The sequence below is a fragment of the Eleginops maclovinus genome, chromosome 4 (assembly GCF_036324505.1).
Source record: "Eleginops maclovinus isolate JMC-PN-2008 ecotype Puerto Natales chromosome 4, JC_Emac_rtc_rv5, whole genome shotgun sequence".
Taxonomy (NCBI): Eukaryota; Metazoa; Chordata; class Actinopteri; order Perciformes; family Eleginopidae; genus Eleginops; species Eleginops maclovinus.
The window spans coordinates 10,936,725-11,195,275 of record NC_086352.1 but is presented as its reverse complement, the minus strand read 5'-3'; the positions used below and the strand labels follow the sequence as shown (position 1 = coordinate 11,195,275).

The window sequence follows — 258,551 nt, the reverse complement described above, 5'->3', positions numbered from 1 at the left end:
CACTTAACTCCAATGGAGTGTGCTTTCGAAACTGGCTTAACAACAGCATGACCAAACAATTACTCTGCTTTCAAAAAAATCTTATTCACCACTGGTTAGAATGAGTAAAATAAATACCTTGGTGTGTGCCTCCATCTAGTGGTCATACAATGCCAAAGGGTTGTTTTTCTGTCTGCTGTTTCACTTTTAGTTACAGTAAATTTGGCAGACTCCAGTGTTACACAACCCAGACAGACTGAAGACAGATTTATCCTTTCCTGAACCACACGTTGTGTTGGCAAGATGTTAATGTCTCCTGTTATTTGTGGGAAACAGGACTTCAAATAAGAGATATTCTGTACAACCAATACTAACATCTAACCATTTAAGGGAATACTGCTGAATGCACTATGTTCACTGTTCTCTAAGGCAGGAACATACTCATAAATCAAGCCAATTAAATAAGAAACCAAAGCGCAGTTGTGAAAACAGGTTTGGCACGACAGACTAAACTATGATAGGCTGATTAATAAGGTGTCTGCCATCCTGGCCCTGATACTGGATGTTAGTCTTCTGCTTCTGTCCTACAGCTCACTTTAATTTGTCTGCACATTACTGTGGCCTATAATATTTTCCTGGGATGTCCACATTGCAGAGCCTGGCATTGATGTAAGTAGGTCATGAGCATACTGTAGTGTACATGCTACCACTGTTGGTCCTGTAAAGACACCAAGTGGAGAGCTTCATGTGACAGACTGGGAGAAAAAGCAGTGGTAATATTAATGAATATATAAAAATATCTTTGATTGCCGATTCGACTACCTATATATTTTGATTCTTAGATCATTACAAAACCGACACATTTTTGGCTAGGTTTACATTTTCTGATTTATCGGATCATTGAGTGTTTCTCCACCAACCAGATCTGATCACAGGTAATAGTGAAGCACCTATTTGATATAAATTAGCATGTAAATCACACAATTTTGATAATGCAGTATTACTAGCAGGTAAATAATAAGTCGATTATTACATCGAACAAAACATTTATCTATTGATTGGATATTTATATGCAGGGAAGGTCCAACCGGTTTCAAGGGCCTGGGAATAATTATATTTTAAATCCAAAACAGCAATTATTCAGCTCGTCTGTGAAAACTAAGACACTTTTTGCAATGTTTTTTAAGACAATGACTGAAGGCAGACTATATCCATATAAAATTACACTGAGGAAGAGCTAGTAATAGTTTATTTAGTGATGATCATGGCATTTTATATTTAAATTGCATCTCAATGTGATTGCGCCTGTGCTTCTATGCGGTTCTCTTTTAATGCCATTAATCTGCAGATGCAAATGAGCCTCTCTGGCTAAATCTAGCACATTAAAATGATGGACTGAAGTGCTCATGTTAATTGATGTGCATTGTCCCTTCTTAAATACATAATTCAAAAGTTCCCAACAGCATTGCATGTCATGTAAATATATAACACCAACTATGAGAATACAAGAAAGCATGAACTAAAAAGATACATTTTATTTGAAACCTGCAGGGGACATGTTTTTACAAAAATACACAAATGTTACGTAGGTGCTTTGTGTCAAGAATTGTTGTTCTTTCGCCTGCTGCTTACACCACTGATGCTCCTCTGCATGCAGCACCAACGTGGGACAACCGTTAAATTGCTCAGATATAATATCACCAAGTAAAGATAACAAATCCAACAAGCAATGTAATTTGCGATAGGGAAGAATGTAGGATCCTAGATTCTTGAGGCTAGATAGAAATTACAGAACCATTCTCATAAATATCAGGAAGAATGCTCAACATGGGATGTTATTGAAGCACTGAATTGAATTAGTCTCCAAATTCTCTTCATTCTTTACTTGGACTTGGCTTCGGTTTCTTCTTTCCCTCCTCCACCCGCCTTTTTCTGTTTCTGTTGCATTATCTCAGCATCCCTTGGGGAGAGAGGGACATTTAAAAAAAAAGAGAAATGTTATAAGGCAAACTCAATGGTAACACACACACACACACACATACACAAGTACACCTAGCTATTGGTTATCTGGCATGGATTATACAGCAAAAATGAAAAGGCCTTGCTTTCTTTAATTAAAAAAATGCTGTACTGTTATGTTTTGCAGTACTGGATCTATGTTACCTAATGGGAATGTTTAAAGAAATTGAATTATCTGACAAAAAAATACATAACTGCTTGATCAGTGAAATAGTCAACACAATTCAAGTCATGATCAAACACATTTTGCTTGTGATGCTGCACAAATCTATATCTTGTGCTTGTGTTCATCCCATTTTCTTTCTCAGACCTCTGCTTACCTCAGCTTCCGGGCAGCTGCAGACAGCCCATCATCGCCCTTCTTCCCTTTTTCGGGATTTTTTTTTGCATTCTTTGCACGTGCAAGCTCACGTTGGTTACCTCCTGCATGTCATGCAAAAGAAAGAAAAACAGTTGAATACAAAAATAGGCCCTTTGATGAGCAACACATCAGGTCACACCTTTATTACTCTATAACCCCAAAAATTACAACTTAAAAAGCACTGGTGTAAAGGAAGTACACTTACTCAAGTAGAATGTTTAGCTACTAGTACTTGAGTATTCTAATGTTGTGCTACTTTTTACTTCTACCCCAGTACAATTCGGGGATAAATATTGTACTTTCACTCCACTAAATTTAGTCTATACCTTTAGTTACTTTATAGATTTGGATGAATGATATGAAATATTTAATCAACACTTTAAAAAAGCCTTTAGTTACACCTGGAGTAAATCCAAAAACAACCCTGCAGTACACAAAGCAATGCCAACACTTACTAGTACTTTGAGTAACATTTGCAATGCAGGACTTTTACTTGTAACAAAGTTTGTGTTATTTCTACTTTTACTTAAGTACTAGATACAAGTACTTCTTCCACCTCTGTGAAAAATGCTTTCTCTAAGCGTCTACACTAGACCGTCCGTTCACAGAAAATGGTGCAAAACGTGTGCTGCCGACGTGGCAAGGAGGCGCTCTGGAGCAGCTTTAGAACAACAGAGGACATCGTATCACGTGTCCAATCAGTTATTTAAAGATGGTAACTAAAGGCAAAGACATGTTAAAAAGACACTTAAAATGGTAAACTTGTCTCCTACAAGCTGCGATAATAGACAACTATGAGTGTTATGTTTCTGCTGTGGTTGCAGGCCGAGGCTCCGACTAACACAAGAGCCTGACAATAAACGACCTATCGATGTTGACAAATGCAAAACGCACACAATTTAACAGTTGCTTGACGAACAGCTGAGTGACACACATCATAAACCAGTGTTCTCAATTAAACCATACAACAGTCAGCCCATACGTGAATAACAACCCATACTGGCGTGAATTCCGAGAATAAACTTTACGTCCAGCACATACACGGAGCCCAGGCCGACTGCGGCGATGGCTAAAGAGCGGAAAAGAAAACAACAGCAACAGACTACATTCATCCCAGTTACGTGCACGAATGCCTTACAGTACGAATATATTTCAATACCCACTGGTCATTTTGTAGTCCCCGCTTCTGTCGCCCAAAATCCAAGTTGTTCTGCTCAGCCAAAGGGCCGTTGAATCTTTTCTTGTCGCTCCAGCCGCTGTTTCTGCTTTCGTTGCGCCTCCGAGGCTGCCACGTTCTCGCGAGATTTCCGTGCGAGAACTAGAACATTCCGTTTCTCTCACAGACTGCACTGCGCACGCGCTAATAATTCATAGCTGCAGCACAGTATCAAAGTGTAAGTTAGGTATTTGAAGCCTTTACTCAGAGGTAGTAGAAGTGCTCAGACCTTGTAGTTAAGTAAAAGTACAAGTGCCAGAGACTAGGAATACTCTGTTACAAGTAAAAGTTCTGCATGGCAAATGTTACTCAAGTAAAAGGACAAAAGTATTGGCTTCTAAATATACAGTGCAGAATAATGCAATACGTTTGTGATTATTATTATCATGCATAATGTGTTATCACAGCTAGCAAAGGTGGAGTTTTACATTTCTTTGTGGTGTTACTAAAGTCTTATTTAAGTGTTGATTATATGTCTCATCATTAATACAAATCTGCAAAGTAAGGTACTAAATTAATTATTGGAGTAAAAGTACATAATTTAACTTTGAATTGTAGTGGGGTACAAGTACAAAGCAGCAAAAAATAAATAAAAGTACCTTAAAATTGTACTTAAGTACGATACTTGAGTAAATGTACTCAGTTACTTTCCACCACTGCCTTTTGTACTAAACGTATAAGTAAGAGCAGGAATTTGACATTAGTTGTACTATCTTTCAAATGGAAAGGCATGCATTTAAAATTCATTAATTTAAGTAGGCCTTTCCTAATATTTTCACAAGGGGTTTTAATTAACCATTATGTGAGAAGTATTGCCTGGGCCCCAAAAACGGGCCTAATTATCTTTTTCTCTGATTGTCAGATCTATCTATCCATCTAAATTATTGTGGTCTCTACTAATTTGACCTCAAAATAAATTACAAAAGGCCCTCAAGGAAAAAAATGTGCAACTCCTCTGTAGGCATATACTACCTACTTCCTTATAGTGTAGTTACTTCTACTTCAGAGAAAATATTGTATTCAACCAACTACTACATTAACCTGATGCCTTTCACTGGTGAAGTTGCAGATTCAGATTCTATTCACAAAATAGAAAAAAGGTGGAATGGTGGTGGTAGTTAGACGGCATGTGTTGTAACTTGGCTAATGAGGTGCTGAACGATTATTATTTAAATGTTTTACCCAAATAGATATTTTGAAACAATACATTTCACAAATGTTCAAACTAGAGCCTAGTTTTTCAGACTGTAGTATGCAATGTCAAGAATTAACTTTTAAGCTCAGCTAATTTCTGGACAAAAGTAGGCTACTCATCATTGGTTTGGAATCATGAAGTGACTGCTGTCATATGTACAGTGTTCAAGTTTTCTTTCTTTGTTTGCTGTAATATTAATGGAAGTGTAGTATGATTTCAGCAATCACACAGAGAAGGATTGTCAAAATGTGTTATAGACCTGTACAGTCTGAGGCTTTGATTGAAGGACATGAAGCCTGGTATTGTTGGACTTGAAAGGAGGGACTTCTCTTCTCTTCTTCCGTCTTTCTGGATCAATGCCAGTATGGAAACACATAGAGAGATGCACAGGGCACACCAAGTCCTCTTTGTGCAGAGTCGCTCAGTGTAAAAATGTACTTAAGATTATTTTTCGTTCGATTTGTTGCAAACTTTGTTCCTTTGATGTCTATGGTTGTTTCTTCTGTAACTGACATAGGCTTCAATAGGCAATGTTTGACTATATTAAGCTCAGTTCAAACAATGAGATTTCCACAGCTATCACTTACTAAAAGCTTACTGTAAATGATCCAGCAGGTGGCAGACTCAGCTAGGATTTGGAAATAAAAGCACTCAGTCTACTCATTAGATTACCATTCTTGAAACAGAGGCTACTAATCATTTCAAAGTATATTTGACAATTAGATTAGACTAAAGGTTACAGCCCACAGTTTTTTATTAAATTACACTAAACTTGCACTCGATTGTATCACTGTAAAACACAAATTGCTTGGAGTCATTAATTGAACATAATAATGTTGTATAACAGTCTGATCCTATTCCATAACAAGATTCCTCTGATAGTGTTGAATTATTGCCTAGCACTGGGTTGAAGTGCAAAATGGAATTTTCCTAATTGTTTAATTTAAGAAACCACATACTGTTTTCCTTGCAGTTTTGGTTGGGTGATTTTATGAGCTGTCTGGCAATAAAATAGATGCTTGAGTCATGTCTGCTCAAAACTAAACTCCTACCCAGACACTGAAACTTTAAATACCGAAGAAGGCCATCCATGCACATCATGACACAACGGTATACTCTGTGTTTTCTAAAACACATTGTATACGAACAATCTATTTATTACTTCTTCTGTGTTTTTTAAGTTCTTTATTTATGTTCCTGACTTAGCCTGTATCTTTATTACCTCTTCATAATGTTTTTGTATGCACCAAACATCAAAGGCAGAGTCAGTGAAAACCTCCACGCCAATGAATGTTATTCTGATTTCTATTCCTCTGAAGACAACTTAGCTGAACATGCATAGTGCCACAGATGAACAACTGCATCAGGAGTGTCTTCCAAGTGTACTCATCAATTTAAACGTATGGATACATCTCATTCTGTGCAGCCATAAAATGTATTTACATGCAAAGATATCTTTCAAAAGAATCAACCACATTTTTTTGAATAATTGGATACATGACTTCATTGTTGTCGATATCATAATAACTATCCTATTCACATTGCATCTGAAAAATGCATTTAAAGATGTAAACATTTTGGTAGAAATGAGCTGAAGGAGGAATAGGAAGACAGGGCCTGGTTTCTTTTGGAAAGATGAATACTGTATTTTTAGGACATAATTACTGTTTGAATACAATAAGCCATCAAACTACAGCTGTGATTGTCTTGCCAGCTGTCTATTTAGGTGAAGAGTAAGGTCTTCTTTGAATTTAATTATGTGCTGTTAGTTTGTCCTGGTCTGCAGCCTTCAGGATTTTATTTCTTGATGGATGGTTGGCCAAACACAGACTACAGGATAACTGAGAGCCCTTTTACATTACTGAGGTCAAGCATAATGAGCAATCAATTTGAAATGTCCTTTTGTTTGTGGTCACAAATCACTGTCAGGAATACACTAAACACATTACTAGTGAAGAAAAACGTTTTTTTTTTGTGTTGATTTATGGGTTTTTATATATATTTTTGCGCACATTTGACCTGACAAAAAGCGTGAACCTCAGACTGCTGTAGTAAGTTAGGAATGTATTGCATTCTCGAGTCCACAGGGTATTTGTATGTGTTTATTTCACAAGGACATACGTAGTAGGCATCATCATGTTCCCTGAATTAAGGACCAAACCCAATCAACACTCAAAGCTATGTATGGGCTGTTCTAAAGGGCAATTAAAAACAGCATATTGTGTAATTTAATTGGAGCAATTATTATATCTTTAACTCTTAAGCAATGCTAGCATGTCTGTGACGCTACACAAAGCTCAATACTAAACGTGTGGCTAAAAGCACTATGATTTTAGAATATTAACAAGAGTAGAACAACTCTATTTATCTGTCTTACAAAAGCATAATATAATCACAGACATCTGTAGCATAATCCCTTTGTGTTTGCTCTGACTTATACCATTTCATATGGTTTGTTTGACCCCATATCTCCAGGTAGTATGCATCTCTTTCTGTGTTTATACAGGGATGTTATTGACATCTTAATTTTCATTCCCTCATAAGCTCTGGTCCTGATTTCCTCTAATTGGTTGCACATGAAGTTATATAATCCTCCAGCTGATTTAAAATGTCTCCAGAAAGGAAATATGTCGTTTGGTATCCCGGTACATCCATCACGAATGGACCCATGAAGATTGCGTTATTTTGAGCCCTCCCAAAGTGAGCAGTTGTAAACACAATAAGGAACACCACAGTAAATCGAGTGGATTCAGAGCGATGGCTTTTTCATGCCACTTGCGTGCTGGAGCATGGAGAATTTAACAGGGTGTAGAACAGCGTGTCGAACACTGTGGTCAGTTTATTGGGCTGCTGGCGACACATGGGACAGCCCAGGATGTCTGCCTTCGACTTGTTTTCCCCACAGCTGCTTTCAGTGACAGCATCCTGCTTAAAGCAAACTATGTTTGTCTCCCAGTGTAATTATCACCACCTGGTAATTTTGACAATGTTGACTGCTTCTGCTTCTACGAAGCCTCTGAATGTTAATGCTGCCCTTGTGTGACTACTGCTGCTGCAGCTGCGCCTCAGTTGCCAGTCATGTCTGCAATTTGCAATTTAATCAAATCGAGATGATGGGGAGAAAACACTTTTTCCATTAAATTCAAACTAAATTAGCAGTAGGAGTCCAGACAGGCTTTCAGTTTTGGCCTACCTGTTTCACTATTAAGTAAGGATGTTAGGGATAATATAAAAGTATCAGAATATGACATTTGCTTTTTTTAGGGGTTATTGTGTTTGGACTGCCTCTTTATTCACTCCCACAAAACAAATGATTCATGGAGGATGATGTGACGAAAGGACAACCACGATTCATTTCTCCTCCAACATTTCATCTCACCATCTTCATGCATTGGCGACAGAGTTTGGAGAGATCGTTGCTAACGCTGATTATGAAGTGGTGGAGGCTCTGATGTGTGGCAGCATAAACTTATGTGACAAGCTGGACGTATGGTGCATTCCTCTCTGTCTCATTTCACCGCTGTCATCCATCACGCTGCCAGAGTCCTGCCTGCTGTCATGAATGATTGATGGGACTTGCTGATCCCGTCTTCTGCATCGCCTTAATGCCCCTCGTGTCCTGATTGTTGAAGCTAATTTTGACATGTGCCTGTAAAATCATTATGTTGTCCATGCTGTGTTGCAAACTACTGTACATGTAGTATTTTTCTTCTCAGAAAACCTCCATTTTCTCACTGGAACTGAAATGTACCTCTTTAAATGTTTGAAATGAAGCGACTGCATTTTCTAACCAAGCTAATGTGTTACTATCAGCCAATGAGTAGTTGTTGAGATATTTCAGTCTTGACCAAATTGGTGGACTGACCGACAAATGTTACTCTTCAGAAACACACAAACACACACACACACACACACACACACACACACACACACACACACACACACACACACACACACACACACACACACACACACACACACACACACACACACACACACACACACACACACACACACAGTTTTAAATTGTCTGCTTTTAGCTGGGAGTAATAGTCTCAACTTTCCAACCACAAAAAGAGGCGTTAGTTCTTGGTTGTTGCTGTAAATCTATCAATTAAATACAACTGTAAAAAAGGCTGTGTGATGCTATACCAAATATTTATCCAGTTTGCTTTGCAGAGTTGAACATCAACAATAAACACATTACTGTAGAGCTGCCCAATGTAGGGCCTACAGCCAAAGTTTTCCCAACCCAAATTTCAAATCACTCAACAAGATGTTTTTTTTAAAAAAATGTACACGTAAAAAATACAACTTATATCAATCACTATTTCATTTTTCAGAGGTGAAACTGCTCTTTAAATGGTAAAATATTTAATAATATATAATTCTTAATCTGTGCATGGTGGGTGGAGTCAGAACAGCACAAGTGGAATAAAAAATTGGATGCATAGGACTGTTATATTGCAAGCTTCCTCTCCCTCAGTTATCAATTTGTAGATATGCACATATGTGATCTAACGACAGGATGAATAAATAACATACAACATATTATGAATTCAACTAAATAGATTTTCAAACACAGTGTTTCTTGAGTGAGGCTATTCTGTTCCGCTGTCATTGGTCTTATGCTCTATATTATGCAATGCAGTGCTTCATTTCACCTGCTCTTTGTCGTCCTCCGCTGAACATAACGCCTTCAACAATACAAACATGGTTTAAATGGTGAGGGGGACCTTAAAGTGGGTTAACGTGTCACATTGTTAGGGGAAATGGGGCATGTTTCCCTGTTTTTCGGCTTCTTTAGGGAAATCCTTGACAAAATAAAGATATAGGCTGGTGGAGAAAGGGCATATCTTAAAGGGAGTTATTGATTACATAGGAGAATTTGTACAGCCTTTATCTTACTTAAGTTTCATCATTTGATCTTTTTAGGCTTTTAGACAACAAAAGACACAGTTCTTTCATTTTCTATCTCTTTAATACATAACTGGAACATCACCGTTTGAACAATAAACGGTGTGTCAGAAACACAAACGCGTTTTTGAGTCCACAAGCCCGTAGCACTGATTAAAAAGGGAGGTGGAGGAAGGAAGTTTTGCTATTTTGAGGCGATGTAGCCAGACAAAATGACCTTCTCCTAATCTTCTTTATTATTTTCACTTCCTCTCTCGCATCATTCAGAGCCCATTTCAATAGAGCAATTGTTTCACCTTTTATCTGACTTAAAAAAGGCTTTGCCTGAACGAAGCTAGTATCAAAAGCCATTTGGGAACAAAAGAAGATACGTCAGCGTCAAGGTAATTTCTCCTGGAGTGCAGATGTTGCACTGGTTGACCCTGTGCCACGGAAACACTAACTACAAGCCAGCAGGCGTGAAGATCAGGTTGGGTTGAATTTCACTGACTGGACTATGGATGTTACCCACTAAAAGCACAGTGAAAGTTCAGTCGGGTGCACGAGAACAAAGGAAATATGTGATGTGAGGCTCAGCTAAAAGCAAAAAAGTCGCACACACGAATTGAGTCAGCTCAATGATGCAGAATGAACACAACGATCATCAATATTTTAGATGAAGATCCAGAGGATTTTATGCATACCTTAACCTTTTGTCAGTGCTGTCACAAACACAATGCCTATGATAAGATCTGTGTCTCCAAGTGAATATTGTTAGATTAGCAGGAAAAGACTAACAATTTCACTATGTTCTGCTGATTTACAAATGTCCTTAAGAAGACGTCAGATTTTTACACAGCTGCGTTGCAGTGTGCATCTAAACGTTTCAATACAGCTTAACTGAATGTTCTTTCATATGGCGCGGAACAATAACTTTCATCCAAGGGGAAAATGATGACTTTATTTTGTTAAATTTACCCCACTCTATCTTCCTCTGCATTTGTATCCTTATTTAACTCACTTGTAAACTGCCTTTTTACCGCATGAAACGAAGGAATGTGATGAATCAAGTGTAAAAGCAACAGGCTGTTGTTAGAAAAGGTCCTTGACATTGCATCCTTGATTCTGAAGAACATTTAAAGCATGTTTACTAAAAAAGAACAAAGCTTTCAGACGAATACTGAATGATGTTTTATGGATTTTCATTGCGAGCGTGGTCAAAATGGGCTTACGCCAAGACCAGTCTCATTACGATAATGAAATGAAATCATGACATTGTCCAGATGATGTGTATTCGAATGGTTGCCAAGGTAACAGCTAATGCATGATGTCCAGAATATAGGGAAGAGTTGATAACAGTGGCTGGTGTGCTGGATCAAACCAAGTGTATCTGACAAGGTTGCTCAGTCAAATGGATTTGTGCAAATGGGATAATTGCATCAGGTCGCAAATGTAGAGACACACAAAAATCCTCAACTGTCAAGAAACGGTTAAAGATCGATGTTATTACTGACATTTTTGTGTCTTTTGTCATCTCTGTCTCTTCGCCCTCCTGCTGTGCATGAGCTCACCACTTCTGCTGGCTGACTCATCCTGGTTGTTTCCAGAGGATCTGAATGACGTCCCCTCCACTCACTTTGCATGTAAAGTACAGAGAGAGACTCCATCCCTGTGAAATCTAAAGGATGAGCATTGACGTCTCACTCAAAACACTCTGTATGTATGAGACGCTATACTGATTCATCTGAGCTCATCAGTGCGTCAAAGTGCAGACATGTCTCCTGGAGATCATTCATACTGTTGTTCTACTATTAGACATGATAAATGACATTTAAATGGGTAAAGAATAAAAACGAGAGCTTAAAAAATAAAGGCACATGTTATTTGCACCAGGGTGTCCATAGCTAACAATGGTATTTGCACCCGGGTGTCCAACAGTGTTATTTGCACCAGGGTGTCCATAGCTAACAATGGTATTTGCACCCGGGTGTCCAACAGTGTTATTTGCACCAGGGTGTCCATAGCTAACAATGGTATTTGCACCCGGGTGTCCAACAGTGTTATTTGCACCCAGGCTACAAATTAGATACTGATACTGTATCATTATTAAAGATGTTTTGCGCCTCTGGATCGTGGTGAATCCCCCTTTTGAGCTTTGGTCATGACACGGCAGCTATTAGGCTATTTAGGCCTACACCCACCCCAAAACAATCGTACATGCCGTAAAGCGACAAGCCTAAGCGCCAAAGTCATGACCAAAGCTCAAAATGCAGATTCAAAACAGTCCAAATGTGCAAAACATTATCAGTATCTAATGTGTAGCCCAGGTGTAAACAGCATTTTTAGCTACGGACAACCGGGTGCAAATAGTATCGTTGACTATTTACGCCCTCTGTTTTTTTACCTCGTTTTGTGCAACAAAAAGTACCTGTTCAGCGGTCCATGTCTACTGTATCCCTACTGCCAGCCTTTATGTGCGCACTCTAAAACATTTAAAGGCCACTTCTCACCTTCCAGCACATTATTCCCCCAAATCCCACTTCCATCTCCATACAGACACCAAATGCAGTGACAGGAACCTGATTCCCATATAGCATTGCTTCCACACATCTTTTCAATGTGAAGTAACAGAAATTGGCAGACGACTTAATGATTGTGGTATTATTCTTGTCTTTGAAGGTAGAGTCAACAATTCCAGAGAAAGGTATTTAAAATCAACACCCCAAACTATTTCAACCATCTTGTCAGAGCTTATTCAGAAATGTTGTTCCAGATTTGACTTGCTGTTACTTGTTATTCTTTGTGTATATTCGTAGCTTTTATTTTGTAAATTGTGTAATTTATAGTTTTATGTTTTAATATTTATATTCATATTTGTATGCATTATTCTTGAGTGATATTAAGCTATCTTTGGCTCTTTACTTGCAGTAACAAATGCACCTTTCATCTCCGTGTTACATATGAAGGTATGCTGATTCTGAATAGTGTTTTCTTACTAAGTCCAAGACACTATGTTTCTGCCCCATTTACAAAGCCAGGGCTGTGTATAAATACCGTACCTATTTTAACACATGCACACACACACACACACACACACACACACACACACACACACACACACACACACTAGAGACACATAGTGGACTCATAGGAGATTTTTGCTGACTTGCTGAAAAAGTGTATTGCATAAGAGTTGACGACTCTTTAAACATTGGATATTAGGGGAAACTTGTTGAATGTCGCACCCCTCTTTCTTGACCCCATTTCTACACTGTGCTCTATAGAATAAAGGTAACAATTCAAAAGGAAATCCAACATTTAAATATATTCTGTTAAAGTCGCTTTTTATTTTAATCTCAAGCCTATCTTCTCTATTTCTAAAGAAAAATCTGAGTAATGTAAAGTAAATCATTCAGATTTTGAGATTGAAATGTTATACTGTTTCTCTTTACAAGAAAATAATATAAATATAAATGTTCTTCTTGAGTTTGCCAGTGTTCCCCAAAGAGCAAGACTAAAAGTAGTATCCCATATGTGGGAGTCTCCTCCATGGCAACTCGCCTGAACCAGTCCTCAATTAGCCGAGTGGCAGGACTCAAGGGAACCCTTACCCATCTAGAGAGGGGGCTCCTGAGACTGGAGCCGAGGGAAGTGAGTTCATCAGACTGGTTATGTGCAGTAAAGCCCATTACTGTCGGTCCGACAAAGTAACATATATCCACAGGGCCTTTTCCCTGGGAGAGCGCAGGGAGACAAATATTATGAAGGGCGGAATTAGATGTACTTTGCTCCTTTAATCTTGCTCCATGCTCCCAGGGCTCTTCAGCTTTATAGGTGAGTGTTATCTCGATAATGATGACTGCTAAACACAGTCTGTGATGTGGGGGAGTTATGTAATTTAAGGACATTTTAACCATCATTATTCATACCCAATTGAAATTCTAAAAGATATTAAAATGACACAAGGTATATTTAATTGAACTATAATTATTCAATTAAAAGCGTCTTTGAGTACTGTAAAAAGCGCTATATAAATGTGATTTATTATTATTATTATTATTAAAATGCGAACACAAAAATAATCACCTATAAGTCAACATAGTAAACTCAAAACGATAATTTAATGCTTTTGTTTAATATTCACTCTTCTTTTAGCTTTGATTTGGATCTCAATGCTCTCTTTTGTTTACCAGCTAATTGGTTATTTGTTAACCCTGTTGTTTGATGTGATTCAGTTTTAACGCTTTTTCACTGAAAACCAAAAACTGGAAACACTGGTAATGAGAATGAACCAAAACAGTAAAGATCCAGGACATAAAATCAGAAACAATGAGCCGAAAGACAATAAACTGTCTGCAGAGCTGAGAGAAACTGCAGCTCATACTATGTGGGTATGTCACTACAAACAACTACTTTTAATGGCACTTTTGAATAGGTTTTAACATATAAATATTGATCATTTCAGCTTAAATGTTGCGTTCTTTACACAAGCACTTGACTGGCCACCCTCAAAGTCTTGTGCCAAAGTGCTTTATGTTTCAATATTCTTACCTTCAAGGAATATACAGTTTTATTTCAGTGATTGATGAAGTTCATTTATTTCTTACAGTAACCTGTCTTCATTTCAGCTTAATTGTTGCCAATATGAAATAGTCAATCAGATGAAAAACACATTGATCTTAACGGCTCATTTATGTCCAAACATGACTGGAAGAAGAGGACCAACTCACATTTAGTCATTATGAAGATGTGTGCATGAAGTCCTTTTTGGTACATTGGTTAGTTCATAAGAAGCACTTTCACATGACTTGTTTTAAACTTTGATAGAGAAGCAATGGTAATATTCAACAATTGTTTGAAATATGAGGCTGAAATATCCCTTTCTTCCCCTGACTTGTTCTGTCTTTGAACATTCTTCACTTTCCCTCTCTCTCCGTCCTTTATGGAAATGTTGTGCAGCTGTGGCAATACGAAGACACCTGCCCTGAATAAGATGACGTCTGTGGCCTGAGTGAGTCATCGAGACCCTAAAGAGCTGCGGGGAAACTCAAGTGAGCCGAACGACTGTGAATGTCTCCCCCCACCCATGTAGGTCGGGATGAAGATGCTCCAATCATCCGGCTGCTGAAGAACATTCAAAGAATAAGTAGTAATAAACTCTGAGATAAGACACTGAGCAACTCTTTTTTGTGTTTCTGGTCCTTTGACTTTCAAGTGTGATTACCTGGTGGTAATACAAAATACAGCTCTTGACAAGCAACGACTTTAATCAAGCTTCAAAGGGAACGTGTATCATGTGGCTGACACACACACTCACACAGACGCACGCACACACACAAACAAAAAGCACACATGATTTGTGTTAACTTTTTTTGTTCCTTAAAAGACAGAAAATTGTGAGTCAGCCAAGGCTTTGCTCAGAAGTTTTGCATTTAGACAACATGCTGACACGCCAAAGCAAGACGAGGAAAATGTAAAACATAAGCTTCACAACGTGTTGGCATTCCCATTAAAAAAACGTCCTAGCATGGTAACGTTAGCATTTAGCTGCTGTTTAGGAACCAGATTAGCTTAAATGTAAAGGAAAAGTGTGTACATATATACAACGAATATGAGTCTGGTAATTATGTTGCTTTTAATGTTCATACACAGAAGTAGATATGAGGCTAAAAACAGGGACAGCAGACTGTACAAAGGTTAATAAACATGGCTACAGATACCGACTCCTTTCTTGCATGACCATTTACAGATATAAATATATGTAAAAAGTATCAATAAAAATATAAAACAAGAACAGGATTTTAAAGATCGGGACAATGGTAAAACGGTGTAGTGTACAAAGGGCGCATGGATAAATATGAAATGATTTATGTTACCTGTTGCTTTATATACATGAGGCAGGAGGTCACAATGCAAACAGATGCTCAAATTTAAATTGATAGAAGTCACGTGTTCAGGTAGAATATGTTAGAGCCAAGAAAGACGATAAAATCCTTTAAATGATATTGCAGACGCATTTTAAATTCACAGCCTGGATGCCATTTGGATTTTAAAGGCATTAGATTCATATTCATCAGACTGTAAAAGTCTGGTCACTACATTTATTTCCCCGCTCTGTCAAAACATGGTTTCAAAGACACAGCCTCGTCCTGGTCCCTTGATATAATTGCTTCAGTAGTCTGGTGTCTGACTTTTATTGGATCGCTCTGTCACTGTGCCTCTGTTGTTATGGGAAATTGTCTCCTGCTCACAATTACCCAATCCTGTTCCAGTGGTAGGCGCCATTTATTGTTGTCTATTGTGTGTGGTGGCAGAGAGCTGCTTATGCCAGAGCAGACTGATATTGTAATCAGAAATTGTCCAATTATGCCAATTATGTTGTAAAGAAACACACATCAACAGTCCCGCCACTTCTGAGATTTCGCTGTTGGCAAAGTGTGGTTTGCTGGAGCATTTGCACCAAACAGTCTGAAGACGGGGAAGCGTGAAACAACAGAGGATACGGATGGTTGGAGCTTGTGCATCATGACATCTTTTTCATGACCATTGTTGAAACCCAAACAATTAATAACATCTTGATGCCAACAACTCTCTGAATACTTAAAAGTGTTTACGACGTGGATGCATAAAAGCTCTTTGAGGATGTTTTCCAACACAGCGCAGCTTTTGTTTGACTGCTGCCTCTTTTCATGCTTGGAATGATCAGTCACACCTGTACAGTCACAGTAAAAGTGGTGGCTGTAAAGACCCTATGATCTCCTGTGAAAACACCAAACACCTGGGTCTGCTTAGCAACGAGTGCATACATGCATGTGTGAGGGTTGGCACAGACACAGAGGATCACACACACACACACACACACACACACACACACACACACACACACACACACACACACACACACACACACACACACACACACACACACACACACACACACACACACACACACACACACATACACTCACACAGGGAATGGAAAGCTGGATCCAAAGTCTGATTGTGTTTCTTTGTGGGAGAGTTTGTGCCCACCTTCACTTTGAAGACAGTAAAAACAAATGTGAAAATCTCAGATGTGTTCTTAATCCACAGACTTTGCTGAGTAAACCTGAAGCCTTTGTCCTTGGACCCAAGTTGAAGAAAACATGATATGAATTGTGTTATGCTTAGCAGAGCAAAAGATAAGCTCTCATCACATTCCTTAAAGGAGAGGTTTGACAGTGCCTGGGGTTAGATGGGAGCATATTGAAACCACTGGAAATAAGACTGCACTGAAGTTAGCTTTAGTTTGGATACTTGATGTAAAATAACTCTGGATCCCATAGTTTTTATGTCATTTAAACCAATGCCTCCAAATCAATTCAGATTTGTATATCTACAGTTGTTTAAAATGCCATCAGTTTTTTGTCAAAACTGAATTGTTTTTTGCTTGTTTTATTTTTTATTGGCTTCCATATCATATGAGTTACGGAATCATTGCATAATTATATTCCTATAATGGACAAGTTGGACACACCTCAATTTTTTTTAGGATTTCATTGTTTTTTCATTTAATAGGAATATTCTTGTGAAAATTCAGGAGTTTCTTTGTCTAGTTCTTATCAATAGCTTCATTTCATGTGACCCAAGCACTCTGAATCAATGCGGCATTGTTTTACTATACTTGGCAAGAAGGAAAAACCTCTTTCTTCAGGATTTTGTTGCTTTTTAAATATCAGCATTTCCGTGGTTGAAATGTTTCTTTAGTTTTCAATAGATTCCATTTCTTATGACCCAGTAACTCCACATAGTTGCATGGACTTCTTTGCAATAGCTTCCAAAAGAGGTGTTATACATATTTCTTGTGGACGTGGAGAGCTCTTGGGCTGGTCTATGCCAACATGCCTTGCAAGTAACACACAGCTCTGAAATTCCTCCACCTGTGAAGCACAGATGCACTGAGTCTGGCTTTATGCAATTATAAGATTCCTCACTTATTTTTGCTCTCAAACTTCATAAACAAGTTCTACAATTTTGCATCCAGCACAGTGAATAGTCACCTTCTCAGTAAAATATATTCTTTTAAATGTTGATTTATTGATTTCTATACTTATTTGGAAGCCACATTTGCTGTTTTTGTTTTTTGAAATCTAATCTTGTGACTCCTTAAACACGAGCAGCTCCTTTAAGATATGATATGGAAAATACACCAAGACGTAATGATGACACTGATAAACCATGTACTAAGTGGTAAAGTAAAGCCGATCAGCCTTTACAGTATTTAGTAAAAGGATTATGGTCAAACAAAACTCATCATATCATTTCAATATCAAATGCTGCTGATAAATGGAAATATTAGAAGAGAGAGAGTTTCTATTTGGTTAATAATTGAATTAGTTTCTTAGTAAATTGCAATTAGTATTAGTATTATTAATAAACCATGAGCCATTGGACAATATCGTTTTTTTTAAATAATGTGAAGTGTTGAACATGTATTGTTAATCTACATTGTAATGCACATGTGTTCCAAAAACTGGAAGCAGGCCTAAATAACAGAACTAAATGTCAATGCAGTGAAAGCACAAGCTTCATCTATTCTTTAGTCCTCTTTATAACATGTAACATTTCAGTCTGTGTCTCAGTGCATTAGTGCGCCGATCTGCGGATCAGGGGGGCACGGGTTCAATCCCCGCTGCAGTCAGCATGTCGTTCAATCAAAAGACACTTCATTCCAAAATTGCTCCTTTGGGGATTGTCAACAGTATTGAGTTTATGTAAGTCGCTTTGGATGTAATGTAATGTCATGTTAAATAAAATGTGCCAAATGTGTTGTACACAAATGGTTGTGTCATGTCTCTAAGAACATTTGATAACATGTGGGCTCGTGCTGTAGTCAGATATATAAGTTAGGTGGTAGAGTGAGCCACCATGACACATTGAACTGTCATATTGAAGTATGATACATTTATTATTCTGAAATCATCATCCTTTGCAAACATGACATTTGCTGCTGGAAACTTCAATTAAGTGATGTTTATTGCAGCTCAGTCTCTTGTTGTATTACAGTGCATTTTTTTTTCCCAACTAGGTAGAACAAGCTAAAGTCATCAGTGTCTAAACGTCAGCCTTATAACAGAACCTATTACTACCTCTGTACATCAGCTTTTATGAGCTCATAAAATAAATGAATACTTTTTAGATTATCTGTGAATGCTGAAGTCAGTAAACATTCTAAAGAAGCAGCTGCTAGAAAAGGAAATCTTAATATTTTGCCTGTGAGAGTTTGACACCAGGCAAAGTGTTAGTCTCAAACAAAAGGCGTTAGTGTGTCTAACCCGATACCTCTCTCAAATTCATAAGCACTTTCTCGCTCTGCCGGATACACCATCGCTGCCAGCTGAAATAACAATGCTCTGAGCTTCAGCCTTTGAGTCATTTGTTCCATCTTTGTGAACATTTAACTGGGTTTTCACAGCTCAATGTGCAGTGATGCGTACTGCGTGCGTAGAAAAGGTTACTCCATCTCAATGACACATGAACGGAAGAACCAAGTTGATATGGAAGAATTTAAACTTGGAATATGTGAAGTTTTTTAATTACTACATTTTTCTGACATGCATTTGGTGAACTTTAGGAAACAAACAGGGAACTGCGCTGGTTTTCCAAATAAAAGTCTGTTTACAATAAGCACTACTTGTGAATGTATGGAACAAATTGAATAATGCCTTTTGTAGCACAAAGTGTTTTAAATTGCCTCAAGCAATGTCACTTCACTCAATGTACATTGGTCCTGAAGACTTTGTTAGAAAGCAAAAGTTAGAACATTTAAAATCTGTGGGTGTGAAAAACTTACAAGTCCTGTGTTGCCCATATCCATTCAGGGATACATCCTTAAGGCTACTTTAGGCGCCACTAGCATAAGATACCCAAATAAATAGCCAAGCTGTCTGAGTTTGCGTTACAAAATGGGATATGTGGGAGTCGGATTTTAGCAAAGAAGAAAAGTGTATGAAAAGAAATGACAACATGTCTGGTTCTACTGCATTGAGTTTGACCTTTTCCTTTTAAATGATTCATTATGTGTCTGAAAATGTTGAAGAATAACAACGCTAAAAATGGAGTAGTCAACTAGTTCTCTGGTAATTGATGTGATGGTAGTATCAAAAAGACACAGACAGCGTATGTGAACAAACGGCAACACACCCTGATAACAGCCCTCTCCACATCTGACCCTGGCCCAATTTCTGTATTTATACCACACATTCTCGTGTTTCCATTCACTTACATAGCCTAAAGTGGACAAAATGGGCTTTCCTCCTTCCTCCACTCACAACAGAGCCATATGTAGACCTATATGGGCTTATTATGTTTCATAGACCATTATGTTTTCCTCATGACGCTGTGATGTAACTTGTGTATTTCAACCTGGTGATATGAACCCATTATAGCCTTTTAAACACATGTTTCCTTGCACTGAAGAAGGTGAGCATTAGGGACAATTAGCACAATGTGAACAGGCTGCCTCTTTCCAGTTGCAGGTGTCCTGGGAGTCACTGACCTCAGGTGTGAAACGTCAATCCCAGGGGATCGGTGTGCATTAGCGCTTTCCCATGCAGCAGATGGCAAGCCACAGACAATGAGTGGAGAAGACAGACGAGCCAGGTAAAGAAGAGGGAGGGGTTGCCAAAGGTTAATCTTGCACTGCTTGGGGGGGATGGAGTGCCGCACAATACACTACCACAGCATGCAGTCACTTCTAACGCTGATTTTTTTATATTTATTGGTTGTTAAAATGACATGGTGGTCAGAAGATACATAGGTTGTTTTTTTAATTAAATCTCAGATTCATAGAAAGGCATAACATGTAGATTCAGCACCAGTGACCTCCAGTAACCCATACTTTCATTCAAGGACTAGCTTAGTAATTTACCTAAATAGGCTTACAAGTCGGAGTCATCTGCTTTGCTAACCTCCATTACACTTGTGTGCTTTCTCACAGTTATGCAAACACTTAAGTTGCTTAGAATTGCCGTCATTCAGCTTGGTCATGTTTGCTGAGACACAAACATTTGGCAAGTGGATTTTATTAACAGATAACAGCTCTCCTGTGGAGGAACAAGAAGATTGAAAGCTTGACAGACTGTCAAAAACGACGATAACTAAGCCCATTAACTCATCAAGATAAGCATCTTTAGCGTCCTAGATCGTATTCTTTTAGCTCCTCGCGTACTTCACCAGACAGTTAGGAATTTGATAAACTAAGAGCAATAGATAGTTGAACAGTTGAACAGGTATATTTAAATATGAACATTATCTACATGTGATTTAATGATCGAGTTTTGAACATAGCTGCCTAATAACAGATTCAGTATTTGTTTCTATTCATTGCTTTTCACCTATAAATGTCTTGTGAAACACGGATGCTTGGACATTTACCATCAATAGTTTGTACAAGCACATGTTGGCAAGAAATGAAGTATTGAAAGTAAAAGTGCATGAACTTTGACCTTTAACATAGTGATTGCTTTTGTATCTCAGTAAGACTTCTAACCCCATTAATACTGGCTTTTAATAGTGTCTTTCCTTACGCTGCAAGTCAGCCTTTTATGAGGTTTATAGGCAGGGTGGCCTATGGCCGCCAATGCCCTTTCATGAGTGACTGACGCACAATGTTGTAAAGCACTGCCTGAGAGCTCAAAATGATAAACTGGACACTCTTAACAAGAAGCTTCCCAGACATCCAATAAGAGTTTGCTGACATCTGTCTTTCCTATTTAGAGAAAAAAGGTTGCCAAATACAAGCTCACAATTTTACTATTCATATTTTTTAGTTTGGTCATATGGCATCACAACTTTCATTTGTTTTGAGTCCTGTCTGTAGTGTCTGGAAATAAGTTAAATGATATTACGACGATAACTTTCATATGGGCTAGATTCCTGGGTACAGCATAAACAGTTAGCTACTGTTGCTAGCATTAACATATTAAAGACATTCACATATTGTGGATCCACAGTGAATGAAAAACATTTTTTAAAGGTTAGCCCGTTAAACTGTCCAACCTGCGTTTTTATCATTTGATTTTTAACTTGTGTTAAAGATCATCCCATAGTGCTGCTGGAAAGTAACATTTAGACTGAGAGTCTTACCTTTGTTAGGATTTGAATTAGATAACATAGAAACAGGTCATATTTTAAAGCTAGCAAAGCAAAATTAGCCTCATTTTGTTTCCTTAATAAATCCTAATCCAATCGTTTGTTGGCATGTCATTAAACAAACGGGCTGGTATATTTATAACAGCTATAAACTCCTATTTATTAAGAAATGTTGATCGGCTTGTTACGTCTTTCCTGACTTAGAAAATCAGAGCCTGCACAATGTGGTGACATCTTTTTCCTGTACATCATAATCAGATTATTGCATTTTTTTTTGGTTTTGCACAAACAGATTGGAATAAATGGCAGGCCTCTGTTAAAATGTGAGAAAAAAAGACCTTGCTATTTAGCAGCTAAATCCTCCACTACATACTCTATAAACATGACATGAGGTGTACTCACTTACTAGAAAAAGTCTGTTTTGTTGGCAGGATGTAGGACTGCAGATTCGTAATTGTGTCATATCAACTAAGCTCATGTGGTTAGTGTAGATGATCTTCTTAACCCTCTTTGGGAGCCGGCAGGTTAAACCAACTTGTGTTTTAGCATACAGCTCCTCCAAGTCATTTCTAAGTTCAGGCTTATAATGCATTTGTGAAGAGGGCTTATGTTCACTATCAATTATCTGTGTCTTCAGGTGATGGGCAGGTAGTGTACAGATGGTTTTTTGTGCTTCTTCATTCAAGAGCTTCCTGCTGTGCCCATTGCTCCTAACACTGGGATCGCTTGTATAGAGACTTTCAATTTCAAAGTGCATATGTTTGATAATAAAAGCTGATACTAATTCTCCATTTAAATGTTCATGAGATCTGTCAGACAAAAATAGTGCAGCTTATAAAGGCAAATAGTTTAATACTATCCAATAATCCTACAGATGATTTATCCTATAAAGAAAGAATCAGAATCAAAACTGATTTCATGCAAGTAGGTTACACGAAGAATTTGCTTTGGTGTAAATGGTGAAGTACAAACATACATACACAGAAAAAAGAATACGGTTTTTTTTTAAAGAAAATTAGTATTACTATAAAAGCTATTTAAAAAATGTATCATAAAAAATAAAAGTTAAGAGAATAATCACATTAAAAAAATATGTAAGAAACTGAGAACAGTAAAATAAAATGACAAATACTTTATTGAAAGTGGAGAGCTGTGCAGATCTAAAAAGAGGCAGAGAGTGTCGAGCAGAAATGTGCAACATGTTCAAAGAGATGTGCAGCATTTACAAGAACAAGATCATGTTATAACTCTTCTTCGTTAAGGTCAGAATGCATTTCCTAGATGAGGTTTTTGTACGAGTAGTAATACATCTCATGTAGAAATACAGATTCTCTGCTGAGCTCACCGTGGCCCCGCCCCCAGCGTGACGTCCAGGGAGAGTTGAGCCGAGAGGAAAGCAGCTTTAATTGCAAAGAGAAAAGCCAGCGATGGCTTCGCTCAGGCAGGACCACCACTACGGGCTCTCCTGTGGAAAAAATAACAAAAACAGCCCAAACAGGACGCTTTACCATGTCAAGCTCACGGACACGGCTCTCAGGGCGCTGGAGGCTTACCAAAACCTCAAGGTACCTTTTCATTGTGTTTGTGTTTGTATGTGTGGAGATGAGTTCACTCTGGATAAAGTTGTCGCCTCAGTTTTGTTGCCTTTAGAATGTGTTCACTGGCGCATTTTGTTAAATTAGTTTGACATTTTTTTAAACAACATATTTTTATTTTTTTAAATGAGGCAAATGAGTCACTCGAAGTAGTTTACCTCTGAATTAATTGGCTACATCGGTGAGTAACGTTGTCGGGAAAGAAGAGCCCGTCAGCTGTTTGCTGGGAAGCCTTCCTGTGCTTCAAAGTAAAGCCTGCAGTCTGCCAACTTATCTTATTGACAAGTAGCTGATGCTAGGCTCATAATTAGCTCCAGTGGAGACCGTTAACAGCTCATAGATTGTGTAACTTTAACTTTTTACGTAAACAAATAACAGCATCATTGTGATTACTGAGCTATATGTGCATCAATATATGCAATAACCCACACTACACTGTATATAGCACCATATTTATATTTATTTTTTGTAAAGGTGCACAGCGTCTCTGTGCACCTTACCGTACCCCCCCACCCTTTTTGCACTAATTGTTGTATGTCTTATATTATTATATTGTATGTGCATGTTTACACTGCAAAAATAGTTGCTTTTAATCTCATTGTACATGTGTATAGTGACAATAAAAGGCATTCAATTCAATCTATGTCCCTATAAATGCTTCTGTCTTCTCTCACAACAGGAATCTTTACCAAGTGAACCATCCGTTTGCTTCAAAGGAAACCAAGGGGTAAGTTTGTGACTTTAAAAAAAAAAAGTTGAGCTCATTGTGCAATGTGCACACTATGTTTGATGTTGTAAAATCCAATCTAGCAATAAAGCACATGTAGATAAAGTTGCATTTTATTGCAAGTGTTATTCATCTGCAAACACAAAGGCTTGGTTGTTCAATCATGGTTTTCTTAAGAAGGCAACATATCACTGTGACATTAAATTTCAAATCATTTCTTATGACAGGGCCGTACAATTTAACACAGTTCTATTTCAGAGCCTGAAACTGTGAGTTTATAGCAGCTTCTAATTATAAACTCTTGTAGCTTGTTGGGCTCTTGACTGTGCAATGTAGTAAATCTTATTTTTAAACAAGAAAGCATGCCTCATAATTCCTAAAAATTCTACTAACTCAAAGAAGCTTTGTTCAGCAAAGAGTGCTGTTGACTCACACGTCCCACCATACTTCTGCAGTGGGAGCTTAAAGCTGCTCGTCTCCAGCAGATAGGAGGCATACAGGTTACTGGGTCAGCCTGCTGACTGTGGAGAGGCTTTGTTAGGTCAGTGAGCGTCGCTGGGAAAATGATGGGAGGGAGAAGTGTGCACACACTGAGAGAGTCTAAGCTCTGCTCTGCAGTCAGTAGTGAAGTTTATCATAAGACCATGACAGATTTTAGCTTTATGTACCTTTTTTCTCCTTTTGTAAGATACACTTTTATACTTTCTGTGCTTAGTGTGTATTCTCTGTAAGTTACGGTTGACACTCATAAATCACTTCTGCCCTTGAAATGAAATCATAATCTACAGTGTTGCCTGAACTGGGTGTTTTGACTATAGTCAGAAGCAGCTGTGTCCTTGGGGAATACTTGACTCTTTCAGTCAATTTTAATTGCATGGGCTACTTGAGAACAGTTGCAACCCCCTTCCTGTCATGCAACTGAAAGCTGGTGAGCTTTACAAAGCAGTTGTGTTTTTAACAGAATGCATTAAACCTGTAAGTGAAGATAATAGGTGAAGTGTGTGTTTCTGCTAAGTCTAAATAAAAGTTGGGTCTTGAACAGGGTGTAACCTAACCTTATTTTGTATTGATTCTCAAAAACACCATTACTAATTAATAGCTTACCTGCAAATACTCAGATTGCACAAAAAGTATTGCTATGATATTGGATGTTACAGAGACTGTGACAAAGGCAAATACAGATCACATTGTTCAGAATGCACTCGGATCATATGCATATGGTAGTGGGTTTGAATAAAATATATATATGCAATGTATAGCCTTGCTTAAAGTATCGAAATATATCAGGATATATTGAATAGTCATCATAATCTGATATTGCCTGATTCTATTAAATATACAACCCTAATTCCTCTCTTGAGGGTCACTTACGACAGTATTTTTTTACTTCCTGTCCTCATAACTGTTATTTTATGATGGGAGGTGCTTTCTCTAAACTGGCTCCTGCACAAACTGTCACGACTGTCTGCCTGAGAAGCAGTGCTCGACTCCAGGTCAAGTGTTGGAGGTCGGAGGTCAGATGGTCAGCTGCTGCTTTGTTTATCTGGATCTGTAGATCCAAAGTGCAAAGGCACGAAGCCTAGACAGGAATATGTGTTGCATTTAAATTAGACGAAAAACTGCAAATCTAATCCACAGCTTCACAGCTCACACACTAAGCTGTGGGACGGAGTTTGCGCTGAGTCGTAGTGAACCATAAAACTTTATGAGCTTTGAGAGTTTATTCAGGCCCATTTAATCAGGGAACCTAGTGTACCTGTAAAAGAAAGTGACTTTAAATAGACATGCGTCAATAAAGTCTACTTAAGATTGGCAAGAGTGAAATGCCACCTGGATTGGATAATAGATTGGACATTTAACAGATTACATTGTATGGTGGTTTTCTTTATAACAAGAATGCAGTCTTTTGAGATCAAACGTAGTACATTACTGTGTAAATCTTGAAAAAGCTGTCTCGCTCAGAAGTGAAAGAATAGAGTCTGGTTTCAAACCAAACACTTATCATGAAGGAATAAACAGAAGGCACAATATTGCTATTTTGTTGTTTTATTTTAGTTATCCTTAATTTACACAGGGGACTTTTTTTATTCATGAATACCATGTTACAAAGCTCTCTGTTTTTTTTAAAAATAATGTCCTTTTTCCTTGACAAAATTTGAGTTGTGTTGATTTTACAATATTTTTAAGCACACGCATTATGAAAGTAGGTTATAGCGTCATTTTAAGAATAGGTTGATGATTATCGGGATAATATTGTGAAAAAATATCTTTCATATCTTAGCCAATTCGCACCCCTGCTGTCATCCTAATGGCTGAGGGATTGCAGAGATTTTCACACTGCTCCCGGTATGTATCACTGAGAGCTGAAGTTATTAGCTAAATGAAGGTTTAGAGGTAATTACAGGAGCCATGATGCGCCTGATTACAGCGTGAGGCATCATGACTTCAGTTTGCATTAGCTTTCCCTGTCTGCCTGACTCAGACACTCATGAATGTGTTTTTTGTATGCCTGTAGTACTGCAGTAATAGCTGTGGAGACAACATGAACTTTCTGCCCCGCTAATTTTCCTGTCCCATTCTCAGGCTGGAGTCCCATTTTTCTCTGTGTGTGTAATGCAAGGGGAACAGCAAACCTTAGATGCAGAGTGGTGTGTGTGACTGATCCACTGCACACTGTACATATATGCATGCATTTAAATGTGTTTAATGCATTTTTTGCCACCATATGGGTGTGGCTGGTTGTTTTTGTGTGTGTGTGTTTATGCTGTGCCCTGTGTGGCCTAAAGGCATGAATTATTCATGTCCCACCCACCTCCCTTTTTCCTGTCCTGCCCCCTCTACCCATTGTGTCTTTAGCCTGACTGGACCAGGGTTGATCCCTTGAGGACCTTGTGTGTGTGTGTGTGCCTGTGTGTGTGTGCCTGTGTGTATGGAAGAGAGAGAGCATTTCTGGCACTATCTTTTCTATGAGTATCTGTGTATTTGAGTGTAGGTTTTTCTGTCTGTGTTTACGTTGCCTTTTGCTGAGATCCCCAGAGTCCCCCTGTGATTGTGTGTTGTCTCCATTGATTTAAATAACAAAGAGCAGGGGAATGCAGGCTGTGTGTTGTCACCCTCTTTGGATCACCCATATTGAATCGAGTACAGTCAGCCCAGATGTGTTATGGCCTGCCCTCAGGGTTTGTTTGTGCCCAACATGATAGAAACTTCCCTGCTGTGGAACTAATGGAGTGGAGACTATAACAGAGAGCAGGGCATGTTTTCCAGCATAAACATTTAGTCATCTTTACCATGAAATCTAGACTTTAATCTATTAGTTTGAACTTTTCAGACATGGGAAACACTAATGTTACGACTCGTAGAAGCTGAATAATCAAAGATGTAGGTATAGAAACTCACAGACTATAATATAAAGCTCTGTAAAGTACTAGATACTCATAATGTATTTCTGTAGTCTCTTCAGTGTTCTGTTGTATTTGTTTCTTGTTAAAAATGTGTGTTGTTTTCTCCCAGATCCTGTTAGGCAGTGTTGGCCCACAGAAAGGAGAATTGTTGAGGGATTAGGATGTTTTAAACACTGCTGGTTAAAGCTAGCTACTTCCAGAAGAATATAAATCTTTTGCACCGGTCAGATTACGTATTTATTTAGCAAACATGTGTGATAGTCGAAGACAAGCGGCCCTCTGAGATCCAGCAGCAGCTCTAGAAAAATGTGCGCTCTGTCCGATTAAGCAGCCCGGAGATATAGAGCACATCTTGGCTAGAGCCCTGTATAATTCCCTCATGTGAAAGTCTACACCGTGAGCTAACGTGGCATAAAAGGGCACTTGTCCCCCCCTATCACACGTATGTCTTGGTATGGCCCTGCATGTGTGAAAACATAGCTGTATATAGAGGAACCCACCTAGCTGGGGAGGAGGGGCTTTCGTCAAACACGGTGACCCACAATTTGTTGAAGCTGACAGTTTGGCCCTGAGGCACCTGCCAGAGACGTATCGTTCCTGGCATTGGAGGGGGAAACCTCAGGGGGATGCTTATGGCACAGCACCCTTTCTATCTTCCCTCCTCCTCCTCCTCCCAAATACTGGAGCATGCAGCTCTGGCAGCAGCTCTGTCCTTTTTTTGAAAAGCTGTAAATGAAAAGCAATGGAAGGCGATTACAGGCTGGGGCTTGATTACATGCACTGTCTCTCACTAAAGGCAGCCGCATTAATCACGCAGTGCCAGCATGCGGAGCTCAGTTAAAGAGGAGACACTGCGAGGCTCCGAGCACTGACTGCGGGATCATAAATACATGTGTAAAATCTCTAGTTTCTCTCTTTGTATGTCCTTCCCCTGCTCCGCTGCCCTCCCTTGTTTCTCCGCTGGTTCTGGAGACACAGACACACATTGTGTTTTGTATGGCTGTCCTCCATTGTGGAGGGGGCTCTTCTTAAATGGCATGTGTCAACTTGTGGCCCTGGGAACGATTCGTCTCTTTTGTTTGTGATGAGATGATGAGAAGTAGTGTTTAGTGCAGATGAGGGTGGTGGCTGGCTGGCTGGCTGGCTGGCTGGCTGGCTGGCTGGCTGGCTGGCTGGCTGGCTGGCTGGCTGGCTGAGCGTGTGTGTGTCTTTGTGTGTCTTAAAGCCAGTGGTGGAGATGTTTGGCTGCTGGCTAGACTTTGGCCCTTTTCCCTCCTCAGCCTTCTGAGTGGCAGTAATACTGATTACACCCTGGTGAGAAGAGCCGGAGCTGAGCCTCTCTTTCCTCACGCTGGATTAACACACACACACACACACACACACACACACACACACACACACACACACACACACACACACACACACACACACACACACACACACACACACACACACACACACACACACACACACACACACACACACACACACACACACACGCGCATCAGAATGATTTGCCTCCTGCTGATAACAGATAGCGGCGGTGGCGACAGGTTTCACTCCCTCCTGCACCTCCTCCCTCCCCTCCTATCAACCAGAAAGGGGAAGCAGTGCCATGGTATCCCACTCCGGAGCCGAGGAGGCCAGAACAAAAGCCGGCCTGTTTTCAGAAGGCCATTACTCAGACTGCAGAGGATGTGGAAACAATAGGCTGAATGAGATCTACACCCAGACCCCACATTCAACCAAAAGGGAGCAGGAAACATAAGCCCTGTGCACCGACAGCAGTCTCTCACTGTTTTTGTTCATTCGACTTTATAGTTTGATAAAGCCAGGAAAATTAGCCTTTCCCGTCCTGCGTCTCCAACACGTGGAGACATTTATGACAGTCGGGAGAACGAACTGAGGCTCATTACGATACTGTCGCCGCTCATTCTGACAGTCATTACTTTTACTATGTCAAGACTTAAGCTGCAGATTTATTTCTCAGAAATGACACTGGGGTTTTCTGTGTTACTTGGCAAGTATTTGTCAGAAGGAAATTTTGAATCTAATGCAGGCCAATGGAGAAGTCTTGTGAATAAAGTCCGTAGAAGGTCATAGGGGTTCACAACAGGCCATTAAAAAGAGAGAAAGAGAAACAACTCGCCTAAATATGAGGATTTATAATTATAATTTCTCTCAGGATTATTGTACAGACTTACTGTTGACTTCCCTGCCTTCACTTAGTGTGTTAATATCAGACTTATAATTAGATTTGAACCTTATTAAGGCAGTACTGTGGTAATTGCATCTGTAATGTAAACAGATTAAGCAGGTTCTTCCAAATTGAATCAACCATTACCCAGTTTACAATTAACCAATTAAGTGAGTTTTTCTAATGATTGTGGCTTGCTGAGGCTGCGCTCTTGAGAGTTCAGAGTGGGGCACAAAATGATAAAGTAACTTGATCAACAACAAATACTAACTGAACTGTTCCTGTAGGTTACCCTACAGTCTTCATAAAGGGTGAACTGGGGGTATTGGGGAAGTCACACCTATATGTCATCCCTTCAGTACCTTATTTGTATCTTACCCTGTTTTTTGGAACTCCACAGATACACTCTTACATGCTAGCATGCAGTTGCATAATTCAATGTAAACACACAATGACAAATATCAACGTATTTGTATGAAATCTGTTTTAATAGCAAGAGCCTAACCAGGGACAGGGGATGCAAATTAGCTTCGGCTAGAAACTTGTATGCATGACATCTGTTTTGTATTTCATATGAAACAATGTTTTACGCGTTTGTCCCTGATCAATAAACGTCTAAATAAATACATTTCAGGTTTATGCACCTAGGAGCCAACCAGAACGTCATGTACTGTATAACCTTAAACTGCTGCTGCTGCTACTTTCTCTTACGTAAGCTATAGGGGTGAAAAGTTTAAATGTCTTGATCCTTTTTTCCAACATGACTAATATAGACAGATGTTGACCGTAAATGTTGCAGGCCTGAGGTAATGAATGTGCGCTGATTCATGCGTGTGTGAAATTGGGGCAGCGTCTCATTCAGTTTAGTCAATATGAGGAGAGATACGAGAGATAAGTTTAGAAAGTGACATTCAACTGAAGCCTGCACAAGGAAATTGAAGCCGATTTTTCAAAGAAGTATGATTTTGTCTGGTTTTTACTTGCCTCTTGTTACTGAGGATCGTGAACACACATCCGCTTTACCTTTTAAAGGCTGATTAAGTGTCTGAACAGGAGTGTGTTTGATTGATTGACGTCCCAATCCTGTAAGCTTGGTCAAATGTGACTGTAAGGTAGGTTATTGGATAAGACTAGCTTTTCTGCTGGTGAATTTGTGAAATTAGTCGGCATCAGGGGTCATAGTTTGACACTCGCTTCTCTTTGTTCACCTTTTGGTCTCTCGGGGTCACTGAGCATTACTGGGGTCACAGGTCACTCCCAAGTGTAGTGTAATGTCTATTTTAAATTTCTTATCAGGGACTGTTGCTAGTAAATTTATTTTACACTTTGTATTCCTGTTTCTCACAGAATTTGTTTGGTTTATTCAAGAATCACAAAGATCAGAAGCAACCCACGAGTTCTCTGAATATTATACTTGAAAGGAAGACGATAAATATTTCATTATTCATGGTCAGTTGAATTCTTTTAAGTGCCAAGTCCTTTGTAAAGAGCGCCTCTCTGTGTTTGAATTGCCATGTGTGTGCCTCTCCAGAGAATGCACCAGACTTCAGTGCGGGCCAAACGCGCATGGGAATGAGCGAGCTTGTTGTAATATGCTCGGCTCGGGGGGGGGTGGTCTTCAAGTCTGCCCACGGAGGTCATTCGAGTTGAGCATCCAGCAAGGGATAAATGGCAGCCAGAGCTCCTGGGTGTGATGCATGACTGCGCATTTGTAACAGCTGGAATCGTGTGATGGTGCATGGCACAATCAAGTGAACAGAAGAACATGAAGAATGCAAAACATCTCAGATCAAACATATTTAAAAGATCTACTTCTCACCACAGCACATAAACGTATAAACATATGCTTGTGAAATAAAAACAATGTTGAGTTCTTGCATTTTATAGATTGGATCCCATACTGCGTTCCTGTGAAATGGTGCATGTCCTTATTACTCAGCCAAACTGTCGCAACACCTCCCTGGGTGTAAAAGTTGGATTTGACTGGAAGTAGAAACCGAGCAGCAGCAGCGGTCCTTCTATCTGGGCTGTTTCAAGCAACCCTCATGAGCGGCAAGGTGAACCTTTTATTTAATTTGTACGTTCCTGATGCCTCAACCAAATGGAAACTGACCTTAGCCATGACCCTGTGTCCCCTTTAATGTTCTTGGGTCATAGATGTGAGAGCAATAAGATAGTTATGTCAATTTGACCGTTTTTTAAATTTATTTTGTTGATCAAAAGATTAAAACCTAGGAAAACGTGATTTCAAATGACTTAAGAATGAGTGGCAGTTTAGCATTTTTCTTTATGAATGAATGAAAACATGCATACTTTTGGTTGGCCTATTTATGATGTTTTGCAAGGACGGGAGCTTGAGTTCTGTTTTGATTTATTTTCTTCCCCCGCGTTTGATCACCCAGTTCGGCACACAGCCCTGCTCCCCGGGCGAAGCACACAGTTTTGCCCGACACATGTTGCCAAAGCATTTTTGAAACAGCAGCTGCCGTAACGCTGCTTCTCATTGTGATCTCGGCCTCAGGCTGTACCTGGGAAAATGCTAGCATGCTTGCAATGATAATGATGACCTGTTGATGTTTATCAGTGTAATATATTCCCTGTCAGAGCTTGTTAGCATAATAACATTGTGGTGATAATGCTCTGTAGGTTTGTCAGTAAGAGCAACTTTTAAGAATTATTAGTTATGAATGTGGTTCAGGCAAATCAATTATTTATTTAAAGAATCATTTAAGCATTATCTCAGTTTCAACAGAATCTAACTTTTGGTTTATAACCGCTGCCTGCCAGCTGTTTCTCTGTTTTCACAACTCATTCACAGTTTCACAATCAGAGGAGGAAGATACTTAAAACCGGTTTTAGGTGTGAAATGGACATTACACTGTGACATTTGTATATATATCGGCCATCTTTATTTGTATCCCCACATCAGTTGTTGGGATAAAAAGGATTTAAGTGTATTACTATAGCTCTGGCTAAGTGGTCAATAAATACTTTTTATAATCATGTGAAATGTTAACAAAACTGTCTCATGGTGAGAAGAAATGATCCCTCTGGTGAGTTTTACAATGTTTTTTCACTTTTGTCTCTTACAAACAAGTGATCCAGTCTTACTACAGGCTTTAGTCGTGTATCATTGAACGTATAGGCAGGCAAACATGGGATAATCCCTAAATAGACTCATTGAAACATGAGTATTGTCAAACATGCTACAAACAAGCTGGTTTGAATCTCCCAGTGCTAACAGAGCTCAGCCGTTAGTATGAATTCCTGTGATGAGAGCCTGCTTGTGTAGACATGTGCAGCGGGCTGATAAGAGAATACAGCAAATGTGTGAGTGTGTGTGTGTGTGTGTGTGCGTGTGTGCTGCTTTGTTGCCCAAAACACATCTAATGTGACTTTTTTAAAGATGGCACAGAAGCTAAGGGCCATTCTGTTTAATTTAAATAATCGTTATTTACAAATGTAATAGTTCAGATTTAGTTCAGAAGCTTATAAAAAGTGTTCTTCTCCCAATGCTGTGTTCAGAGCGTTTTACATTTTTGAAGGAGAAATGGTTTATTACAATACATTTATTGGGATGAATTCCACGGTGTGAAGTTTAATATTATATTAGATACAGCTTATGTGGATGATTACTGTGCACATATGCATACATACGGCCAATTTTGTGGTCATTATAGTTTTGTGTTTCTCACTTTTGCCAACTTTTATTCAAATGCTTTTCGAAAAATGATCAGTTTTTCATGTTAGGGTTGCAACCAATGATTGCTTAATGGATTGATCGGTTTATCTTTTGGTATATAAAGTGTCTAAATATTATTTGAGATTATTTTAGAGTCGATTTATTGCTCATCTAATCAATCGACGACTAATCATCGTGGCACTACTCATCATGAGTAATATGAGTCATTGTTATTACTTCATTGGAACACATGATGGTTGTTTTTGTTCAGGGTGGGTCTTTGTACCAGGACACTGAAGCACTACAGGTAATGTAGAGTATAAGCCGTGATGGGAATCTAGCAAAAGAAGTTGGTACACACATAAAATGCAACACCAGCATCACTAAAACCTATTTGCATTTTAAGCAGTGCATGTGTTAATTGAAGAAACTTGTATTTGTCAGTGACAGATTGGAAAAACACGCATTTTAGGCAACGTTGAGCGAACAATTGCAGCATTTTAGACCAATTTTGTTTCATTTAAACTTCATTGTTCTAAAAAAAACAAACATGCGATTTTTATTTGTATTTATTAATGATGCAAATCCCAAAAATTCAGTGTTGCACACAAACACCCAGGTGGGCATAGTTGGCATCATATGGGAGCAGAGGGACACAGGAAACAGGAGAAAGTGGAGGAAATCCCCTGTGATAATTTAACACTTAAAGCTGCTTCCCTGACCCCCAAAAAAGATGGCACAGCTGCCTGCAGCATGAAGAATGGGATTGCTGAGAGACTGCTGACTTCACCTCCACATTCAGTTGGCATTGAGTTGTGATGACAGTGTGGATCATCTCTGCACGGGGACGTTTCACTTTGAGATTTAACTTACTCTATGTACTTTAGTTCCTGACCAGCTAGAGTAAGTTCTTCATAATAAAACTAGTGTAGAGAATCCGTGGAATATTGCTTCAAAGTTCCCATGAAGCTAAATGAAATCCCAGGGAATGAGTGAAGTTTTTCAGAATTCAGACGTACAATTACATCTTTTTTCAGTGGTCAAATCAGTGCAGATTTCTTTTCTTATCCTTATTTTTCCCGATCTGTTATTATATGTCTCTGTCTGTGTTCGTGTGTGTGTTCTGCTGTGCATTTGGCTGCCCTGGAGGTTGCAGCCTTGGCTCTGCTGCGCTCCACTGAGTCTGCCATGGACGCCTCAGTGAAGCGGACTCTTAAAAACACTGTTTACCCAAGGAGATTTATTTAAAGTTACAGAGCGGCACAAAGTCTGTGCGTATCTGTGTGTACTGTGTGTTACTCATGGCATTTACACATGCAAGTATGCTTCAGATACGATAAAAACAAGATGTGCAAGTGTTGGATTGCCTATAGTGTAACCTAAAGGCATATATGATATTTAATTTAATGGGACTATTTCTGCACAGTTCATCCTTTGTAAACCAAGTGTGTTTTAGTAAAAGTGCTGTGCTACGTGTTCAGTAGTTCTCATTATCTCCAAAGTTTTCCCCAATGACGAAGACAAGCTCATGTGTGCACGTTTCTTATTGCACTCTTGACTCACATGTGTGTCATCTGGATTCAATACGCTCCCAAAACTCTGAGGAGCATTTAGCGGACAGTACTCGTCTTTAAGCGTGGTTTGTTTTTTGAAATGACATAAGGTTTAAATTCCTCAACTCAACTGTCTAGATGTTCATACATTTTTTCTGTGGGTATTCAGATATGTCAGTTGAAGGATAATAATGTTTTTGGTGAACCTCTGACCTTTCTTCTTGTTTTACCATCAGACCAAAAATTTCCACTCAGGAAATCCCTTAATCTGAGTCAGATTGCCATAAAATTTACGGAGCACATCCATCCTCCCCAGAGGATGAATCCTTCCTTCTTGTGCCATCATCAGGCCAAAATATAAGATTGACAACACAAGATAAATGAATTTGGGTTATTACCTTTGTTCTTCCTCCCAAGAGGATAGTTACTTTTGACCATATCTTTTTTTTTTTACAACCAATGTTGATATGGCTTTAGAAAGGATCTGTCGAACTTTCTTTTTTTATTTCAGTATCCTGTTTGTTGCATTCAGCCTGTTGTAGATACTTGCAGTGTCATTTTTAGGGTAAACTATTTATTTTAAGGGCGTTTTTAAATACGTCTTCCAGAATCTGGTGTTTGCAGTAGGTTGTTAAGTTGCGAAAATAAAACATTATTGATTTATGTTGATTGTAACCATGTGTTTTTGGCGACATTGCATTTGGCAGTACAGTTTGCCTCAGAAATTCTGCTTTTCTCGACAATAAATAGAAATATTGAAAGCTAACATTTAAGGAAGCACAAACTCAAGAGTTCCTAGGGAAACACTGTCAAGTTAGAATAACTGTGATATGAACGTATCCTTCTGCTAGTCATGGAAACATATACAGATACCAGCTTTTTAAAACAGGAATTGCTGGTGTATGAGTGGTTTGTTTTTCTTTGTTGTGTGTATCTGCCTTTTTATTGATTTCCCTGTATGTGCTTACTGTTTGCTGTTTTATTTCCCCATAGTACATCAAGATCCCAGCTCCCACTTCAGAGTCACCTTCTGCTCTTCGCGTGTTCTCCTTCTACTTATCCAGCGACAGCAAGGACCAACCTCAAGCCAGCTTCGACTGCATCCACCAATATGTTACGAGGTATGGAGTTCAAGTGCAAATGTATTCCTATTTCATTTATTTCTTCTGAAAATGTCACCATAAACTTACATTTTTTCCCCCCGTTTCGATTTTTCCCCCACATAAGCAAAGCAGAATACTGGCTAACAGTAAATTAATTGGAGATTATTTAGTTAAGGTTCCAGATCTGTGTTGTTTGTTATATCTGATCTGAACTGTGACCGTAGACGATACCTTTCTGTCTGCTTCATAATCTGTCAGTCTTTCAGCTCTGTGTGTGCCCGCGTCTCTGCGGATATCGTGAGAGACTGTCTGCTGTACACAGGATGGGGCAATTGTAATTTCCTGTATATTTCTGGGCTGACCCTCTCATTACTGAGACCTGTGATGCCTTGTTTATGGAGTGGATATGCTGGGAAACCAAGGGCTAACTGTGGTCTGAACTCCAAACTCGTTCTGGCTCCAGTCAGCTGCTGGAGCCAAGACAAACAGCGTAACAGCGTGAGGGCAGGATCCTGCTCTTACTGCCCTCACATGTGTTTTGATATTCAGCAGAGAAACTGGAGAAATGATCAGAAGTCTCTCAAATAATTGGGTTGAGAAAATGAAAATGGGGGGAAAAAAAGCTTTCGAATATGAAGTTAATCCTTGATTTATTTACAGCATTAATGCAACCCAGGTTCATGTATTATTTTTTTTACTTTTGTCTAAGTGTACTGGCAGTATTCAAGCTAATCCTGGAGCCGTTCCGCAGCCTCTATCCTGCTTTGAACCAGAATATCTGGCTCTCTCACATGTAGCACACTGCAGAGCTATATCTAGCATGTGACATAACATACAGTAACCATAGCCCTGTCTTAGCCACCCTATACCACAAAGCCACTTTATTGTGCAAGGCGTCCTTGTTGGTATGCTGCTTTAAGATAGAGGCCTATGTTTTTACCGTGCTTACGGTACAGCCAGCAGAAAAGCCCTGCGGTTCAATGGCTCCGTGTTTTTGTTTTGCAGTGACGGCCGAGAGCATCTTGAAGGTCAAGGCATCATCCAGGACAAGATCACAGTGTGCGCCACGGACGACTCCTACCAGATGACCCGTGAGAGGATGTCTCAGGTGGAGAAGGACAGCTGGAGCCGCACCGCCATCGAGATCAAACCCGGAGCCACACATCCAAGTAAGAATAGACCAGAGGTCACTGTGGAGCATAAACAGAGGATCAGAGGATGACACATCTGCAGAGCTTCATTTGGAAAAGGCTATACAGCTTTCATCTCGGAAAGGGATCCAGCAAATTCTAGTGGAACCAGTGATGGCATATAAAAACATAAATAGAAATATAACGACACCAATAAAAGTAATAGGAGTAATGGCCTCACATGAGAAAAACATTGCTGTACTCACTGCTTTAAACCAGATATATTCCTATTTTGATGTGTAATGAAATCAGACATGCAGGCTACGTTTTAGGTTACAGAAATTAGACTAAAAGCATAGTCTTGACTTTTATATTTTATATTTTTAACCACTTCTCCACTTTTGGTTGTCAGTTTGTTGTTGAAATTAAAAAGCTTGGTCACATGCTTTTGAAGCATTTCCCCTCTATTACAGTTCAGTTGTAAAAACAAAATAATGCCAACTGCTAACCAACAACAAGAAACCACAACTTTTGGTCAAACTGCTGCAGCTCTGAGAACCTGCCAACATCACACTGCTTTTCAACTAGCAGTGACTCCCAGGACTGGGATTTTGTGCTAGCTTACTTTGAGCTATTACAGCTGCTAAGTAAAGGTCAGAAGAAAAAAACCAACCACAATTTCATCTTTTGTGTCTGCCACTTGGGATTTTGTCTAATAAACAAACTATCAAAACATATACAGATCCTGTACTTCAGGGTAGCTCTCTTAATTCCTTCTTATGTTGGACTGAGGTTGACTTAACGAGGCTAGCTGGTTAGCATGCGTATTACAGTAGCTCTGTAACATGATACATAAATGTCTTTGACAGAATTTCAAATTCTGTTACTAATGTTTGATAAGGCCATTATTGTATACATTGCACCTTTGGTACCATTTAGTCTTTACTCTTACGTCTGGCTTTCAAAGGATTGTTGGCCGAATAAAACAACCAAAAGGTTTTGGGTCCGAGTCAGCAGCATCTGTCTTTAACCATCACTTCAGAAGTAGATGGCCAATACAAAGATTCAACGCCAGGTTCTTCCAGTTTAAACGGTCGGAACATGTCGTTCTTTGGAAGAGGTGATTGGGTTGATTCTCAAAGTTGGCTTACAAAGTTGAAATATTACTTCTGTAACTAGCTTATTTCCCTAAAAAACAACACAGTGGTGCCAAAAGCTTGAAATGTTAAATCGCTATTGGCAAACGTAGCCCAAGGTTATATAATAATTAAAAAAAAAAGTTATCTAGAAACTAAAAATAACTAATTCACAGGTGACACATTCCTGACACATATTTTATGCAGCGTTCAACAGAGTTAATTTGTGTTTGTGGCTTTTATTGGACCTTAATCATATATATCTTACACAATATTAATATGAGAAAGACTTAAACTGGCAAGCCACTTTATTTTCTCTTTTCTCTTTGCTCTCTTCTTCAACATTTACAGTTCTTATGCAATATTGCTTCTTGGCATGATTCTGACCCCCTTGTGTCAGTGCTGGCTGGGAAGTGGGGATTTGGGATGGTTAGGACCCAGTTTAGACTGTGAGGATTGTGTAACATCAAATCTTAAGAGGAGGATGACTTGGCAACATATATGCCCATAGGGAAACATGGAAGTAATGCACTCTAAATCTCCTTTCAGCCTCAGGCGGAGCTCAAGAGTGCACATTATCAGGCATGCCAAAATTTATAGAGCTCTACACTCCATACCACCCACTCTATAATTATTACACACTTCTATGTATTTCTATCAAGATTAATGGCTGGTAGTAGAGTAATGATCATGCATAGATTTATAATCACATGGCAGGACATCATTTTGTGGTTGAAGGGAAAGCCTTCTTTTCCTGTACCTCTGCCCCATTCTGACCTTCAAAGCGCAGATTAACCTGTAATGGGATTAGCACAGAGAGATAGCTTTCACTGCCGTCTGTCTGCAGCAGAGATGTAAGCAATGATCAATGGGGTGCTTACAACTGGAGACAGATAGTTGCAGGCCAACATGCACATGTGAGCTAGAGATAAAGGTTAGAAGACAATATTTTAATGAATGTTAGCCCATTAGTCAGCTCAGCCTAGAGACTATGCACACACATTGAGCTGGTGTAAGATAGGGGTTCCTCTTCGTATTCGATTAGTAGACTTGGTTGGGTCTTAGTCGTCTATGATTTATTCAGCCGAGGTTGGCTATTCTCAAATGGAGGAACACAATGTCTAAATGTTTGCATGATTCTTTGTGGAGATTAAATCATCTGTGCTTTTAATCAAGAAAATGACTCCTAGTGTAGAGTACAGTCCTAGTTTACGCTGTGGTGAGAGTCTTTTAAATGTGGGTGCCTTTTTGAACTCGCTATGTTTCATGTCAGCTTTTGTTTGATCTACTACATTGGTTACATGTGAAAGGCTTTATTGTTTGAAGATTAAGATCCTTTTGTAAGTTTTCCTTTCTCTCGGCTTACAAATCATTTTCAATGAGAATTAGTTTAGGTCTCCCTAAATGTTTGAAAATTCATAGGATTACATTTCTTTTGACTGAAATTGCAAACAATTGTTTTGGGTGTAAAATGCATAGCAACACAGTGTAGAGTTTGTGAGACGAATACAACTTCAGAAATACACTGTATAACTGAGTATCTCTCATCCCTAAGTCATGTTCTCTCTCTGTCTGCTTTTTGTGTGTTCAGGTAAATGCGTCAAGTTCCAGAAGCGGCCTCAGTCTGCATCAGACAGCAGCTTCTTGAAGCACTCCACCAACACCCGGAGGAACAGCGGAACGGCCACGCCTACCCAGAAGCCTTTGAGGGAGCGCATCATCCACCTCCTGGCTCTGAAACCTTACAGAAAACCCGAGCTGCTGCTGTGGCTGGAGAGGGAAAGAGCCGACCCCAAGGATAAGGCCGAGCTGGGTGCCATATTGGAGGAGGTAAACAGAAATAAAGTGTGTGTGTTTGTGTATGCATCGATGCAGACAGACTGTGTCTACATATACATGTATAAACACTTACATGCATGCATAATTGGTTTGCACACAGTGGTTCATACACATCTCCAAAACATTGTGGACACTCTTGGCTTGTGTTTGCTGCCAAGCACATTGAACCTATATATTTGCACACTGACTATGTGAATGATGTATATAAACCCTACAGTATTGCAGACAACTATATGTTGATATGCTGATTTAGAAGTGTATGCAACCCAAGAACATAACAATTAAGATGTTTTTTTCCAGTTAGCAAACATATAATCTATACTGAAAAACCCAGATGTGCTTTAATTGAACGTTTGATCTAATTTAGAAACGTTTACCTTATGTGACTTTCCTGTATACATTTTTGAGTAATTCCTAAATGATGTTTGTGTGTTTGTGCTGCCAGCACTTGTGTGTGTGTTTGTGTGTGCATTTCTGTGTATTTACTGCCCTTGCGCTTGTTGAGGTTTGTGCATGCATGTGGTTTTTATGTGCGTGGATGTGTGTAATTAGGTCGGTGCTGTAATTGTCTCTGCTGAGATGGTGTTTGCAGAGGGGCGGGCCGCTCTGTCAGGAGGCCCCAGAAAGATAGATGTCCTCTGAGAAAGTCAGTCTGAGGAGATTAGAGGGGAGGTTAAAGCCTGAGACTCTCAGTTGGGAGCAGAATCTCATATAAAGAGTTTCTGCTTTTCAGGAATGTGGATGTGCCCCTTTCAGCCGATCCTGGACAGGAGTTGCCATGTTGCTATATCTAACAAAGAAATATGATTGTGTAGGTTTTTAAAAAAGACATTACTATGTGTTCTACAGTTGATTTTGTCCTGATGAAACAAGTCTTCTTTAAAAAGATGTATCTTTGTAGGGTTTGGATAAATTAATGTGCTATTGTCCTAAGAGTTGGAAGAAACGTTTGTGCAAATTAAGCTTGGTTATTTCATCTTAATTGGATGAATGGTTTGATACCATTTTGGACATTTCCTTTTAAAATCTATACTGGCTGTCGCACACTTGGACATTAATGATATATCAGTGATTTTAATGTATGTGTATCACCCCGTTTTTGATGTTTTAATAGATCTTAGATCACTTTTCATAGAGTTCAGTACATTATAGCTGGAGTGCAAATCTTTTGTCTCCCCCCTCTGGCAGTGACAGTAATAACTATATGAGAGAGACCATATCAACTGAGCAGCAGCTATCTCAAGATACAGCAGATATTTTCATATGGATATTTAAATGGTTTTAAAAGTAAGAGAGTGCTTCTGGAGGAGGGGGTGATGCATACATGCTCGAGCTGGGGAAATTAGCGACACTACAGCTCCAGGTCTGCAAAATACAGAGAGCTCCTCTGGCAGCCACTGGCTTAATCAGTATTGTGTGAACCTGGCAAGGTCTTGAACAATAATCAAACACCTCACACTCCAGCTTTAATTCACATTACCTAAGATAACAGGTTTGAAATATATTGAGAAATGCTATAATAGTATTTTAAAGAAGTATCATGGGGTATATTGTATTTTCAGGTGGCCAGAGTGAATCCCAAGGACAGCAGCTACCTGCTGAGGGATGACTTCCACAAACATGTGCAGAGGGACTGGCCCGGATACAGCGAGGAGGAGAGGCAGCTGATCAGCAGGCTGCTGGCCAGGTGGGTCAGAGACACAAGCTGAACCAAACGGACATTGCATTGCTGATACTATCAACCAATTATTAAATAGACCTCACATTGCAGAGTCTATTTCTATGTCATTTGGGGATACATACAAGTGGCTTTCACAGTATGTTAAGGGGGTTACTATATCTGTCAACAAAATATTAATTGGAAATACAAACCTTCTTCCTGTCAGCTGTAGGCAGGCAGTGGCACCACTTGTTATCTGTCATCTTTTCCTGTCTCCACTTTTCTCACTCTCGCACATTTCTATAAGAGTGCTAATTAATAATCACACACCAAACTTTAACTTTCACGCTGAACTTTTGAGGTCCTCCTATCAATCCGCCTGACTTTGCAGTTTTTCCAGTTTGAGTGAAACTTCTTTAATGCCACATTGCTAATGGTGTTCTTTCTTTCTGTCTTACAGGAAGCTGCAGCCGCACATCAGCCATCCATTGAGGAATCTTCCAGCAAATGTGTCAAAGACCTCCGAGGATACGACGCTACATCACAGCCAAGCCAAAAATCCTGCAGTGGTAAATGGCCAAATTGTATTTTATTTAACTTTAAACATGTTTGAAAGTCACTGATCTGCTTTTTAACATGGTGCTTATTTATCATCCTTGTGTGAAATAAGTTTTAAATGTATATGTCAATTATTATATATTCATTAATTGGATTTTGATAGTCGGTTAAAGTAAATGTCTTGAACAATATTTAGTTTGTTGTTGCTCATGAGTGGAAAAGCTTTGCTACAGGTTATTTCTGTGGTTTTGTTAGGAAATATTAAGGTTGATTTCTCTCTTTCTCCAGAAACGTCTCGTGCCTTCTGACTCACTGGAAAGGCTCGCTGTTAAGAAACAACGACTGGTGGACCAGAGGTTGCAACAGCAGCCCACAGTAAACGGACTCCTAAACAACAAAGGACACGTCATTTCAGCTCCTACCCTCAACCCCAGTTTCCACACAAAGACTGAGTTTCAACGGACAACTAACCAAACTGGTAACCAAAATGGCTTACCAGGAGGCCCCAGTGGCTTTCCTCTAATGCACAAACTGTCTAACACCTCTGACACACCGGTCTCAGAGAGCAGGGAGCAGGAACCCAAAATAAGTAGCGAGCAGCCACCACCGGGCAACTCAGACTGTGCTCACCAGCAGCCCGCCAACAGCCAGCACAAGAAGAAGAAATCTAAAAAGCACAAAGACAAGGAGCGGGAGAGGTTAAAAGAAAGCAAGGGCAGCAAATGGTTCGAGACGAGTCCTGATCTCAAGCAGAACCCGGACAAGCTTGACAGTAAGGCCAGACTTTCTTTGACTGATATTTCTCTCATATGATTTGAACACATCCTGAGACAACACATGGTTTTAATACTTTGTGATACTCTTCCTTCTGATTTAAATTCCATTATGCGGTCGGAACACTAAAAAGTTGGGAGATGTCACCAAAATGCTTCCCAGCCTTTTTGAATAATACATCCATTATATGGCAGTAGAGCTATACAGCAGACCCTACACACACCTTTATGCTTTCTGTCCCAGCCCAAGCTGAACTGTAATTTTGGACCCAAGACTGATTAAAAACCTGCATTTCCAATGAAAAATACATTGTTAATGTAATTTAAATAATATATTATTAACATTTATTACAAGTCAACTAAAGTATTTTGATTGTTGAAATACACCTTTTTGACAGGAGCTACAAATTGTGCTTTCTCGTACCAAATGGTCAGAACAGCCCAATAGCTCACAGACTATAAGGCCTGCATTGAATTTAATAAAACAAACAAATCACAAATCAGATCTGATTCAAGCCTGACTATTTGGAGATATTCAAGTCTGACCGGCTTGATTCTGGCAGGTTTGATCAGGCCCAGATTAATTCTCAAGAAGATGGTGACTTCACCTCATAAACACTGTAGCACTGTTTTTCCTCTTCTATGTTATATCAGGTTAACCACAGAGGCTTTGAGCTGATGACCAGTGGTGATTGTTCCTGAGGTCCACTCAGCGACCGTTTGTCTGACAGCACTCTGGTGCATTTATACAGAATTATCTCAAAAGCATGACTGTGTTTGCTCTGCTAAGCTCGTTCTCTTGAGTCCTCAGTGTGCGGCTGATTGACTCAACAACAGCCCGAGCTGCGCTCTGCGTCTCTAAGCTGATATGTCTCCTGACACCCACAAGTTCTTAGCTGCTCGGCACACATACATGCATACACACACACACACACACACACACACACACACACACACACACACACACACACACACACACACACACACGCACACACGCACACATGCACACAGAGACACTCTCATGCTGTGTCTTGCAAAACAAAAACACATTGCCTAACATTCAGCCAAAGACAAAGTGTCATGTAATGGATGCCTGTATTGACTCATCTGAAGCTCATTTATTTTCATTATCCTCTGCTTTTATTCCAGATCCTGACATCACAAATGCTGTGGCCTCTGAGGAGAAACCAGATTACGTGCTGTGAGTGTAAACATCTTTTAATAATTGTGCAGCATAGTTTTATTTTTAACACATTTGAGACACGCTGGCTGTTACGATATCTGTTAAAAACAAACATTGGGTGTGAACGTCCATCCTATCTTTAACAGCATACTTGCTATTTTTTCTCTATCCCAAGAGGAATTATTTACAGCTCACATGTTACACAAGATATTATCCAGACTTTGTTTGTTTGTTGTGAATGTATTGGTCTTGTTGTCATATATAGCTGAAACTTTCAACAAAGACTTGTCTCAATGGTGATGAATGGAAAGGTACACCTGTATTGTTATCATTATCAGTATCTCAATGCTGCCACCTTGTGTCAAAAAGATGTACTACACCAACATACGTTTTAAGCTCTGACAAATGTATAAATCCAATTGTTCGCGTTTCTTCTTGCAGCACATACGGTCCCATAATGAGTTTGGAGCAGCGTGAGCAGTGCCAGGAGGATTTCTGTGCAGAGTATGATGAATACAAAGACCTACACTCGCGGATCGCCACCATTACTCACATGTTCGTTCAGTTAGAATCCAAGATCAAAAGCTTGCCCCCTGGCACACGGGAATATAAGGTACATAACCAGATACACGTTACATGCAAACAAATATACTTTTATGCATTTGAATAATATTAATCTATGTAATGATGTTGTGCTTTGTATATGTTAGATAATGGAAGACCAAATACTAGAAAAGTACAACAAGTATCGAAAGGTGAGTTAAACATTGAAGTGGTTTAAGCTTTGCAGTTGGATTTGTTCTAAATGTCCTGCTCTTAGCAAACTGTTTATTTTTCGGAGAATAAGCGAATATCTATTTGTGAAAATCTTTCTTTTTTTTAATAACACTTTCCTGTCTCTCCGTAGAAGTTCCCAGGCTACCGGGAAGAGAAGAAACGCTGCGAGTATCTCCATGAGAAATTGTCCTACATCAAACAGCTCATCGCAGACTATGATGTCTCTCAGGCTTCTTCATAGCGTTGGAGCTCCCTTTTATCATTTATTTTCTATGTGGAACTCTGTGCTTTGCATAAAAAACATAGGTTTAAAAAAAAAAAAGCATTTCTACCCAAAAGTTTTACTAAAGATTTCGGATGAAACTGCATCGTCGGCATCCACGGCCTCTGCTGGGATCAAGGACCATGCTGTGAGCAACGGAGATATAAATCAATAGCAGTTTTCTCTTTGATTTTAAAGTCTACTTTTTTTCTGCTAGTGACATCGCTTAAAAGATAAAAGTTCAATGTAGAGTCAAAACGTCTGTTAAAGCAGCCGTGCACATCAAATTGCCATGACAGACAACTTCCCTGTTTTTGCCCACATTGTTAAAAACCAGTGTCAGTGTAAACCATCCCGATGGAATTATTTAAAAGGTAGCAATTATGAGTTTAACTTATTCACTTTGTTTTTGGACATAGTCTAAGTCTGCTCCAGGCAGATTTCCCTTTTGCTTTTTTATGAACTTAAATGTCAATACAGTTTAATTTTTCAATGCTATATCAAAGTTGCCTCAACACGATTGAAGTGGCCTTGTGCAAAATAACTGATGTTTGAACTTTGAAGTCATTTTATCTCGGCCTTCATATCTGATTATGTAAATGGTGGAGATCAACTCGTTCCCTGTGCAGAATCCCTTCAAGTTTCAGGCAATTACCTTGAAGCAAGACTATTTTAAAGCCATGCTGCATTACCATCAAGTTATTCAAAGTTGATTTGAAAAAAATTAAAAATGTTAAAAGGATATCTGACAGGAAACAACTGAAGAAATCCTTTTTATCAACCCTTTTTATCAATTGCTGTATTAAATTGAAGATATTTTTTAAAATAAGGCCAGTTTGTAGCTCATAACTTTCCACCTGAAGGAATCTGCTTAGATTGCTTTATGACAACTTCTTAATATACCTGCTAAAAGTTTGATTCCATTGAGCAAAAAAACTGGAAAATATTGAAATGGTTTGAAATGTTAAGACTGAGGTACATGCTGTCTCCCAAATGCACTTGTTTAAAGTATTTATTCACCACATCCGTTTATTTTGAGTCACTAGTAAAGGGACCAACATGCTTGACTTTGATGGTTGTTGCAATAATTTGGTGAGGAAGGAAGATTATTTCCCCCAAATGCAATACTGACATTGTTAATCCTGGACAAGGTCTAGTTTAAAGTATTCTGTAAAGAAGAGTCATGACATGTTTATTTTTTCTTCCTTCTTCTAACTACTGATGTGTTTATTTCAAGCCACCTTCCTCCGTTCTGTGTTGTCGTCTAGTCAGCTTGAAGCGTTAGGTCTTGCTACATAAAAATGTGTTTCTCAATCCAAGCAGCTGGGAAAGCTTGTGAGCTGTTTAAAAGTTAACCTAACGTAATCATTTGTGTCTCCGGTAATTCAGATGACAAAAGAATAAGGGGTGTTAAGTGTTTCAAATGCAGTTTAAATGAAAAAAAAAAATCAGTTTTGAGGAGGTGAGTGTTTAAAGTCAACTCAACTTACTCGACTTTGATGGCGAATTGAACAGTATAGCTTTGGGTTATTTCATCATATTGACCCACGGACAAATACATTGAACATACATTTTGAAATAATACAAACAAATACAACATAAACCTTTCAAAAGATTTCATTACCAGCATATTTAAAAGATACTGAGCTGGGAAACGTAGAAACACTCGCAGCCATGTTGGTTAAAAAGAAAACAAAGTATATAGTTGCTACATAATAACCAGCTATGGTACTATTTTAAACATCTAAACGGGGTTTCTAACCTTTTTAAATTCCACTTTAGTGCCCATCTGACTGTTTCTTGCATTAAACCAAATTTTCAGTTGAATTGTGATTGTTCCTTGTGGTTCCAGCTTTTTATTGAATGTTATCGCAATGACGTAGAAGCCTTAAGATTACACTTTTCTAGGACAAAATCTGCAAACTGCCAATATCAGCAAGGAGTCATCACACACACACACACACACACACGTTTTTCTGCCTTGTATTACTTTGAGCTGTTACATTTTAACCTGTCTTTCACTGTTCAAATCAAAGTGTCTTTCTCCCCATTTTTGAATATAACATTCCGCAGGAAATCTTTGTTTATGTAACTTCCGGATTTTGATTGGCTATGATGGCATAGCGTTCACATCAGTTGCATTTTTTATCTTTAAGGTACGCTGTTTTTCCTAATCATCAGATATGTTGGTCAGGTATTTATCATTAGGAATTCCACTTTGGTTTTTACACTCTTACACTTTGATATCTCTAAGCACATGGATCTGTTTGATTTGACTGACTGTCAACAGAGATTTCAAGCACAAAAGAAATCCATTGTAAAAATAACAGCCCTCAATCAATTCTAGGTAATGGTTGGTCATTATAAGAAGGTTACAGGGGGTGCAAGGTATAATTGTGTTGTTTGGTTGATCAGAGACCATGATTATCTGTGGGATATTGAATATAATGGAGATGATAATTATCAGCGGGTTATTGATGGAAAAAATCACTCTTTTTGGAAACTGAACATTTCCTCTAAAATCACTGATGGATTTAATTGAGCTGTTGAAGTCTTAAACACAAGCTGCAACAAACAAGTTCATACGGTGGAGAGGAGAGTATGCACTATGAACTGCAATTTACAAATGTACACTTTCTATTTTTCTGTTGTGCAATGTTCAAAAGAATAAAAACATCAAAGAGATGTTATTGTTTCCTGAGTCCCAGTCTCCTTCAACAATGAAACATACATTATAGACATAAAACAAGACAAATGGTGTAAAAAGAAACTGAAATTACACAAAATAGTGCAAAAAAAATGTGCAAGTGACCAGTGTGCAAGTACTAATAATATAGATGTATGGCACAGGCTCAGAGTCGGCGCCAGAGCAGATCTACTGGAGGGGCATTGGGTCATTGGCGGGGGGGGGGGGGGGGGGGGGGGGGGGGTGGCTTTTGTGACATTAAAAACTCTTTAGCAACTTCGAACTCAGCGTCAATTATAGTCGATTGGGACAGATCGAGAATATGCTTCACAGCTGGTAGGAGGGGCATCAATGACCGCTAGGGGGGGCACGGCCCTCGAATGCCCCCCCTTAGCGCCGGCACTGCATAGGCTTATCCTATGTATAAAACGCCATTAAGTTACAACATAAACAAAAACACACACAAATACAAACCCCAAAGGCTGTTTGGAGGGCCGAGACTATACAAAACAACAGTTTATGCAATTCCTCACTATAGAAGATTGAATTTGAAGGGATGTAAGATGAGGCGACACACCTTCAAATTGTGTGTAGGCTGTACCTATTGCTATTGAAAGACGATTCCTAAGCAGCTGCTGTTTGACAGATATTGGAATGCAATTCATCCGTAACAGCTTCCTAACCGACGCAAATAAAACGATATCTGACACAATGAACACTGTGCCACCATATGGCACTGCTTTTCAAGTAGGGTAATTTAAGGTAATCTTTTGAAGACATGGCAACAGTTGTCATGACAACAGTGATACGCTTAACCTCCACGGTCTCTGGTGTGACAAATTAAGGTAAACCCGCAGATTTAGCAGCATGTGACACGAAAGGACATTTCGAGGATATATATCCATATGTTTATCTTTATATTTTAACTCACAGTTGAGCTATGCAAAGAGCTACGTTATGTGTGTAGTGGCTATAGCTTTATAGGATTAGCTTTACCTTCGGTGAACTGTTGTTAGCTGTAGTTTGGCTAACAGGCTAACATGCCTGCTTCTGAACTGTAGGCCCAAACCATAGACTGTATATATTGTCTATATATACAGTCTATGGCCCAAACAGTTAAGGTAACGTTTTTCATTGTAATGCACAGTATGTACCGGTAGTCTCTTATTTTTCACTTGGTTTTGTCCTATGTTTAACACGGTTGGGAAGTTTATGAGAGAGTTGTAAGCAGTGATGTTAAGTGACTGAGTACATTTACTCAAGCACTGTACCAAAGTACAATTTGAGGTACTAACTTTACTTTGTACTGGGCCCACGCAGAGGGAGAAAGAAATAACTCCTTTCAGTTGCACAAATATTTTCTGCATGTTTTTTTATCTTCTATTATTTCTTAAACTACTTCCTTTAAGTAATTTGTGTATTTGTGTGTACTTTAACTACATTTGAATGCTTGTCTTTTACCTCTGAGTATTTCAACACTGTATTATTCCTGCTTAAAAGTACAAGTTCTGAGTACTTCTTCCACCACTGATATTTACAATGGTTGTAACTTGAAGTTGATAAGTTTAGAAAAAAACGATTTTTTTATTTAACATTAACATTTTCTGATCATAGGATGTCCACGTCAACCAGGAAACGCACCCCAGACTCAAACATGAAAGCAGCTTGCAGCACAGAAAACTCCATGAAGAAAACGCCTACATTGGAAATGCAACGTGCAACACAGGTATAGAAGGGAGATCAACAGTTATTGGATTATTATTGAGAAATTATTCTTGTCACATGATTGAGAAACCATCTGGCACAACTATTTCTAAACTCTGTTATTTTGACCCTTAGTCGAATGACAAATATTTACAAAGGGCTCTACAGGCGCGTTAAGACCTTTTTTTTATTCTAAAATGCTTTTACTAAACAAAACAGAAACCACTGACTCATAAACCTCATGTGATTGTGAGGATGTGATAAGGTCCTCTTTATTTTCACCTGTTTCTGTGATCAGTGTTGTTCATTTGCTATATAATATGTATTTATTGAATCATGTAAACCATTTTATTTTTCCTTTTTATACCTCTGTTCTATCATAATTGTCTTTTCCATGTGCTTTGCTTTATCCCATCTCTTCGGTTAGCTCAGAGTGGTGCCGTTGTAATGTTCACACTACCTGTCCTTAAATCCAATGAACAGACCTTAAGAAATAGGTTATTGAATTTTTTAAAAGGAATGACTTTTTCTCTGTTGTGACTTATCTGTCAGCTTCCAGAAAGCACCTTCTGCCTGGCATGCTCTGAGGATGGCAGGTTCCTCAGCCTGGGTCACTCCCGGGGTTTCTCTGTGTGGTGTGCATCTTCTCTGCTCTGCACTGCAGAGTGGCTGCAGGATGGGATAGAAATGACTTCTATTCAAATCACAAGAATGACTGAGACAGCTTATCTGCTCGGCACAGTTGACAATATGGGTGGGTATAGTGCCTCTCTCGTCCCTCTCCTGCATTAAACATGTATAGATAGTCTGATATTGACGGATTGACATTTATTTGTACACTGGAAATGCTTTGCATGATCCTTAAGTCACAAATGATTACTGAAAGGCCCTGAGACACATGGAAAAGAACGGTTACAACTAGTGTTGAAAATGTTTGTCCTACTGAAATAACTTCCTTCCATCTTTCTCTGCAGGTGTTGCCAGAGTCTTTGCATATCACTGTGAAAGCATTCACCTCCTCAGTGTTATCAACAGCATGGTACGTATTGTCTGTCAATTCTTCAGAGACTTTGACTGTCCTCCACACACTGTTGAGTAAGTCAAACTGTTTTTGGTTTGTGTGTGTTTATTTATAGGATATACTTCATTGTATGTACTTACGTGAGTAATTTTTTTTTTAAATAATGAATTCCTTTCAATATCAGGAAAATATCAACAAAAGGAGCATTTGCTTGACATTTGTACTGTCTGAAGGGGGAGATTATGGAGTGGCGTCAATCAGCTGTAAGCACACACTTTCTGTATAGCTCATTTATTGAATTAATGATTTTAATTAAAGGCTGCTCTTTCAAGTATTTATTGCTTGATTTTCATTTCTCTATAAGGTAACAGTGACGTTTGGCTCGAGGTCTATCACTTCCCCTCAGAGGCTTGGCTCAAAGAGTTAGAGATGGAACGATCATCACAAAACCAGGTATTGTACTGAAACCTGATTGTTGGATTTTACATGGTTGCGTATTAGGCAATACAAGGATAGGCAAGTTTATTTATATAGTACTTTTCAACACCAGGCGAGTGCTTTACAAAAATAAAAGAGCATAAGGCATCATTGAATCTAACACAAGTTTGTATTTTTTAAGTATGTTTGTTCAGTCAGTAGTTTTAAAATGTACAGAAAGAAAACGGGCTGCAGTTGAGACTTAAAAATAACAACATGCTAGAATATGTGCACAGATAATGGCATAAAGAACAGAAAAGTACTTTGACTCAATGCTTTCTAAACACAGTGCTACCCTTGGAGCGTGTTGCACTGCAGAGTGGTTGCCGTTTTCTTCTTCTTTTCTGTGGACATAATAATACATAACAATACATGTTCCTGTGTTCTCTGTTATTGCCAACATAGCTGGGAAGGATTTTCCCACAGGGATTTCTAGTTTTAATGAGAATTTACGCCGGTTTATCTGGTGTCAGATACTCCTATGCCTTTGAGTTTCAAGTTCAGAGGACATTTCAAGCAGTTGGAATGTTATTTTAATCCTCAGGACCCAGGCTCATCTGCAGATGTGGACGAGAAATGGTCTCCACTTGCTGCGGTAATTAAAATCCAGCCACCCAAGACTCCAGCAGGTATAATTGCATCTAGAGCAACCATCTATTGCAGTAGTTTGATGGTGGTAGATGCAGAGGCCTGTGTATATCTTTCTCTCTTTTTAAATTGTGAAAAAAGTGAAAGTTATTAGATTTCTTTGCTTACAAGCACAGACTGTAGGTGACACATTGAAGTAAAATAATAAGCATGAACATAAATTAAAGATAAAAGTCAATATCCCAGCTGTATTTCAGGGACAGAATTGGATGGTCCACTCGAGCTGTTGCAGAAGAACGACTTTTTCACACATTGTCTGGCTCTGGAAAAAGACACGGGCAGCAGTCGTCAAAGGGATGAAAAGCCTTTTGATACAGAAGCAAGAAAAAGAAATGAAAGCCCAAGGTTCGATAAGGTTTTCACAATTACGACCAGCAAGTCACAGCTAAGAAACATGATAGCTCTGTTTTAGATTTGCTCGCATGGTCTTTGATGGAAGTCCTTTCAAAGACCATTAATGTAAAACCCTAAATGTAAAAGCAGACACTTCTTTCTCTTAATCTACATGAAATCCTTTTTCAGGCGTTGCACCCAGCACTTTCTTCTGCCTTGTGTTCAGTTTCCTGGTGACGGTCATGCAAAGGATCAGCCCGGTGTGTAATGGATGTGGGAGCCTCCACTATTCAAAGCCTTTTCCACTAAAAAAACATTTGACAATTGCAGTTGCTACCTAATAAATCCCTGTTGATTTATCCCTCATATTCATTCAATCAAGGCCTTATCATATCTGCAGTGGCAGGCCATGCTTCTATTTGCGTCATCTTTAATCTCTGACCTTTTCTCAGCAGCATTGCCTGTTGCTGTCTGTGTGTGGTGGAGTGGCAGCCATAATCTTTTTCATTATTTGCTACAAAAGTCACCAAAGAACAAACCAGGTAGGATATTTATCTGCTGGGTGCTCACATTGTTAACACATGTAGTGTGTTGTTACTAGGCATAGATTTGACCTTTCTCTTTTTGCAGCAGATGTGGAACCCATGCCAGATGTGTTGTGGCCGAATGCAAAGGAGATCCTCTGCTCTGCTGTTAGTAGATGCACCCGTTTCATTGCTCTTGGGCTCGACGATGCGTTGGTGTGTGTGTGGGACAGGCTGTCTGGTGAGCAAACATCATGGAGTAGTATTCCAAAAATATGATCCTATCCAAGCCAAGTGTCTTTCAACTAGAGCAATTCAGTTTATTTGGTTTCTCCTTAATGGAATTGTCATATAAAAAACATCAATCTACCTTAACATGATTCAGTGTGTCCTATCAAGCTCTTAGTGTCGGTTATTTGAGTTATTTTAGGATTTCCCCAGAAGAAACTTCACTGAAAAGCATCAATGAGGCAGAATCATAACACAACCTTTTGCCTCCAACGTTCGTAAAAAAGCTATGGCTGGTTTGATTCTGATTTCTTCTTTTTTTTTCTCAGGTTCTCCTTTGTCTGTCGTCCCAGTGTCAGCAACAGACAGTGCTTTCTTCAGGATGCAGTTTGTGGATTTGGGTCCTGAGTCTGCTGATGATTCCCAAGCGGCTGCAACAGTCTGTCTTTTAGTGTTGTGTAAAAGTGGAACGATTCATTCAGTCACCACAGGACGAGGGGCTCAATCCTGCACAGCGCAGCTCAATGAGAGGTTACCTACTGTACATATTTCCAAATTAATGTATTTATTTTTCCTGTCAAATGAAATGCAATCAAACAATAATGTCCTCTATCTCTGCAGGCCAAAAGACAGCGGAGACATCCCGACTGTCATTGCATCAGTGCCGTTCCTGCAGAGTTTGGTAGAAACAAGTTGTTGATAAAAAGTGTAAAGCTCATAATGCAAAGGGAATGATTTAACCTCTATAACTATATTTGATGTTCTCTGGATCCTGCTGTCTTGTTTTTCTTGCTTCGACCAGACACTTGTGATGCAAAGAAATGGAAAAATGTCCCTCAAAGATGTCCCCAACAAAACCACAGTGTGCTTCTTGAATCCTCCCAAAGCTTGTCAGGTTTCCACTCCCTGCAGTCCTGTTTATGCTCTGAACAATAAACAGCAGACCCTGATCATACAAGGTAAACCCACAGCCAAATGTTTATTTATGTTTGCTTTGGACCAGAACAGGAGAAAAGAAGTCTTCCTGTATTAATCCCCAGAGGGAAATACATTTCATTGTTTTTGTTGTTATTTTACGTTATTCACTGAGAAAGAAAATACACACATCGACAAACAGGGTTTGAGAGGACATATTGTTAGGTCTGCTAAGAGTCCAACATCTGTATTTTGTCCAATTAGGACCTTTACAGACTGAGCTACTGTCCCAAATGAAATCTGAACTGCTGTCATTTAAGGCTTTCATGTCTCACACAGGCGAGCAGGACTCCAGCTGCAGCGGAGGGAGACAGAGCCAGCTGTTCGTCTTCCGTTTTGGAGAGTCTGACATCATCAAGCAGTATATAATTTCACATCCAGACTCTCAAAGACAACAAAACACACTGAGAGGTGTCACACTAGAGGAAGCCTGCAATATCTACCTCCAGCAAAGGTTGCTTGCTTTTTGTTTATAATAATCAGGATATGTTGAGTCCGATTGTTTTTGATAATATATTCCCACACAGTATGACTAAATCCAATCCAAACAACAAGGCACAAACTATCCATAGTTGAATGTCAAAGTAGTTTCTAATCATGTACTCCCTGTGTTTTCATGTGAAGAGCACTGTCTGTGGATGAAAGGAACAACGCGATAACACACTCATGGAAGCAGCTGCAGGACTCTGCACTGCTGGACCAACAGAGACAGAGCAGAGCTGCAGCCAGCTGAGGGACAGCATCTTGTTTTGCTCTGAGGTACTATTGTATTTCTGCATGTTCATTTTATGCCATTTAAGATGTGCACCCTGCATATAAGACTCTTAATTACTGGTCCAAATGTGACCATACAGTACCAACATAACCTTATCTCCAGGTTTTAAGCAAGAACCATCAAACATATTTGAGACACTGATCCTGAATCAGCTTAACTACAAAAAGGACTTTTTAATTTTTTATATGTTGTATAAGTTGTTATACGCAGTGCTGGAAGGCCTTCTCTGATATTTTATGTAAAAGGATGAGTGTATTTGGACTGATTATGACTCCTTTGGGGTCCTTGAATGTCTCATATGTCAAGTTTTATTTAATGACAGGACACACAAAAAATAAAACAGGGTGCAAGAAGTATTTAAGTACATTTGGAGTTGTAAAGTCTGTCCTATAACAGTATGTGAAAATATGTTTGGGCTTAAGAAGCAAAAAGGAGCTAAATATTGCCTATTTGTATTGAGTACCATAGCGGAACAGCAAATTGGAAGGCAATATGTGAGAGGGACTCACACTGTTGAATTATTCATGATTTTCTCTCTTTATTAGCTCGGAATGGCAGCAGATTTGAATTCTTGAGCTTCAATGTGCAGGTGGTGTTCATTTGACAGAGATTTCTTGGATGACATCTCTCCTTCCGTTTGCATGGAAACACCTATCTCCATTGTTGTACTGCATCTTCAGCATATCAGATGGGACTGTATGAAAATGAACTGCTACGGAAAACCGATTTGAATATGTGCTCAAAAGCCTCATTATAAATGAAATAAAGAAATTACTGAGGGTGACGGCAAAGGGCCCAAATATCATTGATAGCGCAGGTGATCTATTTAAGATATCCAAATTTAGACAGTCAAACAGTGCAGCCTATAATTAAGCTCACAAAATAGAAACCTATCTCTCATTGTTGTTATTTTGCTGTTGGTTTTGTGCTTTTTAGTCATTTGCTTGAGGCATTGTGCTTTATCAGCATTTGTTGTCACCCCCAGCTCCAAAGCCCCTTTGTTTGCCCTTGCCTGGAAATGTCCAGTTATCTGCAGCGATGGCCTTTTTAGGCATTTTTTCTCATTAGTGCAAAAGTAAAACAATAACAGAGAATCCCTTATCAGAAAATGGTCTGCCTCTGAAGCGAAATGTCAAACTGTTGAACTTATTTTGTTTCATAAAGATTATTACATGTTGAAACAATAGTTGATAAAGCCAGATGTGTAGTTGCAAATAGAAAATGTTTTCCCTAAGGTTATGTTTTAAATAAGGATTATTTTTCTTATCCTGGAGGCAAACAATGTTTATGTATACATGGCGTTATTTGGTGCACTCGATTTCACGTTCAGGTAGAGTAAATGCATGCAGGAATTCATTCAGTGAAGGTTAATAAAAGAAGAATGATGCAGGCATCAATTGAAACAATGCAAGTTTTCTTAGTACTGTTTAATATGATATGGGCTTAGCAGAAATTCACCTAGAAAATCTTCCAAATAAATTACAGCCCAGATTAAAAAACAGTTTCTCATAATTTATTTCATAAAACATGAAAAATAAAGCAATTTTCCACTTTTTCAGAGTTCATTTATGAGTGTATATTATATGTTCCTTAATAAATAGTAATTCAATATTTATTTTGAGTACACTATCATGAACCTATGATATGCAAATCTGTCACTGCACCAGAAGCTTCTTTTGGAAAATGCTTTTGTTTTCCAAAGATCACAGAGAGGAAGATTATTTGTTAACTCTTCCAATATCAATTTGTCACACTCAAAGGGTATAAATGGCCTTTCCATTTGGACGCTATGACTCAGGAAGTGTCTGAAGAACAGATCTGCTCAGAAATGGCCTGGCATTGCCGTGCGACAGGGATTTGCGTGCTTACAATTTAATTTGATTTGTTTATCTCTCCCCACACAGCTTGTTTCCATTTACCCTCTGAAAAATGCTTTCGACAGCAACAGATTCACACACTTCAAACCTTAGTGAATACATTTAATTCAAAAATACCCACAAGTTAAATCGTACAGAGCAATAAACATTCCTTCTAACAGAAGTGTGTGATGTCAGTCTGGTGTGATTGTATTAAGCTGATCTTCAAGAAAACCAAACTACCGCGCTCTCCAACCAATCCAAAGTTATGAACTTTGCACAGAAGCATGTGAAGTAAACCAAAATGGCACATACTATTCAAGAAATACAGGACCCCACATATCAGACGGTCAAACACAAAATAAATTGAAATAAATAAAACTATTGTAAAAATAGTCAGGGAGCCTCATACAGTGCATTCCCCTATGATGCTCTCGGGGCTGGACTGTTTTGGATCTCGCTCCGTGTCATTGTCTGGAGTTAGAAGGCTGATGGTTATTTCTGCTTTAGTGTCGTCGTCACCGCACAGCATGATCCTCTCCTGGCTCACTGGGCTCCCGTCTCTCTTCAGCGGCAGAGAGTTGGCGGCACAGGTGAAAGACAGGACTGTGAGGTTCTCCTGGTTGGACGCTGTGTTGGCTTTGCAGTAAAACCTCCGGAGCCCCTTTCGGAAGTGAATGGTGAACAGGCCGTAGATGAGAGGATCCAGGCAGGCGTTGAAGAGCCCGAAGATGAACAGGATGTGCGTCAGGGAGCGGGAGACCTTCCCCTCCAGGTCATTGGGGAAGAACCAGTACCACAGGCCCAGCAGGTAGTATGGAGTCCAGCAGATAATGAAAGACGAGACGATCACTATACTCAACTTTAGAGTCCTCATCCGCGCTCTGGGGATGTTATTCTTTGAACACCGCAAGTGCACTTCATTGGAGGGAACTGAGGGAAGAACACAAGAACATTATTTCAAATTAGTCACTCAGCAGCAAAGTGAGAGAGACTGGCTTTAAGCGCATGGAACATTTTTGGATGGACGATTGACTATAAAATATAATTATTTTCAAATACACGTGGCTTGCTTTTTTTTTGAGTCATTAAGAAAGGCTGTCTATATAAAGAGGATTAAAGGAGAGGACACGCAGGTTAATTTAACACAATCTGTAATACCGGTAATGAATTTCATTTTCATAATAAAAGGACAAAGTTCATTTAAAAGAAAAAAGTTTGGGAAAGAAAAAAAGAGACAAACTCAACTAAAATGTTCAAACTTTTACAAAGTCCAATGGAGCCAGAGAATGTGGTATTTATAGATAGATTTATATAAATCGATATTTATAATTTGAACACTACAATGTAATGATTACCTTCAGAACTCATAGAGGTATAAGTAAGGTTTATTTTCACAACAGGTTTAAGATTTTCACTTCAAGTTCTCCATAACTGCCCTAATGTGATCATTTCCAATAAGAGCACACCAAGGTAACTTCATCAAGGATGGAACCAAATGGGTGAGAATAAACAGGATTAGTTCAGCCTGATATCATCCTGTTAGTCTGGATTAGTTAAGATACATTTGAAGGACAGATAAGAGATTATTGATTTTTTCAAAGTTACTGACATCAACACTATGGATGTGATTCCAGTCATACCCACTCAGGCTCTACAGGGTTGAAGAGCAAAGAGCAATACACCACCAACAACCCAGCTTCTCTCAATGCCCTTTTACTAAAAGGATCAGACAAACTGCAGCAGCAGTTATGTTTTTAAAAGAAGAAGAACAGAAGTGAACAGATCCACAGAGCCTCTGTTTGACCTCACCATTGTCCCTTTTCAGTCGTTTGGAGATCTCGCAGAAGATCCTGGTGTAGCACGTGATCATGATGACAAGAGGCAGCAGGAACAGGCAGGAGAAAGTGAACATGTTGTAGGCCGTTTCATGCCAGTGAGTGCTGAAACTACCACGTGTGGTGCACTGAGTGAAGACCTCTGGGTGGATGATGGTCACGTTATGAAAAAGAAACATCTGAGCAGGGAAAGGAACAACAATTAGAAAGGTGTGGAGGTAACATCCATGGCTACTGCAAAAGATCCAGAAATAACTTTCCATAAAGGCTGTCTCAGGACAAGACATGCATCAAGATGTGTAGGAAACACATGTTCCTACTATAGTGCTGTTTACACATGCAGATAGTTATTGATTTGAGTAAGATATTTGTTTTTGAGGATCATTTAGGATTGCTCAGGTTTTTTTACTGGCTTTACTTTTACCTCAAAGGGAATAAACTGCTGGCCATGCTTCTTGTCTTGATAGAAAAATTGACCAAAATCCGATTAGATAACAAGTGATAAAAGCATGCTATATCAGCCATTGGTTACAATAAGTGTTATTGGGACGAAATGGTTGTACGATTTGGTCTCTTTGTGAGACTTGAATATTAATCAGATCAATAACATACAGATGGGCACTTATGGTCACAGGACACATATTCATTTCCTGAACACGACCCTTCGCATTTCTTTGTGCAAATAAAAAGATCCTTAAATATGTTTTACACCTTTCGCCTGCACATCCTCCCACATGGCATTCCATATTGACAAAAGAAAGCAGTATCTGGACCAGCAGAAGACAATTTCAAACACAAATTGAGGTTTGCACTCTGCAGCTCCATTCATTACAGGTCATTTGCACAACTGAAGAAGAGAGTAAGCTGAATATCCTCTTGTGCTTTTAAATAAATTGCCCTTAAGGCAGCTACAGTGTGCAGATCTGTATTAATGATTTTCATTTTAACTAAACAAAACGTGTTGGCGAGGAACTCTTCTTGCTAATTGGCTTCTTTTCCGTCTGGGTTTTTGAATTGTAAATCACTGGACTGCATTGTTTTGGTGCTCCACCCGCTGCCATCTTGAAATCTACTACAGATATTTTAACAAGTTGTCTACGTTGATAGTTATAACTTTGTTGAAGGTGCTTCGGAGGGAGGCATGAAAAGACTATTTCTTAGTGATTGCTATCTTTGCTTTCTTGGCTCCAAAATGGTATAGAAAGCTCCCTGCGGATAACAGGACTGCTCAAAGTCTACACATCTTCCTCCGCAGACAGAAAACCCACCTGTTCCTCCTGCACCTTGGCCATTAAACATAAAGAAGACAAACTAAATGTAGCACTCAAAAGGTTTGCTAATTTGAAGCTAACTTCATGGTTTATTGCACTCATTGCTCTGGATAAGAGCCCCTGCTAAATGAAAGGTGAAAATGTCATGTTATCCACCAGTTTTTAGAGACTTTTAAAGCTAGTGCTGCTAGCTATTTTAATTGGGAAGGAGTTTTATTGGATGTTTTGGTTGAATCTTTTAAAATCTATCTTACTTAGGCTGGCTTCTCCAGTGTTTTCTACCCACGCTTTAATGAGAACATGTTTACAGCCTCTTTAATGAACCAGTGCAGACCCCCGACCTCAGCTGGCCTTACCTGAGGGACAGACAGCATGACACTCATGCCCCACGCCACCATCAGCATGACTCTGTTCCTCTTCCCGGCTTTACTGATAGCCAGAGGGTTTAGGATGGCTGACTGCCTATCCAGACTGATCACCACGGTGACAAAGGCGCAGGAGTACATTGCCTGCAGCTTAAGAAACATCAGCAGCCTGCAGGCAAAGTCTCCAGCCAGCCACTGGACTGTGATGTTCCACACAGCGTCCACGGGCATCACGATGAAGGTCACCAGCAGATCAGCCACTGTCAAATTGATTATCAGCACCCTGACGTGGGATTTGCGCTTCCCGTCGCTGTGCACTGCCCACAGCAAGGCCAGGTTGCAAAAGGCAGATATTCCGCAGAGAATGCAGGTGATGACCACTCTGACTTTAGCTGCTGTTGTGAAGGTGGGCAGCTGCAAAGCATCGTCCCCCGCTGTCCAGTTAGAAGAGGGCAAGGAGCCATTGCAGCTAGAGTTCAGTTGGCTGTCTGTTGTCAGATGAAACATGGTCGATGAAGAGTCACACAGGGTGGCATTCATTTTCTGAGGTCAACAGAGGAATCCACATTCTGCTCATCAACCATGAAGATCGGTGCTGGTAAGGAGAGTGAAGCAAAAAAAAGGAGGCAAACAACAAAATGGGTGAGTCACGGGCCATGAAGTTGGCGAAGGTTATCCAAAGAAATCTGTGCTGCAAAAGAAAGACACAAATTCAATGAATGAAAAATAAATCAAGAGGAAGTAATATGCAGATATGGAAGTATCTGTTTGCCACATTGCAAATGAGTGAAGTAGAAAAGGCAAAGGTCATAAACTGTGAGGAGGATGTCGATGATGAATACACTCCATTTAGCCAACTCCTTGACTTCCTGGTGCATATTATCGTGCTAATAGGCAAATACAATTTAAAAAATGGCTTGTGCTTTTCTAAATAACTGAGTAATCATAACAGCATAGGAACAGAGAAGACACACTTCTGATAAACACTTATGTCAATATAATACATTGAGTTACAATCTGCTCAGAAATGTTATATTTATAGTTATAAGCACTCCTAAATATTAGGAATGCTTTATAACAACAATTAAAACACATTTTGATAATGATTTAAAGTATAATTCCCATAGTTGTTCCCAATTACAATCTATTTATAATGCAATGAGATCATAAATCACAGTATGGTTATTGGTGAGTTTTAAGTAAAGTGGAACTCATTTAAAATATGTTGTGTTGCGTATATTTAAAGCTTGATGTTTAAACTTGAGCTAAAACATCCAATTATCAAAACCTTTAAGTGCTGATAGCTATAATCATAATCAACCTATACTCATACACAGCTATAATAAGGGTTACAATGTATTATAAACACAGCATAGAAAGCCAAAACGTTTTTTCTGGGTTGAATAATGAATTCAATAAAGATTATTATATTAAAACTAAAATATTAATTTTGCCAACAAGTTTAGAAAAGCTATAGGGAGAGTGGGGTAAGTAGTGCCAATTTTTTACTTAAAGTGCCTTTAAAGCAAGGGGATTACAGTAATGCCTCCAACTAAAATATGTACATATAGTTTAGGATGTTGTGCATCCCTGGGAACAATCACTTCAGATCTTAAATAAACTGTTTGAGAAATATAGCTTTAGAAAAAAAAGTGGTTTTGTGGCACAACCTGCCCCCGGTGCGGGGTAAGTTGTGCCATTAGAGAAAATTCACTGGGGTAAATTGTGCCATTGATAATTGAAGTAAAACAGATCATTTTAATCTCACAAACAATAATGCTATATAAAAGCAAGACAAATTCAATACAACATTATTTATTTAATGTGTATTTAAAGTTTTAACAACATCAAAGGCCACTTCTATAACAAGGCCTATGAACACCTAACATCCTACTTGTCCAATGCTGCAGGGAAATATGAACTTCTGTTCCCTTCTGGCTGTACCACCAAGTTTTGTGGTGTGGCCAATTTGCTTAAACAAGGCCTAGCGCCACATGAACACATACTCAGAACAAAATTAAAATTCCAAAATGAGCACCTAGTCCTCTGCAAATCATCTGCATCTGAATCTCTTCACAGATTCGGCCTACTACTGAACATCCCACTTGTCAATGCTGCAGGGGAATGTGAACTTATACTCCCTTCTGGCTGTCCCACCAAGTTTTTGTGGTGTGGGTAGTTTCTTGAGCACATCACCTCTAGGGATGACTCCTTCATCATTCTCTCTAAATGTGAAGATGGGCTTTCCATCAACAGACCTCTTACAACTTTGCTTCAGAAACTTTGCACTGATCTCGTCACCTTCAACATTCTCCACCAATCCAACATAGTTATAGGATTTGGATTTTTTTACCTGCAAACTTCACAATGACAAAGTCACCAGCAGATAGATCCTTGTCCATCATCATCATCACTCTGGACATCTGAACTCTCATAATGAGTGGCATCGCTAAGTGGAATCGGAAAGTCACTCTCTTCTGAGCTACTGGAGAGCACTTCCTTTTTGGGCTTGGTTGGTTTTGACCCTTTCAGAGCCCCCTTCTTATTTCCACTCCTTTTCTTCTTTTCAGCCCGTTCCTTTTCTCTGCTGTGTGTCTTCTCCAGGCCATCTTCTGCTTCATCATTGGTGGTGGAGCTTTCTTCTGAGCTACTGTACACAGCCGTTTTCTTCTTGGTTTTGGTTTGATTTGCAGCTTTCAGAGCCCTTTTCTTCTCTCTTTCATTCTTTTTCTTTTCCTGTTCAGCCTTTTTATCTTCTTTTCCTTTGTGAGCCTTCTCCAACTCCATCTTCTCAGGTGTGTCGGTCACGATTCTTGTTTTCACTTTCTTTCTTACAATTCTGTTCTTTCTTTCTGTGGCTTTTGGCAAGGGAAGAATGACTTCTGGAGACACATAACCCAAGTGAGCAGAAGAACCAGATTCGTCACTTGATAAGTGCTCAGGATTTGTCAGAGCAGCATGCCAAATGGTAGCGTGCTTTAAAGGCGTTGAACCAATCAGGTCCTAGAAAAGGTTCAAAGTTTATCAGCACATTGCAGTTTACATTCAGATAAGTTATCCGCTCCAAATAACTATCCAATAGCCTATACTTGATCTAACCTGCTTTTTCGTCTCTGGTCCAGCTGGCAGGCATGCCAATGCTATTTCTTTGTGCGAACTCAAAAGCCAGTTCACGGCATTTCATGACACCTATGCCATGAAACATTGCTGCTAGTGTCTTAATATGGTCAGCCAGCTCTTTCTCCATGTTCTCATTGAAGACTCGTTTGGCGACTGCTGTTCTTTCATAGCCTGGCTTTGTTACTTCTCCTATTTTTTTCTTATCCATATATCTTTTTATTGTCATCCTGCAGATCTTCATCTCCTTTCCAGCCTGACGTATGGTCTTCCCCTGTTACACCTCTTTCACTGCTCTTTCCAACTCAAGAGGAGTTGAAATCCTGTCTGTCTTCTGTTTGTATTTGCGTGGCATGATGGATTTTGGTCTAAAATTAAGAATGCCACATAGTTTTAGTGATCAAATGTAAGAATACAATGTACAATAACAATAAAATACAATAAAGTAATATATAGTAAATATGCCACAAATGTGCCACTGGCACAACTTAACCCAGGCCCTTTGGCACAAATTACCCCAAGCCCACCATTTTTGAAAAAATGCATCCCCCAGCTGTTTTGAGCTAGCATCATGCTAACTGTATAGACTCATGGTGTAGCTTACTAAAGCACTAAAACATGTGTGAACTGTTTTCAAAGTTGTCTAAAATTGTTCAAACACAGCAATCAAAAAACCTTGATCATAGAAATTTTACTTTGGAGGGCAAAAAATTGTTTTTTGAACTTAAATGTGCTTACCTCTCAAGCCATGTGTCTCCCTTCTTTGCAGGATGATTGAAATGGATGCCTCTTCAAAAATATGTGGTCACATGAGCAACTTCTTCTATGGTTTTCTAGATAACAGGGGTGGCACTACTTGCCCCTTGGCACAAATTACCCCACTCTCCCCTAACCACAGTGGGCCAGAAATCTTGGTTTTCTGAGCCCAAACTAGATGTTGTTTAACTGCAGCACGAAAATATTATGTGTTTGTGATTTTAAATGCAAATGAGAATCAGTCCACTGTGTCTTGTTTGGTGTCACGGTGCATTGCTTGGCAGCCTCCGTGTCATCAGTTGTTATGACGGTGCCAACACCTGTACAGCCAAACCACCGACGTGCTGTGAATACTGAAACCACACCATGGACCAGTGGATGGCAGGTGTTTCGAAGAAAACCCTTTTGAAGACTGTTAATTAATAAGAAACAACACAGCATCAAGACGTGTGATGTCAGGTTTTGATTGTTAACAGCTACGTCTCACGACTCACGTGTTTACTATTTGCTCCTGATGTGAAATTCCTTAAAAGATGATCTGAAATCATTTACAAAGAATGGCATGATGGATGACACATTGTGTATGTATTGCCCATATACGAATGCTACATCTGATAAGCAAAGCACGGGTCATTTAGCCTAAGCCCAATTACGCACGCGGAGACGCACTTATCACTCATCTATCCTCTCTCTCTTTCTATGTCCCTCCCTCTCTCCCCCTTTCTCTCTTTAAACCCTCTCTTCTAAGTTCGAATGAAAGATAAGCAAACATTTATACTTTGTCCAACATTCACTGTTTATAATCAATCCCAAATTATTATTTAAATAGGATAAATGTACTCAGATGGTAAGCATAATGTGTATAACTTCTGACAGACGGAACCTAACATGAATTATCAAAGCCACATAAAAATGAATATCCATAAATGATGCTTAAATGGCATTTTTGTGGATGTATGATTCCAATCACATGGAAGAGTTACAGACAGCTGTCAATTCACGAAATATGTTGTGTTTGCAAAAAAAAACTTAACAAATATCAATTAAGGTCTAAGGCGGTTGCGCATTTCAAAGGCATATTATTATTCCCATCTGTGACACTGAATGCACGTGTAGCCCAAGACCAAACATTACAACTGCAACATCATCTGAATATCATCATGCGAAAAAACAAACTTACGTTCATCTGCAGCAGAGAGAAATCTGTGAGCACATCTTGGACCCCAGCTATTGAAATCTCCCAGCAGGAACCGAAGCCTCTTCGGTTTTGGTGCCCGTTTTTTTAGGCTGCTGCTGTAAGTTTTGCGAGGCACCGGGTCCACCGACATCTGCTACAGCTGTCCAGCTCCTCTGCTGTCCAGCTCCTCTGCTCTCCGTGCGTTCGGTCCGGTGCGCATTTCCAGCTGCTCTACCTTTATCCACAGCGCATACCAATCAGAGCCGTGCTACACAAACCGCGGGGTGGGGTTCTGACCTCAGCTGCATACATTGAAATAATTCTTAGAAAATATAAGAAATAGGCACTGTGATTGATGATCGTTACGACTGAAAAAAACAAACAAAAAAAAAGAAAGATCACGTTTTTTAAATAAATGCCAGAAAGACGTAAGTCATAAAAAATGGTGGAAAAATATCAATCACAAAATCCCAATTTAAAATGTGCATGTTGTGTGAAATTCTCAAGGACAGCCACACATTACATAAGACATGATTCATGGGATAGGACCCAGGCTTCCTCTGCTGCGTGAACGTTAATAATTTCTTTGACCATGAGAAACATGTCTGCAAACACAATAAGCCTCAAGTCTGCAGAATCTGGAGATTATAGAGAATATGGCACCCTTTTATGTCACAAAAGTCACATAGGAGCCGGGGATTAGTGCAGTACTTAGAACCTGCCAAGTTGGTCATGAGGAAAGCAAGGTGCAAAACTTTTGACATGTTTGTCCTCATTAGGGGTTCAAGCTTCTCGTTTGAAGGCAGGACTCTGAATGTATTTTCTGGAATAGTTTTCATTTTTGGAAATAAGCTAAGCTCTGCTTCCCTTTATTGTTTTATAATAAAGAGTATGAGTTTATAAAATAAGCGTCAGAACCTTCTTAGGGGAATTTAGACATTGTGATAGCATTTGCAATTATATCTAATGATGTTCTTGTCATCAACATAAATGTTTGAATTCCTGAAGGTCTCTAATTTCCTCATGGAGACATAAAGTGCGTATAGTGTATTCTTAACGAAGCAATGTCAATCATTTTGTTGTAGTGGACCAAAAAAAAGATGTTTAGTGACTTGTTTTAAGACTCAACTCTTTACCCCCATAACATATTTCAAAGATTCTGCCGTAGACACATTAAACAACAGTTTAAGCTTTACAGTTTGCAATTATCAATGGACATTTATAGGATACATTCATTTGACCTAATTACAAATACTTGACCTTCTATCCTATTCAATTAGGGAGATTGTTATCAATTACCTTATTCGTAAGAAATCCATCCTAAAGTCTGATCCCCTCAATGGTGATTCTTTGCAGAGTCAGTATTGGGCAGACATGAAGGCTAATGGACTAATTCACAGCTATAGATCACTTTTTAGAGTTTATATTCATAGTGGTAAACATTTGAAGAAGTTGGGAACTTAAAGCGCAAAACATATCTGACGTTTTCCCAGATATTAAATGTATTTCAGGTGAGGTCAGGTTACTTTATACAACAACAAACTCCAGGCTCTAAACTAAAACCAATAGAATAAGTATGAATAAATAGAACATTGCTCTAGTATCTGTGCAACATTGCTGTGACTTGTTCATATGAGTGATGGCTGCTGGAACAAAGCTGTTTTATCCCGATTTGCTCTACACCTTGGGATTTAAAACCTCCGTCCCAAAGACAAAAATGTCCTGTCAAAGACGTCAGAGCTCATCCATGCACTCTGCAGCACCTTTACGCTCAATGACAATACAATATAATCTCATCAAAGAATTCGACTCTGCTCCAGCGGAAATGTCTGACTAAAAGTTGAACCCAGGACAAGGAAAGAAAGGAAGAGACGGAGATTAATTAAAGCAAGTCCTCCAACTTCTGACAGCATTTTCTTCCTCCCCTCCTTTCCAGTTTATAACTGTAGAAACACAAAAGAGAAAGAGTGAAGCCCACAATCAGGCCATAACTACACAATTAAAGATCCATTATTGTGCTTAAATTATTCTCTATTCTCTATACGCAAGTGGGCAGTGAAGGCCCTACAAGAGTGACAAATTAGCTGTCTTTTGTGCCGTGTGATGGTTTGATCACTTTTGTAAAATTAATATTGTAAGGGTGATTTTTTTCTCCTTACAAGTGTATGTTAAGTTGATTGATTGCACATGTAGAATCTCTTTGCACACAACAGCATGACTGTTTTTGATCTAAATGCCCTCAAAAATCTCTACTTAAAAAAAAGGATCTACATGTAGGATCATTGTTTTGCATTTGAACAAATGATATAGTTACAGAGCAAAGGAAAGAAAGAAAAATAGGATAAGATAATAATTCACTAAACACAAGAGAAAGTAGAGGAAATAACTGTGTGACAGATGACTGAAAACTCCAATTCTGGAAATAAATAATATTAATACAACAAGCAGCCAGCATAGACTTCAAGTGTGTGTGTGTGTGTGTGTGTGTGTGTGTGTGTGTGTGTGTGTGTGTGTGTGTGTGTGTGTGTGTGTGTGTGTGTGTGTGTGTGTGTGTGTGTGTTGACAGTAGAAAGGAAGATAGTTTGTGATCAGATTTGTGTTTCTCTCCAGAATCACATTTACTTCCACCAAAGGTGTGCATGAACACACGTACACACACACACACACACACACACACACACACACACACACACACACACACACACACACACACACACACACACACACACACACACACACACACACCCACACTGAACAGAACTCTTAGTATGCTACATTATTAGTGTCTTCTAATAGTATCAGTATAATAGGCAATAGGATTTTATCTGGATGAGTAATTTGTTATTTTCCCTGAGGCCTCGTTTATGCACATGATGTTTGCATTCACACAGCACATGCCTCTTATTTTTTATAATTCAGTGCACATGAAGCCGACAATCAGATCATCCTTATTCGTTTTAAAGTGCCTAATTAGAGCAATGATATAATATTCTACTTGTAATCAGTGACATGGGACACAGACGGACCCTCCCCGATCTCATTGTGTTAAGAATCACATTTTCTTTAAGCAAACAAATGATAGCGACGTTATCGCTGCTTGATAACCTGCAAAAGTGATTCAAATAGTAATTTCATGTGCTGTTGTAGGGACTTCAATGAAGTAGATTAGGAACAAAACATATACCTTTATGCATTCCTACTCTATTTATAATCTCATTTATCACTATGTACACTATGATTATGCTTTTAGCTCAGTTCTGTCACGTTTTCTCTGCCTGGTGGTTTTCCCCTGGATTTAAAGGTTGTGGGTGAAAATGCCATCATGAGTTACTTACATTGAATGTTTTCCCTGGTTGTCAGCTAGGTCCTAACATTTTTTATCCTTGAAATGAAAATGTTGGAAGTTCAAAAACGTAGAAAATATTCTTTCAATAATTAACAGTCTTGCTAATTCAGTACAAAATATGGTAAAGCTACAAACATATACTCGTGTGGACAAGTTTACTTCTTAAAGAGGCGCTTTTTGGGGTTTTCCCGTTCCCGCAGTGTGTTATATAGGTAGTTGTGCATGAAAATGTTCTGCAAAGGTAAAAATCCTTCCAGAGGAGTTTCTCCCCCTGCCTGAAATGCCTCGATTGGCCTGCTTGGCTTTCTTCCGTAACAAAATGACATCATGTAACACTCGCGCTTCTATTTGATAGGACTCCAACACATTGTACATGATGGGCTGAGGGGCGGGACAACTCTAAATGGTGGATCAATCAAAACACAACTGGCCAGCTAACCAATCAGAGCAGACTGGGCTGTGGTTTCAGACAGAGGGTGAAAAGAGGTGCTGCAGCACAGGCAGTATGAGAAAAAAAAATAGCTTTTTCAACATTAAAGCATGTAAACATGTCGCCGTAGAAGCATAGAATGCCAATATGAACCTGAAAATGAGCATCTTTAAGGATGAAGAGTTGTGATGTGAGTCCTTGTTGGCTAAATGAATTGATAGTCTTATACATTTTTATCTTTTTTTGTTTATATTTCACAATATTCCCTTTCAAATCCAATCATCTTTCTAAACCCTTAACTTTACTTATGAAATGTGCGATACAATATTGACTTTTTTCTGAATATAGAGGCAATAAACCCTGAATTGGCATAATACCTGCGGGAGGGAAATATGGAATCTGTCTAGAGATGTAAGTTGAAACGAAGCTCTCAACATAATTCAATCAATCTGATGGAAAGGGACAGCAGTTTGATTCTAAGCGTACTGTGCCCTTAGATTGATAGGACGAAAAAAAATATGCATAGGACAAATTTAGAGATGCAAAGAAAACACCATTCAAGAAACACTGACATTTCCTCAAGCATAAGGAATTGGTATCAGTGTATTCCCCTTCATGATGTCCTTGTGTGCATCATGCATGATTTGTTTTGATTGACTGAGATGGATTCATTTGCCTGATTTAAAATGAAAAAAAGACAGTTGTGTGGAGGTGAACTCACAGCCAGGGAAGGAAGGGAACATGCTGACCCAAAACAGGTTATTTGTCACACTAATCTCCCGGCTTTATTACATTTCCTTGAGGGGAAGCCGCGTAACACAATACAACTCAAAACACTCAATTCATACTCATTTGTGTTTTATAAGAGCCATTTAATTATTTATCAAGTAAAGTGAGATGGAAGAAAGGCAGATATGCATTCAATGATGTGATGTTGAATGGTCAATCTTGTGTGTGTTACTCTTGTACTTTTTTTCCCTATGGTTATGTTAACACCACTGTATTACGTTATATTTCCAAAAAAACTGTCCAACCACAATTTTGTACACACAGCGTTTTGACCCTGTTTTTTTATGACGCTTTTCCTGTCCAGCCAATCTCATTCGTTGTGACTTCCTTGCCACTTCTTTTTATAGCTATTGAACGCTTCAGAGGAGCAGCTTGTGCTCATATGTCATTATCCAGAAATAACTTAATTCACCATTTCATTCTATCGTGATGAGAGGCACAGTTATACTTGTTTTGGTATTAAGGAAATGTTACATTTTCAGTTTATGTGTGACTCAAGATGGCCACATCTTCCAACCAGGACACATAATAATAATAATAATAATAATAATAATAATAATAATAATAATAATAATAATAATAATAATAATAATAATAATAATAATAATAATAATAATAATAATAAAACATTTGAATCATTAAGCACATTTTCAGGTGCTCAAATAAATAAATAAAAGGATAACAAGTTGAATTAAATAGTTGGTTTTTTTTTGGTCATTTATCATGTCTATGTGTCTGCTGTGGCAGTTCAGCCTAAAGTGGAAACAGCTCTCAGCCTCAAGAGATGTTAGATTTTTAGATCTAACATCTCCCAACCAGGGGCAGTTAAACCCCAGGGGGAGAAGCAGAAGTTATTTGAATAAAACTAGAAATTAATATTTGATTAAAACTATTATCACTACTACTTCAGATTTGAGTAGGTCTAGGAGTGGAAGCAGGTTGCTGGAAGGTAATGATTTAAAGAGCTATGAGTGCTTACAGTCCAAATGATAAGATAAAAGTAATGGATCAATATTTTCAGTAAAAAGGACAGTAAGACTTAACAAACCATGTATCCAAAAGTCATGGATAAGCAGTTGAAACATTCACCTCCATAGCAAATAGAAGCAGAAAATCCACCTAAATAAAAAGTAGCATGAAAATGTAAAGTACTCATTCTTCCGAACTCCTATACCAGAGAAGAAAAGAAAATTATGTTATTGCTTTTGATCATTTTTAATAATGACAGTAGCCTGTGACTTTTACCAAGGGATCAATACAGCATATTTATACGTATTATAATACACAATGCAATATTTGTTGAGTATATACTGTATTATACATCTGAATCTTCAAAGAGTGTTAAGTTATAACATAAAATGTAATGTAAATGTATTATTAAAAAGTACCAGGAAATGGTACAAGTACCTCAAAATTGTCATAATTACAGTGTGAAAAAATAGATTTTCTTATACATTATGAATAATGTTATGGATTTGTAAAATTAATTGTTTGTTCACCTGACATACTGTAATGGATTAACAAACCCAAAGCAGGCTCCTCAAGTATTTTGAATCATGAATCATCGTCACTGAACAAACATTTGGAGAGCTTCAACAGAAATACAGAATGTCCTCATCAAGAATGAAAGAATGATTGTATGCACTTTGCAATATACGGTATACATTTATGTAAACGTGGATGGACAAAGAGCCCCCCCTACATAGCATGGAACAGTTTGATTGGACTAATTTCCCAATCAGTGAATGACAGCTTTAAGTGCAGTGTAACTCCCTGCTGCGCACAGTCAGCCCTGTTACTTCAACCACCTCCATTCAATCTGCATTCATTTGGTGATATTTTGTATGTATAATTTATTGTGGCTGTGATCAATCAAGTTTACATACAGTATACTTGCAAGGAGAGGAATTCAACCTTACAATATTATATTTAAGATAGTGTTACACACTGTGTCCTGGATGAGGATGCATGTTTTCAGATTCCTTTACTTTTGGTTGGTTTAGCAATCTATAAAATAGAAACTGCTGTTGGGCAAGTGAGCCCCATCATTTGTAAAACACAGATTTGTATATAAATAGACTTCTTTGCAAATAGACAACATGAAATGCATGGTTAATTTAGATCTGACTTTTCCTATAAAAGATTCCAGCAAAATATCTATTCCTAAATAAAAGATAATGTTGTTGTGACTGCTTAAATCTGAAGTATGCTATACTTAAAATGCATTGAAAGCAACATGTCCGTCATTTAAAGTTGCAGTTACAATGCCGTTAGTGTGCCTTGACAGCTTTAAAGACGCCAGATTTCAAAAAGGCGGTGGGACATGTGGTTCAAGGTCACATGAGGCGAGGCAGCTGCTGTGTTCATCTCAACTCTTTTGCGGCCAAGCTTCAGGGATGAGCCAGGAAACATATGGCTACTCTGAGCTTCTATGCCATGCAGTGACAGTTGTGAAAATCAGATTATTCCATTGCAGATGACATATTGTTCTTTAAAAATATAGATGCGAAGATATGGGAGAATTAGAAAAAGGATAATCTTATATGTTTAAGAGGAAATGTAAATATAGGAAATCTACATTGAATACATTTAATATATATCCTGAGCTAAATGATCTCCTCTAACATAATCTTTTAGCTCTGACTAATAATTCAATTATTGAGCTCATTGTCCATCTGTGTTGGAAAACTGTTAGTGTTTCAGCTTTTTTGTGAAACTGACATCAGGTTCAGCATCTGATTACACCTCGGATGAGCGCGCAAGGATGTCTATTAGCTAATTGAGGCTAAGGAGTACACTGGATGCCAAAAGGATCACCGTTAAAAGGATGACCTTGCCTTCATTCTCGGTCACATCAAACTGAATGGGTGACTTGCATGCATCATGCATTAGTAAGGGCTGAGCGGAGATAACAGGACAAAGGGCAGAATAGTATTCAGTTAGAGATCATAAGCTGTGACAACACTGCAGGAAGTATGGCATAAGTGATTCATATAACAACATTCACACTCCTTGCAGACACAAATAGAAATGGCTCACAATTCTTAGGGAACATTCTTCTGGAAAATGATTTGTATACTAGAGAAATAATGTCAGCAAGTGAACACCCACATTGGAAACAAAATATTAGTCAGCCCATGCACTTTCTTTAATTGATTATGGGTTTGTGGAACGACTTTGAAGTTCCTTTACTCTATGGTTTTTTTTTTTTTAGCACAAGTCACTTTTAGTTGGTAGCAAACCTAAAAATGTATGCCATTACTATGTATAGATAGCATACCATTTAGGGCAAAGAGCATCAGTGGTATAAAGCCACTACTAAAGTACAACATTACTCACGAATGAATGATCATGTCATTGTTAAATAACAGTCAATTTAACAATATATTCAAGTTTAACGACGCTAAATGCAGTGAGCATCTCGGACTGCTGTTTTATGTCGTGCAGTCCTTTCTTTTGTCTTCCCAGGATCTGGTGTCTATCAATAACCCGGGGAAATGGAATGAATACAATCTAGCTTTATGGCTGCATTATAAAACATGCTGCGATAACTTACTTCATAATGACCATGTTTGTGATGTGCACACATACCCTGTGGTCAGGCTCTACATTTCACCACAGGTCACCTTTGATTAAGATCAAGTCAAGGGTGACCTGTGGTGAGCTGTAGAGTCTGACCACTGGGGATTATTCCTTACATTATTTCTGTATTCAATGTTTAATGTTTTTTATCCTGCAACTGGATGATTAACTGCTTTCCGTATAAGCTATGTTTTCTGCCCTCCAGCTTATACTAATTTTGTTTGTTTTTTCATATTCATAATTTGTCTGTATTAATATAGTAGAATAAAACATTTCAGAATCATTATTATGTGTAATTTACTGAAGATGTTTGTCTTCTTTCTTTTTTAATTGATAGGCCATGGCTAATGGTTTATGCTTTAATGTACTGTTATCTTAACCGTAGGTTTATACAATCACTTTTTATGTCTCATGGACAATAAATTCAATATTCTCTGAATTGTAGTGGAGTAATGTGACAAGTCAGTTGTACACAAGTTACCTACAGTAGGCTACAGTAGGCTAGTAATTATATAGTGACGGTCCACGACTGCCAACATAAAGCTGTTAAAATGTTCACAACATTATCAGACGTAAAAATGCTAAATAAATACATGTAGGTCAAAAGGTAGCTTGTGCATTTTACTCCAAGTGTAATTACAGTCGTATTTAAGTGTTGATTATATAACTCCAAATCTGCGAAGTAACCGACGGTATTTAGAGGAGTAAAAGTACATTATTTACCCCTGAATTGTAGTAGAGAAGTACAAAGTAGCAGAACATTGAAATACTCAAGCATACTGTAAGTCCCTCACATATAATGTACTTAATTATTGACACCGCTGACCCTAAAAGAAAAACATGTCACTGCTCAATCCGTAGGCCTATGTTTACTCACTTTCAGTACAATCTCCTGATACTTGACACGTTTTATAATGAATGCAGGTATTATATTTTAAATGCTATATTTCATTACGACGCTGTGAGGTGAAACAGAAACCAGTGGGTCGGCGTGTCACCCTGTATCTATGGTCATGTGTCACAAGACAATTCAGGAAGTGCCTGGCAGACAAAGCTTAACAAAACGCAATGAAGATACGAGTAATTTAGCGGATAAAAAACAGTGTCAGTGCCGAATAGAAGACAATTAATGTGGATGTTACCGGAACCCGTAACTAAACGAATGTTACCAACATGGAAAGAGCTGTCAAAATCGTCCTTTTCTCAGTCATCTTCTTGGCATCGCAGGTAAAGTGAGTGGATTTTAATAAAAGGACAGAAACAGCGCTTAAGCTAACTAACTGACAGGCCTGATAGCAGGACTAATCACCGAAAAACACCAAAGCAGGGACTTTTAAAAACATGTTTAATGTTAAATTGTATTGTCAATACGTAGTCAATACATTTTATTACCATGTTACCGTGATGTCCGGGGGAACAAAAGGGGAAACTGACTGCTTTCGACGAGCTAGCGTTAGCTCAGTTAGCCTCAGCTAGTGTAGTCCAAGCTAGAACACCATAACAGTTTTTGAGCTGCACTAATGTAACATGTTGACTGTTAAAATATTATGTAGCTAATTAAAACATAACTGAGGGCTTTGCGGAGGGTCTTTAAAAGACACTGTCAGGTCACAAACAAGGCTATTTAATTAAGGAATGATAGATAGATATATAGTTTATTTATCCCAAGTTGGGAAGTTGTTTTGTCACAGCAGCGTGTTTTGACAGTTGCTGTGCAAGAATTCTTAATAATATAACCATTCACAGTAGATTAGACATATATTCAGACGAGTATTGAATACACACTATAACATATACAAAATACATTTGAATATTCTTTAATTTACCAATTGAATAAAGGGACAACAAACACATTACATTAAACAATTGTGCTCAGTAGCTTTTAATTCAGTAAAATATATCCTGTGAGGTAGTGCTACAATTGGTATATGTGCAAATTGTTCATGATTATAGAAAGGGAGAAACTAAACAAACTATGAAGCAGTGAGTTGTTGTTTAGAGTTATTTCATTTTTCAGGAATGGGGATATGTTCATTGATCCCTCAGACATTTGATGATCACAGTTAGGCTATAGTTACAGTTTTTGTTCTGTGTGCTTGTGTCAATGCTTTTATAATAACTCTGTTTACCATTTGGAATAGAGGTAGGTAGGCAGGTAGGTAGTATATTTATGTCATTAAGGAAGAACAACAACAACCCAGTAGTTGCAAACAAAGCTAAGACACTCATAATTTCCAAATAAACAAAGCTATGTGTTAACACTTCATTCACTATATACTTTATACCATGTCATTTAAGAGGTACATTTTTCATATCTTCCAAGCATTAAGGACAGAAAAGCTGCTGCTTAAACTTCTCTTTCCGCACATGGGAGTGTTTGTACCTACAAGAAGCTTGTAAAGTGCTGCAAGATTGGATGATCCGGGTCATGCATGATTGTGAATGCTTTATGGATTAGGGTTGAGGTAACACAGTCAGTTAGGTTAGGGGTAGGAATACCAATGAGCTGGTGGCTAAATTAAGGATCTTTTAGTGTGTTCGTATTGATGAACAAAGCCTATATAGAAAAACACAATCAAAACTATTACAGAGAAAAAGAGAAAGTTAGAAATAAAGGTGACTGAGTTTACCGAAGTGTCTGTTACTACATGTATGTTATCTTATGATTTGTTTCAATTTTTATTCCTGGGATTGCTTTTCAATTCAAAACAATTCCTGATTCCAAAATTGATCCCTAATTTCCGGATCTACACCAAAACCACTGTGCACTCGACGTTGTGGCAAATTATTGCATGAAAACAGAAGCTATAATTTATTAATGGATTATTTAGCTGGGTTTTAATCTGGACCAGTGCCCTTAATATGAGAAATATATATTCATGAAACATTATCACACTGTGCAGCCTTGAGAAATAACAAGTGAGCAATTCAACCAACAGAATATTGTTGGCTGGGTTTGTTTTAAGAGATTTTCTTTTTACATTTGACTTAGCAATATGACGTTTCTTGCCCAACAGATAAACTGCCAAGAGGCCATCTTGCACATTTCAGATGGGAATACAGAGAAAGATTACTGCATTGTCCACAATCACTCCTGGACGCCCCTGTCACAAACCCTGGATGCTGCTGTAAGTTTACAAAAATGTTATATTTAACATTTTAACCTTAAAGGAAATAACTGTATTGTCTTTACAGTAACATACATAATTGCATGGATTTCCCAAAGTTAAAATGGGACATTTTCCCAATTGTAAATCACTTTTTGTCTTCACTTGCCAGTTGCTGTATCCACTGGTGAATTTAACCTCCACCCTACTGTGTAACACCTCTGGGGTCAATCCAGATTTGGTAAATGGCAAAGCAGTGGTGGTCATGAGGGGAGACTGTGTCTTCAGCCAGAAAGCTCTGGTTGCTCAGAGCCTCAACGTCACAGCTTTACTCATTGCCAGCAACAAACCATTGGTAGGTCAATAAGAGATACACCAGTCTGTATTTATTTTTTTGTCCATATGTGATTAAAATATTAATGTAACATGTAAGATGTATGCGGAACTGATACTCAAAAAGAAGGAAATGATACACCAATGGAATGAATGTGGGGATTTCCATCTTAACTGAAGAAAAAGCCCTCAGCTCATTCAGAGATACAGAGGTGTGCATGCTACAGGGGCCCAGGCATGTGACAATGTTTACCTTTGAGGTGTCAAGTGAGAATTTTCTAACATTTAAAACACATATGATCTATGTTCCCGGTCCTCATGTATGGCTGCAAGAAACAGTTATTTTAAAATGTATTATCTGCAGACTTTTTTATAGCTTAATGTTTGGTCTAAACAATTATGTCCTTCCTATTTATTTTTTTAAAACCCAAGGAGATGTATCTGAGTCTTGGGTTGTCAGTCCAAAACCTAAATATATGTATTTAAAATATATAAAGCAGAGAAAAGAAAAGGAAAACAGCATATTGCCATTTTTGCATCAAAATGTAGATTGCAGCTCTATCATCACAATTGATCTACTGTCAGCTATTACATTCATGTAGACAACACAATGGCAGCCAAAGGCAGAATAAGAAATTCTACCAAGTGCCTTTATTTTGTTAATGGTAATATTTCTCCCTCTACAGATCACTCCATCAGCCAATGACTCTCAGTATGCAAAGGTCCATATTCCTCTGGCTCTCATGAGGTACAGGGACTTCCTCGAAGCACAGCAGGTGAGAAAGCCTTTATTTTCCGCTGCCATTGAATCTGGTCTTGTTACCACTTCTTTTATAAAGGGGTGAGTTGATAAAGAAGGTCGAATTGGATGCAAAGTTTCCCTTTTAAACGTTTAATCTTTGATTTGGTGTTTTTCAGGTGTTTGGTGATGGGATGCAGGCGAAGCTTTATGCTCCTCCTTACTCAAAGATCGATGCAAGCATTGCGGTCATGCTACTCATTGCCATCTTCACGATCACCTTGGGTGGATACTGGAGTGGGACATGTGAGAGGTGAGACAGATACAGAGCAGTATCTGAAAATGTTTTATTAAATCAAAGTAGAACACGTTTTGGAGGATAAATAGTTGCTACATTGTGACTATGTGGTGTTATTCGACTGCTCTTAGGCCAAACAGCTCACACAAATCTATTTTATTCAACTCAATTATGTAAATTTACAGTGCCAATTAAGGATTATTAAGAAATGGGGTGTGGATGTCAGTATAATCAGTAGTGTCGATGTACATGAGTGATGGATGTGTGAGTGTATGGTGTTGTAAGGTGCAAAACAAGGCATAAGAATACACTTACAGCAGTATATTAAACCACCTGTAGCAGGAAAGGAAAGAGAGCTGCAGAGAAAGCAGACAAATCACTTCAAACGCAGTGAGATGCAGCAGGGGTCCATAAATGCTTCCCTAAAGTAAAGCTATTATATCTGATGGCTGACTCTTGTATGTTCGACCCCCTGTGTATTTTTAAGCACATTTTTTTTTTCCTGTTTGTGGCAGAGACCGATTGAACGGTGTGTCAGGGGGAGGGGGAGAGAGCAAAGCAGACAGCGGAGAGCTTTTTCTCTACTCTCCTCTCAAAGTGGTCTTCTTTGTTGCCTTGATGTGTGGGATGCTGGTGCTCATGTACTTCTTCTACAGTGTGCTGGGTGAGTGGTAGCGGGGGAAAGAACATATTTTTTGTGCTCTGAGGGAGTTATAATATCTGGAGTCTAAGTGATGTGAACTGTGTTTCTTTTTCCCCAGTTTATGTCATCATCGTCATTTTCTGCCTGGCGTCTGCCTCTGCACTCTTCAGCTGTTTCGATGCAGTGTTGGATTTAATTGGTTGTCCCACTGGGAGGTATGATCGTCACTCTTTAAAATGTACAGGCAGAAAAAAAGCAAAAACAACAAGATGATTGGCAGAGATGTGGAAGACATTTTGGCGACTGTGTTTGTGTGTGTGTGTGTGTGTGTGTGTGTGTGTGTGTGTGTGTGTGTGTGTGTGTGTGTGTGTGTGTGTGTGTGTGTGTGTGTGTGTGTGTGTGTGTGTGTGTGTGTGTGTGTGTGTGTGTGTGTGTGTGTGTGTGTGTGTGTGTGTGTGTGTGTGTGTGTGTGTGTGTGTGTGTGTGTGTGTGTGTGTGTGTGTGTGTGTGTGTTTTAACTTGTCTCTGAAGCACAACATAACTGAGAGTAACACCTACTTCACTTCCTTATGAAATTCGGTCCCGCCCACCTTTGGGGGGAAAACATTTGCTTTCATTTGAATGGCAGTCAGTACAGATTCTGGATGGATTTTCTGGATCAAAAAATTCTGATAACCTCGCTTTTTTATATCTACAAGAAGCCCAATTATGATGGTCAGACAGGCAAACTATTAAAACATTTCAATGGAGATCTGCGTCGATTTATAGTTTAATTTAAATCAATAGGGAAATGATGTCCGGTCAGATTAGTATCAGGCAGCAGGCTAACACTGAAACTGTGATTTCTGAATTAGTTTCTTTTACTGTCTTTTTTTCTGTAGAGGAAGTAAAGAAACCGTATGTAATGATTTATTTGTTGTTTGAGGTGCAATATATGACTCGGCAGCTTTTAAGACCTGATGAAACTATTATTTTCCGCTTCATTCTGATGCGTTATTTCTTCCCTGAAAGTGGGCGGTACCGTAATTTCCCCAGGAAGTGACGGGAATGTTACTCTCATCTATTGCAGAGGAGCCTCACCTGCTGAAAGTCTGTTTATGGGAACTCTCTGTGTCTTTTTCTAGCTTCTCCATCCGAAATCACAACTTCTCAGTGAGGTCCATGATACTGGCTGCTGTGTGCATTAGCATCGCTGTGGTCTGGGGGGTGTACAGGAATGAGGACAGGTACTGTGACACAAAACATGCACCCATAAAAATGTTTCTGTCAGTTTCACCTTCACCGCAGCAGTTTGGGTGGTGAAGCAGGAAATGCTTGTTGATTTAAAATAGTCTGGTAAACTCCCCACAAGGTGTAACTTTACACTCGCTTTTAACATTGCATCAACCAAGTCAAGGTCATTTGTTAACGTCACTGTGGTATGAAGAACATTATTAATGGTAGCATGTTGACATGGAAAGCATCAAAATATGTTTTATTGTAAATCTTCATAAACATTTGAGGATACAGAGTAAATGTATGTTCTAAGAGACATGAATTATGACTTTAGTTTCTGTCATTCTTTTCAAAATGATACATTTATTGGCTTCAATGATAATAATGTCACTCTCACTGTTGAAGTGGTTCAATGTGGTCATTTAGTGGGGTAATTGCAGCTCATTATATTTGGAGGTGGGTCAGTGTTCCAAGAATAGCAGATAACATTTCCAGCCTAACATTTGTGTTACTTTTATGATCTTGTTCAGACAGCTTAGGCTGAGGGGTTTGAATGTGAAAGTCAACAGCAGAGAGGAAGCTTAAGTCTCTTATCCAACATTAGGCTGAAGATGTGTTTTGAATCATTGGCTTTTTTGGAGCAGAAATCTTTTTGGTATGTTACTTGATGCATTCCCTTTTTTGTGCTGTATCTTTAAAAATGCAAGGTCACAAAAGCTCAAACCCTTTCTGTCTCTTGGTAGATGGATCTGGATCTTGCAGGACCTCCTTGGCATTGCTTTCTGCCTCAACTTCATGAAGACCATTTCACTGTCCAACTTCAAGGTACCTCTCACCAGCCCCTGTCCTTTCATCATTTGATTTTATTCTAGGGCTCTTTTTTTTAAACCTATTGAGTACTCTTACTTCTGTGGAATCAGCTCCCCGAAGACTTAAGGACCTCTGCATCCCTCTGGGGTTTTAAGAAAAAGCCCGAAGACTCACCTGTTCCTCACCGCATTTCACTGACTGTCCTTTATTTTACATTTTAACCTTTTATGCTCTTAACGTTTGTTCGTTTATCGTTGTTTAAACTCATCTCCCTAGTTTGATTTCTTTAAATGAATTTTGTCCCTATAGAAATACAATTTATTACTATTATCTTACCCTCATTGTTGTGTTAATTAAACTAAATATTTGTGTTTATCATCCTCTGCAGTTAATATGTTTAAGATAATCTTCTCTTTGCATCAATATGACAGACTTCTGTAGATTTACCGTCACTTGCAATCCTAAACAAAACCAGTTTGACATCCTTTTGTTCAGAGTTTTATCAAGTCTGGATTAATCTGCATTTTGTTTCCCATCATGGCGCAGATCTGTGTGATTCTGCTGAGCCTCCTGCTTTTGTATGATGTCTTCTTCGTTTTCATCACTCCTTTCTTCACAAAGGTACGAGCGTCTTTTTGTTTGGTGTTTTCCCTCAGCCTACACAACAACTGCTACTGGTTTTCACGTTACATCTTAGCGTTGGCATCCGGTAAACATACTTCACTGATGCACAAATACACATTTTTATTGAAACGTTGATGCTTTGCAATCGGAATCGACTACATAAATAAAAATGGTTAGTATGATTGAATAGGAGATGTTTAAGCAGCTCTTGGGCCTCATTTATAAAACTAATCATGGCATTCATGTCAAAGGCTAGCAAACAAAACAGAAACATTGTGATTTATGTCACGACGTACAGCAATCATTTACATATGATGGCGCACCTTTGAAACCTTTATGTCGCCTATTAATATCCAATGAAACGCCCCTGACAGGTGTTTATTTATGCTTAATAGTAACACTAAATGAATGTGTGGCATCTCTTTCTATCAACAGAATGGAGTGAGCATCATGGTGCAGGTTGCTCTGGGCCCGGATGCTTCAGGAGAGAAGGTGAGCCTGTGCTTCGTTTCCTACCTCGAAGGAGAACTCCACCAAAGTGTCCCTTTTTTAGGCTGAAATGAATGCACAGCTGTTTTTGTGTTGTTGTAAATATCTAGAATCATGACAGAAATATATGAATGCATTAGAGCTGAGGAACATTACTGATGGTTTTTGAGTGCCTATAGCAAAGATAGTTTACTTTATTTGGCGACTGAAGACTAAAACGTTGTTCTGTTCATAAATGAGTACAGCACATTTGTTTTCAAGTTTATAGAGTGCATTAGTTTGAGTCCTGGACAGCAAGCTCAGGGCTACGTTTGGTGGAACTCCCCTTCCCTCTGTACTGCATTCCTACATCCTTGGTGCTTTGCTCTGCTTGTTGCTCGCCCTGAGAGCCCCACAGATAGACTGACTAACTGTGTGTTGGGGTTGGGTGGGCTCTGTCGTAGGCGCAAGGTAACATGGTGGAGGTCCCCGCTGAACCCCAGGCTCCCTCAGAGAAAGTAAGGCTTGGTTTGTTCACCACCCACTTCTTTTCTTAAAGCCACGACCTGAGGTGGGTGGGAAGGGATTGGGGATGTAGAAGTGTAGTATTAAATAGAATTTCAAATTAAGAATAAACATATATATTTAAGGATGTGCTAAAGCAATATGTGCACCGACAATATTTTGCACGCCCTAATCACAATCTTGCAATTAAAAACATTTGAAGAAATGAATAGGAATAATGAGATTTGATTGCCTTTTTTTGAACAACAAATAAGATCTCAGTTTGTTCATCAAGCATAATAACTTTCCAAGCAGCGGACAAGAAACCTCTTATAAAACCCTTTACTAAATGTTTTAATCATCTGATTTTATTAAAGTCTAAATAGTCCTGCTTCTGTGAAAGCAAACAAGTTGGTCAAGTGAGGTGTTAAAAAGTTAAATATGCATTTTCAGCATTTTAGCACATAACACTGCATTACATTTCCTCCCTTACTGCTGCCCACCCAGCCCTTATATGATTTGAATTATAAACAATCTTTGGCTATTACCAGCGTCCTTTTCAAAACAGGGTCAGATGACTCACATGAACGTCAGGTGGTGTGTGCTGATAAATCACTCGTATTCTCCACACTGCTCAAGCATAATCAGTTTATTAGCCGCTTTTTATATATATTTTAGTTGGCGCCTCCAGGGGGGTTCTAATTTGTTGTTGGTTAAAAGAAACGAGTCTTCATTTATATTCCATTTGGGAAAAACACTGATTTAGCATGAATCATTTAAGGGGTTTTCTCCAGTTAGAGGTACCAGGAGGTTTCAGTTCAAGGAGTTTTAAGCCATTGCTGGAAAACTGCAGCCATTTTTCTCCCAGGATTCCTCGTGCAAAAGAGATTATGATTGTGGATTCTAGGTTTCCTCTGGGAAATTCTTACTCCAGAAGTAAACATCTGTTTGCACAGAGCAAAATAGTTTTCAGTAGGGTATTTCTGTGAACCTTTTAGATAGTATGTTGTTGACTGACAGGAGACAATTCAAGCATTGTTAACTTACCTGAAATCTCTTGGTGTTTCATTATGTGAGCAGCACTATATTCCAAACATATTTAGTCAAATTGGGATAGCCCAGGTGTACCTGAGATGGCAAACGGATAGGATTTAGAAAATATTAAAGCAATATACTGTACTCCAAAATGTCAGCTTTGAGTTATATATGTAGAGGGAAGAAGTGGGTTGAGTCAGTAAAACACAATGCACCGCTCAGTGTATTTGCATGCATGCAACACAATAATTCTACGGTCACTTTTTGTCAATTTTAACATAAAAATGGTTTTCCCTTCTCAGCTGCCGGTGGTGATGCGCGTCCCACGGTTCTCAGCCTGGGCACAGAACCTGTGTGTGATGCAGTTCTCCATCCTGGGTTACGGAGACATCATTGTTCCAGGTCGGGTTAAAGTGTCATCATCAGTGTTTAAGGTGTACCTTATACAGCTGTGGCTAGTGGTTCAGGCTTAGAGAGAAATATAAAGCTTTATTTATTGAGTTGATCATATGTTCTTCATGATTGTGGAGTTATTATTATATTATATTAACACTTTTGGAAGTGGTGGATGCAAACAAAATAGTGTCTCATTGATACCTGTGTATATGTATTTATTCCATAAACACAAGATCCAAAGAGAGAGTCTGTCCAATAAAGGCAGTAATGCAAAGTTCTGTTTATATTTAGTTTGAAATATGAATATAGTGAGGAATTCTGGTTGAATGAAGTGTGCTTTTGAAGTGACTTCTATTTTAAAATGTCTTCTGTGTTGCTTTATTTTTGCTTTAAAGGTATCAATAGACCTGCTATCTCCAACAAACTGCAGCAGGGATTTTGTGCTAGGAAATAAAAATATAATGGCAAGAATTTTTTAGTGTGACGCATCACTCAACCTCTGCTTCCTGATTGGTCCAATAGGTCTCCTGGTGGCCTACTGCAGCAGATTTGATGTCTGGATCAACAGCAGCAGGAAGGTGTACTTCGTCAGCTGCTGCATCGGTACACTGCTCATCTATAATTCATGGGCTGCAACTTCAAAATCATTTAAATATGTACAAGTTGATTATGCATCTAATACATTAAATGCTGTTGGATTACAGCCCATAATACATGCAGGGTTTACAGTATTGCTGATAAAGTGAGCAGTATGTCACCATCAGACTATACTACCTATATCCATTTTAGCTGTACTGCTTTTTGTCGCTCCACTGCACACACTTTTCAACAGAACCTTTCATAACACTTGCTTTTTCATCTGTGTGGAAAGATTTATGGTATTATAAATGCGATCATCATCTTCTTAGTGTTTTCAATGCTTTTGCTCTATGAAATGCTGACATTTCTGACCACTAGGTATTTATTTCTCCCATTTTAAGCAGTTAATTCATACACTTTGCACTGGATTCAAAATCTGACATATGTGTGATTTTTGACTAGTGTTTTTGGCCTCTGCAAGGACTCTGCAAGTTTCCGGTTAACCTTTCCTTTCTTTGTCATCTGTTTCTGATTCTTGTAGCCTATCTGCTGGGAATGATCCTGACCTTTGCAGTGATGCTGCTGTCGGGGATGGGACAGCCCGCCTTACTCTACCTGGTGCCCTTCACCCTGATAACCTGCGCGGTGGTGGCTGCATGCCGGGGAGAGATGAGGCAGTTTTGGGCAGGAACCACCTATGAGGTGAGATCTCAAGGTGGCTCTTCACAGTTTTGGCACACGAGCGGAGCTTCGTGTTGGTACTTCCTGTGTTCAAACGGGTTTCACTGCATTTCTGAAGAACTTCCCTCAACGTTAAGTACACAGCAAGGCTGTTGCAAAGACTCTCCTACTGCTAGTCTCTAGGAGGATGTTATATATATTTGCTAATACTAACTCATGCACTATAGAGCTGAGCTGCACAACAAAATAAATAAAAGCATCTTACCTGTTCCCTAGCCCCGCCCGGAGAGTTTGCTGCTTCAGTTCTTAGCTGCCTTCCTGCAGGGCTGGTTTTTCTTGGTTTATTTTATATTGTATTGTTTTATAGAAAACAGTCAAATCCACCCTTACAATGCCAGTTACATAACCTGTGTTACTTCCAGTTAGCCAAGCAACTGTGTTGTCATGCAGGGTAAACTGAGAGGAGGCCAGTCTCACCAGACCAGCTGAGGCTTTGTAAAGGGAAAGTAAGAGCTGCATCAAGGGAAATGACTGCAGGCAGTTTTCCCTTTTACTTTCCTGCTTCATGTCCTGATGATGAAAATGATGTGAACTAAGTTTGAATCTTAGACGCTTTTTTTTTAATGAATGATCTACAGCCGAAAGAGAGATATCTTTAATGTTTAGAAAAAGTGGAATAGAATCTGCAGTTTCTAATGTGAAGTGTAATATTGATCACGAGGCTTTAGGATATGTATGACATCTATCAGCTCTCCGCAGCCCAAGGTCCTGAGTAACTACTTCAGTATCGCTCTGCTGTCACTGCACTTAATTCAGGCTTTAGAAATCGCTGTGAGTCAACCACTTGAAGTGTATTGACCGACCCTACTCTAGGATATTGTGACATTTAAAGTTTGGTATATAATTATTTCTTGGCTTATATGTGTAATTATATGTGTGTATGAAGTCGCATTTGCGATAGGGGCCCGTCGTAGGCTGCTACCAACAAGTCCAGTGAGTCACTTAGGAATCGATCCAGAATAACCTGCAGTGGCACTATGTGACATAATGTAGGCATTGTCCCTAAAAATACAGCAGAACATTCTATGTTCATGATGTTTTAAAAAATTGAAAAGAAAGAATGTATTATGCCGTGTCAAAAACTTATTTTCCACATAATAGCAGACTTAATTTTAAGGGAAAGTGTGCCACAATAAAGAGCAGAAAGCAGTTATAGTTTCTTTAAATAGACATAACACTCTTTTTGAGTCGACTTTAAACTGAATTGTTGTTCGATCATAGGCGTATTACAACAGCTAGGATGATGAATTCACCTCCCAATACATTCTACTCTATATAACTGTTGAGCTGATAAACCCTGGAGTCTTTAAGCTGTTTTATATTCATATATTTGACACCCTATCTTCCACAAATGTATGTTTCGCAAACCATACTTAACATTTTTGCCGTTCTGTCCTTGATTGAGCAGTTATTGCTTGTAAAATAACTTAGCGTGACTTGAAATGTCCCAGAAACAAAGGCTGTCTGGAAGTAAATACGCATAAATCCATTGACTCGCATCTTGTACCCTGAGGTCCTAAATTAAAAGACAAATCTGGGAGAAGGTTGCATGGATGTGTATGTTTGTGTTCAAATACATGTCCTTGTAAGTGGGAGGATGATGAATAAAGGAAAGAGATATATAATTGTGACGTGGCTTCATCTCCACCAGGTCTTGGACTCATCCAGGGAGCCTTTACTGCCAGGTGTGATTCTAACCGAGACCTTTCCCCTGCATCTCTCCTGCCTTTTATAGTTTTGCTTACTGCGGTTGCCTTATCTTTTCTTATCGGCTTCTTTTGGTCCTTTTTCTTTTGACATTTGAACCCCTGAATTCCAGGGTCAATGTACAACCAAACCAATGTTATATCTTTATTAAAACACAAAGAACAGTAGAGTGTTTTACAATTATTGACCACTAGGTGTCTGTAGTTGATTGAAAATATTCTGATATGTCTGAAGAACTTCTCATGGCCCTGGAATACCATTAAGCTTTTTTATTTCTGCAAAGTTGTTTTGCCTTTCTTTTTATAAATTCATGCATCTTTTCCACCTACCAGGAATTATTACTTGCACCACTCCATCATTCATGCAGCTACCAACATGCTCTGGTCACCCTCTGCATGTTGTCGAATGCATTTATTCAAATGTGTTATCTCTGCCATTTTTGAAAGTACCGCTCGCCTGCTGTTATTTGTGCAGTACGCTTTAACCTTTACAAAACCCTTTTGTGATCCAAAACATTGCATTGAAATGTATTCACATTTCCTTTTCTCTTTTCTTCAGAGGGAAGAACTGACTGCGGCATAGAAGGAGAAAGATGCTGATTTACAGTTTTGATGATGGACCCTACTGCTGAAGGCCATTTCTTTTTCTTCTTTTTTTACATTTTAATATTCAATTTGCAAAGCAGGGGAAACCCATGTAAACGGATTCTTTCAATATGGGTTCATTGGACTCCTTAGATTTGTTGTAACGCTAATAAATATTGTGTAGGCTTGTTTAGTGCCTGAAAGGTCTGTTAGGCTCACGTTCAGAAAACGTCTTCGACTTTGCCTTGGTGATGATTGAATAGAACAAAATGAGAATGCACTTTATAATATTCAGCTTGGAGGTTGGTTCATAAGGGGTAGGGTGGGTTTGAAATTACTTAGCTCCAATATGTGCTTTTTTGATAACTGTTTTGGGGTTCATGTGTAACCTGTTTGTATGATGTGATTTATTTCATTGCCTTATATTAAATGACCTTATATTTAATCTCCTTGTATGTGTATTTGATTACTCTTTTAAACTGTAATACAGATACTCCAAGAAAAAAGACCTTCCTGTAAATAAACCGCAAACAAACAGTGACCTACTGTTCTGTTGGGGAAGAAATGCAAATTTCCCCTCTGTGGGACGAAGAAAAGTAATCTGATTCTGAATTGAGAATCATTTTTTAATGGGGCTTTTATGTTTTGTGAGAACGCCAGGGGCAAAGAAAGTGCCAAACATTAATCAATAACCTCTTCAATTGAATTCTGCAATAAAGATGGGATAAGATAAGAATTGCTTTATTAATCCCAGACTGGGACATTTTTGTGATGACATGGTGGAAGGCATAAACCAGCTGATACTTTGCCAGCTGTGAACTCTAAATTAAGCATTTAAAGGATGTTTTATTTTTCAATCTTATGGCGTTTTTTATCAAAAGGCACACATGTTATAGCCTCAGTGCATCTTTGTTTTACTTAAGAATGATGAGAGAAAGACTAAAATTTAGGCTCAACACATCTTATTGTACAATAACAATAAAGTGAGCCACTTCCTATTAATGCACCCTCAGTGTGGCTTTATTAATGGTTCATAAATAATGTATTAATGCTTTATAGGGAAGCTAAAAGCCATTTATAACACTTTTTGTTAGCTAGGTTAAAGAGTATTGCTACTGTAGGTGCATGGTTGGTTTGAATCCAGATCAATAACTGTTCATGGAATTCTTATATCTAGTTTTTAGGTTGGATTTTTAATGTTGAACATGTGAGAAATAAAAATGCTGAGGAAAAACCACATGAAAAAAATGATACAGTCAGTAGTCATAAAAAAAGATCTTGGCTAGAGGAAATGGGAAATCACCCGTTTTCTTCATTATAAAATATTTATGCACTAAATGTGTGTGTGCCTCTTTGATATCCAACTTCAATATTTGTAAGCATTAGTATGCTTCTTTTGGTTTCTGAGACAGCAGCAATCTTTTTTCACTTTAGTCTTTTGTTTATAATAGTGTGAAAAGAAAATCTACCTATCACCAAAAGTGTTTTATATGTCAAACCTCCACCACAGAAAATACATCATCTCAGTTGTGGGAACAAACAGTGCGACAGGACGAGGGAGGTTAAAACAATGTATGTTTCTGCTGACTGGTTCTGCTTATTAGTACTTTTTTGAAGGACTCATTTGGATTTTATGTGTGGTGAGATAGCCAGGGGCCAGAAAGTGCCAAACATGAATCAATAACCTATTAAAATATATTCTGCAATAAAAATCGGTGACATTGTGAAGAGAATAAAACAGCTGGTACAATGCCCGCTCTGAAATGTAGATTAAACACTTACATTGTAATTTAGACCCTGGGGTAAGGGGCCTATAGAATAAAGTTGTCTTGTATTATTAAATGTAATTAGTAAAATCTCTATGTGATCCTCAGGAGCAGCACCATCCCTCATGGTTCACATATTGGGCTTTTATTTTTCAAATATATGACACATATGACATTTTTTAACAAAAAGTGTGCATGTTTTAGGCTTATTGCGGTTGTTTTTTAAAAGTTTTCAGTGCAGGATTTCCCATTTTGTAACTAAATAATGATGAACGAAAGACTGAAATTGAAAGCTCTACACATGTTATTTCCATGAAGTCCACAAATATCAATTGAAATCCAAGGATGGGTATCAAATGGGTAATAAAAAAACAACCTAGTAAAAGCAAGGAAAGAAACCCCCATATAATCTCAGTTGTGTGCACAAACAGTGAGACACGCTTACATAAATGCGTCAGGACGAGGGTACGTTAAAACAATGTGTGTTTCTGCTGACTGTTTGTGGTTATTAGGAACTAAAACAAAGCGCACATGTGGCCGCAGGCTCCTCCTCGGCCATGTGACAGAGTGCGGGCTGAGTCAGCCGGCTCGTCATGCAGCGTCAGTCTGGAGTCGCACAATTATGAAAAAGCAACCTTCCGCTGGAGCTGCAGCCGAAGCGGATCTCTCCAACGTCCACCGGGCTTTCCTTCCAAGGCTAACCGAGAGCACCGCCGATAGATGGATAAAAGCCACGACGCAGCTCTTCCTGAGTCTCAACGGTGAAGAGAATGGTATGTGATCCAGAGAAACAGACCGGGGTTTATAGTGTTGTCAAATTGGCGCTGAGAATCGTTGTGACTGATCGGGGGCTTTGAGTGGCAGGTCCCCCCCCATGCATGCTGCCTCCTGCCTGTCAGACACCCAGAAACACCCCGGTGGTATTTGTTGTGTTTGCCGACTGTCTCGGTGTACTACTGACACACCGTGACTCCCACGTAATGAGTGAAATGGACACGGTGACACACTGTCTAGCAGGAAACCCCAAAATCACACACGGGCGCAGCGTTAGCAGGCTAAATAGCTAGCTCGCTAAAAGCTAAATGCTATTAACCGAAGCTAACTAGCAGCGGGCCGATGTTAGCAGCGGTTTCTCTGCCAGTGGAAAGAGCTTCACACACACATGAGAGCCCTTGACAGAAGCTGGCACTAGTTTAAAGACCCGTTTTTACCAGCTGTCTCAGATGTCGGACAAGAAACGCTGTCATTGCCAGTAACAAGTCAATGCCACCTTGAATTGCTGCCAAGTAAACTGAATGCTTTTACTCAGTCAGTCAGCCAGCGCTGGGAAAAGTTAAGTGGTGTTGAAATAGTGCATTTATTATCTCAGACCTTTTGTTCGACCTCTGGACGCCCACTTGTGAATGTTTTCTTTGTGGTTCGTGACACGTTTTAGGCCTGTCTGCTGCAGACATTGCTCAATACTCATTACTGTTTGTTAGTTATAACTTTTCCTTTTTGGGACGAGCACAACCTCCCAAATGACTTCCTGTCTAGTCTTCCCTGGTCTCGAATACAGAGGGTGAATGGAAGAGGAGATGACATGTAGCTAAAGTAATTAATGGCCACACAGTGTTGTTATTACACACTGCAAGGGCTGGGTATCTTTGTCAATTTCAACTCTTATAATACACACTGTCTTGGATATTAACACGGAGATGGTAGATTATGTTAGAGGTGAGGGAGGATGATCAAAGGGAATTGCAGATAATGTTATTAAGGTATTTTGTAACTGTACACTTTCTTTCTCAATGGTGCAAACATCGTGCTATGATATCTATATGTCTTGCTCATTATTTCCTACATGGCCTTTATACACGGAGCTATTCAAATGAGAAATACCACAGCTGAAAGAGAGTGTCTCTGACAGTAGACACATTGTATCCGTATATCACCTTACTTAAATATAGATGTGAATATTGGCAATTAGGTTGGCATATTTATGCAGCTAGAACCAGTATTTATTAATATGGATCTAAAAGACTAGCAGCTGTACACATCTGTCATTCACTGAAATTAAACAGCCCGGTCCATTCAGCAGATGGTATCATTTTAAAAGTGTTATGGCCTGTAAGACGAGTAAAAAATCATTACTTATAACTTGATATGGTATGTATAAATTGACTTAAATCTATACTTTGGTTGCGAAGATGCCAGGGCACACGGTGCCTGTCTTTTGCCTCGGTGCATTATTTCCCACAGCGCTAGCCTGAGCCGGTCACATGCCCCAGCTTACAGGAAGGGCACTGCTCTGATCAGTCTTATAGTCTGATGGCAGTCTAATGAATTAATGCTGATGAGTCAGTTTTGTTTTTAGTTCATTAGAGCAGTCAGTGTGGTTGGATCTGTTTCACCAATTGAGAATGGAGCTCTCTTATTGCACAGTCACTTATGTAATAGTGGATGGTTGCACTGGTCATCAGCTCGGGCTTTAGCGGTCTTTGAGCTGGTGAAAGCGGCCTTGCATCACTTTGCTGTGTGTGTGTGTGTGTGTGTGTGTGTGTGTGTGTGTGTGTGTGTGTGTGTGTGTGTGTGTGTGTGTGTGTGTGTGTGTGTGTGTGTGTGTGTGTGTGTGTGTGTTTCGGCCTGCAGTGACTGTGGCATGCCTCTCTGAGCTTTGTTATCTCATGCTGTAATCCATGTGCAACACACACACACACACACACACACACACACACACACACAAGCCCATTTGAAGATGACTGATAACGTTTTTTTCCAGTGGCACTGCTGGACTGTGTTTTCCCCAAAAAGTCACAGTCTCAGTTTGTTGGTTTTGTGAATGAAGCGCTCCCCTGTAGATCTTATCCAGCTGATCTCCCCACACTGCTTCCCATCACTGTAGCTCCTGGTCAGACACACAGCTGTACTTTGTACTATCCAAAGAGCACTGGAGGGAATAACAATTTCCTATATCTTACATTTATCCTGTTGCATATATTGTATAATATGTGCAAAGAGAGTCTGTGTATTTTTATATTGCAGCTATTGATTCTTTTTATTGTCAAATAATCTTTGAATTCTTTTTTCTGGATTTATCAATTAGCTTGTTGATCTGTAAACCGTCGAACGGTGTTTTGAAAATTCCAAGATGATGTTCTTATTAGTTTTGTTTTTCTGAACTGAAAAATATTCAGCTTTTTAGTAAAAGTAAATAAACCAGATAAATATAACCTCTTAAAACACTGAAATCTGAGAATTATTACAGTTTACTTCCCCTTTAAAAATGACTCAAATTGATCATTAATTCTAATAGGTGATGACAAATAGACTTTTCTTTGCAGCTCCTGTTGTATAGTAATCCTTCCCTTTGTTATTTAAACATGGAGATTCAACAGCATACCTTGGCTCTGTCCCTGCTGCTATAGACTGCTTTTACCTGGGTTTTCATAGGCTCACATACAGTAACAATAAGCTGCAGATGTTGAGAAGAGTAGCCGTCACATGCCTCCCATTACTGGGTTATACAGCAGCTTGGAGGTAGGACTCGGGGTGGCATGCCAGCATGGTATCAGCTCGTGCTGTGTTGTCTTTCAGAGCTCTGCCCAGGGGGCACGAGTGTGAGAGCTGAGAGCCGTCACACTTTGGTCTCATGACTTTCCTGCTTTACTTCCTGGAATCTTATCTGGAGGTTATTATAATTAACTTTTCCCCCTCCATTTAACATTTATTAAAGGCCCATATCAACTCGAACTAAGATGTGGCAAGGATTGCAAATGAATATTGCCTGTCTATGCTAAAATGGCTCATGGTGTTATATTGTCTGCCCTTGTTCTAATTGTGAGCACACCTGAGATATCAACACACTTATATTTCTAGTAAATGATTTAATCCTTTTGATTACATTTATGATTGTCCTCACATTGTGTCCTTTAATGATTAGGCACATGCTCAAACATTTTGTCCTGAGCTCTCCTGACCTTTGTGTTTGAGTGACTAGTGTGCAAAAAAGGAGCACTCATTCATTGTTTTTGTGGCATGCATTTGTAGTACAGCGTTTTTCTTTTTACCATACAAACATGCAAAAATACTATTGAAACCACTTTAAAAGAATATGTATTATTTCCTGTGGGACGACTGCCATGTTTACTTGTGAATAGTCATTATTCAGAGACATGATAGACCTAAGGCGTGACTTCCAGTTGGTTTAGAAAAACTTGACCTGATACCTGTTCTGGCAGAAGACACATTTGACTTTGAGTTGGTCTCTAATGATCTGAAAGACTGATACCAGCACAAATGTAACCGGCACTAATGATCAATTATCTGCCAATAACTTTCCTGACTAATAGTACTCTCTTTAAAATAACAGAAAACAAGGTGACATCTTCTAATTACTTCTTTTGTTTAAACCAGCAGCCAGATATTCAATAAACTCTCATATGAGCCAAGAAGCCGGCAGATTTCCTTACTTAAATAAAACTGGAACCAGAAAAATTCTTCCCTTTTTTACATAAACAGTTAGTTAATGAAATCAGTTTATTATTAAAACTGTTGCGGATTGATTTTTCTTTTAATCAAAAAAACTGATTAATCTGCTAGTCTTTTCACCTCTAATTGATCAAATAGTGTGATGGCAGTGTGTGTGTTTCTAGATGTGTAGTACCTCTGTGTATGATACAACTGTGACTTAATGCGAAGAGAAACAGCGGGGAGGAATTAAGGTTATAGCATGAAAAAACTCATGACAGGAGCCTTAGCTCACTGTACCGTGGAGGTTGGCCTAGTTCTTTTTGTCCATGCCTTTAACCATAGACGTATAACAGTGGTTCAAATGTACATCTTGTCATACAAATCTATAATAATAATTAAATATGAATCAGACATGGGATGCAGTTCAAACATGCTGTATTTGTTTTGATCTGTGAACCCAAACCTTATTTTTATCTTCCATTATAAATAGTGGAAAGCTCCTTAAAGCCATTACATTTTGATACCAGTTTCTCAAAGTAAATTGGTGGAAGAAATCAAATTGCTTCTCGTTCTCTGAGAACCGCTGGCCTCTTTGGCTGCTGCTCACAGTGAAGTGCTGACCCCGTATCCTCCGGGTCTTTCTGACGGGTAATAGAATTACCAAGCCAGATGTTATCTCGCTCCATATTACGTCAGGCAGGGCCAGAGGAATGATGGGTCGACCAGCCAGCCTCGTTACATTGTTGGGAAAAACAAGAAGAAGAAGGAGGAGGAGGGGGAAGGGGGGGGGGGAGAGAAAACAGTTGTGTGTGTGTGTGTGTGTGTGTGTGTGTGTGTGTGTGTGTGTGTGTGTGATGACAGTACAAAGGAAGATAGGCGATTTGTGATCAGATTTGTGTTTCTCTCCAGAATCACATTTACTTCCACCAAAGGTGTGCATGCACACACACACACACACACACACACACACACACACACACACACACACACACACACACTGAACACAACTCTTAGCATCCTACATTATTGAACCCAAAGGTGTTGGGTTATATTTCCTACAGGAACGAAGTAATCATAAAACTTGGAGCCCGCAGAGGAAGAAGGAAGGGGTGTGTGTGTGTGTGTGTGTGTGTGTGTGTGTGTGTGTGTGTGTGTGTGTGTGTGTGTGTGTGTGTGTGTGTGTGTGTGTGTGTGTGTGTGTGTGTGTGTGTGTGTGTGTGTGTGTGTGTGTGTGTGTGTGTGTGTGTGTGTGTGTGTGTGTGTGTGTGTGTGTCACGGTTCACAAGTGTTGAAGTCTTTTGTTGCCTGACATTCTCAGGTACCATGGTTACAGGTTAGTGGGGCACTCTCTTGGGGGGGGGCACTGAGGGGTCAGGGTCTGACATTAACAAGGCACCACGTGATAATAACATTACAATATCATTATTATTATTATTATTATTGTATATATTATTGCATGAAGCTTTGTTCATATAAATCAAGCTGTGTTATAATAACACAGCTTATGCAATAAACCTGATCAAATAAATGTAAAAATGTCTGTTGTTGTTATTATTATTATTTTGTTCATTTCAATATATAATGTAATAATGTGATATGAAATGTATCATGATACATATAAGAACAGTATATTTGCACAGTTTTTCAAATCTTATCTAGGAAACTGTCAGACAAATAACCTGCCATAAGTATTTAATCTGAGTAATACCTTTTTGGTTTTTTGATGGAATTATAATTATGCTAAAATAATGTATCCTGGGCATAAACCTCTCATCTTACAGCTTTTACTAAGAATCTTTACTTTAATTCAACAAAACAAATACGCTTTGTTTTGGAACCATTGCCTTTCTTTCACACCTGCGCCAGGTGTTTGCAGACTGTTTTTTGTGTGCTTATTTAGGGATCATTATCAACCTTGTAGTTAGTTTTTTTTAAATAAGTGGTTATGAAAACACATGTTAATTAAAGGTTTGTTTTCCCTGTGGTTAAGTAAGGGTTAAGGGCAAGGTTCAGCTCAAACATAAATACTTATTGAACGAGATAATTCCCTCTGCCGAGATAATTATTCACACCTACAAAAACACAACACGTATCACACCTTCAGCCGGGTCACACAATGTAAACTTTTAGACATCCAAAGCATGTAATAATAACTTTATACTTTAGACTTCATATAAGTTCAGAAATGTTAAGCAACCTGTGACGACATTTGTGTTTGATGTAATCATTTCCCAAGTCATACATGTTGTCCAGCAGTGATGCCACTTCAGTGAGGAGAATCAAGTTTAATCTAGTAGAAAGGTTGCTTTGTGACCGTGTGGACACACCCAATGTAGACATTTTTCCATATTGGGGACTCTAAACCACTGCCTTAAGTAAACATGTGATCCTCATTTGGTTTGGTGTGGTGTTTAGTTTTAACTTATGGTGTGATGAGTAATGTGTATCAGAGCCACAATGGAAATAAGATCAGTCTTTACTGTGGTTTTATCAAAGCAAACTCCGCTTCTGAGAAGCCAATGAGAAGTGCAGGAAACGGCACTTCCTTGAATGGCCACAAATACGTAATCAATCAATGTACGTATTTCCCCCATGGCATCAGATCTGAATACATAAATGTAAATATATTTAACAATCCGGACACAAAAATCTATACATGTTCATTTAATTCCATAAGTCCTTTTTGGTTTTAACAGAACTACTTACCTGCACATTATTTTTTTAATAGAATTTTACTATCCTGTGTGAAATCGTACTGTCCTGTTGCTGCTTTAACTCCTGAATTTCCCCACGGTGATTAATAAAGGTACATCTTATCATCTTATCCTATGTAAGCAACATAATCATGGTGTGATTTAAAAACAAATATATATTATTTTTAAGAGGTCCTATGAAATGTGTTCGGTAAAAGTCTCTAGGATATGATTTGTAGGTCAGGAGTTTCCTGTAGCTCCACGATACATCTTTCAAAATGATAATGTAACACGTATTTAGCCTTTAACAAATATTGTGCTTCCTCAGTTTGAACATTGCTCTAGATTTCGATACAACTTCACTTGTTTAGCCCCTGGGTTAACATTGGTCTGCTAAGGGCCTTTAAAGCCTAAGTGTGGGCCTGTGTTGTTGGGAGTGGTTGTGTGTGAGCAGCATTAATCACAGTAGGTGGTGTGCCCTCACTAGACAACTAGGTGTATATCATTGAGGCCTCTGCCCATCCACTTATTCTCTCCCACACCCCCGCCCGCCTCGCCCCTTTCTCCCTAGTCTTAGTATAATATCTAGTTTGTCTCAGACACATTCATCTGTGCCCCCTGAGTGCCTTCTTACAGATTAACCGTGGATGGAGTTTGGAGGCTGCATCTCTCAATGATCGCTCAGCTTTTAACTCTGGCCGGAACTCTACGTTAACTTTTGAGACCCGTATGGAAATTTTCGGAGAGCGAGCGAAGTGAAGTGATTTGTTGCTGATGATCCAGTGCTCAGGAGCGGCTGTGGTGACTGTGGTTTGTCCAGGAGATGCATGAAGGAGCCTTGGCATGTTCCTTTACAAAGCCCTTAAACACAGAGATGAAGAGGAGGACTTCCAGGTACACGGAGTCGCTGGTCAAGCGTCGGGATGACCTGTTAGTTTAGATCTGTGTAACCGCGATTTGTTGTGTGTGGCTGAAGACTTCAGGAACTATAGATGGAACTTTTGACACCAGAGATAAGTGGCTTCAGGAAGTAATGCAATGATTGAAATTTAGCTACTTTTGTGGGGTGCCACTATTCCTTTATGCCACGTCATTTTCTGTCTATATTTACGATTACCTACGTGGACATGTTGACTTCTGAGGATCATTTCCCCAAGCAGAAAATGACCTACAGGTTCCTGCCTGGGTCGCAGCGTTTCCGTCCCCGCTGTTTGTAATACTATTGTTTCTCAGGAATAGTTGAACTGCTATGGTGTCAAGCAGGTGACGGTGTTTGCATGTTCCCCCTCTTTTGTGCTGGGGGGGGGGGGATTAATGGTGCTAATCGCTCTTGAGCTGCACTGGAGGGACAATAAGGCATGAGGCTTTTAATTGAAAATTCCTGAGACATAAATCCGTGTTTTCAAGGAATAGTCACACAGGATAGGTTTATTTTCTTGTGACCTTGGCAGGCACCTGAAGCTCTTATTATGTTAAGATTCTTATGTTTTAGATATCAACGTTTCTAATCCCTTTGATCTTAATTGACTAAATAAGGGTTTAAAAGCCCCACGTTCCATTATAGCAAATTGTCACACCACTTCACCCCCATGTTCTGACTGCTTGATTCCCTCGTTTCTGAGAAACTACATAGCCCATAATGTCAGCGCTGTTTGTAAAAGCACTCAATTGCTCCACTGATTGTTTTTAACCTCCACAGGGGACCATTTTCTTAGCAGCGGGAAATCTTGTAAGGCAAACAATAATCACGAATGAGGAGAATAAGCTGCTGTCTGTTGCTCACCACTGTTTCTCTTCTTTCCACAGTCCCAGAAACCCTGGATAGAAAGCACTTTCACCAGGCGGGAATGTGTGTACATACTTCCAGTGTCAAAGGACCCCCACAGGTATGTGCTCGGACCTACTGCTGTAGTGTGCGTGTGGTTATTGCCATGGAAACGGTGTAATTGTATGGTGTGTGTTCAAGTAGGCCCAAACCCTAAGCACCACTCTCCAGAGAGTAAATCAGTCTGTTTCCACATAATTTGAATCTTTATGTCTGTCCCTATTATTACAGTGTTTAGTGAGGGGGGGAAGACCAGATGAAGTGTGTGTATCATATCTTCTTAGGGGTGTATTTTTCATTTCGTTTTTCCATTCTGCTTTTAACAACTGTGTGTCCTTGTTGTCCTGATATGTTCCTCATTTAGATTTTTTGTAGGAAGCCTTTTGTAATAACAGGAAACACAGATGAAACGCAGTCTTTTTTATACTATGTGTGTTTCCATTTACACAATGCCTTCTTAAACTAAACTGAAAAGGATGTTTGGATTTAATCTCCAGTTGTTGTGTCCTTTTAAAATTTGAATCATAATTCATTTTAAACAGTAAAAGACATGTGAAGCAAGATTTTTTGCAGACCGGCTGGAATCTTACAAAGCAGTGTTAAAACTGTATAGAGAGCCTCCTATTGGCTCGGCATGCAGGGCACTCACCGGTATGTAATATGTGCACATGAGAGGCTCGCATGAAAAACCATTAAAGGTACAGCAGCCGGAATAAAAGTCAAGGAAGAAGAGACATTTTGTTTGTGTATTTACTGGTTAACGACCTCCTTCTTCTGTAAGCCATTTCTGTTTTCTGTTATCGTTTCTAGGATTTGCATTCCTTCCCTTTTTCCTGTCAACTCACAATCATACCTTCACCCGGTTGTTTTCTTTAACATCAATTATTTGCAACTCTATTTTCTCTGTTAACTACAGAACGTGCTGCTGCTCAAAGAATATTCGGAGGCGTTAGTGAACATATGTCCTTTTAACTTTGAGCCTGCTTATGATTGATCAAAGTGAGAGTCCACTTGGCAAAATGCTCTCTTGGTAAAAGGCCAGTTCACTGGGCTTCATGCCCAGCTAACGGATAACTTTCTGTAATGTCCTTAACTTTTTCTACCGGCAGCCATTCCTTCTCACTGGGAGAAATCAGACCTTTATAACTGTCTGTGTCTCTGCTAATGTACCCCACATTTCAGTTGTTTATGTGAATACATTTCTTTGGAAATTCCTTCTAGATGCCTTCCAGGATGCCAGATTTGCCAACAGCTAGTCCGGTAAGAGTTGTTTTGGCCTTTGTTTCCCTCACTCTTTGTTACTTGACATGATTAGCCTGAGAGGATAACAGTCAACCAGTTACCTTACAACAGAAAAGGCCTGCAGGGAAATTATTTCACAGTTCTAATTCCAGGAAACCAAAAACAATTGAGGCTTTGTGTGTCAGAAAACAAGCTCTCACCTAAAGTCACTAAAGGACGAGTGTAATAATAAAACATATTTGAGCCACATTGGAGTCCTTGAACGTTTGTCAGACTCTTTTCCTATATTTCAGGGTATTTGGATGTTTGGGATGGTAATTTTGAATCTCCCAAGTCTACATTCTTACATGTCACATCTGCAGTTTACATTACAGTGATAATGGGGAAAACTACATTTACCATTTAATATTGAATGATATAGGTATTACAGCATCGTTCAATTATATCTGAAATAACAAACAAACAAATAGGTAAATGTCTGATATTGATTTATTGATTTTAAATGTCATTTATCCACAATGTGTGATAAATAAAGAATAACATAAATGTGCTTTTGTAAATTAGTTTGATCTGCTGTTGATCCTGCAGTATTACTGCTACTATATATTTAATTATAAAAGTGTATCATTATATATCGATCTAAACGTTGTTTTTGTTCCCCCTGTAGATGCTGCTGTGGGCGGCTGGTGCGGCAGCATGTTGGCTTCACGGCCAGCTTGGCCACGAAGTACTCGGACGTGAAGTTGGGTGAGAACCCCAACCTCCCTGAGCTGGAGTGGACGGTGGAAAAACACACAGAGGCCAGCCCCACTGACGCCTATGGTGTCATCAACTTCCAGGGAGGGTCTCACTCATACAGAGCCAAGGTAAGAGGGGCAGTATTTTCTCTGCTGGGGGCCACAGTCAGGAAAAAGACAACATCTGTCAACATCTGTTTACAAAGATTAACACTTTTTAAATAGCACATGACAGCTTTTTAGTTAGACATTGTTGACAAACAAACTCAAAATAAAAGAATCAGGGGAAATATTATATCCCTTTAAGCCTCTCAGATGTGACGTTATGCTGCTATTTTCTACTGTGTGTGAACATGCTTCTCTTGTGTGTGTGCAGTATGTGCGTGTGTCCCACGACACGCGGCCGGAGAGCATCCTGCGGCTGATGCTGAAGGAGTGGCATATGGAGCTTCCTAAGATCCTCATCTCTGTCCATGGAGGAGTTCAGAACTTCGAGCTGCATCCACGCATCAAGCAGGTGGTGGGCAAGGGCCTCATCAAAGCTGCAGTCACCACCGGGGCCTGGATCCTCACCGGGGGGGTCAACACAGGTGGGTAGTAGGAGAGACATTATGTTATTTCCTATGGAAAATGTGGGGGTAAATGTTATAGGACGCAATGTGTGAGTGTTAAACTGCCTTCTGAGCGGATATATAATTTGGGTAACGAAAACCTACAAATAAATACGTTGGTCAAAGACTTTCTTTCAATAAGACACGATGCTAATGAGATGGCATCAATGTCGATTCAAAATGTTTGACACACACACACACACACACACACACACACACACACACACACACACACACACACACACACACACACACACACACACACACACACCCATTCTCTCTGTCCTGACGACTGTGCTTCAATAATGCATAAATGTGCATGTTGGGTCAGGTTTCGTCTGCAAATGATACACATTTTTGTCTAAAGATTAGCTAGACTTAACTGAAAATTGTATATATTGTATGTTATATGAATAGATAAGGCAGCTAAATCTCTTATCATCCCCTGGTCACACATTCCCTTAATGCACACTCACTCACTCACACTTACATTGTGCTCCAACCTGCACAAACACAGCATCGTGGTGTGTTGCGCTGATGAAGCAGAAGTTGTAATGCCGGGCTCCGAGCGTGTCATTTGGCTGTGTGTCGCGGCCGAGGTGTGTCTGCAGCCACAGCGCAGCGTTAAGATGCTGTGGTCTGATCATAGTGTTTAAATCATTACTCACACGACCAATTACCCACACCAGTGATTACCTCTAATGCCTCTGGCTCCCTGACCAGTTGGGATGGTCTCCAGCATCACAAATTACTGCTGAATCCATGAGATCCATCAGCTGAGGACTGTGGTTTCACACACAACCCCACGACTAATGTGCGTGTTGTGGACTTGCTCCATATGCGGCGTTTGGCCACAGAACAGGTTTCTTACATGCATGGTTAACGGCAATAACAATATCTATTGCACTTAATAATGCTCAAAGGTTCATGTCCAAATATTTCTGTTAAGAGGAATTTTAATTGTTAAAGGTTAGGAAGCAATACAAATGTTGATTTGATTGATGTTCCTTTCATAAAGGTGTGGCAAAGCATGTGGGAGACGCTCTCAAAGAACACTGTTCAAGATCATCAAAGAAAATTTGCACTATCGGGATTGCACCCTGGGGAGTCCTTGAGAACCGGAATGATCTCATTGGCCGAGACGTAAGATGCAACTCTCACAATCGTTTTTATTCTAGATCATCTCTAAAAATCTGGATAGTTTGACAGCAAGATGCCTGATAACCTTTTTTAAACATCTTTTCTTTTCCGAACTGCATGGATTTATTAAAAAGTAATATTTTTCCCCACTCTTTCATCCTTTCCCATTCCTGTCTTCTCATGTCCCCCCCTCCTGCAGATCATCGCTCCGTATCAGACGCTGCTGAACCCTCTCAGCAAACTAAACGTTCTCAACAATCTGCATTCCCATTTCCTCCTTGTGGATGATGGGACAGTGGGCAGGTACGGCGCTGAGGTCCAACTGCGGCGAGACCTGGAGAAACACATCAACCTCCAAAGAATACACGCCCGTGAGAAAAACATTTGATACAACAGTGTCCCTCGCTTTGGTTTTTGAGAATCTACAGATTATACTGGATCACTTTTCATCTGCAGAAGCAGTCTGGGGCTCTTCTGAGATAATTAAGTGACACTGTTTTTGTGTCTAGACAACCAAAAACAACGCCTTACTCATCTCCTCTGAGTCAAAATACCACACTGAGACAATTAAATGACAAAATCCATAGCGTCAGAGTTATTCATCACAAAGAATCAAATCCACACTGTGTTCAACGTTTGTCCCATTTTATTACAAAGTTAGTTTGTCTAAGTCTGTTGGAAACTAGGAAATAACAGCGTGGTTATCATCAGCTCAGCCTCTCTCGGTCACAGGGGTGGATCAGTATTATGCAATGGAAAAATGTACCACAGACTCAAACTTAAACCATGCTCATTGTCTTCCTTCTTGTAGGAATTGGTCAGGGGGTTCCTGTTGTGGCGCTGATCTTTGAGGGAGGTCCCAATGTGATCCTGACGGTGCTGGAGTACCTGCAGGAGAGCCCTCCTGTCCCAGTGGTGGTGTGTGAGGGGACCGGCCGTGCTGCTGATATTCTGGCCTACGTCCACAAGCAGACCGAGGAGGGAGGGTAGGACACACACACACACACACACACACACACACACACACACACACACACACACAGCCACACAGAGAACAGAGGTGGGCTGGGGAAAGAAAATGACAGCTGTGGTTGGCTTGATAAGGCAAGATTGTCAAAATACTGCCTTAGTCTTGATTTTGAAGTGTGATCGCACAAAGCTACAACATGGGAAGCCATTCAACTGACTTCGGATCGTTCATGATATTTATGTCGTAGCTTATTTTATTACTCAAACGCTTAACTCATTGATTGCTGTTCACTGTAGTTGGTCAGTCTTGAGGTGGCATTCACATGACATTTCCTAGAATGTTATTTAAGGTAAAACACAATTAGTTTATCTCCCCCATGTTTTGAATTTCTGAAGGATCATCCTAGGCCTATGCTACACCCTTCCACCCAGTTTCATGAACATTGGGGCAGTGTTTTTTCCGTAATCCTGCAACAAACCATTACCTCTATGCCAGAGGATAGTAAAGGACTGAATGAAGCAACACAATAAAGTGTGAGTACTCTACAGATAATTAAAGATAATGGAGGTTTCACATCTTTTACAAAGTATCTGCATTTGTGGTTAAAAACAGTGATTAAATGTCGGAGGGTTAGCCTGAGGAAACATGGCAGTGTGATGCTGTTAGTGATGAGTCATTCACTTTGCTGTACCTCCTTTATTTTGCAATTCCTTTGATGGCAGCGTCGATGGTGGCTCTGGTCTATTTCGGGGCCCAGAAGTATTTCTAGCATCACATCCGCAGCCCAGTCTGTTATAAGAGAGATAAAAATAGTCAATGCTTTCAGTCAATCAAATGCGCTCACAGTGCCGATTAATGTTATGAGCCAATCACATATGACCAAAATGTATGTCTTCAGAGTAACGTGTTAGATTTAGATTATTTGGGATACTAATGGACTGTTGTCTGACCTTCAGAATCTTAAATATCACTACCTGCTATTTTCAAACTAAAAGGTAAGGATTTTGCCCAGAGCAGCTACGATTTAAAGTTTATCAATTCCTTCTGAAGGTTAGTTAACAAGTAAAGAGGATGGTATATAAAATGCATGTAAGAAAGGTACAGAAAATAACTATTGTACGGCTACAGTATACCCATGTTTATTTATGCCTCTCTACAAAAGGAGTCTAGGTTCAGTCTATTACTCCTCTCTGGATCCTGTAATTGGAAACCTTCTTGCTCTCTACAGATCAAAGCACTCTTTGCCCGGATCAAACCTATATTTGAAGTGTTTTACAGCCGTGTGGTTTTGAGCATTGTGACCATAACCACGTTTCTCTGTAAACCTTCTGCAGACGTCTTCCTGATGGTGTGGAGACTGACATCATCGCCACCATCAAGAAAACTTTCAACTTCAGCCAAAGCGATGCCATCCATCTGTTTCAGACTCTGATGGAGTGCATGAAGAGCAAAGAATTGGTACACTCAAGTATTTTTTAATCACTTTTACACACTTATTATTCATGTTAGGTTTGTATTAATTGCCATTTCCATAAAGGGCAGAAGAAAAGAGAAGTCATTTGATAGAATTCCTAAAAACCAAACACTAAATCTGCTGGGATGCTCCCATTGTTAGTTTTTATAAACTCCTGAAACATCTGGATAAACTCTGTGGGAACGTGTTGATAACCGCTATCTTGTTTCTTCCAAAACAGATCACTGTGTTTCACATCAGCTCTGAGGATCACCAGGACATCGACGTAGCCATTCTGAGGGCTTTACTCCAAGGTTAGTAGAGGGCTTCTCTCCGGACCTTACTTCCCCCTCACTCCTTTAATAAAGGAATATCAAGTGGAGTCTATTCATCTGAGGCTGTTGGCACTGAGCTAAAGATGTCAGGACTCAGTCCTGTTTTCATTCTGATATGGATATGCTTTGAGAACAGCATCCCTGAGGAGGTTCTGAGGAGATCATGTTGTCCACATTCACAGCGCCTCCTTATTTCAACACTGAGCTGCAGGTCTTATTCCTCTTGTTCTTCGAACTCTGTCCACCTTGTGTTGTCTTCCCGGCAGCTGTACAACTTTTGTCCTGGTTTGACTGTTTATAAAATAGTTAGTATTATAACCCAAATCTTGGTCATTTACGCTAATTTGAATCCAATTCATCACATTCATTTATGTATTGTCAGAAAAACGAATTTACATACGTTTACAGTGAAAACCTTTTTTTTATTTAGACCATGTTTAAGGTCAAAGGAACAGAATTTGATGGATTATCACAGACAGTCATATGTCAAGTCTTTAGTCAGGTTTTTGTTTTGAATATATAAAACACATCGTTCATTGAAAGTCGTGATCATGACTTTGTGTGTTTTTTTGTGGCAATAAGACAAAAGATTTTCTGACAAAAAAACATGTAGGAATGGGTCAAAGTTGACCTGAGAGCAACAGGAAGGTTAAGAGAAAGAGGAAATGTATATTTGACTGAGTAATTATTCATTCTTTCAGGATGCTATAGAGGATCTTTAAGTAGAAAAATACTCCCCTAAAGATTGTTTTTCTCCTGACTAGCTGTTAACTCAGTGTTCTCCTTTTCTAGTATGGAACAAATTGTCCACCCGAGAGAGGTGTTTTGAACTCAATGTATATGGGCGCAGCAAATCTGATCATTCAAGATATATTTTAGACAAAAGCGAGGAATGTGTGAGTGACAGCAGCTGATGGATAGGAGAAACTGGTTCAGAAAGACAAACAGTGTCTGGCTGAAAATGCTCACTCCGGGTAAATATTTGTCTTCCTTAGGCGCAGTCCTCTTGGTGAAACAGTAACTCATCCTCAAAAGGTCCGTGGAGTACAAAAGCTCTCGGGCGTCTTAAAGAATATAGAGTGCTGCTTAAAGATCTCTTCCGCTGTGATTCAATTCATTTAGCGGGCTGTGTGTTAAACAGGAAGTTCGCAGAAGTCACTGGAAAACATAAGTCATTGCTGTTGTTAAAAGACGCATACATGGTATTTTTCACGGTAGACAAACTCCCTTTTACATCTGGTCGATTTAAATTGAATTAAGTAATTTTAGTCCAACAGTTTCCTGTCGATATTTTTCTGTCAAACCCATAAAATCAATTCTTTGTACAGTGAATATGCTCCTATAATTCAGACGGCTTGAGGACAATAGAGCAGATCAGTGTGTGAGAGAGACTGATCAGGGATTTACTGTGTGGTCCGTTCAGCTGCGTTGCTGTATGAGTGTGTAATTGAGTGTATTACTGCCCTGGCCCTGCTCTCCTAACCCCTCTAATCCTGCTAGCGAGCTACAGAAATACAGTTGTTAATGCAGCTTTATCTACCTGGGAATCAATGTGTTTTCAAACCTTTCTGAACCTGTGTATTTCAGGCACAAATGCGTCTGCCTTCGATCAGCTGGTCCTGACTCTGGCCTGGGACCGGGTTGACATTGCCAAGAATCATGTGTTTGTGTACGGACAGCAGCTCCTGGTACGTTTTGTTAATCTATGTGGGCCACAACTTTCATGAATGTTTGCTTAGCTCGGCATTAGCTCCAAACATTTGGACTCGCCCAAAACGACCCCAGAGTCTCTGCTGAACCACAATCTGCAGCCCGAGGACCCGGGGGAGTGGACCTCGGCGCGCTGCCATGATCTGCTTGTTCTGACTGAAACATGAACCCTCTTACAGTTGTCTTCATTAGCTGCCCTCACTGCCTTTGTTTGTTTTGAAACTTGCGGGGAATCCTAGCTTGTGCCCCGAATGAGAGGATAGAGTATATTTATTTAAGTGTCTTGTGTGTTTTTGCTGTAATGTGGACATATTTTTGGACTTCTCCCCTCCATCGTGTTTGTTTTATAAATAATCATTAGGTATTTAAATGTATTATTATGTTTGCGTGTTTATAGGTGAGCTCTCTGGAGCAAGCAATGCTGGATGCCCTCGTGATGGACAGGGTGGATTTTGTGAAGTTGCTCATAGAAAACGGCGTCAGCATGCACCGCTTCCTGACAATCAGCCGGCTGGAGGAGCTCTACAACACGGTAAATTAACAAACACACGCACCAGCAACTGAATAACAAAGATGGGCACTATTTTCTATCTATGTTATTTCAGTTTTGTAAAGCTTTTTGTATCTTTTTCTACAGAAACAACCTCCCAACAACCCAACTCTCCTCCACCTGGTCAGAGATGTTAAACAGGTACAGCCTTTTCACAATTCTCAATGACAACTTTAAATTTACCAGCTGAAAATGATCATTAATGGTTTGTTTCTTTGTCTATTTGCAGAGTCATCTGCCTCCAAACTATAAGATCACATTAATTGACGTGGGCCTGGTTATTGAGTATCTGATGGGTGGGACTTACAGGTGCAACTACACCAGGAAGCGCTTCCGAATAATTTACAATAATCTTCATGGCAGCAATAGGGTGAGTTCAAACTGTTGCAACACCACAGGGGAAACAGTTATAGCTCTCCTTTTACTTTGTGTTGTGTGAAGGTGCCTTGTTGTTGCTTTCATCTGGTAGCAATTAACAAAATATGCCTAAAAGCTAAAGATGGGTCGTTCGCGAACGAATCAGTTCGACCCAACAACTCTTTGAAATGAACAAACTGACCTGGTTCGTCGATTCACCTTCCTCTCGTTCGTTCGTTCGTTCTCCCACAGACTAGTCGCTGTGCCAATTGTATGCTGTTGTCTGTTGAGTCTAGGACGCCCTCGTTATTCAATGAGAGACAGGAATGCTTCTCGTTTATTCCTCTCTAGGCGTCCTCGTTCAGTCAGTCAGTCAGTCAGTCAGTCAGTCAGTCACTCAGTAGCGCTAGCCTAGTAGGCTAAATGGGGACTTGAAACCTTTTTCATCATTATAATCTTTCTGCCAAGCTTTTAAACATGTTTGTCGGCATATTGAGTCGTTATTTCTTTATTCAGTAGCCCTTGCTGAGAGAGAACAAAAAAAGTAAGCCAATAAATTCGCGGATCAAGCCGTAGTCTACTCTATTAGTTTACCTTCAATACATGTCAAGGTGAACATACACATTAGCCACTGTTGTGTTGTCTAAAAGTACACATAATCAGGAAGTTGCAGCTATGTATTTGCATAACTACGGTGTTGTGTTGACTGTTTCCACGATCGTTTGCGAACGAGGAGCTGAAAACCGTGCATTCCATGATTCCCCGCTGAATGACGTTGTACCGTAAACGCCACTGAGCGAACGAACGAACGAACGATTCTGAACAATTCTTCTTGCCGAACTGACCGATGCAAACTGAATCCGGAAAAGAATCATGAAACCCATCTCTACTAAAAGCTGCTTTGGCGTAAGATGCATTTAACTAAAAAACACAGAACCAAGTTTTTATAAAATACCAGATCAGGAATTAAAAAGTTGTGCTTACTTTAACTGTCTTGGAGGAATAAGGGGTCCATGCTGTGCTCACATTAACTTGCTAACTTGTCCTGTCATAATTGTATTTACCGCACCCCTGGTAGACATAAAGTGCTGAATCCCTTGACATGCTGAAATATGATTTATTGAGGCTGTCTATATTGTGGTGCCAACTGTTTTCCTCCAGTGGGTGTGGTATGAGACTTTCGTGGTGTTGATATCTGAATCTTCTCTCTGTGTTTTATATCTTTTTCAAGCAGTTCTTTGCTTGAAAGTTCTACAGTAACATTTCATGCATTGTACTACTGATGTTGGGCCTGAAGGTATTATTATTAAATGAAAAACGCGTATCTTTCTTGCTCTGCGCAGAGGTCGGGGCGCCACACCGCGGGTCCTGGTTCTCATTTGAGGAAAAATCACGAGTCCTTCAGCATGCAGGCCGACAAGAAGGAGAAGACGAGGCACAACCACTTCATCAAAACTGCACAGCCATACAAACCTAAGGTGAACATTCGGAAGAAGGCTTTTTTAAACATTCCTAAAAGTCTAATCTAATCTAAGGATCCTCCGTGATATAAGGATTAAAATAACCTCCCTCTGCCTCTCCCTCCTCCTAGCTTGAGTCTTCCGTCGAGCAAAACAAAAAGAGAAGCAAAGAAGAGATTGTGGACATTGACGACCCGGAGACGCGGCGGTTCCCCTACCCTTTCAACGAGCTGCTGGTGTGGGCCGTGCTGATGAAGAGGCAGAAAATGTCGCTGTTCTTCTGGCAGCACGGCGAGGAGAACATGGCCAAGGCACTGGTGGCCTGCAAGCTCTCTCGATCTATGGGCTACGAGGCCAAGAAGAGCGACGTGGTGGACGACACCTCCGAGGAGCTCAAGGAGTACTCAAAGTAAAGCTAAAGCTATAAAGTGCTCACATTTCTCTATTCAAGTAAAGGTGTGCTAAACAAACTGTGTATTGATGTTGTTCAGTGAGTTCGGGACGTTAGCAGTGGACCTGCTGGAGGAGTCGTTCAGGCAGGATGAGACCATGGCCATGAAGCTGCTCACCTACGAGCTGAAGAACTGGAGCAACTCCACATGTCTGAAGCTGGCCGTCTCCTCACACCTGCGGCCCTTTGTGGCTCACACCTGCACCCAGTTTCTGCTGTCTGACATGTGGATGGGACGGCTGAACATGCGCAAGAACTCCTGGTACAAGGTTCATGTTCCATCTAGATTTTTATTTTTGGTAACAAATGAAAGTATACATGTTGAATGCTTGCTTTTCAGAGGCTGCTGAGGTTTGTTTGTGTGAGTTACTGGTTTAATGGACATGTTGAACTATGCTGCAGTGGTTTATTGGTCGTTTTAAAGTGTTATTAACTGATGCTGTGTTCTTACCTGTGGCTTGAACAAAGGTCTGCTTTCATATCTAATCACAATATCAGTTCCAGCTCTTTGTTCAGGTGATAAACGCCACTCAGTTGGATTAATCATGTTGCTATAAGGAATAAACAAGTTATTAATACTCTTATCTCAGGTGACCTCCTGGTGCAAGCATTTTTCTGATGTGTAGGTGACACCGGAGGAACTGTAAAAACACAATTGCTGTTACAACGCAATTTTTATCAGCACATTTTAAAAGATAGTTGTTAAGCTGCTAATTACAATGTGTTTTTAGAGGTCCTAAATGTTGTTTTTGTTCAAATTGGATACTCACAAGAAAAGAATAAGCTATCATTTCTTTGTTTTGGGAGGAGAATAATGTCAAACAATTTCAAATGTTTTCATCAGGATGGGGATTATTACAGCAGGGCTTTGGCTGTGTTATTCTGTTCTTGTATGAAACAGGCAAAATCAAGTCAGAAAATAAGAGAAAAGACTAGTTAGATGTACTATAATATTTATGTGTAATTCAAGGTACTGTTTTGGCAAATCAAAGAGCCGACCCACATTAGTGCGTTTGTGTCTCCAGGTGATTCTGAGCATCTTGGTGCCTCCGGCCATCCTCCTCCTGGAGTACAAGTCCAAGGCGGAGATGGCTCACATCCCTCAGAGTCAGGACGACCATCAGATCACCATGGAGGACAGCGAACACAACTTCCAGAACGTCGCTGAAGACATCCAAATGGTGAGATCCACAAATAGGAGAATAAAGAGCCACTTTATAAATCCCACAAGGGGAAATTCAGGTTTTCACTGTTTAAACAGCACTGCTCTTCAGTAAAAAAGTACGGCAAACGTGAAACACCGTATTAAAGACGTATTATATGAGCTGAAGTTAAACTTTCAATATTAAAGGAAATAAAAAGGTAATGTTTGAGTTACATTTTGGCTATAGTTACAGAGCTGTGAACAGTTTGTCTTATAAGAAAAGGAGCAAGACATATTAAAATATGAATTGTTGAAAAATACTTTTGGCCTTAAATGCAGTTGTTTTTCTTTGCTGAGTAGTTCATTTGTTTGCTTTCTTCCCCTCACATTCTCCTCTTCACTCTGCTGTCCCTCTCTTTTCATCTCCACTGCTCTTATCTAATTCGGTCCTCTTTAACCTCTCTGCAGGATGTCTTCAAGGAGGCCAGATCCCACGACCACGTGGAGACAAAGAGCGACATAGACACACAAATTCGCTCCAGGAAGCTGCCCCTTACCAGGAAAATATATGCCTTCTACCACGCTCCCATTGTCAAGTTCTGGTCCAACACGGTATGGAGATGACAGTCGACACATCTACACATTTATCCAACCCTCTATTATTTATGTGGATAACAGGAGAGGGTGTTGCTAGTTGCAGAAACTTAACACAGATTGTTAAAATGTTTCTCTGAAAAAGGAGAATAAGCGTGATGTACACAGTTGGGATGCAGCAGAAATGCAAAAAGGAATGTGCTAATGATTAGCTAGCCTAGTTTCTTTGTTACTTTTTGTTAATTAGTACCTGAGACACATCAGTCAAAAAGGGCCGTCAGAGATGTGGCCGTTGGTAATGTTCAGATAAAGATCAACAAGTAACTTTGCTAATGTCTAAGGTTCCCTCCCCATTGTGTACTGACACAAAACCCTGCGGCGTCTGGATGTGATTGAGTGTCTGTTCATGAAAACCACAAATAGGAGAGGGGGGAAAGGTGCAACCTGATGAGACACACACACAAAGAACGGCAAGACACGAACGCTGCACTCAGATAGTCTTTTTCTGTCCCGGAAGTGGCAGCTATTAGAAGATCTGGTCAGATTCTCTAAATGCTGGGAAAAGATGCGTCATAGCTTCTTTTCTTATCTACTTAACCATAGGGTACACCGCGTGAACTACGTCAATAACATTCGCCATTGCCTAATTACGTACCACACTGAAAGGGCTGCAGTCTGATTCTCTTAGTACAGCGGTTGTCTTCCCTAAGTCCTGGTGAATGTCTCTTTCTATAAATGAAACAACTGTTTTTTGGGGTTTTTTTGCATTGAATGGATGGACAGATATTCAAACGGCACTACCAACAGGAAATCTCAGGGAAAGTGATCAGACAATTAAAAAATATGTAACCTGCAGATAGTTGGGTCTTTTCTTTCTGGACTGCAACCCACTTCTTTCTGTGCTCCATTAAACCATATTTGAAGTTTTCCAGTTGGAGACACATGAGCCTCTCCTTTACTCTCCAACAACACTACTGCTGAATCTGGGATAGATAGCAAGAATGTCTGCATGCATTTCGCCCTTTGCAGTTTCTTTTTAACACTCGTATATGGCTACCATACTTTTTAGGAGAGACTAAGGAGAAACTTTATTGAATACACACTTTTAAGACCCATATAAGGACTATCACTCACATTTTCTCACCTGTTCTTGTCTTTATTTATACTCACAAGCCTGAGGCTGGTTCTCAGGAACCTGTGAGTCGTCACTGAGGGTTTAATCAGCAGGGACAGGGTTGTTTTTCTGGCTGTTCAAGAATGAAAGGGTGCTGATAGCATCACTGAAACTGCTAGTCTGCAGAATATAGCCGGTACCCAGGCTTATCTACATCTGCTTTTACACATCAATGCTGCACATAACACTAGGTTGCACATCAGATGGGAGTGTTAATGGCCGGTTTTCCAACCGTTCACACCTGACATGTCAAGGTTCAGCAATTGTTCTGCTGCAGTGTGTACCAAGAAACTGGACGTGTGTGTTTGAGTGTGCTCATGTAACCTTACCTTCCTATGTGGAAACACTTTCCCACAGTCTGCAGTATGGTGGTACAAAAGAGCTGCTTTCTGTTTCGAGCACAGGTCAAACTACAATGGGCAGTTCATGTGCCATTGAAATCCAATCATGGTTTGTTTCGGTTCTGAAAAAGATGAGAACACAAGGGTTGAACTAAGCTGCTCTCAAGTACTATTACTGACTATTGATGAAGTAAATCAACCCACACACTGATTTACTTAAAACAGGACCAAGATACTACAGCAAAGCTTTGTAAGGCTGCCCTTAGCAGTGCTATTAGCGAAATGCTAACCTGCTGATGATAATAAAGTATGTTTACCATGTACCCTGTCTTAGTTTAGCATTTTAGCATGTGCTAATTAGCATAAAACAAGATGTTTGAATACATTAAGTACCCTACAACAGTCCAGTTCTAAAGATTAGCTTTGTTCAGTGTTATTATGAAAAGACTGATTCTTTTATAGTCCCCTGGACCACTCACCCCTCCCTTCTGAGAGCCCACTCTGTTGGGAACTGTGATTTTCACTTGAGACGGAGAAGATGACTCTTCTCTTCTCTCACACAGCTCCCTGCCAGCTGAGCTCTGAGTGCTCAGAGGCCTCAGTCAAAATGGCTGACTATTTGCTCCCAACTCAAAGTGCCATGATGAGGTTCAGCCCCCTCAGAGGCCTCTGTTGACCTCCTCTCAAAATATTTCAGAGAGAGGAAGCCCCTCTCGGGATCTCTCTGTATTAAGAGGCTCCTTGTCGACACAGGCCAGTTATCATCTACGTCAAGCTTATCTTATATATAGCATGTCTACATCTCCCAGATGTATGATGTACACGGCAAAAAAAAGAAACACTGTTCCCACTATCGGAAGAAATAATCCTTGACTTATTTATAATAGTCAAAATCTGGAAAAAGATACTGTCAGTATTTCCAAAAAGGCACGTTATAATGTTAGAAAATATTCAACTCAAATCCATGTTTGTTGGCGTCAAGCCTTTTTTAAAAACAAAACAAAAAACACAGAATTGAATTCAGTTAAAAAAAACTGATTTTGATTTCCCTGATACATAAAGTGTGACACATCTGTATTAACTGGGCATTCTAGCAGCAATCTATTGACAAGATGAATACCTTTTTATATAAGTATTCACATTTACAAAAATGGTGACAATGTCTTATAATGTGACGGATATTCAAAGCTTTTTCCAGTCTATGGTACATCCCTCATTAAATGTTTTTGGAGTTGTTAATGAGTCTAATTAATGCGTATCTCTCGGTGTCAGCTCTTCTATCTGGGCTTCCTGATGTTCTACTCGTACGTGGTCCTGGTGAGAATGCCTCAGGAGCCTTCTCCTCAGGAGTGGGTCGTCATCCTCTACATATTCACCTCTGCCATTGAGAAAATTCGAGAGGTATGTGCAAAAGAAAATAATGAAGATTTTTTTTGCTAGATTCCTGTAAAGCAAATCGTTCAAATAAACTAATGTCCTTCAACATTTTCTTTTCCTTTTTCATCCATCTTTTTTTTCCAGATGTTTATGTCTGAAGCGGGCAAAATAAGCCAGAAGATAAAGGTGTGGTTCAGTGACTATTTTAATGTGTCCGACTTTCTGGCCATTGTGACCTTTTTTATCGGCTTTGGCCTGAGACTGGCTGGAGGCGGTGCCTTCATCCCCGGCAGGACGGTGTATTGTCTCAATATCATCTTCTGGTACGTGCGCCTCTTGGATATCCTGGCTGTCAACCAGCAGGCTGGACCGTACGTCATGATGATCGCCAAAATGGTGAGAAGTGAGAAGTCACACAGCTGCATGATGTAGAGAAAGCAGACGTGTTTGAACACAGTGTAAAGGTGGTTCCTATTATTCTTATGGTGCACTAAGAGTCGCAAATATCCAGGAATAATTATGTTCCAAGCAGATTTCTAAGAAAGTATGTTGAATTGGAAGGAAGGAAATCCAAATATGGAGAGCTGTTGCTTTTCCCTGCTTTTATATCATATTCAACAAAATATTTCTGACTTACAAAACAATTCATTTCAAAAGACTTTGACACTCTTAAGATGGATTTGTTTTTATTTTATAGACCTATCAGTTAATCTAAAAATGAATCGGCATAATAATTGTATTATTTTCTGGTACTTCAGGTCATGACATTCTTCACTTATTTTAGTATCTTTTAGGGTTATCGTCCAAACATAATGTAAAAAAGCAGTCGTTCTGTCATTGTGCATTTTTTAAATACTCATATTCACATTTTATTTTGAATTTACTAGCTTCATCACTCATTTTTAAACCGTTTCAGTCATCCACACATGCCATTACCAGGTATTATAACCTAATGTATTATCCTGAGCAGCCCCATCTATCTTAGAACAGTGACTAGTCCTCCTATTATTTTGTCCAATCAGCTTTGAGCCCCTGTTCTTGTTTTAGTATTAAATTACCATCATGTAAAAAGTTGGGTTATTACATTTTGGAGGAGTACTTTCTTCTTGCTTTCTTGCAGAGGTAAAAATGAAGCTCAGAAATCAGCAGACACTCAGCTTTAAGCATGGGAAGGTACCTCTTAAATCACAAAAAGGGAACGAGTTTTATCTGGTTTTATTTTTGGTCATACAAAAACATTTTAAGGGATTTACACAAGGGACTTTTTTTTGTCGGGCAACTGTCTTTCTGAAGTCTAATAAGTGAGCTGGTAAAATGGTTGCTTACCAGAGCCAGGCTAGCTATTTCCCCTGCTGACCGTTTTAAGCTTTATTTTTAGTGATGAGGTCGAGTGGTATCTTCTCATCCAAGAAAGCAAATAAGAGTAACTCAACAAATATCAAACCCCTCCCTAAGTGAAACCTCGATCACATTTCCACCCACATTTCATAGCTGTTAAGTAGTCTGAAAATCTTGACCGTGTCTGCCCTGGGGAGTTCAATACAGACATTTTAACGAGGTTCTGCTCAATCAATAAGTGCTATGCTACAGACAATATCAAATCAAACCAAATAATCTAATAGTTGTCTTTATTTTGGTAGTTGTTAGATAAAAAGTAAAGCAATTTTATTGTTTTAATCATAATTAATAAAATAGTGCTGATTTTGAATCCCCAGATTAGATATGTGTGCACTAATGAACTTCTCTGGATGTTATGTATAAGTCCAATATTATTTCAAGCAGTGATACTACCATCACTCATATTTTTTTTATTAATTGTGTGTGTCATCCGTTGCAGGTGGCGAACATGTTTTATATTGTGGTAATAATGGCTATAGTCCTGCTGAGCTATGGCGTACCCCGGAAAGCCATTCTGTATCCACAAGAGGAGCCCAGCTGGTCGCTGGCCAAAGATGTGGTCTTCCAGCCGTACTGGATGATGTACGGGGAAGTGTATGCCTATGAAATCGATGGTAAGGACGATGATGATGGTAGGGGAGATTATGAGGGTAAGAACAGTTTTATTCAAAGCCTTTCACCTCGGCATGATAGCTGATTGTCACTCCAAACGAGCACTGGAAATCAAACCCACGATGGCATAATCATTGCCTTCCTTCACAGCCTCTTTCACACAACATGGGTTCACACACCGACGCAGCCAACGCAGGTGTCTTTGGCTGGGCAGGGCTTTTTGTTTCACCACAGCATAGATCGCCCTGACTCCGCTTAAAGTGTTCTGGATAACAGGCAACAATTAAGTGATCACCACTGAGTCGGGCGCACTGGATGCTTCAGTGGAACAAACACCTGGCAGAGCTCCATAACCTGGGTTGGTGTCCCAAGGTTCCACACACTGCTGAAATTTTTCACATGGTTTATAAGTGTTAGTATGGCGTGAAGTGGTAAAAAGTCAGCTGTAAATGATGCTGTGTAAGTTTGTTGTAAAGTTCTTGGGGGAAAAGAAAGCTACAAAAAAAGGAATGAATGCTCAAGGCTAAAGTATAATGAAATATCCCTCTGAACCTATCATAGTTGTCTAATTTCTTGTACCTGTTTGCATCAAAGTTAAGGGTATTATACAATATACTGCACGTGTATGAAGCATCATTTTGGGGATGTACATTAGAGCTATCTACTTGCGGACGATCAATATGGGCTTTTCAACGTAGAGAGCAGGAGGTCAGAAATGTATTTTAAAACAATATATATTTGAGTATTATTGTCTCCATTACTCGTGGTATTAATGCATTTGTGGTAAAGTCCGATTTGGACCTACAGCAGTGTAAGTACTTAAATCTTAAGCATTTGTCAGTGCATGGATACTACGTGTGCACATGCTAAATCGCTCCTCCTCTTCACAGTGTGTGCCAATACTACCGAAAACTCAGTAAAGGCACTGTGTGGCGCGGGAGTGTGGCTGACTCCTCTCCTACAAGCGGTCTACCTCTTTGTACAGTATATACTAATGGTCAACCTTCTCATCGCCTTCTTCAAGTAAGTGCACAACAATTCAGCGCTGAATCCAGAATACTGTTTACTCGTTATCCTCGTCATGGCCCCGTTTCTGGTTATGTGTTAAAGGGATACTTAACCAAAAGTGTATTATATGTATTGTTCCTGTACTTATAGTTGTATTTATCAATCTGGATTGTTGCATTGTTGGAGATATCAGCTGTAGAGATACTGTATGTGCTTTCTTTCAAATGTAATGCATTGGGCCCTTTTAGAAATCATGATCCTCTTCTCTCTTATTCTGAAATATCTCTGACATTATCCACAACGTCATCATCCTGGGTTTTAATTTCTGTTGTTGTTTTCCAGCAATGTGTACCTGCAAGTGAAGTCCATTTCTAACCTGGTGTGGAAGTACCAGCGCTACCACTTCATTATGGCCTACCACGAGAAGCCTGTCCTCCCACCCCCCTTCATCCTCCTCTGCCATATCTACTCCCTCTTCTGTATGTGTAGGAAGAGAAAGAAGGAGCATACCTACGGACCAAGTATGACCTTTTCTGCATCATCACGCCAAATCTTCTAAATGTTGATTGCATGACTAAAAACCTGCTGACAAAGGATGCCAATCATATAAATGCATAAATGTCTTTGTTGTCATCAGGATTTAAATGCTTTATGTTTGCTAAACAATCTGACAAACAGTTGCCGGTTTAGTAATCTCTAACATGAACACGCCTGTTTACGTTCTTTCAGAGCTGTTTCTCACAGAAGAAGACCAAAAGAAGCTCCATGATTTTGAGGAGCAGTGTGTGGAGACGTACTTTCATGAAAAGGATGATCAGTTTCACTCGGGGAGTGAGGAGCGCATCCGTCTTACCTCGGAAAGGTGAGACTGTTACTGGCCTTCTTAAAGGCGCCCAGTGGAGTTAGCATTAATCACCAAAATGCATGAATGCTTTTATCTGATATCTAAAGTCTATCAAACTGCATGCTCAGTCCTTGTGCCTGAGACGCACAAAACATGGACCCGCTCATACAGACAGAAACTCCACGTTAACATTAAAGGTGACACATCAGGCTCATCATTAGGGTTCATACTGGTATTCTGGTTTCGCTAGATAATGTTTACATGCTTGAATGTTTAAAGAAACATTACTTTTCTGACTCGTAAGAATTTAAGAGATAAATCCTTTAGATTTGAATAGTATTACTATTTGAAATCATGAACAGCAGCTAGCACGAACTGAACTGTGGCTAACAGAACCTAACGTTTGTCATTTCCAGGGTTGAGACCATGTGTATGCAGTTGAAGGAAGTTGGGAACAAAGTCAACTTCATAAAGCGCTCTTTGCACACTCTGGACTCTCAGATCGGACACCTGCAGGACCTCTCGGCTCTGACTGTGGACACGCTGAAGACCCTCACTGCTCAGAGGGCGTCAGAGGCCAGCAAGGTCCACAATCAGATCACCCGGGAGCTCAGCCTCTCAAAGAACGTCGTCCCAAGCATTGGGCCTGTGGCTTCAGATACCGGCCCTCACTCCAAATCATCCATGATGGGCAAACACAGTGTTGGGCTGGACCCCACCATGAACCCAGCGTTGAGTCCAGAGAGGAGGGGGTTGTTTGGGCTTGGGCACTTTGCTGCAGAAGCAGTCTTCCCAGGCAGCTCCGGTGCCTTTGTCCAAAGTGCTATGGCCATTTCTCCTCGGGCTCTGCGCGGCCACTCTCATAAACTGACCCGTCCACAGGAGCCGGGCTTTTCTGACTTTCCATCCAGCCTGCCCAACGTGCCCTCACCAGGGGCCCAGTTCCACCTCAGCAGCACCCCAACCCAGCCCAGTGGCTCCAGCCACCCAGAACTCGCCCTAGCTAGGCTTTACCAGCCAGCCAGCGCCACTGTAGAGTTTGGGGCGTTTGTGGGTAAGTACAAGACAGAGGGTGAAACCAGTGTTGATGCTGAGATTAGAGAGGAGGGGGAAGACTGTGTGTGTGTGTATCCAACTGTTGTTGTTGTCTCTAAGACTTCGGGCTCTACTCGGCCTGCTTGCTTGCCTTCTTGCACTGCGAAGCCGGAAAACATAGATGTGTTAGAAAGGGGGGAGAGAGGGGGGGAGGCAGGTTTGGGCTACGTGAACGAGGCTTTCTGCGACGACGAGGGCAGATCAGGTTCTCTGAGTTCAGACACTGAAGTCTCAGCAGCTCCTGAAGCAGAATCATCACAGGGTCAAACTCAGGGAAATGGCAGCAAGCCAAGTTGTGTGCAGGCCCCTGCTGTGGCCCCCAGGAAACCCCACAGACAAAGGAGAAGGGAATGGAATATGAAAGGACGGTCGGCCCCTGCAGCGCCCAGCTGTGAGGGTTGGTCAGACGTCCCGCTCAGCAAGAGGAACACGGCGAGAGAGCCGAACACAACGAGAGGTTTGAGTTTTAGTCTGAGATTAAGTTCGGGACTGCGTTCGCCAGGTGCTCGGGCCTGTCCATCTCCAGATCAGGATCCCAGTCGACTCTTTAGCTGGTTCCTTTTCCTTTCCCGTCTCTGTCTTCTTGTCTGACGTGTTTGCTCTCTGGTCCGGGTGTTTCTGAAGTTTCCTTGTCAAGTAATTGGAGCATGAATGATTGGTTGACTGGTTGAGGTTTTAAAATGTATTTGATTTACTAAGGTTTTGTTTGGCAGGTGGAGGTGAGGATTCACTCATAAGAATCAGATGTTTGAACTGTGATTGTTTTGATGATGATAGTAAATATTTGTTTGAATGTTGTGGTGGGATATTGTGACATTAAAATATTTGATTCTGGTAATGTTGCAGACAGACATAGCTGTTTTAAATTCGCCTTACGAAAGCTAAACATATTTGTGGGTTTCAGGACATAAAGACAGTTTGGACCTCCAGCTCTCGGCACCCAAAGAGACCTCCAGCACGCAGCAGAGCCCGGTCACAGAGACCAGACTGCAGCTGAGTGCATGTGTGAGTAAAATGAATTCTTAACCGCATTATCTTGTAATAACATGTAGTTCGCTCATTTAGCCTAGCATGAATGTATTTGTGTACCATATTGTTTACGGCAGGCATACTTTATGCCGGTGTTTACTTTCTCAAACCTTTTTGTGTCTCTCTCGGTCTCAGGCTCTGCCTATAAGTCACGCTCACATGAGAGCAGTCAACTCCTACGCCGGCTTCACAGAGTTCGACAGAGAACCAGCTTTCCTCCAGCCTGAATCTAGTAAGATCACACAAAGAAAGTAAATGATAATATGAAATGATGCGAAGTGTAGTCTGCATCCAACCAGAGAGTAGATAAAGGTTTCAGTATCTGCAGGTTGTTGCGTATACGATACAGGTTTGTATGAATATATGTATTTACTGATAAGGCGTAGGGTTTAAGGCATATATTAGTTAAATAAAGTTATAATTAATATTTGCTCAAAGCCGTGTAAGGTCCCCAACTGTAAGGGGCTTTTATGTGGAAGCCCCATGAGTGTGTATGTATGAATATAGTGAATTATATTATATTAATATGAGCATTTAAATTCTCTGCAGCCCAAAATCCAGCAGCTGCATTTGTTGATTCTTACATCCCCAACTCCCTGCTCACACATCTTGGTGATTGTTTATTTCCTGTAGCTCTGACAAAGAGGGACAGGAGCCGAGTGTCCGCTGAAGACATCCTCACCCACGAGGACCCCGGGCCTGCAGTCCTGGTAAGACAGGACCGTGTGTAGTTTCAGGAGTACGAGGAAGAAAACTACTTTAATGCTGGTTTCTGTCTTTGTTTAACCACTTCTTGTTTCTCCAACAGGAGAGAGCTCAGGTCAAATCAGCCCAAGCCAGCAGCCTGTGAGTGTCCTACCACTGATTTGATTCAAGATGTACACACACACACACACACACACACACACACACACACACACACACACACACACACACACACACACACACACACACACACACACACACACACTGCCTGTCGTTGAAAGATTTGTGAAACTAATGTTTTTTTGTTTCTTTTGTTCTCCGTCAGACGAACCCCAGTGGAAGATTCACCAAACGGTAAGTTAGTTTGGTTGGACCCGTTTTGCCTGGATCAGCTGGTCCAGCAGCCTCTACAAAGACTCTGTTATCAATGTGACATTTGACCTTTTCTCTTTCTTTTTTAGCACTACCTATATAATGACTTAATGAAGAATAGTCTGGCGTTATTAGGATTTTCCTTAATCAAAATGGAAAAGGTGCCATGTTACATCCAGAATACTTTATCATTTTGGGAGGTTCACTCCAAATAAGAAAGGTTCATACAATGTGGGGATTTTTTTAAATATGCAAATCACTATACCATAAAATATGGACTGTTTCTAAGTATGTTGGGACTTTGTTAATGGAAAAATCATAATAAAGTGAGTGAACTTCGCTATACAATGTATGTTTACTCATGTCTCGGTATCTAAGCATCACTGTGCTCTTCTTCAGTGGTAACAGCAGCTGCAGTGTCTCTCTACACGCCTCGACACAGCCACCTGGGAGGCAGGAAGGACTGTGAGTCCCCCACACTGAGCGAGCACCCAGCACAACCCACTCAGAGCCATATATCTGCATACAATACTTATCAATGTTTGAGAAGAAACAGTGAAAAACTGCAATATGACATTTATTAAACGTGGTATTTAATCAACTATTTAAGGAAAATCACTGGCAGATTTTTGTGTAGTGAATGAAGTCACTAAGAACCACCCCCATTCATTTGACAGAAAGACCAATACAGTTCAAATGATATTTGCAGAGATTACTATAGTCTACTTAAATGAGTCCTAGTTTTATTATCTATAATAGAAAAGCTATATCTAAGAAGCTTATATGCAAATCCACTTTGTGTAAGTTTTACCATTTTCCACCGTTCATTAAATTTCATCTACTAATTATTGAAAGAGATTAACAGTTCTCTTCTTTTTCTTCACAGCTATTGGCTCACCATTCAAGCCCATAGAGAGCTACATGTACTCAGGTGAGAAATGGACCTGATGCTGTTTCATTGTGTTTTCATGTATTAATGCTTTTAACTTGAGTGCTGTCTGTGGTAGAAAATGATCAACTGTATCCCTGAGGACAACAATCACACCAAATATTTGAACCTCTGCTCATTCCTGTCCTGTATTTGTCTTAACGTGTTTGCATATTAACGTGTATACTCTTCCTCGTGCAGCGGTGGAGCGCAACAACCTGATGAGGCTGTCTCAGAGTATCCCCTTCACCCCGGTGCCCCCTAGAGGTGAGTCCGGATCACAGTGCAGATTACACAGACATGTCGGCTCAGGTGAAAACACCGCAGACAGTTTTAACAGCGGTTGGAGAATGAGGAAGTTGGGAGGCAGACCTCCTGTTTCCTCCCTCCCACACCTGCTGCAGTTTGTTTTCACAGTCACTCCCAAACTGTTGAGGAGTGTTGTACAGGCTCTGTCTTTTGTGTGTTGTTTTTCTCTCCTTCTCAGTTATTGTTTTGGCTTCACTATTCAGGTATTTCTCAGGAAGAAATACTGATTTTTAGTTTGTGTTACAGTTTGAAGTGGCGGTTGAGAAGTATAAATGCACGCAACAGTTTCTAGACGTTTCATCATGGTGCGGTCAGGGGGGGATTGTTCTGTTTCAACAAACACTTTGTTTGTTTTAGGAATGGGTCCAATACGATGTCCTAAGTTATGGAGTATATTTTGAAAGTCTTGTCTTACAACGGTATTTAAAAATATTTGAAATCTAAAGGGGTGTAATGTAAAAACGTTACCAGTTATACTAACACAGTGCTGTTGCAGCTCTAAGCTCAACTACACAAAGACCTTGATGTTTGAAGACTCTTAGCCAAACGGGTAGGTCTGTGAAGACAGTCTACTAAACAACTGCCTGAAGCAAACAAACCAGTGATCTAAAAGCTCAGGAGGAACTGAAGTTGTTTTCCAATCAGTTATTAAACTTGGAATTTAATACATGTTGTTTCATGACTCCTCTGCTGTACAGTCTCATAACTCTGTGACGCACACACACCGACTGTGCCAGTTTTGAAACAAGACAACCTGGTTTGTGCACATTCAAATCCAGCAGAACAAAATAATCAGAAAACAACTGAAGAAAGTCAAATACCTACCAAGCCAAAGAGTTTCAAAGAGTTATTGGCTCAAATAACCACTCAAACATCAGTATTACGACACCAATCTATGATTAGTGCTAATTTGAGTCTTCATGTCGCTGTTTGATGCATAAGTAGGTAAATGTTTGCTAAGCCAGAAGCACTTGTATCAATGTTCTGCTGCTGTGAGTATGTTCTGCCTCTCTTTGGACCAAATCTGTAAAGCAGTAAACTTTGAGCTGTGTTTTCATTTTAAGACAGAGGTCACAGGGATACATCATCAAACCAGCTCTGTGTTTATCAGTGTGTGTGTGTCTCACCTGCGGCTGTGTGTTTCCTCAGGAGAGCCGGTGACTGTGTACCGGCTGGAGGAGAGCTCCCCCAACACCATCAACAACAGCATGTCTTCCTGGGCCCAGCGGGGCCTCTGTGCCAAAATAGAGTTTCTCAGCAAGGAGGAGATGGGCGGAGGACTCAGACGGGCCCTGAAGGTGCTCTGCACATGGTCAGAGTACGACATCCTCAAACCAGGACATTTGTATATAGTCAAATCCTTCCTTCCGGAGGTGGTCCAGACCTGGCAGAGCATCTACAAGGAGGACACCGTGCTGCACCTTTGTCTCAGGGTACGAGCGCACTGTGAAGGATCCATAGACACTGTCTGATGTGTAACACTTATAACTGTATCTTCATGGGGTTTAAACTCTTCTGAACTGCTAATTTGAAGCTGAATGTGTCAAACAAATAGGTACTGCCACGTTAACATTAGAGGTTCTGTCTTTAGAAAGCAGAAAGTCCAAACGTTTAGCTATGTAGAGTTTTTACATAATCCTTGTTAAACTGTGGCTAGAATCTCTGCTTCAAATGTTATTTCTCTGTGTCATTCCAGGAAATTCAACAGCAGCGCGCTGCTCAGAAGCTGACATTTGCCTTCAACCAAATCAGGCCGAAGACGATCCCTTACTCACCGAGGTTAGAACAAACGCACAAGTGTTGGCAGAATTCATACACAAATCTTCCATCGGTTTTATTTTAATATATTGATATGATTTTGTGTGACTATCAGTGTCATGCACAGCCTAGAGACACATTTGTGTAGCTGGTATAACGTGTGACCGTTGTCCTTTGATTCCAACAATTTCCATTCTTTTGTGCTAAGCTTACCATACTGATCATAGAGTTAATGGTTTCATTTAATCAGCAAACAAAAGGTTCCTTCTATTTGATCAACACATTGGTAAACATAGGTCCTTCTTTCTTTTTCTACCATTCTAAATGCATAATAGCTTGAGTCACTTTAAAGGCAAGGCTGTTGTTTCGTTGCTGTTAAAACCTCAAATTCAATTAGGAAAAGGAAACTTTTTGGGGAACTTTTTCAAGGATTTCTTTGTCTGTGGGCCTTCAACCTGTGTCCCCTGTTTGTTTAGGTTCCTAGAGGTGTATCTGCTCTACTGTCACTCTGCCGGACAGTGGTTTGCGATAGAGGAGTGCATAACTGGAGAGTTCCGGAAGTTCAACAACAACAACGGAGATGAGATCGTCCCCACCAACCTGCTGGAGGAAACCATGCTGGCCTTCAGCCACTGGACCTACGAGTACACCAGGGGGGAGCTGCTGGTGCTCGACCTGCAGGGTAAACACGGCTATAATACCAAGACTGAATCCCTTTGAATGAAGTCAAGTTTGTCCCCCTGTTTCCTGTGTAAATGAATGTCCTTTCTCAATTGTCTGCCTGTAGACTTAGCAGAGTTTGTATCATGACAAACTTTTTGTGTGTGTGTGTAGGGGTTGGCGAGATTCTGACAGATCCATCCGTTATTACAAGTGGTGAGAAGGGGTAAGTGAGCTCTCACACAAGACCTTTTTTTAATAATATTTGTATAGCTTCTTCTGGCCAATGACTCATTAGTCAGAAGATGGTAATTAAGCAACACTTTTCCTGACTCCTCTGCAACACTACTGAGCATCAACAAACCCACTGTATGAGATTTTGTAGTTTCAGCTTCTCGAATTTGCTGCTTTTTACTTGTTTGCCTTATTATTATTTTTAACTATTGCAATCTTAAACCAAATGTTGTAAATTCTACAAAAAAAACATGTAGTACTTAAAGAAATTGTTCGCCTTTTTTCTGACATTTTATAGTTTAGACATAAGAATCAATTAAGGAAATGATTGTAAGATTAATACACAACACAAATAATGATCAGTAGCAGCCTTACCGTAACTTCCAACTATATCTGTTGCTTTGTCCATTATGTTTTGACTCCTGCAGATCCTATGATATGATTTTTGGACCGGCCAACCTGGGGGATGATGCCATCAGGAATTTCAGATCCAAACACCACTGCAACTCCTGCTGCAAGAAACTCAAACTCCCAGGTGAGTCATCAGGAGCTGCTGCTGTTCACTCACCGTATTCCCAAAATAAGTGACATAACTCGCATCAGAAATTTGTTCACCTCAACCACAGCATTCAGACTCCCTGTACTGTGAATAATACCTGAGTTTAATATGTATTGTCATCCATGGCAACAAAAATAAGTAACTGCAATATAATAAAGTAATTGAACATATCAACTTAAAGATAAAGCAAGTGATAAAATAATAGTGTTTAAAAGTGTATATCGCAAATAGCACAGTGTGTTCTGAAGTAACAGCCAGTATCAGCCTGAGTAAACGGTATACATTATTTATTGCACAGTATTGTAATAGCATAACACTGAACAGCCCAGTAAATGACATCCTGTGATTCACACTTTATAAAACATAAAGAGAAGACACATGGTATTTAGTCTCTATCAAAACATTGATCCCTATTGATTGATTGCCCAACCGTCACGTGAACATTAATAATAGTAAGTCTAACAAGACCTGGTATTCAGAAAGTGCTTGTCTTGGTGCTTGAAGACGCTCTATTGAAAGGATGCTCACACAGATCAAAGATAATCATTTCAATCTCTTGTAACCTATTTTTTTTCCCCCCCTTCTCCCAGATATAAAGCGTAATGATTACACGCCGGATAAGGTGACGTTCCCACAAGATGACCCTCCAAATCCAGGGGGCGGGGTCAAAGAGGCCCGCCAATCAATGAGGCAGATGCTGTGAGCGGATGAAAGTGAACGAGTGAATTATGTCGAGGACGCTGTTTCTGATCGATGATTAGGCAAAGCCAAGGAGCAGAGAGGCGCACCCAATCAACTGGAAGAATCACACCTGCGTTTCCATGGAAACCAGTGCATGCAGACTGTCATGTTTTTGTTGATTCCGCCAAAACGCTGTCGTACACGATTCAAACATCCTAACTTGTTTTTTAAAAAGTAAAATACACGAGGAGGAGACGTTTTTAAACATATTTTGTACAAGTTTATGAAAATATATATATATATGTATGAACTGGATATATCCACAGGTACCATTTTGTTGCAGAGGGTTTATTATTTATTATGCAGTTTGAGAAGTTGCCTTGTTTTAACAAAAAAAAAGAACACATCAAAGTGCATTGTACATCTGTTACAGCAGAGGACGGGCTGCTGAGTCACTGCTACTCCACATCATTTTTATAAATGTGTAAAGACTTGTATCACTACTTTTTGTCTCTTAGTTAATGAATAGATAAACATGAATTTGAAAATCTTGTAAAATATGGGCAGATTGCAATGCAACTTTTACAGAACAATGTATGTCATTTTATTGTATTGAGAGTGTGTCCACCAACATATTGCTGATAGTTTTTATTGTTACAAAGGTACTACTGCTTTATCTTTGTCATCAAATATTGTGTGAGCAAATTACAATCTAGTGTATCTTATAGATACTGGTATTTGGCATGAGCTGAACAGATTAAAATATTTTATTCAGGGGAACTGACAGACGTAAGGGTATTACTGTATACATTTTGTACTGGACATCATTTTAAACAAATAAAATGTTAAAAAAGCGTTGGCAACACTGATCCAAATCATGTATGTGTTTCAATGCATTACTGCTGTTTGGATTCAAATCAAATGAATATAAAGTAGTAAAAAAAAAAAACAGCCACGAATATCTGCAAGATTTATTTCCAATTGTTTGATATTTTGTATAAAATACAGCTTAAATTCATCGTTCTTGGGCACAAAAAACGAACGTAATTGGGGCCCAGATGTGAAGCTTGGATTCTTTCTTTTGGATTTCAACTGTTCAGAAATTATTCAACATAACTACATGAATATTTTCTGAGATTTAATAAAACAATTGTATGATTTATCAACAGACCGCTAAATGCAATCTTGAAATGTTGTGTGCACATTAAGGTCTGTGTATATTTTGAGGCTTGCATACCTTATATCATTAAGTACATTCTAATTGAACTGTTGCCATGGCAAAGACTCCATCATCAGTAGAGAAGTCCTGCAGAAGGAGACAAAGAGCTGCTGTCTGAACAGATTCCTCAGAGGGACAGCAGCTGCTGGTATTTGAATTCACGCACAATAACCTCCGTTCTTCTGCCTCGGACTTAACTGATAAACGCCTCACCTGTTAGATAGAGTGATAGGTGAGAGGAGGACGCTGATGATTGGCCCTTGGCTTCAATTTTGCATCAGCACAGTCATTTTTCCTCATTCTTAACGGGTGAGGGATAAGTTCCCTGTTTTTCAAGGGTATTTTTACACAGATTTTCCGCAAATACTCTGGCAAGAGTCGATGTTTTCCTTGCTCAACTGCAGCAGATGTCTGGTTTGGAAAGTCTTTGAAAAGTCCTTGAATTGGTTGTTTAACGAGAAGTAGGAAATCCCTGAAGATGGAATCATTTAGAAAGTTCTTGAAATTCTTGACTGAATTTGAAGGAACAAATTGAGGCCTTGAAAGATTTTGAAATAGTCATAAATAGACTCTTTACATGCTTAAATGTATAAGAATATATTTCTAATTACATTCAAAAGAAGACATTTATGTTATTTAACGTTTAACTCAATATCTTCATAACTTCAAAAATATATTGTTTTTGCTGTGTGGGAGAAGAGGCGAGATTGCCTGCCTTCACTCTAATACAGCAAGCCATGTTTTAACATACAGGCTTTATTATTGTTGTTGTTGTTGTTGTTGTTTCTGAGTCTCTTCAAAGCCTGCTAGTTCTCACTGTGCACATGCTCAGTGTTGTAAGTCTTAGGCTACCTTTACACGGAAACGATCTGAAACAAAAACGCAAAAGTGGCGTTTCGTTTTCACTTTTAAATCTGCATTTAGACGAGCGTTTTAGGGTGAAAATCTGCGTGCATACGGAAACGCAAAAGTGTTTGACGTTTCATATTTATCGATGCAGTAAACACGCCAGATGGCTAGGTCGCCTGCTCTCTCTATGAACTTCAAGAATTTCGAGAACGTAGTTCATATTTTTGGTCTGTTCTTTACTACTCTCGCTCATCATTGCTGTTATCTGATGAAATGACTCTTGAACGTCAATTACAGCGCCTAAGGCGAGTTGAAAGTCCGCAGGGACGGACATGTTGATAGCCTTCTAATGTGTTTCCCTCGGTTTTCTGGCGCTTTATTATGCTTGTCACGTCATTTCTATGTGACGAGAAACGAAGTTTTGCGTTTTTCATCCTTTACACGGTGGCGCGACAGTGGAGCGTTTTCAAGAATTCCACTCTGGAGGGTGGTTTCACTTTCTTGCGTTTTCATCCCCCCAAAACGCCGTTTCCATCTAAACGATATAGTGCATCCGCAAAAATGTTTTGCGTTTTTAAGCCGTTTTCGTTTCCGTGTAAAGCCACCCTTAAACCTTGATCTTTGTCTCAAACTAAGCCCTGTCTGGTCCTTTTAAGAGAGGGACTTGTTAAACCCTTGAATTTGAAGAAAATAAAGTGTAAGAAGTTGTGGAAACAAAAGAAGAAAATAGTTAGTCTGAAACATTTAATGACAAAGGAAACTGAGTGTACTAAATATATGTAACACTAGTGGGTGGGTATGACTCAGAATGCAGACAGACTGGTTTCCCCTCCCATATGGGGAGTGGTGTACTCTATAAAGAGCCAAACAATGACGCTGCACTTTATTCAACACTTCCTGCCTGGAGGTTTGCGGACCTGCGTCGACCTACAGCCGTCAAAACAGCCGTCAAAACAGCTGTGCCACCATGGCTACAGTTCAGGTCGAATACTGGTGAGTGTTTGACTTTATAAGCTGTAACGTGATCACAGTAATAAACTCTCTAAAGTTAGGAAGTAGATCTTTCTTTAATTTCAAACCAGGGCGTGGTCTTGTTGCCACTATTGGGTAATACTCAATACACCTCAATAATAAGGTTACGGTTTGAAACGTTACAGGATTTTAGGAAAGACTTACCAGTATTACATTTATCGTACTTCGTTTTAGTTGTAAATACTCTTCCTCTATATAAGACAAACTGTAATCCATTTTGTTTATACCACCATTTATTAAGTACAGTAACACATGGGAAACATTGTTGTTTTAAGTGTTTTTTTCTTCTTTACTTTATGTCAATACAGCAATTGTATATTTTTTAAAAGCAAAATACTTTATTTCCTGGTTTTACAAATAAATATATTCCGTCAAGAAACGAAAAGGAAAGCAAATGTACTCTACTTCCCTTTGTACTGTAACCAATCAGCTTATTGTAATCCATACAACAACTCTTTAGAGGTGAGAGAGTTTCTTTGTGCCAGTGATCTGTTTGTTGGTAATGTGTTTTCCCTTCTTCTCGTTTTGTGTTGCAGTAGTGGATGAGGTTACTCCTACCGCTACAAGCAACTAGCCGAAGTAGTTCGGCAGGTTCCTGGTGTGAAGGAGGTGACTGGGCGGGTCGGGAGGTCACGTAAGTTGCTTCTGCTTTCCATACTCCGACTAATCAGTCATAATGAAAGAGGAAATTATTATCAAGTTATGAGTAACAACCAGAGGTGGAAATATACTCAGACCTTGTACTTCAAGAAGAAGTTCCAAAGTTCATGAACACTCTGTTCAAGTAAATTCGCCCCGCAATCAAAATGTGACTCAAGTAAAAGTACAAAAGTATTGGCATACAAATACACTTAAAGTAGTCATTATATGGATCGGCCCATTTCAGAATCAAATTATATGCTTTGATTATAATTATTGATCCATTAGAGTGTGGTCAAAGCTGGTAAAGGTGGCGCTAACTTTAGTTACTCTGTATACTGCATGGTAGCTTGTGTACTCTAACTAAAGTCTGATTTAATTGTTGAAAGTAACTAAAGGGATTCAATAAATGTAGTTGAGTTCAAGTACAAGAGTAACCTCTGAATTGTATTTGGGGGGAAGTACAAAGTAGCAAAAACTACTTAAGGAAAGTACAAATCCCTCAAACATTTTCTAAAGTACAGTACTTGAGTAAATATACTTAGTAACTTTACACCACCGGTAACCGCAATGGGTAAACACGGTGGAAGAAAGACTTTAAACTAATTGTGTTATTTGAGTAAGCCGTCCGTATCTCTTGTATTTTTTTAATCGATTTGACAGAATCCATCAGGGCTTAAAAAAACAACCTGTTTTATTTCTCATGTTTATTTTATGACAGGAGTTCAGTTTCAGTGTCAGTGATATAGCTACTGTTTCTCAGATTAACCTGCTTTATTTACACACAGATACTATTGTGTTAATAATATATTATACTACAATGTGTCCCCCCCACAGAAAGCTTTGAGGTGTCTGTGAACGGCCAGCTGATCTACTCCAAGCTCAAGACGGGAAGTATTCCATCAAAGGATGAGGTCAGTGAGACAGTCAGTCATGACATCTGTTTTACAGTAACGCATTACAACAAAAGCAACTGATTAGTTTGAAGTGGCTTGAGGTTATATTTTAGAGTCCTTTCAACATTTAGATCTCAAGTTACAGTATATTTTCTACAACCCTTTTTTTTAATAGTCAGCCAGTTTCAGTTTTGTTGTCACATAGTTATTATAAATACAATACCGGGATCTGGTTACTGATCGGGAATTCACATCTGCCTCATCAGTTAATAAAGCTTAACATATCTTCTGTAGACTGGTCTTGCTACATAACCTGCAATATTGTATTCTAGTTTATCTTACTCTGTTTCATTTTGCACTATTTTTATTTTGTTATTCTGTCTTATGTCATTGTTGGAGGAGCTCAGGACCTAATATTTTCATTGCTCTAACTACACTGTAGCTTCTGTGCACATGATAATAATACCCTTGAATCTATAAATACATTTTATTTAATATTCCACAAGCATCTAGGGTCAGGCTAATGTTTATGTGACACCAGCCTACTAACATGCTCAATTTGTTAACCTTGTTCTAATTTTACTGTGGTAGCATGCTAACATGTACTATGAAAGTAGTACTTATCACAAAAGATAAACAATATTTGATAGTGACGAGAAGTCAGAGTTGGACGATCAACCAAAGTGATTACAATTCATCCTGAAAGGCTCATTAATGTTTGTTGCAGATTAGATGACAACTTATCCATGAATTGTAACCTGTCCTTTACCAAAATGTTTTGTGTTTCCTGTGAACAGGTGGTGGAATTGATCAAGAAGTTCTTCGCTGGAGGTTAAAACACCATCTGTATTCACAATGCAAGATCAATGGTTTGGTTTCTTTATGGCTAAATTCTCTCAAAACTGCTTATCTGAAAACAAAAGGGAATTCAAATATTAAAAAAAGACAACAAAACAAAATATAATTTGGGACCAAAATGAAAACAAAGTCACAATGACAATACATTTAAACCGTCAGCCATGAGGCGGTCAGACCATTTATCTTCACTGTGAATACAGACAAAGGATGAGAAGAGCAACTCTGAAGATCCCGGCGTTGATCTTCACTTCTGTTTATGAATGAACACATGAAAAATAATGCCGTGTGCTCACGATGCAAGTCTAGAAGTTTTTCAGCTGCCGGGAGCCTGAGGAACTGCTCTCTTACACAAACAACACACACATACTTACTCAGGATTTAAACATTTAAAACAAACATGTGGTTATCAAGCCACACATGGTATAAATATGAGGGAAATATTTGCCCATGAGTTTGCCAAATGAGACGATTGCTACCACTTTTATGTTTGTATGTAAATATGAAGCTACTTAGCTTAGCATAACGTCTGGAACCAGGGGGATACACGTAGGCTGGCTCTTTCCTGTCATTCAAATCTGCCTGCCAGCCCTTCTGAAGCTCACCAATTAACATCTGTTTTGTTTGATCCGTACAAAAACCAGAGTGTAAAAACACCAATTTGCTGTTTGACTGGGGGTTATGTGCCGGACTGTTTCATGGCCTGGCCCCGTAGCAGAGAGTTACGGGTCCATGCCATGAAACAGTCCGGCACACCACCTTGTGAAATAGTGAATTGTCATTTCTACACTTTTGGTTTTTGTCTGGATCCAACAAGGCACACTGCAACATGTTTAGTGATATGAGCTTTAGAGTTCTGGTAGGCTTGGCTACGTCTGAACAAAGCCAGGCCAGCTGTTTCACCCTGTTTTGTTTGATCCGTACAAAAACCAGAGTGTAAAAACACCAATTTGCTGTTTGACTGGGGGTTATGTGCCGGACTGTTTCATGGCCTGGCCCCGTAGCAGAGAGTTACGGGTCCATGCCATGAAACAGTCCGGCACACCACCTTGTGAAATAGTGAATTGTCATTTCTACACTTTTGGTTTTTGTCTGGATCCAACAAGGCACACTGCAACATGTTTAGTGATGTGAGCTTTAGAGTTCTGGTAGGCTTGGCTACGTCTGAACAAAGCCAGGCCAGCTGTTTCACCCTGTTTTGTTTGATCCGTACAAAAACCAGAGTGTAAAAACACCAATTTGCTGTTTGACTGGGGGTTATGTGCCGGACTGTTTCATGGCCTGGCCCCGTAGCAGAGAGTTACTGGTCCATGCCATGAAACAGTCCGGCACACAACCTTGTGAAATAGTGAATTGTCATTTCTACACTTTTGGTTTTGGTCTGGATCCAACAAGGCACACTGCAACATGTTTAGTGATATGAGCTTTAGAGTTCTGGTAGGCTTGGCTACGTCTGAACAAAGCCAGGCCAGATGTTTCACCCTGTTTTGTTTGATCCGTACAAAAACCAGAGTGTAAAAACACCAATTTGCTGTTTGACTGGGGGTTATGTGCCGGACTGTTTCATGGCCTGGCCCCGTAGCAGAGAGTTACGGGTCCATGCCATGAAACAGTCCGGCACACAACCTTGTGAAATAGTGAATTGTCATTTCTACACTTTTGGTTTTGGTCTGGATCCAACAAGGCACACTGCAACATGTTTAGTGATATGAGCTTTAGAGTTCTGGTAGGCTTGGCTACGTCTGAACAAAGCCAGGCCAGATGTTTCACCCTGTTTTGTTTGATCCGTACAAAAACCAGAGTGTAAAAACACCAATTTGCTGTTTGACTGGGGGTTATGTGCCGGACTGTTTCATGGCCTGGCCCCGTAGCAGAGAGTTACGGGTCCATGCCATGAAACAGTCCGGCACACAACCTTGTGAAATAGTGAATTGTCATTTCTACACTTTTGGTTTTTGTCTGGATCCAACAAGGCACACTGCAACATGTTTAGTGATATGAGCTTTAGAGTTCTGGTAGGCTTGGCTACGTCTGAACAAAGCCAGGCCAGATGTTTCACCCTGTTTTGTTTGATCCGTACAAAAACCAGAGTGTAAAAACACCAATTTGCTGTTTGACTGGGGGTTATGTGCCGGACTGTTTCATGGCCTGGCCCCGTAGCAGAGAGTTACGGGTCCATGCCATGAAACAGTCCGGCACACAACCTTGTGAAATAGTGAATTGTCATTTCTACACTTTTGGTTTTTGTCTGGATCCAACAAGGCACACTGCAACATGTTTAGTGATGTGAGCTTTAGAGTTCTGGTAGGCTTGGCTACGTCTGAACAAAGCCAGGCCAGCTGTTTCACCCTGTTTCCTGTATTCATGCTAAACTAAGCTAAACTGCTACTGGTTGTAGCCATATAGTTACCATTCAGATGTGAGAGTGGTATCAATCTTCTCATTTAACTCTCTGCAAGAATTTATTGAAAAAAGCCAAAATATTCTTGAAAAAAAGGTCAGTCGTTTTTTGTTGATTATCACATAATCTGATATACTTAATGAATACATATTCTTATTTTCAAATTTGCTAAATACGATGTATTTTAAACAAATTAAATCTGCCATTTGTTGTTAGGGTAGCAATTTTGTTCATTTAGCAAGAATGACTCCAACATTTATTTCAACATTTGAAACAATTTTATGTTTTTTGAATGCTTTTGATATCTCATTTGTAACCACTTCAAACCAAACAAATGTTCCTGAAATGCAAAAAAGTATCACTGCAAACAACCAATGATGACTTTCAGTTATTTAAGTGCTGAGTTTTTTTTAGCAAAGAAAGACTACACTGGCATGACTTTAGTACATTTTCTCTCTGTGTGATGATCACAGCTGGCTGTCTGTCTGAATGATACAATTGGTCGCATCAATGGAGGTTGACTTCCTCATCGTCCTTCTGTTTTCACCAGATAAAATCAAATATCTGATAAATCAATATAGGGCGGAAACACAGCTTCCTCCAAAAAAAATCTTTCTTTTACAACGGTCAATTTAGAGGTTATATATAACATCGTCTTTTACATTAAGTGAAGGAAAACTTTTGAACTGTTTTCTATTTGCATTTGTTGATGTCTCCTAAATTCCAGAAACATTAGCATTATGTATTTGAATATTTAAGAATATAATTTCATATATCAAAAATTCCCTTCGTATTATAGCCGTTACTATGATTAATATGACAACAACAAAACCTGAAGTTTCCAGCCTGACTTCATCTAATGTTCGGATCTCTTTTCTGTAAATGAAGAGAAATGAGCGCATATTTATTTATTAATATAATGCATAATATGAATATATGAACAGTAAACTGCAAACATGTTTTTAATATATAAAAATAATGGCTTTATTTAACAAATTATTTGGGGACGTTTTTTGGGGATATTCATTAGTAAAAAAGGAGTTCAGACTAGAACACATTACCTCTCATTTGTGGAGCCTTGATAATATAACGATATCAGTATGATTTCTTTTCAGTCATTATGAACCACATGCTCCCTTTATCACGTGTTTTCTGTCCTGTGTGAAAATATTGAGCCCTGATAAGAGGAGCAGCTGTGTGTTTGTTTTTGTGTTGGACAGTCGAGGTCACAGAGTTTAACATGCTCCTCAATACCCTCACGGGGTCATTCTCCGGCCTGTCTGTAGCCTTAAGCTTATTGCTTCCTATTGAAAACATAAATCATGGTTATATATAACTACTTTAAAAGTAAATAAAAAGGCTAACCAATAGCAGAACACATTTTCCAGCTGGCACATGATAAAGTTAATCTTATGACATTATATTAATTTCCTAAAACAGCTGTGCATTGTTTTATTTTATCAAACATTAGGGGCTGACTGTGTCTGTCGGGGATTTGTTTCAGCCACATATTTGGTTTCAATTGAGTATTTGTGGCTGCACAGCCTCATATGTGTCACAGACTCATCAGAATAAGGAAATGTTTGGTATGCAGAAGTGTACTCTATCAGGCTTTGGATGCACAGACAATACTTGTTAATATGATTAATTCACAGTAGCCTTTCATGGGATTTACTAACCACATTTATCCTTCAAAGGGAGCGAGTGTTCTTTCTGTTAACCGTCAATGTAACAATGAAAAGCACATATATGTTGTCTCTTTAAGCCCTCTACATTGAATTTGAAAGCAGTAATAGTGGATTTCTGCCCCCGTAATCTCTTCACTATATAATCCGTAAAATACACAGATAATAACAAGAGATTTGTCTGCTGTTTGCGACACTGTTGTTGGGGTTTCACTGCATGGTAGAGTAAGAACTGTCAACAGGAAACTCATACCTCAACATCAGAAGCTGCCGTGGTTCTCTGTTTCACAAACAATGTTATCTGCACCATGTGTTGTGATCGTACCGGGGAAAATACCTAACGTGGGTGTGTGAATACTGTGGGAAAAGATCATTTTCAGTGCTCAAACTGATTGTAAAGACCCACACATGGGCTCTTTGTCAGCATAGGTGAAGTCACATAGATGCAGGCACAATGACCTCATTGCAGTTTCTCACACATCTTCTGGGTAGCATTTCTGTGTAAAGGTCCTTTTATTAAGCATTATAAGCGAGTAAGGCCATTAAAAGTCCTTATGTGTTCATACAGTAGAACTATAAGATCAGGAACATGTCAATGTTGGATTATTACACGTAAAATAAACTAGTTTCAGTCTAAAAATCATAAAGAAGTGTAATGGCCAAGTTTGTAATTTAGTGGCAAACCTGTCCATCAACTTTTCTGCCCAGGTTCTTCATTCAAAAGTAAGAACATTTTGAGCTCAAGTATGATTTGCGAATGCGGTTCCTGTTGCGTAACTTGCGTGTGTGTGTGTGTGTGTGTGTGTGTGTGCTGGTCAGAGGAGCACAGAGGCAGACAGGAGAACATATCTTATTAATGAAAATGTGTCTGCATATAAAAAGGAGGGCAGATCCTTTACTATTCATACTGTGCCGACCTGCTGCTAGACATTAAGGGAAAGACAGAGGAGAAAGAGGAGACAGTGAAAGACTGTTCTGCACACAAGAATCACAAACTCCATTATTGGTTCTTTTTTTATTATAAAAAAAAACAGTGAGAAATAAATAGACCAAAACAATGTAAAAATATAATGTGTAAGAGATCTGTGGGGGGGAAATGCTATAGCAACGGTTTGTTCTAATAGCAATATGTTTTAAGTCAGATTGGTCCCTGGTTTGTTTGATATGAGAAACAACTCACAACATATCATAGCACCGTTGTGTTGTCTGTAAATCACATTTCACATGGATGCAGGACACGCATGAGAACAATGAAACAACTGAGTCAGCTGTGGGTCAGTTAGACGGCTTACAGTTTCATTCCATATAAATATAATATATTAATTTATACATTGTACACAAGAATGGCTCTATACCACGTACACAACTCAGGTAAACACATGAATAAAAAGGCAGCTTACAATTGTACAAATCAAAACCAGAAGCTGTGGGAATAATTCAAATGAAAGTCTTTTAGCTGCACAGTTGAAAATACAAAACATTGAGAGCAACGATGATTCTGTGCAGAACCTGTGCTTTAGTAATTAAACCGTCTAAAGATATGCAAGCTAAATGCCACTTACTCCAAAATTTCTGAAGGCTTTGAGATTATGTTTACAATCTTAAGGAGCAAATGTCAGTATGGATGCGTCTGTGGGGTCTGAGTATGTGCAAACATTCAGTTGATGACTTGAGATTATAACCCTGAATTCACTACAGATTAGGCCTGTTTTTGCAGCATTGCAGTTCAAAACATCTACTTTAATTGTGCCAAATGAGAACACGGATGATGTTAATGATGAAGAAGGCTAGCTTAGCGCACCAGGAGGAAGGTGAGTCCGGCGAGGCCGACACCAGCGGCGGCAAACAGAGCCGTCTTCATGGACGAGTCCTGACTGACCTCGCTGGCAATGTTGGAGAATTTACAGAACCCCTCCTACAAGAAGAGAAACAGGTAATGGTTAAAAACTTTTCCTTTGCTGGAAAGAGAGAATGTTTATCTGTTACTCTTGAGTTTTTATGCTTGTGTTGTAGGTTTTTAAAAACAAAAAAGGAGTAAGTATAAGCTGCCAAACTGAGTTAAAACAAACACCGGCTTTGCTGACAGCTAGAGGCAATTATACCGTATATTTTGGGTAATATCTCACAGGCTCTGACAGCCCCGTGTTTTTACATAAACACAGAAGGATATTTGCCCCCCCGAGTACTGCTAAATCGACAACTTTTTTTATATTCAGACAGCCAAGCAGTTTTTTTTATAGTAAGCTAAATAAATAGTCAAAGTGTCAACCTAAAGTTATAAAAAATGTGGCATTTTGTTCATTATTATGCAGAAATAATTCAATTTGGTTATATATTTTGGAAGTGTTGTAGCTTCTCCTGCCCCATGAGCAAGACAACAATAGGAACCTGTTCTGCTGTATTTTTCTCCCTCATGTTGTCAGACTGAAGCCACACAGTTGGCCAGAGCTGCACCTGCTCTCAGCTCCAGGTGTTCCTCTGCAGCTGCTTGTTTTCACAGTCCGAGCTAACTTCAATATAAAGCCAAACTCAACACACAGAAGCTCTGACTGTTACTACAAAGTCCATCTGGCTGAGCTGGTTACGTGTCTGTTGAAACCAGCTGCCAGCTGAAGAAAGGGGGGTAAGTGTGTGTGTTTGTGTGTGCGTGGGTGTTAGGGAGGGGTCCATGGCAAACCCATTGACAAAAGCAGACATTCAAATGTAGTTGTGTTCAGTTTGGTGAACCTTCTGGGAAATTGGTTTCATCACAACTACCCTTTTCCAGTTACATGAGTCACAACAAACACGCTTAAAATGATCTTTGTTCTTTTGATTGCCACTGGATGGACAAATCTACAGTCCAATTCTGCCCAACAACACAGCTTTTGTTTAAGCTTTACGAAACAGATTGATAATTTAAAACCGAACATGGTTTGAGGGTTGTCTTGTTGTAGACCGAATTCCTCAAAATCTCTTCTGTTGCAACTCTACAATTCATATAATCAAAGGAACCACATGAAACATGAGCGTCCGTCTCATCTGCAAACCGTAAACTCAAAAGACTGCATCTAAACGAAGCCCTGGCTGTTTTTTAGTCCACGTTTACACAGATCTGTATATAAAACCAAGCAGGAAGCGAACATGACCCTATCAAACTTGGGGGCTTTCCAACACCAAATGTCTAAATACACTACTTTCACTCTGAGTGTTAAGGGGATTTTTTAAAATGATGTACCACTTTGGATACAATCAAAATGCCGCTTATATCCAATGTTTGTGTTGACACAGCTCTGCAGGATCTAAGAGGTGATCAGTCTAAAGGCAGACCTGTTATAACCTACCCAGCCGTTATTCTCCAGCATCCAGTCTTTCTTCTCCTCTCCCAGGTAATCAGCAATGGTCTCTGCCAGCCCCCTGCAGTTTCCAGGCTCCTGTCCCGGCTCTTGCCCAGGTTCCAGCCCAAGCTTCAAACTCTTCTGCTCCTGCAGCTGTCTGGCCAGCACCCCGGTGAAGGTGAAAAGGGAAACAACCCTCCCCCAGTTCAAGTGTCCATCTCCCACCATTTCCTCCATCACCTGCCTGAGGCTGGAGCAGGGGTCCGGCCCGCACTGCCTGAGAAAGCTCTGAGCAAGGGACTGGAAGTGAGCCTGGTGCTTCGCCTCGGTGTCCTGGGCCAGGGACCTCATGGCAGCGGCTGACTCGCTGGGAGGTGGGGGGGCTGGCCGGGGGCTCGTGCAGCATAGGGACAGGTAGTCCTCTGCCAGAGCCAGGGTCTCTTTCCACAGCCCACACGACATTTTCTACAAGAAAAAAAACAAACAAACAAAATAAGTCTGCTTTGAAGAACCACCAATAATATGGTTTGAAATAAAAAGGTCACAAAAGAACTAAACAATAATATGTATGACACAAGCAGACTTAAAAGTATCCCATAAAAAATGTCATAGCATAGTATGTGTTCGGCGTGTCAGAACAATGTCACAGTATGACATAAAGAAATGTCATAGTATGTGGTAAAAAAGTCTTATGATAGTATGAGTCATGGTAATGTGTTCCATAGACAAAAGTTGTGTCATAGTATTATATGTCATTATACAATCTTGTAAAAAATCTCATATTGTAGATTCATTTTTTTTAAAGTCTGAGTATAGCATCCCATAAAAATGCCATTAAAGAAAGCGTTTACCCAGTTATTTAAAAATGACAGCTTTACACCAATTAGCAGATAATTCCAATAAGCAAATCCTGCAATTAACGAGGTTACCCAAGCACTGCCTAGTTCATAGTGAGCATTAGCTTGCACTAGAAATAAACCGTTACTCATATTTTACCACTAAGCATTGTATGAAACACAATCAAAAAAAGGAGCCTATTAATATTCTTAACCCTACGTTATAATATCCAACAGGTATTTGAATCAACTTAACAAAGAAGATATGAAAGCTTGGTGTTGAAGCAGCTAACAGCTCCCATATAAAGCGCTTGTGTGAAAGCCCACTCTCGGTTAACGCAAGCCGGAAGATGCTGAAGGCTAAATACACAGCTATAAATATAGAAATGGCACACTGGGTTAAGTGTTGCATAACGTGTATTATCCTTTAAAAAAGGGGATTTAAGTGGTGAATTAGCAGCAGGCTAACCGGCTGCCTTTCCTCCTCAGATCTGTCACCAGAGAAATGGAGGACACAAAGGACCACACAAGGCTACGAGGAGCTAGCTCACTACGAGAGCCACATCCGCACATTAAACTCCTTTATATGTTAAAATACAAACACCAATCTGTGGTGAGAGGTGTGTATTTTCAAAAGGACACATTTATAGGTAAGTCAAATACATTTCTTAGAGCGTAAAAGAGACAAAACCTTACCCTCCCAGCGATATCAGACTGCTCTCTGCACATACGGACAGCGGAAGGAGAACCTCGTTGCACTCGCACTCAGTCTGGCTGCTGCACAATTATCAGATGACTCCGCCTCCGACAACGTTTCTTTTATGCCTGCTCCATCGCGAGCAAAAAGTCCCGCAAAAGTCCCGTCACTGAGGGCGAGCGGTTTCCCGATGATCAGAGCAACAAACCCAATTAACTCATTTAAGTCATTATCAGGAAGGAAAAACGAAAAGGGCTTGTAAAAAACAAATACATTAAAGCTAAATATCATTGTGTAACTTAATAGAACTTAAGATGTGTGTAAAACAATACAGATTTAAAGACTTTTGTGTTCACTGAGACAAGAAGCGAAAGTTATGAATGTCACATGAAATCATTTTTATGAGCAGACATATAAAAGTTTAATTTTGACCACAAAAAAATTCAAAAAGAAATCTTAAGCACAAAACCTGCAAAAAAAACCTTTAATATTGTTGTAAATTGTTTTCTTTGCCTATCTCCCTTATTGGTTGAGTTAATTGTGTTGAAAAGTGCAATCTTCACTTATCCTGTATACAGAATGATATATAGGTCTCATGTAATTCAATTGATGACATTTTGGGTACTTCCTCCGCCTGGTAAAGTCCATCCGTCCACTCCTCGTTACATCCCTTTCTCTTCCTGTCTCACCAAACACTCTCTTCTATTTGCCTTGGGTTTTCCCATGGGTGTTTTACTTTGTCAATTTCAAATAACCTTTTGTTCAGACTGGAATCAAAATATTTAACAAATAGATAAAGCAAGATAATAATAAAAGGAAAATGGGAAGCTCAGACTTACAGAGAAATGTTTTCCCTTATCGGTAATGAAGAAAGACGCTGCAGTTTTAGAGTAGAGACTCATATCTAGTTTAGTAATGATTTAAAAATAGTATATTCTCAGAGGATGTTGTGTGATACCTAATATGAGGATGTGGAAAGGAGGGTTGACCTTTGGTTGTTTGTCTTTTAGAACACAAGGATGTGTACCATATGATCAATAATGTCTTCAGCGTACACGAGGTATCAGATTCCTAATATCTCAGAGACATACAGAATATTATTATTATCCAAAATGCTGGAAAAATGGAGTGTTAGTATGCTGTTGCAAATGCAGAAATGTATACCAGTAGGATTATCATTTGTTCCCATAACAAACATTAACCATAAAATGTGATGGATTTCATAACTCAAGTAAGTTTTGAAGGGTTGCTAAACGATGTGTCATTCAGATAGGAATTAAAATCATGAAAGGTTGGAATGGTTGAAAGAAAAACCATTCCAAATAACTCAAAGCATACCAGTGTGGTTTTCTAAATTGTTATAAATGGTATCAACATACACTTGCCTCCATTAAGGGTTGAGAATTCATACCAAACCGTGTGTACAGGTGCCAAAGTTTTTTTCATATTTAGCACACAAAAGAGACCTGGTCCACTCCCAGGATACGTCTTCTTTGTATTTTGAAAATGAGAATCTTTTCAGACTATTTATAACATCATGTTGTTACAAGCCTAAACTCAAACATGAACATTGCTGTTAATCAAATAACAATCAAACAAAAGGAGAATTCAAATAAAATGAGCTAGAAAGTGGGACGGGTTAGGAATTACTATGATGCCTTTAGAGTCAGAAACACACACATCAATCATAGGAAGGCACATTTTCCGCTCACTCTTCCTAATGCACTATATTGTTCACATGCAAATCATTCATAAAACTGTAGAAGGCCCTGTGGAGCTTTTTTCATTGTTCCACTTCCTCTTGCCGATAATTTAAATTTATCAGAAGCAGCCACACAATGGTGATCACATTCTCATTTCCTTTTTATTTTGGCTGCTATAGTCTTTCCATGGGAATTGTATAACTCAGTTTTGGGGAAGCTCATTTCAAAGCATGCTAACATTGAAGTTATAAGTGAGGAAGTCAAACCAAGGAGAAATCTAACACCAATAACTGAAGCTTCATGGAAAAAGGATGTTCAAACTTCTTCGAAGAGGTGGATTTCAAGTTACTCCTTAGCTGGTTTCTTTGTAGTGTGTGATGGTATAGCTTCTCATAAGATAGAGAAGTGGAGTTAAAAGGAACTCTAGTAACTCCTGATGTTTGTGAGTGTGATATACACATTTACACTCAAAAGAGCTTCAACACTAAGTTATAAAAATCCTTAAAAATGTGAATCCAAGAAACTGGAGAGTACTTTAAGTTTAGGTATTACTCATTATACTTAACTGGCATAGCTGCAGCTTTTATTGTATGTCTTTTTCAATATGCAAATTAAAAACAAACTCTACTGCAGGATTATTCAGCGGAAGGACAGCCTTACATACATTCCTGTTACAGCTGTGGTGCAGTTCACGCATGGCCTCATGTAGTTGTATGTTCAATAATAAACCAGGATATTGGGATGTCTTATTTTAAACGCACACACACACACACACACACAATACCATAATGAATATTACAATTTCTCCCCATCTAAGGAAAAAATAAATGCTAATGCCTGCCACTGGGATTTAATCTAGGTCAGCCTCGGTGCTAGGTTGCTGCAGCCGAATGCAGACTGTGTGGCACAATCACTTAAAATCAGCTGATATACCACACAGACATCTGGATCTGATTTATTCAGAGACATGTCGGGTCATTTTGATTTGTTTTGGCTCCACACACATGAGATTATCAGTGCGGTTGCAAGGAGAAACTAAGTTGAAGGTAGAAGAGTGCAAAAAATATTTAAAATCTTCTTTATTTTTCTCACAAGAAATGTATCTAAACTCTTGAAGTACATTGACATAATACAAGTAAGTGGCTGCTAAAAAACTTTGGATAACACAACCATTTATTTTGCAGAGTGCCACTGTAACAACAAAAAATACAGTGTGTACACCTACAGTATAATTCTGGACAATCATATTATAATATATTTGATTTAATCAGGATATTATCTGCAGGTCTACATGGCAGAGCAGACACATTCTTTACACTATTTTAGCAATAACAATGAATTCATTATCAATCTCTCTCCATAAATAATCCTACAGTTATGATACAATGATATATTCTCTTTCAGGAAAGACATTTTAGATTTCAATGCTTCGCTGGGTTTGTTACGCTGAATGTTTATATGTACACTCTCCTGTTGGTTGGCAGTCGTATGATGCTGGTTCTGTCGTCGCCGGACCACTGTGATATCAGCTCTAAGACCAAATCTGCAGGAGAGAAGAGTGAAGAATCATTCATTATTATCTTAAAGGTCCCCTATTATACTCAACAATATATTATAGGTCTCAGATAGATACAAAAAACATGTCTCTGAAGTATTTGGCTCGAAATACCAAACAGATCATGCATTGTAGCATGCCGTTAAACACTTTCAGCCCTGTTCCAAAAGGGCTGATTCTGTGTTTGTAGCTTTAAATGCTAACAAGCTGCTGCTGGCCACGCCCCTTTGGGAAGTGTTTGATTTAAAAAAACACAAAGGTGCTCTAAAACGAGATTCAGGTGATAAGGTGGGCGGGTGTTACCTTGGTTGGTTATTGGCTAATGGTTGCAAACTAACATTGCAACATCGTGGCCCTAATCTGATCAGCTAATTTTCAGGCAGGTTTCTTCTGTATAAATGGATCAGGACAAAAAGAGGTGAGAATCTTGGCTCCACAAACTTTCGGAATCTCTTAACACAGAGAGGACACTGTGGCCTATTTATGTATGAAAGACGTGGAAAATTGGATTTTGTGGAATAGGTGACCTTTAACACCTTTAAAATCCAGCAACCTTTTTGTCCAAATATATAATGTGAATATGAGGAAATGGTTGACCACTATAGTCCTCCAGATCTCGAGTGACCGCTTTCAGTAACAGGCTAGGAGTCTAATATTAACCCTTTTTTAATTAACATGATCCAAACACGTATACTGGGCTGGACAGTTAAAAATGTGTGACTTATTGCAAATTTCTTGGAGAGTAATGCTCCTTTATGTTTTCTTTAATTTATTTAAAGTGTGTTGCTTTTTTGTGCTTGCTCTTTTATGTATCACTTTGTATACACTGTGATGTGATTTAATGCGTAAAACAACAGGGAGGTGGTGAAGCCATAATGTGCTCTAAACTGCTGCTGACCCGTAAGGTGTTGTCCCAGGAGGCGGAGCAGAGCGCCGTGCCATCGGGCGAGACTCTCACTCTGCTGATGCGATTCTCGTGGCCGAACAGGATGGATGCACGAGTTCCCTTCAACACGTCCCACACATTGATGGTGTAGTCATTATACCCAGCGAACAGCAGGCGACCTGTGGGCGTGCAGTACAGACGAAGAGAGAGAAAGGAAATGAAACAGTAATTAGGAAATTTGGAAAAAGGGGAAGTAGAGGCAGAAACCGGTTTTGATAAGGAAGTTGCACATTGCATCACTATCAGGAACTAGTCCCCAGATGAGGCTTTGTGAATTGTGCATACTATTCAACAAACTACCAATGTGTGATCCAATTTAAAGTGCTTCAGAAAACCTTACCACTCAGAGAGAAATCCACAGTGGAGGCACCGAATATCACGCTGTCCTTCTGGTAGACGGCCACCTCACGGTCAGCGCGCAGATCATAGAAACGACACTGAGGGACGATCACACAAACAGGGATTTGACAGTAGTCCTTTTAGTACACAGTAGGTATGATTACAGTATATCGTGTACATAGAGGATTGAAATCACATGTACACAGCAACACTTTAACACTGTATTTAAACTATCCTGTGTGTACGGAGCAGTGTAGAGCTACTATACAGTTCCACCGGGGTCCAATGCCTTGCTCAATGGCTCTTTGAACCCCTTGGGTGAACAGGCCCCTCTCTAAGTACCAGTCCACACTCTGTACTTGGTCAGATCAGGGACTTGAACTGGAAACCCTCCAGTTCCTGAACCAACTCCTATGAAATGAACTATGTAAACAGTAATTGTGATTCATAATTTGATGAAAATATGCGCAAAAGTATTTTAAATTGCTATAAAAAATACTGGACTCTCTTTACCTTACACTTTGATAAGAAACTATTATTCTTATTGCATCACAGATTGGACTGACATCTTTTTAGTGAACTTGAAACTAACAATTAACAGCGTTAGATAATATTTAATAAGGGCCCCAAATAAAGGATAAAAAAATGGCAAATATTGTGTGAATCTATTTTTTCTTTAAACTATTTCTCTCAACTCAACATCTTTCTCACATGAAAATATTCAAGATTACCTGGAAAAAGAAATGAATCAACAAATTGTGAGTATTTTTGTGTCTTAATTTGTAAACAAAATCCTATCCCATCCCTATTAGAGATCGTTTTTGAGCATGTTAGGACACATTGATGATATTTCTAAGTATCTGACTCTGTTGACAGGTGTTATTCTGGAAGAGTTAGCCTCTAATGAGTTCACTCCTTAATAAATCCTGATAAGAAACTGATTCGGACACAATAAATCAATAGGATATCTACACATGCTCTGAGGACGTCAATACAACAACCTTGTGCGGGACACTTATTGACACGAGCAGCAGACACATCACAACACACTGATAAACAGGTCAATCAGATCGACGTGACTCACTGTGGCATCGTCTGAAGCCGAGGCAAAAGCGTCTCCACTCGGGTAATACCTGAACACACGTGACCGTAGAGTTAGGAATCATGCGTCAGAAAGTATCAACAAATAAGATTACTCCTTTACTACTGGTTTCCTGTTTACTCTTTAGTCACAGATTATTATAGAAACAGAATTCAGACCGACCCGCACGCAAATACACTACTTATTTTATTCCTAAAAGCATAGTAAATAGTTGAAATGTGTGTACTGCATGAACAAGCCCTTTTATATAAATACACTTTATTATGAGTATTTCTGCTCACTAAACGTGATGAAACTTACTCTAATCTGGAGGAAGAACAAATCTCCTTAATTGAAAAAAATGAAAATGTGAGTGACGCTCATTTATGTTACGTGTTTTGGCATATTTGGTCCAAAACCGCATCCATATCTTTTCCCCAAAACAGAACCGAATGTTATTTAGACCATACTCAATGAAGCTCTCGTTTGTTTTAGTATTCAACCTTAGTTCTCCTGACTTCAAAACATGATTGAGTCAGGACACGACAGTCTCTCATTTAGGGAAAGACAAATAAATTAAAGGGTAGCAGAGCGCCTCGGATGTATCTATGATGTTGGGCATGTGTGCAGACACATTGCGGTAAAATGCCCTCTTTCATTGTGCATCCTGAGGATCAAGGGAGGAATTAAAGGTCTCAATATGTTTTAGTATCAGTACTGGCCATGTGTGCGCACATTTAAACGATATATATTTCATTTATAATTGTTTTTTTAAAGAAATGTACCGAAGAGCTGCACTCACTTCACACAGTTGATGTCGGACTCGTGGCTCTCAAAGGACTGAATGTTCTGTCCAGAGCGCATGTCCCAGATGTTGGCCTTCCTGTCAGAGCCCTGTTTACACACAAACACACATATGAGAGGAATATAATATTGTTGCTCTCTTGTAAAAATATAACTCTGAATGGAAAAGTTACAACGTTTTGCAGGAAGTATTACAAACAGACACATCCACACACGGTGTCTCTCTCTCACCCCAGAGACAAACGTGTTTCCAGTCTCAGATGGAGCAAGGTCAAGGGACAGGACATCAGCTGTGTGACCGTGGAAGCTCTGCAGCAGCTGCCCGCTCTCCACGTCCCACAGCGCACATGTGCCGTCACCGCTGGAGGTCAGGAGCTGTCTCACACACACACACACAAGGAGAAAAGCACATGAATACAACAGCACAAGCACGCCACACGTGTTCAGCATAGATTTAAAAAAGAAAAAGATGCATAAATTATTTTGAAAACCATAAAACAGAAACATTTAAAATGATTGCAGAGAATTTATTAGAAACATTTATTGTCCATGCTATGAAATATACATTTTGATTCTGGAAATGTAACACAATTTATTTTGTAACAAACACCTACGCAACGCATGTACGATGTTATTTTGTATCCATGTGACTCTGGTTTCAGGCTTTGCTTTAATGTTTAAATTACAGAACTTAAATCTGAGAAGTGAAACTGCCAAAGACAAATGGAAATCCACTGGGTCGGAAAAATATTTGAAGGTAAATGCTTGCAATGACGACTATGTGGTCAATTTGACCTTACTTTTGGCTTAAAAGAAACACACCAGCGTCATGAACATCTGCTTTCCTTATATAGGTCTGTGTGGACAGGTAGAGAAAGTCATTTGACATTAAATGGCAACATCTTTGTGTTGAAAGATTTACATGCAATAAGAGGTTAAACCTTTTTTCAATGAGCAATGAAACTATTTCATACTCTGCAAATCCAGCCTCACAAATGAGGATGGCCTGCTTAATCCTTTAAGATTAATAAAGTCATTTTAAAGTAATACTTTAGGTCGAAACATTTGGCATATTTTAAAGACTGGCTTTGGACAATTCTTCACGCTTTCATAGAATAAATGATCAATTACGTTCAATTAATATCGGCAGGTTAGTTATAATGAAAATAATCAACAGTTGCAGCCCCCACAGGGCAGGCACACACACATACATGACAGACTACAAAGGTCAGCTCCTCCTCACTAACAGAAACTGTCACTGTGCATCATGTATCCACACCAAATGTCTAAATGTCAGCGCCTCCTCTGATGAAAACAGATTATGGGCACTTAGAGACACATGCAGACATCAGAGGTACCTGCTGCTGCTGGATTAGAGACTCCTGCTGGATGACCTTACACACACACACAGACACACAGACACAGACACACAGACACACAGACACACAGACACAGACACAGACACACACACACACACACACACACACACACACACACACACACACACACACACACACACACACACACACACACACACACACACACACACACACACACACACACACACACACACACACACACACACACACACACACACACACACACACACACACACACACCACATCCTGCCTGCCTGCCTGCCTGCCTGCACAGAGAGGGAGCTCCAGTTTCAACATGAATGCAATTATCAGTAAGCCACAATTAGTGACACACACACAGATGGGAACCTCTCTGATATTATAGAGAGCCTTTGCATTGGTCTAATTATGCCCATCACCTCCTGCATGTCACCATATATTAAATACTTGCAGGGGGTTCAATAAATTACCCAATGATCCTACGTGTGCATATCTCTTTTATAAAACACTCAAGACTCAGATAAACAGATCTTATGCATCCAAACTCACAAACTAAGTGTGCTAAATGTTGCTAGGTTGAACACCAAGTGATCACTGAGGGATGCAACTAACAGTTATTTTCATTATCGATGAATCTGCTGAATATTTTTCTCTATTTATTGATGCATGGTTACAGCAAGATGTCAGAAAATAGTGAAAAGGGCCCCTCAGAGGTGACATTGTGAGTCAAAAACCCCAATATAATCAATTCCATATGATCTAAACCGGAAAGATGGATATTTAAAGGGTTTTAAAAAGCATTTTCTGTTATTTTTACATAGTTCTAGTTGTATTTATTCTCTCTATCTCTAAGGCTGCTGGGACATGAGAAACCAGTGGTATAGTAAACACGCTTCTTTCTGAGCCCTTCATACAATCCTCAGCCCTGATCTACTTTAATGGAAAGTATAAGCGCTGCGGGCGTCACAGGGTGCATGAGGAGTGTCTTTGTGTGTGTGAGGTGCACAATGACAGAGACACTCAGGAGGAACACATGCATGTGCGTGTCTGTGTGTTAAATGTTCTGCCCTCAGGCCAGGGTACTCCACTCTTTCCCTGATAAAGGCCTCTTTCTCAGATAAAGACCACTCAGTGTCTAATAATACGCGCAGAGTAGAGGACCATCACCTCCCCCTCCCCAGCCTCTTTCCTGCCCCCCTCCCAGCCCTGCCATCCATCTCCATCTCCATCTCCCTCTCCTCAGTCATTTGGCTCCACTTTCCTGTTCAGGGCCGGAGGGACTAAATTATTAAATCCAAATATCCGGACCTTTTCTTTCATTTTGAGCATGTCACCTTACTAACTCGTTTCCTGTTAGGGAGTATAAGGCACAGCCAACAAAACCTTTGAATAGGAACCTTACAAAAAATGACTGCAGAGAATAATAATCCTAAAATGCAGGGTTTAAAATCTGAATATATTTTTCATAGAACTAAAACACTTTTGATGGCATGTAATTATTATTGGAGGATTAAAACAGAGGAATGGGGAGGACATATTTACCACATGGCTTGTTGGTCTAATGATCCTGCTTGGAGTGTGAGAGGCTGCGGTTCAAATCCCGGGACAGCACTTCATATCACATTACCGGGGTTCTTCTAACCAGTTCTCTTAAATTCAATTTTGGTTTTAAAATATACTTACAAATGTGGCAAAAATATTTAGAATCTGAAAAATGCAATTAACCATTTCAAATATATGAGAAAAGTTTACTCCATAAAATGTTCTTGTGTCCAGTCCCTCGTAAGGCAGAAAAGAGGGGCTCACCTGCATGTCGGAGCTGGTGAAGGTGCATCCTGAGACGTAGTTGGTGTGCATGGCGACAGACTTCTTCTTTGCATTCAAGTTCTCGCTTCTGTCCAGTGACAGCGGGAACACCGAGCACTTGTTATCCAGTCCACTTTGGAAGGAGATAAACACATTAGAGGTTAGATGAAAGGACATTCACTTTTTAAAATGAAATGTTTTCCCTATTATCCAGGGTTTTTTAGGGTAATGATGGATATAGTGTAAATGATCTGAGATAGACATAGAAATCAGAGGTTACAAACCATCCGTTCATTATGTGTCAGATTAAGTACAGTGAACAAAACATATTCCCAGTGTAGGATTTTGTTTCTGCTACGGTGCAACAGCAGTAGCAGTCAGTGGGGATTATAAAATGAGGTTATATTATACACCAAATGAGTGGGAATTAATTTAAAGAGCAACGAGAGTCAGGTAGCGTTTTTATGTTTTTGCACTTGGCCATAATAAGATAATATGTCCTGAAATATATATAATTATTCTAGTTCATATAAATAAATTTGTTGTTGTCATCGTTGTTTTTGTATTATTGGCAAACGTTGCAGTTTTCTGTACTCACCCACATGCCACAGCACAACCTGAGGGGGCATAAGCACACGCCATTACCCAGGTACACGGCAGGTTCAGACCATGTTCCTGTAACACACACACAAAATGTGAGAAATGTTCATGAAAAACAAAACAAAAATGGGATTAAGTAGACACATAAATACATGCAAAATTAAAAACATGATTATCAATTTATTTAAACATTTATGGGCATGACCTAAATCAGGTGCAGTTCAAATGCTCTTTAAAATATTTTACTTGCATCATTTTGCTCTAATATTGCATCACATAAATGGCAATAACTGGTCTTAAAAGGACAATAACATCATTTATGGCAACTATTTCTAGGGCAGGCTTAGTTTGTGGATTTTTTGTTATTGATAATAAGATATATTTCCTTTAATAAGGATATTCCAACAATTATTTTACACATGGTGACACAGACACATACACACAGCTCCAGTAAAATAGTTATATTAGCGATTATGTTCAGTGTGTTTATGTTTACTCCATTAAAAAGCAGGATGGTCAAACCAGGGGAATCCTGGCTGACATTTAACACACACACACACACACACACACACACACACACACACACACACACACACACACACACACACACACACACACACACACACACACACACACACACACACACACACACACACACTAAGGGGCCAGATGGATGGATAATCTTTAAAAGCATATTGCCATGTGATCGTGTTGCTCCCTCTCTCTCGCCCACAGTACTTATGGTAAACACCCTTTTTTCAATTGGATGGATATCAATCTCAACATGTGTGATTATGATGACAAACATTAGTGAAAAATAACGTCAAAGATATGAGACTGTGTAGATAAAATGCTAGGAGTCCTATTGTAGCTAAAACACCTTCCTAAAGTCAAACCTCTGTTATTCAAACAGCATATTCTTAAAAAAGCAGATTCTATAGATTTTGTTGAATTACTTTATTGATGGCTTATTATCCCAACTCTGAATTAACCTTGCTAAGTATCATTGTTTGTTTTTTTTCCGACTAGGCTATTTTTTACCTTTTGAAATCTCAAATTGATAGTGACATGAAGACCTAATTGTAATATTTTCACAAGGTTGGTAATAGTATCGATAAATCAATCAATATTGCAATAAAGAAAATGCTTTGCTTTTTTTTGCTTTGATTTACAGCTGAGCTCTTTTCTTTTTTAATGAAAGTTATCATACAAATGAATTCACACATCCATCCACACAAAAGCAACACACAGACCTTTACTCACTTTATTAAGAGTGAATGCATCCCAGACAATCACTTTGCCATCCTAGAGAAGAGAAGAAAATCCATATTAAATCAAATCAAAGGGTTACGGCATTAAATGAGCATTGTCCAGTATTAGATGTGTGTGTAAGTGCAGGAGTGCATGTGTTTACCTGTGAAGAGCTGACTATCCGACGTTTGTCTTTACACCAGTCCATGCACAGCACCTTGTTCCCGTGACCCTTCAGCAGACGTCTGGTCTTTAAGGAGAGAGCGCCCAGCACCTCGATCTTCTCTGCCACCTGGTTCACTGAGGGTAAAGAGCTTCATTCAATGCCTTTCTTATAGTACAAGAGCACAAATATCATCAGCAGACGCAAACAAGGACAATGAAAAGTGCTTCAAATGCAGCACAATGGTGCCTGTCTGTGCTACATCATTTTATAAGAGGTTACATTTAGTATGTCGAACGTTTCAGCACAGCTAGAAGCTTATTGTCACCATTTTAATTACCCTCATATTATATATTTAACGTGGTTCTGAAAAGTAAATAATAAATTCAAAGATTACTTAAGAGAATGGAGATCTTTTGTTCCTGCTGCAGTGTTAAATATGTGCATGACACACATATAGGAACAGGTTTTATTATTGTTACTAATCACTTTCAGTGGGTTTTATGTATTACGTATTCATTCTATTTCATATTAAATAATGCTATTTTTAAGTGTTTTTTTACCCATCTTCACATTTATATTAAACATGTATTCTAGGTCTATCTTATTGCTGCATTTCTTGTTCAATAAGTGCTTCACAAATACAGTTGTTTATATAAGTAAAGTAGCCTTTACCCTCAACATTTTACAGAAGCAGTTACAGTTCTTAAGTGTAAAAATCCACCATGATCATGCACAATCTCCTCCTCATCCCTAAACACACACAAATAGGCTTCTTTATAACATAACGAAGAAGAGCATAGTTAGCATTTCATGCAAACAAAATATAAAGCTACATGATAGAAAGAATAGTAGAAGAACAGCAATATCATCAGCAAACTCAAAGGGTTGAATCATTTTATAAGAGGATACATTTTTGTTAGAGATGTTTAAATGCGTTAGCAGCATTCAATGTCTCTGCGTAGGAGCTTATTTGAACTATTTTAAATACTTCCAGGCAGGCTCATGATAGCTCATGAAGATCGAAGTACAAATACTAAGGAGTATATTAAGAGAATAGACCTTCTGTGGCTGCTGCAGTGTTAAATACGGCTACTGATTTAATATTATTATCCATTTAAACCTATATTTATGTTTCATTTTCCATCCTGGCTTTCTGTTCATGTTTTAAGTAACATATACATTTATTCTATGTCCATTTTACTTTATTGTTTAGCATTTCTTGCATGAAAGGTACTTATTTAGTTCTCATAAATTATATTAATTAGAACTTAAAGTAGCCTACACCTCAACATCTTACAGAAGTAGTAGTAGTAATTATATTTAGTTAAACATCCCACCACGATTGTGCACAATCATCATTCAACACACACACACACACACACACACACACACACACACACACACACACACACACACACACACACACACACACACACACACACACACACACACACACACACACACACACACACACACACACACACACACAGAGGCTACTTTGTAAAATAATAGTTCGCTTTTTTTTTGGGTAAACAACACCTAATGCTACATGTTAACACAACAGATAGGAGGGTTTAGGTGCAGTCTACAGCAGGTGTAATGGTAGTTTTGATCGGACACTCACACTCTATGTCGTTGAGCTTTCCCCGCTCCTCCTCGAGCTTCTTCTTCAGATTGTCGCTCTCCCTCTTCAGGCTCACGACCGTCTCTCCTGACGTGAGCCCCGCGCAGGCCATCTTTGAGAGGAAAACAACACACACTGTGAGGGGGGACAAAGGGGAGAGCAACTCTGCAGAAACAGCTAAATGTGAAGAATACTGTTTTCGCGATGGGTAAAGAGTCTCCTCGAAACTGTGATGCTGCGCCGGCCGCGCGTGTCACTCTGACAGCTCTCGCTCTCTTTCAGTCTCCCCCCCCCCTCCCCCCTCCATCCTCCATCCTCCATCCTCCACATTCAGATACATTAACAGGCACCACACGCATTTGGAAACACTGGTGCAGCATTGGTCTTCCACATGCTCCCAAAATTACATTATTTTTAAGGGAGTTCAAATGCGATTTAAAAATAGATATTCTTAGACTCCAGTGCTTTGATTTCTATGTTTCTGTAATTGTAGCAGTTGTATTACACTTGTGTAAACCACTCTTTGGTTAATATGCATGGCAAAAAGTTTTAATTCTGTGCTACATTAATACCTCATAAAACATTAAACAAAGACATTGTGGTTATTATAATTTAAGACAGAGATTACATTTTAGCTCGCTAATGACATTGCGTAATTATCCATCTGCCCTTTTCTGCAGGGTAATGATTTCAACGGTAACATTTTGTGTGGAATTACAATCATTAATGCATTGACACAAAAAAATAATTCCCTCCAAAGTAAAGCACATTTAAATTTGGTTAGGTCATTATGTCCAAGGGATTCTTTTTGTAATTCAATATAAAAGGCATTTGTCAGAGATGACCATGTCTGTGTTTAAAGTGTATCTTCAAATAGTTTTAATCACAATTATTATTTAGCTTGCTTTTTTTTCGACTTCTATCACACACTTGAATACATTTTCTTTAAGGTAGCACCAAAGACCGATCAGGAGGGTGCTCAATAGCATGCATCTGTTTCCTCCAGGTCCCCATGTCTTCCTGTGTGCTACATTGTGTTTCAGTGTGGGTGTATTTAAGCTACACTCATACAGCTGCATGTCAAAAGGTGCTGCTGAGTGTCAGTGCAAAATGTTAGTGTGTTCCTCATCAAAGTAAAGATACCCTTCAAGTGTAGAAGCTTTGCAACTGCATGCCTCACAGATTGCTCTTATCATTACATACTGTATATAAACATAAGAGCAGGAGATGCCGGTGTTTTAGGGACAAAGGGTATGAAACAGGGTGGGTTTTTAGGGGTTGAATCTCTTTTACCCACTTTTCAGTAAACAACTATCTTGTTAGATCAACCTCCACACTTTGTTTACAAAGAAGCTTTCCAGATACTGCAAACATTGGTCCAATCTGTGATGAATTGGTAGCTGATGAGAAACCAAAAGGAATACGTACCACTTCCACACAGAAGGAGCAGTAGTTGATGGCCTCGGTCTTAATGTAGATGTTCATGAGAGGACTGGCTTTCCCGCAGCTCTCGCAGGGGCCAAAAGTAGCCGCCACGAACGTTTGGTCACACATGGCTGCAGGTGATCAGCAACACACCCTGTGGAAAACACACACACAAACACAGAGAAACTTTTAATCAGCTAGACTAGTTTATCTGGTTTATTCAGGCTCTTTCAGTGCCATGCAGTGACCACTTGGCGTATTTGTGTGTGTTTGTGTGTGTGTGTGTGTGTGTGTGTGTGTGTGTGTGTGTGTGTTATGAGATAAGAAGTTGGTAATCTACCCGGTCTGATCCCTCTCTGAGCTCCAGAGGAAAGTAGTGCAGCACAGCTATTCTGGGAACTGCTCACGTCCAGTTCAAGAGTATAACAGAGTCTAAAACCAAATTAGAAACTAAAATGATCTTTCACTTAACAAATGAACATGCACCGTGCCTTTAATTAGAGCTGTAACTTGTAAGCAATATAAGCTTATTCAACTCAAACGTATCAATAACTCCTGACTATCAATGCTTACAACTAAATTCAACATACAGGGTTGCCTTTATCTAACACTATTTGATCGTATAGGGGTTATTTCTTCTATGTTAATTGATTAGTTTGTGGTGTTGTTAAATGGTGATGTATTTCAATAACTTTTTTCACCCCAAAGCCCGAAGATGTTCAATTTAATATGACAAACATTAGCTGAAAACACATTTTGTTCTGCCATTTCTGCATGCAGATTTACTCAATAGTACTCAATATATATTTTTTTCTGCCGCTCCAAACATCACTGACAGTTGACAGGCTGTTTTGAAGTATCGTCATTTTGTTTTTGTAAACAATTTACAGCAAGTTCTATCAGTAGAGTATAACTCTTCTCTTTGCACAGCAGATTACATAACTTCAATCCAAATGCAAACACATCACACACCAACATCAGTTTGCATAACATCATTTCCACAAAAAGCAGCTGTATCAATGATAACATCTTACCTTAGGAGAGAATATGTTCCTCTTCTGTGCAGTAGGTATTTGTCCGAGGAGAATTGAGTTTTGCCAGTGAAGAGGATTGTCAGTGAGCAGTAAGCTTCTTAGTGAAGTGTTTAAGCTGCGACTCTGCTCTGCGGCATTACCTGTGAGGCCTGCAAAGTTACATTTACAGCCTAATCCTGTACACTTTATACATTTAATATAAAGAAAAACATTTAAAACTTGTTGATGTTACATTACTGCACAATACATCACTCCCCAATCAGATGTACTTCCATTAAATGTAATGTATTACATGAGCTTTGTTTACCTGCAGTCTTCAGGTATTGTGTTGTCAGTGAACGAAAACAAAATAATTTTAAGGAAATTAAATCAACAAGCAGCTTTTCAGATGCTGTTAACGCAGTTCATTTAACTAACTTTTTTTGGTACTCGAGGAATCACGTTTTCTGAAAGAGGCCCTATTATGTTTTTCGGTGTTTTCCCTTTTCTCTCCTGTATTTTATGGGTCTTTGTGCATGTAAATGGTCTGCAAAGGCTAAAACGCCTCCATATGACTTCTTTGTTTACTTCCTGAACATAATGACATCAATATGTTACACTTGGGCTTCTATTTATATCTATTATGCTCCAAACACATTGTCCATGACAGGATAAGGGGCGGGACATCTCTAAGCGATTGACCAATCACAACCGAGCTGGCCAACTAACCAATTAGAGCAGACTGGGCTGTGGTTTCAGACAGAGGGCTAAAAGAGCAGCACAGGCAGTATGCGAAAAATAAAGACCTTTTTAAACATTAAAGCATAGAAACATGTCACAGTGGAGGCATGAAATATCACTATCAACCAGCAAATGAGCATAATAGTGCGCCTTTAAAAGTTGTTTAACAAGATTTAAAAACCTGAAATAATCTCCCAGAGACAAACCAACAGTGCTGTATTCTTTTATTTTACTTTTACAGATTTGACAATTTATTCCAAGTTTCTTGGTTTCTTAACGGTGAACACATTCACTAAGCACAGCTACCAGAAACTACAAACAGTCCAGTTTGTCAAATGTACACATGGGTCAGAGGGAACATCTGGTACCAGCATGTTCACACCGGTACTACGACAGCTGAGGTGATGATATATGATCAGTTTTTAACAATATTTAAAATGGCACAATCAACGCTAATGCTGATAAGAACAATGGTCATTTATAATGTCTACGTCGTATCGTACAACCAACTCTCCCCTTCGTGTAAAATCGCAGAGTAAAGGAATGACGCTTATTTCTGTTTGACAGCCCAAGAGAAGCCCAGGGGAACAAAACGCTGCTCAACGATACAAACACATGAACTCAAATGTTTTCTAACTCTCCTCTGAAACTACTCCTCATACATCAGATAGTCTGAGCAAGTGTGGGAAAGCTGGTGCTGCATCCACACATTTCCCAAGTGTCTTCCCTCCTGTGGCTTGCATCAATTGATAATTTGAATAAAACTGCAAAAGAAATCACTGATTAAGGAAGTGAAGCGCCCACTCGCATAGGGAATGTGGTAGAGGAAGCTTAATGGGTTGCAGTTCAGTAGGAAGGTGTGGGGAGTGTTTCTTTTTACAGTCCTTGTCCATCTATTATTTATCTGTCTTCCTCAGCAATGTCTAAAAAATGCATTTTGGACTAATGGCAAAACAGTGCAACCCTGTGGCACAAAAACCCCTGGACGGACACAATGACGATCGTGTGTTTGAGTCAATCAGATCGCAAATATTCAGATAAGGCTTTGACCAAAAATGTGCAGCTAAAACACTTCATTAACAACTTGAAACATTCATATGCTAAATAAATCCAATTCTTCCTTGCCACAGATATGTACTCTTTACACAAAACCATACTACCTATATAATATAACAAAAAGGCAGATTGACAACATGTGGTCCCAATGAGAGCATTCGGATATTCAATTATTCTCAAATACAAGTGCAACACAAACTTCACATACTAACTTCTCTTTACTCCACTTACAATTTTGAAGATGTTTAAATATTTAAATGTCCACCAGAGCAAGTGCACTGATATTGCAAATGCAAAAAAAACCCCATTTGTTTGAATGTTGGTTGGTTTTTGAAGGAACAAAACATTAAAAATAAAACGTACCGAGTTCAGTTTTAGGAGACGATTCACATCCACCTATATTTTTAAGCACCAAACATTCTATCCAAGTGAAATATGTGTGTGAAAGGCCATGAGGACAACATAAGGTTCACATGAGGGTAAGAGGCAACTTGCTGTTAATACTAATGGCACAACAGGAAGTAAAAGGGGGAAAAAAGTGCTGAACACGAGGCAGCGAGGACAATGTGAACGCAGACAAGAGACTTTTTGTAACCACATGGGCAGATTCCCTCACTCTCCAATCTAAAGACTACAAAGATGTTTCTCTGTAGAAGAAAACAACAAAACAAAAGCGTGCAGGTTTATTTCTAATGACTAGTAAAGCCTAGCTCATGCTTCTTATACGAGGGCAGCAGCAGCAATTTAGCCATACTGACTGTAGCAAATGTGACTGAAACATATTTAAAAAAAGAATAAAATATCTTTTTTCAGTAAACCTTCATTTAACCCTGCAGTGCAATTGAAATGGAAAACAGTTGCACATATTCTGTTGTTTTTTGGTAATAAAGGCCTATGTTGTGTTGTGTTGGCCGCTGAACAGGAAGGCATAGGATGGACATAAATGAAAACAGGAGAGAGAAATTGGACCCAAAGCTGCAGTTTTTTGTGGGAATAAAACATATATATATTCAAGAAAAGCTTCCCAAAAACCAACTTCAGAGAGAGATTTTGTGTCCTTTCTGCTCAGTGATACATGGCTGCTTCACGACATACATAACTTTGATACTAAAGAAAATGATAATACTGAAATAAATAGTTCCACATTGATGATAAAAAAAAACAGGCTTTGACCAGAGAAGATGAGAAGGGAGAGTAACACGCTCACAGTGCAAACAATCCCCCGGTGATACAGCAGAAAGCAGAGTGTGTGTGTGTGTGTGTGTGTGACTTCATATCTTTGTGCCAGTGTTTTCTTTGAGCTCTGGTCACAGCTGTAAACAGCACAGATTGCAGCATGTTAAACCCTTGTCAAACCTTCAACTTTCTAAATCGCTCCTCAGTTAAAACCCGCGCTGCGACTCATCTGCAGGAAATGCATGATAAACACGGTAAAGCCACATCTCTAAGTTAAGACTTCACCTAAGAAATAATCATCTCTGCTCGCACTACTTAAACTACACTACATCATTTACCTGATAGACATAAATATCCTACAATGGAGCAAAATCCGTCCTTACAGCGCTGTTTATCCTGGGAAATCATGATCCTATCCTTCATATATCAGAGGAGAAAGCTTCTAATCTAAAAAAGGGAGGGTGGGGACGGAGTAAATGCAATAAATAAAATACATGATATATATATTATTCATATTTATATATGTATAAATAATATGGTACAGACGATGTTCAGAGAGGAATCCCCGGTCCAGGTTACCTCAACATGGGGGTGGAGAGCGCTAACTTTAGCATGGCTATCACTCACTAGGTGGAATCAAAATTCACTTTGAGACCCGACATATCAACCTCATCAAGTTATTTCTCTTTCTGAGGACTCTACACCTTCGATATGTTACATTCTCTCCGGAGAACGACACGATGACGAGATCTTACAGCGAGTTTACACACAGAGTTGGAAGCTGGGGTCCACTAAAACGGACACGATGGAGCGCGAGCACTGGAGGCATTGATCCGGCCCTGTGGCTTCTCTAAGAGGCGAGCGTTTTTACAAGCAGTGGATGGATGACATTTAGACCAGCGAGTGTATCTGTGCGCTTTGTGACACAGAAGTGTAGGCGTGCATGTGTACGTTCAGAGGATGTATGTTTTGTACAGATGCATGTCATAAAGTTCAGAATGTGGTTGTGGTTCAGGGTTTAATTTTATGAGTCAGTATCCAGATTCAGACCAGCGACTCTTTACTGGAAACCGTGTTTTGAATTAGAAGCTTTTCAGGTCATTATTACACATAACTGCTCAAATAGTGTTTATTTTTGAGTGTTTTTTCTTTATTTATATCTCTTTTGAAGATTGTGTAGTAGAAAGTCTTTGTGGTTCTAGTGAGTGTCATGTGGCCACTACATCAAATTCTCCGCCCTCCTGTGGGGCCGTGTGGTTTAGACGCGTGTGAGGAACGCCAGGTTGAGCGAGCCTGGGATCTGGATGGTTTCCAGAGCGAGGGAGGACGGGCTGAACGGGAAAGTGACCGGGTAAATCATCTTGGTGTCCATCAACAACTGGGGACTCTCACAACGGTCCCGCAAACGAGTCTGAATGGAAAAGAAGAGAGCACAGGAGGAGCATGGAATTAGTTAGTATGCGGTCACATTTTAGGTTCTAAATGTGTGTTTTCCTGGAGTTAAGAAGTGTATGAGTCCAGAAAACGGTGTTGTATTGATACATGTGCTCGAGTGAATCACCTGTATGGTTCGTATGAATGAAACTGATACTCTCTCCTCAAACTCATTGACTGGAGTGTAGAGGTTCAGGACCTTCACGATCTGAAAGAGACGTAACACAGCGAGGTTACAAATACATTTTACCTACAGTTGTTTCTTGGACAGACTGAGACAGCTCGTCTGGTTCCTTTGAATGTAGTGTTATAGGACAGAGTACCTGAGCCGTGGTGAGGGCCAGGCACATGGAGCAGATGGCCTCGGCGTCCTCGTCCGTCTTCTTCTTCACCTGCAGCAGCTGAGCGGCCTGGATCAGAGGCTCCAGCGTCTCCTTAGCTCCACATACCATCAGACCTTTGTCTCTGAGCCACTCCTCCAGCTGGCTCACATTGTACCTGCACAAACACACACATCATAATTACATTATATTTAGCTGGGGCTAAATAACTAGGAACACCAAGAAAATTCAGCATATTGAGTAAATGGATACATTTTTGCTGATTATATATCTGTTCCTCCACTCAAGTAACATTTTCAATTAATTCTACTGGTGGGATATTTTAAGACTCAAATACCTAAGTTTAAGACCAGAGTACCTCTATCACCCCTGATTATATTTCAGGGAAATCATATTTTTCTACAGCCAAACTTGGGAGCTCACATCAAGAATATTGAAATATGTCTTTTAGATTTTGGGTTAAAGGTCATACATAAAGCAGAGCATTCTCCCTATGAGCAGCCACATGTCTTACCTGATCTGCATGCCCTTGCTCCAGGAGCACATGTCCTTGCGCAGCAGCAGGTTGTTGAGGGTGACGGCTCCGATGATGTAGAACTGCTGCTTCACCACCTGCTTGATGAGCTCGGGGTCGGTGCCGTGTTGGCACATGGTGGAGTGGAAAGCGCTGAGCTGCCGCAGGATGGAGTCCAGGGTGTAGGTGCCCTCGTCGGCGATGCTGGACGTCCGCTTACGGAGACCTGTGGGCTTCACCCCCGACACGCCCTGGATGGTCTCGTGCTCCAGCATCCCAGAGACTAAAGGGAACACAGACAGGCTCTGTCAGTACAGTTAATGTGAAAATGACATTAATACTCCTTAAGCATTAGACTGTAGATAGTGTTTTTTTATCCATACAAGTCTTGTTGTTTGTGTGCCGAAGTACGATCTTTCATTATATAAACTATTAATACCGCAAATACAAATAGAACTTGGTCGTATCGTGATATTTCTGGTGATTCGTAGCACACACACACACACACACACACACTGAGACGGGTTCATGCACACACCTATCATGGGCTGCAGGATGTTCTCCATGCATTTGATGAGCTGCTGGTAGATCTGGATGGCCAGGTCGCTGATCACCTGTCGGTACTCTGCCAGGTCGAAGTTGGACAGGCAGTGTTCGTTCTGCCTCTGCGTGTTGTGCTTCATGAAGGCCTGACACACAGAAACAGGGTTAAACAAATTGTAGTTTAATTAAATAACCTAGCAGTATGACAAGCCGTATGCATGAGTGTGCACATATTAGAGTGAGACAGTTTCTATGTTGGTGTTGGCAGAGTCTCACCTCGTCTCCGCTGTATTGTTTCAGACAGTGCAAGAAGCGGCATGTGTTGGACAGCCAGAAGGAGACGGTCTCAAAGTCGTCTCCTCGTTTCTAAAAGAACAAATTAAGTCAGAAAATCAAAAGGTTTTATTCATAAATAAAACATCAGACTGTCTCCTAGTCATTTCATCTCCCAAATGCAGCTTTTAAAGAATCAGTTGTTTCAAATAAAGAAGAAAGAGATCTTTGCAATTACCTTAAAACACATTTACTCAACACTTACCAGGGACAGGTAATGCTAGTAGTGCTAATCAACTGTGTACAGGTCACCTGAAACTCTTCATCATCCTTTCTTTGTAGGATTGACATCATCATTCAGCTTTATATAAGAGTTACTGCCCAACACTCAAACAGTATGCATACCTTCAGGATCTTCTTAATACTGTTGATGGTGGAGGTGAGCAGGGTGCGGACCTTCTGGTCATCGTTGACATAGTCCGCATGCCGCAGACACATGAACAGGATGTAGGCCGGCAGACCTGGGATCAGATTCACAGCTACGCCTCGAGGCTTCAGCTCTGCAGAGACAAGAGTTCAAGAATTCAAAGACAAGATTTTGCGGTCATACAATTGTAAAGTTATCTTAAACAGTAAAACAGTTCCGAGTTGAATCATGAAATGCATCTTTAGACAGAGCCCAAAGGGTCCTGAAATGTATTCAGGATTTTTGATGACTGGTGTTAATGCTCTTTATAGTTCATTCTTACCCAGGATGAGGTTCTTGACCAGTTTGAGCTCATCCTCCTTGTTGTACTCCAGCATCCCTTGGAAATCTTTCTCCCTGCGGGGAATGTTGACAGGATGAATTGGCTCATCCACCATCTGTCCCGGAGACGTCTGTCCCTCGGTTTGACCCGCTGTGAAACACAGGACAATAACAATCAGGCTACATCTTCTACCGTTATGATGAAACACATGTGTGGACAGACTCTGTTGACCGATGATTTCTCTCTTACCTCCCATCTCTCCGATCCTCTTGGAGTAAACCTTCAGCTGCTTCTTCAGCTTGCGGATGGTTCGGTCCTGCTTCTCCAGCTGCTCCATTAGATCCTGAACCGGTTCAAGGTTTGGAAAAATAAAAAGGAGAAAAGTGTGAGGACATAGGAAAGCTTCTGAGAGCACTTCACGCTGTCGCCCTGCAGTGGAAAAAAACAAACACTTTAGAGAATCAGCCGCTGGATTTGCATCGGCCAAAGTCTTGGAAACAGACAAACAAACTGAGAGAGCGGGAGTGATTTTAAATCAACGTAAGAGTTGCTGTGCTGATTGTTTTATTCTCAGAGGAAGAGAAGTTTCAGGACTCATCGGCTGTTAGAGACAAGAGAAAGGTGCAGAGCTGCTGCGCTGTGAGTTAGCAGACGCTGCTGTGGAGAGTTAGAGCGACACTCAGCGCCGTTTCATTCAAAACACACAACATCCGTTAGTTCGGACACATGCAGACACACACACGTGCACACACACACGTACACACACACGTACACACACACACACACACACACACACACACACACACACACACACTCTCTACATACAACCATCCGTCGTAAAATGATGACACGAGCCTCTCGGGATGCTTCTGGGTCCTCAGCCAGGAGCTCCTGTCAGGTGACACCCAACATGCAGATGAGTGTGTGTGGCAGTGTCAGTATGTTGATGTGTAGCCCAGATGGGAATGAAACCACCAACCCTTGAATCCTACTTTATTTAAGAGTTGATCTATCATGAAGATCATTAATTGTAACTGTCTTTCAGAATAGTCTGGTACTTGGCATTTGTGATGCAGGATCTTTCGCTTCCGTTTAAAAAAGCAATTAAGTCTGCATGCGTATGTTGTTGTCTGTAGATGCAGATTCTGGTTTAAGGCACCAGAGTCATGTATTACACATCTTTACTTCTCATTCAAAAATACTGTGCTCTGCAGAACAACACAGCACTTCCCTAAAACCTGAAACGAATATTTAGTATATAATAAATGTTGATATCATATGCCATCTATATGAAAGACTTTGGTAAACAGTAATCCTGCCTTGGTTGCACAGTTGGAGACATCCCCCTAAGTATTTATGTTATTGATAAAAGAAAAGATGCTATACTCTAAACGTATCATCAACGAGAAAGCTAATATACATGGTTCCTAAACTCTCAACTACTCTTGATAATAATACCAACAAATTGTCTATGGAAGTAGGGAAAAGTATTAGTGGACTGAAACTCTTTGTGATGTACAGGTTAGAGTTACCACTCTTCCTCTGCCTGTGTGTGTGTGTGTGTGTGTGTGTGTGTGTGTGTGTGTGTGTGTGTGTGTGTGTGTGTGTGTGTGTGTGTGTGTGTGTGGTAGTGTACCAGGTTCTCGTTGGTGAGTCGGGTGATCTCGTGCTGCAGGCTGGCTTCGATGCGGGCCTCTGGAGGCAGCTGGAGGTTTTGGGCTAAGAGCTGCTGCTGACGGTTGTTCTCCTCCTTCACGTTCTGCAGCTCGCCACGCAACGACTCCACCTCGTTATCGTAGCCTCTGCGCTGAGTCTGCAGCTGGTGCTCCAGTAACCTGAGGGGGGGGGGGGTAAAAGAAGGAGGGGTAGAGAGGAGGAGAAGGGATGAGGGAAGAGAAAAGTGAGGAGGAAGATGGAGTGGGATAGGAGAAAGAGTGTGGGAGGGAACACATGGGAGAAAAGAGGACAATAAATCAGCATTATGGTGTGAATGAAAGTTCATTGAGACAGGTTTTCACCACAGTTTGGTGACAGCAGCATGCTGTGCAGACATTACCAGCAGCCCAGCCTCTCTGAACACGTTTTCTTAAATCTGCTGACTCAATAAAGGGGCAAAATAGGAAATTCAGGGCAAATCTATGATTGCATCCAACGCCGATTAGATTTGAGTACACACAGAAAGAGTGCAAATTAATTTACTTTCATAGAAGACATTTCTCCTCTACATTTTTGCAAAGAAAATAGTTGTTTGCTGCTATCTTAATGTTGTGAATGTCTTACATGGATCTTTTAGGCTTCATTTTCATAAGAAGTCGAAAAGAAAAAAAACAAGTTAAAAGGGAAGTTGGGGCCTCGTTCCAAAACTGTTCATGTTTCCTCTACACATTTTAATGGTTGTACTATTTTATATAAAATACTCTAAGGTACTTCTCTTCATGTGTAGAGCAGCATTGGGAAAGAAAATTGGAACAAAGAAGGTCTTGAGTGATCAAATCAAAGTCAAACATTATTATTTAACTCTAAGGGTTTGTTTTAATTGTAAGGAATGGGACGTTTTTCTCTCCGTGTTTGTGATAAAACTCAACTGATCTACTCCCTCTAGCATCTCTGCAGTATATATTGAGTAACATGATGCTGTATAATGTAACATGCTGTCATTATAAGTGAGTAAAACAAGGTTAGTGTCTGATTGGAGGTCATTTCTGCTGCACTTTGTTATAAACAAATCGGAAAAGCGTTAGAAATGCAGCATCTGTGGGGAGTTTTGTATAAATAAAACAACCATGTAAAGAACTGTGTCTGGAAGAGTGAAACTCTTCTGTTGTGCCAAAAATAAATAGAGTAGCCAACTTTTGCCTACTTTCTGTTAAGAAGAAAAAGTGTGTTAGTGTTCAAAGCGTGTGTATTTTTGTTCTGTGGCCCTTAAACCAGCTCTGACATTAATTAAGAGGATCTCTTAGTCACAACAAACCAAAACACAAGCAGTCTCAGTATATGTCCGAAAACTAGCAAATTGGACAAAATTGAAAGTTAGCTGTGAGAGAAAACTCTGAACGGTTGATACAGCGAAAGAAAGGGGAAGTACAGGAATGAAGAAACAACAGCAGCACACATCCTTTCCGGAGAGAAGGCTTCATGCGCAAAATAAAAACACCTGATGGTTTCCTTTAAGCCCTGATTAACCAGCCACAGCTCTCCATCCTCATTCAGCTTATGGAGGTCTGGAGCGGCAGATCTGACCGACACACAACACAAAAGGAACATGAACAACACAAAACAAAAAGAAAGAAGAAGCGGGGTGGCTGGGTTGGGGAGAAGTATGCAGAAAACAACATCAAAATGTGTCTACATGTGTGTATGTTCAAACACTGTCCAATTTGAAGCATTATCTGGAGTTTGCGGTGGACTGAATGTGACTGGAGAGAAACATATGCATATATCTATAATTTTGGTTGACTTGTTCAGACTGTGATGCACAGTATTGTAAAAACTAGAGATAAATATATCATATAAACAGAGAACATGTCTGCTGTTAGCTATCTATCATGTGTACAATATCAAGTGTGTGTTTCAGGGAATATGTGCAGGATTTTAAGACCAATGAGATGACATGCATGAAACAAATGTTAACATGATGGCTCCAAACAAAGAGAAAAGTGGGTTTCATGCAGGATTTATGCCAAACTCATTCCATAAAGCTGAGACAGGAGGCCTCCTACAACAGCATTCATCCCAACACTGCCGAAAAGAAAGCAACTCAGGAAGTTGTGTTGTAATTCTATGTGTTAATAAAGGTTAAAATACAACTGAGGACTACATACACACTCTTTTAGCCCAGACATTTCCATGCTGTCATGCTGCACATTTTGAAAATACTGCCTGGTGTTTCTGCAGCATCTCCAAAAAGCCTCTGAACAAATATTTGTATCTTTGAGGAAACCTGAAACTCTCCTCATGCTAAACTTGAAGACCCCATGCAGACATATGAATCTAAATCCTGACTCCAAAGCACATTTGTTTAAATCGAAAACAGTGTGTTAGAGCATAAGTACGACCTGTACTGGAGCCTGAGCTGCTACATTATTCAACATGCTGTTAGCGCAGGAAACCAAGCTGTTTGAGTCAGCTGTTTGAGCCTCAGCAAAACATTTCTTTGTTTCATTTTCACTCTGGTTTTAATTCAGCGTGGCCATGCATGCTCTGTCCCATGATGCATAGGCCACGTCTGTTTTTTTTTTTTTTTTACCTCAGCCTACTCAGGAGATCACTGACTTCCAACGGCTTACGCATGAACCTAGGAGATCTGCACAGGACAAGGCAGTGTTCACAAACACACACATTTATCGAAAGGTTTATCACGGTCATAATATCAATGTTACGGCAAGAGCCATGTAGGACACAACATTTGGAGAAAAATATATGATGGGATTTGAGGTTATTACTTGTGTCACCTCCACCTGCCGTGTTGTTGTGCAATTATAGACATTCAAAAGTGTTGCAAATTTTAACCAAATTTCCCGAAAATGTGCAAATGAAGGTGAATAAATTCTTGTTTCGTTCCACTACTTTAGCATGACTCTTAGTAGTTTTTTTTTAAAAGATAATCAGCAGATGGAGCCAACTCTCCAGTAAGAAGACTTTTATAGCATTGCAGCAGATGGGGGCTGATGATCCAATAATAACAAAAGCGCCAATAGAAAAAGTATGTAGAATACCTGATTGAAAAATACCTTTCTGTTTTTTATGAATTCATGTGATGAGGCTGTGCTTATCTGTCACCATGATCGGTCACTTGTGAAGAGCAGAAGCTATGGTGTAGGTTTGAGTCCAATGCTTCTTGTACTACCAATATTTGTGAGCTTAATCTTTTTCCGATACACTTTCTCACAGTTTTCTTTAGCAATACACAAACTTATTCGCCCAAAAACGTTTTTAAAATAAAGTTTTTGCCCTTTTTTGCCATTTTTCCAGATTTCCTGCGTTCCAACTTAGTTTTTTTTATGCTCAAACTGAAAAAAGATATGAATGTGTAAACCTGGAGATAAGGAGGACTACAGTCTCTAACAAAGTACCTGTTGGTGTCTTTAAGTCCTACGTAGGCTTGCTTGATTTCATCAGAGTCCTTCAGTTTGGAAACATCCTCAGCGTAGACTGAAGGCTCGGTCATGGTTTCCTACAGACAGATAAACAAAGGGGAATAATTAGAAAAGGTAACAACACATTTTAAACAGTGACCAGGCTCATAAAACCTCTTGCAAAAGTGCATCATGGACCAGTGTCATTCAAATAGGTGTATGAATAAAGAGAAGGGAGTTAATGGAGTCATGAATGTGAGTTCACACGGCTGTGGGCTGTCAGCATGAGTGCTGTTGACTCCCTGCCAGCATCACTCCAGCTGCTGGCTACCACTGTCCTTTAACTCTGACAATAATCAGCCTCAAGATGAAACACTGACAAGGAATCAGGTGACGCCTCAGTGACAGCCGTCTATCTAAAGGGAGCTTCACAGCGGGGCGACTTTTTCTAGCTGATGATCATAATGTATGAGTTGGGTTCATGTGATCGCCGTGTGACAGCTTGATGTAAAGACAAGGATCACTTCTAAGCATGAAAGACACACTGGGAACAAGAATATCTGTGTAAGGGGTGGGAATAAAAGTCATGTAAAAAGGTAAATGATTGTCTTTTGAGATATTGTTATCATGGACAGTAATCCTACATATAAAGTCTAAGGTGTTTCAAGAGTTTTTTCACCAAAATACCAGTTTTTTTCTGACAGCTAGCTTAAGAATATACCATGTAATTGTGTAATAGGCAGCCTTTCTTATAACTTATTATTCTTGGACTCAGAGAGAATTGACAAATGCTAAAAGCGTAGTAGTAAAAAGCTTTACGTGCCAGTTAGGCACACATGTTAGCCTTTGTGTTTACATTACAGCAATCTGTTGACATGAAAAAATAAGACTTCATAATCCTCTTGACACTTCTTTCTGCTTTCATGTCACATGATGCCACACGGCTTTTATTAGCTCTGTTGAGCTACTGTTGAGCAGCAGCAAGGGGAAAAAGGAAATCCCTACTATTGAACAACCACCAGGAGTGCAGTTGTTTTAAGTGTCTGAGTGTGTTTGCAGCAGTGGTGCTATTAGAGCTGCACAGAGAAAACAGACCAACTGAAATTATAAGACAGATCTGATCTTTTGAATGAATGAGGTTTACATGCACGAAACCCAGTGAAAAAGTGTCAAACACTCATGCAGGATGCAGTTTTTTTGTACCTTCTCATCCTGTGGGGGAGCGTGGATGGAGGAGAGAAGGTTGAGACACGAAGTTAGACAAAACGACGGTGCAGTGAAAGACAAAGCTACGTACAGTGAGAACAACAATGTGATTTAATTACTATTTTGACCTTAAATCAACAACTAATTGAAGTTCAAATGTCAATTAGGGTATATTTTAGTCACCGTTGGCCATTTCTCACTAAAAAGCTAAAAAGGAAGTCTCAGAATTCATGCTTTTTTTGAGTACAGGAACATGAGAATATAATTGATTTATATCAAATAACTTCTAAAATCTGAGATTAGGATCACTGTAAATCAAATGTAAATGAACTGATCTTTAGGCCATGGGAGATTTCAAATCTTGTGCTAACAAACAGAAGCTGATATGGGTGAAAACACAACATGCATGTAAGAAGGTGGATGCAAGCGAGCAGGTGCCATCCTCCTTATGGTAGCTTCATTTTGTGAAAGATAACCGCACCATGTGAACAAAGTTTAACCGTTCTGTAAACTGCCTAAATACTAGACCCATGGGTCTGCTCCACCTGAGAAAACAGTCACAGTTACACGTTGCTCTACCTTGTGGTGCATAGCTTCCTTTTGGCTGACCAGCTGTGAGCGCAGGATCAGTACCTCCTCCTTACGGACCTCCAGCTCCTCACAGGAGGAGTTCAGCTGCTCTAACACCACCTTGTAGGCTGGGGAGCCCGGGGCCCCGGCACCTGTAGCAGCGTTACCCAGCAGGCTTTGCCTAATCTCCGCCAGGTCATGTTTCAGCTTCTTGTTCTCTGACTCCAGCTCCTGGCGCTGAGGAGTGAAAAGACTCAGTGTCGGTGGGTCACAGTAGCAAGTGGTAAATGAGGCTTTGTGAAGCTAAGGCAGGAATTACTGTGTCTGGCTGTCGGTCGGGGAGAGAACATTTTTTCACTTTCTTCTTCTCTGGTAGCTTACCTTCAGTGACTCGTACTCCAGCTCTGCCCCGCGAGCCTTTTTAAACTCAACGTCATCCTGAAACAACGAGCAAAACATGGTGATGAAGACACTTTTTCGTACAGTGACAAAGTCTATATTACCTTATGAAGCTCAATTTGACACAGGGCCAATAAAAAAATGGCCTGAAGGAAGAAAAGGTGGTTTGATTTTTGTTTATATCCTTTTTTTTCTATATAAAAATTAACTAATTACTTATTAAATGTAAAAATAATGTAGGATAAAATAAATGTTTGTAATTATAGCATGCGTGACGTACGTACAGTGGGGCAAAAAAGTATTTAGTCAGCCACCAATTGTGCAAGTTCTCCAATTTAAAAAGATGAGAGAGGCCTGTAATTTCTATCATAGGTATACCTCAACTATGAGAGACAAAATGAGAAAAAAAAATCCAGGGAATCACATTGTAGGATTTTTAAAGAATTTATTGGTAAATTCCTCGGTAAAATAAGTATTTGGTCACCTACAAACAAGCAAGATTTCTGGCTCTCACAGACCTGTAACTTCTTCTTTAAGAGGCTCCTCTGTCCTCCACTCGTTACCTGTATTAATGGCACCTTTTTGAACTCGTTATCAGTATAAAAGACACCTGTCCACAACCTCAAACAGTCATACTCCAAACTCCACTATGGCCAAGACCAAAGAGCTGTCAAAGGAGACCAGAGACAAAATTGTAGACCTGCACCAGGCTGGGAAAACTGAATCTGCAATAGGTAAGCAGCTTGGTGTGAAGAAATCAACTGTGGGAGCAATTATTAGAAAATGGAAGACATACAAGACCACTGCTAATCTCCCTCCATCTGGGGCTCCACGCAAGATCTCACCCCGTGGGGTCAAAATGATCACAAGAACGGTGAGCAAAAATCCCAGAACCACACGGGGGGACCTAGTGAATGACCTGCAGAGAGCTGGGACCAAAGTAACAGAGGCTACCATCAGTAACACACTACGCCGCCAGGGACTTAAATCCTGCAGTTCCAGACGTGTCCCCCTGCTTAAGCCAGTACATGTCCAGGCCCGTCTGAAGTTTGCTAGAGGGCATTTGGATGATCCAGAAGAGGATTGGGAGAATGTCATATGGTCAGATGAAACCAAAATAGAACTTTTTGGTAAAAACTCAACTCGTCGTGTTTGGAGGAGAAAGAATGCAGAGTTGCATCCAAAGAACACCATACCTACTGTGAAGCATGGGGGTGGAAACATCATGCTTTGGGGCTGTTTTTCTGCACAGGGACCAGGACGACTGATCCGTGTAAAGGAAAGAATGAATGGGGCCATGTATCGTGAGATTTTGAGTTAAAACCTCCTTCCATCAGCAAGGGCACTGAAGATGAAGCGTGGCTGGGTCTTTCAGCATGACAGTGATCCCAAACACACCGCCAGGGCAATGAAGGAGTGGCTTCGTAAGAAGCATTTCAAGGTCCTGGAGTGGCCTAGCCAGTCTCCAGATCTCAACCCCATAGAAAATCTTTGGAGGGAGTTGAAAGTCCGTGTTGCCCAGCGACAGCCCCAAAACATCACTGCTTTAGAGGAGATCTGCATGGAGGAATGGGCCAAAATACCAGCAACAGTGTGTGGAAACCTTGTGAAAACTTACAGAAAACGTTTGACCTCTGTCATTGCCAACAAAGGGTATATAACAAAGTATTGAGATGAACTTTTGTTATTGACCAAATACTTATTTTCCACAATCATTTGAAAATAAATTCATTAAAAATCCTACAATGTGATTTCCTGGATTTTTATTTCTCATTCTGTCTCTCATAGTTGAGGTGTACCTATGATAAAAATGACAGGCCTCTCTCATCTTTTTAAATGGGAGAACTTGCACAATTGGTGGCTGACTAAATACTTTTTTGCCCCACTGTATATCTCTAATACCATTTCATTAGGACCTGTGCCAGTATTAATGTATGTTAGAAAGGCTTATAACTTCAGGTGTTGATATGATATATATTTATATGATATATTTAGAGCCCAGTGTGGGGTCATTACCCTGGCTCTAGCCCGCTGGAACTGGTCCTCTTTGTTTTCCAGCTCGTTGCGCAGCGACTGCTTCTCCTGCTCGAGCTCGGTGAGGCGTTTCTGCAGCTTCAGTGTTAGGGACGTGTCTATTCCCCGAGTCACATCCTGCAGGGACGCAGGCATGTTAGGACAGAGCATAGGAACCATGAAAAGGGATTTAAATGGTTGAATGAAAAGCCACTTTTATCAGCAGTAACTACCAGTAGAAACCAGGTTTTTCCTCTTATAAAATACAACCAAACTAAAGTCTTACTTCCGCAGCACGGGAACCTTCCTCCAATTCGGCGTACTCGGAGTTGTAGGTGTACTCTGATTCGTTGCTGCTGTGCGTGGAATCTGTTCTCCTGTGGCCAGGCTTGGAGGCGTTCTGCAGATGAGAGAAAAAATAAGCCTAACTATTAAAAAAACTAGCCTATATCAAAAACGCTTTTCTTGAATTTTCTTAGGACTGGATCTTTAAAAAATGGTTGTCTCTTGTTTTAGGATTTTACCAAGTTTTGGAACCCTGAAATAATGTCTAAATATGTCCAACAAGGTGTTAAATATGTCGTTAAATTGACTGTGTGTTTCTCACCGAGGAAGCCATCACCTCCTTCATGTCGTCGTACTTCTCCTCCAGGCGCAGGTGCTCCCTCAGCAGATTCTGGTAGCGAGATCGCTCCTCGTTCAGATCCGTCTCCAGCTGCTGGGTCTCCTGTGCGATCGTACGGGCCATTTTCTCTGAGGGGAGAAAAAACATAAAGAAGAAGCAGTTAGCCCGCTGTGTCGTTCAAGAGACAGCTACCTTTCTCTGGATGACTGGACGGATGTTTGCGTACCTGTCATCTGCTGACTCTGTTCCTGAATCATCCTGTTCAGGTCGTCCTTGTCCTTCTTCAGCGTGCCATTCTGATCCTTCAGCTCCGTGACCATCTACACGCACAGACACACACACACACACACATATAAAACAAATTACCATTAAATCAAATCTATAGAGCAACGTGAATGAAAGCATCTTGAAAGTTAACATATCTCTATAATCCAAGCTGTATCCAAGAAGCAAATGTCCATTTATTTTCAAATCTGTCATCTAACACTCCAACAATAACTTTCAAATGAAATACCACACACCCACACCCACACCCACACCCACACACACACACACACACACACACACACACACACACACACACACACACACACACACACACACACACACACACACTTCAGTGGCACTACTCTACTCTATCTCCTGTGCTCACCTTCCCCAGAGCAACTCTGCCCTCTGAGCCCACCATGTTCCCATTTCCCCCTGGTTCGCTTTGCCTCCTGAATTGGGGGAAAACCTTTTTTCTTCCAGTGCAAAATATACATATTCAAGTAAACATTTCCAGGAAACTTTGGGATAATGTTCTTGTAAGGAATTTCTATTGAACTTAGTTTTGAACTATACATAGGACAGCTATATTCTTAGGAGAGAATAACAAGGAGGATTTCAATGGAACGGTTTGATCTGAAAGAATCTGAACTATGAGTTTTGGGGGGGAAATCAAATCTAAACTTATGTCTAAAAAACGATTAAATATGGAAAGCCTAACATCTTCTATTGTATGGATAACCTGTACCATTATACTGCACAGGAAGTGGAGGATCAGGACATCCAGGTGAATGAGCAGATGGCTCAGGTCTTACCTTCTCCATTTCCTCCCTGTAGTTTTTGGCCCAGTCTTCGATGGTCTTCTTCTCTTTCTGTGTGGTGCTCAGCTCCTTCTTCAGCTTCTCCAGCTGCTCATGCAGCGAGCACAGCTGGATGCCTTTGTTCTTGGCGTCCTCCTCCACCCCGCGCAGCCGGTTCACCTCGGCACGAAGCTTCTCGCTCTCCACTGTGAAGGAAGTCTCCAGACCGACGAACCTCTCTTTGACAATCCGATTGTCCTTGGTCTTGAGGCATAAACAGATTATAAATCAGAGAAGTCAAACACACAATACACAAACATGTATCAATACATTACATTACATGTCATTTTTTATTTAAAACGACTTACAAAAAAATCATAGAGAATCAAACTCCGAACAAGAAGGAAAGGGCCATATATATTCTCTTCAAGCAAGTCATACCACTGTCAGTGCTGGTGAATTTGTGACAAGGCCTAGCTACCTCTATAAACTGCTTTTAAACAGAACCCTACCATGTGGAAAGTAGGGAAGTTTAAAATGAACGTACCCCTAACAGATTGTGAAAGTTCAAACTTTGTTAAAGAAAATATACTCAACAACTGCCTGTGCAGTCAGAGGTCTGATATCTTCATGCTTTAAATGCCCTCACAAACACAAAACATCATCTCACCTGCTCGTCGATCTTCCTCTGCAGCTGCATGATCTTGTTCTCCATGCCTTTGTTGAGCTTCTTGAAGTGCTCGACGGAGCGAGCCTCGATCTTTAGCTTCTTCAGCTCGCGCCGGGCCCTCATCCTGCGGATGCAGCACTGCAGGATGACGATGGATTCGAGGCAGCGCTTGTACCAGCAGCGAGCCAACCAGCCGCGCACACGCTTCTGGATGATCACCACCTTTTGCTCCCGCAGCAACTACAGACACACACGGGAATAGTTAAGGAGAAGCAGAGAGAGCATGTTTAATACATCTGCACAGCCACATACTTTCAGATTTTCCAATAAGCTAAATATTAGTTATTTGTAATATTCCTACTCATCCTGTCTGTCTTAAAGTTAAGTTAAAATGATAGACAGATTGGGGGTAAAATGTACCATAAGTATCACAAATGTTTAATTGACTTCTCCTCAGGACTCAGTATTTAAAGCACTGGTTATGTTAAACATATTTTCAGAATTTTGTGGAGTGTGTCTTACCGATTGGTACTTCTGCCGGGCCATGTACGCTCTGAGGATGGTCTGCATGACGAGAGCAGCAGCCTGCTTCTGCCGGTAGCGTTTCCTCTCCACAATCATCCTCTGGTACTTCTGGATGGTGGTGGCTGCCTGCGTGCGACGCATGTACTTGACAAGGCTGAGGAGACAAGAGATGGACACGTCAACATGTATTTAGGTACAGTATTTCCACCTTATTAACTGCCCTAAGACTCCCAAAAACATTAACCCAGCATTGTTTCATAAAACCAAAACACAATCTGTGCATATGATTGTTCTGTTTTTAAGGGTGCAGGGTGCAGGGTGCACTCACCGGCGGGCCTGGTATCCTCTGGTGAACCTCTGGATGGTGATGGCGGCGCTGCGTTTGCGCAGATACCTCTTGCGCTCCAGCCAGCAGCGGATGGTTTTCTGGATGCGAATGCAGGCGACACGCAACTTATCTGCCCTCAACTTCTCCAGGTAGGCCACCTGACCGGCCCTGAAGAAGATCTTGGTCTTACCAAACTGATATTTATCCTGGTCCTGAAGGAAGACAGGAGCAGAGGTCAGGAGGAAGACAGGGTGACTTGACTAAAGGGACAGAGTTACTGAGTGTTTACTGCCACGGTTCTTGCACAGAAGGGGAAAGAGGCAAAACAACGGACTCATCAATTTTTAAGAAACAACTAGAAAAGGTAGAAATGCAGACGGTCTCACCTCCACAAGTTTTTCCAGAACATTTCTGCAGGTCAACTTCTTGTCAGGTAACACATCCTTCTGCTTCATCAGCACTCTGTAACGGCTGAAGAACTCCTGGTACGTCCATCTGACACGCACACAAATACAGTTAACCGACTGATTTTTCACTGTTTCCACAATCAAAGTTTGCCAAAGTGAATGTTCAAAGAGGAATACAGGTTTGCTCTGATGTTTGGCGTTCTGTAGGAGAAAATACTACAGAATACAGTAATGCAATGCAATGCATATGGAGTAAAATGCATTCTGATATATTCCTTTAAGGCGCCTCAGCTGATGTAAATCTCAACTTTATGCTTTTAATTTTCCTTTCATTATCTTATATTCAAATCATATAACAATCTTTAAGGAAACAACACATATCAGTCACTAAAGAGCCTATGGAAACAGTACAAGTGAACAGGGATGCATCAGCACCTGGATGGGAAACCCGCAGCAGAGATGCGAATGGTTTCCAGGACACCACAGGCTCTGAGCTGCTGCACCGCACGCTTCGGGTCAAACCTGCCAACAACAGATAACCACAGTCAATGACACCAACATGAATTACTCTTACGCCTGGCAGCGTTTGATTAACAGAAAAGAGAAGACTCACGAGAAGGCCAACTTGAAGTCGTTGGGTTTGATGCAGCGTACGTAGTGCGGGGTGGTCGCGTTCAAAGTCTCCATCAGCATCGCCAGGGAGTTACGAAACTACAGGAGAGCAACATCATCATCATCATCATCATCATCATCATCATCATCATCATCATCATCATCACACTTTTGTATTTTGTAACTAGGCTGTCAAATCATTAAAGCAAATTTATGTGTGTACTTTAAATATATTTAATGGGTAATAAGTGCCAATTAATTTGGACTAAATAGGCAGGAAGAAAAAAAGGACGTCTAATATATTTTAAATATGCTTGTATGTCTACCAACACGCACTGGAACTGATTTCAATTTGTGCAATGAAAATACCCAAGTCCTTAAGAACACTACATTAATTAATTTCACCATAAAATCAAACACTGGAAGAGATATGAACCTGGCAGCCGACAGTCTTCTTGTGCTCCCTGCTGCTGCTCTCACGGCCCTTCACAGGTTTGACGCTGAGGCGGGTCCGTCCTCCGGTGCTGGGGGCCTGACCCGTGGGACTGGTGGCTTTCTCCCCATCCCGGAACAAGCTCTACCAGCAGGGGAAACTAAAAACAGCAGCCCACACAGAGTCAGAAACAGAGCAGCGTTAGACACTGCAGGCGTTATTGATTGGCTGAAACAAAGGTTAACCACACAGCGTTCTGCTCTGGATGTTGAATTTAGTCTCAGTGCAACTACAATGCTTATTTAGGAGCTATGGTTGTAGTATCTAACAGTATCTTCTGACAGTACATGGCATGCTTATGGATTTCTCTTACCTATTTCTTACTGCCTTACCAAGCACAGTGAGAGCTGTCCTTTGAGCATTTCATACAAGCCTTTATAATTTGACTTCAGGGTTGAAAACCACGATCAAGTAATCACGCAATCTAGTTTAGTTATCAGGTGTAAGTCTGACATAAGAGTTAAAGGAAACCTTCACCCCAAAAATACCTTACTGTTAAAAACAGTGTAGGTGTTTAAGCCAAAAATGCATGTGTTTGGGTCGAGGGAAGATAGGATCATTATTGCAGGAGTTGCATCAGAATTTGAAAATTGATATTTTTTGAATAGTTTTACTGTTGATAAACGCGGTCCTCCTTTTTTTACCCCAATTTATTCAGATATTTCTCAGTTTGCGGATTAATTATTTACCAAGGAATGAGAGAAAAACTATATTTTTTCCCACAAGTTTAAGGTAAATCCAAACGTGGGGTTATTGATATAAAATAGGGGTGAAGTATCGCTTTAATTCCTCTTAGTTAAAGTGGACTGTAGAGTGAGTAGATGTCGCTTGATTTGTTGATTAGCAATTGTTAAACCTATTTACAGAGAGTTGTTATCATGTTTTAAAAAGCCAATAAAGAAAAATCAAAAGGTTATACTTTCTCATATATGTCGATATGCTGTGGCCATATATGACTGCAAAGGCGTCACCTTGCCATGAGGTTATGACATAAAGAGTATCATGTATGATGCACACACACACACATCAGTCATGTTCCATATAACTGTGAGGTTATATGAGGAGGAGGCTGTGTTATGTGCAGCTTCAGGTCCTCCTGCTGCGCTCACGGCACTGCCATGCTGCTTCTCTGGCCAGCGTCATAAAGCAGGATAACAAAGGCTTGCACGCTCTCAGCAGCGCTCTGAAACATACAAATATCCTCCTTCCTTTGTCTCTTGTCAGAATCCCCTTTTCTTTAGTGCTCCCCATGCAGCAAACAAATGCACACACACGCACACACAACTTAAATCTCCTCAGTGCCGTTAGAGTGCTAATAACTCCAGAGAGAGAGAGAGAGAGAGGAAGGGAAAAAGGAAAAGAAGCTAAAGGAAGAGCTACAGGCGACCAGCGTTGTAGCAACGCCTCTGTTTACCTTCTGCTGGCAGGGAAGGGTTGTCATGATGAGGACAGAACCAAACATACATGGACAACATGTAGAGACAGTGACAAAAGAAACAAAATGACATTAAAAGAAAAGGATCAAAATCAATATTTCCCCTTTAAAAACTATGAAACACATCGCAGTATGAACCGAAAAGAAAAGAAAACCAGGCAGAGTAATGATGAGGATGAAATGGATGGAAGGAACATGATGAATACTTAGGGATGCATTTCCACTCCTAGCCTGCATGAAGTATAAAACATGTCTGTGGTTGGAGAACGGTCACAAGGTGGAATTAGATCGGTCTGATCGCATTCCTGGATAGCAATGCATCACGGGAAATCTCTGCATCAGCCATTTCTCGAATTCACTGTATTGATTAGACTTGCGAGGAGACGTCAGCAGGAAGGAGAGTCTCCTGTGAGTTCTGCAGATCTCAATGCAGTGTGAGCAATGCGGGTACTGTGGAGCCATTACACACTAGAGTATTCAAATGCACAGACTAAAGAAATATCCTGTTTTAGAACACCTGGGTTCATTTTCATAGATTAGATTCAAAAGAGATCTGTTTCATTTTGAAAAGTCAGCTTTTTGAAAACCAACATGGCTCAGCTCAAAATTTTGTTTCAAAACAAAACTCCTCATCTCTTCCCCGACATGATTTTAGTATATAATTAACTCTATGGATATTACAATTCATTTCTATTATTATTATTTGTTTATTGTTTTAATAACTATGTATTTATATTTTAAATAATTATATTTTAATTCTCATTATCATTGTTGATATTTACTATTTAAAAAAAAAATATTTGTATTATTATTGTTGTTCTTGTGAACAATATAAATCTGCTTAAAAAAAGAGTCTGATGTTTGGAGGATATCTGACCTTTTTTTGTTTTTTAGAGAAAATGTGAAAAAAAAATGTAAGCTTTTGAGAAAATCTGAAAATATATTTTTTAGAAAATCTGAAAAAAAATCCAAATCTGGGGAAAAAAATATGATGTTTCACTAAAATCTGAAATTGATGTCTCAAGACGGCATTGGCTTGACTTGATTCGATATTCGCATCTACTAAAACAGTCTCTCGGAGATACACATATATTCAGGGGAGGCGAGCGTGACGTTAACCTGATCACATGAATGCCAGATCAAAGCTGTGGATCCTCGGTGCGAGGGCCTTCCTTTATGTAATATTAATGTATTTTCTCCTACTGCGGCTTACTGTCTGTGTGTGTGTGTGTGTGTGTTCAGCTCGTGTGTAAATAAAAGCTGAACCTCTCTGAATTTAAATCTCCACGGTCAGTTGTCATAAATTCTGATATCAACACTACCGTCAAATGGCCAGAGGAGGGCGCTGCTTTCCTGAGGCTGGAAATGGGACTTCTGCTCATTACACATTACAGTGTTTTTTTATGTACACACACACACACACACACACACACACACACACACACACGTTCAAATAGCTCTCTGTTTAAGATCTGCTCTTATATGTAGCTGTATATACAGTGTGAATATGTGGTGTGGATGTGTGTCTTTATTGCTTGCCTTGCTGGCCTTCAGCACATTGATCTGTTCTTCATTCACTGTGTCCTTGTTCTTCTCCAGGAAACCGTCACACTGGTACTCCACCTGCTCGGCAACAAAAGAGCAGTGTGTGTTATAAAACCTGTGAGCGGGATCCATCCAGGTCTTTCATTTCAGAGGAGAATGACAGTGTACCTACTCTCCCTTGCATTTTTGTAACCGTGATAAAACAATGTGACTACAACCCAATGAAAGGTGTGTATTCACATAAAGTAGGTGTTTCTATGTCTATAACATTAAGCTGGTCAGTGACACTAAAGCCTTCTCATTAGCTCATGTGCAGATATGAACCGTTACTGCACGTGTCTTTAAATATAACAACATCAACCCTTGCAAATGTCTACCCAAAAATATCTCCAAGAATCCTATTTTAATGTGCGGGGACTTCACTGGAAAGCCCACGTTAGTCCTTCACCTGTTTATCATGTAACCTTATAGTGTGGATATAAAAAATAACGCTGAGTCATACAGCCCCTCTTTAAAGGATGTGAAACCTATTTCACTACAGTGGATTCAATTAGTCAAACACATATACTCTAAACATCTCATTGCAGCACTTCTTTTAATGAGTGAGAACAATGACAACAAGAAAAAAAGTCATCTGTCCTCGAGCAATCCTAAAAATAACTCCAGCACTGCAGCAGCCACTGCAGCCAAACTGTTTACTGCTGAGCTTTCCTAGCTAAGTAAGGAACCACATTTTGAAGTAAAACTTACAAAATAGTGAATTTATCCCCTCCTATACTACGATAAACAGTATGAGGACTGGTCAGTTAAGCCCACCTTGTCAGCAAAATGTTGAATGATGAAGGCGCGGTTGGACATGCGTGGCTTCTCAAAGAGGGAGCAGGTCTTCAGGTGTGTGTTGTAAAGTTTCTGAGCCCAAGAATCATCCGTACCTTTGGGCATCTGGTGAAGAAAGGGAGACAAGACAGTGGAAACAAAGAGTAAGAACATATGTATAACCATCTGCTTACTAATACACCAACAGAAATACAGGGTCACATTTAAACTTATTTAAAGCATTGTAATTGGATTGCATTTCATCTCACAGGTGTGTGTAGTTTTCTGGTTATTTCTTCACCAACAACACAAAGGAGTTGTCCCTTCTGTTTGCATTACGTTGCAATTATGTTAGCAATGTGGACCACCTCAAATGTCACCAGCTTGTAAAACGACCTTGCAGTCATTAAGAGCCACAGAGAGATTAGTCAGCATTGTGTGTAAACCTGCTGCGCTGTGAAAGTGTGTCGATGGAGCAGATATGAGCACTGCCATAACTCTATACGGGCGGCCACCTGAATATCAACTCAAAGTATATATTTGATCTCGACATTACATATACATTCAACCAAAGCTACGACCAATTAGCTTAAGTTGTTTCCGAGGTTTTTCTCCCCTTTAAGGGGCCCTATTATTCACATTTTCAGTTAGTGTTTTTGTGTCTCTACTGTGACTCGTCCCCATGCTTTATTGTTCAAACTCTTTAAACTTCTCATACTGCCTGTGCTGCAGCACCTCTTTTCACCCTCTGTCTGAAACCAGAGCCCAGTCAGCTCGGATTGGTTAGCTGGCTGACTCTGTTGTGATTGGTGAACCGTTAGAGATGGGACGCCCCTTAGTTTCACACGTACAATGTGTTGGAGCGCTAGCCAATATAAGCGGTACATAGTGTTGTCTTTATGTTATGCAAGTAAACAAAGGAGTCCAATGGAGGCGTTTAGGGCAGGGGAGGGGGGCATGTGGGAGGATCTCCCTCTGGAGGGACCTCTAGATGTTAGCTTTAGTGGACCATTTACATGCACAAAAACCACACAAGGAAAGGGAAAACCCCAAAAAGCATAATAGGTCCCTTTAGGAATTCTTAGTTAACTAACACCGACTCATTTTGTGGACCCATCAATTTAATCGACAGCATATAAATGTGAGTTTCTCCACAAAAAAGTATGCCAAAGCACCATCTTACATCTAGCAGAGCTGTGCTAAACATTTTTCTTGGAAATGCGTCATTTCTCTTGGAAAATTGGTCATTCAGCAATTAAAAAATGACCACTGATAAATCAACAGGAAAAAAACTCAGCTGACCATGACATAAAACAACCAATTAGTCCAGTAATAGGAGGCAGCCCTAGACAACTACAACACAATACAAACATGCAATCTAACCATGAATGGACTCTAACTTAGAAAGTGTGGTGTACAGTTTAGTTTCATTGTGTTTGCCAGAGAGTTGTCATTGTTTCATTCTGGGTTTCAGAGTTAGGTGAACTCTGATGTGAACTCTGTAGGTGTTCAGGTCTAGTGTGTGGTGGGAGGCAGGGAAAGTTCGACAGTCACAAAATGTAAAGCAGAACGTGGGAGAAGTTCAACCCCCACCCACGATCCTCTGCTTAATATGCTGCACAGACTCACTTTAATTCCCCTGCTTGTTTACATTTATGAGAACGTTTTTATCTCAAAAGCAGTTCTCACAACTGAGCAAAACTTATGTTAATGTATATAGTTATCATTGTGTGCCAATGCAGACTCTTATCGAATGACAGACTAAAGATTAGAAGACTTTCAGTGGGGTCAAGCCATTTATTTTTTATATTTCTGTCTGGCAAACAAAACAAACTGGATAAAACACATTTTTTAGGACAGACCTTTTAAGGAGATATAATGATTCTTGAAATAAAAGTGTAACTGTGACAAAGGAATAACATTTTGCTCCATCTGTCATGTGCTGGAAACAATTCTCTGTGCACTGTAAGTGGCTTTCATTCATGGTGGCATGCAAGAAGTCTCAAAGTAATATAAATCATGATCACTTCTTATTTATTTGGATTATGGTAGAAGAACAAGATCTCATTTTGTCTACTCCTCAATCAAAACATTAAAAAACTACTGCCTCATTGTTGTATTCATCCGCCAATCGGGCAATGGCTGTTTATTTCTATGGCTATCTAAGATCAATCACCATATTGGACTCGAAATGTGTGTGAATTTGTCATATAAAGCATATTTATTTGTAATTTATGGCTAAAAAAGGCCATAAATCCTTCATGAGTTCAACTGGACATTTGCTAACTTTTGGAGAAATTCAAACTCGCTGTATATCCAATGGTAACTGTAACCCTGTAAAAGCCTGACCCTAACCCCAGACTTAATAAACAGTGTGTTCATTTTTTTCTCTTGAATCCCCTTAATGAATAATTCTTGCTGCTCTCACTTGTTACCTCCACACATTTATAATGAGATATTATGTACCGGCTCAGATAAAATAGTACCTTGCACTCTTCGTCCAGCAGATCCAGGATGCCCATTTTAGCCTCTATGAGGTTGATGCAGGGCTGGTTATCGTAGAAGTCGATCAGAGTCCAGGGGATCTGCTCCCTCATGTACTCCTCCTGCTCCAGCTTGAACACATGCTACACACACACACACACACACACACACACACACACACAAATGAAGGGATGAAGCTGTGTCCTTGCATCAAACCATAATCACTAAAATAGTGTGCTGCCCACCATGTTGAACTGCTGCTGGAGTTTCTCATTAGCGTAGTTGATACAGAACTGCTCAAAGCTGTTGATCTCAAACGTCTCAAACCTTGAGAGAAAGAACATATAAAGAGACCATCTTGCTCAGGGAAATTAGCAAATAAAAAACTGGGCCTTTATTTCCAATATTTAAAGCTAGGAAAAGTCAGCGAAATGAACTTCCCTGCTGCATTTAGCCGTGATGCACACTGTCAGGTCTATAAACACACTACAGAAAATGAGTGACATCAGATTGGCTGGATGATCCACACAGACGTACCCGTAGATGTCCAGGACTCCGATGAAGGAGTGCTGTTTGATGTTGGTGATCAGCGCTTTGTTAACGTGCTCCACAATCCAGTTGAAGAGCTTGGCGTAGATGTGTTTGGCGAGCGCGTCACGGGAGTTGGTGGCCTGCAGGCGAGGGAGCGTCTTGACATACGTCTCTGTGGCCGTCTTCAGCTTCCTGTGGCACAGCCACTGAGACATATCCTGGTAGGTCACGCCGACCAACTCACAGAACGCAGTCAGGTGGTGATTGTTGGGCTACGGGGGAAAGAGGAGCTTTAAATATTAACAGTAAACACAACAAGATGAAATAGATGAAGGGGCGGTGGTATAAAACATGTATATGAGAAGAATCTAGATGTAACATTCAGTTAAATGAAGCATAGAACTGGCTATCCTAAAACTACAGATATACAAATGTAAATATCCTGAAATCCTATTCCATCCCATTCACAGATGTAATTATTTTTTGGCATATAAAGGTTATCCTCACTGGAATGATGCTGCTGTCTGAGTCTCTGTCCTTTACTTCCACATTTCCAAGATGAAGAATAGCAGCCAAAACCTGGAACAGCCCCATCTGATAGGACTCATTAATACCTAGAAGGGAAAATACAGACACACACAAACACACACACACACACACACACACACACACACACTGGTTATTATCCTCGCCTACATCGAACAACACTCCATGAAGACAAGCACCTCTCACTTTCCTCTTATCATCGCTTCTGCTATCATAATCATCTCAGTTTGTATGTTCTATTTTAATGCCTTTCTATTCAACCATGTACACAGATACCTGTTCAGACGTCTAAGCAATTGGTAGAGGTTTACTAGACCTATTTTGCCACATAACAAACCAGTCTAAATGCATCATGATCCAGCTGATGTCCTGTCTACTTCAACCTCTCAAGCAACATCCTTTTTCATCTGTCTTAAAATGCGCTGCTGCATACATTTGTTATTTGGAAATTCCCAACTTATGGTCATCTACCATGCCCTCTCTACTTATCAGTCATGTGGAGAACCACACAACTGAGCCCTGTAGACTGTAGGGGATGCTCCAGTGCCATTTTAACCTCTCACTACTCTATACTGCGTTTACTTTCATGCGAGGGTGTGCATGTTAGTTACCGAGCAAAGTGAAGGCATTGCGAGTGGAGCAGAGTTCCTTGGTGTCGTCCACGCCTTCGATAACAGGGCTGCGGCCCTGCTTGGTGTACAGGAAGTCGTTTGCACTGCCTGAGAGGAAAAACAGAGAGGAGGGGGGAATAAATTAGGAAAACATGCAGAATGTGCAGTTAGGGCAACGTGGGTACATCTGTGCTATCACAGCATGCTGCTTCATTATGCAGATCTGTGCTCGAAATGAACAGTTAAAGAAATGAAACAGGTCCATTGATTTAATATTTCAACTGATAGGCAAAGCAATAGCGGGGGTCTGCCAGATTTAGAAGCACTCCTTTAAGTTTTCACCTGACAGGCTCACAGTAAATTGCTTTTGTTTGTTTAAGCCAAAGTGGAATAACTAACACCAGTGTGAGTCTGGTGAGATTATGACCATCCTGGCCAAAGTTACAGTACAGAGGGGGGGGGGGGGCCAAATCCAGCAGCTATAACACTAGCTTTGCCAGGTTTAGAAATCCCCCTTTAAGATAATATGTTGTTTCTTATTGCCTAGGAGGCGCTGTCTGTTAACATCATTCAAAGTGACATCAGTGCAACGTATCACAATTTCACAGACGGTTCAGGGTGCTTTGAAAAAAAAGAGAAGCTGAATCAAGAGCTCTTCTGTGTGAGAGAGATGTTAGCTCAACTTCCCCACAATCAGTTCATTTATTCACACTTTACACTGAGCTAAAGCACGGCATGTTGCCTGGCAACGAGAGGCAATGACACGACTGTGACAACCACTCCATTAACTGAGCCAGGAAGTCAGCAGGAGAGGAAAGACAGCAGCTGTGTGTGTGTGTGTGTGTGTGTGTGTGTGTGTGTGTGTGTGTGTGTGTGTGTGTGTGTGTGTGTGTGTGTGTGTGTGTGTGTGTGTGTGTGTGTGTGTGTGTTATGACCAGGATGAGCAGGTGCAGGTCCACAGTGGGAGCGCTCTGTATGAGAGCCTGTTCAATGAGTATCGTACGTCTAAAGTGATATAAAATCTGATATCTGGCACACACTTCACTGCGGTTAATGAAGAATTTAATGTGGATGGGAAAAATATTTTTCAATTCTATCCTGAGCCGGCAGTTAAAAGCGGTTTCTCATTTACTGCACATTAAATTGTAATTATTTTTTGGTTCGAGCCATTAATGGGTGTTTAGTGTTTCCTGTTTTCCCTGCTGTGAAGAGCATCTACAAATAGGCTCACAGCTCACTGCTTCTGAACTGCCAATGTAAGAGCTGTAGGGCAGATGATATACAGTATGTTTCCCGTTGCTGCAGCCCACCTTAACATGCATGTGAACTGTGCAGCTCTGAGTGTGTGCAAAGATACTTACTGAGCTTTAGTTTCTCATACTCGGGCAGATGGGATGATGCACAGAGCTGATAGAAGATATGGTAATTCCTTTCCTCGTCCGCCTGGAGGAAAGCATAAAGAAAATGTGAGGGAAATGCTACATGTACACCTTTAGCATGCTCAGTTAATTCAAATATATCACTCAAATAGTATTAATCCACACTTTTATCAACACAAATGCAGGGAAAATCATGTCTGTGTTTGAGAAAATGTATAATCTCATGTGCTGAACAATTAAACAGTTTAACATCTGGAAGATTCAGTGGAGCAGTTTGTGATTTGGTGCCTTGCTTAAGGGCATTAAGTAGCCATGATGAAGTTCTGCTGGCAAATATCTGCAAAACAATTACTGTTAAGGATGTCAGTAGTGTGCTATAAACAACCTGTGTGTCACCTGTGTCCTACATTGGTTCTACTACACCCATAGTGTACATAGAAGATACACACACACACACACACACAAGTGGGCGGTACTGGAGCCAAGCATGTGAGAAATGTGAAGAAGAAAAGGATCAAGGCGTCTGCCAACATCCTCATTCCCCAACTGTGTGTGTGTGTGTGTGTGTGTCACTGACATACTGGCTCCACCAGTACCTTGGTGAAAACACAATAAAGTTATATGAGCAAAGTAAACCTTATCCAACTTAGACACAAACCACAAAATATGGTATTGCGTGAGACTGTTGGGGGGGGGAGGGGGCGGGCAAAATGATATCCAAGGATGGATTTAGACAAGAAAAGGACACAAATTAAATCTAGAGGGAGAACGTCTGACATTTAACAGAGAGAGCAAGAGAGAAAGGGAGGCTTTGTGAAATGCTGTAACCTGGAGTGATAGAAGGATTCTCTCTATCTGTTTACTCTGCTTCCTCATCCTGCTCGTCTTCGTAGAGAACAAAGTTATTACTGCATACTTCTTCTGCTCTAAGGGACACCAGGGCAGGACTGACAGATAGGGTGGGTTCCAGCTCAGAAACATACTGCCTCAGAGTGTGTTTGTGTGTGCGTGTCTTCTTGACTGCGCGTCTTTTCAATTGTGAAGATTTCAAGCACAGAAAGCGCCCTTTTATTGCAAATATTCACTGTTTGTTTTACCTGGCTTCACTTTACTATCAGTACTGATAGTAAGAGAATGCATGTACAGATTATAGGCAGCGGTAAGACATACAAAAACAAGTCCGCAGCCAAAAATAAAACTAGGACTTTTTGCAATCCTAACTAGTCCTAGCTGTCCTAACTACCAGGCCACTGCATGCACCAGTAAATGGTTACATATAAGTGGGAGGTTAGATACTGAATAGTGAGACTCCTCATTGATGCTATTCAAAGAAACAGGGTTATGCAACTTTATTTTCCTGCATGTCGGCTACTTGTTGTCCAGCTAATTGAGTACGGCACTTCACCATATGACATGAGGCAAACAGTTTGCAGTGCACTCATGCGTGTGTGCATATGGTGTGTGTGCATAAGTCACTGGAAGCCAATTAACCACTGAGTCCTGGTGATTTAACTGTGCTTTAGGTGTGGGATTTGTCATTTACAATTACACATTTAAGAGACAATTGGTATTTTGAATGTGACGTTTCAATTTAAGGATGGAGTGCTAAACAACCATACCAATAATATGCATACAACTTATTTAAATGAATTTGTCTTTGTTGTATTGTTTGAAGCAGTTATTTGTATACACATAAATAAGATTCCAAAGGGGCTTTCTGCGGTAATGGTTCAAACTAGGCAGTAAGCTTTAACTCATATATTCTGGCTACCATACAATACAATCATTTTAATGCCCGCCGACAAACCCCTGAATGTGTTTTGTAATGGCTGTAGTACATCGTGTAAACACATTACAGCTGACCGGTTTTGAGTAATAACTTAGCAAACACACCTTTTATGTCAAGGGAATCCTAAAGCTGTTATTTTGATTTATGCTGTTACTTACATTTGTATACTTTCTATCCTTGTGTGAATTCTTACCCATCCTTTGAAAGCATTTACCTACAGGTTTTAATAAAGGTTTATCTAATCTTATTTTAAACAAGCTAGTAGAGTATTTACGACAAATGCAATAACAAATCACAGTTCTTACTTTTAGAAAATTCTCTTCTGCCTGAAACCCTACAAAATGCTAGAGTGTAAGGTCAGCTGAAGTACTGTACTGCGTGTAATCGTGAAATGTTCAGAGACATATTCAAGGAACCTTCAGCAGGAACAAAATGTGCTATCAGGAACCTGGTTGTGATATACGAAGGACGCAGCAATGCTCCCATGAATTAAAAAGTGTAGAAAAATGTAGAATTTTAACCGTGTCCGTGGATCTGTGAGGGCTGAGGCGGGGGTAAAAGACTGTGATGAGTGAAGCAATGAGTGCAAGTCAATGAGATTTCCACTTAAACACTACAAACAAAACACCTCGCGTGTGCATTGATGCAAACTCGAGGGTGCGTTTGTGCGCTCACCTGAAACACCACTCGTGATTTCTCCAGCAGATATGTTCTCATGTTGGCGCCGATGATACGGAAGCGAGTGTCGAAGCCGATCTCGATGTATTTCCCAAAGCGACTGCTGTTGTCGTTTCGGGTGGTCTTTGCATTTCCAATGGCCTGAGACACAGGAGAAGATAAAAAGCAAACACAAATTATTGTTTATATTTAGATAGAGCAGCGGTTTACTATTTTCCCTTTGTCAAGTTCTACTGTGTTATTTGTATTATGGGAGAAGAAATAGAGATAGATAGAATCGGAGGATGAAACCTCTTTATTAGTCACATACATGCACACAGCAGAGCACACACAGTGAAATGTGTCCTCTGCATTCCCATCCTAGTACTAGGAGCAGTGTGCAGCGCCCGGGGAGCAATGGGGAGGGGGGATTGGAGGTGTCCGGTGCCTTGCTCAAGGGCACCACAGCAGGGCCTAGGAGGTGAACTGGGACCTCTCCAAGTAGCAGTCCACTTTCCATATTTCAAGTCTGTTCGGGGACTTGAACCGGCGACCCTACGATTCCCAGTCCAAGCCCCTACTGACTGAGCCACTGCTGGACTGTAATGAAGTACAAGTAAGCGAAAAAGTAACTATATTGACAGCTCAAATGTTTAAAGGGGCTTTTATGTCTCGCTCTTTGCCAGGAGTTGGAGCTTGTTAGCTTAGCTTAGCATAACGACACAGCGATAAGCGGCTACCCTACCTCTCATAACCACTGAAAACCCAGATCATTATTCTCAAAAAGTCTGAAAATACTCTTAAAGAGCTCCTCACTTAGTCTTAGACAAATCTAGCAAGGAATCTTAGCTTAAGAGTGATAAAGGAAGTTTATAGCGAGCACAAAATGGATAGTGAAATCAAAATAATTAGTTTCTGTTAAGTTGCTGTATCATATTACAATACCGCTTGTTATTGTTTACCATTGTGATACTTTTAGTAGTTAATCTCTTTGTGACAAGCGATGAAATGGCATAGTGTTGCCTACAACTTATTAATTGTATACATTTCTGGATATCTTAAGAAAAAGGCTGGAAAAAGGAGCTTATGATGCACTTTTCAGCCTCGGGGCACTCTTTAAAGGCTAAGATGCTTTGTGAATAACTTCTATCTTTATGAGTATCTAGTATGAACCTACAAGGGGCAATACTAAGAAAACGTAATAAAATTGTTCTCAGAATTTCATTTCAGGGAGGAACTCATACTACTTAGAAGCTTTATGAATAAAGCCCCTGATCCTTACACTATGCCGCCAGAACCTTTCCTACTGTCGCTTACATCCTGAGATAAAATCAAATAAATGTGTGGTTGATTCCCTCTCAACAAACCTCTTTTAAAAAGGACTTCTGTTGTTCCAAAGATAAGACGTGGAAGTGTTGATGCGTCCCTGCTGAGCTACAATCCATCAGAAAATCAAATCTGAAGTCAGCAGCCTCAGTTCAATATGAAAAATTGATCAATGACCCTACTAGGAATAGCTGATAGACGGGCGGGGCTACACACACACAAGCACACACAAGCTATTTAAAAAGCCAGCTTGAACAGAGTTAAATGGTGTGTGAGCACAGAGGGTTCTTGCTGAGTTAAGGCTAAACACACAGTCTTTCACTGCAGACAAGGAGCCTTTCAGCAGAGCAGGTAGTCCACTCTGCATGCATCAGCCAAACACATACAAACACACTATCCCTCTTTCACACACAGGTTTCGTAATATCAAAAATGCTGACGCAACCATCTACTGCTTTAGGCTGGGGGGGCTGAAGTGACATCAATATGATGAAAGAGAGCTCTCTTTTTTCTTTCTGTCGGCTTGTGTATGATTGGCTCGAGGTGAAAGTGGTGGCTGGGAGGACGAGAGGGATGTTAGTGAAGTGGTCGGTAAGGACGGAGGGTGGCAGGATGGGAAGAGGAGGGTGGTAGCATATGTGCACAGGGGAGCTCAACAAATCCTCCTGTCCTTATGACTGTACAGGAAGAGACACACACACACACACACACACACACACACACACACACACACACACACACACACACACACACACACACACACACACACACACACACACACACACACACACACACACACACACACACACACACACACACACACACACACACACACACACACACACACAGAATAAGACCTGTGTTATCTCAGTGGAAAGCAGCTTGAGGCCAGAAACTGAAGCATGAGGGGTTAGTAAATGAGAGAGGAAAAGAAAGCAAGAGGGGAAGGGCAAATGGCATGACATTCAGACCATGTCATCTATAAATCAAAACAGCTTCTCTCTTTTAAAGATAAATCCTAAAGCAATTCAGCCTGTAGTCCTCACCTCCATGATGGGGTTGGAGGCCAACACTTTCTGCTCCACGTTGGCCTCGCTGGTGGAGCCGCTGACCGTAGCAAAGTATCTCATGGCGTATTTGGCTGATACCGTCTTTCCTGCTCCGGACTCCCCGCTCACAATAATCGACTGGTTCCTTTCATCTCTATAGAGCAAAAATAAAAAACATGTTGAAAATCGGCGTCAGTTGAGTTTTTCTAAGGGTTTCATTACCTAATAATTTTAAAAATTGGGGCAAAAGGTTAAGGGTAATGACTGTAATGTGTAGGGATCCTCTGAAGTTGAACAATTAGAGTGTGACACAAATAATAACATGGTTAGGACAGATAGGTAAGATAGAAAGTGTCAGAGGCTATCATCAACAGACGCCTGCAGGCAGACTAGGTGAACGCTTATTCACCCTCTGTGTTGCTTTACATCTCCCTGCACATTCACATACTTATTAAAAGAAGCACTGAGCCTCCTTTCCAATACGGATCTTGTCTTCTCGCATTTGGTATTTTTCTACCTTTGGCTCCAATTTCAACCCTAGGTATTATTGGTATTCGCTTGGCTCATACTTTGTACTCTGTGGGCTCTGTCAGAGACTGCTGTGGGCATGTGATGCCTACTGTGAGAATGTATCTCAAACTGGGCCATGCAAAGAAACTTGACAAGAGTTTCACAACCACTTAAGCAAACAGTCAGCTGAATGCCATCGATAGTTTATCTGATTTAAGTTACTATGTAAAGAAAATAGTACTAATTGCATACTTTCAAATATTTTGTTTTGTAATTTAGTAAAAAAAGAGTATATTTATAACCAAGATCCTAGGGAATTTTGACTGACTGTGTAGGAATTCCTAAATTCTTTACGGATACATTTTAAAGTAATAACAGTCTCGCTGAAACATGGCAAAGATTTTTCTGATTCATTTTGTGACCCTGTAGAGCAGCGGATAGCTCTGCGATATTCCCAGATCCCGGCTGTTGACAAATGTGACCAAGAATTTGCGCCAGACTTTGGAGTAACCTGCCTGTTGGTATTTAACAGGCTGAGACATCTTTTATCATAAATATAATTCACTGTGCTGCCCAACATTTTATGCAAGGCCCTCACACATCGAGGTGCAGAACTGTATTTCAAGAGTGCAACGCCATACTGGACTAAGAGGGTTACTGCTGACCACTGACAGCCTCAACTAAAAAACTATGACTGTGAACTGAGTGTTGATATAACGTGCTGTACAGTCGTGATACACACAAGCATAGCAGTTTGGCTCCTGCTGTGAAAAACAGGGTGTGTGTGTGTGTGTGTGTGTGTGTGTGTGTGTGTGTGTGTGTGTGTGTGTGTGTTTAAAAGAGCAAGACGTAAAGAAAGACGGCGAGACCACCATGGCTCTATTTCTGGATCAGCTTTGACCTACAAACCCAGAAGAGAGAGGGAGGAGACTAGCACCAAGGCTACTCAGGTAACACACACACACACACACACACACACACACACACACACACACACACACACACACACACACACACACACACACACACACACACACACACACACACACACACACACACACACACACACACACACACACACACACACACACACACACACACACACACACACACACACACAGACACACACACACCTGGCCATCTGTTTGTAAGCCTCCTCTGCCACAGCGAAGATGTGAGGGTCCATATCTCCCATGTTCTGGCCGCTGTAGGCGTTGATGATGTCCGCTCCGTAGATTTGCAGCGTCTCATACGGGTTGATGGCCACCAGGACGATTCCTGCAAAACAGAGGGAAAGTATGAGGTCACCTGCAGCTGGACTGGGCTGCATTAAACAGGAGACACACTGAGCTACTACTTTCAAATCTGAGAGGGTAGGAACTACAGTTTGAATACTGAATATGTATTTTTTATTAAAGGCATTATTGCAAGGGGGGATTTGAGGTTTTCCAGAACAAAGTTACTTCAAGACTAAGGAACACAAGATGAATGCTAAATGAGAACAATGTCATGCAGTGTCTTTATGCCCTTGAATGAGCTGCAAACTAAACTTTATTGAACACTAAAGGACAAGCATCAAGGAGAGTAAACAAACAATAAACAATGCTGGTTATTGAAGGCTGCAGAGATCAAAGCATTGCTTAAATCATCCACGTTGGAACCTTATAAAACTGATTAGCGTGCTATAAGTGCAGAAAATGAACCACATTACGATTGCTTACAGTCACTGAACTAAAAACACAATGAAGATAAATGACAATCTCTGATTTACTACTGTAATTTAAGGGGGGGGGGTAATATGACTAGTTTTTCTTTCACTGTTTATTCACCTCTATCCCTTAAGCTACATCACCTGTTGTTTTCTTCACATTAACGTCTCTGTCAGGCTGGTTGCTTTAAGTAGGGCTTTACAAAACAAATAGTTTAAGGCTTTATTCAGCATTTTGACATTCAGATGACAATTCTACGTTCAAGATGTTGCACAGTTGTTTTTTTGCCTGTCTATTCATGTCTACATATTTGCAGATAATAAGACTACTTTAAGAGTACTACTCAACCATTTATAGAATAAGACTCCAGTGGTGGCTCCGTCAGATAGAAGTAAGCATTTGCTAAATTTACAACATATTTTTTGGCATTGACAGTTGTTATATTTATTACGGAGAGATGATTTAACAAAAAAAGACAACCACATTTAAATCTAAAAAATCTCTTCAATCAAGTATTTTGGTTGATGGATGTTTATTTTATTTGAGGGGAGTGCAAAAAAAACTGCTCACCCTGTATCAGAGAGGAGCTATGGACTTTTAAAGTTAATAAAGAAAGCTACTGTACACTGAAATATGTGCAAATATTAAGCGTTCTTGTTTAAAAAGCTAAAAGTTTGCTTGTTCAAATATTCTTGCACAGATTTTCTTAAAGATAGATGACAATAAAGATGTGAAGCTTATTTAAAAATCCTTAAAAAGGAACCTTAAATGTAAAAGGACTGACAACATGCATTCGGTCTTCAGTAGACAGGTACAGTGCCACGTACCGCAGTAGGTGTAGATGAGCTTGGAGTCGATGAAGCGGACTTTGAGGTTGTGCAGCACGGCCGGCTCGTGGAGGTAGCTGAGCGCTGTGAGGTCATTCTCTCCCACCAGGATGTCAGGGTTTCGCAGGTAAGGCAGGTTCTTCGTCTTGGGGTCGAGTTTGTGCTCAATGTTCTGAAGATGACCCAGAAAACAGTAGAAGGGTTGGTAAGTTAAGTTGTTATTTGTCTATCTGGTTAGTTGTTAGTGTTAACGTATTGTGTGTTTCCAAAAAATGCTCAAACCTTTTCCAGTTTTAGATTTATTAGTAAGATACATTTTAAATACTTTCTGTAAAGTGTCTGGGCCCTTTTTCCTAAAGTGTATGGGGATGTCCCTTTTCACATATCTTCTATTTCGCTAAAGATTTTACCGGTTTGTGAAAAAAATGAGTTCAAATCTGGCAGCAACGTGTGTTCAGATCCTATTACGTATTGTTCATATTGAGATGATAGCCTTAAGCAGCAATGCATTATGAATATTCCTATTGTGAATAAACTCACATTAAAGCAACTTCCAACTAACAGCTGCGATTAAAATATGTTTTTGTTTCCTAATTTGTGAATTTTTACCAACACTTACCAACCAAGAAATACGCAAATACCGTAATTTCCGGACTATAAGTCGCTACTCTTTGCACAAGCTTTGAACCCTGCGGCTTATAGTCCGGTGCGGCTAATGTATGAACAAAACAGGATTTTCCCCCTAATTTTAGCTTGTGCGGCTAATATTCAGGTGCGCCTTGTAGTCCGGAAAATACGGTACTTTGTCTAACATCCTTGTGCCATGTTATTCATCTTCTTAAATGCCAGCAGTCATCATTACATGTGTTTACTCACCGATGAACGAGAACCTTCATATTGTTAAAAGCCAAAAGTAAAGGTTAATTCCACTGACATTATCCTGAATCAAGTAAGTCCTGCGATAAAATCCATTGAGAGATTTTGCACTTCTGTCAGCTCCTTTACATGTTTGACTGTCGTTGGTTTGCAGGTCTGGCCGCCTGAGGCTGTGTACACATTGTTTGAATAATCAATGACAGAAATCCACTCCCACTATTTATTAATTTGGTTTTTCATGCATTTGTCTTCAACAACGTCATGAGACTGGCTACTGATTTGGCATGGCTCTGCATCAAAACCACAAGGCGCTCAAAAGATGTTATTGTATTAATCTGGAGTTCAGTTTGGTTCCCCTCTCTCTCTGCGTGGAAACATTTGACATTTTTTATATCCCTATCAAATGGATCTCTCTCTGTGGCCGATGATTGATTCCGTTACAGAAAGCATTCCAGTAGCGATGTCAGGAATCAAATAGATAATCGGATTGTTTGACTGAGTGTGGTATTTTGAACATCTTTTGACAGCAGCTATCTACCAAAGCACAACGATAAGGGCATTAAGGCGGCACAATCATCTAAATCTTTTATGAATTCAATAATTGATTCTTAATCTGCACATGGATCAGCAATGAGAGACAAGCAGAACAAACCTTAATTTTCGCTATTCAAAGACATGATCTTTCGAAAGGTTGGTATAATTTGTCTCCATCCTGTGAGAGCTAAAGCTATCTGGCTGCTGGCGGCCTACTGGGACATGTGATGTGATATTTAGCTACCAAAAAAACTTGAATAATTCCCAAAAATCCTTATCTCAGCTTTGCCTGAAATGAGTGGCAGATCTTTGGTGCCTCACCAAAGATCTGCCACTCATTCCTTGATTCATGTCCTTATTTTTCACACAATGTCATCTTGAATGGATGACAATTTTGAATGACATTAAACAGCCAGAACCAGATCAATAGGTCCAAATCTTCAGACTAATTAAAGAAATAGCAGAAGACTCTTTATGACCAAATTACCAGACCTGATTTAACTTTGGGCTACTAAACTCTGCATTACAGACTATACTATGGCTCTATGACCTGGGCTATTACTCGCCTGTTGTTCAATCACATCACTTTAGCATTAGGAAGAAGGGGGAGAATTGAGCTGCTAACTAGCTTAAGCGTAGTAGCACGCAGTACCAGCAGTCTAGGCTTTTGCTGTTGCTAGGCCAAGCTACTGTAAGACCGGGATACATTTTGAGGAAAAAAAGCATAAAAAAGGAGAGCAGGGCCGCCGTGGCGCAGCTGGCTGGGGCACCTGCACCGTACGCCGGCGACCCGGGTTCGATTCCCGACCTGTGGTCCTTTCCGGATCCCACCCCGACTCTCTCTCCCGCTTTCCTGTCACTCTCCTATCTGATTAAAGGGAAAAAGCCCCCAAAAAATAACAAAAAAAGGAGAGCAGAAGCAACAGCAAGCAGAAACATATCTGCACTGTAAGAAAGCAGGAAGCAACTTTACGTCTATGTATGTGGAAATATTTTCCTCTAAAAGGGAGCACATGTTACAAAGTCTAATTTCCCCTAAGGGATAAATAAAGTATTTCTTATTCTGATTTCCAGAGTTCATGTGAGAAAACCTTTGTACTGTAGCACCCATGTTGCTAGCTACATCTACATATGATCACATGATTAAATCATCAGCAGCAATATGGCAAATGGTCTTGCCAGGTAACATGCTTTCATTATGAGGAGAGCTACATGCCGGAAGCTGTTTGTATTCTAAACTGCAGAATTAAATGTACTACTACTACTACATTTAAAATCCTCCTTTGGGCATCTTTGAAAGCAGGTCTCATTTGTCGAGAGTGCTAATGGTAAAACCAATAACCGCTAATGAGAGCCAGCACTTTGAAGTGTCTTTGAGGGGGAGACACAGAGAGAGAGAGAGAGAGAGAGAGAGAGAGAGAGAGAGAGAGAGAGAGAGAGAGAGAGAGAGAGAGAGAGAGAGAGAGAGAGAGAGAGAGAGAGAGAGAGAGAGAGAGAGAGAGAGAGAGAGAGAGAGAGAGAGAGAGAGAGAGAGAGAGAGAGAGAGAGAGGATGCAACAAAAAGAGCCGAGAGGAGAAGAATCACAAAGAGGGAGAGTCCTCAGTTCATCCTCACCGTTCCATCCTCCAGCATGAGCTGCAGGGAGGAGTCGCCATTTTTGTAGTCATTGTTCAGCTCAGCAGACTTCCACACCTCCTCTGCATCAGGGATCCACACCCGAGCACGCTGAAGGGGGGAGAGAGAAGTTAGAAGATTAAGATTTTATCATACAAAATGTTGCACTAGAATTGTCCGTCATTTTGATTGTGAAGGTCAAATTGTCTTCATAATGGATGCATTATAATATATTAAAGATAAAGTATATTTAATGGCATTTAGTGTGCATGTTTTAATAAGGTAATATAGAGAGCAGGCTTATATGTTAAAAGGGCATGTCACAAATGAACAGAAGTGCTGAATATGAATGTTTTTCCTGCGATCGAAACAATGCCACTAGAAACAGTCTTGTCTATCCAAGCAAATATGAACAATGCAATTTTACAAATGATTTTTCACATCTTTTCCTCAGGTGAACAACTTCCTATGGCTTCTGGTGTTTATTTTGTTTTTATGGCTCAACAAGAGAACATTTGAGGAACACAAATTAAAGCAAGAGCAAGGGTTGCTGACATCTTACATTACCAACATACTGTAAACACATCTTTTCCAAGAGGTTGATGCCATCTTTGTATTTAGTTCAGTAATATTTCATATTTGAAAATCCCTGATGTATAAAGTCAGTCATCCCTGTGCAATGAACCCACTGCCCCTCGATTCCCAAGAAGGTTGGAGTAAATATTTTATTGACTCAGTTTGCTCCACCTGACTCAGTTTGGCCCCATCTCATTTCAACAAAACATGTTTTAAATAGTGTTGTTTTTGTCTGCTGTGTTTCTGCTTCATTAGTCACCTAATGCTGTTTTTGAGCTTTCGGATCATTTTTAGAAAATCGTATCGATATCAATCAAATCTGGGGACATTCCAGGCTACTTTCATCATCACATAAAACTGAGCACTGCACTCAATCTAGTCGAACCAAAAATATGACCTTGTTTCCTTCTCTTAAACCCTGTATTTTTCATTTTAAAACTGTAAGATACAGTGGTATGCAAAAGTTTGGGCACCCCTTAGGAAAACCACTGCATCAGTTTGTCACTTGCTGAGCTTTTGAAGCAGCAACTTCATTTTAACATATGTTATACCTTATGGTAACAGAAACATCTCAGTAGTGAAATAACTTTTATTGGTCAAACAGAAACATGTTTATGTGCATTCAAACAAAAATAGGCATGTGCATAAATTTGGGCACCCCTAAGAAATAATTCCATTAATATTTAGTATTGCCTCCTTTTGCTGCAATAACGGCCTGTAGACGCCTCCTGTAGCCACAGACAAGTCCCTTAAGCCTGGCAGGTGGTATTTTGGCCCATTCTTCCACACAAAACGTCTCCAGTTCAGTCAGGTTTCTTGGCCTCCGTGCATGGACAGCCTTCTTCAAATAAATCCATACATTTTCAATGATGTTAAGGTCTGGGGACTGGGATGGCCATTCCAGAACATTGTACCTGTGCTTCTGCATGAATTCCTTGGTGGATTTTGATCGGTGCTTAGGATCATTGTCCTGCTGAAAAATCCAACCCCGGCGTAGCTTCAACTTTGTGACTGACTCTAGAACATTCTTGTCAAGAATCTCCTGGTACTGTAAGGAATTCATGTGGCCCTCAACTTTAACAAGTTTTCCAGTACCTGTGCTAGCCACACAGCCCCATAACATGATAGATCCTCCACCAAATTTTACAGTGGGCAACAAGTTCTTTTCATTGAATGCAGTGTGTTTTTTTCGCCATGCATACCTGTTCATGTTATGACCAAATAACTCAATCTTGGTCTCATCTGACCACAGTATTTTGTTCCAAAATGCTTCTGGCTTGTCCAGATGAGCTTTTGCATACCTCATGCGACTCTTCTTGTGATTAACACTCAGGAAAGGCTTTTTGCACATCACCCTTCCAATGAGCTCTTCCTGGTGCAAAGTACGCTGGATTGTGGAACGGTGAACAACTACACCATCAGCAGCCAGATGTTGTTGTAGTTCTCTGGAGGTGGTCTGTGGCTTCTCTGTGACCATTTTCACCATCCTTCGCCTGTGCCTTTCCCCTATTTTTGTCGGCCTACCACATCTTTCCTTCACACGGACTGTTCCTGTGGCCTTCCATTTCACAACTACGTTTCTGACTGTGGAGACAGACAGTTTAAACCTGTCAGATAATTTTTTGTACCCTTCTCCTAATTTATAATGTTGGATTATCTTAGCTTTCAGGTCAGTGGAGAGTTGTTTTGAGGTCCCCATCTTGCCACTCCCTAAGAAAGAACCTAGGCCAGGCACAGCCAGCTATTACCTATGTTAAATAGCCTTTTTCATGATTGGTTCCACCTGTCTTTGTAATTGAAGGTCTAATGAGCTAATCAAAGCAATTTTGTGCAGCAACCTGTCAGCTATAAATCCGTACAGGTGTTGAAATGAATGCTATTTATAAGGGTGCCCAAACTTTTGCACATCCCATTTTTTGCATTTTATTTTATTATAATAAAACTATGTAATGCTACCCTAAGAATTTTGGTCTGGAAAACACTAAAACGTCTACATCTTTGTAGGAAAACAAATGTTGTTGCTGTGATCTTCTATTATAAAGGAAAAGCAAATTGTCATGAAATCTCAGAGGGGTGCCCAAACTTTTGCATACCACTGTAAGTAATTTACTCCGAGTCCTCCTGACTCTTATAATGGCACCGCACCGGAAACAAAAGTGCTGCACTGAAAAAGAAATTCTCAATTTTGTCCTCTAATTTTGCTTGGTAAAATAAAGAAGTTTTGGTACAGATTTTATTTTTGTAGATACATTTTAATCCAATGATTTTTTTGCAACAATACATCATTAATATAGTCACACAGGGACTGGTGGAGGACTCTGGTGCTGCCTCGTCATTTTCTTAGCTCAGTCACGGTACAAAAGGTCATAACGAACATGTTTAGTCATAGTATTCTGCAATGAAATTAACACTGCTTTTAAAAGATGGCACACGGGACTTCCTCTCGTCAGTATGACCTCAGAGAAAACACTGGCTCCTATGTGCTCACATTCATGATCTCATAGCTCGGTATGGTCAGTTAAGTTGTGGGAACAGACCGTTGAACCGATCGAGGACTGAGGAATGCAGTTGTGGAGAGTTCACTATAAAACTGCTTCAGACCTTACAGGCTTGTGACTGGAGGCAATCAGCTGATCGCAGACATGTGGAAAAACAGTGATGAACACTGGCAGTCACATGGTTGAGGAATCCAGCTCACAAACGGACTGGTAATGGGGTTGTAGTTTGCTGAATGACTTGGCTGTTAGAGAACTGATAGAAAAACAATGTGACCTTAAACACCCGAAGACACAAACCATTGGTCAAACAGAACAGAGGTTGTTTTTCTTACAGTCAATCTGATTTTACATAAGGGGCAAAGATGAGAGGAAATTAGGTGAAAAGATACAACAGATTCTGGTCCAGTTTGTTTTCCAGCAGCAATGTTTTTAACCCTTTAACTTAACAATGTGTCTTAGCTGTGTAAAGGATTTCCCACCATATGTAAATGAATCAATGGCATATTCAGGATTTAAACACAAACCCACTATCCTACAGGGGTTAATCACTCAAACTTCACGTGTTGTGATCTGAACATGGATGAGGATCATTCCTTATTTATTACTCATTTATTTGAAATGCGAGTGAATTATGAACACTCAAAGGGGACTACGTTTGCAGGACTATCTGAGGGACACTTTTTAAATACCTCAAAAAACACAGGGTTAGGGTTACACACACTTTGCCCTCCCTCCATCTCTCTCTCTCTCGTTCTTATTATAAAGAGGGGGTGTTGGAGTGAAATGGCAGCTACAGCCTCTCCCAAAAGTTTCATGAAAATATGTGTGGAGGTCTTTTTTTTCTTGCCGTTACAAACGTTTTGACACTTTATCAATAAGTCCTTCCATATCTATTTGTCACATGTCAATACAGAGTAGAGCTGGGCAATATGACCTACGTTTTGTTTCCTGACGGTTCATTTCAGAACTCCGTATTGATAGCCTGTTTTCTAACGATTCCATTACTAAATGATCCATATGGAATAAACACATGGTAAATAAAATGTTAGTATTCTCTTAAAATCACGATATATGAAGAGTATTTATTTTAAAAACACTTTAGTGAATTAGACTATTAAATGAAATGATATAGAAAAAGAAATTTCACAGCTATACACTGACTATGTTTACATGCACACACACACATATTAATAAAGAATCAGAGTGTTGTGTTTGTTTTCATTATTGTAGACCATTATACACTACATGGTCTCACACTCTAATATTCGTTGGCCCGCCTTTAGCTTTGATTACGGCACGCATTCGCTGTGGCATCGATTCCACGAGCTTCTGCAATGTCACAACATTTATTTCTGTCTTGCATTCATTTTTCGCCAAGATCTGGTATTGATGACGGGAGATTCGGACCACTGCGCAAAGTCTTCTCCAGCACATCCCAAAGATTCTCAATCGGGTTCAGGTCTGGACTCTGTGGTGGCCAATCCATGTGTGAAAATGATGTCTCATGCTCCCTGAACCACTCTTTCACAATTTGAGCCCGATGGATCCTGGCATTGTCATCTTGGAACAGGCCCGTGCCATCAGGGTAGAAAAAAATCCATTGATGGAATAACCTGGTCATTCAGATATTCAGGTAGTCAGCTGACTTCATTCTTTGGGCACGTTGCTGAACCTAGACCAGACCGACTGCAGCAACCCCAGATCATAGCACTGCCCCCCACAGGCTTGTGACCTTTTTTTGGGCCGGGCAGTGTTTATTGATATATGGTTTCAACACAATAAGATGCTATTAAAAAAATGATACATCCATCCAAATATTTCCCGGCCCTAACACAGAGCCTTTCTAGATGTTACACAACTGTCTTCTGTCTTGAAATCTCCTCCCCCAGCAAACCCCCTGGTCCTCCCAAATTGTTTTTTTCTCTTTCTCTAATCCTTTCCTCTCTCCTCCCCTTCAGGAACGCCAGACTGTGATCACTGAGGTGAGGTAGTGTGCTGCCATGTGGTTTTAGGTTTGCCTTTGAGTGACAGCTACAAAAGAAGAGGTTGGTGCGCTGACCAATATTTGACTTTTGAGGCAAATACTGATATTGATGTTTACTAGTTAAATAAAACCTTGACTACAATACAAGGATATTTTTCAAAAAGCATCCTTTATTTGTTGTTTCTTTAAAATGTTGATCTATACAGTATTTACTGACATTAACTGAGACATTAACAGTTAAACATATACATGTTGGGAGTATTGGACTTTGCTATTGCAATACTGTAATACCTGAGATTGGTTGACATCTACCTGGATCCATCTTGATTTTATTATATATATAAACACATGATCTTTCCTAACACCTGCAGCGTCTATGTTGTAAATATATTATCTTTTTAATTAATACTCATGACACCTACTGCACGCCTGTCCTGGGAGAGGAGTCTGAGGAACGAGGGTGTCATATTTTGTACAAACTGTAAAGCTCCCTGAGACAAACATGTATTTCCTGATACAGTATTTGGCTAAATAGATAAGATTTGATTGACTGTATCTAAATTACACTAAATTTTTTACAGCTTTTCTGCAATGCAATTTCTGGTGAGTTATCAGTTGGCACATACACTGATATGAATATCTGCAATTAGCTTAAACCAGCTGATAATCAGTCAATGTTGGCCTATTTTTCTATTCTATATCTGCCTGCACTGAGTCAGGCGGTTTTCAAAAAGACAGAAATTGGATGCTGAGCTGCTGCTAGCCAGTTGCAGTCAAAGAAAAGGAAACATGAGAGAGACAAAGAGTGTTTTACAAAAGCAATAATATTCCCATATCATAACAACATGATCTCCTTTGTACAATAGATTAATTTAAAACAATGGAATCAACATTTGAATGCTTGATAATTATTCTAATGAGGACTTTCATTTGCCATTAAGACAACCTGTACAATTAACTGTAATTATGACTTTCTCATTTCCATTGTAATGTTATTGTCACAATCAGCTGGTATTCATTAATCACAGGTGCTGTCACTGCCAGCTGTAGGGAGCAAATTGTGACCCTATGTTCATTAAATGGTGATCAAATATAATCTAATGCATTTTATTCGTTTTCTTGAAAGTAGGACATAGAAAACATAACTGGCAGAATGGAAAATTAACATCTATTCAGGAAAGACATTGTGCTGCTCCCAACTAGCCTACTCTTTTATATATTTTTGTGACCATTTAAATCATCTCTACGCCATGGTTTGGTTACAACAAACTCTGCAGTGCTGTTTAACATTTATCAGACCAACGGGGGGTTATTTGACATGCTAGTAGCGTTCACAACGTCTCTAAATATATCAATATGTTACTAAACTAGGTAAATGTGCCTTTAACCGCCTTCAAGGGGATCAAAATAAGGGAAACTGATAAATATCAAAGGCAGAAAACACAGACATCTGATGTTCTCTATTATTCTTTCCCCTTTAAATACATGGTTTCACCTTTTTGATTCCTATAGGACACCATCCCAGCCTCCTAGCAACAGAGAGAGGAGAGAGGGAGACAGTTGGAGAGACAGAGAGGGAGGAGAGGAGGAGGAGCAGGGCTAAAAATAGCGAGTTTTTGAGCAGCATCACACCTCACAGAGACATCACTGTGCTACCTAGCACTCTTACTGATCCTCATAATTATCCACACACACACACACACACACACACACACACACACACACACACACACACACACACACACACACACACACACAGACACACACACACACACACACACACACACACACACACACACACACACACACACACACACACACACACACACACACACACACACACACACACACACACACACACACACACACACACACACACACACACACACTCACACCTTTTTCACATGTCAGAGGGTGTCAAACATGATTATCAGAAATGAGCTAAGACTGGAATATGCTGCTTATCTGATCATTTCTTTTAGTCCTCTTTGACCAAAACAGGAACCCATACACGTTGATTTAGTGGGTGTGTGTGTGTGTGTGTGTGTGTGTGTATACCCGAGTATGGGTCAAAAAGACAGACAGCATTAAGGCAGCTGCAGAGACTATGAATAATATGTATAGACCAACAAATTCCCCTAGGTTCAGAAAACAGAGGAGAGATGAAGGATGAAACTCAACCCCACACACACACACACACACACACACACACACACACACACACACACACACACACACACACACACACACACACACACACACACACACACACACACACACACACACACACACACACACACACACACACACACACACACACACACACACACACACACACACACACACACACACACACACAGTAATCCTCCACAATGCAACACAAGCTAGAAATGAGGAGCGTCTGAAAGCTGGAGAGAGAAATGTGTTGAGTCAGAGCACTGCCTCTCTTTCTGCCTTACAGAGCGACGGATCATGGTCGGACTGGAACATTTTATTCGAGATGGACGAAGAGGAGAGAGGCAGACGAAGAAAGCACCAAAGACGTCAGAGGATCAGTGATGTCAGAAATCACATGACCAAAGTGTCTCCGCATTGAGCTCGCCCAACATATGCCGCATCGCAAGAGTGTTCACACACACTGAAGATCTGTCATGTTACTTGCTGTACCTCCGGGCACTGGGTGGGGTCCCGCTGATGTGAGGGTCACATGTGATGGATGTGTGATGTTTCTAAATGTGCTAAACAAAAGGAGGTTCAAAGCTAAAGAGAATATTTGGAAACAATACTAGTTGATGATGTTCAACAGATCAGAATTACAATACGGAGAACGTGCAGACAAAGCAACACCTTCTTCTTCCATCTGCATCAGTTAACAGATGCTCTCGTTTCAAATAAAAGGGGACGTTTTCAATGTATTCAGTGTCATCCCGCCTTGAGCGTATATTTAATTGCTTTTCTTTAACTCAGGATAAAGCTGTTCAAGTGACAGCTTGGTTTTACACTAGATTAAAGACTTCCAGAAATGACTCTTTACTGTTGACCAGCATATGGTTAAGGGATGAAGATCAAGGGTCAAAATGTGTTCAGCAGTGGTCGGGATATCCGGACTTCAAGTTCTTTAGTTTATACTTTTTAGTAGAGGTCAAGCTCCAAACACAATGCATACATGTAGCGGCCAAAATCATATCAAAATAAAACAGATCATTAACTTAAAGGTAAACTGCTGCTGAGACACCAGATAGCTAATCTTACGCACGGAAAATGATCCAAGTCCAGACAAGTCAACGTTTGTGCGTTTATTTGCATGATCCAGTATCATTAACAAAGAACACAGTTCCCAATCATTCCTTTTCTTTAGTCTTTCCCATGGCTCTCCTGCTAGCTTAAATCAATCCGACTGACAAAAAAAAGATGTGCATACTGGTGCTCTGCTCCCACCACCACCTGTCTCCATACAATTACACCAGGTGCCCTACACATGCCTTCAAAATAAAAGCATAAAAACTCATTTAATTCAGATAAATAACAAGACTAAATAATAATAATAATAATAATAATATATTCATTATAAAAAAAACAGCAAGTAAACAAATTATTAACTATTAAATAATATAAGGCAATGTATAGCTCCATCACTACATATCCACAAGTTGTATTTTTGAAAAATGGACAAAATAGGTAGTATATTTGTTGAAATAAAGGAACATGTTTGTAGTTTTTGTCTTGCCTTACTCATAAAATAAGATGTTTGTTATCTAGATATTTTGAGTGTCATAATGCCTCGCACTGACGCTGTTGTACATTTTTTGATCTTATTAAATCCAAGCATCAAAAACAAAACAGAAATGCATCCTATGGATCGTATTGGAGGACAAGACCATCGTTCTAGCAGCAGTGTACTCTGTTTTCAACACATCAAGTATAAAGTGACATAATTCATTTTATTTCACATAATTAACACAACGGCTGACAGCGGGTCAGTTTAAAGCAGGGAAACGCATCTATTGAGGGTAATACTAAGTACAAGGCTGATACTAATCCTGGTTTAACTGAGACAAAGGATCAGGACATGATTAGGCTAACTAACACCGGCTAATCTTATTCCAGTAAGCTACACCACAATTTCATTACATTTAAATATGGCTACAGATTGCCAATGTACTGCTAACACCAGACCTGTTCTTACTTCTTGTCCTGAACCACAGACAGAAATACATGCATAGAATCCATTCCATTAAACCAATTTCCTTCAAATCTGTTTACCACATCAGAGCCACTTTAAATGAGGAAAGGTTAGCTCAGCTGTTTTCGTTGTTTAAGCCAAAGCATTTTGACGGATGCTTTTTTTAGACCTGGCCCCACTTTGCTGCTGATAGTTCTGCTACACCAATGCAAGGACATTAGAGGAAGACTGTGATTTAGAGGTGTCAGAATTGGGGCCATTGGGACAGTATAGTGCGGACAGTAAATGTACAACCACTGTATGTAGTCTTTGTGTATGTGGGTGGTGTAGAAGTGCTACCACCGGGCGGGTGTCTTTACAAATCTGCATGAAGCCAACTCAGATTAAAGGGACCTCACCTTGCTAATACTGAGGTCTAAGCTTTCGCTCGTAGATTGTGTCCTGCTGTGATCCCACTGAACCCTTGCAATGGTTTCTCCTGCTTACACTGCCAGGGGCTAAATAAATGCCTATCAGACCACTTGCATGGAACAATATTTCCAATTTGAACATGGTATATGTGATTTCTGCAAGCTTTTCCATGTAGGTTGAGCTCCATTAAATGAAATGACACTCCTCAGCTCTGTTGTGAAGAAAAGGCCTCAGTGAAATAACAGTTTTTCTCAAGATGGACACATTATAGAAGTGAATCAAATGAAATAGGCCTAGATTAGACCTGATAAAATGTTTTAACAACATGGTCTGGCAGACACAGCTGCAGGGGTATGTGAACGAAGTGTTTTGCTCTCATATTGTCAGTAAAGCCATCATTGGAGTCCCAGACTGCAGAGGCCTCGTCACATGATGCCACTCATGTGAGGATCTGCTGTTTTTCTGCTCAGCTGGGCAGACCCAGCATGAAGCCAAGAAACAGAGACCTCAGTGCTGGTGGAGGATTTGTTCGGAAAGAAACTGGGATAGTTTAACTACACCCGATGGTGCTCCCTAATTAGATTCCTTGGCACTAGTAGCGTGTCAATGTCTAGCAATGGTCAAAGATCAGGGACAAGAAGACGAATCCCGGCATTTAATCCAATTAGTTTAGTCTGTGCTGAATGTTACAGTAGTGTAGTTAACTTCTGTGTGTTATGTCAGAGCGGGAGAGTCGGGGCTCAGCTGTTCTTCCATCTTACGTTTAAGAAGGGAATAGGCGTGACGGTCTAGCACGATCAAATAAAAACATATCAAACAATAAAACTGAATATAAGCCATGCTAAGCAGCTACTTAGAGACACTGGTTTTTGGTGACTCTGAAAATGTCCTCTCGTTGATGCTACAGTAAACAACATGCTACAAAAAACAGCTGACCTTTGGGGAAAAGATTTATACAGCCCAGTGATCAAAAGGGACACTTGCAAACACCGCTAAGCTAAAGGCAGCTAATGATCAACATGATAATGATTACTACTAAGGAGCTTTATGTCATTGAACCAAATGTAAAAATTGATTACGTTTATATTGACCACTGACTTTATTTCAAGCATCTCAGCAAAAACTCATTCAAAATCCAGTGACTTCAAAAAGAGGGAAACTGGAAGTGCTAAAATGCTAACACATTTCCCAGGTTAAGGACTCATTCCTGCACCACTTTATAGGAAAACATAATGCTTCTCCAGCTAGTCAACGAGGTTGTGTCCTAAACCCAAAAATACAGTAATTTCTCAAACAAAGATTATTAAGTTACCAAAACGCAGCTTGATCTAAAAATGTAATTAGTTGCTACTCGGTTGCTTTTACTGTTTTGCTGATTTCATTGACACAACTTGTTCCTGCAGAAGAAGGGTGTGTCCAGACAACGTCTCCATGTTCCACATTAAAGAGGCGATTTACCAAATTCAAGACGAGACCTTACAGATTTCTTATCAAAACATATAGTTTAAAAGGAAAGAAGCTTCTCCTCAATCAGACCAGACTGTTTATTTCCATTCAATGTCCATCTTTTCTTGCCTATAAATATACCTAATTAATGAATGGGGGAATGAGATGCCGATTGAAAGCTTAAAAAAGCAAAAACTTACTTGTACAAACATATACTCCAACTCCCGGTTCATCTTGTTTCTTTATCAAGTCTTTAGCTCATACTGTGAGACTGCTGGTTTACCTCGAGCCACACGCGCCTCAAGGCCGGACGCCGATCGAGCGCTGAGCTTCAGAGCTCACTGGTGGATGAAACCTTCCCAGTGTGTCTGAAGACACAAGCAGTGCTTAACAACGCCCCACAAAGACACTGTTCCAGTGACAGATAATTGGCCATTGCTGCTGTCTATCAGGCATCATTTCTCAATCACATGAGTTGGGAGGCAGACAAAACTCTCAGAGCAGAAACAAGACTTTCCCACAAACCACTGACATGGTTCCAAAGAAAAAATGCTCTGACAGTCAAGTGGTCAAACCTTCAGGCTTGTTCCTATTTGCTGGATTAAAAGTGTTGTCTTGTTTTAGAGGACTACAAATCCAAATTGTACTTTCTAAATTTGGTTATTTACAGGCTGTCTTGAACAGACATTCCCTTACTTAAAGATGCCGGATCAAAACTGACACAAACGTATTGAAGTAAGATTTGTTAAATCATCAAGAAATAATTCCTGCACCATGACACTGATTATTTGAGCTGTAAACATGCAGCCCTCCTCTGTGTGTCTGCCGTTGGGATGTCAGTCTGTTTTTGGACATGACTGCAATGACTACATGCCAGAGCATATACAACATGACTGCGGAATTACCCTAACCAGGTTACCTCAGTAATCTAATGCACATGCTCCTAGATAGAGCTGGGAGGACAAAAATGCACCGCAGTCATGGACATATGTAACCATAACACACAAACCTTGACATATTTCAATAAACTATTATGTTATAATATATAGGGCTGCAGAAATGATTTGTTTTCCATTCACAGTTTTTATTTAAGGTCTGACAGCTTAAATAAAATTCTCAATTTGAATAACGGAATTTATTGAATCAAAATATAATAAGGATGGTATGTCTTGAAGAAGGGCACACTTGTTTGATCACAGTGAAAATATAGAATTAAAATCTTGTGAATTATGAAAAAATATTACAAAAATATCTTTGAATAAATTGTGACCACAACCGTACGGAGCCACCCCTGAGGATAATACATATAATCATCACTATCTTCAACTTAGCAGAAGGAACAGCAGCAGCATTCAAATGTTGATTTTGTAGTAAATAAAGCTTATAAGGTTCAAACTATCAAGGCAGCTCTGTATACAGATACTACAAACGTAAGATAATTAAAACCGTGGGAGAAAAATGAAACATCTAATGGATGCAATGCAACTCAAGCCAAGTTTTTGATGAGCGTATTCTCAAAACAACGTCATCAAAGTCTGTGTGTCACATCGTCAGGGCGCAATGAATATCTGTAATCTTAAATCTTACTCCAACCTATCCAAGAGTTGTTGGGATATTTCAGTCTGAAACAAATCTGTGGACCAAATCAACTGACTGACACCGCAGACCATGAAGCCATCGCAGGTAACCGCTGCTGCACTGCATGACCTGAAACAGCCAAGCCTGCAGTCTTTTTGGAAAAAGCCCAACAAGTGATGTCATAGCAGGTGTTTACTTTTCATCAGCTGCTCATCACAACACTCACACCACTGACTGTGTCCAAATGTTTCAACTGCTGATTATAACCCACATGATTCAGTCCTGATCTGTCTCATCGCTGTGCTAAAAAAGAAAATCACAGACAGCTCTTTGAAGTTCGTATCCAGCCAGTCTGACAACAACCTAACACTTTCCTGTGATTCTGTAGGGCATTTTTTATTTTCTGACAGCACTTGGAAGTGTGGGGCCTTTTTGCCAAATGAATGACGGCACATGTGTACCAGCAGCGTGTGTGTGCGTGTTCATTAGCTAAAGAGGAGAAAACTCTATGCAGTTTGTCATATAGTGTTACATCACAGAGGTCTGCAGACTGATGTGAACATGAAAGCATCACACACTCCGATGAACATACAGTATACAATGTATGAATGACTCCTGCTGCACTTTAAATAATCTGTAGGCTTTTTCTAGTCAGACACCCAAAGGTCTTGATGTCATGACGGTAACTATCTGGCAATACCATTAATAAAAGAAGTGCCTGTGTTGTATGCTCATGGGTAAGATAATAACTATTATACAAGAGCTGCAATCAAGAGAACACGATTTCATTAATTGAAGAACAGAAGAATAAACAAAATCCATCTACAATGAAGTCATTTTTTTGGTAAAAATAAACTACAAAATGCTGTTTTCAACCTATCAAGAAGATTTCCTGTTCCCTTTTTATTTCCTGTAACAAAAAGTATATTTCCGGTTTAAGAATAGCTAACTTCAAAACAAAACATAAAACGATTAATTAATCTATACAAATATCATATTGCTCTAATAGATGTGTGACTACACCTTTAGATCCATACATTAGTATAAGTAGTGTACTAAACAGCTTTCTGGCTTTCCTTTTTATACAACAGATCCAAAGAGCTCCTTATTTACATACTAAACTGCTTCTTGTATGATTCAACAAAACAAAAACAATGACCCTTAACATAGTAAGCATACTTTATAATTCATGACAATTTTAGGCATGCAACTGCAATCAGAGGCCAAACATCTGTAGACGACTCTCTACAGAGATAGCGTGTTGTGTAAGCTTGCTGTGAAAAAGTAAATCTGCAGAGGGAAACATATTCATAACCTGATATGGTTTTAGGTTCATGAATCGATGCTAAGTCTAGTAATTCTAAAAATAAAAATAAATGCACTTGTGGTAGACAAAAGCTCCTTTAAAGCATGATGTTTCTTTTTGTAAATGCTGTAGATGGGGCATTAAAAAGCCTTTCCATCTCTGAGTCATCTAATTGAGCAAGTCTCATTTCCATCACTACCTGAAGGCACAGTCTCATTCACATTCACCAGCTCTAAAGTTGTTTATTTTTAACTTAATTTGGCTCACACAGACCAAACAGACATAAATCTGGAAAGAAATTCTGATTTCTTATAGCAGATTAATGTTTACAACTGTATCTTCGTCCTTCTCTAACCTACAAATCTGCCTTCACCTCCGCCTCACCTCTCTTTACGCTGGCAGTCAGGTCAGACAGAAGCCAAACGTAGATTAGAGCAGAATCTGATACTGTGTATGCATTTGTGTGTGTGTATGTGACTGTTAACCAAGCAGCTCAGACCCACTCAATAAGCTTCTTTAAGTCTGACTCATGCGCACAAAGGGCAGAGTGTTTCCCACCCCAATGTTGGAAAAGTAAATCACAGAGAGTGGTCTGACATCAGAGGCTGACTCCTGAAACAGACCGGACCATTCAAAGCAAGACATAAGGTTGTGTTTCCCAGCCACATCGACACAGCATCCACAGTTTCCCTACCCCTTTGCAATTAAAATTATTTACACCCAACAAGGTTTTTATGGAATAAAACAGACCGATTGGATGGCTACAGGCCAAATCCTGCTGGCAGAGGACATTAATTGAGCAGCCTCTGCCAAAATTGTTGATGGCTGGGGGAAATTTCTTACCAAGGTGCTATTTAAACAGACCCAGGACATACATTTCTGCTGGAAAATAGTGAAAGCATTCTCATTCACCAGCTCTAAAGTTGTTTGTTTCTAACTTAATTTGGTTCACACAGACCAAACAGACATAAATCTGGAAAGAAGTTCTGATTTCTTATAGCAGATTAATGTTTACAACTGTATCTTCGTCCTTCTGTAACCTACAAATCTGCCTTCACCTCCGACTCACCTCTCTTCACGCTGGCATTTGTCTTGAATGTATGAAGCACTCTGACATCATACTGAATACTAAATATTAAAAGGCCTTTTTCGGGAAACTGAAGGTGTACTTTAGAAAAAAGCACAGCTGCCCTGTGACTGCCCATCATATAGACAAAGTTACTTGTGTACTGCACCAATACATTTATCAATAAATCAAATAATTGTTTGGTCTGTAACAGATAGAAAATAGTAAAACATATATTTGTCAACAAACAACAAACAATACAATGTTTAATTTACTTACTGAGATGATTAAGAAACTGACCAAATGTAAATACCACGAAGATGAAACCGACTGAAAACCGGGAGCGTTTGTTTTGCTATTTTAAAGACGTGTTGTTGTCGGCAATTTTATGTAGACTAATAAAGAGAGTAGGCCTAACAAATCATTTCAGAAGATGCCTTCATGTTTGCCTCGTTTATTAATGAACAGGGGTCGGGATCGGCAAACAGAATCCAGTTGCTGACCCTGGGTTCAAATCTATGTCATTGGGTTCAAACACCATCTCTGACCATTTGTCAAAGCTTGTCATAACAACAGAGGAGGGGAAAACATATCGACATAAGAGATGCAATCCAAAGTGAAGGGGTTCAAATGGCAAATAAAATAACCTACACTGTGGTTTGTTTAAAAATAAATTCAGATAGCAACCCTTATCATCACAAACACACCGTCACGTCTCTTCACCACCACAACCTTATTCAAGCTGAAAAAACACCAGCTGTCAAAGTAGGGGGGGATGGGTGACTCATCTGTTTCTCTCACAAACATGCACACTTTCCTGTAATGGTTTTTACATTTCCACTAGAGCAACAGCAGCACTTGTGACCTTGTGAGTCCTCCTCAGCAGCAGCAGTGTCATATTCTCTACAGTGAGCATCTGTAAAGCTACAGTCGGGCTGCAGGGCCTCAGCTAGTCTAAACATGCAGGATGCTAAAGGATGCTAAAAAGATCCGGATGCAGCGCAGCATCTCAGCGGTACCCAGCCTGCAGAACCAGGCAAAGTAAAAGCTGGTCCTACCCCTGGGATATTACCATATGTGGTTAGAAGCACTTACACTACGCTATTTGGATGCATATGGTTTAAATAGAGGCGAATGATATTGTTTAAAAGCGTAAAAAACATAGCCTCCATGATGGCAGGCACCGCCTTTGCATCATCCTAACCTCCAGTAGGGGATGATGTGCAAAATTAAGACCCAGGAGAAAGGGATATCTTATTAAGGTGACACATGAGGTGACAAATGACCAAAAACAATACTATAAAAGCTCAATTGGAAGATGATATTGGAAAAAAGGGGACACCTATGGGTACACAAACACCGCATCTGTTGTCGCGTCAGCTGCACCCATTTCACCGCTGAACTGACATGTATATAAAAACCACAAACACCTAACACCTTGAGCTAACTGCATGTCACACCAACGTGTTTTATATGGTTTCAACATCCTTTTCATTCATTTAAAACCACAAAGCAAACCTCATGTTTAAACAAAAAAGGACATTTGTTTCGAAATTGAAACTGCCAGCATGTTATTACTCGACCTGGACATTTGAACGCCACACCAGCTGCTACGATATTAATTTACAGCCCAGATATTTACATTTAAATCCACTTGTTTTACCTTTGTGTACAGCTCCGACGCTGCCATGGCGGTCACACGCTATGTCCTTCCTCCAATCTGGGCTAACACTCCGGCGGCGGGGATCCGCACTGCATGGGACTCGGTGTGTGTTTTCATGAAGCAATACAAATCCTTTGTTGCTGCAGCAGGGGCTCAGGCCAGGGAAGATGTGTGTGTTATCACCATGATAACCTGCAAAGCGTTCAGGGCTGCTGAGGTTTCGGTGTCTCACTTTGCATTCTGGGTACGATCAGGATGAAATGATTCAGCCAAAAGCAGAGGGCTGCGGCCGCGTGGAGAACTGCGCCCCCTGGTGGATGCATGAGGGAAATACACAAACAAAAAAAGATAGATAGATAGAGAGATAGATAGATAGATAGATAGATAGATAGATAGATAGATAGATAGATAGATAGATAGATAGATAGATAGATAGATAGATAGATAGATAGATAGATAGATAGATAGAGAGATAGATAGATAGATAGATAGATAGATAGATAGATAGATAGATAGATAGATAGATAGATAGATAGATAGATAGATAGATAGATAGATAGATAGATAGACAGACAGACAGACAGACAGACAGACAGATAGATAGACAGATAGATAGATAGACAGACAGATAGATAGATAGATAGATAGATAGATAGATAGATAGATAGATAGATAGATAGATAGATAGATAGATAGATAGATAGATAGACAGATACATAGATAGATAGATAGATAGATAGATAGACAGACAGACAGACAGACAGACAGACAGACAGACAGACAGACAGACAGACAGACAGACAGACAGACAGACAGACAGACAGACAGATAGATAGATAGATAGATGGATAGATAGATCTGCAAACTCCATATAATTTGTAGGAAAAAGTAGGACTAACCTTAATAGTTGAAGCCACATAGCATAATTTGATTTGTTCCATCCCCAACCATTTTTAAAATCCAGAAATTGTATTATGAAGGTTCAGGTTTTAACCATCTATTTGTGACACATTTAATTGTCTTCTCCCCGAGGACCACATTTAGTTCTTTGGGAATAATATCTTGGTGGGAAACTCTGCACAACCTTTATTATTTCAATTTTATTAAGAATATAATCATTATATCCTAAAAACATGAATGTTTTTCTCAATTTTAATCAATATGTGTACAGTATACACTGGGATAGCAGTATAAGCGGAAGTTGTCTGCCAGATGTATTAATTGAGTTACATCTTTCACTCAGTAATGTTTTAGAAAAAGATTAAGCAAAAGAGCCAATTATCTAAAAATGTTTAACAAAGAAAGGTTTTTAGCTGCAGTAGCTGGAACATTGGTTCTTACGTTTATCTGAAAACATGTGAAGAACAACAGGTACTGCTTTCCTTATCCAAATTAATTTTGGTAAATAAAAAATCCATTATTAAATGTATACAATTGTATATTTAAAACCATTTGTGTTCAAATACACATTGACTAGAAAATGTAAAGCATCATAAACATAGAACCCATCCTTAACATAAGAAAGTAAACACAAAAGACACACCCAGAAATTAAATTTGTGCAAAACTATTTTATTTACAAAACAAAATGGCACAAAGTGACAGCAGGGCAGCCATACACATGCACAGCTCAGACGGATGTTGTGCTAGCTTTGATTCACCTCATCACAGGTAAACTTCATCCAGTCAGTAAGGACCCTGGAAAAGCACTGAACAGTTCCAGGGACATTTTACAATATAACACTCCTTTGACTTATGTATATAGAAGTCGTTTTTTTCAAATCTGAACACTTTTAATTTCAATATTTGTTCCTAATGCCTTGAGCTGCCCCCAGTACATTTGTTTATGGTAGATTTAGCTCGCACAGCAAACAGGACCCAAAGACTGGTCCCTACTGACAGAAATGTTGCTTTTAGGTCCCATAAACTTGTCTTCTAGAATGATAGTTTCCCAAATATGACAACTTGTAAACAGAAACTTTGACCTGAGGAAAAACCGTCTTCATTCGACGCTGAAATGGATGGCACCTCATAAAAACTGTGCACATTTTCACCATTGCAGTTCAACCTGAAGCAGTGTCTCCTCTCCAAATTTTCAAGATGTGTTTATAGCATCATTAACATGCCACCCGGTGCTTGTATGCTGCACCTGAGCTTTTCCTGTCTGGGTTCAGTGCACCTTAATGAAACAAAAATGGAGGTCAGTGCGTTTCGCCGTTGGGAGCCCTGCGCACACATGCAGTTCCATATAACACTCCGGCCGTCGCTCTGCGGTCCTTTCGTACAGCTTCCTCAGAATCAGAATACCTTTATTCGTCCCACAGAGGGGAAATGTACATTCCTCCCATGGTTCACAATCAAAGTGTTAACAAAACTGAGCTTGGCCTCAAGATTACTACTTTCAGTAAATCACAAGCATAATGAAGAATAAGGACATATAGTGAATAATACAAATCCGATGTAAAATGATCTTAACGGCCGACATCTGCCTCTGTGCCAAACCAAAGAAAATATATATATATATTTATATACACACACTTCCAAACAGAGGGATCCTGAAGACCATGCTAAAGCCCTCAAACCATAAAGGGCGCAACTTCCTCTGCTCGACCCCCTCTTCAGCCAGTAAATAGCGTGGTATCATCCTCAGAGGTGTCACACTTCACTTTTCACACTCACATTTAGATGTCCAGTTTTGCAGTGTATCTGACATTGAAGTTGAGAGGAAATAAAAAGCAACATGGAAAAGTAAAAAGATAATGACAGAAGTTTAGAGGATAATCAAGGGGAGAACAACAAGGAGAGGAGGCAAATTCAGGTGGGAAGGACATAAAAATAAACAAGATTTCAGATATCCAGTTCGTTGGGTGCTTGGTGTGGGTCTGTTGGGTGGGGAGGGTGCAGAGGCAGGGGTCAGGTAGTGGGAGGGCTGGGAAAGGTAAATGTTACAGCTCTGAGACTGGAGTGGAGAGGGTTAGGGCTGGGAGGTGCTGCAGGGGCTGTGTGTGCATCAGCCTGCCAGTTTACTGGCCACAAGAGAGGGTTTCCTCTGGGGCAGGTCCTGGGGGGTGGGGATGTGGTCCCCTGTGATCTCCGTCTTCTCTGGAGCAGCTGTCGGCAACTGCTTGTTCTTGATCTTGGCTTTAGCCATGTTGTAGTCGCCAGAGTCAAAGTACTTTTGCTGTAGAGACACAAGATAACAAATGTTACAGTTTGATCCAAGAAAGAGGAAGACAATATGCTTTGTATATATAATTGTATCTTCAGTGTGCAACATTTAACAAAGAAAACAAAGGCCAAAAATGGCCTCTTCCTGTCCAGCCCAACAAGCTAGAGAAAGCCAACACCAAATGTGTTCTTTTCTCTTGTTCTCTCCTCATTATATGTGCATCTTGTTTTGGTGTTGTGTCTGCCATATAAGACGGTTTACTTTTATTTGTGTCCTCAAATTTTTCACGTTTTTATAAGCGGTTTGCGACCAAAATATCCCAAACACAGCAGATTAGATTATCCAGGTTCTTAGATATATATATTTTTAATTGTTATATTATTGATGCATATAGTATCCTCTGAAAAACGCTAGAAAGGGAACCTCGAGTTCATATCAATTTGTCCAACAGCATAAGTTTAGGTATGAGAAAACTGGCAACTGTGTGATAAATACAATGAGACTAAGAAAGAAATGACAGTATGTGAAGAGACTGTGCCTACAGTAACTGAACTCTGAATGTGTTGCAGAGAAACACCAGCTATAACTCACCCCCTTCTGGAGGCGCTTACGAAGCAAGTCAGATCCACCGGGTTTATTTCCCAAATTTGGGTATCTGGACTTCAGCTTAGCCTCCTCTGACTTCTCAGGACTGATCACCTTGTCCTGGACATCCTGGTAACAAGCAGAAGCAATATGCATTAAATTATGAGTGTAAAGCTTTGCTATGAATAAAAAAGCACACGTGCAGCACAACAAGAGAGTACATTCACTGAGTACCTCCAGGCTCCCACTGAACTTGTGTCAGCTGAGAGCCCGGCGGTTCAGACATAATCTCACTCTCCATGTTAAGACCTTTGACTACTAATGTAAATAAACATTCATTTATACATTTCGGGATAAGAGCCAGAATGGCAAGTGCATTCTCGCCAGCAGCCTTACAAAGTAGCAGTGGTGGAATGTAACTAAGTACATTGACCCCAAATAATTCAGGTACTTGTACTTTACTTCAGTATTTTTGCATTATGCTACTTACACTTTTACTCAACTACTTTTGTAGGCAAAACTTTACTTCACTACATTACACGACAGTTTGTTACTTTGCTCATATTGGAAAAAATACTAATGTTTAATAAAAACTAATACATTATCATTTATTATAAGTTAAGCTACTCAGTAAAAACAACAGTAAATAGAGTATCTGAAATGAAGCCCACTTTTACCAAATGCATTCATTCAATAAAAATTAAGCCTTTTTAGATATTAGTTAAGTACAATAATGTATATGTATATATATGGTGTTTACTTTTTCTTTTGGTACTTAAAGTATATTTTTAAGATAACACTTTTTTACCTAAGTATCATTTTGAATTTATTTGTACACTGCAGTAATGCTACTGTTACTTAAGCAATTAATCTGAATACTTCTTCCACCTGTGCAGAGTAGACACTGTAGATCTAACAGGACTGAGTGGGTTGGACCCCCGGTTGGGATGAACCGCTAAATCTGCAGCAAAATAACACTCAGTTTGCTGTTCGTTGACAGCTGGGAAGATTAGCTAGGTAGCAAGCTAGCAGTGCCATGAACTCAGTATATAAAGCGGAATAGAAGATAAGGTTACTGCAACTAGGCTTAATCTGTTTGCATTTAACATATCTATTATATACAATAACCAGTATTTATTCCACTTTACAATATTTCATTGTGGTTTTAGCTCATCTTATAGTTCACTTCTTAAGCATTTACCTGCACATTGCTCACTTGAGACATTCTCTTGTACTATATTTTACTGTTTTATAGTTTACGTCTTTTATACATTTGTATTGCATTGTTGAGAGAGCCTGGGACGATTTTCTTTGCCATAACTACACTGGTACTATTGTGCATATGACTATAACACCCTTGAATCTTGAAGACAGCAAGTCTTTAGCTAGGCTAACGTTAGCATCTGAGCTACCAATTTTCAGTGTGAATGTCAGGACAGTTAGCCTGGCGAATAGCGATCTGCTAGCATTAGCTAACGGTACCGCTGACATTCACACTAACCATCCGAAACACTCCACGTATAAGCAGCCAAAACAACAGGCTAACTAAATGTTGTTATCATGTTTGACAGATAAAATTAACTAGTCTACACAGGGCTTAGTAGCTGGCCTCGGGGAAAATGTCAACACTAACGAGCGCGGAGGTGAAAAAGCTAAAGCGTTAGCTGCAACAAAGTCAGCGGTGCTAAAATGCTAACAAGCAGCCTATTACCTTCTCTTCCACCGATGTCTCCTCGACCGTCTGTGCTTCTTCGTTATCCCCCGACATGTCTGTCTTATAGTGATCTCACACACACACTAGTTGAACAAGTGATCACCAAATCCTCTGCTCTGACTTTCCATACGAGTCCTGTCTGGCAAGCGCACTCCCGCAAAAAAATACTACGTCACACATGCGGAGACACCATGCGCGGCCACGTTTGGGCACTCCCGGCGTGCACACCACAGTGCTGGGATCAGATTGACATTGCATAACACACATCGTCAGCTGTTTGTCCCCTGTGCTGTTACACAAATCCAGATTTAATCCTCAAATCTGGAAATAAATACTGCATTGAAGAAACAGTGCAGATTATGATTGTGTGTTTTCCCACACCAATCGTTTTTTCTTCACTTAACTGTTGTAAATGAACTACTGTTTTAAGGGCTTTCGTAGCTAATTGCTTGAGTATATACAACCGAACAAAGCATAGATTGTGTAGGAGAGGTGCAAACTCGAAAGATTTAGTAAAATCTAGGCTTTACAATTGCCTAATAGCCATATCGACATTTGATATCTATAAAAACAAGGAATATAAGAAATGCATTTTATGGCATTTTGTCCAAAAGTTGTGTGATAGAGCAAGATGAATATAATTAGCATTTACGGTTGTCTATAAATGGGTGTCATAGGTCAAATTAAAATGGCTGTACTTTTAAAATGTATGTATATGTGGTTGCTCTTCCTATAATGTACTACTTACAGTGGAATTAAGCAATCACTTTCAGGTCAACGAAAGACCCTCAGTTTGAGGCTGATCAGGTGCATTTAAGTGCCAGAGCACACTATAATAATTGACCACCACCTACTGTAATTTGCAGCTTTGGGTGCCAATCGAACAGCAGAGCTCACTTATAGTCAGCTGTTAGATTGCTTTCTGTGGTCTTATGAGTGTGTGAAGTCATTCTGACAGCCCCTCCCTGAATAAAGAGGGAATGTGTCAGAGATGTGCTACATAGAGGATATTAATTCCTCTGGATATAATAAAAATAGTTGTGGTAATGCAGCTTTGTCTAATAGAAGTGTTTTCTCCTCACACTTTGGTGTAATATCTTGGACAAACATGGCATTTCATCTTTTAGTCCTATGATTTGTCAACTATCTCAACTATAAACATGGGATTTTGTGTACATTTTGGTGAGATGGGTTGCTTTAGTTTTTGTCTACCTACCTCTTGTGTACATTTTAATAGCAAACCTTAACACAATGCCGTAACCCGTGCTTTCTAATTGAAAAAAAACCACCTGTAGATAAACCAGTCCGTTTCTGTGTCATGCTTTAGTTTTTTACATAAATGTACAAGTCTAGAGGTTGCTATATACGATATAAAAAAAAGAGCATCTAAAATCATGTGTGTTTTCCTCTTTTCATAGTCAGTGTGTGACAGTGTGTGAGTGTGGAGATGTAGGGGGGGGGAGACACATTGGGGGAAAATAACAACAAGAGACAGCTTCAAAGATTGCTTTAGAAGATATATAGATATATTTTTTTCAGATTTGAATATTAATGTCAAAAATACAGACTATGATAAACAGTTTGCACTACATCATCTTAGCATGACAGACGTCACAAGTAGTAACTGAAATATTAATTTAAATATTAAATAATTTGATGGTAAGTAAACTGAGAGTGAATGTGTAAACACTAAACTAAGGTTACTCTTTCTATTGCAACACTTCCAATAAAGTGGTTCTGTAACAGTACAAAAGTATTAGAATATTACTATTTTCTGTTCTTATTTCCAGTTATAATGAGGGGAAAAAAATCCACAGTGCACTTCTGATGTTCAACTGTGATGCTTTCAGTTGAATCTTGATGATTGCTTGTTCAACATATTCACTGGTCCATGGCGTTTCGTTTTTTTTGGACGAGGGGATGGCGTTGCACCACAATTCGCCACCCGCTTACTCCTCCATATTTACTCCTTTTGCTGCGAGCTCAGGAATCACAGGGTCAAAGCAGAGTTCAATTTCAGTTCCATATAATCATCAAGGATACAAAACTAAATATTAAAGGGCCTTGTATTGCATTTGGAACAAATTAATTATGATTGAGAATTTTTTCATCATGTCAGGTCCAATTAACATTTTGATTTGAGTAAACAGAGTGAAGTAATTCAAGTGTCTTCTGTAGACGATCACTGGTCTCTACTCTCCTGCCAGACGCTGGAGGGGATACACACAACAGCTGGGAAAAGAATGACCTATCATTTCTGGTAAGGCCTTCTTAAACAGGGAAACAGGATCTGAAAACACTCTATAACCGTAACCTTTGACCAAATGTCTCAACAATGTCTGACGAGTCCCCAGACTCTTAGCCCCTCCCCCCTTGTCAGTTCTGGGTGACAGAAGGGAGGAAACTCGAGATTTAGGGCACATACCAAGTGAGTCTTGTTGAATGCAGTCCTGAAATTGCTTCTCTTTTAGAGACGTTTGTCTAGCCATGGGCTGCGGAAGAGTCTATCGCTGGCATCAAGGTGTGATTGAAAACTTCGGTGGTCGCCGGAGGAGGGAGGGTGTCCGGCCTCAGCAGCGGGGGGAGAAAGGTGGGTCCATCGGGGACTCTGTGGAGGACTGGAGCTCGTAGGCTGCTCCACTGTCCACCTCCATGGACTTCCTGGAAAACAGCAGACGGATGTCCCTATGGAGGTAGATCTTCCCAGACTTGGAACTCTGGAACCTGGTCGGGATTGGAGAGGAAAGATGGAGAGGATGATGAGGAAAAAGAAACATTACCACTATTCATTATGTCCCAGTTTTACTGAGGGATACAGAGGAAATGAGAGCCAACTAAGGGTGTGTAATTAAAAAAAATGTTCTCGAAATCACAATATGGACAATATCCCAATTGCAAAAAGCACAAAATATCACATAGCAAATTAAGAGACATATTTACACAAAATATTTTTACCAAAACAACTAAAAAACAGCTGTGCAGATTTAATTAAACACATTGGAAAATATCGTCCTGACATACGTATTATGGTGTTGAAGAGAAGTCCAGGAATGTTATTGTTAAAAAAAAACGTTGTCTAAATCCACTTAAAAAAAATAGAAATGTCATTATTTTAATATTTTTTCAATTAAATGTGAATAATGTTTTTAAAAAAAGCCCTTCCCTCTTATATTGCTTATCACATCGCAGTTACAATCTCAGTCAAAATAATCGCAATTAGTTTCTAACCGTGCTTCCCTGCAGCCAGCTTACCTCAGATGAACGAGGTAGCGCAAGGTGCGTCCCTGACCGAGGGGCTTCCTGCTGCTCTGATTGTTTGTGTCGCGGCGGACGGGAACAGAGAAGGTCCTCTGGCGCAGGAAGGTCTGGTGTCCAGCTGGCATGGCTCGTAGGTCGTACGTCACAACAAACATCTTCACCACTGTCTTGTTGGGATTGAATAAGGTCTGGAAGGTAAAACCAGAGACAATGTGAGGATTGAGACCTGAAACTGACATGCTGTGAAAGATACATAAAACTTCAATCTTATTACCGTTAAATATAGAACGACACCCCTTAATTCAAAAGTATAAGCACCATCATTTAACAAAAACATGCTGTTGTTAGATGATTAATTTCCCTCCATAACCAGCAGGGGTCTCCCTGTTCTTCTGTTACTTGATGTCATTTTCTCTTTGTTCTGAGCCATGTGTTCACCACGATGCAGATATTTTCGAGACATACATTTTGAAATATTTCTACATTTGTGGTTTGACATAACCTAGAGGTTTTCTCACCACTTGAATGGTTCCTGATGGAGGTACACGATAGCCCCGTTTCCCCAGGGTCTCCAGGTTTATAACACCCTGTGAAAACACATGACAACCACTGTCACAACAGGTATACAAAAGGAAGTACACACTAGAGCTCACACACTCTAAGGACAGCTCTGCAAATGTCAGAAAATGCCTATCAGCGTTTACCAAAGCCTAAGATGGTTTTGTGTCAATGGACTTATTGTTACATTTTCACAGCTCTTAGTAAGGACAGTTTCAGCTACAGCGTTCAGTTCAAGGCTCAGTAGGACAGGCTAGAATAAAACTGGGAGAAGATAACCTCACCATATAGGGTGAGGGAGCGTTGTCATCGGATACACTGTAGAACGACACCTCCACAGGTACGGTCAGGTGACTGGGGCAGAAGGACCCGCTGGCCCCGACCTCGGCTGTGAAACCCTCCACCAACCCTAAAGGCTCCAGGCGGTAGTTCAGCACACACTCCTAGGGAAACACAGTGATTCAAATGTTATTTCATAATTGTAATTGTATTATTTAGAGAAGGAAAATAGGCATTAGTGAAAGTATTCTCAAACGAGAAAAATGGAAAAGACTGAATGTGTTTTTTAGTTTTACCTCAAAGTTGCCCAGCAGACTGAGATTGGCAGGTGGAGCGCTGGCACTGAAGAGCTGCTGTGACTCATCAGTATACCCCTCTCTCTTTGGACACACCCTGAGGGTTCAAACACACACACTTGATTAACTTCGTATTAAGGCGAGATGTTTGACAGAAAGAGCATCCTAAGATGTTTACGTGGTTAGCATCCTCAGTATATCTCAACAGACCTGCGTCAAGGGTGGAATGAAATGATGTCATGCTACTTCATTAAAAATAAAAGAATTGCAGGTAGATTTTCTTTTTTTAAATGAGCATAGTTACAAAACAGACTCTTTTTGAATATATCTGTTGATATACGAGTTCTTTGTACTTAATGGTTCCTTTTGGGTTTTGTGTCCGTAACAAAGTGTTTTATTGTAGTCCGTCATGGTTCCCTTAAAATCTCAAATTCAATGTGACTCTCCTGGTAAGGTAAAGAAATATGAATTAAGTATTCATTTTGTGGGTAAAAAAAGCCACATCTGTCATTATGAAATGTTTGTTACTGTAACAAAACAGGCAGACAAACAAATCTAATACAATCTAAATTAATGTATAGAATAGTGACAGCTTTATCCAGTCAAATTAACTTTACACCCTGAGATCCATATTTCATACTATATTAAAGTAGTGTTGAGCAACCACCCACATCTGCTGTGTGTAGGCAGTGCCATGAAGCTCTGTGTATAGTCAGTTGTGTCTGCCATTTTGAGCAGTGTGTGTGGTTCTAGATGCAGCCACAGTACAGCAGAGCTTCAGCAGGTGGCAGCGTGAGAGGAAGAGTCAGCAGAACAGGACTGACCTAACCTTCCCACTCAGAACAACACTCTTATTGTCTCTTCTCCAAACACAGGACAATACTTCTGAAACCTGTTGCTGATTTAAGCCCATGTCAGCATGTTAGGGTTTAAATATGGCAGTCCTCCTCTCTCATATAGATCCCTTACACTCTATACTATGATTTTGGAGTTTGACTAATAAAAGATGACAAATAAAAGACATTCTTTATCATCAATTAAACACAATAAAGAGGATCAGAGTTTCCTTGCTGGCACTGACACACAGTAACAGCTGAAATGTTGCACAGCGAGGAAAACAAGTGTTTAAATTATGATCCACAGCATGAGTAACTTGATCCAGATGGTCTTAGATTAAACAGATGATGTGGGAGGTTACTGTAAAAATAAAACACTCTTTGTACTTTAACTGTTACTAAGACTGCAGTAAACCCGTTGAAAGTATCCAGACCTTATCCCCCAGGACAAATGGAGTCTGGTAACTACAGTAACAGAGATCCAAGGTGGGAAAATGTGTACCTTTTCCCAGAGGCCCAAGGCAAACCCTTACAGCCAGCCAGAGAGGTGTCCAGGTCAAAGTAGCCTGTTTGATTTTTCCTCTGAGGAACCTGCGGAGAACACACAGCACATGATCATCACAGAGACACTGTCAGTGTATCCCAGGTCAGAGTGTAGAGGACAAGATGTTTTATTTTTTCATTGATCTTTTTATCCTTTTTTAATTTATCATTAGGTTTTTGTTGGTTTTTTCACCTAAAAATGCTTTTGTATATTTAAAACATGGCATTTTTCTCTTAATATAAACTGTATGAAAATACATTTGGTTTGTATTTTTGAACAAAGTACACACAAAATAAAAACATGGAGATGAGTGTGAGATATTCTCTGGAAAAAATACAAACAAAGGTTAAATTAAAACTATATATTATGAAAATTATAGAACAGGTATTAGCTTGTGTGAAACATTATCAGGAAAAAATGATTTCAAAATACTAACAGATGTATATTTTGTGTGCAGTGTGATGTGTATGTAAACTTTTGTGAGACTGTTTGGAGTTCCCTGTTAACATTTTGATTTATAAAAGACAGGAAACGTTCTGATGTGACAAAATCAGTGAGACAACTAACTGTGGTTAACGAGGCACAGATGAGTCATATGCCCTACTTTCATATTTGTGTTTTTGTGTGTGTGTGTGTGTGTGTGTGTGTGTGTACATTAACCTTGGCTGAGCAGCAGCAATAAATACAGCTGCCAGATATTTCAAAGTCTCTTTCGGACAAACATTTGTGGTCTCACTTCTTATGAAAGTAGTGTGAGTAATGCTTCAGATGGCTCGGAGTGAAGGCTAATGAGTGTGCTGCTATGGCAAACAAACTGCACGGATACTGATGAAGTCTGAGTCAGGAAGTGCGTGTGTAACTGTGAGCCTGCATACAGAGAGTGTGAACCTGAGACACTACAACCACATAGGGGAATCATCTGAACTCATGCTAACCATTAAATCCCATTAAAGACAGTTGATATTTGCATTGGGACAATTATTGTTTGAATTAAAAGTTTTTCTCAAATGTTATTTCTAAATATACAAATGATTGGTTGTTTTATTATATACTGTATATATGCTAATGTGCATTTACGCAAAGATCAAGACAAACATTGGATAAAGCCAGGTTCAGAATCTAATTACAACACTTTCTCTCCCTCAATTTAAAGGAGGACATTTAACGGGAGCCAAATACCCCAAACCAATTGTCTCTCCTTAACGAATGCACAAAGCAGATAATGACCATCATGAGTCTCCCTTTGAAGATGAGTGTGTGTTACTTACGGGGCTGGAGAGCAGAGGCAGGCCTGTGCAGGGGTGGAAGGCCTTGGTCGCTGTGGCGTCTAACGAGTGGCGGTTATGTTTCTTCCACGTGTTGCAGGGGCGCAGCGGGGAGGGGCTGTGAGATCGCTGGAGCACATAGACCGAGAAAGATTAACACGGTGTGAAAATTATTTGCTAAAATATTCAACAATTTATTTAGTGACAAATGGAATCACTGATACATGGACAAACAGCGGGGAGTCGCTTACCAGGACAGTAGAAGGGGGAGTCATGTCTGGACTGGAGGTTTTGGAGCATCCAGACTGGGATGGTGCCTGGTTCTCGTCCTGCAGGGCAGAGGCCTGGGCTTGTGCACAGATCTGCACCTGCGACTGGAGCTGAGGCTGAGGCTTGCTGTGGTTGTGGCTCATGTTACAGTTCATGGCGGGGCTCGCATCATTGCAAGTCCCACCAAAAATCTGGGCATTCCTTGGGCTGTTCTCAAGGACGGGGGAGGCAGAGAGGGTTTCATGGCTGCTGGGTGTCCTCGCTCTAAGCTTTTCGCGTGGGGGAGTTCGTAAACGTCGACCAGCCTGTGCGTAGGGCCGGTCTTTGAATAAAGGTTCTTCAAGTGTAAGGTGAGCACCATTTGGGGCCCGGGGAGAATGGCATTCGGTCCCCGGATCGACCCCAGGCTTGTCTGTGCAAAAGGGCGCGTGTGTGCGGCTGCTGCCTGTGTGAGGTTCATGGCTGGGTGTGTGGCCATTAGTGTAGCCGTTGGTGGCAGTGTGTGGGACGTGCGGTGGGTGTGAGTATGTGCGGACCGTGTGTGTGACTGTTGTTGTTGTTGTGTGTGTGTGGTGCAGGTGGCTGCCGCTGCCGCTCCCGCCGTGCCTCGGGGACAGCGAGGGGACGGACAGTCTCTCCTGGATGAGTCTCGTTATGTCTTGTACTGCCTGGGCGATCAGAGAGCTCTCTTTCTCTTTCTCCCTCTCTCCCTTCCTCTCCTCCTCCCCCTCTCTCATCTCGGTCATTCTCAGCTTCCTGCATGCTGCCGGTTTAGGGGAGGAGCTCTCCCGCTTGCTGAAGGAGGAAGGGTCAGTGGTGGGTGTGTTGAACGGACTCGGCCACACGCGTCCCACAAACTCGCAGGGGGGTACTTCAGGCTCTTTGGTCTTACTGGCAGTTATGTCGTCATGGTTACTGCCCCACATGGCTTTGGGAGGGTTGTCGGAGGCGAAAAGGCCAGGGGGGAGTGGCGGTGCAGTGGGGTCGCAGAAGTTGAGCCTCTGTGCAATGCGGGCGATAACTTCCTGTCTCTCCTGCAGCAGGGAGCCAATCAGGGGATTTGTCTCGGTTGCGGGTCTGGGGGAGGGGCATCGGGGCGGCTCGGCCAATGAGAAGTTCTTAAAGGTTCTCAGCGGCTCGGGCAGAGGCTTCTTTGTCCTATCACTGCTGTTGGGGACACACCCGAAGTCCTCTACTTCTTTCGGGTCGGATGAACCATTGAGTGCAGAGTACAGCCACTTCCCAGCTTTACTGGTGGGAAGTGGAGAGGGGGAGTGAGAGCGAGGCGGTGTGGGGGAGTGAGAGGACCTGTGGAACAGCGGGGAGCCCTGACGTTGGGGGATGTTGACATGCGGGAGCTCGCCATTCTGATACGTGTGGTCCTCACCGGGCTCCTTCTTGCTGTAAGGAAGGGAGACAGCTGTGTGGGGGAGGCTATTAATGGGTATGTTGCTGATGGGGAGATTAGGGATGGGTAATCCATTGAGGAGAAGGCCGGACATGGAGTTAGAGCTCTTGGTGTACATGTTAGGAAGGAGGTTTTCTTTGCTGGGGTCCTGCTGGCTCTTTCTGTGGGTGGGCGGTCCACCATGGCTGTTGAGGTTAGGGTTGAGGCTGGGGGTCTTGCTGTAGAGCGGAGGCAGGCCTGTGTGGATGCTGCAGGCCAGGGTGGGGTAGGTGGGTTGGCGGGGGAGAGACTGGACACGAACCTGCAGTGCAACACTTTGGGAGACATTGGGGACGGGGAAAATGTGTTCCGACGGGGGCTGGGAAAACTTCCACACCAGATCCTCATCGGCAGCACTGATCCTGTTAAGAGACAGGGAGATGGAGATTAATAAACATGCTGACATCCTAAATTGCAAAGATAATAACTTTATTTTCCCTGTAGCTTTGATAATCTAACCTCAGTTCAAAGCTTTAAGCCCACCACAGGCAGCATGTGTTTTGTCTGACCTGTACAGGATGTTTCTCGGGACGATGCCATGGGAGGCGCTGAGCCAGGCGCTGAGCTGGGAGAAGAAGACGTAGGAGCGAACAGCCAGCAGCAGGGTCTTCTCCTCGATGAAACGATCACCGCTTCTATTAAAAACACAGATAGAGAGAGGTGGAAATGTGCCAGTATGTCAGGTTAATGAGAAAACACTTCAAGGAGTGTGTGTGTGTGTGTGTGTAATTTTATCAAACCCAGTGTTCCCTGTTCCTACAGATCAGTAGGAAAGTGGGCCGATTTGTAAAGCAAATTAACCCTCTGAGTGCCAGGCCAATTATCTGGCATTCGTATAATAATCTATTCCATAATTAATTCTTATCCCCATTCGGCCTTCTCCTTTGCAAGTTTCCGAATTCAGTGGAAGATGAAACTAGTTCATGTCTTATTTGAAATGCCATAAAGGAACAATACAACCTGCACTGAACCTATTATGAATGATTTACACTCACAATAAATAGGGATTTCCCAGCTCTTGTGAATATGCTTTTTAGTGCGGGTTCATCAGGGTTACACGGTCTACAAGCCGCGATAACTGAATATATCACAATAAAATAGTAATTTATCAAATATTGTTTGACGCTAATCATCGTCTTCAATTCCTTCCCATTTATTTCACATTTCAGGTATTTTCTACTTGCTTTTTTTCTTTGTTTGGCTTTTTATCTTTATTAAATCATGTCAAGGTAAGCAGAGTATTTGAGCATTAGTTGTGTAAACAGTAAAGAAAAACAAAGGAGAGCGATGGATGATGGGAGGAGGCAGCAACCTTGGAAATACAATGTAGTGTCTTTGATAGTAAAATGATGAATCTAGACTAACTGTAGGTTTGTATATTAGCTTTTGTTCAACATCTCTTTCCCAGCTTTGCCAATGTTTAAATAGTAAGATAATGCGTGTGTGTGTCTTACTGTCTAGGAACTGGCTGCAGGGTCCATCTCTCCAGCAGCAGAGCATCTTGTTTGATGACCGGGTCGCTGATGGGGTCACTCGGGGGGCACTCATCACCATAGCAACAGTCTGGCAGGAGCATGACCTCGATCATGATGGGGATGCTGTTCCTCCAAAGAAGGATCACCTCTGAGCGGGTTCGCCTTGCCTGCCGACACTGGACATACACACACATACACACACAGACAAAGGTGGAGGGTTAGTGTTCATTAGAGAGAGTCAACACCAGAGCCCGGAGGTTTAGGGGCAGATGAGGCCCGCAAAGAGCCTCAGTTTGAGCCCAATTTCTCTGTGATTTTATTTAGTGTTCATCTCATTCGCTTAAAAATCTTTCCAATTATGGAAGTTTGTTTCCAAAGACTCAATAGTGGAGGAAGAAATAGAGTAGAATAAAATAGTGCAAGACCAATGTGGAAGAAGTGTCGATGAAGCAAAAAACAGCTCCGGAAAAAAACAAGTGACCACTCCAAATCTTTATCTCTACATGTACGGCAGCCATTTCAGTTTCTGTTGAATTCAAACACTGAGAATAAATCTTCAGTAGTTTATAGAATACAATAAAAAAACTAAAACAATTTAACTCGAAGACATGCCTATAAATAATAAAACAACAGGAAATGATAATGCTGAAGTGGTCTCTTTTTTCCGCGGCTGTATATGTCAAAAGACAATAAATACAACAAGCTAAATGTTACTTACTGTTTTAAATCCTACCATTCATTATGTTTTATTTGATGTAAAACTGCTTTAAGGAGGTCTAAAATAAAAGTCTACTTAATTCAGAGGCTGCATTTGTGTTCATTAAGGTTTCTGATACATTTCTATTTCTATAATTGGAATGCCAAGTTCCAGCTGTGTTAGTCAAATTAAAGTAAATACACGATCAACCACAACAAACATGTAGGTCAAATGTAATTTCCATTTCCAAGTGGCCCTCAATTAACGCTCATAACTTGAAAGACACAAAATGATCAACAACATTAAAAAGAGACGAGGCTGCCATCTGGTCACACTTCAGGATAAGTCATGAGAGGTGTGTGTGTGGATGTGTGTGTGTGTGTGTGTGCTACCTGGGGCAGTTTGTCGCTGCACTCGTGCTTGTGAAGAGGCGGCATGGCCGACTGGGCTGGCGGGCAGTGCAGCCCCTCGGTTCTGCCCTTCACAGAATATTCCGGTGTCCTTCCCTCGGTGATGAGCAGTGTCAGGAACACCAGGAACTCCTCCGCATCGTACTCGAAAAACTCCTCCGTTGCATCTAGGCAAGGCAGAGAAAAAAAGAGAGAGGAGTGGTGAGCTTCTTTTCAAATCACCAATGGTAGGGGGGGGTAGCAGGTTAATTACTAACTCGCCTCCGGTTACCTGTTAGTTTTATTATTGATTTCTATTAGCTATGAAGCACTACACGGCTGAGCATTAGACTACCTTGCAGAAATGCTTTTGGTTTAGGAACCGAGGAGACCCGTCTGATCCTCTGGCACTTCTGTTTTAACGGTACAAAAAGGAAGTGCAAAAACATTATGCCATGCTCCATTCAGCCATTATGCTCCAAGTCACTGAAACAGCCTTCCAGAGGATCTGAGAGGAGCAGAAAATATAGATCTTTTAAAATACCAGTGTTTTTAGGCTGTCTTTATGTAGTGTTGTCTAATTCTATGGATGTATGATTGATTCTAATTATTCTAGGGGCAATCAAATTCATAATCATTATAATAAACATTATAAAAAGATTCATGATAAGCACGTATTTTACTTTGGCTGGAAAGACTTGTTTGGAGAAGGGGTGTGGGGGCAAGAGGAAGATGACACAACTTTTCCAGTTTGGACGCTTCAGAGGAATATATATTTAGACTTCCCATGTCAGCTGAGCAGAGGGTTGTTGCCACTTATACAGTACACAAACACACATGCAAACAAGTAGAGACAATACAGTCAGTGACGTCATTGACAAAACACTTGCAAACAAAAACTCACGAGGAGTGTTAAGAACAGAAAAGCAGAGTCATGCTGCTCAATCAGTTTTTCCAGGGTGTTGTTGGGTGGGGCTGAAACGTGACCAGGACAGAGAGCTGAATTTCCCTTTAACCATTCAGGAACCAGATGAGGCAGAAAGATGACCAACAGGGTCAACCCAGCTGGACGCCATGTTCAAATCATAGCTCATACTGTGAGCTATTATTCACAATAACCCATTAGAATGAGTGATTTAAGTCCGATTTTACAAGGGGAATAATAAGGGCTGTTGTATATCAGGTCAACAGTAAAACGCGAGCTGTGGTTTGTCTCCCGCCACAAAAAGTACAACCCTGCTCTGTTTGTGTTGTAATTGAAGCTTAGATTTAAAGTAGGGGTATTTTTAGCAGAAGGTTGAAGAGCCCGTCTTAGCGCTGTATCTCCTGTGCTCCCCCAGAGAAAACTCCCAGAGTCCCGCAGGAGGTCAGCTGATACACAGCAGCTCAAAGAATAACAGCTTTCTTTCTTTACAGCTTACAGAAACAGTGAGATACAGCAGCTGCCTGCCTTATGATATCAAACCCTTCTCTTGGCTTTATTTAGATTTGGAACAATCAAATATTAGGTCACAATTACGGGGATATTTATTCATTTTTAATCATCTTGAGGATACACGGTCCTCATAAGGATGGAAGAACAAACACTTTACACACACTCCCTGTCCTCCTTCCACCAGTGTCCCTCTCAGCTGGCTCTGTAGAAGTGTGAGCTGTGAGCTGCTGCTGTACGTACGTGTGTGTGTTTGTGTGTGTGTCTGTGTGTGTGTGTGCATATCACAGTCAGCCAGCAAGTCACGCACATTCCTCTCAGGGAACTCCTCCTACATGCCTTTGAGCTGCTGCTGCACGTGGAGGAAGGCAGAGTCCAACACAAAACATGAGGAGGGGAGGTGAGGGGTTCTGTTTGCCAGCTGTAGGCTGAATAAGCACAGGGTGAAAGAGATGGAGGCTATATTCAGGTCCTTATTCTTTATGTGCTGCAATCGGAAAAAGGCTAGAACAAAGGAGACAAACCGTGAGAGAGGAGAAGGGGGCGAGCGACAGAGGGAGAGAAACATGACAAAGGTCGAGATCCAAGGTCAAAGAGTTTACATGATGTATGTACTGGATATAAAGTTGCAGCTTAGTTAACTTAATTGTATTTGTATTATTATTTTATTCCTGTTTTTTTTATTCCTTCTTTAGTATTAATATTTATTTTTAATCACAAAGCTATATTTTACTGGGAAGGGGCAGATGGTATTGTTTTTCTTTTTTGAAAATTGCGTCGGCTTGTGAAGCACTTTGAGTTACCGCTGTGTAGGAAAAGTGCTTTATAAGTAAAGTTTGATTTGATTTAGGTACATCCTGGTGCCCCCCTCCTATCAGGGGATCTGGACTCGAGGAGACGCTCCATGAAGGAGGCAAGGAGCAAAAGAGAAAAGGAAGCATGGCTGGATGAAGGGAAGGGGGTGAAGGATTGTCTAAGGAAGCAGCTGAAAAACAGCCTCTGAGAAGTGGTTAGGCTTCCCACACACACACACACACACACACACACACACACACACACACACACACGAGCACAGAGCCCCAATTATGCGTGCACAGTGGGTGTCAGACTGCGGCTTTCTAGGAAAAGGCAAACCCAGAAACGCACAGACCCCTCCTAATGCACATAACAGAAACAACACAAGGACACACAGCCACACCATCACCCAACGTGTGAAGGCAGCAAAAACATACATACACATACACAAACATACATATTCACACACACGTGCAGTCCAGGACAAAGGACTAGTGATGGCTTTGGTTAAGGGGCCCAGCCCATAGATGAGAGCTGTCATTCTTTAGGGCGTCGTGACTGAAGAGAACATTCCTATGAAGCCTAGACATTCAAACGCACGCACGCACGCACGCACGCACGCACGCACGCACGCACGCACGCACGCACGCACGCACACCCTTGATGGAAGCTGGGATGTTGCAGGACAACACATTGAAAGGAAGAGAGGTAGAAATACTTGGCTTAAAAATAAATGGATAAGACTGTTTTCAACAAACGGAAGCTAATTCTCCAAACCAATAACTAGTTTTGTTCTTTATTAAAAATGTTAAAAATATAAACTATTTGTTTTTATTCTTAAGACAGAGGAGTTGTTGAATCATCTTGACACTTTAAACTAAAATCGCCTCCCTCTGTAATGTTTGAAATCCTTGGTGCAAATACTTAAATATAATTTGGGATTCGATGTAACAAACCGGGTTGTTTACCAATCATTAAGCCTCACAAGCGGGGATCAATGTTCAATCCTGCTTTCAGCTTCCCCTCCTCTTCATCGTCCTCCTCTTCCTTTCTTTCCTACCGAACTGTGACCAATCCATTCCTGCCTCTACAGAATATTTGAACCGTTTGATTTTAAAGTGTTTGTGAGATGTATTTTGTCTGATTCTCCAATTTGTTATTGAGCCTTCTCTGTCTGCATTGTGTGTACATGATGTAGGCCTAATATTGTCTATTTTGTTCTCCTATGTGTGTAAACTCCAGCGGTCCCCTTGCATTTACATAGAAAAGTACCATGGAAACTACTCGCACTGCTTGAGAAACATGAAGAAAACATTTTTAATCAGTAAAACATAATCAGCTTTAGACCCAATGTTTAAAGAAAAGGCTTTGCCGATACATCCTGCACTTTATGGCAGCTGATCTGACCCTTCTGCATGTGTGTGTGACCTCTCCTCCATCTCCTGATAATGTGTGATGTGAATTATGTAACAGGTTGGATTTAGAGTCAGCCATCTTATTATTAGACCTGTGACCGCCTGCCACCAAGTGCAGCTGGAGTCCCGCCTACAGATCAGCTGGTTGGGCCTGTATACACACACACATCAGCACACACACCCACACAAACACCTCAGCTGTCTCTGTGTCTGCAGGCCGACATATCAGTACAGAGTCATGTGGGATGGAAAAATGCCTACAGGACACGAGCAGGAGCGTTCAGTAGTGTTTAGAGTAAACACACCGTGGTGCACACACACTGACACACACTTTGGAGTGATTCATCATTATCTAAGATCTGTCAGAGACGCAAATGAACGAGTCAAGCAGGTCTGGAAGAAACCTGATGGAATATTGTGATTTTAATACATGTTGCTGGATTCAATTTGAGCATTTTTGTACACTGTGTGTTCACAGAGAAACAGATGGAAAGACGGACAGGGCAAACAGACTCACACACATTTGTTTAGGCCGACGCATTAATCTCTGCACTGCAACCACTACCCATGAGGGTATGTGAAAATGTCATGTCAGGATTATGCTTGCTTGAGAGCCAACTTGTTATGCTGATAATCATCAAAATATGCAGTGAAAATGGCTTTAAATATTTTGTAATGACTCATTTACCATATATCATTTTATTGCACACTGACTGACACAAACTAACGTATACCACATCCATCTTAAATAAGGTAATCGATAATGATAAGGTTTTTTAAATCAGGCTCTCTTTTGCTCTCTCATGATAAGGAGCTGGACAGTTTTGTCCAAGTCATTCACAGTCATTCACAGTCATTTATGACTCGATAATGGAAATTCCCATCAACAAAATGGGACTATTGTTTTTTTTATTATCGCCATCAAAGATTAAAATCCCATACCGTTCCACCCATAGCGGCCTCAAAATCACTTCATGGTCAGCCCCCTCTCTGCTCTCTGCACACACAATCACACACATATACTCACAGCTAATTTAAATTCTGTGTAAGTGTCCATATGGCAAACCCCCCCCCCCCATCCTCCTCTGTTCAGCCGTTGCAGTTCACTATGTATGTCATTTGTTGGTGACTATGTTTCATTGAAACGAAGCAGAGAGCACGGCTAGAGGCTCGCTGTTCGCTCCTCATTAGTGATGCGCCGGTGTTGGAGGACCTGAGACAAAAGCCAGTGCGGATAAGAATAAAAGAGCCACTGATCAAAGTCAACGCCGCACTGATGAGCTCACCTATGGCTGGGCTACTGGTTATCAAAGACTCAGCGTTACACACAGACAATATGAGGTAATGTGCTGCAGGGGAGCAGCCAGGGAGAGACGAGACATATCTCAGAGGGAGAGACACAGAAGGTCTGCGCAGATATTGGAAAAGACGATTAGTCTAAAGGGCAAACAGAAAACACACTATTAGTGGAAAAGGCAGACAGGAAGTCCTATTAGCCATGTTTGCCGTTTACTGTCTGTCGAGCTCATTTCTTGCAATGCTTGAAACCTTGCAGGAATAAGTGAATTAGTTTGCATCAGCTAAATAGGACGCTACGAAAAGGATGCTCCTGATTTTCTGTGACAGCTCTTGGCAAGTCTAACTTGGCAATACCAAGATTGTGGAGTACAGATATATTACAAACTATCTAAAGCAACCTTTCAACTTTTGTACTAGGAAACTGAACAAATCAGAACTTGGCTGTGGGGGTTTTCTTGGTAAACATGTTCATTAAAAAAAGCCTTTTCAAAAACTGGACCGGCGCACAGGAAAAAAAATCAAACCGACTGAGACATAAAGATCAATAAACAGAGTTTGTAGGCATAGCTTTCCAACAAGAGGGGTTTCAAAATCACGTACTTGTAGTATAACATAAACACTTAGAAGAATGTCTAGAGTGGTACACTTGTAACTGCCCTCTTCCAGTAAAATACTGAAGAAAGAAAAAAAAAAACCTTCCATATTTATGTTTCAGGTTCCTCTGAAGAAGACACTAAAGACCCTCACTGCTCCAGGGGGGGTTAAGTCCATTTTGTTAAGATGAATCAATGAAAAAAAAGCTAAGCAGCAGACTAACAGTGAAGGTTCAATCTTCCTGACTTCTTCGGTTCTTTATACTGATCAGGTATAGCACGAGCAGGCTTGATGGAAAATGGCGCCGAGCAAATGTTTTTTCTGCAAACCCACATCCTGAGATCATGATGCTGTAATGACCTGACCTTGAATCATGCATGGACATGCAAATGCAAATAGCCCTGAGTGCATGTGTGGTACAACAGGGCTTCATGATATCCTAATAGCAATTTTAATTTATGCAAAACCCTTTATCTACTCGGCATGTTTTGCTTCAGCAGGAATCTCAGCTGCAACAAGCAAAGCACTTCTAATTTCTCCCTAAGCTGCTCAACAAATGACAAGATGGTGTCACTTCTGTTGAACTGTGCATAAGTAGAGGGAGCACAAACAGAAACAAATCTAAATTTAACCCCAGCTCTTTTTTTTATCTATTATGTCGGACTTAACAGTCTGTTTGATGAGAAAGAGTCAAAAGCACTTAGTAATGTATACTGATTGCTAAAATTGGCGCGCCATAGGGGAAATCATCAGATGAATAAGTAGCTCGAAAACACCATATGATGGAGCTGCATCACAGCGTGCCATCACACTAGTCAAATCATCAATTTTCAAAGTGTTGCCCTATGAACAGAGGGAGAAAATCACACTCAATTCACAGGGAGACATTTCAGATTCTCATCAAGGATTGTGCCACTCTAACAAACATACGTACCGACACACAGCTGTACTTCTTTACTGAAAAAGGCAGAATAGGAGATTACACCGACAGTTCTTCCATGCTAAATCTCTTCACTGCAGCCCCCAATGAGATAAATATAGACAGAACTTGGTAGCTCTCATTTTTTGTTTTTTTCCCTCTATCTCTGATTTCAAAGGGTGGGCTCGTACAACATTTATCTGATGACTTGGTGTCTGCCAGCACCGCCCATGTTAAAAGGGGCTAATGCCTCAAGTCATACACTATGTAAGATTAAAGTAATTGCAAGACTGTGAGAAAAAAGTTCCAACAGTCACAAGTACTCGCTTAAATGCTGACACATATGCCAAACTTTGTTCCTTTGATTTCTTCGCACTAGAGTTAGAAGTCTAAGTTAACCCTTTGAGTTCCATCCTCTTCCCACAATAGCTCATGGATTATTTAAAAATCACAAAGGAGCTCCTCTGAAACCCACCTGCCTGGGCTTTTGAAGGCTGCCTGATTTCAACTGCGCAGCTACCCCGAGAATATGGAAGCACACATCCAGTAAAAAGTATTCCAAAGTATTTTTGCCCGGGTAGCAAAGCAGGTGGCAGATTCGAAGTGTCAGCAGCTCTGGCCACTGCTTCTTCTCCACCAGGGGAATTGTTTGCAATGTCGTCTTTTTTCTGTTCCACAGCCAGTTCTGCAGTCTGACTATATTTGGAAAACCAGCAAATCTGCAAGACTAACTCAACTGCATTTCCTTTCTGCCAGTATATCTGAAGAAAAAAACATCTGCTTGTTTATATTTTTCTTAAGACAATGTGTTCATAACCAACGATGTGCATTCAGCCACGCCTGTTACTATAAATACGTTATTGATTTATCGTGTGATTTATGTGCATAACCTAGATCATTTTTGCAGACCTCAAGACATGTGGTTGCTACAGATACATACTTGAAAGGAGTTTGATTTTAGGTCAAGCATAGTGTTTGTATTTTTCAGATTTCATGCTAACATCTTTCCCAGTCAATCCTTCAGACTGAAATGGTGTTTACACCCTAAGTGCAATTTCTTATAGTTTATTTTAAAATAAATCAGTCACCATTTTTGACAACAGACCATGAAGAAGTCTTGAAGTGTCTATTTGTGTAGTCAGCTGTCTAGCAATGGTGTTGTCCGGACATGAAAAATATTTTGTGTTCAACTTCCAATTTTGAACACTTTTTTTTGAGGTTTTGGACACCTGCATAAATGTTAATAAGGTACCTCTGATATATTTAAAGCCGTCAGATGGTCAGCAGCTAAAAATAAGAAGATTAATATTACATTTGATTCTTCCGCTTGAGTTATTTTCAGTAGCTTGAAACTGATTGTAGATTCTTTAAATAAAAAATGTGAGTCTTTACTAAGTTTGTCTGAGGAGAAACTTAATAACCCCCTCAAGCTACTTAAAGAAAACCTTTTTTTTTTAGCTTTTAAAGTCCTGATTCAAAAACAGGTGTCACCGTAAAAAATAAAGGGTATAAATGGCCTCATTGGTCATTCCTCTGCTGGCACACTGACCTGGGACTACAGCAGAGCGGTGATCAACAGTCACAACTGTTGACCAGGGAATACATGGAGGTGGTGGGGAGGGGGGGTGTAACCAAGGCAACAGGGACATTGTGTTAAACATTCCCGTCACGGTGATTGAAGAGTGTCTCTGTGGAGGAATGAGCTGCAGCAATATGCTCCTTCCAATGTGACAGTGTGCCGCAGCAAGAAAGTGTTTGAAGACAATTAATGCTCCTGTTGTGCTCCGAGCGTGTGTCACATATAATCGGCATGAAAAGCACATAGTTTGTGTTGGAGTATGTCTGTCGAGCCCCGTCTATGTAGGTGTGTATCTTTCTTAAGTGTGTCAGAGTGTTTATGTCTTTTGTTGTGGTAAGGCAGCAGAGGATTGTTGCTGTATTACAATAGTAATTACAGGCTCAGCTGTTTTTCAATAGAATTTTAAAACATGATTCCCACGTCACTGCCAGCTCACCTTTCCTGTTATTGTCTGCCTTGTGTTACAACATTAAAAAACAATGGAAGTGTTGGCTAAGTCTGCCAAGAAATGGGCATGTTTTTGCCAGAAAAAACTTTAAAGAATGGTAAGGATAACTGCTAAGGAAGAGCGGAGTCATATTTAATTTGATTCGCTAAAATTACACATACTGGTTTTACATCTTCGTATAGACTTGGTTTTAAAGTAGCACATCTCCCTTTTGTCTGTTTAACTTGCTACTTGAAAGTTGTCTTATACTCATGGTTTCCAATATTAACTTCTAGTCAGCCTTTCTCAAAACTTTTTCCAGTTTCCTCCCACTTCGAATCCACGGACTTTGGATCTATGGGTCGTGTGTGTCCCTCTCCCACTCTGCAACACAAAGGGGCAGATTCACAGCATACGTAGCAACAGGCTGTGATTGGCTGAGAGGCGTTATTAGCTTACAGTTCCAGCTGAGGAGAACCCTTGTTCTGTTTTGTGAACTCAGCTGCTGTTATTCTCCCACTGCCAGCAAACAAATGCACACTCGACCCAGACTTACACACCACCTTGCCCTCTCTCTCACACCCGTCATTGTCAGCCATGAACAGGGCTGTTGTTTAGAAGTTGAGTAAAGTAGTGAGGTCACATGGTACACAAGCTTTGAGCAAAAAAATTCATCATGAGGCAAACAAACTTAACAAACTCATCTCAGCTGATGTTGAAAAAAGTCATTTTAAGGCTGTCTGACTTTGGCTATCGGAGCAGACTGAAGAGCGCAGACTTATGTGATATGTCTATAAACAACAACTTCTTTCACTTGGTTGTTAATATATCCTGGGGTTTTTTCTACAACGGTCTTATATGTTGTGTTAGTCTGACATTAGTGCCGTGAGGTTTGTCGAGTTCGTGCACACAAATCCCCATTAAATCACTGGTGCTGCTTACAATATTAGGTCACTTGTGTGTGATGAAAGGGCCGGTAACAATGGTAGCCTATCACGGTTAGGTAACCATGGTTGAAGGAGTGCCAGGAAGGATTTCAATGCAACCACACACAATATGCCGGCTGGTTTCCATGAAATAAACACCTTTAACCATGATCTTTAAAAGGGGACATACTATGCTTATATTTCAGGTATTTTGTGCTTCTACGGTGACATTTTTACATGCTTCATGTTCAAAAAGGGCTTGATTTTTATCATACTGCCTGTGCTGCAGCACCTCTTTTCACTCTCTGTCTGAAACCAGAGCCCAGCCTGCTCTGATTGGTTAGATGGCTGGCTCTGTTATGATTGGTCAATCGCTTCGAGATGTCCTGCCCCTCAGGCTATCATCTATAAAAAAGAGTGCTAGCCAAAAGAAGCGCAAGTGGAGAGTGTGTGGGAGAGAAAACTTTGCAGACCATTTCTATGCAAAAAAACCTTTATAAAACACACTACAGGAAGGGAAATCCCCAACAGTAACATCAGCTGGAATGGCATTTGAATCAGATGAAAACATGTATACTCTCTTCCGTCTACCAACTACGATAATATAATCCCAGACATAGGTTAAGAATGAGATACAATATTCTCTCATCTTCAAAAACCATTGTCCGCTGAAGACCTTGAGTAAGGTACTTAAAGCCTGTATTATTCAGATGAGTTGCTTGATAGCTAAAAGAGGAGGACTGGTTTTACTGGGCAGCTCGAAGGTGTGAATGCAGGCTGAGTAAATGTCAAGCACAGTGAAGCTGACAGAAAGGATACGTGCTGTAAACTTTCAAGAGATTAAAAAGAGCCATGAATACTAAATTGGGGACGCATTCCTGGAGCTAAAGAGGACTGAAGTGTATATCATGTGAGACAGGTACTTGTTCCTAACAATTAATCACACCTCTCCCTCCTTATCTGCCTCCCAATGTTCCTAAAATGCCATAGAAATTGTCTTCAGATGCAGTTATTTAAGTTTTGTTGTGCCCTTTTTGACCTTGTTGACACATACTGTAGCTAGGATCCCAATTCAGACTAAAGTGGTCCTTTGCAAACTCATTGTCTAACTAGCACCTGTTATGTAACGTTTGAGTGGAATGAGAACAACAGTGTAGTCAAGGTGGGCAAAGTGGGAATTGTTGAAACCCCAGAAGCGACAGTCTGCAGCACCCGAACACGCTGAATCAGATTGTTAAATTCAGGTAAAACATTGTATTTGACGGAAAAGCCACAAAATAGTGAATGCACATGTCTGTCAATGACCATTTCAACCTATATTTTACACTTAGGCAAACTCAATTGACCTTGTGCATGAACGGGGTCTCCCAAGCTAATCCCCATCTCTTTTTCGGGCAACATATAACAATCAACCTGGTGTGATGTATAGCAGTAGACATTTTCAGCAAGCTAACTGCTGGTATCTATATGATACTAGGGCAGTAGGACAAGCTAGCCTCTTCCTGGAACCTGAGCCATCCTGTCCAACATGAATGCATGGGCATTCGACCTCTTCTGCGCTGCCGGTGCCAGTTTCTGGAAAGGAGAGTCCAAATTGAGCAACCCGAGCAGTGTAGCTCCAAGGGCCAAAGGAAAAGTATGTCAGTTGGGACACAGGCAGATCGAGGTGTTTGGTAACTGGAATTAACCGCACAAGGCCAAAGTCTCAGCTTACTGTTTTATTGAATGATTAATCTGCGGCAAAAGGGTATCAAACAGCTCTTATTCACCTTCTCCGTCTTTGTCCTTCTCAGCTTCCATTAACATTGCACCTCATGCACACATCATTCAGAGTCTTCTTTTGTCAGGACTTGTTAAACCTGCAGTTATAACTCGTTGATCCCTTACTTCAGCATTTATTAAGAGCATGTTTCCACATTAAAACCCTAAGCCCAACCTCTAAAAAATTAGCTGAAAGAGATTTTTAAAAAGGCTATCAACCCAGTTTAGAAATACGGATTCATTGTCAGCTTGTTTGTTGTGAGATGAAGAAATACTGGGGAAGATAGCGCTTAAATCAATATTGAGGCAGGTTGATTGCCTGAAAGCGATGAGATAATGGAGAAAAAGGAAAGGGGATAGTTGTGATGAGTCTCAAATTAGCTTAACCTCACACTCTTGTTAATAAACAATGTGCTTAACGCCTCCACAATGAGCCCCTGGGGTGCTTTCCATAAACAGACACCGGGATTTTCTGTATGAGTAATCATTAGTCTATTACTTTTAAGGAGTTATTCATAATCACATTAGAGGTAATATCTCTCCATGGGTATTAACCGGTTGATATTAGATTTATTCTGATAAGCATAATCAGTAATAAACCCAATATGTGTGAATGCACAAATTAGGAATAAAAGTCATCAAGATATCTTAATGTTTAGCTTTATTCTTCATGCCGTTTTCTGCCATTTGCAATTATTTATTACGATTAATTAATTCTAAACCATATTACATTGTCAGCAAGGGAACACAAAGCGGTGAAGTGTGTGTGTCGAGTGCCTGCCTGTTGGAGGAACCTGATTTAAGTGCTGGCTTGCATAACACTCTTAGCCACCAAAGATGTGTGGTGTCTGGTAGCCTGCCTTAAACAGCTGAAAAGGAGCAAAGCCTATTCAAAGTCAATCCAGACTGTCTGTCAGCATCAATATTTACCAGTTGTTGGAAATCACTGACTGACATGCATTAGTTCATTTCCTCATTCATTTTTTAAGGAACTCTGTTGCTCTTGTGTTTTATGAGCACTGCTGAGAGTTAATTCTTTTATTTAGTCAACAGCGATCAATACTGATAAATCTTTCATGTCCTACCATTACCTATTTTCATCCTTGTGTTTTAGATAAAAGGCAACCAAGCTATATTTCTGTCAATATGCTTTTTGTCAAGGTATTATCAGCAGATAGTGGTGGTGGAGGTGTTAAGTGCTGAGGTGTTACCGTCCAAGCAACGTGACTCAGAGGACAGGGGAGGAAAAGAGAGTAGGGGAGAGGAAGATGGGAAGAGTTAAAGAAGGCTGTTGAAGCGAGAAGTAGGGAGGTTGATTCACTACAAGGTCAGAGAGAAAATTGGCTGTGCAAGGTCTTCCCTCTTTTCAAATCTTGCGGAATAACAACAATCACCGATCTCATGACATTTTGGTTTTCAGTTATAAGACATGGTGGAAGTGGTGTTAGGTTTTTTTGTCTATGGTCAGAAAACGCACTGATATACTTATATCACATCAGGGATTGATACTACAGTAAAAAGAAGGATGTAGTATTGAGGATGATGGAAAATGTCCCTATACTACAACTTATTTAGACCCCAGAAAAAGAATGGAAGCCCAAAGACTAGCTAAATATGCAAACGCAGAAAGACATAACAAAATAAGGTCTATCTCGACTTGCTTGAAGTTAACACCGTTGATACTAACTCAACAGGAAGGCCGTTATATGTCTATTTAAAAGACTGACATTCTGTAGTGGCAAAAGAAAGACAAAAAGATTAGATAATGTCCCCACCACAACACCACCCCTACCAGGAGAAACCACCAGGTCCAGATGGCTCTTCCTGTTCCTGCAGGGCTGGCTGCTGGTTGGCTATGGAGGAGCCATGGGGGCAGGAGGATGTGACGAACACACCAGCAATGACATCAATGGCTCACATGGCAGCAGAAATACGACCCATGCTGATACGCTTTGCTTTAGCCAGTTCATTTCTAGGTCTGTGTACTTTAGTGTGTCTGTACAGCTTGTTAACACTGAGCCTTAATACGGAGTAGCTGCACTAAATATGAACACTTGCTTCTACGTCTGTGTGCGTGTGTGCGGATAAAGATTACTATCACTTTAATGGCATTAAGTGTGTATCCGTAGAGGGCAACAGTGCACTTTTGTACGTGACCCGATGTAGGCTTGGTGTTCGAGCATGATGTAAGAGCATTGCTGGACTGGGAGGACTGGGCGCTCAATCCCTTATAGTGGCTAGGCTACTTACAGTGAAACCTGTCACAACAGCATTGATTTAGGCTGATTACTCTGAGGGCCAGGACAGTAATTCACAGCTGAATGCCTACCCACTATTGGTATTCATTGCGAAAGGCAGCTCTGTATCTCGCTGTACAATGGGGAGTCCAATATCCATGCTCAGTGCAGCTGGGTCAGCAAACGGCAGTGCTGTTGTAATGAATATGGTGAAACACTTAAGTGGACTTGTTGACGAAATGAATGCCTAGCGTAGGATTATGCATGCGTAAACAGGATTTATTTTAGGTGAGAAAACAAACCAAAAACAAAGTAACGGTTGCTGTTCCATTTACTGAGACAGACATGTAAAAAGTGATGACAAATTAGGACAACAAAAAAAACAGGCACCACAATATCAAAGAATAATCACTGACACCACATAAACTACAGAGCCATGTGCACTGAGACTGGCAACATTAGGCTTTTTTCATAGCTTATATGTTAAAAAGTCTTTGAAAAGTTCAAGTTTAACTTTCTTTTCTAAGTAAATGAAAACCTTAATTATACAGCTGGACTCCAACTGTGTAAGAGGAGTAAAACACGAGAGCACCTGTTATAGCCACCTCCTGCTATAAGGTAAATCAGCAGCAAACAGGGTTGACAGGTGGTATACAGGGCGACCGTTTATGTCGCTCAGTTATCTCGGTCTCTCGTCAGTGAGAGAGTTGCCTGTACTCTGGTTTAATGGCACGTGGCAGGGATAGGGTTGCCAAACACTGTAGACTATCCTGTACGTTGCTGAGAATGTCAGAGGGAAAGTTTAGCTCAGGAAGTTTAGTTTATTTGTTATGAGGGAAATAATCAAACACAAAAATTAGGTCTGTTTAATTAAATTGTAACCATGCACTACATTCAGCAGCAGTCTTCCATCACATGTACAGACAATTTGCCAGCATCCCATTTAATAGGATTACAATTACAACCTTCTGCATGCACAGTGCATTTTCCCATGTGCAGCCCACACTACTGCCAACACTACAACACTGTCCGAGCCAAAGCACAGCATGTTTTCATGTACGTTTTAATTACATCATGTGATTATTTTTTAATGATATATTTCAGTGAAACAGCAGATAGCAACCGAAAGCAAATGATAACGTTTTACCTTTCTAACACCTTCTGCTAGTTCCTGCTGGTCCGCTTTTACCACGGGGGACTCTAGATTGATTGAGCATGCTCATTTCCATTCATTCTTAATTGTAAAACATTTATTTTACTAAACCAAAGTTTGCATACAGCCTACATTGTTGGCTTACATTTGAAAAACAACCTTTCCCATTGGTTAATTAAAACTAAAACTGAATAAAAGTAACTTGGCACATTTGACATTGTTTAAAGTTGACACATTAATGGATTTATTTTGATTTATATATACTTATGGCATTGTGAAAGGCTAGTTTATTTTTGCTTTTGACAAAATCCACACTGCCTAAGTAGATAACCCCTATCTTTCCAGTGTATCCCTGTGAAATCCTATGGAAAGTTTCCCCTTTGAAATCTCCTGGAATTTTGCAAACCTAGGCTGGGACATTTGAGGGCAGCTGTAATCTGCCTGAGTGCTCAGCAGAAGGCAGTTGGGTGAGGGGGTGGAGGACATGTTTTCAACTCTTCCTTAAAGGACTAATGACTCCAAACAGGAAACACCACCATACAGACACACAAAATAGCTTTACAAAGAGCAGGAGCACAGCGCTGAGGCCTGCCAGCTGACTGAGTCTTTCCAACATTACTAGCTCTGAGGTCATCTCTCTGTATATTGTATAATGTGCGTTTGAAAGAGAAGGGGGGGATGTGGTTGATGGCACAAAAGAGGAGGCACTTAGTCACCATTCGGTGCTCATACATTTCACCCTAAGACATCATATTGCCATCAAAGGCTTTTTTATTTGAAATGTTCCTTCCGTTATTAGTAAGTGAAGACACACTAAAACAAAATGATTTTTTAAGGAACACATCTTTACCCCACTTCAGCTGAAACAGTTTGAAACCCGATATGACAAGCCTTGTTTTCCCCGTAAACAGATCCCGAGTTTTCCATCGCTGCTCATTATGGGACCTGTAAAGAGTCAGTTGAGCCACATGGTTCAATGGTACAGCACTTATTAGAGCCAATAGCAGTCTGTTTGCGAACTTTCTGCCACACTCACTCTCTCCTCACACCCGCACACACACAAACCATCCTGACTCACAGCTCGACTAACAAAAAAAAAACAAGGGGGTCGGATGACTCTGGTTAGGCCCCTGAGCAGAACATAAGAGCTCCTCTTCTCCCTTTATAACAAAAGGCATTGCTCACAAAGAGATGCTGTATGAACATGAAGACAATTCTGTTAATCTGAAGCATAAACTACTTGTTTTCATCAGGAGTCGAGGTCTTGGAAAACCAAGATTAAATGGGGTCCATGAGTGGGTCCATATTGTTAAGGCTGTTAAGCAATCAAAGCAAAGCCTGGACTTGACTGTCCACACCCACCTGATTAGGAGGTCATAGCCTGTGATGCTTGTTGCAGGTCTTTTATGCACATGTCTGGACTTGTTCAGCTCTCCCTTTCAGGAAAAAAAAGAAGCTAGACTCTTATAGGAACCCTCTATCCAGCATCAGAGGAGTGAAATTGCTGGCTATGCGCTCAACACGACTTTCCTGTGGCAAAGGCTACCAAGGCTACTAAGTAAACAGCCTCTCTCACCACTGCAGTCCCTTTCTCTGAGTGCAGGGAATGGAGATAGGCAAAAGGAGGAAGGATTGTGCGCTATAAGCAATGTATCTCCACCAATGGAACAGAACTGTATGTGCCAAATAACAATAGCCCCATCGTGCCTGCCAGTCAAACAGGGAGAAGGCACAAGCTTTCATAATTAGAACATGAAAGTGAGTGAGCCAACTTGACATGCTGAAAATCCATGAGGGGTGAAAAACAGATTTGCTGTAGAAATGTGCCTTAGAGCAAAAGATCCCAGTCTTTGCCCAGAGTATTTGCTTGTAAATCATCTCAATATCACCCAATTTCAGTCATTATCCCAACCAGTACTACAACACACAACATGAGTGTTGATGCTCACAGTTGACCCCGGTGAGCTGTGCGACATTATTAGGCTATAATTACACTGTACAGTGTCAGTCAGTGTGGCCTTTACTCATGTCATATCACACAGATGTCTGGGTCAGTGCTTCTATATAAGGGCCCACAAGCCTACAGTCAAAGCAAGGTTAGGGTTAAAAGTGTAGGGTCATTTAGGGCACATGTTTACTGTGTGTAGTGGAGTCCCATGACAAGTATATTGTGCTCTGAGGAAGATAACACTCACATCACTTTCATAACCTATCCAAAAAAAGAGATTGTCCATGATTGACTGCAGCTAATCTGAGAACAGTGGCCCTTCAACTCTTCCAAGTATGGCACCCTTGTGTTGTTGACAAGAAATCAAGTCAGCTGTTACCCGGGATAACAAACAACCAATCAATAACAAAGTGAATGAGTTAGTTTAAACAACAAGGCACACCTTATGTTAAATTCAGTCTGGGCACAAATTAAAGTAGGTAATACCCTTTACAAATTAATGCCATAATAACATTAGCATAATCACATCGAAACAAACAAGGGTGTCCCCTGCTGTCCCTGTTTTACCTCTTGCTGCAGATACAGCAACATGTAAACAGGTTGCAGAGCATAAGGCAAGAGCCAGATTTCCATAACAGGGTGGGTGTCAAGAACATTTTGCAGCAGCCTTGTGCTGTCAAAACAAGAACTACTGGAAACGGGAACAGAATTTGGCATGGGTGGATCTGCAGGTTATTTATTGGTGCAGATGAAATTGGGAATTGAGTCTGACATTCGTGTCAAAAATTAGAGCAGTGTGTTATATGGACAAGTCCTCGTTGACTAGGGTCAGGCTTTGTCACATAACCAGTGACCAGGATGACCAGCTGTTATATAATTCCCTGGCCTGATTCTCCTCTCAGGGGGGACGGTTACAGTCAGGACACTAAGGCAGGGAATTCACAGTTTGCCCACATACTGACCATCAAGCCCACCCTACATTGGTGTGTTGCTTACCTCTCTCCGACTTCATGTTGTCCAGTGTCATCAGGTTGCCTTCACGGTCTCTTGCAGTGGTCTTCTCTTCTTTTATTTGCACACACACAACGGTGTCTGGACCCCCCCAAACGCCTCGAGTCTTAGCTAAGCAATATTCTTGCTTTGATGCCTGTGTGTTGGTGCCAGCTGCCTCCTATCCAACAACAAAGCATTGCTTTGTTAGCATGCTACTGTACGCTTCCATCGAGTCGCACTGTGTTGTCCACACAAAGACAGCTGATAGCCTGTTAGCGTTAAAGCGTATGAGGTTGTCAATCTGCTTGCTAGCGAGTAACCAATCTGACGACTAGTGATTTAACTAGCGAGCTGGCCACTCTTATAGCTCGTCTCAAATTCCTCCACCTGAACCATAGTTCCGTCGCGGTGCATTTCTGTGTCCCATCTCAACGACACCAAAACAGGGATGAGGGTGCTCACTCAGCAGCGTCCTAACTTAAGGTTTTGGTTAAGCGTCTAATGGTGACGACGACCTTCCAAAACATCCCAACCCCCAATAATAACGCAGGTAGCTCAGCTGCAAACACCGATGACGGACTCTCTCTGTTTTCTTGCAACGATTATCAGCGCATCCTTTCTTCACGGAACATATATTATATATCCACTTTCTATCTATCCACAGTCTTCGAAAAGTCGCCATGTATTTGACGCTAGAAACGCCACCTGTGTTGACTTCCTTTTGCGATCTTCGTTAAAACTTTTCAAAGCAACAACAACTGAGTCTCCAACGCTTCGAAACAAACTGTAACGTTTCCCACTGGCGTATAACCACAACTAAACCCTATTTAAACGCTGACAGGCCTCCTTAAAACTAGAACTCTATTAATTGTCGATATTACTCAGACGATATGCAGATGAAAGGAACAGAGAGTCCTCCTATAGTCGTGATGCTTACAGTCTGCCTCCCCTTCTCCTCGCTTCCCTCCCCACTGCTTGTCAAAACAGATCAGTGCAGCTCAGTCACGTGTCCCAACAACAGCCCCAATCGTCACTTCCCTCGCGGACACAGCCTCACATGAACTCGTCACGCAGCCATAGCAACCGCAAAGTTACCAGCAAGTGGTACCAACCATTGTATCTTATGACAACATATTCATCAAATTAAACTCTGGTAAAAATGAAATTCTTTAAACTTGTAGTACTATTTCTGACCCACGGAAGACACAGGAGAGGGGCTCGTCAGCTGATTGGTCAGTGGATTTCGGTGCGCGTTCACGTGCGCACGTGAGGGCTCGTTTTTTCCCGTCGTGTACATTTTGTTCTGGCTCGTGAGTGTGTACGGAGCCAAAGAGCGTGTGTTCAAGTGTTGCTAGCGGTGTAGTACAAAGTATTCACTGACTAATATAAGTGACTTTTGATACTAGGAGAAGGTACTGGCAACAAGAAGTGTCCAGCTATTTCATTTGAGTAAAACTCATGCATTCAGAAACTTACTGAGTGAAAGTACAAAAAGTATTATATTAGCACAAACTAAAAGTTCCAAAAGCTCAATATGCAGAAAGACACATTTGATATCGTATAATAATATAGTTTTGGATTATACTTATTAGTGCATTTATATGTTGCACACTTGTTGCTATGTTGCAGCTGTTTAAGCTGGGTTAAAGGAACACTTTGTATTCTGCAATACACATAATATCTTACTTTATTTTTTACATTTTGCATTATTAATCTCAACATTATTAAGTATGGAAAAAAGTAAAAGATTTGTTCCCTAAATGTAAAGGAGTTAAAGTTTAAAGTAGCATTACATTAAAATGCTTATAGAAAAAAAGGCTACAGAAGAAATGTGTTGTCAAATGCATTAGATATTAACTGAATTCCTTTTTGACACCTATAATGAAGAAATGTGTTTGCTTGTGTATAATCATAGCTATAAACTGTCCTTTGTTAGTCCTTTGTTTTGTTGTTATTCAAAAGAGAGCTTTGTATTTTGTGTTTTTAACAATATTTATGTAATATTTAACAGAAGAAGCTGGTTGTAACTAACATTGTGGAAGTTATAAAATGAAAATAAATAAAACCATGACAGGTTAACATTGGGCCAACCAGAAAGTAATACATGAGACTATAAACAACTGAGGACACCCTGTTCATATCAGTGCTTCCTTTCTGTAACCAACACCTGATGGCAAGCATTTCATTGAAATCATTTTTTAGGCCAAAGTTGATGTTTTGACCAAAGCAATGCTAGATACACAGTACACGTAACAAGAAAATCCCTGGATATTTACAAACTATCATCCAACACAGGCTAGTTGGTTTGATGAGGATTGCCCAGAAAAGGCTCCAAAAATGTATTTTCAAAAACAAAAGTTAAGTTTAAAGTTCATTTTAGGATGGAAACATTTGTTCTAATTTTCATACTCTCTGTTAAACATCTCTGTTAAATGCAGAATGTGGTCCATTGTCATTGTGTTATGGACATAAAAGCACAGAGGGGGAGCTTGGTGTTGTAATCTTTTCTCTGCTTAAACTCTTGGAACAAAGGCAAGGGCCAAAATGAGGACACCAGAATCTGCTCCATAAATCTGCCAAACCTGGCAGCTGCAGTTGTACTCTGTGTGTTATTGGTGTTTGCTACACACAGAGACAGATTTATGGTGGTCTTGAGCTGAGAATAGTGTATTAAAATCATCCTAAACCAAACATTATTATAGTTATTTTTTTATTAGGACCTGTCAGTTTCTTTGCTGAGAGTGAATTGAATTTGCTATCCTGTGTTTTATATACCCATGTAAAGTGACCCAGATAATGTAGGGTCATGACATGAGATCCACAACAACAATGCAAACATCTACCAGTTGATGGGGGGCATTTATCTGGTAAGGGAGCAAAGTTAACAAAGTTCCCCTCTGTCTGATAACATACAAAAGTAAGAAACACCTGCTGTTTACCGTTGTAGTTCATACAGTGCGTGATCAATGATGAGTCAAATAAAGCGTTATTCACCAGCATGTCATCCTGCACAATACACAACTAACTCATCTAAAGAAACATGACATTTCATAACAAGGATGTAGCAGCTGGCTGAGGGAGCGGTTTGAGGGTTGATTAGGCAACCATTGCAAGGTTGTTTTCTGGTTGCATGGGTTAAAGCCAATCTACTGTTGATAAATAGACTAAAAGTGTCTAGTTGTGTTCCTGAATGGTGAACAACAGTATGACTGCAGACTAACATGACATTGTTAAATGGGAATCTTGTATGATAACACGTATTTCACATATTTAAAAGAAAGCAACATGCACACCACTTGCTTTTTCTCCTTTGTGATAAAGGGAATCATTCCCCAGAAGATACATTTAAATGAAGAAAGTCACATGTCCCTCACACACTCATCATCTCTGCATTGATACTAAAAGGAGTCAATGTTACAGTCAAAAAGAAAAGTCCTGAGAATTTTTTTTACTGACATTTCAATGCTTTTGAAGAAAAATGGAACTGAGATAATGTTTAATGTTTCAAATGTGCACATACGATTAATCAGCTCCTAAATATAAAAAGTAGAGCAACATTGTGCAATGAAAGCAACCCTCTGTGGTTGAAATGCCATGCAAACCTTGAGGTACAAAGAATCTGTGACTTAAAATAAAAATAAAATGCTTTGTGTTTAACAGCTTTGTGAGGTTCAGTCACTTTTAGTTTACAATGCTGCCCAAACTGTAATTTTGTTCTGCTTAATTGTAGTTCTGCAACTATCCAATCACAGCTGGGCCGGAAACAAAGAGGTGTGTTATTTTCTAAAAGTGTGTAAATGGAAAGCTGGCATTAAAAGTTATGGTTTGCAAGGAGCTGTAGAGGCCTGCATTGCAACACTGCTAATATGATGATGTCATTAAGTGATAAATCCTGAAGCACAGTAGCAGAATCCAGAAAGCTAAAACAACAGCCATGCTGATTTTAAAAACACATGTGGACATGTTTTTGATATGCAGGTGTACAATCTGCATTTATGTAGCCTGATAGTATTTCAAGTAGACAATGTTCATTGAACCTAACATCTTAAATATAAATTATATCAATCTCTGATTTTAAATGTGCAGAAACCATTTACTGTGTTTGTAGATATTGACTATAATGTCCAAAAGTAATAGAATAATAGGCTTAAATAATCTTATTTGATTTCATTTTGATTTCTAATTTTGGTAAATGCAAACAAAGAAGTTCTTGTTTTGAAAAATCAATGCCCTGGCCCCACCTAGTGGAGCATACCAGTAATGCGGCACATAAAAGAAAAACAACCACTACATTAATTATATTTCTAATAGTATCTATACAAAATAGATACGTTGAAAACATTAGAAGAGGGGGGAAAGAAGAACAGCGGGGAAGGGAAAGTAAAACAAGGGAGTGAAAGACAAATCTTGGACAAATAAGATTTCACTTGGTGCAGTCATGTTGCAAAGTGGTGGGACTCCCTTTGGTCACTGTCCTGGGACTCTTCAATCTTCATTCAAGTCACATTCTTGAATAGGTGAGCGTCCTTCATATGAGACACAGTTTTATCCAGTATGCTGTGAGCCATTTAAAGAGCTGGAAAGCTTTCACACACAGTTCACAAATACATGCAGAATAGCATTTTGATTTGGTGCAGGTTAGAAAAGTTTCAGAATTAATGAGCTTGCAATTCAGGTGGATGACTGGCATTAAATGATATGTTAATTTTCATAAAGGCAGTATAATTTGGGGTGATTGTTTGTGTAAGAGAGATTTTAATGAGTGTTTGGGTTTAAGCTCTCAAGATTGTGTGTTATTCACTGTGTGTGACATAGAGGTTCGCCGTCCTATTCCCTAGGGCACAGGTATTTCAGGTGTGTCTTGTCACGTGATTGGGTGTGTCGGACCCGGAAGAGCATATGGTGTTTGACTGCTTTGGCGCAAACTTGTGGCACACAATTGTTTGTTCGAGCAATGCATTACATTTATTAATGGATATGGATTCTACTGTTACAATACACAATACATGGATTGCATGCTGCAACTGGAAACGAGCATACCGATTCTTCATTCAAATAACAACACAAACATTCCCAAGAGTTTAATCACCACAGAGTAGTATTAGGCTAAATATCCTGCATCAGTAAAAAAAACAAAAAAAAAAACCAGCCAGTTGCAACTTGGTTTGACTTTTCGGAGCGTTTGGGCCCGCGCAGGACCGTGAAGTTGTCAGGATTTAGGATACGTTGGACGGCGTATGCAGGCAACGGAAGGCCGAAGAGAGCCACCGTAATTCGGCTGCAGTCATCCACTGGACCCGGCTACGGTGCTAAAGCTACAAACAGCGGCAGTGGTGCATCGCCAGGGATCACCGCACGGCACCAAACGCAACATAAATCGAGGTATGTGTAGCACTACACTGTTTAAAGGCCGGTGGTGAAAAGTAACTACTCACATTTACTCAAGTCTTATACTTGAGAACTTTTTGACATATTTGTATATCCATTCAATTCTATTCTTATATTTCCACCCCATTAGATTTCAGTCAAGAATATAGTACTTTTTTACTCAACTATTTTACTGTTTCTAGTGGTGTGCACTTTACTTACAGTAATAACATGTATATTTGCTGATATGGTATGCTGCAGGTCTACTGCTAATCTATTTAGTATCTAAATGTTGTCAACATCAAAATACAATGACCAAATACAATCCCAAAATGCTCTTACATGTATAAAAACAGGATAAAATAACAACCATTATAAGAATGAAAAGATCCATTCGAGTACTTTTAATACTTGAAGTACATTTAGCTTATACTACTTATGTACTTTATATTATTCTGAAACGTGTCATAGTGCAGAATGAGTACTTGTTTTTTGTACCTTGTACATGTTCATTTCGATGTCATTACTTTTGTATTTTGTGACTGGTTTGCGAGCTGCCATTAAACGCAGTGGTGTTGAAACACAAACTCAAAAACCTCTAAAACAGATGGGTTGCAAAATGAAAGAAAAAATAAGCCTAATAAAGCAAGCGCCATATGAAAATCAATGCATCAATGCTCCCGGGTAAATTGATTGAGGTGTATGATAAAGCATGATGTTTGCATGAATCTTTGATGGGCCATGTGAAGAAAAAACTCGAAATATGGTTTGAAGCAAAAATGTTGGGAGATGATGAGTATCACTGAAACAAAAAACTGGGTTTCATTTCAAAAAGGTGACGCAACAAATGCTTACTCTGGGATGATATAAATCCTCATGATAGTGTATCAAATGTGGTCATTAAATACTCAAGTTGAATGTAGCAGAAAAAAGTAGTAGGAGATCAAGAACCGCATCCATCACAACCTCATCTCTTGTAAAGGCAGCGACAGATAGAGCTGCACTTGTTGCTCATGCTGCAGTTTTAAAGGAAAGTCATGCTTTGCAGGAGCAGAAAGCAGATTGCTTTAGATGCTGAAATAGCTGCAACCACTGCAAAGTTGGCAGTACTACAGGCCATGTTTTAATGCTCTATGGCGTTTTCTAAGCAGCAGAGGCCAAGTTTCTCAGATGCTGTCCGACTATGACTCCAATTTCGTCGGAGCAAATAGAGAAGTGATATCAACAACATGATGTGATAACATTGATTTAAGATTTACACAGAAACATACATGTGCATACATTTTTGACGTTGGAGGACACTGCTGACAGCTAACAGGAAAATCTTGAAGCTTTCTTTAAATTAGTATTTGCTAAACTGAATGGAATATTTTCATTCAGTCAATGAATGCAGCGCTCTTGTTCGATTCAGGATGACTCTATACCATATGTTTACTCCACCTTAATGAAATACTTTGCACAGAATAAAAGTACATAGGTTATCCAACGTTTCGTTTTTGTCATGGAGGTTCTCCTCCAGGACAAACTCATTTGCAGGCTGGTCTTGTCCTCTATACTTCTTTGTCTGATTTGATGTTTTATTGATTCAATTTGCCTGTCTGAGCATTAGAAAAGACAAAAGAAAACACAACAGTATAAATGAATAATGATAACAAGAGCCAAAATTCAGAAGCTGGAAATACCAACATTTTATTTTCTACTTTTTGTGACTACAGAAATGTTGAAACATTTTGAACACTGAAAAAAGCTGGATGACATCATCACTTGCTTCTCAATTTTCTTTCTTTTTTTTTCATTTGCTTAGCAATCACAACAGATGATATTGCACGGCACTGAGAAAGCAGTAGCAAAGCCTGGGAAACAGCAATGACAAATCAAGTCATGAGACATGGAGTTTTACATCTGAGAGTAACACTGACAGTATTGCCTCTCTGGCACACTCACACACACAAGCCCACAGGCACTCACGCACCCAAACGCACATTCAGACACACACACACACACACACACACACACACACACACACACACACACACACACACACGCACGCACAAAATCACACGTACTGAAAACTGAAGAAGCTTTGTGAGTTGAGAAGATAAAAAGAAACAGATCAAGGTTGACAAAAGCACAAGGCTGACGAGAGCAATGAGATTTCATTTGGAAATGCAAGTGCAAGATGAACTACTACTGTTATCTATTCCTAAATGTCTATGACAACAAATATGCTTGTTTATCAAAACCCTTTCAAGCATCTTTGTATATGAATAGCTGGAGGACACCCCTCTGCGGGTGATAAACTAGTTCCCCAGCGTTAAGAGATCCAGATGATTGTCTTAGGCGCCGCAGTATTGTTATGAGACTTGTAGCCAAGCCACCCATCACATGGGAACTCCTTGTGGACAAAATAAATAACAGAACATGTGGTAATGGGGGAAAATAGATTCACACTGCATCATTCATATCTTCTTTAACACATGCAATTAGAATTGTTCTGTAAGCACCTGTACTTATCTGGAAAGCTTTCTCCATTCTGTGAGTGCATAGCATGCTGATACTGTGCTGTCTGTATGACAGAGAGGAAGCAGTACTAACAGTAAGGCCTCTGACAACCAGAGGGAGTCAAACTCACTGTTGGTGTATGCATCAGACACACACATGAATACACACCAGCGGTACATACAGAGTTTAACAATAGAAGAACACACGGTAAAGAAACACATGCAAATAAGCTCACACTCACACAGACTTGCATACCTCAGCAGCACTTGACATTTGAGTTGCACACACTCATCCACAGACAGAAAAAAAAAAAACAAGCAGGTGATCGTCCCCATACACTCACACACTGATTCCTTGGTTAGTTCTTTGCAGTTTTATTAGACTTTGCTCATAGTCATTACACGAGTACGTACCAAAAGAACAGATACTAGATGGAGCGAGGCGGCAGTGCCACGGCAATAAAAACAGACCCAGCTCCGCGGCACAGCCCCTGGCAGACCGGCTGCCCAGCCTCCACTCCACCTCACTCTGTGCATGAGACAGCAAAGTGAGCAGGACTTGCAGCCCTCGTTTCAAATGCTTCAGATTGTACATTGAACAGGAGATTCCCCACATGGTAGAGTAAGCTTGTCTACATAGCCCTACGCCTTCTACATTCTATACCCGTGCGAATGGCAAATCAAAACTCAACAAGTCTACCTCACAAATGCCAGTGCTTTTCAACATTATACATATTTTTTTTCCAATTTTTGGTTTGTTTTAAAAATCTTTGGATGTGCAGTAATACCCATAAAATAACCGTTTTTCTTTTAAAAAGTCAAAAGAATAGAAAAAACACACACACATACACACTGCTTTTTGCCAGCTGTTCAACAAAGTAGCTCCTGTATCACTTTGTCTGCATTGGCAAATCAACTGTCTGGGTTTCTGGCAGTGTTTAAAACACACATTGAAATGCCGGCTAGGATTTAGCTGAAGAAGAATACAAACTACTCCTTTTTATATCTAAGCGTGGGAAATAAGGCTGTAACATAAAACTGTCTTTTTTGTTTGTTTTTTTTCTTCAAAAACCTACTATATACAAATCTAGAGTTTCTACAAATGCATAAATTAAAGCAGTGGTTAACCATTACAAAAATGCAATTAAATTAAAATCACAACACAGAAGTAGAGAAAAGGCAAAATATAAACACAATATCACAGCAGTTGGTTTTACCCTGTAAAAGCAATAGTCTACCATAATAATATTGGCATAACCCAATGTCTGATAAAAAATACGCTTCTCCCTCCATCCCTTAAGTTTCATACATCAACCCTGAAACTTGTCGTCCTTGACTTGAAACAGAGCACTTCTGCCAAAAAAACAACAACTTCAAAATAGATAATCATACAGCTTTTTGAAGTAACAACAACAGTTACCACACGAGTGGAGTTCTGCCTTACTCACAGATAGACGTCTCAATGCAGAACTCAAAGGAATTATTACTATGAGGTATTCAGAGACATTGGTAAAGACATGCACGGCCAGAGTGCTGAACCTTCCTACACACAGCAGAGAGACGAGGAAGGTTGGGGGAAGGAGGGATGAGGGGGGCAAGAGAGAAAGGAGAAAGAAAGACCTTTGGTTTAATCTGTAGAAGTGGACAAGAGAAATTCCTTTGGTATGTTTTCATTGCATGGTTGCGCTGGCGAAAGCACCACGGTGTGATTTAAAAAAGAAAAGAAAAGAAAAGAAAAAAAAAAACCTTTTCCTTGTTTCTTCAGTAGTGGCCCTTCTACAGGCTGAGGTATTCACAGAGTCAAAGGTGAGAGGTCAACAGCGGTATAACACTTTGGTTCAAGCAAGGCACTCGTCCTGGGAGTTTTAGAAAGATTGCAACACGTCTGCTTCTACTTTCAGGAACATGTCTGCCTATAGTTGAGTCAACATTTCTGCCCATGGCTATTTCGGCTTGTCTGCCTATTATCATGTCAAGACTTCTGACCTATATGGAGGATCAATAATATTAACCTATAGATACACACTAAGAGGCTTCAGTAGAAATTAAGCTGCAAAAACAGACACAGCGGGGTACTCTGTCAAAATCACACAGATTATTTTGAGGTGAATCATGCACCATACAACCACAATGTTAGCCTTTTTGAATTTTGTAGTGAAATAAATACTTTGGTACCGCTTCAAAGAGGAAAAATCAGATTGCTAGTGAGTCGGCTGTACCCCGCAGGCCCTTGCATGGCCACCTGTGTGTATCTATGGCTAGATCAGCATATCCGCCTATAGCTTCATCAGCATGACTATCTATGGAGCTGTAATCAGAGCACAGATGAAGCAAGAGCACGCATAGCAGGGGTGCATGGGTTGAGAGCAGGTGGGAGGGGAAGAAGAAAGGAAGAGAGATAGAGGAGACTGGGGGAGGGGAAACATACAACATCTTTAAAACACCACTCGTAGAGGCCGTGCAATGAGAAAAAATCTTTGGTTATCTTTGGTATCATCAAAGTGATAGAAATCACGTATGGAACTTGAGTGAGGTAGCATCTTTGGTACACACTATAAAACATCAACAGGTCTTGACACATTTTTTGTTTCTTGTCGTCTTTTTGGTTTTTTCTTTCAGAGGTGAAGAAGCAGCTCCCTCTCTCCTCTCCGTCTGCGCTTGTTCTGATGGATGTAGAGCTGCTAACCCTGGTCGTAAGGAGGATCGCGGCAAGGGGGGGGGGGGGCAGCTCGATATATTTAATGATACGCTGCCCTGGACCAGCCCTGTGTAGTGCTTTCCTCCTAGTGCTGAAATGCATAGCTTACGGAGGAGGCAGGATGGAGGAGGGGGGGGGGGGGGGGGGGTTTGCAACAGGCAGAGTGGGGTGCTTTTGTATTCAGGTGACGAGGTGACATTGATGTGTAAGCGCCTGAAAGTGATTTGATCA

At 40.1% G+C, this 258,551-nt stretch overlaps 11 protein-coding genes and 2 long non-coding RNA genes across 26 annotated transcripts; 5 read left to right on the top strand and 8 right to left on the bottom strand.

Annotated features, from left to right (window-relative positions):
- Positions 1-1,494: 1,494 nt before the first annotated feature.
- serf2b (small EDRK-rich factor 2b) lies at positions 1,495-3,703 on the bottom strand. The gene is made up of 3 exons (XM_063882366.1): positions 3,523-3,703; positions 2,319-2,421; positions 1,495-1,939 (listed from the first exon to the last, which is right to left on the bottom strand). The coding sequence occupies exons 1-3, from the start codon at positions 3,527-3,529 to the stop codon at positions 1,861-1,863; spliced, it is 189 nt and encodes a 62-aa protein (XP_063738436.1). The 5' UTR covers positions 3,530-3,703; the 3' UTR covers positions 1,495-1,860.
- A 19,487-nt stretch (positions 3,704-23,190) lies between these two features.
- On the top strand, positions 23,191-48,062 carry LOC134863693 (RNA polymerase II elongation factor ELL2-like). The gene is made up of 12 exons (XM_063882336.1): positions 23,191-23,363; positions 24,073-24,120; positions 35,950-36,077; positions 37,065-37,228; positions 39,917-40,155; positions 41,727-41,851; positions 42,285-42,393; positions 42,671-43,154; positions 44,305-44,356; positions 44,780-44,951; positions 45,049-45,093; positions 45,246-48,062. The coding sequence occupies exons 1-12, from the start codon at positions 23,226-23,228 to the stop codon at positions 45,354-45,356; spliced, it is 1,815 nt and encodes a 604-aa protein (XP_063738406.1). The 5' UTR covers positions 23,191-23,225; the 3' UTR covers positions 45,357-48,062.
- Positions 48,063-48,790: 728 nt separating this feature from the next.
- wdr93 (WD repeat domain 93) lies at positions 48,791-57,628 on the top strand. Of its 4 annotated transcripts, none has more exons than XM_063882306.1 (17): positions 48,791-48,908; positions 49,678-49,789; positions 50,320-50,521; positions 50,742-50,806; positions 50,973-51,051; positions 51,153-51,241; positions 51,810-51,894; positions 52,111-52,258; positions 52,436-52,506; positions 52,699-52,788; positions 52,880-53,011; positions 53,328-53,529; positions 53,620-53,680; positions 53,801-53,957; positions 54,253-54,427; positions 54,598-54,732; positions 57,115-57,628. In XM_063882306.1, exons 2-16 carry the CDS (start codon positions 49,679-49,681, stop codon positions 54,704-54,706), a joined length of 1,776 nt encoding a protein of 591 aa, XP_063738376.1. In that variant the 5' UTR covers positions 48,791-48,908; position 49,678; the 3' UTR covers positions 54,707-54,732; positions 57,115-57,628. The 4 variants fall into 4 exon arrangements, with proteins under 4 accessions (XP_063738376.1, XP_063738375.1, XP_063738377.1 ...); XM_063882305.1 differs by lacking the exon at positions 57,115-57,628 and adding an exon at positions 55,294-56,232; XM_063882307.1 differs by lacking the exon at positions 57,115-57,628 and having other exon boundaries at positions 52,702-52,788; positions 54,598-56,232.
- LOC134863677 (putative gonadotropin-releasing hormone II receptor) lies at positions 56,714-65,333 on the bottom strand. 4 transcript variants are annotated; one of them, XM_063882310.1, is made up of 5 exons: positions 65,132-65,321; positions 62,432-63,563; positions 60,070-60,673; positions 58,417-58,621; positions 56,714-57,537 (listed from the first exon to the last, which is right to left on the bottom strand). In XM_063882310.1, exons 3-5 carry the CDS (start codon positions 60,616-60,618, stop codon positions 57,011-57,013), a joined length of 1,281 nt encoding a protein of 426 aa, XP_063738380.1. In that variant the 5' UTR covers positions 60,619-60,673; positions 62,432-63,563; positions 65,132-65,321; the 3' UTR covers positions 56,714-57,010. The 4 variants fall into 4 exon arrangements, with proteins under 4 accessions (XP_063738380.1, XP_063738381.1, XP_063738382.1 ...); XM_063882311.1 differs by lacking the exon at positions 62,432-63,563 and having other exon boundaries at positions 65,132-65,333; XM_063882312.1 differs by lacking the exons at positions 62,432-63,563; positions 65,132-65,321 and adding an exon at positions 63,934-64,478.
- An 8,933-nt stretch (positions 65,334-74,266) lies between these two features.
- zgc:123258 (uncharacterized protein LOC641502 homolog) lies at positions 74,267-87,503 on the top strand. 4 transcript variants are annotated; one of them, XM_063881626.1, is made up of 17 exons: positions 74,267-74,502; positions 76,293-76,403; positions 76,555-76,737; positions 77,402-77,491; positions 77,634-77,767; positions 78,268-78,416; positions 78,514-78,610; positions 79,520-79,621; positions 80,354-80,435; positions 80,967-81,041; positions 81,480-81,536; positions 81,977-82,030; positions 83,354-83,453; positions 83,970-84,050; positions 84,568-84,728; positions 86,419-86,452; positions 87,033-87,503. In XM_063881626.1, the coding sequence occupies exons 1-17, from the start codon at positions 74,449-74,451 to the stop codon at positions 87,071-87,073; spliced, it is 1,605 nt and encodes a 534-aa protein (XP_063737696.1). In that variant the 5' UTR covers positions 74,267-74,448; the 3' UTR covers positions 87,074-87,503. The 4 variants fall into 4 exon arrangements, with proteins under 4 accessions (XP_063737696.1, XP_063737697.1, XP_063737699.1 ...); XM_063881627.1 differs by having other exon boundaries at positions 84,568-84,741; XM_063881629.1 differs by lacking the exon at positions 81,977-82,030.
- A 1,916-nt stretch (positions 87,504-89,419) lies between these two features.
- On the top strand, positions 89,420-126,798 carry trpm7 (transient receptor potential cation channel, subfamily M, member 7). 4 transcript variants are annotated; one of them, XM_063881008.1, is made up of 40 exons: positions 89,420-89,597; positions 97,776-97,855; positions 99,016-99,054; positions 99,704-99,902; positions 100,150-100,363; positions 101,403-101,527; positions 101,724-101,895; positions 102,336-102,510; positions 103,829-103,952; positions 104,189-104,261; positions 105,870-105,970; positions 106,390-106,524; positions 106,630-106,683; positions 106,772-106,912; positions 108,243-108,377; positions 108,491-108,768; positions 108,851-109,079; positions 109,836-109,991; positions 110,423-110,566; positions 113,336-113,464; positions 113,585-113,836; positions 115,278-115,452; positions 116,341-116,473; positions 116,801-116,979; positions 117,188-117,320; positions 117,719-118,356; positions 119,302-119,402; positions 119,562-119,658; positions 120,060-120,136; positions 120,235-120,272; positions 120,457-120,485; positions 120,903-120,968; positions 121,390-121,434; positions 121,633-121,698; positions 122,890-123,173; positions 123,437-123,519; positions 123,975-124,180; positions 124,333-124,384; positions 124,821-124,927; positions 125,542-126,798. In XM_063881008.1, exons 1-40 carry the CDS (start codon positions 89,595-89,597, stop codon positions 125,652-125,654), a joined length of 5,580 nt encoding a protein of 1,859 aa, XP_063737078.1. In that variant the 5' UTR covers positions 89,420-89,594; the 3' UTR covers positions 125,655-126,798. The 4 variants fall into 4 exon arrangements, with proteins under 4 accessions (XP_063737078.1, XP_063737080.1, XP_063737079.1 ...); XM_063881006.1 differs by lacking the exon at positions 89,420-89,597 and adding an exon at positions 96,714-96,863; XM_063881009.1 differs by lacking the exons at positions 89,420-89,597; positions 116,341-116,473; positions 116,801-116,979; ... (14 more) ...; positions 124,821-124,927; positions 125,542-126,798 and adding exons at positions 96,702-96,863; positions 115,601-116,311 and having other exon boundaries at positions 115,278-115,488.
- On the bottom strand, positions 103,185-123,166 carry LOC134862895 (uncharacterized). The gene is made up of 3 exons (XR_010165593.1): positions 122,868-123,166; positions 112,052-112,185; positions 103,185-103,283 (listed from the first exon to the last, which is right to left on the bottom strand). It is a non-coding gene; the product is annotated as an uncharacterized LOC134862895 (long non-coding RNA).
- A 1,686-nt stretch (positions 126,799-128,484) lies between the features above and the next one.
- On the top strand, positions 128,485-133,898 carry LOC134862985 (uncharacterized). The gene is made up of 4 exons (XR_010165606.1): positions 128,485-128,693; positions 129,269-129,366; positions 130,209-130,285; positions 131,065-133,898. It is a non-coding gene; the product is annotated as an uncharacterized LOC134862985 (long non-coding RNA).
- Positions 133,899-136,208: 2,310 nt separating this feature from the next.
- Positions 136,209-140,209, bottom strand: bcl2l10 (BCL2 like 10). Its single transcript, XM_063881179.1, has 3 exons — positions 140,058-140,209; positions 138,532-138,990; positions 136,209-137,123 (listed from the first exon to the last, which is right to left on the bottom strand). Exons 1-3 carry the CDS (start codon positions 140,088-140,090, stop codon positions 137,001-137,003), a joined length of 615 nt encoding a protein of 204 aa, XP_063737249.1. The 5' UTR covers positions 140,091-140,209; the 3' UTR covers positions 136,209-137,000.
- Positions 140,210-142,535: 2,326 nt separating this feature from the next.
- On the bottom strand, positions 142,536-155,857 carry gnb5b (guanine nucleotide binding protein (G protein), beta 5b). The gene is made up of 13 exons (XM_063880521.1): positions 155,751-155,857; positions 154,720-154,870; positions 153,292-153,403; positions 151,665-151,801; positions 151,514-151,555; positions 150,249-150,325; positions 149,651-149,783; positions 146,718-146,861; positions 146,485-146,576; positions 145,686-145,734; positions 144,603-144,699; positions 144,215-144,381; positions 142,536-143,304 (listed from the first exon to the last, which is right to left on the bottom strand). The coding sequence occupies exons 2-13, from the start codon at positions 154,843-154,845 to the stop codon at positions 143,293-143,295; spliced, it is 1,188 nt and encodes a 395-aa protein (XP_063736591.1). The 5' UTR covers positions 154,846-154,870; positions 155,751-155,857; the 3' UTR covers positions 142,536-143,292.
- An 820-nt stretch (positions 155,858-156,677) lies between these two features.
- myo5aa (myosin VAa) lies at positions 156,678-213,719 on the bottom strand. Its single transcript, XM_063881847.1, is given in 43 exon segments — positions 156,678-160,113; positions 160,264-160,344; positions 160,460-160,634; positions 160,992-161,274; positions 161,530-161,680; positions 161,811-161,900; positions 162,213-162,367; positions 162,557-162,706; positions 162,806-162,899; positions 163,382-163,447; positions 164,193-164,391; positions 165,711-165,791; positions 166,803-166,859; positions 167,629-167,729; positions 169,417-169,644; positions 169,789-169,845; positions 171,823-171,957; positions 172,106-172,219; positions 172,427-172,572; positions 172,671-172,764; positions 173,527-173,775; positions 174,182-174,421; positions 174,704-174,860; positions 175,035-175,246; positions 175,421-175,529; positions 175,877-175,963; positions 176,055-176,152; positions 176,490-176,627; positions 176,629-176,646; positions 179,521-179,604; positions 180,343-180,468; positions 182,829-182,969; positions 183,072-183,153; positions 183,364-183,629; positions 183,865-183,971; positions 184,515-184,622; positions 185,876-185,957; positions 188,358-188,501; positions 190,711-190,867; positions 192,357-192,501; positions 193,760-193,931; positions 196,785-196,895; positions 213,496-213,719. Coding segments are annotated over 43 exon segments (5,670 nt in total). The 5' UTR covers positions 213,523-213,719; the 3' UTR covers positions 156,678-159,960.
- Positions 213,720-215,045: 1,326 nt separating this feature from the next.
- On the bottom strand, positions 215,046-219,177 carry arpp19a (cAMP-regulated phosphoprotein 19a). Its single transcript, XM_063882329.1, has 3 exons — positions 218,960-219,177; positions 217,255-217,377; positions 215,046-216,675 (listed from the first exon to the last, which is right to left on the bottom strand). Exons 1-3 carry the CDS (start codon positions 219,014-219,016, stop codon positions 216,505-216,507), a joined length of 351 nt encoding a protein of 116 aa, XP_063738399.1. The 5' UTR covers positions 219,017-219,177; the 3' UTR covers positions 215,046-216,504.
- A 1,289-nt stretch (positions 219,178-220,466) lies between these two features.
- atosa (atos homolog A) lies at positions 220,467-248,713 on the bottom strand. 2 transcript variants are annotated; one of them, XM_063881650.1, is made up of 13 exons: positions 247,758-248,713; positions 230,632-230,689; positions 230,280-230,464; positions 229,170-229,366; positions 228,225-228,350; positions 226,250-228,077; positions 226,002-226,127; positions 224,692-224,780; positions 223,354-223,450; positions 223,063-223,221; positions 222,739-222,807; positions 222,215-222,408; positions 220,467-221,686 (listed from the first exon to the last, which is right to left on the bottom strand). In XM_063881650.1, the coding sequence occupies exons 3-13, from the start codon at positions 230,322-230,324 to the stop codon at positions 221,533-221,535; spliced, it is 3,084 nt and encodes a 1,027-aa protein (XP_063737720.1). In that variant the 5' UTR covers positions 230,325-230,464; positions 230,632-230,689; positions 247,758-248,713; the 3' UTR covers positions 220,467-221,532. The 2 variants fall into 2 exon arrangements, with proteins under 2 accessions (XP_063737720.1, XP_063737719.1); XM_063881649.1 differs by lacking the exon at positions 230,632-230,689.
- Between the last annotated feature and the right edge of the window lie 9,838 nt (positions 248,714-258,551).

What these genes read in the sequence shown, in the direction of transcription:
- serf2b (XM_063882366.1), bottom strand. An exon ending in GCAGCTGCCCGGAAGCTGAG is followed by an intron (nt 1,940 to 2,318) that starts GTAAGCAGAGGT and finishes TCTCTCCCCAAG; the next exon opens with GGATGCTGAGATAATGCAAC.
- LOC134863693 (XM_063882336.1), top strand. Translation starts at nt 23,226, where the DNA reads ATGGCTTCGCTCAGGCAGGACCACCACTACGGGCTCTCCTGTGGAAAA. An exon ending in AGGCTTACCAAAACCTCAAG is followed by an intron (nt 23,364 to 24,072) that starts GTACCTTTTCAT and finishes CTCTCACAACAG; the next exon opens with GAATCTTTACCAAGTGAACC. An exon ending in GCTTCAAAGGAAACCAAGGG is followed by an intron (nt 24,121 to 35,949) that starts GTAAGTTTGTGA and finishes ATTTCCCCATAG; the next exon opens with TACATCAAGATCCCAGCTCC.
- wdr93 (XM_063882306.1), top strand. Translation starts at nt 49,679, where the DNA reads ATGTCCACGTCAACCAGGAAACGCACCCCAGACTCAAACATGAAAGCA. An exon ending in AAATGCAACGTGCAACACAG is followed by an intron (nt 49,790 to 50,319) that starts GTATAGAAGGGA and finishes CTTATCTGTCAG; the next exon opens with CTTCCAGAAAGCACCTTCTG. An exon ending in AAAAGAAATGAAAGCCCAAG is followed by an intron (nt 52,259 to 52,435) that starts GTTCGATAAGGT and finishes ATCCTTTTTCAG; the next exon opens with GCGTTGCACCCAGCACTTTC.
- LOC134863677 (XM_063882311.1), bottom strand. Translation starts at nt 60,618, where the DNA reads ATGAATGCCACCCTGTGTGACTCTTCATCGACCATGTTTCATCTGACA. An exon ending in TCATGCTGTCTGTCCCTCAG is followed by an intron (nt 58,622 to 60,069) that starts GTAAGGCCAGCT and finishes TTCCCTGCTCAG; the next exon opens with ATGTTTCTTTTTCATAACGT. An exon ending in ACGACTGAAAAGGGACAATG is followed by an intron (nt 57,538 to 58,416) that starts GTGAGGTCAAAC and finishes TTCTTCCCTCAG; the next exon opens with TTCCCTCCAATGAAGTGCAC.
- zgc:123258 (XM_063881626.1), top strand. Translation starts at nt 74,449, where the DNA reads ATGGAAAGAGCTGTCAAAATCGTCCTTTTCTCAGTCATCTTCTTGGCA. An exon ending in CACAAACCCTGGATGCTGCT is followed by an intron (nt 76,404 to 76,554) that starts GTAAGTTTACAA and finishes TTCACTTGCCAG; the next exon opens with TTGCTGTATCCACTGGTGAA. An exon ending in TTGCCAGCAACAAACCATTG is followed by an intron (nt 76,738 to 77,401) that starts GTAGGTCAATAA and finishes CTCCCTCTACAG; the next exon opens with ATCACTCCATCAGCCAATGA.
- trpm7 (XM_063881006.1), top strand. Translation starts at nt 96,813, where the DNA reads ATGTTCCTTTACAAAGCCCTTAAACACAGAGATGAAGAGGAGGACTTC. An exon ending in CCTCCAAAGAATACACGCCC is followed by an intron (nt 101,896 to 102,335) that starts GTGAGAAAAACA and finishes TCCTTCTTGTAG; the next exon opens with GAATTGGTCAGGGGGTTCCT. An exon ending in GAGCTCAAGGAGTACTCAAA is followed by an intron (nt 108,769 to 108,850) that starts GTAAAGCTAAAG and finishes GATGTTGTTCAG; the next exon opens with TGAGTTCGGGACGTTAGCAG.
- bcl2l10 (XM_063881179.1), bottom strand. Translation starts at nt 140,090, where the DNA reads ATGTGCAGAGAGCAGTCTGATATCGCTGGGAGG. An exon ending in AGTCTGATATCGCTGGGAGG is followed by an intron (nt 138,991 to 140,057) that starts GTAAGGTTTTGT and finishes TTTTTCTTGTAG; the next exon opens with AAAATGTCGTGTGGGCTGTG. An exon ending in TGCTGGAGAATAACGGCTGG is followed by an intron (nt 137,124 to 138,531) that starts GTAGGTTATAAC and finishes CTCTTCTTGTAG; the next exon opens with GAGGGGTTCTGTAAATTCTC.
- gnb5b (XM_063880521.1), bottom strand. Translation starts at nt 154,845, where the DNA reads ATGTGTGACCAAACGTTCGTGGCGGCTACTTTTGGCCCCTGCGAGAGC. An exon ending in ATGCATTCACTCTTAATAAA is followed by an intron (nt 150,326 to 151,513) that starts GTGAGTAAAGGT and finishes TGTGTGTTACAG; the next exon opens with GAACATGGTCTGAACCTGCC. An exon ending in GAAACACGTTTGTCTCTGGG is followed by an intron (nt 146,577 to 146,717) that starts GTGAGAGAGAGA and finishes GTGTGTAAACAG; the next exon opens with GGCTCTGACAGGAAGGCCAA.
- arpp19a (XM_063882329.1), bottom strand. Translation starts at nt 219,016, where the DNA reads ATGTCGGGGGATAACGAAGAAGCACAGACGGTCGAGGAGACATCGGTG. An exon ending in AGACATCGGTGGAAGAGAAG is followed by an intron (nt 217,378 to 218,959) that starts GTAATAGGCTGC and finishes GCTTGTTACCAG; the next exon opens with GATGTCCAGGACAAGGTGAT. An exon ending in GTAAGCGCCTCCAGAAGGGG is followed by an intron (nt 216,676 to 217,254) that starts GTGAGTTATAGC and finishes GTGTCTCTACAG; the next exon opens with CAAAAGTACTTTGACTCTGG.
- atosa (XM_063881649.1), bottom strand. Translation starts at nt 247,788, where the DNA reads ATGACACTGGACAACATGAAGTCGGAGAGAG. An exon ending in CTGCAGCCAGTTCCTAGACA is followed by an intron (nt 228,351 to 229,169) that starts GTAAGACACACA and finishes TGTTTTTAATAG; the next exon opens with AAGCGGTGATCGTTTCATCG. An exon ending in TGCCTCTGCTCTCCAGCCCC is followed by an intron (nt 224,781 to 226,001) that starts GTAAGTAACACA and finishes TGTTCTCCGCAG; the next exon opens with GTTCCTCAGAGGAAAAATCA.